At 40.9% G+C, this 269973-nt stretch overlaps 1 protein-coding gene across 1 annotated transcript; it reads left to right on the top strand.

Annotated features, from left to right (window-relative positions):
• The first annotated feature begins 45382 nt into the window (after positions 1-45382).
• lekr1 (Leucine-, glutamate- and lysine-rich protein 1) lies at positions 45383-218305 on the top strand. Its single transcript, XM_073041054.1, has 14 exons — positions 45383-45424; positions 46754-46894; positions 47568-47670; positions 97701-97915; positions 102888-103007; positions 103561-103736; positions 121310-121495; positions 130578-130659; positions 152242-152316; positions 157091-157294; positions 190896-190989; positions 211976-212140; positions 214233-214532; positions 216364-218305. Exons 3-14 carry the CDS (start codon positions 47578-47580, stop codon positions 216739-216741), a joined length of 2088 nt encoding a protein of 695 aa, XP_072897155.1. The 5' UTR covers positions 45383-45424; positions 46754-46894; positions 47568-47577; the 3' UTR covers positions 216742-218305.
• Positions 218306-269973: the final 51668 nt, after the last annotated feature.

Below are 269973 nucleotides of genomic sequence, written 5' to 3'. Positions count from 1 at the left end.
TGGAAGCAATTCAGAAGGTGCGAGATAGATTCATCGCAAAGTAGTATTCTAAAGTAAGGATGAGGCAACTGTGGCTCATATGGGAAGTCAAAGACAGCATAAAAGCCAAAGGGACAGCACATAATATAGCAAAATGATTGGGAGGCCTGTAAATGCCAACAGAAGGCAACTTTAAAAAAAAAAAAACCAATAAGGAGAGAAAAGATGAACTATGTAGGTAAGCTAGCCAATTTATTTTTCAGATATAGAGTAAAAGAGGCAAGAATGGACATCTGACTACTGAAAGTGACACTAGGGAGGTAGTAATGGGGGATCAAGAAATGGCCAGCAAACTGAATAAGTGTTTCTTTTCACTATGGAAAATTTAAACAGTGTGCCATGAAATCTAGAGTGTCGGAGGGCAAAAGGTGTTAACTTTCCATTGTGGCATGGAGAGGAGAATGAGCAGAAGCCATGCCAAGTAGGGCAAATGACAAATAGAAATAGCAGCGGTTGTATGCATTCCGTGTTCTGGGAGAAGTTCTCCTACGTGACACTACTGCAGCGTGGAGCGTCGGCTGTAAAGGGTCTCTGTTTGTGGAATGCATAGGTTTTCTCTGGGTCCTCCGGTTTCCTCCCACAGTCCAAAGATGTAACGGGTAGGTTAATTGGTCATTGGAAATTGTCCCATGATTAGGTTAGGGTTAAACTGGGGTTGTTAGGGGTTGCTGGCTGGTGTGGCTCAAAGGGTCAGAAGGGCCTATTCTGTGCTGTATCTTAAAATAAAATAAAATTCTACACCTACTGCAGGTGTGACTACAAACTCAGGAGCAGGGTGTGTTTTACCAAACTTAATTGGTTCTAATAGTTAGAAGTATTCAACCCATCCTACTCTGATTTGCAGTCATGCATTCTGCAGGTGCAGATTTCCAGGAGAATATCCTTGTAAGGACATCCTTGTATTTCCCAGAGAAAACCTGTGCAACAAACAAGTGACAAGATTGCCATGACAACATACATCTGTGGGTTTGGTTCTTTCACAATAATTTTGGAGGATTTGTTACACTGCACAATCTGGCACTGTTATATCAATTTGGTCACTGACACTCCATTCCACCTTGTCCAGAACCAGCAGGGGAACTTTGCTAAGGTGCTAACCACTCAGTTGTGTATGGTGCTATTGATGACGGTCTATTTCCATCAAGTGTGTAATCATAGCCATGCAGGTTCAGTGCCTGTCAGGAATCAGAATACCTTTATTCCGTGCTGTCCGTTGTCTCAGCTGCAATTAAGTAACCATGACAAATCAAAGGAGAACACCTGGGAAATGTTAGCTTTCAGAGGGTGAAAGCTGTGAGGCACTAAACAGGCCATTAACATGCTGAAAATGCAGTTTTATTATCTGGACTATTCACAGGGAATTCTCCAAAACTGAATGTCAAGATTCATGGCGACTTTTCAATGGAAAAGACTTCACTGTTCTACAAGACAGTAGGATAGCTGCAAAAGTAATGCTGCAGGGTGATGTTTGTAAGCAGTGTGGTATGATTTAACCAATAAGGCGACACGCTATCATTATGAGGGACAACAAGGGACTTGGTTTATTGTTTTTGCTTTGTAACTTGGTATGTTCTGTGTTGTTCTGTCAAGCATTCTGGCCTTGCTATGTTGGCATCAGAATGTGTGGTGACACTGGTAGGCTGCCCCCGGCACATCCTTGGGTGTGTTGATTGTTAATGCAAATAACACATTTCACTGTATGTTTCAATGTACATGTGATAAATAAATCTGAATCTGTTGCCACCGGAAAAGCAAGCAGCTGTAAATGAAGAACATGATGATGAGGAAGGTGCAAGAAGTGAGGAAGCAGCCCAAGTTGTCCAAATTGATTTAAAAATTCATGTAACCATAATGGCAATTTCAATTTGAACAGCTTCCAATTTGCCATCTCTGTCACTGACATCCATTTGACCATATTTTGAAGTTAAATGCTAAAGATGACAACATAGGCCTGATCTTAACTCCTGTCAAACCAGGACCGCTTGTTACATCAATGGCAGTGTCGTCTTCACTTTGACTATAATCTATTTGTATCATGAAGCATTTTGAAGGTCACCTCAGATGAGATTTCACTACAATGCAAATGTTGTGGTCAAATAAAATTACCCAAACATCAATGCAATTTTGTTATATAAGGGAAATTAGATGTATTGTTTAAGGGGATCCAAGGCCCTTGATGATTTTGGATATCTGGATCTAACTGCTTTTGAAATACCATTTACAGATGGTCGAAAATTGAAAGCTGGCAAAAAGGACATTATAAAATGTACATCTAGACAGGTTTTGAAAGATTAAATTAAATTCAGGATTTTATCTTAGTTCAGGCCTTACTATAGCATTCACTTCTAGATAGATAAACAAATTAAAATGTATTTCAAGATTATTTTCATAATCAGCTCTAGCCGGTTCTGGCTCACAAATTGACATATATATTAAGTAAAATAGATTAAGGTCTGGGTTGCTATATATTATTTGCTGTCCTATTTTCTCTCCAACATGTATGCTCTCAGCGTACCTGTAAAACACCATGTCCAATGAACATGAGGAAGATAGACGTCATCACTTTTAGCTCTTAACACAAACTCATTTCCTTTTCACTGAATCCACCCTCACCCTGGGGTGACTTACAGAATCTAAATTGAGATACAAAATCTTTGTAGAATAAAATGGGACTTTGGAAGTGCCACACCAGCAGATTTTCCAGACTCTGGATATTATTCCAACTAATACTCCAACATATTTTAATTCTTTTTTAAAGATGCACGTAGCAATATACAGTAATAAAATTCCTAGTGAATTCTGAATGCTTAAAGAATAAGCAGGAAAAAGGGCCCCAGTGACTTACTTTCAAGGGAGAAAAGGAACTGGAGCCCAGGTATGTTAACGGGACTGGAGGATTCGGTACCCAGTGAGCTGAATGCTGAACTATTGGGATTCGCAAACAAGCAGATAGAAAATTGTACCACAAACAAGAGAAAATCTGCAAATGCTGTAAATCTGAGCAACACTTACAAAATGCTGGAGAAACTCAGCATGCCAGTCAGCATCGATGACAAAGAGTACAGTCGACGTTTTGGGCCGAGACCCTTCAGCAGAACATGCCACCAGGTTTAAGGACAGCTTTTAAATTGTTGTTATAAGACAATGGTTCCGTTATGCTTTAAGGTGGACTCGACCTCAAGCTACCTAGATCAGAGGCAGTTTCTGTTGTAAGTCATCCATCTGTGACATCACCTCAGCTTTTCTCTCAATTAGCCCAGCTGAACAGGCCGGCCTGTCCCACAGCCAGCTAATAGCAACACATTGCACTTTGCTCTTTAGTATTGCCTCTTTCTCCTTCCATTAACTCTGAAACTCATGCCCTCAGCAATCTTGGCCATATACACCTGCCCACCATCCCTCCTATCACATTCATTGCAACTTATACGCATCCTCCTTATCTCTCTTTCGAAGTTTTGATGAAGGGTCTTTGATCTGAAATGTTAACACTTGTTTCACTTTCCACAGATATTGCTTGATGTGTTGACAATGTTCTATTTTTTTTTAATTTCAGTTTTCTCACATCTGTAGTTTATATCTCTGTTAACAGGGTCATTTATTTTCAACTTATTTCTGATATTCAGTTCTTGATGAAGTAGCTGACAATTGACAGTGCAAAACATAAAATCTGCTATAAATTGCAAAAAGACACATGAACTGTATATATTGGAAGAAGTGTATTATATAAGAACATAAGATATAGGGCAGAATTAGGCCATTTGGCTCATCAATCCTGTTCCACCATTTCATCATGGCTGATCCAATTTTCCTCTCAGCCCCAATCTCCTGCCTTCTCCCTACCCCTTTTTCCCCTGACCAGTCAAGGATCTATCAACCTCTGCCTTAAATACATAAAGACTTGGACCTTTGCACCTGCCTGCCACAGGTTCACCACCCTCTGGCTAAAGAAATTCCTCACCTCCATTCTAAAAGGATGCCTCCCTATTCTGAGGCTGCGTCCTCTGGTCTTAGACTTCCCCACCATAAGAAATATTCTCTCCATGCCTACTCTATCAAGGCCTTTCACCATTCGATAAGTTTCAATGGGATCACCCCTCGTTCTTTGAATTCTAGTGAATACAGGGCCAGCGCCATCAAACGCTTTTCTTACGCCAAGCCATCCAATCCTGGAATCATTCTTGTGAACCTCCTTTGAACCCTCTCCAGTTTCAGCACATCCTTTCTAAGATAAAGGGCCCAAAACTGCTCACAATACTCAAGTGAGGCCTCACCAGTGCTTTACAAAATCTCAGTATTACATGCTTGCTTTTATATTCTAGTCCTCTTGAAATTAATGCTAACATCACATTTGACTTCCTCACTACAGACTCGACCTGTAAATTAACCTTTAGGGAATCCTGCACAAGGACTGAGGTCCCTTTGCACCTCGGTGTTTTGTAATTTTTCTCCATTTAGAAAATACACTACGCTCTCATTTCTTCTACCAAAGTGCATGATCATGCACATACCAACACTGCATTCCATCTGCCACTTCTTTGCCCATTCTCCTATTTTTTCTAAATCCTTCTGTAGCCTCTCTACTTCCTCAGAAATATCTTCCCTTCCACCTATCTTCATATTGTCTGCAAACTTTGCAACAAAACCGTCAACTCTACCATCTAAATCATTGACATAGAGTGTAAAAAGAATCGGTCTCAACACAAAGACCCCTGTGAAGCATTACTAGTCACCGACAGCCTACCAGAAAATGTTCCCTTTATTCCCACTCCGTGCCTCCTGCCAATCAGCCACTGCTTTATCCATGCTAGTATCCTTCCTGTAATACCATGGGTTCGTAGCTTGTTAAGAGACTCATGTGTGACACCTTGTCAAAGGCCTTCCGATCTGAAATACATAGATAGAAAGTAGTGCAAGAAGAGAGGTATAATAAGGCAGTGTTAATGGATTGATGGACTGTTCAGAAATTTGATGGCAGAGGGGAAAGAAGCTGTTCTTACAGCAGAAGAGGAGTATAGATAGGGTAAATGCAAGCAGGCTTTTTCCACTGAATTTGGGTGGAACTACAACCAGAGGTCATGGATGAAAAGTGAAATGTTTAAGGGGAAAATGAGGGGAAACTTCTTCACTCAGAAGGTTGTGAGAGTGTGGAACAAGCTGCCAGCGCAAATGGTGCATGCGAGCTTGAATTCAAAGTTTAAGGGAAGTTTGGATAGGTACATGGATGGCATGGGTATGGAGGGGAATAGTCCAGGTGCAGGTCAATGAGACTAGGCAGTTTCGGTGTGGACCATATAGGCCAAAGGGCCTGTTTCTCTGCTGTACCTTTCTATGACTCTAAGACACAGAGTGAACATCTTCAGGCTCTTGTAACTCCTCCCTGAAGGAAGTAATGGGAAGAGGCCACATCCTGGATGGGGTGGGTCGTTAATGTTGGATGCCACCTTTTGAAGATGTCCTTGATGGTGGGGAAGATAGTACCCATGATGGAACTGGCTGAGTCTACAAAGCTCTGCAGCATTTTTCAATCCTGAGCATCCAAGCCTCCATAACAGGTGGTGATATAAATAACCAGAGTGCTCTCCACAATACATCAATAAAAAATTACCAGAGCCTTTGGTCACATGCCAAATGTCCTCAAACTCCTAATGAAGTATGGCTGCTGGCATGCCTTTGTTGTGATTATATGTTGGACTCAGGATAGATCCTCTGAGATGTTAAAGCTGCTGACTCTTCGATGAGGACTGGTGTGTGCTCTCTTGTCTTCCCCCTCCTGAAGCCCATAATCAATTGCTTGGTCTTACTCATGTTGAGTGCAAGGTTGATGTTGCGACACCACTCAACCAACCAATCTGTGTCATTCCTATGAACCTCCTCATCACCATCTGATATTCTGCCAACAGTTGCGTCATTGAAGAATTTATAGATGGTGTTTCAGCTGTGCTTAGCCACACAGTCATAATTGTTGAGCCTTGGTGAAATGCAAACTGAGTTTTAATGAATGCGTAGGCTATTGATAACTGTAGTGCAGTGCTGGTAACAATGGCATCACTTTGCTGATGCTTAGCAGTAGATCAGTAATGATAAAGTTCATAAAGTTCTGCTTTCAATAGGCAGTGGAGCAATTTTACACATCATCAGATAGGATGCTAACTTCCTGCTTTTATTCTTAGAAATCTGTCCACTGAATCTACCCAAGGTTAAATTCGGGACAAGTTCAAAGACTCAAAGGAGAGGAACAACTGTGTGGAGAAAAAAATGTTCAGGTAGTTTGCATTTCCTGAATTAAATGTATTTGGAAGTGTTAGATATCAAAGTACATACAGTTTATGTCACCATATACAACCCTAACATGTACTTTTTTATGGGCATACACAATAGATCCAAGAAACACAATAGAATCAATGAAATACTGCACCCAACAGGATGGACAAACAACCAATATGCAAAAGACAATAAACTGTACAAATACAAAAGAGAAAAAAAGCAATACCAATCAAGAACATGAGATGAAAAATCGTTGAACACGAGTCCAAGGGTTGTGGGAACAGATCAGTGATGGGCCGAGTGAAGTTATCACCTCTGGTTCAAAAGCCTGTTAGCTTTTAATAACTGCTCCTAAGTATTTGAAATGATTTGATTATTACAACATTTAAATATAAAACAGTTTATATTTCGGGCCAAGGGTTGTGGCCCGAAATGTCGACTGTACTCTTTTCCATAGCTGCTACCTGACCTGCTGAGTTCCTCCAGCATTTTGTGTGGCTTAAATATTTGTATAGTTTTATTTCATAGGTTTTTTATGCGTATAAATTGCAGAGGCACTTATTAATGGTCTGGGAACTGCATTATTGTGCTGGAAGGTGTTACTTAACCTGATGTAAAAGTATTTTGGTGGGCAGAACTTGCTGTCAATCAACTTATTTCACCAACTGAGTGAAACAAGTTGCCACTAATTAGTCGCATGGGTGTAACTGGGTGGCAAGGACTTATTGGCTGGGAGCGCCCATTACTGCGCTATATCTCTAAATAATTTTTCAAAAGATTGTTTCAGTTAAGTATGCACTTTTCAAATAGAGCAGCCATTAAACCAGGTGATTTACTAATCTAAGGAATTTCTAAGGCTGTTGTACACTTTAACAAAGCAATTAAAGCGATACAGATAAGCAGTGTTAATATTCCTTATGAAATGTTTACCTGATTGAATCAAATGAACCACCTGGATTAAATACTACAAAATAAAGCAATTTAGTATTTATAGAACAGTGGAAATGTCTTAATGATATATACAGTCATTAGTGGTTGATGAATAACATATTTGTCTAGTTGATGTAGACATTAAAAGAGAGCTTCAACCAATGAGACAAGGATCACTTGAGAATTGAAAGTACTTCATTTGACAAAGTCTTCCCATTTTACTATCTTTATTCAAAAAAGAGCAAGGACATATATCCATTTGTCAGTATTGATTGTTCAATTAACACTACTATTTGTCAATGACCCAATGAAATTGAGAGAGGAGGCTACATCACAGTTCGAGGAAATATATTTTAAAAAGAGCATTTGATGCCTTTACTAATCAAATTGCAATTCATTAGCAAGGGCAAATTAAAATAATACAAGGACAAGTGGAATTGTCATTGAGCGAGTGGACTAGTGTTAGAGTGGGGAGGCTTTGGCTCGACAGGCTTAGGTGAGGTAAGTTTCTTCTGCATTCTTTGTCAGTTAGTGCAGTGCAAGTGGCCATAGGGGCTATGTTGCATTCTTTGTGTGAGACGTGGGGATTCGGGGGGACCTCCAGACTCCTGGGTAACCACATCTGCACCAGGTGACTGAGCTGCAGCTCCTCAGAAACGTGTTAAGGGACTGCAGCTGCTACTCAATGACTTTTGATTCATACGGACAACTGAGGAAGTCTAAGATAATGGTACAGGGAGGTTAATTGATATAGTTGTTGAAGGAAGTGCAAAAATGGGTCTATCCATCATTTGCAAAAAGACAGAATGTATGGTGATATCCAAAAAGGAGAAGCCTATCTGCAGGCTGAGAATAAACGGGGAAGACATAAAACAAGTACAGAACTCTTGCTACTTAGGAAACTCGGTGACATCAGATGGCAGGTGGACATTAAAAGAAGAATAGGGATGCAAAAGACACCTTTACGAGAATGAAGAGTATACTGACCAACACTAATCTAGGCATGACAACCCGCCTCAGAGTACTGAAATGTTACGTTTATCCAGTTATGTTATATGGTTCAGAATGTTGGACAACATCTGGTAACATGAGGAAACGGATTGAAGTAGCAGAGATGTGGCTTTTAGGAGGATGCAAAGAATATCATGGATGAAATGAATATGTAATGAGAATATCATGAACAGAGCAAGCACAAAAAGAGAAATAATGTATAAGATCATGAAAAGGCAATGTAACTTCATTGGACATGTGGTTAGGAAGGAGGAGTTAAAATGCACAGTAATTATGGGAAAGATTGAAGGGAAGAAAGCAAGAGGAAGGCAGAGACAAATGATGATGGAGACAGCAGCCAGAGAACTGGAAATGAATACCAATGAATTGATCCACTTGACCCGAAACAGGAGTGTGTGGGCCATGGCAGTCAGAGCTCAAACTGGGCATGACCCCGATGATGATGATGATAGGGAGGTTGCCACCCCCCAAATTGCAGTAGGCAAGTGCACGGGTGACTGTCAGGAGAGGGAAGTGAAATGGACACCCAGTGCAGAGTATGCCTGCAGCTGTTTCTCCTCAATAACAGGTATACCACTATGGATACTGTTGAAGGGGAACAACCTACCAGGAGAGCTGCTGCAACCAGGTTTCTGGCACTGTGGCTTAGAAGAGAAGGGTGAAGAGGGCTGCAGTCGTGATAGGTGATTCATAGTCAGAAAACATACAGTACAATACAGGCCCTTCAGCCCACAAAGCAGCACCGAACATGTCCCTACCTTAGAACTACCTAGGCTTTACCCATAGTCCTCTATTTTTCTAAGCTCTATGTAGCCATCCAGGAGTCTCTTAAAAGACCCTATCATTTCCACCTCCACTACCGTCGCCAGCAGCCCATTCCGCTCACTCACCACTCTCTGCATAAAAAAACTTACCCCTGATATCTCCTCTGAACCTACTTTCAAGCACCTTAAAACTATGCCCTCTCATGCTAGCCATTTCAGCCTTGGGGAAAAGCCTCTGACTATCCACACGATCAATGCCTCTCATTATCTTGTACACCTCTATCAGGTCACTTCTTATCCTCCTTCGCTCCAAGGAGAAAAAGCCAAGTTCACTCAACCTATTCTCATAAGGCATGCTCTCCAACCCAGACAACATCTTTGTAAATCTCCTCTGCACCCTTTCTATGGTTTCCACGTTCTTCCTGTAGTGAGGTGACCAGAATTGAGCACAGTACTCCAAGTGGGGTCTGACCAGCAACCTATATAGCTACTACATTACCTCTCAGTTCTTAAACTCAATCCCACGATTGATGAAGGCCAATGCACCGTATGCTTTCATAACCACAGATTTAACCTGCGTAGCAGCTTTGAGTGTACTATGGACTCAGGTCCCAAGATCCCTCTGATACTCCATGCTGCCAAGAGTCTTACTACTAATGCCATCATATTTGACCTACCAAAATGAACCACCTCACACTTAACTGTGCTGAACTCCATCTGCCACTTCTCAGCCCAGTTTTACATCCTATTAATGTCCCATTGTAACCTCTGACAACCCTCCACACTATTCACAACACCCCCAACCTTTGTGTCATCAGCAAATTTACTAACTCATCCCTCCACTGCCTCATCCCGGTCATTTATAAAAATCACAAAGAGTAGGGGTCCCAGAACAGACCCCTGAGGCACATCACTGGTCACCGGCCTCCATGCAGAATATGACCCGTCTACAATCACTCTTTGCCTTCTGTGGGCAAGCCAGTTCTGGATCCACAAAGCAATGTTCCCTTGGATTCCGTGCCTCCTTACTTTCTCAATAAGGCTTGCATGGGGTACCTTATCAAATGCCTTGCTAAAATCCATATACAGTACACTACATCTAAGGCTCTACTTTCATCAATGTGCTTAGACACATCCTCAAAAAATTCAATCAGGCTCGTAAGGCACAACCTGCCTTTGACAAAGCCATGCTGACTATTCCTAATCATATTATGCCTCTCCAAATGTTCATAAATTCTGCCTCTCAGGATCTTCTCCATCAACTTACCAACCACTGAAGTAAGACTCACTGGCCTCCAATTTCCTGGGCTATCCCTACTCCCTTTCTTGAATAAGGGAACAACATCTGCAACCCTCCAATCCTCTGGAACCTCTCCCGTCCTCATTGATGATGCAAAGATCATTGCCAGAGGCTCAACAATCCCCTCCCTCACTTCCCACAGTAGGCTGGGGTACATTCCGTCTGGTCCCGGTGACTTATCCAACTTGATGATTTCCAAAAGCCCCAACACATCCCCTTTCTTAATATCTACATTCTCAAGCTTTTCGGTCCACTGCAAGTTATCCCTACAATCACCAAGATCCTTTTCTGTAGTGAATACTGAAGCTAAGTATTCATTAAGTACCTCCACTATTTCCTTTGGTTCCATACACAATTTTCCATTGCCACACTTGATTGGTCCTATTCTCTCACGTCTTATCCTCTTGCTCTTCACATACTTATAGAATGTCTTGGGGTTTTCCTTAATCCTGTCCGCCAAGGCCTTCTCATGGCCCCTTCTGGCTCTCCTAATTTCATTCTTAAGCTCCCTTCTGCTAGCCTTATAATCTTGTAGAGTGGTCACAAGATTTAGTGATGTGGAAGAGACACCCAGATGGCATGTAACCTGCCAAATGCCAGGGTCAGGGATGTCTCAGATCGAGTCCACAACATTCTAAAAGCATAAACAATTTTCTAAATGGCAGAAAATTCAAAATTCCAAAAAACCAAAGTGCAAAGGGATTTGGGAGTCCTTGTGCAGGATTCCCTAAAGGTTGACTTGCAGGTTGAGTCAGTGATAAGGAAGGCAAAGGTAATGTTTGCATTCATTTCAAGAGGAAAAAATATAAAAGCAAGGATGTAATGTTGAGGCTTTCTAGGCACTGGTGAGGCCTCACTTGGAGTATTGTGAGCAGTTTTGTGCACCTTATCTAAGAAAGGATGAATCCTGCTCATATCTCTCATGATCCAAAAAACACCAACCAGCTTTCTATATCCAATATACAGTAGCCGTACACCTTTTCATTGAAATGTTAATGAAACCCAGGCATTATAAAATAACCCTACCTTCTCAGCATGGGCTCCTGAAATGTATCACGTCTAGTCATGCAACTTCCTTCAAAGCAGGCGGAATATAAATCTTATCAGGCCAAGATTAGATTTTAGACCGACAAATGGTTTTATTTACCCAAGGTCTGTGAATGAACAATAAATATGGGAGCACAATGACATAGAATTTTCCCTGCTTTTTATAAAAGTTGGGAAAGTTACTATCACAAATTTCTTCACAATGAGTCTTTAATATGAAGATGCATCTGCTCTATCCTCTATCTAGACTTTCACTTAGTTAATTTTTCTAAGTGAAAATTCATATGTCTGCCTCATTGAACATATGATTTTGCTTACATGTTAGATGCGTAATTCTTTGGATTGCCATACACAAAACAGTGTTACAAAATTCCAAGTAGAAAATCCAGTTGATTCCATTTTAAGTACCAGTTGGGCAATTTAATTATGTAATTAATACTTAAAGTTAATTTCTCATTTTCTGGTTCTGTATTCATCAGTTGTATCTCTGGCAATGTTAATTTTACAGGAAGTGTTTTTTGCTTGGTTCTGAGTGGTAATAAACAGAAAGAAATGTATCTTAAGGTTGTTTTGTGGGGTTTTATGTTTTCTGATTTAATGTATAACATGGGCTGGATCATCATCACTGGATTCTAGTGTTCATATTCGTAACAATGTACAACACACAAGTTACAAATACTAGGACACGATCCTAAAATTGCTCAGCAATATCATACACTTGTAAAAACTAGCTCATGTTGTACATTAAATCAGAAGACATAGAACCCCACATCTAGTAACTAGATCATCATGTTAATTTCCATTGATATACACTAGATCTCTTGTTCTGCAAGCATTCATCATTGCCTTTCTTATTAGATTTCCAAAAGGTATGCTTAATCATTTACCTCCCAGGAGACTTCCTCAATGCTGTACTGTCAAGATTAACTTTAATAAAAATCTTGAAGCAAAGTTCAGATCTTAACATGTTTATGTAAGTAGTCAAGTAATTCTAAAATGACTTTGCTACAAAATAAAAAGAATGAAAATTTCTTCAGAAATATTTCACTAAAAGTAATATTAAACTGGAACTTTTCCATCATCAAAATCATTCTGTTTTTATGGGTTAACGTAATTAATTCCAAGCAGGTAAGTCATGCTTGATAATTCCATTTGTTATTATTTATTTATAAATATTATTGCTTTCAGTGAACACTATCCAATTTTTTTTGGATGAACTGTTAGACCCTTTTGTAAGAACGTTGTTTATTGATACGTATTACAGCATAGTTTTCAATTAATTCTTGGTGTTGCTTTATTTATGTGTCCTTTTCTGTTGAATATATTGTTGATGAGGAATTCTGAACTAACATATTAAAAACAGGCCATGTCTTCCATGAAGATTTTACTTGCATTGAGAGTTAATGTAACTTCATCCCAAGGGTCTAATGGCACGATCCAAACTTACCTTGTACAGTATACTAATCATTTACTAAGTTGCATTGTTGGTTTAATATGATGAATAGGTAGTACATATACTGCTACGTAAATGTCAGAAAGGGATCATGACTTTGCACACTACGTTATGCAGCATAGCAGAGAGCTCTGATTTATTTTTGAAGTTCTGATATTCTTTCCATTAAAGCTACCAAGAAATGGAATTATGGCTTGGAAATTCCTGCCTTGTGAAAATCAGGGTCGAATGCTGCATTGCTCGTGTTCCTGAACACTGCATGACTGTTGACTCTGGCTTAAGCTTTGCATATCTTGTAAATTCCGCGTCAGCTTCTGCACGCATTGTGGACTTTCTACTGGATTATTTGCGCAAGGTCAATATCTAAAGGTAACCATGCTTCTCAGTCATTTAGACAACAGAGCCTGAAAGTTCCCTTCAGACTTTGGTATCTTTGATGGATATGAACACGCAATTTAAATGGGACCCTCTGAATGGTTGGCATGCAAAATAAATACTTTGATTTCTTCTACTACTGTGATTTAAAAAAATCTGTTTTTGTGTTAATATTACAAACGTAGTCCAGAACAGTGGAGGAGTAATGACCATGTGATGAATTAGATGGGTCTTGGGTCAACCATCTCATCAAAAAATATAATATACTTTCTCCCCCCGTTATTAGGTTTGTTTACCGGGATTCCAGGGGTGGTATTGGAAGCAAATATGATCGACCATTTAAGAGGCTTTTAGATAAGGAACATGAATTTGCACAGAATAAAGGGATATGGACACTATGTAGGTAGAAGGGGTAAATAAAGTTAGGCATTCAGTTTGACACAGCATCATGGGCTGGAGGGCTTATCCCCGTGCAGTACTGTTCTGTGCTTCAATTAGGACCTGTAAATGGAGATGTCCATGCATACCACCTGCATTCTGCACACAATTAGATATTGCTCCTTTTTTTAAAAAGAAGATTTAAGGACAGAAGATTACAAAGTTGTTCAATGGATCAGAGATGCAAGAATTTGGGAAATTTAAATGCAGCTGCCCTCACCATAAATGTAATGGTCTGTGTGTAATAGTCTGTGAAGACCGGGATTTCCACCATGCTGTGATTTCTTTGTGTCAGAAGTACAGCTACTTTAATAAACAAAACAGTAGATACTGGAAATCTGAACTAAAAACAGGGAATGCTGGAGATGTCCAGAAAGTTGAGCACCTTTTGTGGAGAGAGGAGAGTTGACTTTTAGTTCACTGACCTTTCATCAGAATCAATGCCATACGATAAAAGGTCAATGACACAAAATAATAGACAATAGACAATAGGTGCAGAAGTAGACCATTCGGCCCTTTGAGCCTGCACCGCCATTTTGAGATCATGGCTGTTCAACTACTATCAATACCCGGTTCCTGCCTTGTCCCCATATCCTTTGATTCCCCTATCCATAAGATACCTATCTAGCTCCTTCTTGAAAGCATCCAGAGAAGTGGCCTCCACTACTTTCCGAGGCAGTGCATTCCAGACCCCCACAACTCTCTGGGAGAAGAAGTTTTTCCTTAACTCTGTCCTAAATGACCTACCCCTTATTCTCAAACCATGCCCTCTGGTACTGGACTCTCCCAGCATCTGGAACATATTTCCTGCCTCTATCTTGTCCAATCCCTTAATAATCTTATATGTTTCAATCAGATCCCCTCTCAATCTCCTTAATTCCAGCGTGTACAAGCCCAGTCTCTCTAACCTCTCTGCGTAAGACAGTCCAGACATCCCAGGAATTAACCTCGTGAATCTACGCTGCACTTCCTCTACAGCCAGGATGTCCTTCCTTAACCCTGGAGACCAAAACTGTACACAATACTCCAGGTGTGGTCTCACCAGGGCTCTGTACAAATGCAAGAGGATTTCCTTGCTCTTGTACTCAATTCCCTTTGTAATAAAGGCCAACATTCCATTAGCCTTCTTCACTGCCTGCTGCACTTGCTCATTCACCTTCAGTGACTGATGAACAAGGACTCCTAGATCTCTTTGTATTTCTCCCTTACCTAACTCTACACCGTTCAGATAATAATCTGCCTTCCTGTTCTTACTCCCAAAGTGGATAACCTCACACTTATTCACATTAAACGTCATCTGCCAAGTATCTGCCCACTCACCCAGCCTATCCAAGTCACCCTGAATTCTCCTAACATCCTCATCACATGTCACACTGCCACCCAGCTTAGTATCATCAGCAAATTTGCTGATGTTATTTTCAATGCTTTCATCCAAATTGTTGACGTAAATTGTAAACAGCTGTGGTCCCAATACCGAGCCCTGTGGCACCCCACTGGTCACCACCTGCCATTCCGAGAAACACCCATTCACCACTACCCTTTGCTTTCTATCTGCCAACCAGTTTTCTATCCATGTCAATGTCTTCCCCCCAATGCCCTGAGCTTTGATTTTACCCACCAATCTCCTATGTGGGATCTTAGTCCAATACGTTGACTGTTTATTTCCTCCATGGATGCTGCATGACTTACCAAGTTCCTCCAACATTTTCTGTGTGTTTTACAGGGTTTCCACCATCTGCAGAATCTCACAGCCTCCACAGGGAGCACTATTATTGAATCTGTGTTTTGAGGAACAAAATACTTTCCATTCCTATAAGATGATCAGCATGACGACTGCTAGAAATACTCTTGCCTAATTATCAAATCATAAAAGGTAAAATTTAGGTTACATCAGTGTTTCAAAATCAAATGCAGGAAGTCGGTATACACGAAGCGATGATTCTGTAGGGGTGGGGCGGGATGGTAGCCTAATTATTACCCCTCAGTCATTTGAAATAACTTCACGAAATGACTTTGAGGAATGTCATCCCACCGTGTATATGAGCATGAACATGCTTATGCACAAAATTAACTGAATTACTGCTGAGATCATTAAAAAGAATGTGCTGGAAAAGGTTTAACTCTTTCAGTACTTGAGGTGCTTTTTCACTTGTAGTTTTTGCCTTTAGGAGGAATTCCCTGTAAATTTCTCCCAAAATCAATGAAAATCATTATTGAATATCTGTTTTCATTATCACCTAGGTGGGTGTATAGATTTCTAAGTTTCTGATTCACTTGTGTTTCAAAGTTTCTACTTTGATTTTGATTGAACGCCTTGTAACATTCTTTTCCAAGCTTGATTTTTGATATTCTATTTTCTGATGCTGGATGTATGATTTAATTAGTTGTGACATGTAAATATATTTCAATATAACTGTAAAATTATATAATAAATATGAACAAAACTTAATTAAAAATAAGTTCAAGATACAGAAATGGAGGAAGGAGGAAAAAACGTCCATGAAAATTCTATTCAACCTTGGAGTTTAGAATTGACAAAAGATATTGCTACATGAGTTACTAAGGGTGAACAGCACATATGTTATCTTCCACTGAATCTACAGTAGGCTTCATAAGGGAAAATGTGAAGGATGATATTGGGTCTCAAGTCATGTTGAAGATTTTGCCTAAAGTTGTAATGAATAGATTAACTGATTGGACATATTCACTAATTAAGTCATGAAGGATAGCAGATTGCACTTTTAGCAGCAGCTGAAGTTGGCTAAAATGAATTGATTTAATTTAGGACTACAAACGTTTGTAATTTTGACAGTATTCTGCAAGAAGATTACATACAATCTCAGTTCTTAGTTTCTTATAATGTCAGTTTTACTTATGTGATTTGCAAGATGTAGATGTGCTTTGTGCTGTTATAAATGAATTGTAATCGGGTTTGGTAAGAGAAGACTATCAACCACTTTAGCCTGAAATGTGCACCAAATCTAATGCAAAACACTTATTTCTGCAAGAGTACAATAATAGCAATGTGAGCAAAAACAAGATGGTAGGTTAAAAATTTATGCAAAATGAATCCTCCATGGGATTAGGGACATAAGAATTTAAGAACTGGGGGTAGCAGCAGACTACCTGGTCCCTCATGCCAGCTGCAATTCATTATTATCAAAGCTATTATTCGTCTTTGATTCACTTTGTTGTGATAACCCTGTATCTCTTTATTTCTTAAATTAAAAAAATAAATCATTCTTTGTCTCATGGTATAATTAACTGTTGAGCTTTTACGACTCATGGAATGAATTCCAAAAACTCATTCGTCTTGCTGTGGGGAAAAAATTCTCCTCTGTTTGAATGAGTGATGTTTAGTTTTGGCCACTCCATCCCTGCGTGTACCCAAACAAACCCTTCAGAATTTTGATATTTTAATATCACCTCTCATTCTTTTCAACTCCAGAGTAGAGGTCAAATCTGGTTAATCCTTGATGGGACAAGCTTGCTACCAAAGAATCAATTTCCCCTCAAACTCAAGTCAACCTCCTTTTGATCAGGAGGACAGACCTGAACACTATTACATAATTAAAGCAAGATTTTTTTTCCATTCACTTACTCAAATTTCCTTGCAATAATGGCTATCATTTGCTGTCCTAGCTTAGTTAAATGGCATATTACCTTTCAGAGTCCTGGGAAAATGTTGGCTTTGGTCATTAGTGCTCAAAATAGTTCTTTAACCCTGGAGCCTGTGTAGGAAGTTAATCCTGAGTGCATCTATCAGGCTAGTATCCTCAATACTTTTTTTTAAGCATTAAATTCCACTTCTTGCACTTGAAATAAGAGAGAAAACTAGTCAGGTCTCAGAACATTTCTTTTTTTTATTTGTAACCAATGAGGTCCTTCAAAGAATGGGCCTGTATTCCATATAGATTACACTGAGGGTTTGCAGCCTTTACTGCACATACCTCAAACTATCAGCTGTTTCAACATGCTTTATGGCCAATTCTAGAACTGCTCAGCTGCAGGGGAAGGAGAAAGCAACGAGGTTAATTAGATTCTCAAGAAGTTCAGCATTTCTGTTGATGACTGGGAGAGCCCTATCTACAATTCCCCAGCCTGGAGTAGATGGGTTAGGACAGGCTCAGAAATGTGAAGGACTACAAGGGAGCCCAGGCTAAGAGCTGTAAGTAAGCCAGAAAACAGTTTACTCCATTCTCAGCTGGGTGGATATTACTAAAATGGCAAATGTACTGTATGTAATTTTTTTTAAAAATGTAGTTATAAAGCCTAATGACATACATGAAGCTTTATTGTAGTATAAAGATTTTAAACTATAATTTTAAAAAAATATTCAAAATGTTGCCAGCTTTTCAAAGGGGTAGATTAACAAGGTGCAAGGAGGGAACACAGATCCAGCAGCGGTAAGATGGTGGTCAGGAAGTTGTTAGGTGGATGCTGATACGGGAGAATATAGATATTTAAATCTGCATCAACAGGCAATCTTCTGGAGGAACTTAGCAGAACGAGCAGCATCTGTGGGAGGAAAGGAATGGTCTACTTTCAGTCCTGATACAGGGTTTTAACTGGAAACATCAGATTCTTTTCCTCCCGCAGAAGCTGCTTGGCCTGCAAATTGTTGCACTAGGTGGATGCTGTATGACTTGGTTTTCCTATATTATTTTATTTTATCTTTTATTTTTAGTTATTTAGAGATACAGCCTTCCTGCCCAATGAGCTGCACCACCCAGAAACAGGCCTCCATTGGTTAGGGTTGACCATGAATGTTGCGTCCTTACTGTCTAGATATGTAAACCTGGGTGATACAGCATGGAGCTGTTGCCCATGAAGTAAATTTCCCCTCTCTATGCATCTGATGAACCCAAAGAAATGGCAGAGACCGATGCAGCTCGGCCTCAGCAGCATTGCAGGAGTTACCAGTCAGCATTGCACTCAATGTCGGACTGTCTTAGGAATTCCAGCTCCAGATTTTTCCCTTGGGATTTACTCCTGAAGCCTTCCCCATGAGTGGGCATACCCGCAAGACAGCTAGGGTTTGAGATCAGAGTTTTCCTTCTCTTAGATGAGCTGCCAACCGAGGCTGACGAGCCCCATCTGCTTGAAGCTACTGATTTTAAGGCTCCAGTAACCTGCACTTTCCCCTTCTCCTGTCAGTAGAAACAGTTCCACCAGGCTTAGCAGCTAAGCCACACGTGAAGTCTAGGAGCTGGACTTGGCTGACAGAGGCTATTTGAGGTGCATGCATTTGGGATCATTTAATAGATCATGCGAGCTTATCCCCATTACCACCTCTAGCTACTACAGTCTTAACGGACTGCCCAGCAACCCACCTATTTTACCCTAGCCTAATCGCAGGACAATTTACAATGGCCAATTAATTGTTATATTTTTGGGAACGTGAGCAAAATCCGGAGCACCTGGAGGAAAATCATATGTTCATGGGTAGGATGTACAAACACCTTACAGACAACACTGGAATTTTAACTGTGATCTCCAGTCCCCGTGATGTAATAGCATCCCACTAACTGCTTGTTTGATGGATCTTTAATGTAGGAATATAAAACCCTGGTCAATAACACGGAAGTGGACTTTTTGGCCCACCATGCCAAAACTGACATCACTTAATTACAAAGTCAAAGTGAACTTATTATTAAAGTAGGTATATGTCACCATATACCACCCTGAGAAATAAAGAAATACAATAGGCATAGAGTTATAGAGTCTTAGAGAATTACAGCACAGAAACAAGCCCTTCTGCCCATCTAGTCCATGCAGAAACTATTTAAACTTCTTACTCGCAATGATCTGTGTCTGAATCATTGCCCTCCATATCCCTACTATCCATGTACCTATCCAAATTTTTCTCAAAAGTTGCAGTCGAGCTCGCATGGACCACTTGTGCTGGAAGCTCATTCCACACTCTCTCAACCCTCTGAGTGAAAAAGTTTCCCCTCATGTTCCCCTTAAATTTTTCACCTTTTGTCCTTAACCCATGACCTCTGTTTGTAGTCTCACCCAACCTCAGTGGAAAATGCCTGCTTATATTTACCCTATCTATACCTCATAATTTTGTGTACCTCTTACCAAACTTCCTCTCAATCTTCTAAACTCTAAAGAATACAGTCCTAACCTATTCAATCGTTCCTTATAACTTGGGTCCTCCAGACCCAGCAACATCCTTGTAAATTTGTTAACTCTGTTAGCCCGGCCACTGTGTCACCCAGAGGAGAAAGGTTACTTGCTGTCTACCCTATTTTATATACCTCAGTCAGAATCTGCTCAACCTTCCCTGCATTGTGGAAAACAAATCCTGTCCATCTGGTTTCTCTTCCTGGCTGACGCTTTTCATCCCAGGCAACATCCTGGTGAGTCTCCTCTGAAGCCTCTCCCATATAATCACAATATTCCTAGGAAATGATAACCAGAATAGTGCACAGTAACACAGCTGTGGTTAGATGTTTACTATAACCTCCAGCTCTTATAGTCTATGTCCCAGCTGATGAAGGTAACCATCTCGCTAAGCTGTGCTGTACTCTTCAGGGATCCTTGAATATGTGCACCAAAGTCCCTCTGTGTCTTGGCTCTAATACACTTTGTGTACATCCTAGCCTCAGTCCTCCCAAAATGCTTCACCTCACACTTACAAGATTAAATTCCCCTGCATGTTTCATTGTCATCAGTATCATTTGGTGGCTAAAGATTAAGCTTATTGCCAATACTTGGCCAATCTTTGCGTCTTCTGAGAACATACAAATTGAACATCCAAGTTATTGACGTCTATAACAAGAGTTCCCAAACATCAGTTGCAGGCTCCCAATGTGAAAAACAACTTTCACCCAGCCAGTTTTAGATTCAATTTGCCAAAATCCCTTGGACTCCATAAGCTATCTCCCTTTTGGATCAGTTTCCCACATAAGACCTAGTCAAAGAGCTAACTGAAACAAATACTTGATACATGGGTACAGCAAGTAATTAGCAAGGCAAATGGAATGTTGGTCTCTATTACAAGGGGCGTGGAGCTGAAATTATAGAAGTTCTGATGCAACTTTATTGGAGTACTGGCTGTAGTTTTGGTCTCTGTACATAAAGTACTGTGTATACTTGTTTTAGAGACAGTATGAGATGATTCACAGGCTAGATTCCGAGATGAAAGGAATTGATGAAAGAAAAAAAAATGGAGTAGATTCTCATGGAGTCATGGAGAGATGCAGTATGGAAAATGCAATTGACCACCAAGCATCCATTTAAACTCTTATCCCACCCCAACCCATCTTATTCTCCCCAATATTCCTAATGCTTATAGGGTATTTAAGAATGAGAGTAATCTCATTTCTCCATCCCTCTTCTCATTGCTACCATCAGGGAAGAGGTACAGGAGCCTGAAGACACACATTCAATGTTTTAGGAACAGCTTCTTCCCCTCTACCATCAGATTTCTGAATGGACAATGAATCCATGAACACTACCTATTCTTTTGCTCTCTTATTGCACCACTTAGTTAATTTTATATACGTATATAATATTTCTTATTGGAATTTATATATTTTTATTATGTTTGCAACGTAATGCTGCCGCAAAACAACAAATTTCATAACCAATGCTAGTGATATTAAACTTGATTCTGATTCTGAAAATTCGGAAGAGAGTTGACAAGGTGGGTGCTGAGAGTGTATTTCTCCTGGGTCAGGGCATCAGGCCTTGAAAGAGTGCATGGGAAGAGAATGTTTCTGATGTAGGGAGAGTCTAAGACCAGAGGACACAGCCTTGGAATAGAGGGATGTCCTTTTTGAACAGAGATGAGGAGGAATTTCTTTAGCCAGAGAGTAATGAATCTGTGGGATTCTCTGCCACAGTCAACTATGGAGGCCATCTTTATGTATATTTAGGCAGAGGTTGATAGATTCTTGATTGGTCAGGGCATGAAAGGATATGGTGAGAAGGCAGGAGGCTGGGGCTGAGGGGAAAATTGTATCAGCCATGATGAAACAGCAGGGCAGACTCGATGGGCCAAATGGCCTTATTCTGCTCCTGTATCTTGTGGTCAGAATGTCAGATGGTTAGGGAATCAGAATTCTGTAGCCAAAGAGTTGCAAAGGTAAAGTGATGTTGAGGCCAATAATGGATCGCCATGGGCTTTTTAAATGATGGTGCAGCCTTAATAAACTATTATGCATACTGCTGTTTCTGAAGTTCTGATAGTCTAAGTAAAAAACAGAATATGTGCTCTACAAAAATAATCGACATTGCATGTTGTCTGTTTAAATGCATACTGGACTAGTGAATCACTTACTTAAAGATCTTTATTGGGAAAAGCATTTCCCTTCATAATGGAAAAACCATGCAAGGATTTCAAGGGAGAGAGAGGCCCAGGAGTGAGCGAGGGAGTCAGAGATAGAGGGTGATATTTGGGCGAAGAATGAGGGAAGGCTGGATCAGCCAGCTAGTGGACAGGCTGATACTGGAAGGGAGCTCCTATCAAAAAGGAGACTGTCATTGCCAGGATCAAAAGAATAGAGGCTGAGTTGGGATTGCAGAGGGGATCAAGCTGAGGTTAGTTGGCACCAGGATGGTGGTAGGTGGTAGAAAGGATGTTACCAGAGAGTGGTATGGAATTTCTGGTTGGGATCTCAGCCGTGGGAACGAAGTTCAATTGTCAGATCTCTTTGGGGTATGCGGTGAAGAGTGAAGTTGACAGACAAATGGTTGAGGTTCAACATACGAGAGAGGTTTGGGCAGTTGTGGATCGATACTGTGAATTGGCATGGGGGAGAGGCAGACCCGGGTAAGTAAACGGATGCTAACCAAGGAGGATTCTCAACATAGCATTCCACTGTGAACACCTGCTCTGCATGGGTGGCCTGTGTAAGCCTCAACAATATCAGTAGCTTTGTGTATTTATTGAGTTACAACTTGGAACAGGCCCTTTGAGCCCAGACACCCAGCAACTCCCAATTAAACCCTAGCCTAATTTACAATGACCAATTAACCTACCAACCGGTACGTCTTTGGACGGTGGGAGGTAACTGGAGCACCCAGAGAAAATCCACGTGGTCACAGGGAGATCGTATAAACTCCTTATAGGCAGCATTGGGAATTGAACCCAGGTCACTGGTACCATTAAGTGTTGGTTTTACTACGACACAGTGTCAGATAGCACACAAAACGCTGGAGGAACCCAGCAGACCAGGCAGCATCTATGGAAAAAGGTAAACAGTCAATGTTTTGGCCCGGGACTCTTCATCAGGACTCATCTGGTAGCCAGCCCTCATTTTATTTTTCATTGATATAATTGACAACATCGTGTCACGCAAAAACACGGCGCGGCTCGTTAAAAGTTCATTCTCTAAATTGTTTGGGTGTGTTGTTTTACATTACAAGCAATATCTTTAAAGGTCTGTATTTTTTAACTTGTATGTGATAAGTTATCTGATACAAGCTGTAACTCTAGCTGTAAAAGTGCTTTTAAGTTTCCAATTGGGAGCTGTGATCAATGCTAATGCGCATGGAACAACTCCCAAGTCGCACATTAATGTGTGCAAGTGCTGCCCTTGCACGCAGTGAGCACCTGCACTGGTTCGGTCAGAGCTGTTTCCTGCCTCCGCCCCGCTGACTGCTTTACAAGCGCTGCGTGACTCCCTTCGTTCACTGGTGGCCTGCGGTTATTTTAAACTACAGTTCTCAGAGCGTTGTCACGACATTAAATGCAATAGCGTGCGAAGTTTTTCAGTTGAGCCCGGCGTTTAGCCGCCATCTGACTTGCTTAAATTGAGAGGCGAGATGTTAAAGACCCGATCAATTCCATCCCGGGAAATGTGGCGTGTCTGTACGTAGTCATATCCGCACGTCTTCGGGGTTCCTGCAGGGGAGTCACGGTGGCCGCAACGTAATACGCGGGAGCTCTTCATAACACCATAGTGACGCTCGTCCCCGAGTTCATTTTCTATTTGCGTGCATAGGGGTTTGTTAGAATCCCATGATTTCAATATCCGTAGGTTATTGGCACAAATAACAAAAATACCAAGTTAATAAAAGTCTCACAAGCGTACACGAAAATGTTTTTTTTTTACACAGTAGCTTAAGCCTAGCTTTGCATGTATTCGGCAGTGCGTGTACGCCTTGCTTTCCCCTGATCTACTGCACGCCACCCTGTCCTATCTAAATATTACTCATTCTTTCGTGCACTTTGCGCAAGGATTCATTTTGGCTTAGTGACCTCTATAGTTTCCGGTAGCTCTTGTGTATGTGTTTGCTGCAGAAAATATCGTGCCCAGGAGTTTGCAGAATAAATACCCAGATCTCCGGACAAAGCAGTTTCACTTCAGACACGCAGAGTCGGTCAGGAGCAGCTGCTGGGCTCACACTTCCTTTATCCGCATGGCACGTCGCATCGATAGAGGACACAGAGGATCTGCTTTGCGTGCAGATAGGTCAAATCTGCTTTTCACACGAAAAAAATGTCACGGCAATTCTTTTTGAATGATGGAAATACTTTTTTTCCAGCAATCAACTTAGTTTTCACAGGCTGCTTTTTAAATCCAGTTGGTTAACGAATCAATAGTTATAGGCTTAATGTTTGTAACAATACAGAGTAAGACCACACATTTTCTGAAATAAAAGGAAACTTGCAGGTCATTGTAAATTGCCTTTGAACTGTTTTCATGAACTCACATCGCCTTATTTGTAAACTTAGTTTTTGTCACCATTTATAAATATTATGTAATAATGGTTATTCACAGTGAGTGAAGGCAAAATGGTGTCTGATACCCAGATTTTAATGAGCCAAATATTAACCCAATCAAACAATAAGATAAGCAATTTGTAGCTATTTTAGCCTCTGTCACAAACCAAATTTCCCTGAACTGAGATTCCAGCTCCATATCCTCTGCATCCCAGAGAAGGCGCACTCCAGAGTTGCTTTGCCCCACCATGTCTTTGCCGCAATCTACCTGCTGTAGAAAATCTATTGTCACTTTTACCACCTTCAGGCATGATAGTTTCAATGCTTACTAGCTATTTCTTATGTTCTCATATTTAAGATCTAAAACTGCACCTTCCTCATTTGAGTTCAGTTCCATCACACAACGGGAGCAGGAGTAATGGCCACCTGTGCCTTTAGGGCTGCAGTTCCTAAGCAATACCATCTCAGCTGATCTGTTCCTGGGTAAAATCTAAATGGCCCTCAATTACCTGATCTTTCTGAAATGCATCAACTTCCCATGTAAGGACCCTTATGATCTCTGCCTCCAGGGTAGAGAATTTTTGAGATTCACCACCCTCTTCAGAAAGATGTTCCTTCTAAATGACTACCTCTTTATCATTGTAACTAAATTGTCTTGTTCCAGACTCTCCCAATAGTGAAAACATCTCAACCCCTACCCAAAAATGCCCACTTACAAAATTATAGGTTTTAGTAAGAATATCCTTAATTCTATAAAAGTTCAAAGAATTGAAATCTAACCTCTTCCGGCTGTTTTTGAAAGGACCACACTTACTCAGAAATCAGCTTAGCAATTTTTTTCATGGACAACCAGAATTCCTAGAGTCTTTTTTATAAATAAAATGATCAAATCAGCATAGGATTTGGCCATGGACGGTCCCAAGCCTGGCTGCAGAAGGGCAAGGGTTGGGCATGGGGCTAGTAATGCCATCCCATAAAAACCCAGAGCTACAGAAATGCCAATATAAGTCCCAAGAAGGCTGAGGAGAGAGGACTGTTGTGATGGAAGCCTACGCCCCAGTAGGGGTGATGGGCTTAAGAAAAAGAAAACAGTATAGATTAATCAAGATGCAGCCTCGTCAGCATCCTGTACAATAGCAGCAATACTTCTCTGATCCTTAAATCCTAATCCCTTAGAAAAATGACTAATATACCATTTGTCTTCTTAATTACTTGCTACACATTTATGCTAACGTTTGTATTTCATGTAGCAAATGCCTAGATTTATCTGCTTTCTAAGTAGTTGACCGTTTAAATAATAATCTGTCTTTAGATTCTGCTTACTAAAGTACATGGCCTCACATTTTCCCACATTAAACCCTATTTGTCTAGCTTTCACTTTTTTTCTATATACCATTGCCGAGTCCAAATATCGACTGCACAGTGTGTCCTCTCACCTGTTTTTTTGTGTCATTGGTAAACTTGAATGCATTATTGCTCTCTGTTCGTTCTTCCGTGTCATTAACATAGATGGTAAAGAATTAAAGAGGACGTAGAACTGGTCATTAGAACACATACGAGGAAATCAGCAGATGCTGGAAATTCAAACAACACACACAAAATGCTGGTGGAACACAGCAGGCCAGGCAGCATCTATAGGGAGAAGCGCTGTCGACATTTCGGGCCGAGACCCTTCGTCAGAACTAACTGAAAGGAAAGATAGTAAGAGATTTGAAAGTAGTGGGGGGAGGAGAAGACCGGAGGGGGTGGGATGAAGCTAAGAGCTGGAAAGGTGATTGGCGAAAGTGATACAGAGCTGGAGAAGGGAAAGGATCATGGGACAGGAGGCCTCGGGAGAAAGAAAGGGGGAGGGGGGGAAGCACCAGAGGGAGATGGAAAACAGGCAAACAACTAAATATGTTAGGGATGGGGTAAGAAGGGGAGGAGGGGCATTAACGGAAGTTAGAGAAGTCAATGTTCATGCCATCAGAACACATTATTAAATATCTATTTCCAGTCTGTAAAAGAAGTATTTATTCCAACCCTCTTTCTTCTAGGTGATAACTATTTTCCCAATGCAATGCATCAGCCTCTCTTGTGGCACCATAATAAATGTTTTCTGAAATCCAAATATGCCACAGATCAAGTTGTTCTCTATTGATTCTGCTTATAATGTCCTTGGGATTCTAGCATATTTGCAAAATCACAATTTTACTTTCATTAAAACTATGTTGAATAGACTGCATTAAGCTTCTCCGAATGATTACTTGTTTCTTCCATGCTTATAGACTCTAGCACCTTCACATTAACAGATTGCCTCTCTATTCACCCTCATTATGATTTAAAAGTTAGAAATCTTTCACTTAATATTTCACCCACTGAGTTTCAGAATTCTTTCCATAAATCTGTCCTCCTACCTACCTCTCCTCGTATATAAAATCCTGTATAAACCCTACTTCTTTTGGATAAAGGTTTAATTATATCCCAATATCTCTCTTGGCTTCATTTCAATTTTTGTCATATTATGTTTTTGTAAAGCCTCCTGGGAGCTTTTACAATGTTAAAGATGCTGTAAAATAATCGTATTTGAAAGTAGCATATTATTAGACCATTTCAGCCGGGTTCCCAAATTAAAAGTATCATAATCCATCCTTATGTTTCAAAAACACTTCCACATAACTTCGGCCAATCTGGGAAGTAGAATAGTAGGACTGTTTACAGTATAAGTTTCTCTGCACTACTATTATAGAGCAGAGACACACAAAATTGATACAGTGCTTCAAGAACAGAAGATGATTCAACAAAATTCACAATTCATGTTCAGATATGATTCATGTTCTATATTGACAATTTGGCTAATGGGAACAAACATAACATTTTAAAATTTGCTAATGAAGTTGTGAAAAGGCCTCAAGAGGGTTTAGGCAAGTTAAGTAAAAGAGCAACAACATGATAGCTGAAAAGTTATTTGGAAAAATGCAAGATTAACTGTTTATGTGGAAAAACAGGAATTCAGAATCAGTTTTTAAACGATGAGTGACTGGGAAGAGGTAGTGGTTAAAAGGAACCAGAGTGTTATAAACTCTGAGAGCTAACATGCAGGCAAGTTGGAATGCAAATGACATGCTGGTTGTTACAGTGCGTGAATACAAATACAAGGATAAAGATGTACTTACTAAAGTCATATATAGCAAGACCACACCTGGACTATTGTGTACAAATTTGGTCTCCTTAACAAAAAAAAATTTGTGGACTAGTATTCAATTTTCTAGACTTTAAAACAATGAGAGTGATTGATATATGCAGCATTTTTAGAAAGCTCAACAAGGAAGCTATGGGGATGATGTTTTCCCTAGCTAAGGAGCTTAGAGTTCAGTGCAACAGTCTCAAAATTAGGATTAGACATTTTTAGGCCATGTAACAAGATCCAGTGGCCTTGCAAAGACCGTTCTACAAAGAACTGTGGAGGAGAAAAGGAGAGGCAGACAGAGGAAAAGATGGACAGACAACATTAAGGAATGGACAGGGAAAACATTTACGGTGATCCAGGCCCTGGCACACAACCGTGACAGATGGAACAGACTGATGCAAAGCTTGTCATGACGGCACCCTGACGACTCCACCAGGAGTTAAGGGCACAAGAAGAAGAAGCTTTTTAGGAACTGAAGTGAGCATTTTTTCATTCAGACAGTGGTGAATCTTTGGAATTCTTTATTGATAGGAACCACGGAAATTCAATCAATGACTGCATTAAAAACAGAGACAAATATATTTTCAGAAATTAATGGAATCAGTGAGTATGGAATAGGTGAGGGAAATGGCATTGACATGGAAGATGGCACTAGTGAACAATGCAACCAAGGGGGACAATCTCCAGATGGTTCCCAAAACTACGACGTCTTCTTTTACATCCCTTTTACTTTCAAATGTGATACTGCCACCATTGGAGCCTGCAATCTACATTTTGGTTGTGTGTTAATAGGTCAAATGAGCCATCTGGTGCTTTGTTGTCTCCAAGGGGGTGTCTGTTGAGGTTTCAGTTGAAGCTTGCGGCCTCGAGGCCAAGAAGCCTAGAGACGGGGTCCATGATCGACTCCATTTCTCAGTGATCTTGCCTATTAAAGCACCAAGGAAGTTTGAAATCATCAAGGCGCGAGCAGAAGGAGAGCAAGTGTTCAGTGCTGCCTACCAGCCTCTCTCTCACTGCTGCTGGAGGAAGGAGTCTGCATGTGATGGTCTCTTGCTCCCTCTTTCTCACTGCTCACAGCAGAAGGTCGCTGCACTTGAATCGTCTTTCTCTCCCTCTCGTTCAATCTGGAGTCCTGGGTCTTGAGTGAGGTTTAATCGATGTGGTTTATAGACTGGACACATAGTACACGTTATGATGTCTTTCTAGCTTCTGGTTGCTCCTTTTATCGTTGTTATTTTGGGCGGTTTTGATTGGGTCATCCTGCAGATAATGAATGACAGAGCAAGGTTGAAATGAACTGAATATGCCTGGACTCTTTCAACTTCACGTTTTATATTCTGTGTTTCTCGCTCGTTTTCTTTGTTCGCACTTGCTCGATTTGTTTTTTTGAGTGTGGGGGGGGGGGCTTGATGTATTTTATTGAACGGGTTCCAGGGTTTCCTTTGTTTCATGGCTGTCTGTGAGGAACACAAATCTCAGGGTTGTATACTTTGATAATAAATGTATTTTGAATCTTTGAAGATCAACTATGGATTTGCTTAATTGTGGAGTAGGTTCAAGGGGCTAAATGGTCTAATTTTGCTTCCATTTCTTACATTCTTATTACACACAAATTCTTTTGTTCAGCAGAAACTATGACATAAAAATTAAGAGCATTATCATTTTCAACTAAAGGACTGATCCATGTTGTCGGGTAAGGCTGGACAAATACAGACCCACTTTAAGCATGGGTAGTGCACTATTTCATATGGGGTTCAGCATGAAGCCATTCTTGCTGCAATTCTACAACATTTTAGTGGGAAATTCACCTCTGATACTGGATAGATTTGCAAATTCCATTTATTTGAGAAATCTCAGCCTGGATATTAAAAGTTATGTAATTTAATTGTTATTATACTATGTTTATGTTCTTAATTTTGTTTAGTCTCTTAATGTGCTTTTTGTTAATTTTGTTTTATTTTTAAATGTTTATGTAGTTATGTTTTAATATTTTGCAGCAATTTTATTAGTTTCAAATGTAATATAATGTTCAAGATATATAAAAGTTTTTAAAATATCCTTCCAGCTTTGACAGAAAGCAAAGCTAGGGTAAACTTGGCTTCTTGTCAGTGGGTGGTGGGATATTAAATGAAAAGCCCAGGCAAAATATCATCATCAATGGAAGCAGTGTTAAAGAGAAAATAATTGGGCCAGCATAAACAAATGTCATTGGCTCCAACTATTAAAATCACACATTATGAAGTCATTAGAGTATGCCGAAACAATTGTTTTATATTAACATAAGTAGTGGTTCTTCTTGTCAGTTGGTACAGGGATACTAATTCCTCCACATTTGACAAGGTTTCCTCCATTTTAGATCACTAAAAGTATTTTGTTGTGCTGGTTGCATGCTGAAGAGGGCTTTCAGCTTCAATAGACAGAGAATTCTGAAGGCATCAGAGACCGTGAAGGGGTTCCGTGCATTGCAACTGGACATCCATTTATCAGTAGTTACAGAAAAATACTTCAACAGATGAATCCATGCTCCTCACCACTCAAAGTGATTCAAAATATGTTTCACCCTTCCAACATATCCAAGCAACTGCTGTATAATCAGATAACGAGACATTTGAAAGTCTCAGCTAATTATACTCTAAATATAACATTAATTCAATGATCTCTTGGCTTAATGACTTGTTTACATTGCTCAGTATCTGCCATCCTATTATTTACTGAGCACAATACCTGTCACCTTCTGCAGTGCCTGTGTGAGGTATTCCCCACTGGCAAGGGAGGCAGTAGGGTGTTAAATGCCAGTCTGTGACATCTGGGTTGGTTGTTCTGTACTGGGACCACTGGGAGGTAATAGTCTGCCCCCATCTGGCTGCATTGAGTTGGGGGGAGGTTAAGAATTCCCTTGATTTTCTGTGAAATGTTTAAAATTCTGGGCAAGGTGGCAGTGTTTTGGTGCAAGGCGAGGGTGGGGGCTGAGAGGAAAGAGGGAGCGAGTCAGAGGTTGGGAGTGGCTCGGAAGAGAGCAGCGGTGGCCCTCCCTCTGGGAAGGAGTAAACGGCCAGTTAGTGGAGGTTAGGCTGGACAGAGTGAGGGGGTTTTGCTTCTTGTTGGGAAGGAAGGAGACCCCTCCAGGTTGGGGATTTCATTCCAGGAGCTGGGAGTCTGGATGACAGAAGTGATGACATTGTGATGGAGTTTTGAGGCGATACCAAGGTAGGAAGGAGAACAGATGGTGTTGTAGTGATAGTAGTCTACAGAAGGACTTGGAAAGCCTGAGAGAGTGAGTTAAAACATGGCAGATGGAACAGTGCATGGAATCGTAGAGTTATGTACTTTGATAAGAAGACATTTTTCAAACTGGGGAGAAAATTCAGAAATCAGTGGTACAAAGACTTGGGAGTCCTAGTGCAAGATTCTTTAGAAGTTAACTTGCAAGTTAAGCCAGTATTAAAGAAAGCAAACACGAGCAAATCTGCAGATGCTGGAAATTCAAGCAACACACACAAAATGCTGGTGGAACGCAGCAGGCCAGGCAGCGTCTATAGGAAGAAGTACAGTCGATGTTTCGGGCCGAGACTGTTCGTCAGGACTAACTGAAAGAAAAGATAGTAAGAGATATTAAAGTAGGAGGGTGTGGTAAACTATGTATACCTGTCTGGACACGCCCCTCTGCTGACTGCTCCTGTGGATCCTCCCACAGACCCCTGTAAAAAGGCGATTGGAGGCACTGCTCCTCCCTCAGTCTCCAAGATGTTGTGGTCTCTTTTGCTGCTAATAAAAGCCTATCGTTCGCCTCCCGTCTCTGAGAGTTATTGATGGTGCATCAGAGGGGGAGATCTGAAATGATAGGAGGAGGGGGAGGGATAAAGCTAAGAGCTGGAAAGTTGATTGGCAAAAGGGATACACAGCTGGAGAAGGGAAAGGATCATGGGACAGAAGGCCTAGGGAGAAAGAAAGGGGGAGGGGAGCACCAGAGGAAGATGGAGAACAGGCAGAGTGATTGTGAGAGGGGCAGAGAGAGAAAAAAAAGGAGAGTCAAAAAAGAAGGGGGTGAATAATAAATAAATAAGGGATGGGGTAAGAAGGGGAGGAGGGGCATTAATGGAAGTTAGAGAAATCAATGTTCATGCTATCAGGTTGGAGGATACCCAGACGGAATATCAGGTGTTGTTCCTCCAACCTGGGTGTGGCTTCATCTTGACAGTAGAGGAGGCTGTGGATAGACATATCAGAATGGGACGTGGAATTAAAATGTGTGGCCACTGGGAGATCCTGCTTTCTCGGTGGACAGAGCGTAGGTGTTCAGCAAAACGGTCTCCCAGTCTGCGTCGGGTCTCACCAATATATAAAAGGCCACACCGGGAGCACCGGACACAGTATACCACACCAGCTGACTCACAGGTGAAGTGTCGCCTCACATGGAAGGACTGTCTGGGGCCCTGAATGGTGGTGAGGGAGGAAGTGTAAGGGCAGGTGTAGCACTTGTTCCGTTTACAAGGGTAAGTGCTGGGAGGGAGATCAGTGGGAAGGGATGGGGGGATGAATGGACAAGGGAGTCGCGTAGGGAGCGATCCCTGTGGAAAGCAGAAAGGGGGGGCGAGGAGGGAAAGATGTGCTTGGTGGTGGGATCCTGTTGGAGGTGGCGGAAGTTATGGAGAATTATATGTTGGACCCGGAGGCTGGTGGGGTGGTAGGTGAGGATGAGGGGAACCCTATCCCGAGTGGTGTGGCAGGAGGATGGGGTGAGAGCAGATGTGTGTGAAATGGGATAGATTAAAGAAAGCAATTACAATATAAGCATTCATTTTGAGAGGACTAGAATACAAAAGCATAAATGTTCTGCTGAGGCTTTATAAGACATTTCAAATATGGAAAGCAATTTTGGGTTCTGCATAAAGGGAGGGCATGCTGACCCTGGAGAGGGTCCAGAGAAGATTGACAAGAATTATCCCAGGAATGAAAGGTTTGACATATAATGAGTGTTTGATTTCTCTGAGCCTGTGGATGATGGAGTTCAGAAGAATCAGGGGAATCTCACTGAATACCGACTGAATTTCAAAGGCCTGGATGTGGAGAGTATGTTTCCACTAGTAGCAGAGTCCAGCATCCAATGACATAGCATCAGACTAAAGGAATATCCCTTTAAAACTGAGATGAGGAGGAATTACTTCAACCAGAAAATGGTGTATCTGCCACAAATGTCTGTGGTGGCCAAATCATTGGGTATTTAAAGTTCAAATTAAATTTTATTATCAAAGTATTTTTTCAGTATGTTACAACCCTGAGATAGAGATTGATAAGGTAAAGGGGTTAAGGGCTATATGGGGAAGGAAGGAAGGAGAATAGTGTTGGAAAAAAAATCCCCATGATTGAATGGTAGAGTAGACTCAATAGGCCAGATGGCCTAATTCTTGTCCTCTATCTAATGGTTTTATTGAATCACTCGTGATTAAAGTGCATTCTGTGAATGTAGATGGCTCGCTGTGAGCAGGGGTTTTCAAATGAATTGAATTGATTTTATTACTTATATCCTTCACATATATGAGGAGTAAAACTCTTCATTATGTCTCTGTCTGAATGTGCAATGTGAAAATCATAGTAATTTGTAATAAATAGTATGTACAGCAGGACAGACAATATAGCACAGAAATACATATGTATCAGCCTGAATTAATCAGTTTGATGGCCTGGTGGAAGAAGCTGTCCCGGAGCCTGTTGGTCCTGGCTTTTAAGCTGCGGTACCATTTCCCACAGATGGAACAGTTTGTCATTGGGGTGATTCGGGTCCCCACTGATCCTTTGGGCTCTTTTTACACACCTGTCTCTGTAAATGTCCTGAATAGTAGGAAGTTTACATCTACAGATGCGCTGGGCTGTCTGCACCACTCTCTGCAGAGTCCTGCGATTGAGGGAAGTACAGTTCCCAAACCAGGCAGTGATGCAGCCAGTCAGGATGCTCTCAATTGTGCTCCTGTAGAAAGTCCTTAGGATTTGGGGGCCCATACCAAACTTCTTCAACCGTCTGGGGTGAAAGAGGCGCTATTGTGCAACTATATAAAAGAACCTAATGACATACAGATTCTCACTCACAGAAAATGATAAATATCCCGAAGAACTAGAATTCGATTGTAAATAAGGTGGGAGAGCAGAAACCTGATTGGATGAGGACTAACCAATCAGGAGGGATGGGCAACAGGGATATGAATATCACCGGACTAGACATGCCCAGGTATCATCCCTGATAAAGATGGCAGAGTTTGTCATGGAAATATCAGTTATAGATAATACCTGTACCTGGCTGGAAGCCCGAGAAGAGATTATTCACCTCAAAGCAGTTAAAAGCCAACTAGGTCATTTTAAGTATATATTCATTGGGTTAATATAGGAAATACAGGAATCAACTTGCAAGAACCTCCAATAACAATGAAGTAATTACCAAATAATCTGCTTCAGTGATTTTGATTAAGGAATTCATTAGTCAGGGCATCTGGGTGCTATTAAAGATTATCCACGCATCGGTCCAATAACCTGCAATCCTATTGATAACACTCTGAATAACTACTTTTGGGGATCAATGGTGGAGAGAGTCAGCAGCTTTAAATTACTTGGCATCAACATATTGGATGATCCATCCTGGGTCTAATAGATAGATTCAACCATAAGGAAAGTGCACTAGTGAGGTTAAGGAGGCTTGACTTGTCATTGAACATTCTAACAAACTTCTACAAATGTACTGTTGAAAGCACCCTGACTGGTCAGATACGGCAATGGAATGTACCGAGTAGAGGACTCTACTCAGTACATCACAGTCACATCCCTCCCCTCCACTGCAACATCTATCATTAGAGATTCGCACCACCCAGGCCATGCCATCTTTTCACAGCTGCCTTCAAGCAGATTTACAGAAGCCTAAAATACACCACCAGGTTCAAAACCAGTAACTTTCCTTTTACCATTCGATTCTTGATCCCACTGGCACAACCCTCATCACTACAGTTTAACTGCACTAAGACCACTTTGCACTAAAATGGACTTTGCTTTTTTTTGTTCTAATTGTATTTTCATGTAAAAAATTATTGTATAATTTATGTTCAATGTATGTTTTGCATGTGATTGCTGGTTATTTATGCAATGTGCCGCTAGGAAGTTTCTCATTGCATCTGTGCATACACAAACTTGTGCATAAGACAATAAACCTGACTGATTTATCACTTTGACTTCTTTGAGGAAATGCCAATCAAAGCCAAAAGTTAGTTGATCAAGGTCTACATATTTCAAAATTAACATCATTTGAACCACACCACTTGCATATCAAAGTGGATTCAGCATTCGGGCCAATCCACAAATGTACTAAAACACTTTTAAAGCAACAATGCAGGAAATCTTACAAAAAACATGTCATAGATATTTTCTTCCCTCACTAAAGATCCCTAAATCATTTATAATATTTCAGTATACAATGCAGAGTGGACAAATCGCTCTAGGAGGGACGATAATAGCAAACTGGAATGATCATGACTTTAGAAATACCTTCACCATAAGAAACCATCTGGCTTCAATGGCATTGCTTCTGTGGTTAAAAATTCACCATGAAATAAGCAGGTGATCTTCCCAAGATTATTACCAATCTTTCATAACAATTCAAGAAACAGGGAAGCACTCCAATACAAAACATACATTAAAATAACATAAATTTGTGATGATTTAAGACATCCACTAGCATTTTATCTTGATATCCAGGAAAATCTAATTGCCCTCCTACATGTTGCAAATCTTGCAAAACTAAAGAGTAAGATATATAATACAGTTCTTGAACCATGGCTAAATGTGAATCACCTGGTGATTAAAGCCACTTCATGGAACTGGATAGAAGGAACATCCATTGATTTCTTGCACCTCTTCCACAATCAAAAGTTGAAAAACTGCAGATAAACTATCCCTGGCTAATGTTCTTGGGAATAATTTGTATCACCTGCAGACAAGACAATGAAAAATAGAAACTGAAGGTTGGGCAGAGTTCTGTACTAGCTGGTGATTTGCTTTCAGTTATTTTTGACCTGGCAAAAGAAGTTAAAATTAGATCCAAAATCTTCAAGGATATACGGTAAAGGCTGCTGTTCTATTCAGTTGTTTATTGCTAATTAACATATTTCAGGTATGAATCCAAGAATCAGGATCACACTTCAAAGGAGATATATAGCACATTATAAATATGTCTTGCAATAACAATTATCTTTCAAAAATTGATAGATTCTGGCATTGTACCAGATGACTAGAAACTTGCAAATATTACTCTGCTATTTAAGAAGGGTGGAGGCAGCAGAAAGGAAACTATAGACATCAGTGGTTGGAAAGTTGTTGTAATGGATTGGTAGGGATGAGATTACAGAGTACCTGGAGACACATGACAAGATAGGCAAAAGGAGGCGTGGCTTCCTGCAATTTTTTTGAGGAAATTACAAGCAGGGTAGACAAAGGAGATGCAGTGGATGTGGTGTATTTGGATTTTCAGAAGGCCTTTGACAAGATGCTGCACGTGAGGCTGCTTAGCAAGATAAGAGTCCGTGGAATTACAGGGAAGTTACTAGCATGGGTGGAGCATTGGCTGGTTGGCAGAAAACAGAGAGTGGGAATACAGGGAGCCTATTCTTGCTGGCTGCCAGTTACCAGTAGAGTTCCACAGCGGTCGGTGTTGGGACCGTTACTTTTTACAATGTATGTCAATGATTTGGACTATGGGGTTAATAGATTTGTGGTTAAATTTGCAGATGATACAAAGATAGGTGGAGGAGTGGGTAGTGTTGAGGAAACAGAGAGCCTGCAGAGAGACTTAGATAGTTTAGGGGAATGGGCAAAGAAGTGGCAAGTGAAATACAATGTTGGAAAGTGTATGGTCATGCACTTTGGTGGGAGAAATAAATGGGCAGACTATTATTTAGATGGGGGGAGAATTCAAAATACAGAGATGCAAAAGGACTTGGGAGCCTTTGTGCAGGATGCCCTAAAGGGTTAACCTCCAGGCTGAGTCAGTGGTGCAGAAGGCAAATGCAATGTTGGCATTCATTTCTAGAGGTATAGAATATAAGAGCAGGGATGTGATGTTGAGGCTCCATAAGGCACTCGTCAGACCACACCTAGAGTATTGTGTGCAGTTTTGGGCTCCTTATTTTAGAAAGGATATACTGTCATTGGAGAGGGTTCAGAGAAGATTCATGAGTATGATTCCAGGAATGAAAGAGTTACTGTATGAGGAACATCTGGCAGCTCCTGGACTGTATTCCCTGGAGTTCAGGAGAATGAGGGGGGAATCTCATAGAAACATTCCGAATGTTAAAAGGCCTGAACAGATTAGATATGGCAAAGTTATTTCCCATGGTAGGGGAGTCTAGGACAAGAGGAAACGACTGCAGGATTGAAGGACGTCCATTTAGAACAGAGATGCAGAGAAATTACTTTAGTCAGAGGGAGGTAAATCTGTGGAATTTGTTGCCATGAGCAGCTGTGGAGGCCAAGTCATTGGGTGCATTTAAGGCAGAGATAGATGGATTCTTGATTAGCCAGGGAGTCAAAGGGTATGGGGATAAGGCAGGGGAGTTGGGATGACTGGAAGAATTAGATCAGCCATGATTGAATGGTGGAGCAGACTTGATGGGCCGAATGGCTTACTTCTGCTCCTCTATCTTATGGTCTTTATGTGGTCCTGTACCCCCTCCAACCAGAAAAAGAGATCCAGAAGAGTTAATTTGCTGAGTCCTTTTGAGTTAAATCTCTCAATTAGTTTAATTTTTTGTATTAAACAATTTCTTGGGTTAAAACATAAAAAGCTGTAAACACTAAGCCGGTCAGGCAGTCTATATGTAAAGAGAAAAGCTTAATGTAATGTCCTGGTTCATATTTTTACTGTTATGCTGTATGTGTGCTGTCTTGTATTTCATTTTAGCAGTTCTGTGAGAGCTGCTTGTTTTCAGCTGATGTTTGGGTTATTGTTTAAGATAAGAGATGAGGAGAAATGTCTGCCATCCAATTAGGATGGTCAAATTGAAGGGGTGGTTTCTCTGGTGAGGTACACTAAGGTTGGGCTTGGGGTTCTTTTTTGTTCGAGAGGAGATGGAGAGAGAAGATGCTGAGGAGAACCAGTTGTAGCAAATGATCTGGTGGGAGACCCGTTTGGTCGAGATGGTTTGCAAGCGACGTTTGGAAGGTGGTGTGGGCTTTCACATTGACCGAAGGCCAAGCACGTGAGTGACAGAGGAGTTCAAGATGAACTCCAACTTGTGCACATTTGACTGTTTAATTAGAATGGGCCCTTTTCTTTTTGTTATTCTTTACTAACCCTTTAGTTAAGATTCATAAATATAATTCCTTTAATCGTACGCAGTGTACTGTCTGTTATTTTGTGGCACTAATTTGTAGCAGGGTAGCAAATTACACTGCATCCACACAAACCAGGGTTTGGGGTGGGATCAAGCGTGCCTCAGTCTCACAAGTTTGCCGAGGCCAGAGGTTGTCTTCCCTAGACTTACGCAGCCAAGGAAACCGGGGTGTTTCATTAACATTCCAGGTCTGAGATCCTTCAACAGAACTTCCTCCAGATCTGGTCCAGAAGGTTCAGTCACTTGGCATTCAGGATGAGGTAGAAAACTGAATTCGACTTTGTTTTCGTAGGAAAAGCCAGATGGTGGTAGTAGATGGTTGCCTCTCTGACTGGAGGCCAGTGACTAGTGTTGTGTCACAAGAATTGGTGCTAGGCCCATTGTTATTTGTCATGTATATTATGGCTATCACCCAGTGGCACTTACATCCACTGTGAAGTGCCATGAGAAGTTGGTGATGATATATATCAACTCCTGTCTGAGAAGGGACTTGGATCTGCTTTAATTTGCCTACTGTCAACACAGATGAACAGCAGATGCTATCTCATTGGCTCTTCACTCAACCCTGGAACATCTAGACAGTGAAGATGCATATGTCAGGATCCTCTTCAATCACTACAGCTTGGTGTTCAATACTATCATCTCCTCAATACTAGCCAGATCTCGGACAATCTCACCTGGTCCAGGAACACCGCTGGGATTGTGAAACAAGCCCAGCAGAGATTGCACTTTTTGAGGAAGCTTAAACAAGCATCACTCCCTACTAACATCTTAACTACATTCTACAGAGGCGTGGTTGAGAGTGTGCTGACCTTTTGCATCACAACCTGGTACTCCAGCTGCAGTGCTGCCGACAAAAAAGCCTTGCAGAGGGTGGTTAGGGGAGCAGAGAAGTTTATTGGGGTCTCCTTACCTTCTGTCCAAGACCTCTTTCAGAGTCGATGCCTCCAGAAGACACGGTACATCTTTAAAGACCCCTCACACCCTCTCCATGAACTGTTTGTTCTTCTGCCATCAGGTAAATGTTACAGAGGCATCAAAACTAAAACCACAAGGCTACTAAACAGCTTCTTCCCACAGGCAGTCAGACTGCTAAATAGCTGCTCTACCTGACTCTGCTTTGGACACTTTTAACTTGCACTAGACACTTATAACTTGTTTTTAACTGACATGTGGCTGTTGTGTTTTACTTTTTATTGTTATGTTTATTATTTAGTGTTGCGTTTGTTATGTTATGATTGCACTGCTCCTGGGAAACGCTGTCTCATTCTGCCCTGCAGAGCTGATGTATGGTTAGAATGACAATAAAGTTTTTGAATCTTTGAATCTTTGAATAACCCCCAAGACCTAGGCCTCAATACTGTCTTGGGCAACTGGATCTTTGATTTCCTCACTTGCAGACCCCAGTCAGTTTGGATTGGCAACAACATCTTCTTCATAATCTCTATCAATCTCTAACAAGTATGTCTGCCTAGCCCCCTGCTCTAGTTGCTTTATATTTATGACTGTGAGACTAAGCAAAGCTCCAATGCCATATTTGTTTGCTGATGACACCATTGGCTGAATCAATGATGGTGATGGATCGGCATGTAGGAAGGAAATTGAAAATCTGGCTGAGTGGTGCAACAACATCTCACTCAATGTCAGCAAGACTTCAGGAGGAGGAAATCAGACCTCCATGAACCAGTACTCATCAGCGGATCGGAGGTTAAGAGGGTTACCAGTTAAGAGGATCTGTCTCGGGTCCAGTAGATAAGTGCCATTACAAAGAAAAAAACGGCAACACCTCTACTTGCTTAGAAGTTTGCAAAGATTTGGCATGTCTTCTAAAACTTTGACAAGCACCTATAGATGTACAGTGGAGAGCATATTGATTGGTTGCATCATAACCTGATATGGAGACATTAATGCCTTTGAATGGAAAAGCCTACAAAAATTAATTGATACAGCCCAGTCCATCATGGATAAAGTTGTCTACACCATTGAGCACATCTACATGAAGCACAGTCGCGGGAAAGCAGCATCCATTATCAAGGACCTCTCATTCAGGCCCAACTTTCTTCTCACTACTGTCATCAGGAAAAAGGATACATGAGCCTCAGGACCCACTCCACCAGGTACAGGAACAGTTATTACCATAAACCATCCGATTCCTGAACCAGAGGGAATAACTTCACGCACCCCAATATCGAACTGTTCCCACGATCTATGGACTCTTCATCTCATAGTCTCAATATCTATTTATTATTTATTATTTTAATTATTATTATTTCCTTTTCATAATTGCAGAGTTTGTTATCTTTTGCACATTGTTTGTTTAACCGTTTTGTTATATGTGGTCTCTCATTGATTATAATGTGCTTCTTCTTATTTGCTGTGAATGCTTTCAAGAAAATTAATTTCAGGGTTGTATATGGTGACAGCTATGCACTTTGTAATAAATTTACTTTGAACTTTGATATTAATGATTTGGATGATAATGTGGTAAACTGGATCATCAAATTTGTGGATGACGCCAAGATTGGGGGCAGAGTGGACAGCGAGGAAGGCTATCAAATTTTTCAGCAGGATCTGGACCAGCTGGAAAAATGGGCTGAAAAATGGTAGATGGAATTTAATGCAGATAAGTGTATGGTTTTGCACTATGGGAGGACAAACTAAGGTTCCTTACACAGACTTACACAGTGAATGGTAGAGTACTGAGGAGTGTGGTAGAACAAAGGGATCTAGCAATACAGATCCAAAAATCCTTGAAAAGTATCGTCACAGGGAGACAGGGTTGTAAGGAATTTTTTGGAACATTGACATTCATGGGATTGAGTACAGGAGTTACAATGTTATGTTGAAGTTATATAAGACATTGGTGAGGCTAAATTTGGAGTATTGTGTGAAGTGCTGGTCACCTACCTACAGGAAAGATATCAATAAGATTGAAAGAGTACAGAGAAAGTTTACAAGAATGGTGCCAAGACTGGTGTACTTGAGTTAGAAGGAGAGATTGAATAGGTTAAGACCTTATTCCATGGAGAATAGGAGAATGAGGGAAGATTCCGCTTCTTCTGGTGGAAGGAACGTATCTGCTTGGTGCAGCAGTCTCCCACCTAGATTGTCACGATGAGGCCACATTCAGGTTGCAGGAACAAAACCTTATGTTCCATTTAGGTAGCCTCCAACCTGATGGCATGAACATCGATTTCTCAAACTCTTGGTTGTTCACCTTACACCATTTCCCATCCCCTTTTCCCTCTCACTCCTTATCTCCTTGCCTGCCCATTGCCTCCCTCTGGTGATCTGCACCCACCTCCCCCCCTTTTCTTTCTCCATGGACTTCTGTCTTCTCCTATTAGATTCTCTCATCTCCAGGCCTGTATCTCTTTCACCAATCAACTTCCCAGCTCTTTACTTCACCCCTCCCCCTCCCAGTTTCACCTGTCACCTGGTGTTTCTCTCTCCCTTCCACCACCTTTTAAATCTACTCTTCATCTTCTTTTTCTCCTGCCCTGCCGAAGGGTCTCGGCCCGGAATGGCGAAAGCACTCTTTTCCATAGATGCTGCCTGGCCAGTTGAGTTCCTCTAGCATTTTGTGTATGTTGCTTGGATTTCCAGCATCTGCAGATTTCTCTTGTTTGTGATTGGATTTCCTTTTATGCCTTGCTATTTAAGTGCCAAAGTGATTTGTATCTGACTCCACCACCTCCCCTGACAACAAATTCCACACATCAACCACACCATGAAAAAATCTTTCCCCCCCAATCCCCTTTAAAATTCTTTTTTCTCACCTTAAAGTTTATGTCCTGATATTTTTGATCCCTCCCTCCCACCTTTTAAATCTACTCCTCACTTTTTTCTCCAGTCTTGGTGAAGGGTCTCAGCTTGAGACGTTAACTGTACTTTTTTTCATAGATGCTGCCTGGCCTGCTGAGTTTCTCCAGCATTTGTGGGTGTTGTAGGCATAAAAGGAGACAGACCTAATGTGGGCAGATGTGTAGTACAGATGGGGAAGAAAGCATGACATGGTGGTGAGCTAAAGAAACGTTTTTCTGTACCGTATAACCATACATCTGTGTGATCGTCGATCCTATTTTTAAGCATATGTAGATTAATATAGATGACTACAGAGAAAATAGATTGATATCTGTGATAAGAAAAGCTTCTGAATACTTAAAATGTGAAGTTACCATATTTAGTAAAAAGTAACTATCTAGCATAGATATCAAAAAATATCCTACATGTTACCCCTTATGGAATTTGCTGAGGAGGTAAGAAAATTAGTGAATGTAGGAATAGGAACTAAAATTTGGAACTTGCTAAAAATGATAAATGGAGTTCTGAATATAAAGTTATCTATGCTATTTGAATAAACAAATGCAACAATTCTACAGTGGATGAAATTTAGTTTGGAATATGTGGGTTCTCTTCATATCTTTCAGTTTCCTTCCACAGTCCAAAGATGTACCGGGCAGGTTAATTGTTCATTGTAAATTGTCCTGTGATTAGGTTTGGGTTAAGTTTTTATGTAGTCGGGGGCTGCATTTCGAAAGGCCGGAAGGGTCTATTCCACACTATATTTCTAAATAATAAATAAATGTGGATGAGCAGAGGAATTTGGGATACATTTAAGGGCAGCACTTGTGGATGATCTGTCTATAACATACTGATGATGTGGACATAGCATACTGAGGTTTTAACATAAGATTCAGAATCAAGTTTAATGTCACCGGCATGAAATTTGTTAACATAAGAAAATAAAGGTCAGGACAAAACAATGATCCTATTTGAAATGTTAAGATATATTATGTGCTATATTAGGGTTCATATTAAAGAAAGCATATTGAAACATTTAGTTAGGTAATTGAATGCTTACTAGGATGTTATAAAGCAATTCAAATAAGAAGGGTTTGTAAATTTGGGACTTTTGGTAGAATAATGCAGAATATGCAGTGATATAATGTTAAAAATTCTTAAAGGGTTCAACAGAGTGAATAGCTATTGGTTGCAATATGGGTTCATACAGCATGTACAAGGTTAACGAAAAAGATGTAGAGAACCATCCTTACACAAAAGGTTCTTAGACATGTAATCAACTTTCAGGAAAAGATCACAAGAAACTCCCTTGAAACACTGTTTGATGAAAATAAGGAGCCTAATAGGAACTAAACCAGTATATTGGGAAATGGAGAGTAGGGGTGGGAGTGGGTACTATTTCTTCAGGTGTTTGAGAATACTTGCAGCCACTGGGTTTGAAAGTGGACCAGTTTTCATCTCAGCCTCATAATGGGGCAGACTCCTAAAATTCAGAAAAGATGCTCAACAGAGGATCAACTGGATCAAATCCATCATCAAATCCGAGCAACACTTTCCATCTCAACCTCCAGTTAAACATTAATGGAAATCATGCTGGTAACTTCCTGACAGAGGTTTTTTCCTATGAATTTTAAAGTGACAGTTTATTATCTTCGGACTAGGTAAATCATAGAATTCATTTTATGAGACATGGAAAACCATTAGATATAATGAAGAACCTTTGAACAGTAATTCACTCAGTGGGCCAAATAGCGAAACTTTGTTCCTTTCTATTGAGCACATTTACATGGAGCGTGGTCGCAGGAAAGCAGCATCCATCATCAAGGACCCCCACCATACAGGCCATGCTCTCTTCTGGCTGCTGCCATCAGGAAGGAGGTACAGAGGCCTCAAGACCCACACCACCAGGAACAGTTAGTATCCTTTAACCATAAGGCTCTTGAACCAGAGTGGATAACTTCACTCACCTCAATACTGAACTGTTATATTTACTGTGAATGTCTGCAAGAAAATTAATCTCAGGGTTGTACATGGTAACATGTATGTACTTTGATAACAAATTTAATTTGAACTTTAAACTTTAATATTTTATGATCTAATTGAATCATACATGTCAATCAAAGTTCAAATTCAAGTTCAAAGTAAATTGATGATTATATATGTCACCATATGCAATTCTGAGATTTATTTTCTTTTAGGCATACTCAATAAATCCAATGACTATAATAAAATCAATGAAATACTGCACTAACAGGGCATTCAATCAGTGTGCAAAAGGCAACAAGCTGGACAAATACAAAACGAAATAAATAAACAAACAAACAAACAAGCAAGCAATAAATATCATGAACATAGGACGAAGAAGCCTTGAAAGTGAGTCTGTAGGTTGTGGGAGCAGTTCAGTGATGGGGCAAGTGAAGTTGAGTAATTTTATCCCCTCTGGCTCAAGAGCTTAATGTTTGAGGGGCTAAAACTGCTCCTGAACATGGTGTTGAAAGTCCTGAGGCTCCTGAACCACCTTCCTGATGGCTGCAGCGAGAAGAGAGCAGGACCTTGGCCGTAGGAGTCCCTGTTGATGTATACTGCTTTCCTGTGACAATGCTTCATTGTACTCAATGGTGGGGAGAGGGCTTTGTCCGTGATGGACTGGGCCATATCGAGTACTTTTTGTAAGATTTTCCGTTCAAGGGCATTGGTATTTCCATACCAGGCTGTGAGGCAATTAAGTATGGAAACACAAACCATTTGTAGTTTCCAGGATTGGTTGAAAAAAAAGTTCCCTTTCATTGCATATGCACACACACGCAGAGCAAGTTGTCCAGAAATCATTTTGCATTCTTCTAGGCCACCTTTTTTGTGTTAAAAAAGCCTATAACCAATTATTTGGTGACATTAAAACTATGAGGCTGTCTTTATAATAAAACTGTAGTCAGCTTGCTATTGCTAAGTCTGGAATATAGCCAATGAAAACTAATTGCTGACAATTTCCCATATTTCTGTTAAATATGGAGAGTGCCCAGGTTTCCAAGGAATCTTGAAATGTACATCTTTAGGCTATTTAGGAATTGTATCATTTTTTAACCTTGAAAGAGCTGACAAAGGAAGCTGAATTATAATAGGTTAGCAAGACAATCTAAGCTATAAGAGAAATAAAAGGAAAATTAGGAGGAACAGTTGATATGAAGTATGTGGGAAAACTGATAAACATTATATAGTATGAAAGACCACAGGAAAGTGGATATTGGAGTGAAAAATAACCATTGAGAAATAAGGTTACTTGAATGAGGCATAAATAGTAGCCTGTTTTATATAAACCAAAATACTCCAGATCAGAAATTTAAATGGAAAATGCTGGAAACGTTCAGCAAGTCAGGCAGCAGCTGTGGAGGAAGGCTTGAAATTACTTCAGATCAAGTGGCCTTGAACATGGAACTGTATTCAGGACCTTTTTTTGTTTTTGAGTTACTATTATCGGAATTTCTCAGTTACTATTTACTTGTGGTTATTTAAAGATAAATCGTTTTAATTAAATAACACTTTAAACTAGTGGAGAAGTAAGTTTCTCGCACTGTCACAGCACTGCAACCCCCCCCCCCCCCGCAGAACAGGGAAGGACGCAGAGCGCTCTGGGGCATGATTGACAGTTTGCTCCGTCCTACGTACTTCCCATGATGTCCCGCCCTGCTGCTCCGTGGTTTCTATGGTTACTGCACAAGCGGCTTGCTGAGTCTATGTGAGTCGTCCTCGTGTGGAAACTGCTTGGCTTTCTTTCAGCATCGGTGGTAAGTGAGTTGTGCATCCGGCCTCTAGCAATTCATACCAAAGTAGTTAATTATAGATTTAAAAACTCCTCTGGGATTTGTCCTAGAGATATGCCCATGTGCGAGAGAGAGAAGAGAGGGAGGGAGGGGAGAGATGGAAGGAGGAAGGAAGGGGAGGGTAGATAGAGAGAAGAGAGTGAGAGAGAGGTAGGTAGATATCTTTAACATTAGCCTGGACTTCGTGGATCTACGCGTCAGTTAAACCACCAGATATTAATGTCTCACTCGGAGGAAATACAGAGAGCCACTCCAAGCACCGTGATCTGAAGTTCAATCATTTACTTTGTTTACTAATGGGGGGGGGGGGGGGGTGTGTGGCCTAAGTTAGGTTGATCCTTAAATTATTCAGTACTCTGCCATAAACTAATACCAAGTAATGGCCATGTGTTAATCTCCTCTCTCTTGAATAGAATTTCATTTGATTGATCTTTAATAACTTGATTGCAGTCTGTATTTTTCAAAGAATTTTGAAAAGTCTGAGGCTGAATACAGCTCAGTTCTTGAAATATTTCAGCACTCCACATCTTACTCCAAATCTCACATCAGCTTAATAATCATTCATTATTCTTTACATTGATTTATTGGTCTTGTTTACAATTTGAATCATTCACGATTCTAGACCAATATAAGGGGATATTATGCTGGTTCACGTATTGTTAGTAGTTTATTGATGATCTTTGTTGCAATATTGTGATAACAATCTAAAGACACCCTGTTATCCAAAGTGAGAAAAATGCCAGAAAATGTTGTGATAATTTTCTATGATGAATAAAATTTTCCATTGCATTTTAACAATTTGTTAGTGATGTGTGAAATAAGTCACTTTTGCTAATATCCGAAGAATAGTTCAACAATGAGGTAAAGAATTTTGTTTACAAACATGAAAATCTGTTTATTTTTATACTGTCAGATTATATGCCACAATGTGAATGATCCTGCTACCTTCCAAGAGTTGTCAAAAGTGTGGATATTGTACATAATGTAGCAACTTGCCTGTAAACTGTTAAAATGTAAGATACTCAGTAATTTTCAGCTTCTGTGATTGCTGTCATACAGGAATTTTACAGAAGTCTGGAATATTTCACAGAGTTGTGGCATGGCCAAAACATTGCCGTTACTCATTGTGATTTGTCATTGTCTAGCCAAAGAATTTTTATTTCACAGCTGCACATTTAATTTGTTTTTGTTCTCAAGCAATAATGACAAGGGCTTAAGGAGATAGATAACAGTCTTTAAAATTGACACCTATCCTGCATTTGACACATTTTTGTTACCATATATTTGATTCAGCTTTCACTCAAATATGGGTTTCAGTCCTGCTCCATTGATTCCAACGCAAACACTTCGGCTGAAAATCTTAAGCTGTACTGAAGCAGTACTTCACGACTGGAGCTGCAGACTTTTGAGGCAGTATTCTGTGTGATTCCTTAGGTGAGTGATTCTCCTGATCTAACCAGTTCCTCCTACATATAATCCACTTCTCCATCCCAAATTTCTATCACAGAGTTTCTTTCTCCTCCTTCACCTACTCCATCTGCCCATCAAGCATAGACTCCTCCCACTATTCCCCCTATCCCCACTATTACCAACTACCTTCCTTACTTGGGTCGAAGCTGAACCTTCCTTTCCTATTAGATTTCATCATCTACAGCCCTTTATTACCCCTATCTATCACCTCCCAGTCTCTATCACTATTTCCACCCTTTCCTGCTCTATCTACCAATCACCCTCCTCATCTGGACCAAACTACCTTTTTCCAGCTTTTGCTCCACCCCTCCTCCTCCTCGCCTCTTTAAAATGAGTTTAGTTTATATCAAGAGTCCCAGCCCAAAGCACGGTCTGTCCATTTCCCTCCACAATGCTGCTGAGTTTCTCCAGCAGTTTATTCTGTAAAATATCGCTCGTGCCCTGGTCAATATTTATCCTTAGTAAGACTACCTCCCAATAAAACTGTACCTCTTGTTGTTAGCATATTAAAAAAAGTGCAAAAGTGGCTGCTAGTTTTCCTGCATTACATATTTAGCTGTAAAGCATTTTGGAGTATTCTGTGGTCAAGAAAATAAAGTATTATAATTCAAGCCTTTCTTTATTGTCATTGGTGCAGTAGCAGATGTATGGTAATCTGGAGCAGTTCTGAGCTTCTACCTGAACAGATCAATATGGAACGCCATATCCCTGTTCACCCTTTACCTGAAGATATCCAGCAGGTAAAAAAAAAAACTGTAATTTTTTAAAATTAAATTACATTGTACATATTGAAAAGTTTGCAAACTATATGAAAACAGTTACCCTTCAATCATGCCTATGTGTTATCAAGACATTTATGACCTATATCAAATATTTAACTGGGTCTTGCAGAATTCAGGACAATATATACACTGGATTCCAGTTAATCGGAACATATTGCAACCAGTTCATTTTGGCCCAACTGAGCAGCTGCCCTAAATAGCTGAAATTTCATGGAAGTAGTTATAAAAAGTATAAAAAGATAAACTGAGTTAAAAAATGTATTTAAATGAAATACAGAACAAATTAGAACACTGACTTTACTACTTCAGTATAAAACTACGTATTAGTTGCTAATATTTATCGATGGAGTAATTTCATCCACGTCGCATTCTTTTGTCTGTAAATGAACAAAATCAACGCAGACACCTAGTACAGATAATGGACTGCCTTCATATGATGCTGTCAATGAATACATCACCCAAATCTTCATTTTTATTGCAGCATTCAAGATGATTGTTAATACCATAATTCTTCCTATTTTCTAACTTGAAGAAGTAGCAAAATTGCTTTATTTTCACTCTCAGATGTTTCTGGCATCTCCAAGCCTGAATGCTTGAAACCACAGTGAGCAAAATAGTTCTGAATTGTCTTACTGTTTATTTCTTACCAACTATCAGCGACAAAAAGTGCTGCTTTTTGAACACAAACACAGGCAACTGATGCTATTTAAAAACTGTCGAAGCACAATGTAGTGTTGAACAGCCATGCAAGTGTGCATCATTGACTCTAGTTAGAAACTGTTCAGAAGCAGTTCCTGCCTCAGTTAAGCAGCATGGGTCCCATATAAACAAAGGGAATCCCGGCTATTTTCTCAATTAGTTTTTATTCTTTAAGAGTTGTTCCAAATAAGCAGCTGCCCAGATTAACTGATGGCCCAATTAACTGGAATCCACTGTATAGGCCGATGATTACTAATAACAGATGTTTAACCACAATGTTTAACTTTCAGTAGACATGCCTTTTCTAAGTGAAAGTCATGCACCATAGTATCATGTAATGAAAGAACTGGCTATTCTGCTTGTGAAATTAATAGATTCATGTATTGTAAGCACATCCAGCTTAGACAGGTTTTGCAAGAACTGAAAGTACAGAACAAAGTCTACGATTATGGTCTATACCAGATGTACCCAATTCAGGCCAACTTGGCATATTTCAACCAATGAAGTTTTAAATGATACAACAATTTTTCCAATTTCTGTGAAGAAATAAGGTTGCTGAATTTATTTTATAGTATTACTACAGCAAAAAAATCAATATGATGATTTGAATTGTCATGACACTGAATAACAGTTACTAGGTCATTCTTAGATTTATGTATTTCATGAGTTAATTTAACTGCAAACTGTAAATATTGGTCAGTGCCACGTGCTAGTCAGAGTAGAAATAGGAGGATATTTCAGATGAATACGTGGCTTGAAAAATGGTGCAAGGGGGAGGGATTCAAATTTCTGGGGCATTGGAACCAGTTCTGGGGGAGGTGGGACCGGTATAAGCAGGACGGTCTGCACCTGGGCTGGACTGGAACTAATGTCCTAGGGGGAGCGTTTGCTACTGCTGTTCAGGAGGCTTTAAACTAATGTGGCAGGGGGATGGGAACAAGTGCAGAGAGACAGAGGGGTGTAAAATGAGGGTAGAAGCAAAAAGTAGTAAGGTGAAGAGTAAAAGTGGCAGGCAGGCAAATCCAGGGCAAAAAGCACAAAGAGCCACTCTTCAACATAATTGTATAAGAGCTAAGAGTGTTGTAAAAACAAGCCTGAAGGCTTTGTGTGTCAATGCGAGGAGCATTCGTAACAAGGTGGATGAATTGAATGTGCAGATAGTTATTAATGAATATGATATAGTTGGGATCACAGAGACATGGCTCCAGGGTGATCAAGGATGGGAGCACAACATCCAGGGATATTCAATATTCAGGAGGGATAGACAGGAAAGAAAAGGAGGTGAGGTAGCATTGCTGGTTAGAGAGGAGATTACCGCAATAGAAAGGAAGGACATTAGCCTGGAGGATGTGGAATCGATATGGGTAGAGCTGCATAACACTAAGGGGCAGAAAATGCTGGTGTGAGTTGTGTACAGGCCACCTAACAGTAGTAGTGAGGTTGGGGATGGCATTAAACAGGAAATTAGAAACGCGTGCAATAAAGGAACAGTAGTTATAATGGGTGACTTCAATCTATATATAGATTGGGTGAACCAAATTGGTAAGGGTGCTGAGGAAGAGGATTTCTTGGAATGTATGCGGGATGGTTTTCTGAACCAATGTGTCGAGGAACCAACTAGAGAGCAGACCATTCTAGATTGGGTATTGAGCAATGAGGAAGGGTTAGTTAGCAATTTTGTCGTGCGAGGCCCCTTGGGTAAGAGTGACCATAATATGGTGGAATTCTTCATTAAGATGGAGAGTGACATAGTTAATTCAGAAACAAAGGTTCTGAACTTAAAGAAGGGTAACTTTGAAGGTATGAGATGTGAATTAGCTAAGATAGACTGGCAAATGATACTTAAAGGATTGACAGTGGATATGCAATGGCAAGCATTTAAAGATTGCATGGATGAACTACAACAATTGTTCATCCCAGTTTGGCAAAAGAATAAACCAGGGAAGGTAGTGCACCCGTGGCTGACAAGGGAAATTAGGGATAGTATCAAGTCCAAAGAAGAAACATATAAATTAGCAAAAAAAAGTGGCACACCTGAGGACTGGGAGAAATTCAGAGACCAGCAGAGGAGGACAAAGGACTTAATTAGGAAAGGGAAAAAAGATTATGAGAGAAAGCTGGCAGGGAACATAAAAACTGACTGTAAAAGCTTTTATAGATACGTGAAAAGAAAAAGATTGGTCAAGACAAATGTAGGTCCTTTACAGTCAGAAACAGGTGAATTGATCATAGGGAACAAAGACATGGCAGACCAATTGAATAACTACTTTGGTTCTGTCTTCACTAAGTACATAAATAATCTTCCGGAAATAGTAAGGGACCGAGGGTCTAGTGAGATGGAGGAACTGAGGGAAATACATGTTAGTAGGGAAGTGGTGTTAGGTAAATTGAAGGGATTAAAGGCAGATAAATCCCCAGGGCCAGATGGTCTGCATCCCAGAGTGCTTAAGGAAGTAGCCCAAGAAATAGTGGATGCATTAGTGATAATTTTTCAAAACTCCTTAGATTCTGGATTAGTTCCTGAGGATTAGAGGGTGGCTAATGTAACCCCACTTTTTAAAAAAGGAGGGAGAGAGAAACCGGGGAATTATAGACCAGTGAGTCTGACATCGGTGGTGGGGAAAATGCTAGAGTTGGTTATCAAAGATGTGATAACAGCACATTTGGAAAGAGGTGAAATCATCAGACAAAGTCAGCATGGATTTGTGAAAGGAAAATCATGTCTGACGAATCTTATAGAATTTTTTGAAGATGTAACTAGTAGAGTGGATAGGGGAGAGCCAATGGATGTGGTATATTTAGATTTTCAAAAGGCTTTTGACAAGGTCCCACACAGGAGATTAGTGTGCAAACTTAAAGCACACAGTATTGGGGGTATGGTATTGATGTGGATAGAGAATTGGTTGGCAGACAGGAAGCAAAGAGTGGGAGTAAACGGGACCTTTTCAGAATGGCAGGCAGTGACTAGTGGGGTACCGCAAGGCTCAGTGCTGGGACCCCAGTTGTTTACAATATATATTAATGATTTAGACGAGGGAATTAAATGCAGCATCTCCAAGTTTGCGGATGACACGAAGCTGGGCGCCGGTGTTAGCTGTGAGGAGGATGCTAAGAGGATGCAGGGTGACTTGGATAGGTTAGGTGAGTGGGCAAATTCATGGCAGATGCAATTTAATGTGGATAAATGTGAGGTTATCCACTTTGGTTGCAAGAACAGGGAAACAGATTATTATCTGAATGGTGGCCGATTAGGAAAAGGGGAGATGCAACGAGACCTGGGTGTCATTGTACACCAGTCATTGAAGGTGGGCATGCAGGTACAGCAGGCGGTGAAAAAGGCAAATGGTATGTTGGCATTCATAGCAAAAGGATTTGAGTACAGGAGCAGGGAGGTTCTACTGCAGTTGTACAAGGCCTTGGTGAGACCACACCTAGAATATTGTGTGCAGTTTTGGTCCCCTAATCTGAGGAAAGACATTCTTGCCATAGAGGGGATACAGAGAAGGTTCACCAGATTGATTCCTGGGATGGCAGGACTATCATATGAAGAAAGACTGGATCATCTAGGCTTATACTCACTGGAATTTAGAAGATTGAGGGGGGATCTTATTGAAATGTATAAAATTCTAAAGGGATTGGACAGGCTAGATGCAGGAAGATTGTTTCCGATGTTGGGGAAGTCTAGAACGAGGGGTCACAGTTTAAGGATAAAGGGAAGCCTTTTAGGACCGAGATGAGGAAAAACTTCTTCACACAGAGAGTGGTGAATCTGTGGAATTCTCTGCCACAGGAAACAGTTGAGGCCGGTTCATTGGCTATATTTAAGAGGAAGTTAGATATGGCCCTTGTGGCTAAAGGGATCGGGGGTATGGAGAGAAAGCAGGTACAGGGTTCTGAGTTGGATGATCAGCCATGATCATACTGAATGGCGGTGCAGGCTCGAAGGGCCGAATGGCCTACTACTGCACCTATTTTCTATGTTTCTATGCTTCTAGTATTAAATTTGACTCCGTTTTTTTTAGGTTTATGAAAATGTTGGATTCACTAAATTGCTTGTGTAAAAAAAAAGTACATTTCAGTCAATAAGTTAAAGGAATTCTTGGTGCTGGCTGTTTCAACAGCCAACATTGGGCTTGCCAATTAGCATTAGATGTTTGAGCGACTGTATAACTGAAAATAACTTGCTTGTTAAAATCTGAATTAAAAGTAAAAAAAAAACACATCCAGCTCTCTGAGTGTCCCAGGCAGAACTCTAATTTTGGTGCTATAAATGCACTGAAAATCTGTGTTGCAAACATCCTGCTTTTAACTGCAATACATCATTGATTTCAGATCCAGATAAGGCCTTATAAAACACATCTTGTTTCTAGATAGCTTAAAACAATTTATTGTGAAATGAATTTTGATAAGTAAAAGTCAATACAATTAATTATGCCTTGAAATTATTATGAATATTAGCCTTTTCAATAAATAAGCTGAAACTTCACACAAACTACCTGAAGATTATAATGCAAAACATTCATATTACATTTTTTACAATTATACCAATGAAATTTACTGGATGGTATTCAACAATTTAGCACGGGTTCCCAACCTAGGGTCCACAGCTGCCTTGCTGAATAATATTGGTTCATGGTGTAACAAAGGTGGGAACCCCTCATTTAGAGAATAATTCAAAGATGCCTATGAAGAAAGGAAATTTGAATAATTTTCAGAAAGATATTATCTTATAAATTAATCTTTTTAACTCTCAATAAGGCAAATAACAAAGATATAAATTATCAGTAGAATGATAAAAAACTGTGGATCAACTTAGATTATTTATTGCAGCAGAGAGAGGGTAGTTTGAATTTCCAATTATTTTGAATGTTGGTGACCCATATGAAGGTAAATGAATCTTAGTATGTCGTCTACTTATCTTGTCCTTGTAGAGATAATATGTAGAGTAAATAAAAGCTGGGAAATAATAATAGTTCCTCTGCAATGGGTCTTATTAGTTTCCCTCAGGACAGTTTAGCTTGTAAATATTGTGGAATCTGTTTCACATTTAAAAGATAATGTAGTATTTAAAGCATTTAGAACTGTTTTCTGCTTTAAGATCTCAGATTGGCTTTGAGCTTGTCAAAACCAATGTAATGTTTTAGCAATTCTATTTAATGTGTAATGCAGTAAATATGTTTCTTTTCTTCTTAGGCAGTTCCTTGGGTTAAGGAAGATTCAATTTTTTTTAGCTCAGGTCTGGCAGAAGTGGAACAGGTGTTGATTAATGGCATAGATGGGGGCAGATTGTTTGCACTATTGTTTGGTTATCTGCTCATGCACTCTACATGTAGCAATTGGAGAAACTTGGAGTTACTTGAAGTCGTCTTTGATGTTCCGCCAACTTGAAAGGTTTTGAATCGAGTAATTCTGTAACTTTAATATTTAATTTCCTTGAAATGTTTATCCTTCTGGAAATTGCTTGCAGTTATAAATCTCAGGATTATACACTTGTTTCAGGAGTGCAGTGTCAGACATGTGGCTAATGTGATTCACACACTGGAGCAGGTTAATCACAAGCAGATGTCAAAAGCTGGAGATTCTGACCTGGAAGAGGACACTGATAGTGGTCCACATTTCTTGTCAGTGGGTTTGGATGATTTTTGCCTCTCCAGTGCCTACTGTAAATTGCTTATGCCTCCAAAGGGTAGAGTGGGCTGTTAAATAGGTCATGTTTACTGCCAAGTTTGAGGTTTTGACTTTCAGAAACCTTTTTCCTTAAGTAAGCAAAGGCTGTTTTGGTGCATTGGAGTTTGGGTTGGATTTTATTGTTGACATTTGCCTGCCTTGATTTACGCATCCTGCATTGTGGAAAGTTGTTCAGAGCCTAAGATTGATTCTGATTGCAGGAGCAGCTTGGTAAAAGTCCCTTCTCTTCCATCTGTTTAATATAAAGTCTGTCTTCTAGTTCACTTCTTTGAAGGAATCAACAATGGTTTAGAGCTCAAACTCAGAATGTGTGGATATGTAGATATTGTCTACAATTTCAGGGGTGCCAAACTCATTTTAGGTCACGGGCCAGATTGGGCAAAATGTGACTTTATGCAGGCTGGATCAGTTGTGCACATGCAACCACACGCATGCGTTCTCCCACAGCTTTCGTTGCCTTCGTTTTTTCAACCTGCTCTCATGTGTCTCAGTCTCTGCTAAAACTACAAATGGTTTCACTTTATGAATTACATTTCTTATGAAGAAGATTGCCTAGCAAGCATTATTTTTATGATTGGTATTAACTTACAGTCGTAAGCTACAAGAAAGTTGTGATGTAAGAGAGAAAAAACAATGCTATTTTGGCTAAGATTGTTTCGGGAGCCACACCCTTTTTATTAATAAACCATTTGAAATTGAACATTAGCAGACACAAATGTAGACCTAACAAAACAAATTGTAAATGTAGGATACACAACTGCACCTAATTTTTATTAGCCTGCTTCCAGCAATCAAACTCAAGACAATGAACACAGTTAGCCTCTAATTTTTATTGAAGTGATCACATTTACAATAATAGAATTGTCAAAAAATGAATGAATCACAATATTATGACATTCAATATTTCATAATGCATTTTGCTTACATGTCGCAGTGCATTGAACAGTGTCACTCATTTTCACTTGCAGCTTCCAGACGCCTGACATCTCTTGGCTTTAACCAGACTGTCAACATCAGGGACCAGTTTCTGGGCAGTTGTGATTTTCATAATGTCACTTAGATGTCTGTGTGTCAGCTGTGAGCACAGTTTGAATTTGTTAATATTCATTATGGAGAACACCTGCTCACAGAGATATGTTGTCCCGAACATGCAAAGGATCTTTAAGGCAAAGTCTGTCATCTTGGGGTACATTGGTCCCAGGTATTGATAGAATGAGTCCAGACCCACAGAATCATATTTATATTTCAAAGCCGAGTTACACTGAATTTCAGTTAGTTCCATTTGGAGTTCCTCCGGTACATCTGACGCTGCGTTGACGGCAAACGGCGAGCAAAATCATGAGAGTTCCTTCTCGAGCTGAGTGAAGACTTGGAAACGATTCTGAAACTCACTTTCCAGCCGTGATATTTTGTCTTTGTACCTGTCCATGTTGTCATTATTCCCATGAGCGACATGCACAGACTGCAAAGAGGGAAAATGAGCTTGGTTGCTCCGGGATAGTTGCATCTTCCAAGGCCTAATTTAATTTGAAAGGCACGAATGCTGTCGTGGTATTACGTAACAAGTTGTTTGTAGCCTTGCATGTTAACATTAAGCACATTTAAGTGCTCTGTTATATCCATCAAAAATGCAAGATCATGAAGCCAGTCTGGGTCATCCAACTCTGCCATTGGCTTCCCTTTCTTGTTCATGAATGGTACAGTTTCCGCACAAAATTGAAAAAAACATTTGAGTACAACCCCTCTGCTCAACCTGTGGACTTCAGTGTGGTAGGGTAGGCTGTGTCCAATATTACTTTTGGACAAAAGAGTGGCAAGTTGCCGATGGTTGAGTCCCTTAGCTCTAATAAAATTAACCGTTTTGATTACTACATCCACACCACGAATAAATATTCCCAATTGAGCTACATCAGTCAATTTGGTGCTCTCATCAATTGCAATAGAGAAGGCATTAAATAACTTCACTTTGTCTTATAATTGACTGTTCAAATCTCCTGCAAGGTCCTCATTTCTCTCTGCCACAGTATTTCTTGACAAGCTGATATTACCAAAAGCTTGTCTCTTCTCAGGGCACACCAGCTCAGCCGCCGTTAGCATGCATGCTTTGATGAATTCACCCTCAGAGTATGGCTTTGACGCAGCAGCTATTTTGTTGGCAATAATATAGCTGGCCTTGACAGCTCCATCATGAGTCTCTCGACTTTTGGTGAACATTGAATGCTGTTTTGTCAGAGCTGCTTCAAGCTCGTTTACCTTTTGTGTTTTGGGTCATCCTGCGTACTTGTCATATTTTTCTCCGTGTGACGTCTCATAGTGTCGTTTGATATGGTACTCTTTTGCCACAGCCACTTGTTGCGAGCATATCAGACACATAGGTTTGCCATTGACCTCACAGAAGAAAAAATTATCTTTCCAATTATCATTGAATATCCGACCTTCGATGTCAACTTTTCTTGGAAAGCATTTTGAACCACAGCAGCAAACAGTTTCAGCCTTGCTACAGGTGTTACTTACCTGAGTACTCTGTGTGTTTATACTGTGTCTGACGGTGTAAGTTGGGCCCTAGTGGTCTTCAGTGCAGGGTTGTAGGTGCTTATGCACGGCTGGTAATTAACTGCCGCCTATTGTACGGCTGCCATACTGATACATAATACCGTAAATGGTCATGAATATACTTTTTTTTCTCCAAATCATCCCGTGGGCCAGATGCAGCCTGCGGGCTGGTAGTTTGACACCCCTGGTATGCATGCTATAACTTGACGTCCATAGTTGGAATGATCCTTTTACCAGAGTTGAAGTGATAAAGATTTCTGCTTGGCCTCAAGATGAACTCTTTCCTAAAAGAGAGATTGTTGAAGGTGAGGTGAAGTACTGCCGTAAAGGAGATTGAGAAGAGGGTTGATGTGATGACCAAGCTTTTCTTGAACACAGTCTGTATTAGATCTGTTGATATAGATCATAACTTGCTTGTGATTGTGGAGTCCTGATGCATGGTCTCAACCCAAAACAACTCCATCCCTTTACCTTCACAGGTGCTGCTTGATACTCAGTTTTTCTATTAGTTTCTCGTTTCAGGTTCCAGCATCTGCAGTCTCTTACGTTTCTAGTGTAGAACAGTTGTTCATAACAACCTACTTTAATTTTGCACCTTTCCAGCTCTTACAGTTTTTCATAGTATAACAGTATAACATAGTATGATGTTAACTGAATTCCAGTTAATTTTGTAATGCAGGGGAAGACAGATGGAACGTTATGTAGCCACAAGCGAGGCTCTAAAATGGAATGTTGTCCTGGTGACACGGTAAAAGATGTCTTTAGTAATTGCAGAACTCATGGGGGAGGATGAACCGCCAGAGACTGTTGTGCACATTGGTGCTTTCTGGATAGTTATGAAAAGGGATTAAGTCTTGCAAAGTGAATATAGTGAATTAGTCAGAAGGTTAAAAAGCAGGACTTCCAGGGTTATAATCTCTGGATTACTCCTTGTGTCATACGCTCATGAGTTCAGGGAGGAGAACAATGATGCAGTGAAACATATCAATATTACAAAGGAGAAATGCTGGTGGTCTTAAAGTGCTAAAGGTGATTGATGAAGCCTGATTAGGTATATATATCCTAGGGTGTTGTGAGACTTCTGGTCAAGATGGCATTGACCTGTGGTCTCTGTCAAGTTCGTGGCTCAGTCCATAAGACCATAAGATATAGGAGTAGAAGTAGGCCATTCAGCCCATCGAGTCTGCTCTGCCATTCAATCATGGACTGATCCAATTCTTCCAATCTTCCCCACTCCCCTGCCTTCTCCCTTTATTGCCCTGGCTAATCAAGAACCTATCTATCTCTGCATTAAATGCACCCAATGACTTGACCTACACAGCCACTTGTGGCAACAAATCCCACAGACTTACCACTCCCTGACTAAAGTAATTTCTCCACATCTCTGTTCTAAGTGAACATCCTTCAATCCTGAAGTTGTGCCCTCTTTTCCTAGACTTCCCTACCATGGGAAATAATTTGCCATATCTAACCTGTTGAGGCCTTTTAACATTTGAAATGTTTCAATGAGATCCCCCCTCATTCTCCTGAACTCCAGGAAATACAGCCCGAGAGCTACCAGACATTCCTCATATGGTAACTCTTTAATTCCTGGAATCGTTCTCATGAATCTTCTCTGAACCCTCTCCAATGTCAGTATATACTTTCTAAAGTAAGGAGCCCAAAACTGCACACAATACTCTAGGTGTGGTCTGACGAGTGCCTTATGGAGCCTCAACATCACATCCCTGCTCTTATATTCTATACCTCTAGAAATGAATGCCAACATTGTGTTCACCTTCTTCATCACCGATTCAACCTGGAGGTTAACCTTTAGGGTATCCTGCACAAGGACTCCCAAGTCCCTTTGCATCTCTGCATTATGAATTCTCTCCCCATCTAAATAATAGCTTGTCCATTTATTTTTTCCACCAAAGTACACTTTCCAACATTGTATTTCATTTGCCACTTCTTTGCCCATTCTGCTAAACTATCTAAGTCTCTCTGCAGGCTCTCTGTTTTCTCAACACTGCCCACTCCTCCACCTATCTTTGAATCATCAGCAAATTTAGCTACAAATCCATTAATCCCATAGTCCAAATCATTGACATACATCGTAAAAAGCAGCGGTCCCAGCACCGATTCATGTGGAACTTCATTGGTAACTGGCAACCAGCCAGAGTAGGATCCCTTTATTCCCACTCTCTGTTTTCTGCCCATCAGCAAATGCTCCACCCATGCTAGTAACTTCCCTGTAATTCCATGGGCTCTTATCTTGCTAAGCAGCCTCATGTGTGGCACCTTGTTAAAGGCCTTCTGAAAATCTAAGTACACTACATCCACTGCATCTCCTTTGTCTACCCTGCTTGGAATTTCCTCAAAAAGTTGCAGTAGGTTCCTCGGGCAGGATTTTTCTTTCAGGAAGCCATGCTGGCTTTGGCCTAACTTGTCATGTGCCTCCAGATACTCTGTAATCTCAGCCATAACAATTGATTCCAATAACTTTCCAACCACTGATGTCAGGCTATCAAGTCTATAGTTTCCTTTCTGCTGCCTCCCACCCACTTCTTAAATAGCAGAGTAACATTTGCAATTTTCCAGTCATCTGGTACAATGCCAGAATCGATCAATTCTTGAAAGATCATTGTTAATGCCTCCGCAATCGCTTCAGCTACTTCCCTCAGAACCTGAGGGTGCATTCCATCAGTTCCAGGATATTTATTCACCCTCAGACCATTAAGCTTCCTGAGTACCTTCTCAGTCGTAATTCTCACTCCATCTACTTCACTTCCTTGACAATTTTGAATATCCGGTGTACTGCAAATGTCTTCTACTGTGAAGACTGATGCAAAATACGTATTCAGTTCCTCTGCCATCTCTGCATCTCTCATTACAATATCTCCAGCGTCATTTTCTATTGGTCCTATATCTACCCTCAACTCTCTTTTACCCTTTATATACTTAAAAATGCTTTTCGTATCTTCTTTGATATTAATCACCAGCTTCCTTTCCTAATTCATCTTTTCCTTCCTAATTATCTTCTTAGTTTCCTTCTGCAATTTTTTAAAAGCTTCCCAATCCTCTGTCTTCCCACTAGCTTTGGCTTCCTTGTATGCCCTCCCTTTTGCTTTTACTTTGGCTCTGACTTCATTTGTTAACCATGGTAGTGTCCTTCTTCATTTCGAAAATTTCTTCTTATTTGAAATATATCTGTCTTGCACTTCCCTCATTTTTCGCAGAAACTCCAGCCATTGCTGTTCTGCTGTCCTTCCTGCTAGTGTCCCTTTCCAGTCAACCTTGACCAGTTCCCCTCCCATGCCAATGTAATTTCCTTTATTCCACTGAAATACCGACACTTTGGAATGTAGTTTCTCCTTCTCAAATTTCGAAGTGAACTCGATCATATTGTGATCACCGTTCCCTAAAGGTTCCTTAACCTTAAGCTCTCTTATTACCTCTGGATCATTGCACAACATCCAATCCAGCACAGCCGATCCCCTTGTGGGCTCAACAACAAGCTGTTCTAAAAAGCCATCCCCCAGACATTCTACAAATTCTCTCTCTTGACGTCCAGTACTGGCCTGGTTTTCTCAATCCACTTTTATGTTAAAATCCCCAGTGATTATCATGACATTGCCCTTCTGACACGCGTTTTCTACCTCCTGCTGTAATTTGTAATCTACATTCCGGCTGCTGTTTGAGGCCTGTATAAAACTGCCCTTACCATTTCTTAACTCAACCCATAGAGACTCTACACCTTCCAATCCTATGTCATCCCTTTCTAATGATTTAATGTTATTTCTTATACACAAGGTGACCCCGACCCCTCTGCCTACTAACCTATCTTTCTGATACACCTTATATCTTTGGACATTCAGTTCCCAATGGCAGCCATCCTTTAGCCAAGTTTCAGAGATGGCCACAATGTCATACTTGCCAATCTGTAGCTGAATTTCAAGATTGTCCATTTTATTTATTATGCTGCGTGCATTCAAATATAACATTTTCCGAACAGTATTTGTTGCTTTCTGTTGTAAATCATCCCACTGGCTGTGATTATGCCTCATCTCCTCCCTGTCCTTCTTATCATCTCTCTTGCTCGCAATCTTTGATTTACTGTATTTCTGTTTTCCCCTTCCTCAGCCCTATCACTCTGGTTTCCATTCCCCTGCCAAATTAGTTTAAATCCTCCCGAACAGCTCTATTAGACCTGCATGCTAGGATATTGGACCCCTTTGGGTTCAGGTGTAACCTGACCATTTTGTACAGGTTGTACCTTCCCCAGAAGAGGCCCCAATGATGCAGGAACCTGAAGCCCTCCCCCCTACACCAGTCTCTCAGCCATGCACTAAAGTGCCTGATCATGCTATTCTTGCGCTCATTAGCACGTGGCACAGGCAGCAATCCTGAGATTACTACCCCGGAGGTCCTGCTTTTCAGCTTCCTACCCAATTCCCTGAATTCTCTCTTCAGGACCTCCTCCCTTTTTCTACCTATGTCATTGGTACCAATGTGTACCAAGACTTCTGGCTGTTCACCCTCTCCCTTCAGAATACTCTGCACCCGATCTGAGACATCCTGTACCCTAGCACCTGGGAGGCAACTCACCATGCACTTATCTCTATCAGGCTGACAGAACCTCCTGTCTGTTCCCCTCACTATGGAATCTGCTATGATTACTGCATTCTTCATCATCTTCTCTTCCTTCTGCGCCACGGAACCAGGCTCAGTGCCAGAGTCCTGATCGCCATGGTCGTCCTCTATCAGGTCACCCCCCTCAACAGCGTCCAAAATGAGATAATGGTTGTAGAGGCGGATGGCCACAGGGGTGCTCTCAACTATCTGAGCTCTTCCCTTCCCTTCCCTGACAGTCACCCACTTGTCTAACTCCCACAGCCTTGGGGTGACTAACTCCCTGTAGCTCCTATCTATCTCCTGGTCATATTCCCTAATAATCTGTAGGTCACCAAGCTGCAGTTCCAGTCATGGTTTTCAAGTTTATAGGGATGACTCTGGGGTCAGTGAGGAGAGAAAGAGGGGTCATATTAAGGTTTAAGGATGGGGATGTGGAGGAGTTAGAGATCAGGACAGGGTCTAGGTCTCTGCTCTGTGTTCAAAGGCCAGCGATGTGGATATTTGACGAAGGACGTCTGGAGTCTAGACGTCTGTTCTAGGCTTAGCCAGTGATGTGGAGATGTGATGAAGTCCCTCTTTTGATGTCAGACTGTTCCAGGTCAATGGGTCCCAGGATCAGATGTCTGTGTGAGCAGGCGGCTTGAGGGTGAGCCTGGAGTTCAGGATCCTGTCGTTGGTTAGTCCAAGGATTGATATTGAAGATTGAAGCTTCGATCAGAAGTATGGATTTTGAAGCCCAGTGGCCGAAGACTAGAAGCCCAATGGCTGGTCCTGGGGTTGAGGACTCTGTGTATGTGTGGGTGGGATGGAGGAAAAGGGCTTGTTTTGCTGTTGTTGTTTTGTGTTACTTGTGTTCTCTGCTGTTCCTCTGAGCATTGTGGGCATGCTGTGTTGCTTCTTGAACTATATTGTGGCGAAACTTGTAGTCTGTCCCCACACATCCTTAGGTTATGTTGATTATTAAAAGAAACAACACATTTCATTGTATGTTTCCATGTATGTGTGATAAATAAATGAATCTGAATCTGAAAGCAAGGGAGGGGATTGCTGATGTCCTGGCAGAGATGTTTGTATTTTTGTTAGCCATAGGTGACAAGGATGGAGGATGGTTAATACCATGCCTTAATTTAGGAAGGACTGCAAGGACAAGACAGGGAACTCCAGGTATTTTGCGTAGTTAAATCAGGCCAGAGCATGCATTGTGAATGGCAGAGCCCTGGGTAATGTTATTGAACAGCAAGGCCTTGGAGTGGAAATACATATGTCTCAGGAAGTGTCAACACAGGTAGGCATAGTGCTGAAAAAGACATATGGTATGCTTGGCTTCATTGGGTGAGCATTGAGTATAAAAGTTGGGACATCATGTTATAGTAGTATAAATTGTTGGATTGTGTGTATTTCTGGTTGCCGCACTATAGGATGCGTTAAGCTAAAGATGACGTAGAAAAGGTTCACAGTAACGTTGTTGAACTGGAGGGCACGAGTTATAAGGAGAGATTGGATAGCCTAGGTCTTCCAAATTGTGAGGGGCGCCTTTTCCCAGGATTGGAAATCTAAAACTCGATGGCTTTACAAAAAGTTTTAACAATCTTCTGTCTCAGGATAGGTATCAGGTTCTTCTCGACATCCGGTTTAAACGTGCATAATTTTATTGGTTATGTTTATGGGTGGTTGCAGGAAGAAAGAGGTCAAGTATCAATGTTCTGAAAAAGATCAAAATATAAAACAAAGATATCATCAATTATTCATGCAACATGTAAATTCCTTTAATATTTTTGGTGTTAAACTTGTGTTGTGACTCATGACCATTTTCAGTAAGTTTCAGGACCACGGAATCTGTACCTAGTCTAGATCTTACATATAGTCTAGATCTTACACTTCGTAAATATTTTTGTACAAAGTTTTTTGTACTTTTATTTCTTAATAGCAAAAGTAAAGTTCAAATAGTTTTCAGGATTTATTTTTATTTGGGATGATGTCATATGTATATATAATTTATTAACTTTTATTTTAAGCTCTCCAGGCCTTGGGGGATCTTTTGAAGCAGTATCTTATAGCTAAAGATTTGTTTTACAACATTTATATGAGGTAACATAAATCTCAGAAGTTATGGTATGTCAGCAATGTTATTTGGCAAACTATACTCAGTGGCCACTTTATTGGGTACGGGAGTGGATCCTGGTGTGGACCTGCTGCTGTAGCCCACCCACTGCAAGTTAGATGTGTTGTGCATTCAGAGATGCTCTTTGGCACACCACTGTTGTAACACATGGTTATCTGAGTTACTGTTGCCTTCCTGTCAGCTTGAAACAGGTGTCCAGTTTCATCTGATCTCTGTCATTAATGAGGCATTTTTGTCCATAGAATGGCCTCTCACTAGATGTTTTTTTTTAGTTTTTCGCACCATTCCCTGTAAACTCTAGAGAATGTTTTGCTTGACAATCTCAGGAGATCAGCAGTTTCTGTGATAGTCAAACCATCTGGCACCGACAATCATTCCACGGTCAAAGTCAGGTCATATTTCCTCTCCATTCTGATGTTTGGTCTGACAACAACTGAACCTCTTGACCATGTCTGTATGTTTTTATGATTTGAGTTGCTGCCATGTAATTGGCTGATAGATATTTGCATTAATAAGAAGGTGTACAGGTGTAACTAATCAAGTGCCACTGGGTGTATATCAACATGTAATTCTAGGATCAGGATCAGGATTTTATAGCCCATTGTTTTTAAAACTACAAGATTGAACTGTGGTATAAAATTGAATGTGAGTCATAATAGGTAGATTTTTGCAGTCTCATGTAAATTGAAAGGTCTTTCTTTTATGTGTATGTTACGTGCATTTGCCTTAAGTATGCAGAAGAAACAAATGTCATGACGTTATGCCCATTTGATACCACATTGTGAAATTGCAAAGAACATCCGTGTAGGCGAAGGACAAGCAATCAATTCAAAAGAGAACAACAAATCCTGTATCTGCCTTACTTTAAGGAATTATTAAAAGCTTGCTGCATTGTAGGAAAACTATCTGGTGCAAAACTTGTCAGGGTCAACTACAACAACTTTGGAGATTTCAGACCACATTAGGGGTAATTAAAAATACTTTATTCCTGTATGACTTGTAGCAAACTGAAAGAAAGGCCTCAATGACAAAGGTGATAGAAAGAGCAGGGACTGAAAACCTCTGGTTCGGAGGACCTAACCCAAAGAGTATTATGGTGGATGTGCTCTCACTGCTACCTGCCCAACCTGCAATGCTCCTAGTACTAAAATTTTTCAAAGGCTGCAAGATCTGGAGATCTTGCATTCTGTGCCCAAAACTGTGACAATAAATTTGGGCCTTACTTTCTGTGCTGTATGTGTAGAAGTCATTACTATCCTGGTGTTAACCCAGGTATGGAATTTGGACATTGCAAATGCTCAGCCTATCCAACATTGCAGAATCTACTCAGTCAGTTCGGATTAGCAACAGCACATCTTCTTCACATTCTCCATTAAGCACACAGCCCTGTGGTACACCTGTGCTAGCCCCATGCTTTACACTTGCTTTACACCTATAACTGTGTGGCTAAGTACAGCTCTAACACCATATACAAGTTCCCTGATGGCATCACTGTTGTGGGCTGTATCAAAGGTGGTGATGAATTAGCATACAGGTGGGAGATTGAAAATTTGGCTGAGTGGTGTCATAAAAACAACCTCTCATTCTGTGTCAGCAAGACCAAGGAACTGATCATGAACTTCAGCAGAGGGAATCCAGATGTCCATGAGCCAGTAATCATTGGATGATCAGCGGTGGAGAGGGTCAGTAACTTTAAATTCCTGGGTGTCACTATCTCAGAGGACCTGTCTTAGAGCCATCATATAGATGTAATTGCAAAGGAAGTACGACAGCACCTGTACTTCCTTAGGTGTCTGTGGAGATTCAGCAAGTCATTAAAAACCTTGGTAAAGTTCTATAGATGTGTAGTGGAGAGTGTATTGACTGGCTGCAGTACGGCCTAGTATGTGAACACCAATGCTTATGAGTGGAAAATCCTACAAATATGTAGGTAACAGCCTAGTACATCATGGTTAAAGCCCTCCCAGCCATTGAGTACATAAAATGAAACACTGTCACAGAAAAGCTGCATCCATTATCAAGGATTCTCACTGCCCAGGCCATTCTCTTTTCTCACTGCTGTTATCAGGTAGAAAATACAGGTGCCTCAGGACTTGCACCACTAGGTTGAAGAATAGTTACTACCCCTCTGCCATCAGGCTCTTAAACAAAACACTCCTCTCTTGAGATGTTCTTACAACCAATGATCTCACTTTAGGGACTCTTTATCTTGTTATTTCATGCTCTCGTTAATTATTACTATGTATTTATATTTGCATTCGCAGAGTTTGTTGTCATCTATGCTTTTGCTCTTTCATTGATGCTGTTTACAGTTACTGTTCTATAGATTTGCTGAGCATGACCTCAGGTAAAAGAACCTGAGGGTTTATTGTGGTGGCATGTATGTACTGAGATAATAAATTTTACTTTGAACTTTAAATAAGGAAAGTCCAAGAATTCTTGGATGGTTACTTTGCATAGATCTTGAGAAGCTGTTTTCCCTGCTTTACAAGCCTAGAATGTGGAGTCATGGTCTCAAAATAAAGTATAGGATATTTTGTTTCGAAAGAAGGAGAACTTTTGGAGTTTTCTACCTCAGTGAGTTGTGGAGCCCAATCATTAATTGCATTCAAAATGAAGATATGTTTCTAAACATTAGAGGATTCAAGGGATATGTGGAGAGGGCAAGAAAAAATATATTGAGAGAAAAGATCAGCCAAAATCTAGTAGAATAGTAGAGTTGGCTCAAAGGACCTAATGGTATTCCTTCTGCTTGTATTTTTGTGCTCTTAAGTGTTATCAAGCCACAGCCTTTAATAATCATACTCACAAAATCATGCTTTATTGTGCTAGATTCCACTATCATAATCTCTTTTCCACAAGCAAAACTGTTCAAATAGAAATGTTAATACATAGAATCGAGCAGTATCCACACCTCATCATGTCTCAAAACATCAGGTCAAGTGTGAGAAAATAAACTTTTGCCTGAATATCATCTTTTGACATGCCTCTATTGATGTATCGGTATTCTTCCATTTTGAACAACACTAGGAAGAACCTCTGAAAGTAGCAAGGACTGAAGTGTACTCTGGATGGTAACTTCATTATCCATCACTGAGAGTGCCTTGGTAACACTAGTGACAACAGACATAGCTAAGACCTGAAGGATACAGCTGCAAGACTTATTTATGACAAGAAACGAGTGAACCAACAGGTTGGATAAACCTACCCTCTAACTTTTGGTTCAACACGATGGCATCAACATTGATTTTTGTAACTTCCTATAAAACATCCTCTTTATTCTTTAATTGCTCTCACTCCTTTGTTTTGTCCTGTGACCCTTTTGTCCCTTGTCTTTCCCATCTTTAGCCCTCAACACTGGACCATCACCTTCATCTTTCTCCTTCTGGTTCCCCACCTTCTTTATTCCGTGGTCTATTGTCCTCTCCTATCAGATTCTTTCTTCAGTGCTATGCCTCTTTTTATGTTTTACTTCAATTACTTCCTTTACCAGGCAGTCCCAAAAGCCATTGGCATGGCACAGTAGCTTTCTGCCATAGAAGTCAATCATATGGCCATTGCAATTACAGTGTGCTGCTACTGCTGATGTCTCTTGATAACCCCAAATGGCTACACCTCCTCTGCTCCTTGACATGGGTTTCCACCGTGCGTCCTGTTTTGCCAATATATGCTGCTCTGCATTCACAGGGAATCCAGTAAATGCCAGCAGACCTGAGTCCCAGGTCATCAAGTATCGACAAGGTGAGTAGATCAGTCCTAAACTTTGCTCCGGTCCCTATACCTATACTTCATCAAGACTACATTGGCGGAGTAGAGCAAGCAATCTGAAAACTACTCCCGGATACTGTGGAGGAGGAAAGAATAGAAGTCTACATGGGCCTCAAAAGAGCCATTTTGCTGAAATCGAATGTTAAGGAAGGAGAGTAACTGGTAACTCCAGCGAAACCCAGCCAGCATGATCTTACCAGCGGACAAAGGAAATGCAAAAGTCATGATGTCCTTGGAGGAACACCACAGGGAAGTCCAACAGATTCTGGATGATCCCACCGATAGAGTTCTATAGTGGGATCCCATGGATTCAATCGTGAGGATGACCTCTGCTGTACTGAAGAGATCTGGACTGCCAGCAGATATATGCCAGACACTTTTGACTCAGGTGCCGGTACCACCAAGACTTCATGGGCTCCCTAAGATACACAAGGAGGGTTCTCCCCTGAGGCCTATTATCAGTGGGATAGATTCTCCTACTTACTACATTGCAAAGCATTTAACGACTGTGCTGTCTCCTTTTGTTGGAGGCTGTGAGCATCACATCATGGTTTCGACTGACTTAGTTAAAACGATAATCAATGTCCAGCTGAACCTGGGGGACATAATGGTCAGTTTCGACATGGTGTCTCTGTTCATGAGAATTCCTAAGTAGAACAGCTTGGTTCTCCTGCAGTCAGGGTTTGATAAAGTTACTGTTGACCTTTTTGATAGTCTTACATCAATGTACTTCCTCTATAAGGGGAACTACTACGAACAAATGGACAGAGTGGCCATGGGATTGCCCTTGTCACCAGCTTTTACTAATTTCTACATGGAGGACTGTGTGGAGAAGCCTCTGAGTTCATTGCCCTTACACCCCAAATGCTTCTTCAGATAACGTTGACAACAGCTCTGTAGTGAGGCCTCATGGACTCCAGGCACTCCAATAGTTCCACAACAACTGAACAATATATACCCAAACATTCAAGTTACGATGGAGATGGAGAAGAATGGTTGCCTCCCATTCCTGGACATTGTAATACGACGGAAACTGGATAGTAGCCTCGCACATGGCATCTATCAGAAACCCACTCACATGGACTTTTACTTCAACAATAAATGCCACCATCATGCCTCCCAACATAGAGCGGTTCTTTCTACTTTGATTAGCTATGCAAAAACTATTTCAGACCCGGAGTGTCTTCCCGAGGAAATAAGACGATTACACATGATGTTTTTCTAGAATGGCTACAAGGTGAAGGAAATCATTCAAGCCCTTAAAAGGGCTGACAGAAACACCAGAAAATCTAATGAGGAGGAACCAATAGCTACCTATATTTCCAGAGTTTCTGGAAAGAATGCCAGGATCCTGAAGAAATACCGGTCTAAAACCATCCACAAACCCGTAAGGAAGCTCAAATCACAGCTTATGCGGATCAAAGATGATTTGGGACTCAGGTCAGCAGGCGTTTACTGGATTCCCTGTGAATGTGGAGCAATGCGTATCGGCTAGATGGGACGCATGGTGGAAACCCACATCATGAAGCACAGGAGGTATATCTGTTTGGGTTACCTAAAGAAATCAGTGGTAGTAGAACTCTGCATTTGCAATGGTCATAAAATTTAATTTGATGTCACAAAACTACTGTGCTGCACCAATGGCTTTTGGGACTGCCTGGTGAAGGAAGCCATTGAAATAAAACTAGAGGAAAATAATTTTAACAAAGACAAAGATCTTGCTCCAAGTAAGAACTGGAATTCAATTGTAAACAAGGTGGGAGAGTGGAAACCTGATTGGATGAGGCCTAACCAATCAAGAGGGACAAACGATGGGGGTATGGATACCACTGAACTAGACATGCCCAGAAATCATCCGTGATAAAGATGCAGAGTCTGTCATCAAAATGTCAGTCATAATTGATACTTGTACCTGGCTGGAAGCCTGAGAAAAGTTTATTTGTTACCCTAGTTATAGTATTAAAGATTTGTTCTCCGGAGCTAGCTGCACCTCCAACCAAACAGATTCAGTAGTTACAATATGGGCATCTCCCATAGACTGTTGAGAATTGCCAAGGTATGTTTTACTTATCCAATCTGGAGCTCAATGGCAATGAGGGGAAAACACTCTGTTTGTTGGAATTGGGTCTTGTCGAAAAGATGTTGATGTTCATTTTTTGAGTCCAGTCACCCAGCCCTATTATGTCAATTCAGGGGATCTAAACCCCACTAGCTTGAGCTTATAAATAACCTTCCATCAGAAGAGGGAATGTTTGCTGATGATTGCACAGATATTCATAATTCCTCAGCAAAAAAAGCAAACAAACAAATGAATGCCTTCACATAGCAATACTCAGACTTACGCTGCTAACTGCTAACATTTGTGTTGTAAAAGTATTAGGCAGTGACTGTCTCTGATCGAAGAGATTAGCCTAATACTCTTTACATTAATAGACCTACCTGATGTCAGCTTCCTGGAACTCATCATTGACCAGAAAGTCAAATAGACCATCAACAAATAATATGCCTACAAATGTAAGTCAGAAACTGGATGTCCTGAAGTAAGCGTCTCAATTCCTGACACTTCAAATAATCTACAAAACACAATTTTGGATTGTGATGCAATATTTTCCAGTTCCCAGGATCAACAGAGTTCAAAAACTCTCAACAAGCTTGCCACTATTCAGGACAAAAGAAAGCCATTAGTATGGCATCCCATCTACCACCCAGTTCATATTTTCCCACATGAGTTGTACACAATAGTTGAGTCATGTAGCATCTATAAAATACTCTGCAGTTAATCACCTGGGCTACTCCAGCAACACCCAAACCCACAACCTTTGCCACCAAGAAAAACAAGGGCAGCAGGTGTAAAGAAACACCACCACCTGCAGATTTTCCTCCAAGTTGCACACCATCCTGATCCAGAAATGTAACACCATTTCTTTGTTGTTGCTGAGTCTAAATCTTGGACATGCATCAGAGCAACATGTGAGAGTGAAAGACTCACCGGAAAGACTGCAGCAGATTAAACTTTCTGAAGGGCAGTTACGGATGGTCAATAATACTTGGATCCCCAAAAATGACTGATTAATTAAAAAAACACTCTTCACTGAAGTACTGTATTAGCCAGTACACAAGCAGATAGATCTGCCCAGGTACCCAGCTTCCTGAATGTTTGTTTCCATTGCCTAGAACATACTGACTGACTGGTTGATTTACAATCTGTCAGTCAAGGGGATGCTTTGGACCTTATTACTGTGCTGGGGCAAAATGTTGAACTTACCCCAATAATGCTTTCTTAATTTTCACATTCTGCTTTCATCTTCCTTCTGTTATTCCTCTTACATTTTGCTCCAGCACAGTGATAAGGTCCAAAGCATCCACTTGACTGACAGATTGTAAATCATTCAGTGCATGGAGAACCAGGGTGTACTTGAATCAAGCTAACTCTTGCTATGATATGGGTCTGGAGCATAAAGGGTTAAATTAATATCGACTCTGGTCTAATGCTGACTATCTTCATTGTGGAAATCTCACCATCTCCCTTTAATAACAAACAGTATACCAGTTGTCCCTTAACCTGCCATGCACTTAATTGCAGCGACTGCAAGAGCATGCTGAAAGCTAAATGTTTTGAAATGAGGGACAACTCTTAACTTCTGGATGCTGTTCCACCTTTTATGTAGTACATCAAGTTATAAAGGAAAGCTTTCTATGATTACAGAGATACTAAAGGAACTTTACTTAATTTAGCACAAAACAGCTGACACTGCAGTGCCCCTCTTATTCACCACTGAACTTTGATTGCATTCCACCTTTAATCAGTACCTGGAGTGTGTGGCATATAGCAACCAAGATGGAAGTAGCTTTTCTTCCTAAAAGAGGACAAAATTCAATCTATACCACTGAGGGTTACACTGCTGGGTATTTTGTCAGATAATTGAGTGACTCCAAGACATGCAACCACCCATTTGGAAATACATTTCCCTTTCTTCCATGCATAGACATATACTGTGTTGAATCTGATTTCCCAATAATGTTGTTCAAATTCCCTCACCACAAATATCAATGTAGGTTAGGAAGGTGATGCCTCATCACCTTTTAAGGGCAGTCAGAGATGAGCAATAAATGCTGCTGTCCTACTGATTCTCACCATGTATAATTAAATGATGAGATAAAAAATGGGAAGAATCAAGAGCTTAGCAACCATATATTGTGATGTTTTCTCTATTATCATGCATTTGAAATATATGTATGGTCTGAGATGAATTTGTGAATATTTCAGTTCTGTTATGTATGTAAGTGCATGATGGATCATGTGATCATTAGGTATACATGTTGATTACCAGTAATTGTTGTAAATCATGTGATGTGGTGCATGGAATGGTGTATATGTGTGGTTGAGAGAGGTTTTTTTTTGTTATATCCACTGATTCTGATGAGGAGTAAAGTTATTAAATTTCCTCTGGCATCGGAACTAAATCTTGTGGCATCACTCTGGGCATCCACCTATCTGTCCAATTCTTCTGGTTGTACAAATCATGCTGGACCTGTTTTAGAATGCCCACCTCTTTGCCAGGGTATTGAGATCAGCATCTGTCCTACCTTCCTTTTTGCTGTTTTGTAGGCTGCACCCTAAGATTTCTATTAGTGGCTGTAACCAGTTACCTTGAGTGGTGGGGTGGAGGTATGTCTCCACCAAAGGAGGTGTAAAGTGTTCCGTCCCTCTGCTAGCCGGCAGGTCACCCTTGGGCAAGGTGTAGCATCTGCTTAGCCCCCTGAATAGGGTAACTTGAAGCCACGGGAGCAGGTGGTAGATGGCTGTATGAGCAGCTGGTGCATCTCACAAGTCTTGGTTATGTGATCACTGATGCCAGGCAGACAATCTCTGAAGAGTATTGATAATGGCTGGGCTCACCTATCTTGTAAAGATATTGCCCAGAAGGAGAAATGGCAAACCACTTTTACAGAAAAATTTGCCAACGACAAGCATGGTCATAGATAGAGAAAAGAATAAGAATAAGAGTGTGAAGGGGATCTTCCCCACAGGCAAATTAAAGACAGTTGCAAGGCCATGATCATCCATGTCATACGACATGGCAAGTGATGATGATGACAAGTCAGTTATCATCTCTCAATTAGAATTCCCAGACATGTCTGATAGAGTGGAGTAATTTCAGCTGGAATGTGCAAATGCAGAAAATAATATCAGTAGTGCCTCATAATAATTTGACTTTCTGTACAATGTGTATGCACAAAGAAGTGGTCGCAAGTGGTACTGGACAGACTAACTTGGTTCTTTTGTACAATACTAATACTAATTTCTTTTGTACAATATATTTTTGTGGTGGAATATGTCCCGGCTTTATGAGGAGTGATTGATGTTCGTGGCCCAAGGTAGAAGGAGTCAATTTTAGAAAACCTAGCACATTTATTTTTCAACATAGTCCCCTACCTACACACTTGGTTCAGCGGTCGTGAGGCATACGGATCTTGGACCTCCAGAAAGTGTCCACAGCTTGGGTGATTGATAAGTTCGTGGCCTAAGGTAGCAGGAGATGAGTTATACAGCTCTCGTTACATACACATGCAGGTCAACTCTTTGAGTGATTATGCAGAAAGTTTGAAGTTAATAACTCATCGGGGTGATTGATAAGTTCATGGCCTTAGGTAGAAGGAGATAAGTTATTAACTTCAAACTTTCTAAATAATCATTCAAAGAATTGACCTGTACATGTACATGATGTAATGAGAGCTGTATAACTCATCTCCTTCTACTTTAGGCCATGAACTTATCAATCATAGTCTAATCTTGCCAAGAAAGATTAATCTGTATTTTTTCTGTTGCTTTGTTATCTGCAAAATGTTTCTTTAAGAATTTAACTATTTATAACAATTGAGAAGTCAGAAAGGTTGCTGGTGTGATAACTGTCAGATTTGTATATTTAGAATAGAAGTGAAAAGAATTTTGGCTGAAGTATTTTAGTTGTGAAAATTTGGTTACTTGCTTCTAGACGGCAGTTTTTGGAGCCAGTATGTACAAATCTAAAGTTGTTTGTTCAGAAAGAAGTGACAGCATGTAAGAACAAAGTGTTCTTTTCATCATCAGCTCGGTTTCACTTGTCCCTTGTACTTGATTTTTATTCACAGATTTTGAATAAAATCACTTGATCTTACTTTTTTGTAGCACTAGTGTAATTCCAGAGGAAAAAACCTTTACTGGAAAAAATCCAGAATCAGAATTAGATTTATTACTGCAGTTTTGTATGACATGAAATGTGTTGTTTTGCTGCAGCAGTACAGTACAATGACACAGAATTACTATAAATTACAAAATAAATAGTGCAAAACAATAATGAGGTAGTATTTGTGGGTTCATGGCCAATTCAGAAATTTGATGATGTAGAGGAAGAAGCTGTTCCTGAAATGTTGCAATCTGTAATCATTGCAACCATATATATTAAGATGTGATCGTGTTCAGTTTCTTGGAAGGCTTACTTTTGTAAATTGTACCTGGAAGATTGATGTGTTTTACATTTCAAAATATCAGTATTTGAATAAGATGAAAGTGGACTAGATCAATGTTCAAGCAGTTTTTCGCCTCATTTTTCTATATATTGATTTTCCTATTTTCATTTTTATTGGGAGGTTCCTTGAAGAAGTCAAATGTTGAAATTTAGCTAATTGTACCAGTGTCCCTGAGTACATATTTGCTAGTTGGTCACAATGTAGGTTTGTAAAAGAGTTGATAGTGTAACTTCTTGACTTGTCAGATCTGGGAAGAAAAGTAACAGGAATTTATGTTCCCAAAGATTGCTTAAGAGTAAGTAGTCATTTAGCCTCTTGAGCACCTTCCACCTTTAAATGTGTTCATAGTTGATGTACGCCTTATATGAATTACTTAGCTTAATTTCAGATTTCTTTGTATCTCTAGTTAGGAAAGAGAGAAAGAAAGTCTAATTTATTAAATTATTTAGCTGCTTCTATTTAGTTGAAAGGTTCAAAGGTCCAATTTAATGTCAGAGAAATGTATACAGTATACATCTTGAAATGCTTTCACTTCACAAACATCCATGAAAACAGAGAAGTGCCCCAAAGAATGAAAGATAGTTAAACATGAGAACCCCAAAGTCCCCTCCAGCTCCCCTCTCCTGCACGTGAGTGGCAGCAAGCAACAATCTCCCCTCCCCCCACTGGCAAAAGAAAAGCGAGCATCAGCACTTCCACCCAGCACAAATGTGAGCTAAGCCATAGTAAAGACAAACTTACAGTTACCCCAAAGATTTCACATTTCATCCGGCATTCAAAAAACCACAGGTTCTCTCTCTCCCTAGAAAAGGAGAGGGAGGTATCCCCCATTTTCACAGCGAGCAGGAGACAGAACAACAACCTGCTGGTTTACAACGTTAATAGTCCGTTTCATTGCTATTTATGAGCTCCGTGCCTGAAGGTCGCAAAGATCTTGGATCTTTGAGCCCACAGCAAAAGATTTTTTGGCCTCCCCGATGACACACGAGTTTCCTGCTGTGACAGCAACCCTCGAACTGCCCGGCTCCAGAGCCCCAAGATCTTGGGCTTCCAAATATGAGCAGGACTCTCAGGCTGAACCTTTGGCATGCTGAACAACGGCCAGTCCTGAAACCCTGACAACTGGTCCCATTCCAGCAAAGAACTGAAGTCTGTGTGTAACTCCAGGTCAGGGGCTTCAAAAGAACCTGGAAAGAGAAAAATAAAGATATTAAAGATGGAAATAGAGCTGTCTCCAAAGACGCAAGCAAAGAAGTCACCGATTCGTGCCATCTTAACGCCGCCTCCACATCTGGTTTTGTGTCTCTGTGTTTTTCCAAAGATCGCTTCTTTTCTTGGCTTGTCTTGGTGAATTTTACTCCATGATTAATTTCCCTGGAATGTCAGGCATATTAGGTAGAATAGGGAAAAAATTGCATTACTTTCTTTTAATACTTCTGAAGCAACTTTATGAGTCATCCTAATGCCAATTGCGAAAGTCAGATGCAGATTGAAACCTTTGGTTGTTATGAAGTTCATAGAATGATCGTGTCAAGCTTCCCTTTGCTGAAACTAACATTTCTTAGTGAGCATTCATATTGATGTGCTGCAAGTCCCATAGCTGTAAGTATTCAGCGCTTAAAGAGACCTATCCCGTGATACCAGAAACACTAACAGCCTCAGGCAGAGTAGAGGGTCCTCCCAGTGGAACCAGGGCACTAACTACATGAACATTGCTTGCAGGAGGCACATTCTTTGTGAATGAAGGATATTAAGACCAACTAGTCCATAGCCAAGTTATCATGTAGGCATTGCTGTCGAGTTGTACAGTGTATCAATACTCAATGAAATTAGGATTAGTAAAAAGTTATTAGAGAAATTAAGGTAATAAATTACTATGATCTGCTGACTTGTATCCCAAGGTGTAAAAGAGATGTTTATGGAAATAATGGATGAACTGTACTCACAGATTGGAAGGTAGTAAAGACAGTATATAAACTCTTTATTTAAACTGGAGGGAAGAGAAAAGGGAGAATTACAGATAAGTTATCCTAATACCAATAGTAGGGAAAATTCTAGAATCAGTTATTAAGTAAGTACAGGCTAGCTCTGCAATCTGAAAGGTTGGGTAAGTGAAATTCACCCTTGTACTATTCACAAATCACTACCAAAAATCTAGCCTATGGAATAAAAAATTGGTTTAATGAAATTTATGTGAAAGGAAGTAAATAAATGCAATTTTTTTTCAATTTGGGTCATTTTCTAGGAAGGCATCCTAGGAGGTACCCCTAGTAATAGAACCCTTACAAATCAATAATAAGATTGAGCAGAGTGAACATTAGGAAATCATGTTTAACAAATTTATAGGAGCTTTTTGTGATTGTAACTCTTAGAAAAGATGGGGGCAAACCATTATATGTGATGTACTGAATTTTCTTATGACATTCAATCCATCAAGCCTATGCTGAACCTCTGAGCAATCCCATTCTTCATGCAGTCCCCTGTTTGAATCTCTTTTGTCCTTTTTTTTTGCCTCTGATTATCTTTCCACCCACTTAGTCTGTAAGTAGTTTTACAGTAGTCAGTTAAACTACCTGCATGTCTATGGAATGTGAGAATAAACTAAAGCACTTGGAGAAACTGATGTAATCGCAGAAAGAACGTGCAAGCTCCACACCGACAGGATCAGAGTGAGTCACTGGAGGTATGAGGTGGCATCCCCATCTTTGGGTGTTTTTGTACATGAATGACTGGTGTTAATATGCAGGTATATCAAGCAATTAGGAAGGAAAATGAAGTATTATCTTTTAGTGCAAGAGGGCTGAGTTCAAAAGTGTTAACAGTTGATTAGTTTCCTTGCATGTTGCTAGAAAATATGGAATGATGTTGAGGCTCCTCCAAACACCTATAACTATTAATCTCTCGATATTTACAAAGTATTCTTCATTTATACCTTACCACCAAATTGGATGACTCACACTTTTCTACATCATTTTCCATCTGCAACATTTCTGGAATATTGTGTACAGGCCTGACCTCTCTTTCTAAGGAATGATAGATGCCTGATAGTGGAATTGTGACAAAGCTGTACCATATTGATTATGGGGAGAGTGAGAGATGATTCTGCTGTGGAAAAAAGATTGGGTAAATTGTGATTAAATCCTCTGGGCTCAGAAAAATGAGTGATAATCTCATCGAGGCATACAACATTCTTACAGGGCTCGATAAGATAGATTTAAGGATGATGTTTCCACTGGCTGTTCAAAACTTAAGCTTCACAGACTCAAAGCAAGGATGGGCTGTTAGAACTGAGATGAGAAGAAATGTCTTTATTCAGAGGTGAATAAATCTTTGTAATTTTATCTGGGAGGACTGTGGAGATTCAGTTACTGAGTATGTTCAAGGCAGGGCTATGATATTTTGGGAATCAAATGATACGGTGTCATTGGGAAATAAGGCTGAGGTAGAAAATCATCTATGAGCATTCAGGTATCAGAAAATGCATGGGTGGTATAATGCCCTATTCCTGCTTCTATTTCTAATGTTCTAATATTCCCAGATTGTACATTTGGGAGAGCTTTGCAATCCAGATATATTCTAAACTGGTTCTCAGATTAGAATCAGTTTGCCTGTTCCTATTCTTGTGAGTTAAAGGAAAAATAGGTGGTTGATCTTGGTTATGGAATTTAGATAACCTTTTTAATGCAGTGATGAAGAGTAAAGTATGGCAGACATCATCAGAAGTGCCTGGGGATGAATCTGAGACCAGAAAACTGGTTGCAAGGGAAATAAAGCTGGTAAACCTGTTTGTCATTTTTGAAACTGGCATGGATGATAATTCCACTGAAGAGAAAATTTTTTGTTTTGTTGCACTACGGTTGATGTTATTTGGGGGCATTTAAAAACAAAGAAAGATAATGCTAAGAACAATAATCTGACGAAGAATGGGAAGATGAATTTCCTGACTGACACTTAGAAATATGCATATCACTGATGGCATGAACATGTTGGGCTAAAGAGTCGTTTCTGTGCTAAACAGTTCTATGACTATGTGACAATTTTTTTTCATAATAAATCCAGATATGGTTTGGGGAAAGCCTCAATGCATAAAATTTTAATCCTTTTGCAATTTAATTTTAGTGTTTTTATGAGTAAAAAGTGAAATACTCTGCAGGAGATATTTTACACATATGGCATGCACTGATTGACATTAGTTGATCCGTTGTGCTCTGCATGTTGCCATCTGAAAATGTGTCATGTTTTCCTGCTTCAAAAATACATTGGCATGGAATGGTATTTTCACAAATGGTATTTCCATTTGCTGCATTTGACACTTACACATGCATGTTACTGCAGAACACTCAGGAACCTGCCTTGTGATGTAAGAGGCTTATTACCCCTTTGTCATGGATGCCCAACAATTCTGAGGCAGTTTTGATCATGCTATTTTATATTTAAGAGTCCCTAATACTGAACAGTATATCCTTTGAGGGCTGGAAGCGAAGTCAATTTTTCACATAATTCTCTGAAACTTCCACCATCTCCAATGGGATCCTACCACCAAGCAAATATTTCCCACCCCACTCCCACTTTCTGCTTTCTGCAGAGATCGCTCTCTGCACGACTCCCTTGGCCATTCGTCCCTCCCTACCAATCTCCATTCTGGCACTTATCCTTGTAAGTGGAACAAGTGCTACACCTGTCCCTACACCTCCCCCCCCCCCCCCCAATATCAGTCAGGGCCCCAGCCAGTCCTTCCAGGTGAGGCGACACTTCACCTCTGAGTCTATTGGGGTCATATACTATGTCTGGTGCTCCCAGTGTGGCCTCCTGTTTATCACCGAGCATCTACATTACGTCTGCCGGAAGAAGTGGGATCTCCAGTGGCCACTCATTTAATTCCATTTCCCACTCCCAACCAATATGTCAATCCATGGCTGCCTCTATTGTCCTGATGAAGCCGCACTCAGATTGGAGGAACAACACCTTATATTCGATCTGGGTAGCCTTCAACCTCATGGCATGAACATCGATTTCTCAAACTTCCTGTAATGCCCACCCTGCCCCTTCACCATTCCCCATTCCCTTTTCCCTCCTTCACCTTATCTCCTTGCCTGCCCATCGCCAACCTCTGGTGCTCTGCCCTTCCCCCCCCCCCCCTTTTCTTTCTTCCATGGCCTTCTATCTTCTATTCGATTCCTCCTTCTCCAGCCCTGTATATCTTTCACCAATCATCTTCCCAGCTCTGTACTTCATCCTTCCCCCTCCCGGTTTCACCTATCACCTTGTGTTTCTCTCTCCCACTCCCCCCACCCCCACCTTTTAAATCTACTTCTTATTTTTTTTTATCTAGTCCTGCTGAAGGGTCTTGGTCCAAAATGTCGACAGTACTCTTTTCCATAGATGCCTGGCCTACTGAATTCCTCCAGCATTTTGTGTGTGTTGCTCAGTTTTTCAGATATTTTTTGCATTCCTTAAGTTACTTTAGATGGAGCTATGTTAAGCATGAATGGGTAGAAGAGGCAAATAACTAAAAACTAATGTTATTTGGAGAATTTACAAATTAATGTTTCATGTTGTCCCAGCTTGTACATTTTATATTGTATCAGATGACATTTTCTGTGATGCACGTGTTGTTATAACATCAATAATGTTTGGTTCTCAATGTTCCGTTTCCTAATGAGAATAGATTGTGTATTACAGTTTTCTTTTTCAGTATTAGCATTTATTAATTTTCAGCTACATTAAGGGCAAATTTTGTGTGTAGTTTGAATTTCTTAATATAAAACAAGTGTTCAATTTTATAAGCAACACACACAAAATGCAGAAGGAACTCAGCAGGCCAGGCAGCATCTATAGAAAAGGGTACAGTCAATGTTTCAGGATAAGACCCTTCAGCAGGCCAGTCCTGCTGAAGGGTCTTGACCCAAAATGTCGACTGTACTCTTCTCCATAGATGCTGTCTGGCCTGCTGAGTTCCTTCTGCACTTTGTGTGTGTTGCTTGGAATTCCAGCATCTGCAGATTTTCTCTTGTTCAATTTTATAATGTTAGTATGTCAGTAAATTTTGATTGTGAACATCAGCATTCAGTTCCTGTATGAACTATTATAAGTTAGCAGTTCATTTTTTGATGAAAAAAAATCCATCAAGCAATTTGTAATTTAAAAAGTAAGATTCCAGACTTAAACTATTTGTAGTAAATATTTTAATATAAATAGACAAAGCAAATAACAATGTAAAAATGTATTTTGATAACTACAATAATCTTTGTAAGATTTGCTAGAGGCAACCACTGTGCTGCTTCATAGTATATGGCACAACACATTGGGATACACTATCCCTGATGTACTGGTTGACGATAGGAGTATTTATACTAATGCAGAGTGTACTTTTTTTAAAGATATATAATACACTGGTTTAAGACCATGCTTTATTTTGTTAATACAGCTATGCTGTTGGCATTTTATTTTCTGCAGATTTTCTCAAATGCAGTAAGTGTTCCTTTAGTTACGTTATACAATTGAGTATTTTATTTAGTTGTTTAAAATAAAAATTAGTTGATTAAGTTAGACGTGTTTTGATTAGACAATAGGATTTGTCTTGTTAACATTTTTTTCTAGAGAGAGAGTGCAGGAAGGAAGGAGTTGCAAGAAAGAAGGAGAAAGAAGATAAATGGAGATGGACAATGAATATAGCAGAAAAACATAGTGAAATACTTCCGGAACCCATTTGGAAGGACAGATACCGATGCTAGAAATTCCTCATGCAGATTAAGGTTTCATGGAGAATGTGCAAATAACTTTCCGTTAGTTAGCTAGCGCACAACACTGGAGAAAGTTCAATTCAATTTTCCTTGGATGTTGCATGGATATTTATTTATGTTTTGCTTGGACAGGCTTTTCAGTGCAGAATTGCATTGGTACCATGAGTAAATGAAGTGAAGCAAACTGGATTGATTACATGCCCAAATAGTCGAAACAATTTTAATCTAATTTTTTACTGGTGTGAACTAAATTATTGCTTCCTGGCAAATGGTAAATTTGCATGGGTGTGCCAGTATTCAGAAGAAAATTAGTCTTATTTTCCATAAAATGAACATTCAAACTTTTATGTTTTTGTGTTTACCCGAATCATATCTGCCCTAGTCCTGTTTGTTTACTTGATAAACTCATTTTTCTAGCACAGCGGCATGACTTTTCCAAATGGTCAGAGTTGTTGGTGATAGTTAAACTGTTAACAAATATGTTTTGCTTAGCTTTTTGTTACAATCAAGAACTAGTCTCCAGTTCTTAATGTAAATTGCAAGTAGCAATCAGTTTGAAGTTGGATACGCAGCTTTGCAAACAGTATTAGAGAATACAGGCTTCTATCCCAGAGCAGAAGTCTATTTTGCAATGTGAAGTGGCCAAGAGTCATCTTGTCTGCATTAGCTAAATAGAAGACAATGGAGTTATGTCACTTAGCATATCAAACATGGTTACCAGTTGGGATGTTTGTGTTCTCAGAGGACCAGCATTAATTATGGCTCCTTGGGATCTCTGTCACCAGAAGCTTTTAAGACCATCTGTGTGAGTTAGTTACTTTGTCCCAGCAAAGATATCTGGAAAACATCTCATGTTGATGATGTCATCTAGTAGAAAGTAGTATAAATATCAAAAAATTGGGGCAATTTTTAGGAATGACAAGGAGAATAACAGAAAGATAGGGTTACAGAAAGAAGAGCGAGAATTTATTACTCAAGCTTTGGTTTCTATGATAGATGACTCAGTCGTCTATAACTTGTTGGTATGTTCTAGTCCATAAGATTTTTTGCAAGTGTTTAGAAATGTTTTGTAGTTTGTAAATCTTTGTAATTCAGATATCTTATATACATTAGAAATCCCTTGTGAGCGTTAAATGACTGTTACAAACTATTTGTTTAAATTTAGATGTATATCATTAAAGTAAGATAACTACGTTTAAACTACTTCATTAGCTAGAAATATCTCTTCCTTGGTAAGGAGGGGTGACCCACTACTCAAACAGTGGGTATCGGCAGCTAAACCTTGCCGCAGAGGCTAGACAGGGAAGTCCTTGAAGACATAGTATAACCTCCCTAAAGTGAAGGTATCTGTAAGTATCTACAAACGTTTGTATATTGGATAGGGCTTAACATCCTATTTTAAGATTAAGGCTTTATGGACAGGGATTCCAATACCATCACAGGGAGTGTAATTCTATTTGTATTGGCAGACACTTCAGCTTTATTCACCCAGCTGGAGGAGAAGTAAAGTCTGAAGTAAGCACTGTCAGCTTTGATGACTTACTGAACTTAATCTGTGACAAAGATCTATAAATTAATTGGTTTGAAGTAGATTGGGGTTGGACTTTTGTAATTTTTGTGCTTTAACGTTATCTATTCAGGGGGCTAAACTAATGTTCAATATCATTAATCTCTTAGAGTCATAGAAGAGAGTTATAGAAAAGTACAGCACAGAAACAGGCTATTTGGCCCATCTGGTCAGTGCTGAGCCATTTAAACTGCCTACTCCCATCAACCTGCACCGGGACCATAGCCCTTCATACTCCTGCCATTCATGTACCTATCCAAATTTCTCTTTAACATTGAAATCAAGCTTGCATGCACCACTTAGGTTGGCAGCTTGTCCATACTCTTATGGTCCTCTGAGTGAAGAAGTTTCTCTTCATGTTTCCCTTAAACTTTTCACCTTTCACCCTTAACCCAAGATCTCTGGTTGTAGAGCCACCCAACCTCAATGGAAATAGCCTGTTTGCATTTACCCTATCTATACACCTCATATTTGTGTATACTCTATCAAATCTCTCTCAATCTTCTATGTTTCAAGGAATAAAGTCCCAACCTATTCAGTCTTTCCTTTTAACTCAGGTTCTCCAGACCTGGCAACATCCTTGTAAATTTTCTCTGCACTGTTTCAACCTTATTTACATTTTTTCTGTAGGTAGGTGACCAAAACTGCACACAATATTCCAAATTAGGCTTCACCAATGTCTTTTACATCTTCAACGTAACATCGCATTTCCTGTACTCCGTACTTTGATTTATGAAGGCCAATTTACCAGAAGTTTTCTTTATGACACAATCTACCTGTGACTCCACTTATGAACAGGTATTCCCAGATCTCTTTGTTCTACTGCACTCCTCAGTGCCTTACCGTTCACTGTGTAAGACCTACCCTTGTTGGTCCAAGAGAAGTGTGACAACCTTGCACTTGTCTGCATTAAATTCCATCTGCCATTTTTCAGCCCATTTTTCCAGCTGGTCAAGATTCTGCTGTAAGCCGTGATGGCTTAACTCAGTGTTCACTACACCCCCAAGGAGTCACTTGCAAATTTGCTAATTCAGTTAACCACATTATCATCCAGATCATTGATTCAGCTGATAAACAACAACAGACCCAGCTGACATCCCTGCGGCACCCCACTAAGAGGTCTTCAGTCAGAGAGGCAACCACTCTCTGGCTTCTCCCACAAATCCAATGTCTGATCCAATTTACCTACCTCATCCTGAATGCCAATTGATTGAACCTTCTTGAGCAACCTCTCATGCTACACCTTGGCAAGTGCCTTGCTAAAATCCATGTAGAGAACATCCACTTCCTTGCCTTCATCTACTTTCCTAGTAGCTTCTTCGAAAAACTCTGTAAAATTGGTTAGACATGATTTACCATATACAACGCCATGCTGATAATCTTTAATCAGTCCATGTCTATCCAAATACTTATATATCTGGTCCCATGGAATACCTTTCCCACAACTGATGTTAGACAAAGCAGCCTACAATTTCTTGGTTTATTTTAGAGCCTTTCTTAAATAGTGGAACAATATTGGCTATCCTCAATTCCTCTGGTACCTCAACCCTGTTGCTAAGGATGATTTAAATACCTCTGCTAGGACCCTGTCACTTTCTGCATTTGCCTCCCGCACCATCTGAGGAAACAATTTGTGGGGCCCTAGGGATTTATTCACCCTAATTTGCCTCAGGACAGCAAATCTGTAATCTGTATAGGGTCCATGAAGTTGATACCATTTTGCCTCACTTCTATAGATTCTGTATCTGGCTCCTAGGTAATCCAAATGCTAAAAAAAATCATTTAAGATTCCCTCATATCTTTTGGTTTACTATGGATTACTATTTTGATTTTCCAGAGGACCAGTTTTGTCCCTTGTAACCCTTTCGCTCTTCACATATCTGTAGAATCCTTTAGGATTCTCCCTCAACTTGTCTACTAGGGCAACCTCATGCCTCCTTTTAGCTTCCCTGATTTCCTTCTTAAGTGTCTTCTTGCATTCTTATACTCATTAAGCACCTCATTTTTTCCTACCTGTCTATACAGCAACGCATCTCTTTTTTTTTTAACTAGGGCCTCAATATCTCTTGAAAACCAAGGTTCCCCTCAACTGTTAGCTTTACCCTTTATTCTGACAGGCACATACTAGCTTTGTACTCTCAAAATTTAACTTTAGAAGCCCTTCTACTTACCAAGTTGACTTTTGCCAAAAACCAGCCTGCCCCAATCCATACTTGCCAGATCATTCTGATACAATCAAAACTGGTTTTTCTCCAGTTTAGAATCTCAACCCACAAACCAGACCTATCTTTTTGCACATTTACTTTGAAACTAATGGCATTGTGATCACTAGATGCAAAGTGTTCTCCTAAATAAATTTCTGTCAACTGCCTTGTGTCATTCCCTAATAGATCAAGTATTGTATACTCTCTCATTAGGACTTCTGTGTACAGTTGGCCCTCCTTATCTGCGGATTCAGCATGCGCAAATTCAACCAACCGCGAATCGTGAAAACCCGGAAGTGCTCTTCCAGCACTTGTTGTTCGAGCATGTACAGACTTTTTTTTCTTGTCATTATTCCCTAAGCAATGTAGTATAACAACCATTTTACATAGCATTTACATTGTATTAGGTATTATAAGTAATCTAGAGATGATTTAAAATATACGGGAGGATGTGCGTGGGTTATCGTGCATCGGGATAGAAAAAAATCGGAAGTTCTCTTACTGAGTAAGTCGGAACAGGTACATCCGGTATTATTTAGCATCAGTTAGTCAAACGTTTGTCTTAATATATAGCATATATTTTATCTTTCTATGCATATAAAACACTTAAGAACATATGTTTCAGCGCTGGGCTCAGGAATGGAAATTCTCGGGACTTGGGACAGATTGCTCCCTAGTGCGCTCTTCACCGTGCTGGGTTGATGTGGAGGATCAAAACCTCAAAACCCCAAAACCCAATAATTAAACCACTGCGTTGCTTAGTAATAATTGTAGCTTCCATCGGGGCGGAGCCTTTCTCACTTTATCCTTTAAAATTGTTCTGATCGTTGACTGACGTAGCCTAATGCTTTTCCAATGACCGATGGCATTTCACCTCTTTCTGATCGCTTTATTATTTCCACTTTATTTTCAATCGTGATTGTGATTATATTCGTGAACAGAAACACTGCGCATTCAGAGCTCTGGCGCCAGGTCTTAATGTCCACCGTACTGAGACAGGTTAAATAAGGTCTGGGGTTCCACTGGGTCCTAAGATCCAACACATTGAGACAGGTTGAATAAGGGACTTAAGCATCCGCGAATTTTGGTATCCGTGAGGGGTCCTGGAACCAATCCCCCGCGGATAAGGAGGGCCGACTGTACTGATTAAGGAAACTTCCCTGAACACATTTGACAAACTCTGTCTCATCTTGTCCTTTTACTAAGGCCATTGTTAGGATAGTTTAAACGTTTAAATCTCAATGTGTTAATCAGAGCAACATAATGGGGAGTATGAAAGATGGGGTGGGGTGTTGTCTTTTTGTCTGTTGTCTCTTATTGAAGCAATTTTGACAGACTCTGAATTCACATTTGAGGTCCATTGTATGAGAATGAGGACTGGGGATTGATAATGTTCACAATCTTGTTTTAAGTTTAAAAAATAGTAAGAGGCCAGATTGTTGTCAAGCACAAGCCTCATTACCTGCTCAAACACCATGCAAATAGATAGCAACAGGTTCCATGCCAGATAATGTTTTGGAGAGTCCTTCTCTTTCAGCCCATCTATTTCATACAAAACAAATATGTCATTGTACTAATGGCCTGAAAGTTTAAGAACTTGGTTATATATAGAATGTAAAACTGGACTAAGAGTTTAGATATTTTGAACTTTGAATTGAATTTATCTGCTTTTTTCAAAAATATTGTTATCAATAATTCATTTGTATTTTCAAAGCACAATTTTTAATCACATCATTTCCTATAACAGTCTTTCCAATTCACATATATATGACAGGATGAGAATTCTTTAATATTACATGAACAATTGTCTACCTGTGAAAGTCAGAATCAGGTTCAATACCACTGACACATGTCGTAAAATTGTTTGCTTTGCGGCAACAGTCCAATGCAATGCATTAAAAAGCTTTAAATTACAATAAGTACAGTATATATAAAAAGTAAATAAGTAGTGCAAAGAAGAACAAAAGTAGTGTTCAAGGGTTGGTTCATTCAGAAATCTGATGGCAAAGGGGAAGTTGTTCCTAAGATGTTGAGTGTGTGTCTTCAGGCTCCTGTACCTCCTCTCGATGACAATAATAAGAAGAGACCATGTCTTGGGTTTTGGAGGTCCATAATGATGGGTGCTGCATTTCTGAGGCATCAGGTTTTGAAGATGTCCTTGATGCTGGGGAGGCTAATGTCCATGATGAGCTGGCTGAGTTAGTAACCTTCTGCATCTTATTATGAACCTGTGCAGTGGCCCCCTCCATACCAGACGGTAATGCAACCAGTTAGAATGCTCTCCGTGATACTGTCGTAGAAACTTGTTAGAGTCTTTGATGACACATTAAATTAAATCACCTATGTCAGGATGCTGCTTGTTGACTATAGCTCAGCATTTAACACCATCATTCCCACAGTTCTGATTGATAAGCTACAGAACCTGGGCCTCTTGTACCTCCCTCTGCAATTGGATCCTCGACTTCCTAACAAATCTGTGCGATTTGTCTTGTTTTCTCTGCACAATGGGTGTTTGTTTTTTTTTAGTGGATTCTATGGGGTTTCTTTATTTTGTAGCTGCTTGTAAGGATATGAAATGCAAGGTTGTATACATACTTTGATAATAAGGTTGTACTTTGAACTTTCTATCTCAAGCCTCAGCTACCAAGGAATTAGGCTGTGGAATCCCTTTCCTAATGCTCCAGATCTCTTTTTATCTTGCCTTCTTTAGATGCTCCTTAAAACCTAATTTTGTGATCAAATTTTTGCTTATCCAACTGGTTTTCTTTTTTTAATTTATTTTTTTTAATTGAAGTTCATCATCAAACAAATATTTCCATAAGATGTATTTCAGACATTGTACATATATATCATATAATCATATATGTCACAAATCTCCACATAGTATTTATCTGAGATATACGTTTATAGAAAAGAGTGGAAAGAAAAAAACAAGCAAAAGAAAGATCTATGTACAAGTAGGGAGTGATCTTTTTTTTTACAACATATGCATTGATTTGTGAGAATAAAATCAGGCCTATGAGGCATTATGTAGTTAAACCATTTTTCCCAGTATGAATCAAATTGTTCCAGCTTATGACTAACAGATGCTGTTATCTTCTCCATTTTGTAAATGTCCATTGTAATTTCCATCCATGGATTTAAAGTTGGGCTCTCCTGTGATAATCATTTCCTCGTAAGAATCTTTTTACCAGCCACCAACAGTATATTCATTAAATATTTATCTCTTTTCAACCATTCTTGAGGTATATATCCAAAATATATGGTCTTACTCTCCAAGGGTATTTCACATTTAAAGATGTCTTGTAGGGCATTGTGTATCCCCCTCCAATCGTCTTTGATAACAGGGCAGTCCCAAAAAATATGATAATGATTTGCATTTTGATTTCCACAATTTCTCCAGCAAACAGGGAGGTTGCTATCATAATGGGATTTCTGAGAGGGTGTAATAAAATATCTTATCAAGTTTTTCCATCCAAACTCCCTTCATTTCTGTACACTTCCATTGATACCTCCATATTATTGTCCATTCTTCCTCGGATGTAATTATCCCTCCTTCCTTCTCCCATTTTGTTTTAATGTATGAAATTGAATGTTTTAAGATTTGACAACCCCTTATACATGCTTGCAATGATATCCAACTGGTTTTTCATGCTGTATGACTCTAAGACTCTATTTGTCCCATCTCCTTGTAACATTACAAATATTAGGAGGCTGGCATATTAGTTTATTTTGGCAGGGCTTTGCTACTGCAAGGAATCCTCTCTGGTTTGTTGGGTAGGAACTAGTTGTGAAAGATCTTATCCTGCAAAACAATGCACTTTAATGACCTGATTAATCTCATTATTAAATTGTTTTGCAATTTTCCTGCCTCTCTGTATGTTTGTCTATCTGTGTGTTTGAGCTGAGCTTGAGTTGTACGGATTATTGGGACCTAAGGCACTGAAGAATTTGAATAATGTAAGCAAGCAACTGGAGAAAAAGAGGAGTGAGTGAGTGTGTGTGTGTGTGTTTCACCAGCCACTTCCCATTTTTGTTCTTTGTTTCTGCTCTTGTGAACACTCTTTGTACACCTGGAGCTGAGGACACACCTGGTATCGTTATTTGGAAACAAGTCTTCAATCTGAATAAAGCAAACTATGATGATATAAGAAGTGAGTTGGCTATGGTAGATTACAGAAACAAATTTTAAAGATGTAACAGTAAACTGATAATGGCTAACTTACAAAGAATTGAAGTTTATATGGAATATACTGTACTGTATATCCCTTTTAAAGCAAGACATTATGAAACTGGAAAGGGGATTCAGTCATGGCTGTCAAGACAAGTTAAACATAGTGTTAAATGGAAGGAAAAAGCTCAAGATACTGGATTCAAGTCTATCACATATATATCGAAACAATCAGTGAAATGTGTGGAGACGAGAAAATCTGCAGATGCTGGAAATCCAGGCAACATCCACAAAACGCTGGAACAACTCAGCAGGTCAGACAGCATCTATGGAAAAGAGTAAACAGTTAACATTTTGGACTGAGACTCTTCACCAGGACATCAGTGAAATGCGTTGTTTACGTTAACAACCAATACACCTGAGGGGTGTGTCACCATTCATTCTGGCGCCAACATAGCATAGCCCCAATGCTCGGCAGAACAACACAGAGCACAATGAGCAATAAAACAACAGCAGCAAAACAAGCCCATCCCTCCATCCCACCCATGCACATACATAGTCCTTTAACCTCAAAACAGGCCATCTTCTTTGACATCCAACAGATTCAGATTTGGACTTGGGCACGCAGACATTGGGCTTTCAACTACCCCAGTGATTCGCAGACCCAAGGCCCCAGCCAATGGGCCTTGACTTCTGGACTTCTGATTTAACCCTCAGGCCTTGATTGTTTGCATTAATCCCAGGACATGGCAGTCATCAAACACTAGGCCCCGAAATCTGGATTCGCCAATAACAGGATCTTGAACACTAGGCCTCAAACTCTGGCCATTGATTTGTGAACCCAGGGGGTAATTGGAGCTCACTCCTCCTGCCCACATGGAGTTCTGACTCTGGAACCCATTGACAACTTGCTGACCCTGGGGAGGCCACTAGCCTCCATCCATGCTGATATGCCGGCCTAACATCCAGCCAGACTTTGCAGCCTGGTCGATGTCCATGTTGCTGTCCTTTGAACATGGAATGGAGACTTAAGACTGCAGCCTCTTCTCTGATTCCCTCTCTGTCCCCAAAACCATTCTATGAACCCAAAACAAACACTGAAAAACAGGTAAAACTGAGGTTACCACTCAGTGTTACCTTGAACGAGCTTATAATTCTTCCAGAAATGGTAGAAAGCCTGGGAATTTTGAATATTTCTAAATTCAACTAGAGATAACAAAAGTGTTGATAAGGAAGGCAAAAGAAGAATTTGAGAGTGGCTCGTAACAAGCATGAAAATGGTTTGCAAGATCTTGAAATTGAAAGGAAAACCAAAAGTTAATGTGGGCCTCTCACACATACACACATGAGAAATTGTGTTGAAATTAAAGAAATATTTCTATGTGACTTCTTGTAAAACCTCCTGGTAATAGTGAAGGCCTACACACAAAAAAAGACTGGCATTGGAGAAATTAATAGGATTGAATTGCTAAGTATCTCCAGGTCCTGATGAAATGCATTCCAGGATTATGAAGGAAGTGGCCCTGGAGATTCATTTCCATAGAATCTTAATGGTGAGATGGATAGGCTGGTTGAGTGGTGTTGCAGCAACAACCATATATTCAACGTCAGTAAGACCAAGTAATTGTTTGTGGACTTCAGGAAGGGGAACTCAGGAAAACAGACACCAGTATTCATCAAGGGGTCAGCAATGGTGAGTGGCTTCAAATTCCTGGGCATCAATATCTCAGAGGATCTTTCCTGGGCCCAAAATATTGATGCATTTATGAAGGTGGGACACCAGCAGCTCTACTTCATTAGGAGTTTGAGGAGATTCAGTATGTCACCAAAGATGCTAACAAATTTCCACAGATGTATCACGGAGAGCATTCTGGCTGGTTGTATCACTGTCTGTTATGGAGACTCCCTTGCACAGGATCATAAAAGCTGCAGATGGTTTCAGCTCAGCCAGCTCCATCTCAAGCACCAACATCCCCACCATCAAGGACAGCTTCAAACGGCAGTTGCTCAAGAAGGTGGCATTCATCATTAAATACCCTCACCATCCATGACATGCCCTCTTCTCATTTCTACATTAGGGAGGTGGCACAGGAGTCTGAAGATGCATATTCAACATTTTAAGAACAGCTTCTTCCCCTCCACCATCAGATTTATGAATGGTCCATGAAACCATGAATTTTCTTTAAAAAAATTTTAAATTTTAAAAAATGTTTCTTGTTAAAACTCAGTATTGTTTATGTATTGCACTGTACTGCTGCTGCAAGACAAATTTCACAACAAATGTCAGTGATAATAAATCTGGCCACGTACTAAAGATCTGTGTGTTTACTGAGATCTTTAACCTCTTGTTTAAATTATACTGGTGCCCAAGAAGAGCATAGTGACCTCGCTCAATGACTATCTCCCCGTTGCTCTTGCATCCACAGTGATGATGTACTTTGAGAGGTTGGTGATGAAATATATCAGTTCTTGCCTGACAGGCAACTTGGATCCACTCCATTTTACCTACCAGAGCAACAGGTCCACAGCAGATACCATCTCATTGGCTCTTCACTTAATCTTGGATCTTCTGGACAGCAAAGATGCATACAAAAAAATGCTCCTTATCGACTACATATCTGCATTCAATACCATCATCCCCTCAAAACTAATCAATAAGCTCCAAAATCTTGGCCTCAATACCTCCTTGTGCAATTGGATCCTCGATTTCCTCACTTGTCTACCCCTGTCACTGCAGATTAGCAACAATATCTCCTCCACAATCTCCATTAGCACAGGCGCACCACAGAGCTATGTGTGTAGCCCCCTCCTCTACTCGCTTTGCACATATGACAGTGGCTAAGCACAGTTCCAATGCTATATTCAGTGCTTGCTGATGACGCCACTGTTAGGGACTTAATCAGACGTGGTGATGAAACGGCATATAGGAAGGAGATTGAAAATCTGGCTGAGTAATGTCATTGCCACAACCTCTCACTCAGTGTCAGCAAGACCAAGAAACTGATTGTAGACTTCAGGTCCAGAGGTCTATGAGCCAGTTCTCATCTGAGGACCAATGCCTTTGAATGGAAAATTCTACAAATGGTAGTGGATTTGGCCCAGTCAGGTAAAGCCTTCCCCACCATTGAGCACATCTACATGAAATGCTTTCACAGGAAAGCAGCATGCACCATCCAGGATCTTCACCAGCTAAGATCTGCATTCTTCTCACTGCTGCCATCAGGGAGAAGGCTCAGAAACTTCAAGACTCACACCACCAGGTTCAGGAACAGTTACTACCCATCAACCATCAGGCTCCTGAACCAAAGGAGATAGCTTCACTCAACTTCACTTGCCCCGTCATTGAAAAGTTCCCACAACCAATGATCTCACTTTCAGGGACTCTTTTTCTCATTTTCTCATTATTTATTGCTATTTATGTACATTTTCATTTGCACAGTTGTCTTCTGCACTCTGGTTGATCTTTCATTGATCCTGTTATAATTACTATTCTATAGATTTGCTGAGTTCTGCCCATAAGAAAATGAATCATTGAGTTTATATGGTGGCATATATGTACTTGTATAATAAAATTTACTTTGAACTTTGACCTTTGTTTCTGAAATGCTGATTGTTTCAATTTTTTCTGTTTTTATTTCATATTTCTAGAATCTAAATTTTTGTTTTTATAAGCCTTTTGGAGAACTTGGCAAGTGAGAACAGAGGTGTGGCAAGTTTAGTGAAAAGAATTCTGAATGTAGCCATCAATCTTCATTTGCACAAACAAAGGTAGTCAAAGCAGTAAGGAAGGGGTCTTATGCCTGTTCAGTGGAATTCTTCTAATACCTAATCTAATTAATACATACTGTAGCTGACATTTATATTTAAGTGAATATTTGACTTTTTAAGGGATCTGTGATTAAAATGAAGGAAGTTGTTTTCAGACTGGACTGCCAACACAGATGCCTTGATGCCTTGTGCAGGAAGGCACAGAGTCGACTGTACTTCCTAAGAAGGTTGGCGTCATTCAATGTCTGTAGTGAGATGCTGAAGATGTTCTATAGGTCAGTTGTGGAGAGCGCCCTCTTCTTTGTGGTGGCGTGTTGGGGAGGAAGCATTAAGAAGAGGGACGCCTCACGTCTTAATAAGCTGGTAAGGAAGGCGGGCTCTGTCGTGGACAAAGTACTGGAGAGTTTAACATCGGTAGCTGAGCGAAGGGCGCTGAGTAGGCTACGGTCAATTATGGATAACTCTGAACATCCTCTACATAGCACCATCCAGAGACAGAGAAGCAGTTTCAGCGACAGGTTACTATCGATGCAATGCTCCTCAGACAGGATGAAGAGGTCAATACTCCCCAATGCCATTAGGCTTTACAATTCTACCGCCAGGACTTAAGAACTTTTTAAAAGCTATTATTAATGCTTTTTGAGATAGTGATTTAGATGCATATCATATTTTTTTACTGAGTTAAGTACTGTATGTAATTAGTTTTGCTACAACAAGTGTATGGGACATTGGAAAAAAGTTGAATTTCCCCATGGGGATGAATAAAGTATCTATCTATCTATCTATCTATCTATTAAAAATTATAGTTCTAAGTTGGCAATTATTTATATGGTGCATTTCACATAGTCACAGTGCCTCAAATGTTTATTAAAATAGCATATTCTGGAAGTATTTAGCAGATATGATAATATCTGTGAAAAAAGAAGCAGAATTCTGGTTGATGAACTAGGAAAGAGAGAAAGCAGGTTAGTTTTAAATTGTACAGAGTGTGAGGCAGGAATATTTCCAATAGAGTGTCTTGGGTATAGACAGTTGATGAAATTCTGTGATATTAGCTTTTTTTTCCAGCCTGACTTGTTGGGACTTTTTCTACCACTCTCCATTTTGCAGCTTTAATGTTCCTTTGCCTATTTTCTCATTCTTAACACTCAAAATTAAAATATCAACCTGATAACTTCATACTCTTTTCCAGCCTATCTCCAGAGCAACCCTGGCCTTACATTATCAAAGATATTCTCTTTATCTATCTAAGCTTCCCCTACTTTAAGTGTAATGTAGAATCAATTTGTTTTCCCTCTTTTTTAACTCTGACAAAGATTCTTCAACCTAACAAGTTAACTCTGTTTTTCTGTTTCTTTTTCCACGATACTGCCTACCCTACTGACTGTTTTCAACATTTTCCCAGGTGTTTCTCAGGCAAAGAAATGCTTTTGAATTGTAATCACTGTAATAATAGTGATAAGTATAAGAGTCCACAAACCAGATTGAAATAGTTGACCGAATAGCTTGACTTAGTGGCATTGATTAAGAGAGAAACTTTGGCTGTGTCATTGTGTCATAGCAGTATTCTTTCCTTGAATACTGCTATGTATTCATCAGCATAGGTTGTTGTGTTTTAGGACTTGTCCAAAGATTCCTGATTTAACAGGGAGTGGTGCAGCAAGTCACAGATTATATGATTCTGGCTGAATGGAAAAATCATATTTATTAAGAAAGCAAATTGAAATGTAATCATGAGTTAGATATGCTAAATATTCTTTTCCTTATTTTTAATTTTGAGTTTACTAAAGTACTGAACTATTTTGAACAAATGTACTGCTTGAGGATCTTAACATTTAAACAGTTTGCTAAACTATATTTTAAATGGTGTTAGGGTGTTTATCATGTCCCCAGTGTGTGAGGAAGAAATTGACTTCTCATGTCTCTTGCCTATAAGGGAGTTACTGAAAGAAAATATTGTGCTAATGTGTGTTTGGCTGGCCTCTGGGTTGAGCAGAATTCAGAGCAACAGACACAAAATGCTGAAGGAACTCAACAGGTCAGGCAGCATCTATGGAAATGAATAAACTGTCGATGTTTTGGACCGAGACCTTTCAACAGGACTGGTTGAAGGCTCTCCAGTCTTGATGAAGGGTCTCAGTTCTACATGCAGCTTCTGGTAAGCGCAATGTGGTTTTTTAAAATGTCATGGTTTAAAGGAGCATACCAGTTCTTGTTCTAGGGTAATACTAGCATGATAAGATGAATAATTTTGAAGAAGAGGGCACCAAAGCTTTTAAGATGAATTGATCATAAATGTTGCTGGTTCTGTTGCTTTTATTTTGGATGTTAAGCTATTGGGTTATTCACCAGGAAGATCTCATCAAGAGGCAATAAGTAATGGGAGTCGCCCATCATTGTATCCTTTTGATTCAGAGTGACTGACTGTCCGTGAAATGAAGGCAAAGGTATTGGTAGAGATATACTGACTGTCACATATCTAAAAATGGATCAGGAAGCTCCACAGAATTATCTAAAGGAAGAGAGACAATGGAAGACAACATGACAAATCATGCCAGACAAATCCAATACAGAGTTTGGGAGCAGAAGAAATGAAATGTCATGATCACAGAGACATGATAATTTTTGCTGGAGTAATTTCAATGTTCTGCTATAAATGAAAAATGGACAAGAGGTATTCAAAAAAAAGGTACTGAAGGATAGATGGTTGAGAGCTGGAAAATCACAGCACACTTGAGGATCTCAAAGAATAAGGGCAGATTGGAGATGAGAGATTAACTGTGGGGGGGGGGAGGTAGATGAATCAAGAACCCCTTGATTCATCCACTCTACTTAGCTAACCTCTTATCTCCTGCTAGCTGTGGCTCAGGATCCTCTAATCCCCCAGTTTCTTTCTTCTTTCTCTATTTTAATAAGGGTGAGAGAAAGGTGGGAAAATTGTATTAAATTATTATTAGTTTGGTTTGCTGAGGAACTGTGTTACTGAAACACTTAGAACTAGAAATTTGTTAGCATAACATCCAAAATGTAGGCTTGGTAAAGATGAAAATTACATTAACACAGTGAGCCCCAGTTTTGGAATATGAATTAATTTATTATTTATTGTTGTGGAAAAACTTGTTGTGCATATCGTTCATTCAGTTCAAATCATTACACAGTGCATTGAGATAGAACAAAGTAAAACAATAACAATGCAGAATAAAGAGTAATGGCTATAGAAAAGGTGCTGTGTGGATAAATAATTAAGTGCAAGATCATAATGAGGTAGATTGTGAGGTCAAGGATCTATCTTATATTACAGAACCATTCTATAGTCTTATGGCAGTGGGGTAGAAATTGTCTTTGAGCCTAGTGGTACATACTTTCAAGCTTTTATATCTTCTGCCTAATGAAAGGGGATACGTGGTAGCCAACTAGTTAGCACAACTCTTTACGGTACCAGTGACCCAGGTTCTTTACCCTCTGCTGTCTATAAGGAGTTTGTATGTTCTTCCCATGACCAGGTAGGTTTCCTCCCACAACGTACTGGTTTGTGGGTTAATTGGCCATTGTAAGTTGACTCATGATTAAGCTAGGTTTAAATCAGAGATTGTGGGCGGCGCGTTTCGAAAGGTCTATTCTGTGCTGTATCTCAATAAATAAATAAAATAAAGAGGGGAGAAGAGAGAATGCCCAGCGGTGTGTGCAGTCCCTGATTATGCTGGCTGCTTTACTGAAGCAGCAGGAAGTATAGTCGGAGTTTTTAGTGGGGAGGGTGGTGTCTGTGATGTGCTGAGTTGTGTCCGCAACTCTCTGCAGTTTCTTGTGATTACATGCAGAGTAGTTGCCATGAAAAGCTGCCATGCATCCATATAGGATGCTTTTTATGATGCATTAATTTAAAATTGATGAGGGCTGATGAGAACATGCCAAATGTATTTAGCCTCTTGAGGAATTATAGGCATTAGTTAGTTTTCTTTGCTGTGGTTTCCACTTGGTTGGACCAGTGCTGGAAGAAATCCTGCAAAAAACAAAATGGTGCTATACTTATTAGATCATAAATAACAACTTAAGGAAATATTATCCAAAAAATATCCGGGAAATTACCATTGTGATATCAGGGAGAGCATGAGTGGCTATGATGAATTCCAGCAACTATAGATGCCTTGTGTACAGTCAAATGCTCCTTCCAAATGTGACTATAAAGGTGCATTTATCAAAAACTAAAATATTCCTTGCTTCACTTGAGATTTTCTTAACTTCTGTAATCTGGCATGAGCTGCATCATCATATGTGGCATATTTTAGCAGAGATGGTCTGAAAAGATTCTGAGATCGAGGTGACCCTGACTTCTACTGTGCAAAAAGTCACTGGGAGTTTTTCCAGCACATCACTGACAATATTTGTCCTTTCCAAATTTCTCCAATTAGGAGTTATTGACAGCTGAGAAGTAACAGACTGGATAAATATGGCAGATTTCTTTCTTGAAGGACATTAACAAATCAGAAGAGATTTTATAACAATTTCATGTCTACCATTATTGAAGCTAGCTTTTATTTTAAATTACAGAATTTTAAAATTATTTGTATCTAAATTCTCCAGCTGCCATTGTGGGGTGTGGATAAAAGGTCCAGAAATGTGGCTGCTAGTCCGGTAAATTAATTGGTGGTTGGCATCTGGCTGTCTCGAATGACAATTGGTAATTATGATCATCATCATAAGCCTGGGTGGAAGGTGTGGAGATCCTGGGATGACCTGTCATCAAGATCCCCCTCTTGGCCTCACCAGTGTAGTTCAAAGGAAAGCTTATGAAGCAATACATTTGGCACCAGCTTGGCTGCAGGAGCTACTGGAAGGACGTTCAATGATGTCCAGCCGCCATAGGGGCTCCATTCCGGATTTGCTGTCTGGGTTTACTCCTGTAGCCTTCGTCTCTCCTGAGGCTGCTGACAAAGCAGTGGGGCTATTTACCCATAGCTGGGGATCAAGTTCACAAGTACTAGGGTGTGTCCACACACTGGTGGGCCTGCATGCTATGTGTGTAGGGGCCAGACCTCCTCCCTGTTCTCTGTAGTTCAGCCTGAGTCCAAAACAAGTTCAGCTTCCATGTGTCGCCAGTGAGGAGGCACTACATGAGGCTTGCTTTTGGAGAGGCTGTGTACTGGCAGCGAGAAACATACAGTATTAAGCTCTCCTTTTCACACGACTGTCAAAACGGTGGTGGTGATGCATCTAGTGTGGTGGTGTATTGGGTAGTGCTTGTCACTCTCATTTTTAGTATCCACTGCTGGCTAGTAATTTAATTACTGCACTACTATACCCATATAGTACAAATGTTACAAAGGCTCAAAGTTCAAAGTAGATATATATCACCATATATAACTCTTGAGATTCATTTTCTTGTGAGCACTCAACAAACCTATAGAATAACAACTATATTGCTTGCTTATTAGCAGGTACACCAATATTTTCTGTGGAAAAGTTATATGTAGAGCTTATTCTACTGATTTTTACTTATTTTGATGAGCTACATGTTTGTAAGCATTACCACTTATGATTTTTATATAGTAATCTGTGATGCCCTGTCCTTTGTTTACTTTAGATGCCTCAGAATGAGACAGTTTGTAAATATTGCGGGGTTAGTTATCTAATACATCATGAATTCAAGTTAATGGAAGAAAAACTAAAAGCAATGGAAGCAGAATTGGAATTTTACTGTGGCAGTGTAGCCCGGGAAAAAATTCTGCAAAGAGAGCTTTGGTCAATAAATCAGTGCATGGAGCAACTGAAAAATGATAATCAAGAGAAGAAAGAAAGGTTGGTACATAGTTTATTTTGAGTATCTTCTAATTTGCAAATAAGATAGTTGTGGCCTAACAATCCATGCCTTAGAATTGTATTGTTTTAATTTTTCCCTTTTTATCTAAAGTTCCTTGATCCAGCAGATAAATCTGTACTCCTCACAATTGCCATCGGTGTTGCAGTTTATTTGGGAATGACAAATGGTAATTTTTATTGGATGACTTTGACTGCCTCTGCTTAATTCATTTTATACCTGTATGAAATATTTGGTAACTGACATTCCTCATCCAGGTTTGCAAAATTTGACCATTTGTTTGCACTGCATTTAAACAGGCATTCTGTTAGGGGAAGGGGTATTGCCTTTACAAAGTCACAAAGGTCAAAACTATTCTAAATGATATAGATAATAGTTTTAAAAAATTACTCTGATTAGAAAAACACATAAGTCTTAGGTATTTTCTGTTGATCATGAAATTATGCCTTTGCTAAAATCTACTTTCTGAACTTGAGAATTCACTAATATGGGCTTGTTTTCCAGGGAAGGAAGCAGTCTGACGAGTGACCTAACAGGTATATAAAATTATTAGAGGCATACAAAGAGTAGGTTATCAGAACCTTTTTAAAAGCCCTCGAATTACTCAGCATGAAAGCAGGCCCTTCAGCCCATCTCATCCATGTTAACCAGGGTGCTTACCATAGCTAGTCCCATTTGCTTGTGTTCGGCCCATAGCCCTCAAGTAATGTATGTGTCTGAAAGTATTTTAAGAATAATAATTTTAGCTGCCTCTACCACTTCTTTTGGTATCTCACTCCATATACCCATCACTCTCTGTATGAAGTTGTTTTCAAGTGCCCTTTAAATCTTTCCCCTCTCAAACCTATACCTTCTAATTTTAGATTCTCCTACCTGGGAAAATGACTGTGACTGTTCACCTGATATATAACCCTTATAATTTTATATATTCTTAAAAGGTCACCTTTCAGCCTCCTATGCTCCAGTAAAATGACACCAGCCTATCCAGTCTCTCCTTTATAACTCAAGTCCTCCAATCCTGGCAACATCTTCCAGAGTGTTGATATCCTTCATATAGCTAGGTTAGCAGATCTGCACACAGTACTCCAAAAGGGATCATATACAGCCTTATACAACTGCAATATAATGTCTCAGCTCTTCTATTCAGTTCCCTAATTGTTGAGGGCCATCAAGCCAAACATCTACTTCACCACAATGTGTAAACTGTGTCACCACCCACAGTAAAACTGTGTCTTGACCTCCAGATCTGTGTTCAACAACACAATCCACGGCTCTGCCGTTTATTGTGTAATTTATGCTCTGACTTAATTCCCATAATACAACACTTTACAATTGTCTGAGTTAAATTCCAAATGTCATTCATTTGCCTACTGTCCCAGTTGATCTAGATTTTATTGTAATCTTAAATACCGACTAATATAGATAGCAAACATTTGTGGATCCAGCACTAACCTCTGTAATGCACTATTGGTGACAGGCCTCCAATCTGGAAAAAAGCGCTCTACACTATCACTCTGTGTTCCTACCTCCAAGCCAATTTTGTATCCAATCAGATAGTGCACCGTGTGATCTAACCTACTGGATCACCCTGTCCTGCACGACCTTGTCACAGGCCTTGCTAAAAGCTATGTAAATAATTTCTACTACATGTCCTTATTTAATCCACATGGTTATCTTTTCAAAGCACTCACTATTTTATCCTCCTGCTAGGGTCTATCAGGAGTTATGGAATTATGTGCATAGCAGATATTAATATAAACACGAGCCAGTAATCAGAAAAAAACTGTTGAAATGTAAAGTACAAACAAATTTTGAAATTAAAAGGACAGTTACGGAAATAAACATTTAGTTAAATTATGTTACATTATTGTGACTGATTTACATTACAAACTAGACTTATTTTGTTAATTAGCACATCAAATTTAGTCATAAATATATTTGCTCTGTTTGCAGCAGTAATTTTGAATGTCTGCGTCCTCTGACCGTAGGACATACATGTGATTACTTTCTTCCAGAAAAGGTCTTTGAACATTCAGTGGTATCATGTAGTTCAATGGAATGATTTGTCAAACTCTTGAAGTAAACAGTGATCGTCTCAAGTAGAGAATTCCACGGGTTCTCTATGTGAAAAAATTCTTATCATCTGGCCCCTTAATTTGAAATAACGAGCCCCATTTTAGACACTCCACTGAGAGAAACATTGATCTTCATCTTCTACATCTAGACCTGGAGATTGTTGTATATTTTAATGATATCACCTTTTCTTCTTCTAATCTCTAAAAAGCTGAGACCCAGTGTACTTAATTTCTTTTTGTACAACAAATCCAGCAAGCCAAGAATTAACCTACTGAACCTTTGAGGCACTGCCACTATTGCAAGTATATTCTCCTTTGTTTAGGCAGACTGGATTTGTATTCAGCTCTCCAACCTGTTCAAGCCTTTTCATTAAGGTCATGAATGATCTTATTGATTCCTTAATTACTCTAGATAAATTTCTACCCTCTTGCTGATCAGTAATTGGAGCAGAATCTTTCTGCCCTTGAATTCAAACCCCTTTGCAATATAGACAAATATATTTTCTTCTTATTTGCTTGTTGTACATGCATGTTAATTCCCAGTTATTCATGAAAAAGGGCACACAGAACTGAATGAATATCACCAGTTTTAAATAAGCTTTGTGTTGATAATTTTAAAGCTGTTAAAATATGAAATTTGATAAGCCTCTCACTAATTGTATTTACTTCAGAAACTTATTGTACTGCACTATGTTTTTTTACATATGAATGGATGTTTTGGGCTACATGTAAATGAGAAAATACTTAATTTCATTGAGGCACAACCAAGACCTCATGATCAAAGTCAGATTCATTATTACTGACTTACTAGACATGAAATTTGTTGTTTTGCGGCAGCAGTAAGAGCAAGCCAAAAAATACTGTGTTATAAAGTAAATAAATAGAGCAAAAAAGGAATAACAAACTAGTTTTCATGAGTTTGTGGACCATTCAGAACTCTAATGGTAGAGAGGAAGAAGCTATACTAAACTGTTGAGTGTTCGTCTTCGAGCTCCTGTACTTCTTCTCTAGTGCTAGTAATGAGAAGAAGGCATGTTCCAGAAGTTGAGAGTCCTTAGCGATGGATGCTACCTTAAGATATGCCCTCTTGAGGATGACCTCAGTGGTAGGAAGGGTTGTGTCTATGAGGAAGCTAGCTGAGTCTACAACCCTGTGCAGCCATTTGCATTCCTGTGTATTGGAGCCTTCATGCCAGGCTGTGCTCCTCTCTACTGTACATCTATAGAGGTTTGTAAGAATCTTTGACATACTAAACCTCCTCAAATTTATAATTAAGTAGAGCCGCTGGTGTGCCTTCTTCATGACTATATCAATGTGATGGGTCCAGAATATATCTTCATGGCGTATTAACACCCAAGAAATTTGCTCCCCCTTTCCAGTGCTGAATGCTCAATGATGACTGAAGTTTATCCTCCTAACTTCCCCTTCCTCAAGTCCATAATCAGGTCCTTGGTCTTGCTGATACTCAGTGTGAGGTGTACACTCAGAAGTGTGTATAAGTGTGTGTTTTAAATAATTAAATGAATATGTTTTAAGAAGAAAGACAAATCTTATAATTTATTTGTATATTAGTTTTGATACTAGAGTCTTTTTCACTTTGAAACAATCAACAATATAATACATCCAACATAATAATCTGATGGGACTGAAAGCTCATTTCTTACAGGATTATTTATCAATCTCGAGGCAGAAGTTGTTTTATGGACTCCAGAGATCAGTAGACATTCAAATTATAAATTTTGCAAATTTTTGATACAATAACTATTTATGAAACTGTACATATAAAACATAAAGTATCAATGCTCATTGTATCGTTAGATGTTCAGCTTTGGACACAATCCTCGCCAGTTGATATCCTAAGAAGAAAGGAAACTTCAACCAGACTCAGGAAAAATTCACTGAATAAATAACTCAAAGTCGCTGCAGAAAACTATTGAGTGTTGATTCATAAACAAGCAAAAGTCTGAAGATGCTGGAAATCCGAGCAACACCCAAAATGCTGGAGAAACTCATCAGGCCAGGCAGCATCTATGGAAAAAAGTAGAGTCGACATTTCAGGCTGAAACCTTTTGCCAGGATTGGAGAAAAAAAAGCTGAGGAGTAGATTTAAAAGGTGGGGGGAGGGGAGAGAAAAGCGCTAGGCGATAGGTGAAACTTGGAAGGGGAGGGATGAAGCAACGAGCTAGGAAGTTGATTGGTGAAAGAGACAGAAGATCATGGAAGAAAGAAGAAAGTTGGGTGGGGGGGGGGGGAAGGAGCACCAGAGGGAGGTGATGGGTGGGCAAGGAAATAATATGAAAGAGGGACAAGAAGATGGGAATGGCGAAGTGGGTGGGGGAGGTGGAGGCATTACTGGAAGTTTGAGAAATCAATGTTCACGCCATCAGGTTGGAAGCTACCCAAACAGAATATAAGATAGTGTTCCTCCAAACTAAGTATAGCTTTATCCCGGCAGCGGAGGAGGCCATGGATGGACATATCGGAATGGAAATCGGAAGTGGAATTAAAATGGGTGGCCACTGGGAGATCCCACTTGTTCTGGTGCTCCCTTTCTTCTTTCTTCCATGGCCTTTTGTCTCTTTCAACAATCAACTTCCTAGCTCTTTGCTTCATCCCTCCCCCTCCAAGTTTCACCTATCGCTTGGTATTTGTCTCTCAAAGATGTACCAGGTAGGTTAATTGGTCATTGTAAATTTTCCTGTGATTAGATGAGGGGTAAACCAAGTCTGTCAGGCTTGCTGTATGGTGCAGCTCAAAGGGCAGTATCTCTAAATAAATAAAAATAAATATTTACGTTTATTTAAAAAATTGCAGCCATTCTTTTTGTTCAAAATGTCTTTTCATCCTCTATTTCATTTACAGTTCTCATATTTTTCAGTTTGAACTTTTTGAATGGGCAACTTGCAGCTAAGCAGAAAGAACTGGAAGACGCATTTCTGAAAATGGATGGTGTTTCAGACCAGCTAATAGAAGCACAGAGCCAACTAAAACTGTACAGGTAAGGAAATCAGTAAAACTGCATGTAGTTATTGAAATATTGGAAATTAAAACATCATTGAAATCCGCAGTATAATTATGTTGCTTGGTAAATCTTTGGCATGTGAATAATTCATCAGGGTAGCATGATAGGAATAAAGGCAGCAGATGGTTAACAACTGTTTGGCTGTTTTGAATCTTTCAAACAATTATAATGTCCCAGCGAGCATGCAAATTCTTTTGGTTTACAGTGTATAGAGAGGATCAAACAACAGGTGACACATTGCCTGTTTATTGCGTCAGCACAAATAATTAAAGATAGCAGTTTCCTTCACAAAGGCAAAATCATTGTGTGAGTTCATGGACATGCTGTATTTTTGTTGTATTGACACAGGCTTTGAAGATATTCAGATTGAGGTTTGTTTAATTTGGAAGTGATGAATTCCTTTGGACTGACTATTTGAACCCATTGCATTTATGTCATTGAGTTTAAATTAGCACCACATTAAAATCTGGCATGAGTAAATTAACAGAAAGGAATTGTCTTTGATGTAAATCAATATCACACTTCACAGAGAAAGAGCAAAGCAGCAAGGGCACATTGTGGAGCAAGCAGACACTTGCCTTCAAGGAATAAGGACTGAGCTGGCCATGCTGAAGGAAGATATAAGGGACAATTTGATGTTATGGGACCCTTTCAGCAAATCATTGGCACAATATCTGAAGGTTGCCAACAGTTCCATACAGATGGGTGAGTGTAATGCTGTTGTTGATTCAAAATGATTTTTTAAAAAAGGTTAATGGACTACTAACAACTTTCAGTAAATAGAAGGCATTTTATACACACCATATTTCATTAGTGAAATTAATTAAACAAAACTTGGACACAAAATGATCATTTTGGATTGGAAAATATACCCTTGGGAGTTGCTTGTGCATATGCTGGATTTAATCACTTTTCTTCAATTGGGCAATATGATAATGTTTTTGTTATTGAAACTGCAAAGAGTATGTTGGGCAGCCAAAAATAAATGGACTGCACAGGGAAGAGAAAAAGAAAAAAACATCAAGTTGTAGCTTCAAAAAGGATGCAGTGGTAGTAGGAGATTCCATAAATAGAGGAGCAGATAGGAGGATCTGTGGACATAATACAGAGACCCAGATAGTATGTTGCCTGCCAGGTGCCAGGGTTAGGGATGTCTAAAGGGGGAGGATGAGGAGCCAGATGTCTTGTACCAAAAACATAGGAAAGAAAAGAGAGAAGGTCCTAAAGAGGGAATTTAGAGAGCTAGGTAGAAATCTGAAAAGCAGGACCTCCATAGTAACCATCTCTGAGTTGCTGCTTGTGCCGTGCGCCAGTGAGGGAAAGAATAGGATAATTTAGCAGATGAATGTGTGGCTGAGGAGCTGGTGTATGGGGCAGGATTTCAGATTTCTGGATCATTGGGATCTCTTCTGGGGAAGGTATAACAAAGACAGGCTACACCTGAACCTGAGGGGGACCAATATCCTTGCAGGCAGGTTTGCTAGAGCTATTGAAGAGGGTTTAAATTAATTTGGCAGGGGGATGCGAACGGGAGTGATAGAGTTGAGGATAGGCATGTTGGTTTACAAGCAGACATAGTGTTTAGTGAGACTGCAGTCAGTGGGATAGGTTACAGTGTAAAGGGAGAACAAATTTGAAAAGGGTGATTGATACAGGATTGAAGGTTTTATATTTGAATGCATGCAGTATACACAACAAAGTAGATGATCTTGTAGCACAGTTAAAGATTGGCAGGTATGATGTTGTGGCTGAGTTATGGCTGAAAGACAATTGTAGTTGGGAGTTTAATATCCAAGGTTACGCAATCTATCGAAAGGACAGGTAGGTAGTCAGAGGAGGAGGAGTGGCTCTCCTGATAAAATCTGAAATCAACTCTTTAAAAAGAGGTGAAATAGGATTGGAAGATTTAGAATCCTTGTGGGAAGAGTTAAGAAACTGCAAAGGTAAGAAGACTCTGATGGGAATTATTTACAGGCCTCTGAACAATAGCTAGGATGTGGTCTACAAATTACAGTGGGAGATAGAAAAAGCATGTTAAAAAGGCAATGTTACATCAGCCATGGGGGATTTCAATATGCAGATTGATTGGAAAAATCAAGTTGACACTGGATCCCAAAAGAGAGGATATGTGGATTGCCTCTGAGATGGCTTATTGGAGCACCTTGTGGTTGAGCCTACTAGGGGATCAGCAATTCTGGATTAGGTGTTGTGTAATGAAGCAGATATAATTAAGGAGCTTAAGGTAAAGGAACCTTTAGGAAACAGTGATCATAATATTATGGAATTCACCCTGCAATTTGAGAGGGAGAAACTAAAGTCAGATATATTGGTTTTACAGTGGAGTAAAGAGAATTACAGAAGCATGAGAGAGGGGCTGGCCAAAGTTGATTGGAAGGTGACACAGGGATGATGGTAGAGCAGCAATGGCTGGAGTTTCTGGAAGCAATTTGGAAGGCATAGGGTAGATACATAGGGGAGGTTTGCTAGGGCTACAGGGCAGACTTTAAACTAGTAAGATGGGGGGGCGGGAATCAATTTGAGGAAACTATGGGAGAGGAGGTTAGTTCACCAGTAGAGCAAGTAAGTAGACAGTGTGTGAGGGAGGAAAGGCAGGTGATGGAGAAGGGATGCGCTCAGCCCAAAGATGTAGGGGAGAAGAAAGAAAAGGATAATAAATTTGAATGCATTGTTAGGGATGAAAAGAGAGGAGGAGGTGGAGAGTATCTTAAATGTATCTATTTTAATGCTAGGAGCATTGTAAGAAAGGTGGATGAGCTTAAAGCGTGGATTGATACTTGGAAATATGATGTTGTAACTATTAGTGAAACATGGTTGCAGGAAGGGTGTGACTGGCAACTAAATATTCCTGGATTTAGTTGCTTCAGGTGTGATAGAGTAGGAGGGGTCAGAGGAGGAGGTGTTGCATTGCTTGTCCGAGAAAATCTTATGGCGGTGCTTTGGAAGGATAGATTAGAGAGCTCCTCTAGGGAGGCTATTTGGGTGGAATTGAGGAATGGGAAAGGTGTAGTAACACTGATAGGAGTGTATTATAGGCCACCTAATGGGGAGCGTGAGTTGGAAGAGCAAATGTGTAAGGAGACAGCAGATATTTGTAGTAAACACAAGGTGGTAATTGTGGGAGATTTTAATTTTCCACACATAGATTGGGAAGCTCATTCTGTAAAAGGGCTGGATGGTTTAGAGTTTGTGAAATGTGTGCAGGATAGTTTTTTGCAACAATACATAGAAGTACCAACTAGAGATGGGGCAGTGTTGGATCTCCTGTTAGGAAATGCGATAGGTCAGCTGACAGATGTATGTGTTGGGGAGCACTTTGGGTCCAGTGATCACAATAGCATTAGCTTCAATATAATTATGGAGAAGGACAGGACTGGACCTAGAGTTGAGAGTTTTGATTGGAGAAAGGCTAATTTTGAGGAGATGCGCAGGGATTTAGAGAGAGTGGATTGGGTCAAGTTGTTTTATGGGAAGGATGTAATAGAGAAATGGAGGTCATTTAAGGGTGAAATTATGAGGGTACAGAATCTTTATGTTCCTGTTCGGTTGAAAGGTTTGAAAGCGCCATGGTTTTCAAGGGATATTAGAAACTTGGTTCAAAAAAAGAGGGATGTCTACAATAGATATAGGCAGCATGGAGTAAAGGAATTGCTCGAGGAATATAAAGAATGTAAAAGGAAACTTAAGAAAGAGATTAGAAAAGCTAAAAGAAGTTATGAGTTTGGTTTGGCAAATAAGGTGGAAGTAAATCCCTTACCACTGAAGAGAAAAGTTATGCACAGATTGATAGAGAGGCCTTGAGTCTAGTTTAGGGTGTAAAACATTTCACCCAGTACCTGTTTACCCTCATTACTGATCATCAACCACTGGTGTCCATTTTCAATCCACAGAAGGGTGTTCCACTAACAGCAGCAGCACAAATGTAAAGATGGACTTTTTTTCTTGGAGGACACAATTATAAGATCAAATTACAATTACAAGAGGATGACTAATGATGGAAATGATGATGAATTGTCCCATTTACCCTTGGAAAGGAAATAACTGAAAAGATTACGAAATACGACAGTCCTCTTGAATGTATTCTCTCTAGTGCAAACCAAAATTTTCCAAATTATGGCAGACAAATCCAAAGGAAAACCAGTAAAGTCCCCGCACTGTCTAAGGTCTACATGGTAACCCAAATTGGCTGGAATGTGCAGTGAAAATTCCAGTTCTCCCATTTTTACCAGTGCTGGGAGGAACTTGCTCTTGATGGGGTTGCCCTTATGTGAGAATTGAGAGTTGTACCATCCAAGCTGAGAACTAAAGTGTTGGAGGAGCCACAGACTGGTCATCTAGGCGTGGTCAGAATGAAAGCATTGGCTTGAAGCTTTGTCTGGTGGCCTGGGATGGACCAGCAGACCAAGCAGCTTGCCATGCACTGTTGGGATGCCAACACATACAGGCGATGCCAAGTGCAGTGCCTCTCCATCCCTGGGAATGGCTTGTATTGCTCTTGAAGAGGATTCATGTGGATTTTTGCTGGACCATTCATGGGCACAGATTTCTTGGTAGTAGTGGATGCAGCTGTATAGTGACCAGAAGTGTTCTCAATAACCTCCGCGACAAGCCTTGCACACGGTTGATATGTTGAGAAGCCTCTTCTCAAGGACTGGTGTCCCAGAACACTTAGCCAGTGACAATAGATCACAGTTTGTTGTGAAGCAATTTCAGTCATTCCTGAAGATGAATGGAAAAAGATTTTTACATCTGTATTGTACCAATCAACTACAAATGGCTTGGCAGAAAGGTTTGTCTAGAGTCTAAAGAATACACTGTAAGCAATGTCAGCAAAACACACTAAGTCAGAGGCTTGCCAATTTCCTCCATACATATTGCAACACAGCAACTCACCAGCTGTGCTGTTCCTTGTGCTCACACTTGGATGTCCTCAAACCCAGTCTCAGGACTATGCAGAAGAAACAGCTGAGACAAGCAGCTCCTCAAAATAGGAGGTTCAGTATTTTAGTCCTGGATAAGCAGTCCTCCCGAGGGACTTGAGAGGTGATTAAAAGTGCGTATTTGGAAAGATTCAAGGAGAGAACTGGACCACTCTCCTACACAGTGGCGATTGTGTCTGATGTCATCTGGAGACAACATATTGATCGGTTGAGGAGGGCAGAGTTAAGATGCATTCTATATTGAGTTGGAGTTTATAGCTAAGCCAGGAGGTGGGTAATGTGTTTAGTATTTCAGTAAAATTTGAATAATATTGTAAATATATTTGATGAAAGTTGGTTTATATATAAGAAGTAAATGAGTGGCATATGTCATTTCACCACCATGTCATATGTGAGCACCTCAGTAAAGAAAAAGAAATGAAGGACACACATCCTGGCACCCGTGCTTTTCCTTCAATTAGTTTTGGAGGTACAAGCTATAACGGTCAACTCACATGAAAAGCGTGAGGATTTTGGTCAATATTTCTTATCGGTTTCTCCTTTGGGGAAGCTAAAGAATTTAGACAAATGAGTTATTATATCTTGGACTATATATGAATGACCATAAAGAAGTATTGATGGTCTTAACACAGTGTCGGTGCTGCTAATGCAAGAAGACTAAATAAGCTCTTCAAAAAGGCTGGATCCATCTTTGGCTACAACCCGGACTCTTTTGAGTTAGTGGTGGAGAGGAGGTCAATAAACAAACTGTTATTCATTATAGACAATCAGGTAATCCTCTCCCTGATCTACTGAATAATCAGGGGAGTACCCTTTCGAACAGATTCATTCAGTTCTGCTGTCACAAGGATTGTTACAGAAAATCTTTCCTAGCAAATGCAATAAGCATATACAACAGTTCATCTCTGTATGACAGGAGAGCATACATCATAGTATGATCGTCTGTTTATTATTTCATACATTATTATTGTACAGTATTGCACATTGCTAAATTATTATTGTGTATATTATTCTATACTTTATTATTAGTTAATATCATTATATTTATTATTATTGCTCAGTATGTTTTAAAATGCTGCTGTAACGAAATAATTTCCCACTTGGAATCATCAAAGTACTTATTATTATTATTATTAAAGTCAATTAATCCTCAGGGCCTGTTTAAGTACATCTTCAGACCTTGCAGGAAGATAGGGAAGAATTTGTGGTAGCCTTTGCAGAGGTATTTGCATCATGGGTGCAATGGGAAAAGTTCCAGAAGACTGAAATGTGGCTAATGTTATATTGTTAATTAAGGGCAGCAGAGACAAGTCAGGAAACAATAAGCCAATAAGTCTAAGAGCAGTGGCAGCCTAGACTTACTGGAGGTAATTCTAAGGGACAGGATCTACCAGTATTTGATAGAGAAGGAATGATTAACAAAAGTCAGCACGGTTTTATGCATGTGAAATAGTGTCTCATAAATCTGTTAAGAGTTTTTTTGAAGTAGTATCCAAGAGGATAGATGAGGACAGGGTCGCCTAAAAAATTTAATCACATGAGATCCAAGAAGAGCTAGCTAAGTGGATACTTGATTGGTAGGATGCAGAGAGTAATGATGTAAGATTGGTTATTGGACTGGTGGCCTGTGACTACTAGTGTGCTAGAATGTTCAGGAACTATTTTTTCTCCAAAGAGTGCTCAGTTGTCTGGAATTTGGTTTGAAGGACTTCAGTGTAAAAATCCTTTCATATTTAAAAATGATGATGGGTATTTGATGAAAAGTATCCTCTGGAGCTTGGATGTTTAAACTGTCCTGTTTGGCCAACAAAGATATTATGAGCCCAATGCTGTGCCAAAAATTTATATAATTCCATTTCATTGATTCAGGGTTGACTAACAAAATTCCTTTCTGCATAAAGTTTATCAATCTCCATTTACTGCCTGGATCTCTGTATTGCTAGTTATTCATTTTGTCCAGAAAAACAGAAAATGTGAAATGCTCTCAGAAACATTCATTGCAAAATTTGATATATGGCCCCTTCCATTGCTAGGAAGCAGTTTAAGGCTATGATGATCTTGATACAGGCTGAACCAACCAGATCTGCTTAGAGATTCAGATAAGTGCTTCTTGATCTGTAGACATGGATCACTGTGCAGAATAATAAAGTTTGGATAGTTTAGAGGAGACTGCTGCTGTGAGTACTGTAGATGATGAAATATTAAGTAATTAATTTATTTAGTTATATGGTGTGAAGTAGGCCCTTCTGGCCCTTTGAGATATGCCGCCCCAGCAATCCCCGCTAAATCTGATTAACCCTAGCCTAATCACAGGACAATTTACAATGATCATTTAATTTAGCTGGTACATCTTTGGACTATGGGAGGAAACTTGAAAATATCCTTACATTCCAGGGGGAGGACATACAGTTTTCAGACAGTGTTCCGGAATGCCCCAAGTTGTAAAGGTGTCATGCTAACTGCAACATTATTGTGGTGCCAGGTAGACTAATAATAGCAAATAATCCTTAATATTTGAAAATCCATATACTTTTACATATGTATTATGAATGTTATGAAGTATTTTCTGATTTTAGTTTAGCTTTTAGTTTCCTACTATGGTTGATGATAATAGCAGGAAATTGAATATAGTTATTGTATTAATCACAAGCAAGAGAAAATCTGCAGGTGCTGGAAGTCTGAGCAACACACACAAAATGCTGGAGGAACTCAGCAGGCCAGGCAGCATTTTGTGTGTGTTATTGTAGTAACGTAGGTTTTCATAAATAAAATGGCGTGAAGTGTTTTATGTTTAAGAAAAACCATAACAACTCATTCATTGTACTCCATACACTGAATACAAAGTGCAGTAAAAGAACTTCACAAAATTATATCATCATGTCAGACCAGCCTCTTAAAGTGAGCTCCAACTCAATGTTGGTGGCTGTGAATTAGGTACATTTCCACCAGTTATATTACCTTACAGTAATAATCCCCAATGAACAGTCCACCACTGAACGTCAGATTAGACAGTTACAGATGTCATTTTTTTCCAAGATCTTCCCTCCATAGTCTCCAGACTTAAGAGTTCCAATAATTTTCCTGTTTTCGAGTTCCAACAAACCCACTTTCACCATAGATTCTAATCCCTTTGTACTTCCTTCACACACCAAGGCAATGCAATGTCTCTTCATTTTTTACACAGCCAGAGGCCCAACCAGCCTGCTTCCACCACCAATCTTGTTTCAATTCTTTTTAGCCCATCTTTCTTAACTTTTTTTTTATTACATTGATGGCTGTGTGGTTCTTCTTCCTGAAATCATATGGAACATTTCACTACCTTTACCACTAGTTTCCAGACTTCTGGCATGAAATGTGGTCCATTTCTGATTGTTCACTTTCTTGACAACTCCATTTCATGGTAGTTTAGCTACCATATCTATTATAACCCCACACACACTCACAATCACATATGTCAACTACAACTCTGCCCAACCTGCATTCTCTAAGAATTCCATTCTATTCTATTCCCTATTTCTATTGTATCTGCTTTGATGATGTATTTCCAAACATCTGTACATTTAGGGTATCTTTAGTTTTCCTGAAGGGTTTACTGAATTCCTGGTTAACCCCTTTTGTACCGGATGCAACGATTCAAATCAACAGGTTTACCATACAGCGTCAGGATAGATCTATAGAGTCTCTCAAAAGCAGAGGTTGAGAAAAATGCCTCATGATCAACTCTTCTTGGTGCACAAATATATCATTCCTGTCCCAATTCTGCTCATCAGACCTGGAATATCTAGCAGTTAAGTGCCGTCCTTTTTACCTACAATGGGAGTTCTCTGGGGTCATTTTGGTAGCAGTACATATTCCACCTCAGGCCAATGTCAATTAGGCTTTAGATGATCTGGGCAATGGGATCAATGTGCACGGAACAGCGCATCCTAATGCCTTCACCATTGGTTTGGGAGATTTTAACCAGGCCAGTCTGAAAAAAATTACTAAGCAATTACCATCAACAGATTACTTGCAATACTAGAGGAAACAACACACTGGACCATTGCTAAACCACCATCAAGAATGCCTACCGTGCTATTCCACGCCCTCACTTTGGGAAGTCTGATCACATGGCTGTACTTCTACTCCCTGAGTATAGGCAGAGATTGAAGACTGCAGCACCAGTAGTGAGGATCAAGAAGGTATGGACAAGGGAAGCCCAGGAGCACCTAGAGGACTGCTTTGAATCAGTGGACAGGACTGTATTCAGGGATTCATCATAATACTGCAGTTGTTACTGGCTTCATTAAAACCTGTGAGATGAGTGTGTGTCTACAAAGACTTACTTCACATTCCCAAACCAAAAACCATGGATGAACCAAGAGGTACGAGGTACATCATTTGCTGAAGGCTAGATCTGTGGCATTCAAGTCTGGCAACCCAGGCCTGTACCAGAAAACCAGATGTGATTTGTGGAGGGCTATTTCAAGGGTGAAGGGACAATTTTGAATGAGGTTGGAGGTGACATTGGATGCATGACAACTCTGGCAGGGCGTGGAAGACATTACTTTCTACAAAGCGAAACTCAATAGCATGTGTGGCAGCGATGCTTCACTACCAGATGAACTCAGTGCCTTCTATGCCTACTTTAAAAGGGATAATACCACTAGAGCTGTGAAGATCCGTGCTGCACCTGATGACCCTGAGATCTCTGTCTCAGAGGCCGATGTTAGGCTGCCTTTAAAGAGAGTGAACCCTTGCAAGGTGGAAAGTCCTGATGAAGTACCTGGTAAGGCTCTGAAAACCTGTGCCAACCAACTGGTGGGAGTTATCAAGGACATTTTCAACCTCTCACTGCTACGGGTGGAAGTTCCCACTTGCTTCAAAAGACAACAATTATACCAGGGCCTAAAAAGAATAATGTGAGCTGCCTTAATGGCTATAACCCAGTAGCACTCACATCTACAGTGATGAAATATTTTGAGAGGTTGATCATGACTAGATTGAACTCCTGCCACAGCAAGGACTTGAACCCATTGCAGTTTGCCTATCGCCACAATAAGTCAACGGCAGATGCAATCTCAGTGGCTCTCCACGCGGTTTTAGACCACCTGGACAACACAAACACCTATGTCAGGATGCTGCTCATCAACTATAGCTTAGCATTTAATACCATCATTCCCACAATCCTGATTGAGAAGATGCAGAACCTGTCCCTCTGTACATCCCTCTGCAATTGGACCCTCGACTTCCTAACTGGGAGAAAAAAATCTGTGTGGGTTGGTGATAACATTTCCTCACTGACAATTAACACTGGTGCACTTCAGAGGTGTGTGCTTAGCCCACTGCTCTATTCTTTAAATACCCATGACTGTGTGGCTAGGCATAGCTCAAGTACCATCTATAAATTTGCAGACAATACAACCATTGTTGGTAGAACCTCAGGTGGTGACAAGAGGGTGTACAAGACTGAGATATGCCAAATAGTAGAGTGATGCTGCAGCAACAACCTGGCACTCAATGTCAATAAGATGAAAGAGCCGATTGTGGACTTTTAGAAGGGTAGGACGAAGGAACACAAACCAGTCCTCAGAGAGGGATCAGAAGTGGAGAGAGTGAGCAGTTTCAAGTTCCTGGGTGTCAAGATCTCTGAGGATCTAACCTGATCCCAACATATTGATGCAGTTATAAAGAAAGCAATACAGCGACTATATTAGGAGTTTGAAGAGATTTGGTATGTCAACAAATACACTCAAAAACTTCTATAGATGTACTGTGGAAAGCATTCTGACAGGCTGCATCACTGTCTGGTATGGGGACTGGGGTGGGGCTACTGCACAAGACCAAAAGAAGCTGCAGAGGATTGTAAATCTAGTCAGCTCCATCTTGGGTACCAGCCTACAAAGTACCCAGGAGATCTTCAGGGAGGAGTGTCTCAGAAAGGCAGCATACATTATTAATGATTTACAGCACCCAGGGCATGCCTTCTTCTCATTGTTACCATCAGGTAGGAGGTACAGAAGCTTGAAGGCACACACTCAGCGATTCAGGATTAGCTTCTTCCCCTCTGCCATTTGATTCCTAAATGGACATTGAACCCTTGGACACTACCTCACTTTTTAAAAATATATAGTATTTCTGCTTTTTGCATGATTTTAATCTGTTCAATATACGTATACTGTATAAAAGTATACTGAATAAGATTGATTTATTTATTATTATTATTTTATTTTTTCTTCTATATTATATTGCATTGAACTGCTGCTGCTAAGTTAACAAATTTCACGTCACATGATGGTAATAATAAACCTGATTCTGATCACACGCTATTTGAATTTTTGGAGAATGAACAGTTCTTTAGCACCTAACCACATTGTTAACTGGGGGAGACCCATACACTTATAAAACTATGATGAAGTGCCTCCATTTATAGCTATTATATTTAATATACTGTATAGCTTTTGTAATGGTAATTTACAGTACACTAAATTGTCTATGTAACATCTACTACTGCTTTGTTAAATTATCTGCCCATTAATAATTTGATATCAATAAACTAATTTGTGGTTTGGGTTCTTTGACAATGATATGACAAAAGTGGCCTACCATTGCAACTTACTGAAAAATAGGAACAGTATTATGCTGGCCTCTCACTCATTTGTGTGTGCTCTCTCATTGAATACCATATTCCTGGACTTTTTCCATACCACCGATGTATTTTGAGTTGAGAAATCTAGCTCTTTTAGTATATTCAGCAAGTTGGCCTCCGTAATTTGAAATGGTACAGAATTATACACTTTCACTCTGAGTGAATAAATTTTCCTCAGCTTAGTCCCAAATGTAATCTAAGCTAAGTTTCTTCTTTCCAGACTCTTCCCCTTTGCTACAGTGTTGTCCTGGTGATCTGTTCTTGCCTCCCTCCTATTTTTCATTTAATTACTGCTCCATCAAAAACTAATTACTTAACATTTATACCATAATGACATCCAATTCCATCTCACTGCTCCTTTTCTTAAAGTCTCCATTGCCTTTGAATTGCTAGAAGGTTAGTGTTGGAGGAGTCTTTTTAACAAATTATAGGAAAGATCAAAGCCATTCTTTTTTATCTCCATTAAAAGATTCTGTTACTACACTACTGAATTATGTCCCTTAATAATTTTTAACAGAACTAACTTGGAGTTGCATTGGCTGCTGAGTTGGGCTTCTAACCAAATTTCTGCGATATTGTTGAAAACAATAGTTTCAAACTTCAAACATCCCCTTACTTCTTCCCTGTTTCATTACATTTCCTCGTGGAATACTCATCCATTCCATTGATACCTTCAGACCTGATCAATTGTGGTGGTTCAATTTTCATACTCTGTAACTCTAGTGAAAAGATTTGCTAGCTGTGTGAAAACTTGCAGTTTTACGTTTAATCTTTGTTTCTGTACTTTCTGACCAATGTTAATGCCCAGATAAGTAACACCTTGATTTTCATTTCACATTTTCAGTTTCTCTATGACTTTCCTTCTTTCCTTCCCTGTAATCATCTCTGTCCCTAAAATCCATGTAAATACTTGTATTTGTCTAGTTTTGTCTTCTTGCCTAAAAGTGTTCACTCCACAACTGGTAGCAAAGGATCAGAGCTCTGGAATTTCCCTATGAAACTTCTCCATTGCTTAGCTCTCTTTGCTCCTTATAAGATGTTCACTGAAGTTGATATATAATACCCAATTGGTCTAACATAGTAAGTGATATAAATAATAGATTGGCTGGCTAACAGGTAATAGCCTATGTAAGTGGATCTTTCTCTGACTGGTAAGTTCTAATGTGTGATGTGCCACAGCAATCAGTACTACTACATTAACTTTTTATAACTTTTATTGGATAAAGGCACTGAAAGTACCTAAGAAAGGATGTGCTGGCATTGAAGAGGGCCCTGAGGAGGTTCGTGAGAATGATCCCGGGAATGAAAAGGTTAACATATGAGGAGTGTTTAATGGCTCTGGGCCTCTACTTAACTGGAGTTTAAAAGAAAGGGGAGTGGGGAATCTCATTGAAACCAACTGAATATTGAAAGGCCTGGGTACAGTGGACATAGAGAGAATACTTTGAGGAGTGGGAGACTCTTGAACCAGAGAGGACAGCCTCAGAACAGAGGAGAGCTTCCTTTTTGAACAGAGGTGAGGAGGAATTTCTTTAGCCAGACGACGGTGAATCTGTGGAATTCATTGCAACAGATGGCAATGGATGTTAAGTCACTGGAGATATTTAAAGTGGAGTTGATAGATCCTGATTAGCAAGGGTATTGAAAGTTGCAGGGAGGAAGTAGAATGAGGTTGAGAGGGAAAATAAAATCGCTATGTTTAAATGGTGGAGCAGACTTGATAGGCCGAATAGCCTAAATCTACTCTTATGGAAATTGGAAAATGAATAGGTAGATGAAATGGATTAATGACAGATTAAATAGGAGATATCTTTAAAGTTGACCTTCTTTCAGATTTTGAGCCTTTTGCATTATACCCTTTTAAATGAGAACTGCATGTAGTTTGAATACTGCATTCAAATTGCTCATTTTCCATTTCACCTGCATTTCATTTGTATGAAAAATCTACATGATGGTTGTACGACCCACTTCTGTGCAGGCGAACCGGCTCACAAATAGCCAGCGCGCAGGGAGAGACTTTGGTAATGCACCTCTGACGTCATTTCCGCCTGGAGAGGGCGGACGCTAGGGATTAAATGCCAGCGCTGCGAAGTTTGAATAAACTAGTCTTGAAACGACTTACTGACTGCATGTCGTCACTAGCTCTGTATGTAGTACATCGCTACGTTGGTGACCCCGACGGTCCAAACGGGATTTGGACCAAAGATGACCGACTCTTCATCTGTTCACGCAGTTTCGCTAAAACTGCCGACTTTCTGGACGCTGCGACCCCATGTGTGGTTTAGCCAAGCCGAAGCCCAGTTCCAGATTCGGCAGATATCCTCTGATTCCACGCGTTACTACCACGTGGTGAGCGCCCTTGACCAGGAGACGGCCGCCCAGGTTGAGGATTTCATACAGTCACCCCAGAACGGACGTTCCGACTGCCCTCACGGTGGACGCATCCGACACAGCAGTCGGTGGGGTGCTGGAGCAGCTCATCGAGGGGCACTGGCAACCCCTGGCGTTCTTCAGCAAGCACCTACGACCACCCGAACTCAAGTACAGTGCTTTCGACCGGGAGCTGTTGGCACTGTATCTGGCAATCCGGCATTTCAGGTACTTCTTAGAAGGCAGGCCGTTCACCGCGTTCACGAACCACAAACCATTGACCTTCGCGTTGACGAAGGTGTCCGATCCCTGGTCGGCTGGCCAGCAGCGCCATCTGTCCTATATCTCCGAGTACACAACGGACATCCAGCATGTCTCGGGAAAGGACAACGTCGTGGCGGACGCACTCTCCAGACCAGCTGTCTAGGTCCTGTCCCTGGGGGTGGGCTATACAGCACTGGCGGAGGCGCAGCAGGCAGGCGACGAGATGCTCAGCTACAGGACCGCAGTCTCGGGTTTGCAGCTGCAGGACTTTCTCGTAGGTCCAGGTGAGAGGACCCTCCTGTGCGACATGGCTACCGGCCAACCTCGCCCCATCGTCCCGGCAGCCTGGAGGCGGCGAGTTTTCGACTCCATACACGGTTTGGCGCACCCATCTATCAGGACAACCATCCGGCTGGTCTCCAGCAAGTTCGTGTGGCACAGACTTCGCAAGGAGGTCAGTGAATGGGCCAGAACGTGCGCGCAGTGCCAAACAGCCAAGGTGCAGCGGCACACTAAAGCCCCGCCGCAGTAGTTTGAATCCACCCACCGGAGGTTCGACCACATTCATGTGGATATCAGTGTTCCAAGGAGTGCGGTACCTCCTAACTATGGTAGACTGGTTCACGAGGTGGCCAGAGGCGGTCCTGCTCACCGACACATCTGCCAATTCCTGCGCCCGAGAACTGATTGCAACCTGGGTGGCACGTTTCGGGGTACCGGCCCACATTACCTCCGACGGAGGCGCCCAGTTCACCTCCAGCCTGTGGTCAGCTGTGGCCAGCCTGTTGGGAACGTAGCTCACCACACTACTGCCTACCACCCACAGTCGAACGGACTAGTGGAGCGTTTCCACCATCACTTGAAGTCGGCTCTCATGGCACGTCTGAGAGGACTTAACTGGGTGGATGAGCTTCCCTGGGTCCTGCTTGGAATTCGCACAGCGCCCAAAGAGGATCTGCACGCCTGTTCGGCCGAGTTGGTGTACGGCGCACCCCTGGCCATCCCAGGTGAATTCATACCAGCCCCAAGAGGGCAAGAGGAAGAACCCGCAGCAGTCCTGCACCGACTACGTGAAAGGCTCAGCAACCTGGCCCCCGTACCAACTTCACAGCACGGACGGACCCCGACCCATGCACCCAAAGACCTGCAGAACTGTAAGTTTGTGTTTGTACAAAGGGGCGGACACCGGGCACCGCTACAGCGGTCATACGAGGGGCCGTTCAAGGTGATCAACAACAACGGGTCCACGTACGTTCTGGACATTGGGGGGAAAGAGGAGATTTTCACGGTGGACCGACTCAAACCAGCCCATGTGGACTTGGCGCAGCCGGTCGAGGTTCAGGCACCGCGGCGCAGAGGCAGACCTCCCAAACAGAGGCTGATCCAGACTGTGGACTTTGGGGGGTGTATCGCCGGTTCTGGTGGGGGGGTTATGTGGCAACCCACTTTCTGCGCAGGCGAACCGGCTCACAAATAACCAGCACGCGGGGAGAGACTTTGGTAATGCACCTCTGATGTCATTTCCGCCCGGAGGGGGCGGGCGCTAGGGATTTAATGCCAGCACCGCCAATTTTGAATAAACTAGTCTCCAAACGGCTTACCGACTGCGAGTCGTCTCTAGCTCTGTATGTAGTACATCGGTACAAGCTTTGAATTACGAATGTATTTGTTGGTTATTTGGTTCTTTACTTAGAAACATTGTAGATTCATGCAGCACAGAATAAGGCTGTCGGCACACCGTGTCCATGCTGAGATTTTTTGCCCACTACCATTGATCCATGTGTGTCAGCATGTGAGCACACCCAAAGTACTGTATGCCAGAAAGAAGTATGTGTAGGTGCTGCACTGAAGTATGATGCTTACAGAGATACAACACATGGGAGATGGAATAGGCAGGACAACAGCTCGTCTTGCTGTGTTCATTAGTTCAAATGGAATGTTCATCACGCAAAAGTTTGGCTAGACATTGTAAACACCCAAGGTCCAGAGAAAAGAAACATTGTGTAAACAATAAGAGTAAACAAATAGCATTCAAAATAAAAGTGAGTTCACAGGCATGAAGCCCGAAGCAGGCCACAGCTTCAGTTCAGGGCAGAGCTGAGTAAATGCCACAAATCAGCAAGCAGAACCGGCCCAACCCTCGCCTCTGGTCCCGACACCCTGCCTTTTCAATCTGGACCGGCATGTAGATCAAACAAATATTGGGTTATACCTTGCTTTAGGACCCAGGCCCTATCACTTTGATATGCTGTGGGCCTGGATCCCACTGTCATGTTTCGGCCTATACCCAACCTTTCCAAATTGGGCTGGTATTTAGATCAATCAAGCCACAGATCTTTCCTGGTTCTCGGTTTAGGTGGATGGGCCTCAACTTTTCCTGGTCTTTATTCAATCTAATTTTGCCTTGCCTCCACTTGCCTCAAATCTGCCTCGACTTTGACCCTCAACTCAGCCTTGCCTCTGCCCACCTCTCTGTAATTGCGGTGATTGTTTACCATTAATTTTACCATAAAAATGGTATTAATAAAGTACTTAGTTGTATTCCTTGTTTTGTTTTCCACCAGTAAGTAGTTGCTTGGCTTCACGAGAGCAATCTGAATGGGATAAACTGAGAAAAGGATTTTTTTATTTGTTGCAACAATAAAACTGCTCAATACATCGCACTTAAAAACATGATTTTGATTCAGGTGATAACCCACATACTAAAACTAAAACACTTGGTATAGAAACATAGGAGACCTACAGCACAATACAGGCCCTTTGGCCCACAAAGCTGTGCCGTATCTCAAAAATTAAATAAAAACGGAAAACAATAAGCAGATCAAACAACATTTGTGGAGGGAGAAACGAAGTTAACTTTCAGGCTAATAACTTGATGTATACAGGTGCTGTCCACTAAAACAACACAAGTACAAGTACAACCTGATAGAGGTATATATGATGATGAGAGGCATTGATCGTGTGGATAGTCAGAGGTTTCTTCCCAGGGCAGAAATGGCTAACATGAGAGGCCACAGTTTTAATGTGCTTGGAAGTAGGTACAGAGGAGATGTCAGGGGTAAGTTTTTTTACACAGAGAGTCGTGAGTGTATGGAATGGGCTGCTGGCAATGGTGGTGGAGGCAGATAGAATAGGGTCTTTTAAGAGATTCCTGGATAGGTACATGGAGCTTAGAAAAATAGAGGGCTATACGTAACCCTAGGTAATCCTAAGTAAGGACACGTTTGGCACAGCTTTGTGGGCCGCAGGGCCTGTATTGTGCTGTAGGCTTTCTATGTTTCTACAATGGTCTCAATATTCTAGGATGATAGGAATTTTGTGGAGAAGCATGGATTCTCTTCCAAATTTAACATCAGGACCTAATTATGGTTTTATTCTTTCTATTTCCTCTTTGGTATTTAGACAAATTAGCAGAATATTTGCAGGGCAGGAAAACCAGTGGTAGGAAGCTGAACTGAGAGACCACGTAGGAGAAAGGAAGCAAGAGACTGGGATTTGTAGAATGTGAAGAGAGGAGTTGTGCTGTAATAATGCAGAAGACGTCTACACATTTTAAAGAGGTTGTGCTGTTTCCCTTAACTGATTTTAGTAGTCATAGCTTACTATTGTGACATTAGCAGTGAGAAAAATAACATCAATTTAAATTATTGCCATTACTGTTTCATGTTTATTCTTTGTGCATATCCCATTTTACAAGACGGCTGCCACATCAGAGAATACTTGTTAATGTCATGATTCATGTAGGGAGTTAGACAATGGGGCATATTAAATATACTGCTTATTTAAAAGCATTGTGAAACCATGACAAATAATGACTTGTGTTTCCTACCATAGAAGGCAGATATTCTAGTGACTTCTTTCTCAACTGGAAAGGCTGGTGCACTGCACAATTTTCCAGGTGATCACTCCCACATGAATCAGAGTACTTATTCATGAATCATTCTTTGAATTTGAATAAGAGAATGATAAAAACAGAATTTGCATTTGAGCAGGATTGAAGATGAACAAACTGCAAGGGACTATGATAATGAAATTACAGTTCTTTCCTTTATTTTCAGAAATTTTTCAATTGCAAGAAAGCCTTAAGAGATCTAATGAAGAGGTGGATATCCTTCAGAATCAAGTAAAAGAGCTACATGTTTCAACAAATACAGTTGCATTACAAAACCAGCAAATTAATGATTTAGCACAGAAGAAGACTGAACTTGAAATCAGATGTCATGATTTACAGGAACAAGCACTTGGTAAGTAAAAATTCAGCTGAAGGATATGAACTTAGTTATACACTCAGTGGCCACTTTATTAGATACACTTGCACTTGTGCTCATTAATGCAAATATCTGATCAGCCAATCATGTAGCAGTAATTCCATGCATAAAAGCATGCAGATATGGTCAAGGTTCTAGTGACTGTTAAATATTTGGTGAAATTAAGTATACGAAGAATCCAATTTGGATTTATGGTGCCTGCAACTGGGTGAGAAATAATGGAATGATTTTGCCACAGTGGTGTTATGCAACAAATAAATCGCCCATAAAAATCCATATACTGGTCAAATGAAGAAATATTCTGGTACCTGTTGCTTCTTTGAGGATGACGCTGATGAACCATGGTGACATTCTGCAAGCTAAGTGCAATACTTCTAAATATACCATTTTTGAATTACTGTCACTGCAATCTGCTGCAAGTAATTTTCTTGTAAGCAATGTACTTTTAATCAACTTCATGATCTACAGATTTCACAATCTTATGAAGGACTTGGCGAACTTAACTCTTAAGCAAGCAGGTACGGCACCTTTAAGTGGGTGAAGGTTCATCACCATGGCTGGAAGAAAAGTTGGGGGGTGGTGGGGTCTCCAAGCCAGGCTGAAACACAGATGAATGAGAACCCTTCTATCCAGCATTTTGTTAGCAGCAAATGTGTAGTCACCGGAGAACAAAATTGACCTGAGGGCAAGGTTGCTGTATCAGAGGGAAATGAGAGATTGTTGTGTTCTATATTTGATTGAGACATGGCTCAATCCCAGCACACTAGATATGGTGATCAAACCCAAATGCTTCTTGATTCACGGGATAGACTGGACTGCTGATTCAGAAAAGGCAAAAAGTGGAGGTGTGTGTCTTGCAATAAACTTTTGGTAGTGCTGTGATGTGGTGGTTTTGTTGAACTCGTGCTCCCCCAACCTTGAACACCTAATGGTCAAAGTCTGTTTATTCTATTTACCTAGGGAGATCTCCTCTATAATTCTGACCGGAGTTGTTCCACAAAACTGATACCCAATAAGTATGACCGTAACAAGTAGATGCTGCCGCTATTTGGTTTCACTTGAACAAATGGACCCAGACTCTGTAGTTCCTCCGAGACTCACTTTATTGTTAATACAGAGAAGAAAATAGTTGCGAGAAGTGCTTTATATTGTACACTACCTACACCACTCATAGGTAGGGCTAACTTAAGCAACCCTTAGTAGTCTACACCGCTGAGTATACTTGGCAACATCTGCATGGTCCCTGAAGCAGGTGATCGACCGAGGACTGGCTAAGGTGGAGGTCCTTGGCGCTGGTTCAGCTGCTCGGCCCGAAGGTGGGACCCAGGTGAGTGGTCTGCCCAAGAAAGAACTTTCCCACCTTTATAGCTCTATCGCCACCTCCCAGTCCAGCTGGAAGGGGCTAAGCATCCAATCCGACGTTTACACAACCCTAACCTCTCGGTCGGGTCACCTTCAACAATTGGCCTTTGCTTCCCCAGGGACAGTACATCTGTAACACCTGCCCAGCAGACTTGGTATATGTCTAGGGGAAGAACTCCAGCCACTCTCCAACCCCACCTCCCATATACGCAGGTGCTGTGGAAAACAAGTTAATGGAGCGTCGCACACACAATATCAAACCCACACCAGATACCGTTATAGAATATACTTTAAAGATTTTACTAGAACTAAAAGATTACTAACAATACAGTATATATGATGGAAAAGAAAATAAAATAAAAAGGCGCCAAAACTTTCAGAGTTCAGTCAGTTTATTGCACATCGTTGGAGCTCATCCATCGAACCACTCGAACCCTCGTCGCTTTCCACTGACCTCCATGTCCTTGCACCTGGGACCACCCCGGTGGTCAACTGAGCAGTGCCGCACACGTCCACCTTCCTCGGCGTCCTCTTCCCAACTCTCTCAAAAGACCGCAAAAAAACCCCAGCTCCCAGCCCCACAAGACAAAATAACATTCCCCCATTGGTTAACAAATGAATACAATCCTGATATCAGCAAGTCTAAAACTAAACAACTGTGAGAGAAAGCACTTATCATAACAAAGAAGCATTCCTACTCTTAACAAAATAAAGAAGCCATTTTGATTAACATACACAGTACATTGTACACATCCTATCAAGTCTACAACCAAACAATATAAAAAACATTCTTTAGAGACAAGGTGATTAATTACTTTTACACAAATCAGCACTTTTAGCTTGCTCTCCGGCATATTATCTGGTAGACCAGAGTCATATATTGTTCTTCCCTTATCTAGTATCAAAGGTCAATTTGCCCAACACGCGGGTAGACCTTCAAAACAGGACAGACCCACAAATTCCTACTTGTTTAACCATATCCTTGCTATACCAATTTTCAAACCCACACATCTCACCCATATACTTACCTATACAGGAGTTTACATCTGACCAGCAGTCGACTATAATAAAGGACTTGAGATATTGCATGATGCAAAAAACAGTCCATCCCAACGCATTTCTAATCGTAGTCGGGGACTTCAATCAGGCTTGTTTGAAGAAAACCCGGCCCAGTTGCCATCAGCATATAACCTGTGGCAGTAGAGGTCCCAGCACACCAGACCACTCTGTTATACTATGATAAGGAATGCCTACAGTTCCATTCCCAGACCACACTTCAGTAAATCTAATCACTCAGCTGCCCTTCTCCTTCCTGCATATGGGCAGAGGCTAAAGAGCAAAACTCCAGAGATTAGGATAAAACAAGGTAGTCACAGGAGGCAGAGGAACAGCTACAGGTTTGCTTTGAGTCAGTGGACTGGGCCGTGCTCAAGGATTCATCTATGGATCTGAATGAATACACAATAGTTGTTACAGACTTTATTAAAACAGTTGTAGATGAGTGTGTCACCACAAATTCATTCAGTCTTCCACAACCCGAAACTTTGGATGAACTATGAGATCCGCAATCTGCTGAGGGCCAGATCAGAAGTGTTCAGGTCTGGTGACCAAGAAAGTTACCAGAGGTCCAGGCATGATCTTTGGAAAGCCATCTCACGAAAGAAGTGGCAATTCTGTACTAAACTTAAATAAACGAAAAATGCTAGACAGTTGTGGCAGGGCTTGAATACTATCACCTCTTATAAAGTAAAATCAAGTGATATAGATGACAATAGGGCTTTGCTTCCAGATGAGCTCAATGCCTTCTATGCTCACTTTGACTGTCAAAACATGGAAGAACCATCAGAAACTCCAACAACCTTGGATGATCTTGTGATTCCAGTCTCTGAGGCCAACATACGTGCGGCATTCAGGAGGGTAAACCCAGGAAAAGCATCCAGCCCGGTGGGGGGGGGGGGGGGGGGTGGAGGGGGTACCTGGCCAAGTATTAAAGATCTGCACTGATCAACTGCCTGGAATGTTCACTGAGACGTTCTCGCTTTGGCAGTCTGAGGTACCCAGCTGCTTCCAGTGGGCTTCAATTATACTGGTGCCAAAGAAGAATGTGGTAATCGGCCTCAAAGACTATTGTCCAATAGCACTTACATCCACAGTGATGAAGTGTTTTAAGAAGTTGGTGATGAAATATATCAGCTCCCGCCTGAGAAGCAAATTGGATCTGCTCCAATTTGCCTACCGGAGCAACAGCTCCAAAGCAGATGCCATCTCATTGACTCTTCACACAACCCTGGAACATCTGGGCTGTACATCAGGATGCTCTTTATCAACTACAGCTTGGCATTTAATAGTATCAACCCCTCAAAACTAATAAATACTCTTCAAGATTTTGGCCTCGATACCTTCTTGTGTAATTGGATCCTGGATTTCTTCACTTGCAGAAGTCAGTCAGTTTGGATTGGCAAAAGCATTTCCTTCACAATCTCCATCAGCACAGGGGCACCACAAGGCTGTGTACTTAGCCCCCTGCTCTACTTGCTTTCCACTTTTGACTGTGTGACTAAGCACAACTCCAATGCCATATTCAAGTTTGCTGATGACACCACTGTCGTAGGCCAAATCAAAGGTGGTGACGAATCGGCATTTAGGAGGGAGCTTGAAAACCTGGCTGAGTGGTGCCATAACAACAACATCTTACTCAATGTCAGCAAGACAAAGGAGCTGATTATTGACTTCAGGAAGAGGAAGCCAGAGGTCCATGAGCCAGTCCCCATCTGAGGATCAGAGGTGGAAAAGGTCAGCAACTTTAAATTTCTCAGTGTTATTATTTCGGGGACTCTGTCCTGTGCCCAGCACATAAGTGCAATTATGGAGAAAGTATGGCGGCGCATCTACTCTGTTAGGAGTTTGCAAACATTTGGCATGACATCTAAAACTTTGACAAGCTTCTTTAGATGTGTCATGGAGATTATGTTGACTGGCTGCATCACAGCCTGGCATGGAAACAGCAATGCCCTTGAATGGAAAATACTGCAAGAAGTAGTGGATACACCAGGCCTAGTCCATTACAAGTAAAGCCCTCTCCACCACTGAGCCACTTCTACACAAAGTGTTGTCGCAAAAAAGCAGCTTCCATCATCAGGAACGCCCAACCACCCAGTGTATGGTTCTTTTCACTGTTGCCATAAGAAAGAGGATACAGGTGCCTCAAGATTCGTGCCACCAGGTTCAGGAATAGTTATTAACTCTCAACCATCAAACTTTTGAATGAAGGGGGATAACCACTCTACTTCACTTACCCCATCATTGAAATGTTCCCAAAACCTGAAGACTCACTTTCAAGGACTCTTCATCTCATGTTCTCGATAGTTATTGCTTATTTATTTATAATTATTCTTCTTTCTTTCTTTTTTTATTTGAATAGCTTGTCTTTTGCACGCTATTTGAATGCCCAAGTTGGTGCAGTCTTTAATTGATTATTTTATGGTTATTATTCTATTATGGTTATATTGAGTATACTCACAAGAAAATGCATCTCAGGGTTATAAATGGTGACATACATATTAATAAATTTGCATTGAACTCTGAACTTTGAAAAAGGGAGGCCCATTTTTTTTCAAAGGCACAGTCTCTCCTTGGTGGTATATTTATGCACATTTTGAAAATGCAATGGATTGATTCCATCTATATAACAGAGGTCTATTTATTATCTCATATCTGTTCTGAAACAAAAAGGTGCATGATCAGAACTACTTTGACATCAGTCTCCCTCCATAATAAAATTGTGTTTATTATCTAATAAACATCAGCATTGCGTGGTTCCTTAACACACATCTTTATTTTATTCTGTTAGTTAATGTATTGACTAGTAATAATGTCCTCCCAGAGGTTAGTAGACCTGTTATTACTAACCGTGTTCCATCTGGTACCCACCTATGTTCAACTGAGTTATTACTTCATCTTGCAATCCTGCAGGGACTAATTGTCATGGGATGATTTTTTAATCTTTCTCTATAGGCCATTTATCTTTTTTTTTCACATTCTTTTAGATGCCTTCTATTCTGGGAACAAATCCATTCATTATATTTTTGCAGGAAACATAGCACACTGTGTTAATCCCATCTTTATACCTACATACATACATCTGTGTTGTCTTACTTTAAGACATCTTTCTACTGACCCAGGTCCCTAATTAACTTTAGATATTACTACAATGAACATCATAATCCTGTAACTCCACCAAACTCAAAAGAACTTTCCTGTGGGCATCTTCTTCCTTATTTGTGTTTTTTGAAAGCTTAGTCATATAAACCTGGTTTGACGTTGAGATAGAAAAATAGTTTACTCCTACCATGTTTTTATCACTTTATCATATGCAAGTGAGCTCTTACTATTACTACTGCCCATGTCTAGCCCTAATACTTTTCTATATCTGGAGGTTCCACTTCAATGATTTCTACTAAATATCTGTGTAACTAATTAAACTATCATCAAGTTTCATACCTTTTATTATCTGGTAAAAAAAATGAAATTAGCATCATTTCATTTCACTTACACTCAGTGACCACTTCTTAGATGCAGGAGATACCTAATAAAGTGGCCATTGAGTGTATGTTCATGGTCTACTGCTGCTATATAACTCATCCACTTTGTGCATTCAGAGAGGCTTTGCACACCGCTGTTGTAATGCGTGGTTATTTGAATTGCTGTTGCTCTCCTGTCAGCTTGAACCAGTCTGGCCATTCTCTTCTAACCTCTCTCATTAACAAGGCATTTTTGTTCACAGAACTGCCAATCATTGGAAGCTTTTTGTTTCTCATGCCATTCCCTGTAAACTCTAGACTGTTGTGCATAAGAAGTCTAGGATATCAGTAGTTTCTCAGATACTCAAACAAACTCATCTAGCACCAACAATCTTTCCTTGGACAAAGTCATTTAGATGACATTTTTTAGATGTTTGGTCTGAACAACAACTGAAGCTCTTGATTACGTCTGTGTGCTTTTCTGCATTGAATTTCTGCTACATGATTGGCTGATTAGATATTTGCATTAAAAAGCAGGTATACAGTGTACCTAATAAAGCAACCACTGGAATGCCAATGAATATTTTATTTATAGGATTACCTTTCATAATCTTTTATTTCATTTCCAAAATTTATTCAGATAGCAATAAGATGGAAAAAAATTTTGGTCTCTGCCGTGTATAGATCTCAAACTGCTGTTGTTATGGTTCAAACTTCAAAAATAGTTTAGTTTAAGTCCATGTTGATGAAAAATAGTTGTGTTAGCAGTTGTTTAAAAAGGGAAATAATTTCCCAAGGTTATCGGTTTGGCTGGTCTTTATTGTGAAATTGATTTATTTCTAAGATGGTCTTCGTAATAATAGGATTCTCATAACACAACACTGTTGCTTCTGGTTTTGGAACTAACCCAGATACTCTGTTCTCACAGCTGTTTGACATTTAGAGCAAGTAATGTTTTATGCAAAATATTTTTGAAAGCCCAAGCCAGACCAGGGCAACTTGACCTGCTTCTAGGATCGAGGACACTGAGTTTGCAAATAAAAAATTGATCCAAGCGATGGTTTTAGGGTCAAGGTCAACATGGTCTTAGTAATTAGTTTCCATGATTTATGAGTTAACCATACAGGCTGCAGCTATTGGAATCTAAGAAGATACTTCAAGTAGTGTATTTCAAAAAGGCAGTTCAAAGCAGAATAAACAAAACGTCCAAAACCGCTCCGCAAAATAGGCAACATCAGTGGAAAGAGAAATAGACTTTACATTGTGTGTCAAAGACCCTTATTAGAACTGGGAAAGTGATATGTTGCAGAAATGGTGAATGAGGAATGGATAACACAAACGGGGTATTTCTGATAGGATAAAGCCAGGTTTACCAAGCTGATTTCAATGTTTATGGAGCTGTCTGATTTATAGAATAATGAGGATGGTGAGCAGAAGAGAGAGGGAAAGAGAAAGATAGCAAAGAGACTTGTAAAGCTGTGAAATGCCATTTTTCTCCACAAAGACTGTTTAATGTGCTGGACATTTCCAGCATTTACTATTGGTTTCAGGTTCAGCAACTGCTCTGACTTGTAGTGAAACAGCTCCATAAACTGTGACCTTTGCCTCACCCTATCAGAAATGTTTTCTTTCTGTTATCCATCTTACTCCCTCCTTCCAACACACACAAAATGCTGGAGGAGCTCAGCAGGCCAGGCAGCATCTATGGAAAAGAGTATCGTTGATGTTTCAGGCAGAGACTCTTCATCAGGACTGGGAAAAAAACGTTTTGTGAAAGCTGGTCACATAAAATTTGGGTGAGTACTTTTTTTTGTTTTACAGAGGAGGGAGATGTTTCTATAGTTTCCGCAGTCAGTTCTGTCACCCTTTTTGATGAGTGTGAAATCAGAGCGTCGCTGAGTTCAGCTGGAATCTTCTCCTGGTCCCAGATCTTGACAAGCAGGTCATAAATATGATTTAAAAGTTCTGTGCCACCTTCCTTGAGGATTTCTGCTAGAATCCTGTCAGGCCAGTTACATTGTAGTTCCTCAATTTCTTGCAAGCTGTCTGCACCTCTTTGATACTAGGAGGCTTACTCATGTCCTTCTTCATGGGTCGTTGTGGGAGCTGGTTGATGACTTCATTGTCAACAGTGGTGTTACAATTAAATAGCTCCTGAAAATGTCCCATCCATTGAGATTTGATGGGATCATTATGCTTCAGCAGCCTGTGTCCAATTTTGGATTGAAAGGGGTTTAGGCTACAATAGTTTGGGCCATACACTACCTTGGTGGCAGTAAAGAAACCCCTGATATCACCGGAGTCAACAAGCTGCTGTATTTCTAGGGCCCTCTCAGTCCACCACTGATTCTTTACTTCCCTTACTCTATGCTGGACTATTGCTTTAGCTTTGGAATGAGCTTCCCTTTTTGCCTTGCAGTTAATGTCCTTTTGCCAAGCTTTCCTTTTGTTGTTGATTAGCTCTTCTATCTCATACCAAAAAATACCTCACAAATAGCTTCTTATTTGGCAATTATCTCTAGTCCAAAAGACTACCTGGAGCATTTTTATGCCTACTTTAAAACACTGATTCAGTTGAGCAAATCCAGTTCACAAAATGGAGGATACAGAGTAGCTTCACAAAATGGCAGCTTCCATTACTTCAGCCTCATGGCAAGAATAAAGACAATTGGTCTGTCTACTTCCACTGCACTTGATTCATTCAAATTCAATGAATTGTTAACTGCCGTTCTTTCTGGCCAATAGTCCTGATTAAGGAACTCGTGTCCCAATTAACAGAAATCCACTATATTTGGAAAGCTCTTTTGAAAAAGTTAACAGAAGTATATTAGGTCATATAACTTACTTTTGCATTGGTTTATTCCATAACAATTCTTTGATGATGTAAATTTACTGATTGATTACCATACATGCAGTATTAAGAATCAGAAAACAGCCTGTGATTTTTCTTCATTGATGATTGAAATGGAAACATACTTCATAATTGATATCAATGAGAGTTCACTATGCCAAAGTTTAATATTAATATCTTCTGCTGCAATCTAATTCATATTGAGTTATCATGGACTATCATAGTGCAAAATAGAAATGCAAAGGTTAGACCCATGAACATGTTCTTGAATGTGCCTAATTCTGCTGCTTATAATGTTAATTTTGCCACATATTGCTTCCAACAGTTCTAGAAAAGCAACTTATTACTCAGCAGCTTAATTTCCAAAAAGTTACTGAAGAAATGGAACACTACAAGGAGTTGTTATTGTGAGTAAAATATATTAATCTCACAATTTTAATTATACAAAAATAAGAACTTTGTGAATTAATCTCTTATTGTCACCTGAGCATAAATAAATCAATTTCTTTTAATTTTTTGATGTACAAGTTTGTTACAAACAGATCATTTTAATTCTTTTTCACAAATAACTGAAGCAGAAACAGAGGGCTTTATCAAAAATTGTGGTTATGGTGTTTGCTTTTAGAATTTAAGTATTTGTTATCAGCAAGTTCATGTATTCCTGATTATGGAATTATAAACCCCCATGTATCTCCTAACCATCACAATACTGCAACCATAGCAATCTAAGGTATGCTTTTGAGAATTTTATCAACAATGCAGCATGAAAAATATGAAGTTATTTTTCGCCAGAAAATGAAACTGCGGTTTCCTCATAAATTGGGAAAAGGCTTCATTAGATTTGTATTTTGAGGAAGTTACAGCACAGCTCCATAATTCCACTAATGGCAGAAGAGATGGCACAACTACAATAACCTCAAGCTTCAGCACAGGATGCCTGGAAGAAATTCTTAGGGCATGACCAGGAATAATTATAATTGATTTCTTCTATCCATTAACTTTTTCAAAGAATGAACTGAATTCAAAGGTATTGATGTATCATTATATATCCATTTATTAATAAATTCTGATAATTTGGTATCCATTTGTTCAGAAATCCTCATGCTTCAGTATTTGGCACACTTACTAGTCCAGAATATGAAGTTGGGGTCCAGGTTAGAAGAAGTGGATCTGGCCAGATAAGGAGGCAGAGTCTATACTGTAGAATGGATTTAAGTTAGAACCAGGTTGGGGTCTGGAACACCAGGGGAAAGGAAATGTAGCTGGGCTTGTGACCAGAGCACAGGTTCTAAGTCACTTCCTTAAAACTCAATGGGTTTACTACTTATTTGTGAAAATTTAATCAATACTAGATGATGGATGAATAGACTGAATTTAAACCAATGTTTAGCTATTAATCAGAGTTTTAAGGATAATTAAGAGTTCTCAAGGCATTCTACTATTTTCCAATGTTTATTTGCATGTCATTTTCCTCAACATTCAAGTAATGATACAAAGAATATGGGTGGTCAAGAGATGAAAAAAGTTGTTTAAAGGCTTTACAATGGGTGCAGTGCCTTCACAAAGAATGGTAACTATTTTCACCTTAATCCCCATAAATGATAATGAGGTGTTCTGATAATTTACTTGCTATTGGAAGATTAAATATTTAACAAGTGCCCTCCCCACTTTTCTTGAATTAATGATTTTGTATATCTAATTTAATAGCTAGATGGTGGCACAGTTAAGTCACTCATTGTCGTAGTTCCAGTTGGCTGCTCCCCTTTAACACTTCTTTCTCCCTGATTTTGCCCCAATTTCAGTTATTTGCTGCTAGTTTACCTAATTATCATACACCTGGTTTTCATCAGAGACTGGGAAATAAATACGATGGCGACTCTATCCCAGGTTGCCAGTTTGTTGGTCAATTCTCGTGTGATACTTCATTCCCTTGTCTGATTAGAACCATTAGTTCTGAGTTCCGTTCTAGTTTCTAGATAGTCCCTGTAAATCCCGTCTCCTTGTCAAGATTCCTTCGGTTTCCTGTTCTACGTTCAGATCTACACCAGCCTCCCCAACTCAGTCGATGGGCCAGTGTCCTGCACTTGGGTTCTCCTCAGTCTCCCCCTTGCAACAGAACAAACTCACCAGCATGAACCTAGCGGACACGAATCCCCTGCAACAAGCCCTCGCCAGCCAGGGCTCCCTACTGGGCCTGCACGATCAGCTGCTCCGGGATATCATGAAGAACCTCCGCTCCCTGTAAGTAGACATAAAGAAGGTAAGTGAACAGGTCGACCGAGTATCCGTCCATCTTACCCTGTCAACCCCGGGAGCTCTGTCTGACCAACCCAGACAGCCTATAGTGGCAACGCCCGATGCGTAGACTACACGTCCGTCAAGAGCACCGCACATACCTGATGCACCATCAATAACTCACGCTGAGACTTAGGAAGTGAGATATCGGCTTTTATTGACTGGAAGAATAAACAGCACTACATCCTGGGGAAAATGAGGGAGAGCAGCAGCCCACAGTCGCCTTTATACAGGGGTCTGTGGGAGGAGCCACAGGAGCAGTCAGCAGGGTCTGTGGGAGGAGCCACAGGAGCAGTCAGACAGGTATATCTAGTTCACCACAATACCCAAACCAGAACCCTATGCCGGAGATCTGGGAAAGTGCCGGGATTTTCTTCTGCAATGCTCCTTGGTGTTCGAGCAGCAGCCATCCACATACGCCACTGACTGAGCGAAAATAACTTACATTATGGGGGTTGTTGCAAGGAAATGCCTTAGCTTGGGCCACCATGATTTGGGACAATCAGCCAGAGACCTGCTCTTCTTTCCCCCACCTTCATTTCAGAGATAAGGAAGATTTTTGACAGTCCTGTCCGCAGTAGGGATGCCGCCAAGCGTCTGCTCACCCTCCGTTAAGGCTCACACAGTGTTGCCGAATACTCTGTGGAGTTCCGGATGCTAGTGGCCGACTCAGGTTGGAATGATGAGGCACTCCAGGAGGTATTCCGTCAAGGCCTCTGTGACAAAGCAAAGGATGAGTTAGCGGCTAGGGATGACACTAACAGTCTGGATTCAGTGATCTCCCCAGCCACCAGACTGGACAACCAAATCTGAGAATGGCAGAGGGAGAGAACCGATCGCCCTGCTCCTTTGGCTACCCCACGGCACACTTTATCATCTACTCCCAGCCCTAACCTCTCTCCTCCTCCCATTCCTAGAATAGCACCCGGCCCGGCCATTTCCACCACCCTGGGAGAGGAACCAATGCAGCTGGGATGGAGCCATCTTTCTCCTACAGAGCAACTCTGGAGATTCAGAGCCGGGGATTGTTTCTATTGTGGTCAGTCGAGCCATTTTCATGCTACCTGCTCCCTTCGGCCGAAAGGGAGGGCTCACCAGTAGGGAGGGGGACCCTGGTGAGTCAGACTACATTCCCTTCTGTCCCCCAATCCTGGATGCAGATCCAAGCTACTGTAACCTACAACCAACAGTCCCTGTCCTTGTCTGCCTTGATAGACTCCGGTGCTGAGGGGAATCTGTTGGATGAAGTCATAGCTGCCCAGGCCGGAATTCCTCGAGAGCCGTTGTCTATCCCTCTGTGGAAGCCCAGGCACTGGACAGAAGACTTCTGGCTCGAGTCACTCACCGTAAACCACCACTGTCTTTGATCCTCTCTGGGAATCATTGGGATCAGGTACAATTGAACCTAATTTCCTCTCCTCAAGCTCTGATAGTACTTGGGTACCTCTGGTTAAGCTGCCATAATCCTTGCATTGATTGGTCCACCGGGAAGATCATCAGCTGGAGTCCGTTTTATCATGCCACCTGTCTACAGTCGGCCCCTTCCCCTGTAAGAACAACAACGACCTCGTCTGCCGTTGAACCCCCCGATTTGTCTAGGGTTCCAGCGGAGTACCACGACCTAGGACAAGTGTTTAGTAAACGACGCGCCCTTTCCCTGCCTCCACACCGACCATACAATTGTGCCATCGGCCATCTTCCCGGAGCTCCTCTACCCACCAGTCGGCTGTATAACTTGTCCTGGCCAGAGAGGGAAGCATCAGTGAATCTCTCGTGGTGGGCATTATTCGACCCTCATCCTCCCTGGTGGGTGCAGGGTTCTTCTTTGTTGGGAAGAAGGATGGCCCTCTTCATCCCTGCATCAACTACCGAGGCCAAAATCATATAACCATTAGGAACAAGTACCCACTGCTTCTTATAAGTTCTGCGTTCAAGCCACTTCATGGAGCCACCATCTTCTCGAAGTTGGGCCTCCAAAACATGTACCATTTAGTCCGGATAAGGGAGGGAGACAAGTGGAAGACGGCTTTCAATGCCCCTTTAGGTCACTTCAATTACTTAGTCATGCCTTTCGGCCTCTCCAATGCCCCCACAGTTTTTCAAGCCTTGATTAACGATGTACTAAGAGACTTCATTAAGCACTTTGTGTTTGTCTACCTGGATGACATCCTGATCTTTTCCAGCAGTCCCCAGCAACAGGTGCACCATGTCCGTCAAGTGCTGCAGAGGCTGGGGGAGAATAAATTATTCATAAAGGCGGAGAAATGTGAATTCCACGTCCCCTTGGTCAGCTTCCTAGGTTATATCATCGAGAGCAGACAGGTGAGAGCTGATCCCGAGAAGATCCGGGCTGTGGCGGAGTGGCCCAAACCCACAGACCGCAAGCAACTCCAACGGTTCCTGGGGTTTGTGAACTCCTATCGCCGGTTCATCAGAAACTACAGTCAGGTGGTGGCTCCCCTTACCCGACTTACCTCACCTGCCACACCTTTCCTTTGGAACTCCGAGGCAGACTCAGCATTCGCCAAACTGAAGAGGTGTTTCACGTCTGCCCCCATTCTGATTCAACTGGACCCCTCCTGTCAGTTCATTGTGGAGGTTGACGCCTCTGACTCCGGGGTGGGAGCGGTACTGCCCCAACGTTCGGGCCCGGATCAGAAACTACATCCCTGTGTCTTCTCTCGCCGACTGTCTCCCGTTGAACGAAACTACGACGTGGGGAACCGGGAGCTACTAGAAGTCAAACTGGCATTGAAGGAGTGGAGGCACTGGTTTGAGGGGGCGGAACACCAGTTCATCGTCTGGATAGACCACAAGAACCTTGAATATATCCAGACTGCCAAACACCTGAATTCCAGCCAGGTCCGTTGGACATTTTTTTGGCCGGTTCAGGTTTTCCCTCACCTGTCGTCCGGAGTCCAAGAACAGGAAGCCCGATGCCCTCTCCCACCAATACATTTCCGAGGAGGACCTTTCCAACCCCAAGACCATTCTTCCACCATCCTGTATAGTGGCTGCCCTCACCTGGGAGATCGAGTCCAGAGTCAAAGAGGCCCAAAGGACTCAACCCGACCCAGGCACTCCGGGACCTCCCAATTGCCTCTTTGTACCCGATGCTGTTCGATCACAGGTTCTACAGTGGGGGCATACTTCTCGTTTTGCCTGCCATCCCGGAATTGATCGGACCCTGACCCTCCTGAAGAGGCATTTCTGGTGGCCCTCCATGGACGCTGATACCCGTTCCTATGTTTCTGCATGTTCCGTCTGCGCCTGTGTAAAAGCCTCCCATCGGCCACCTGCGGGTTTACTCCATCCCCTACTTGTCCCCGGGCGTCCCTGGTCCCACATCGCTTTAGATTTTGTCACCGGTCTACCCTCTTTACATGGAAACACTGCTATACTCACTGTGGTGGATCGTTTCTCCAAGTCGGTACATTTTGTAGCCCTCCTTAAACTACCTTCCACGCAGGAGACCGCAGACCTTCTCGACACCCACATTTTCCGACTTCACAGAATCCCTTCGGATATTGTCTCCGACCGGGGACCTCAATTCATTTCGCAAGTTTGGAGATCCTTTTGTCGAACCCTTGGTGCCTCAGTTAGCCTGTCCTCCAGGTTTCACCCACAGACAAACGTGCAGACGGAGCAGGTCAACCGGGAGTTGGAGGTGGCGTTACATTGTATAACAGCCAATAACCCATCTACCTGGAGCAACCATCTCGCATGGGTAGAATACGCCCACAACTCTCTGGTCAGCACTGCTACCGGAAAATCTCCATTTGAATGCTCTCTTGGGTATCAAACTCCTGCTGTTTCCCACCCAGGAAGAGGAGATTGTGGTGCCGTCAGTCCAGGACCATATACACAGGTGCCGGAAGGTCTGGGAAGACACACATGGCCCTGCTTCGCTCAGCCAACCGTAACTGAAAAATTGCCAACCACCGTCGTACCCCTGCTCCTGAGTATCGACCTGGGCAGATGGTGTGGCTCTCGTCCAGAGACATTCCTCTCAAGAACGAGCCCAAGAAGCTTGTCCCCCCCCCCCCCCCCGCTTCCTGGGACCCTTCGAGGTTGAGAACATTATCAATCCCACGGCAGTGCGGCTCAAACTACCTACGTCAATGCAGATCCATCCTACATTTCACCCCTCCACCCACCCCCCCCCCCATCAACGACCATCTGGCGTACACCGTCCGGTGGTTATTGGATGCCTGCCGTCAGGGCAGGGGTCTCCAGTACCTGGTCGACTGGGAGGGGTATGGTCTGGAAGAACGTTCCTGGATCCCCCACTCCTTCATCCTGGACCCCTCTCTCATCCGGGATTTCCATCGGGACCATCCAGACAAGCCTGGGGGTGTCACCTGGAGATTCCCGTTGAGGGAGGGGTACTATCATGGTTCCGGTTGGCCGTTCCCCTTTAACACTTCTTTCTCCCTGATTATGCCCCAATTTCAGTCATTTGCTGCTAGTTTACCCAATTACCGTACACCTGGTTTTCATCAGAGACTGGGAAATAAATATGATGGCGACTCTATCCCAGGTTGCCAGTTTGTTGGTCAATTCTCATGTGATACTTCATTCCCTTGTCCGATTAGAACCGTTAGTTCTGAGTTCCACTCTAGTTTCTAGATAGTCCCTGTAAATCCCGTCTCCCTGTCAAGATTCCTTCGGTTTCCTGTTCTACGTTCAGGTCTACGCCAGCCTCCCCAACTCAGTCAACGGGCCGGTGTCCTGCACTTGGGTTCTCCTCAGTCTCCCCCTTGCAACACTCATCTGTCTGCGCTGAAGTATCAGATCAGGAACTTAAATTTAGATGCTCAATCTTGGAATGGAATTTGAGTGTCTCACATTTGAGATCAGTGCTGGCACTGAAATGAGGCCAACGTATTCCATTTAGAAGTATAAGAGAGTGCCTTACTGTCATTCTGCCTTCATTTAAGAATGTGGCACTACATCACAGATATATAAGAATTCATTAGCAAAAGGTAACTGAAGCTGATCTTTATTCATTATTTTGTATAACAAAGTAAAAAAATTAGGGAATACACTATGTAAAATGTATACAGACAGTATTGTCCACTACTTCAGCACGTGTTAGTGTCATCTAGAGCAATAGTATGCCCATCTGATAACAGCAGAAAATATTGTTTGTAATAGGAAGCGAAAATGAACAATAGACCAGATTATACTGAAGCTGGAATGCCATGCGAAATTACCATCCAAGGACCCCAACCTCCTGCACTGATCTAGTTTGGATGCAGAATGCTGATCTTATTCATAGAGATTCAGTAAATTATACAACACAGAAACAGGCACTTTAGCACTTGGATTAGGAGTAGTCAGCATGGCTTTGTAGCGTTGAGGCAAGGTGACGTTCAATGAAGAGCATGCCTCAAGTGTTCTGACTGTATTCCCACAATGCCCTGACGTATTTCGACATGGAAAAAGCTGGAGATCATGTTTTAGTTTCCATCAAAGCCATTGAAGCCTTTGTTTTTTTTTAATAAACTTTTTTTATTGTTTTCAAATAGTTACAGAATAAATGTGTATGAAAAAAAAGTGTTACCCAGCCCCCCTCCCCTTAACCCCTCCCCCCTAACATCCCTATTAAAAAAATAAGAAAGGAAAAAAAAAGGGAATGCCTGGATGTTGGAAGATCCCCACATGCCCCACGGAGTTCTCATTTTTTTTTAATATATGCTAAAATTCTTTTTCTTTTTACTGGCCCATTAAGCCCATTAACATTAAAACTTAAAAAATTTAGTAGATTAGTCATTTTTTTTATTATATTACTCCAATCTATAATAATACCTAATTTTTCCACTTTCTTGGTATCCTGGGAAATCTTTATAAAAATCTCCATGTTGCTATGTGTGTCCCCACCAATCATCCAGGCAAAAGGATAGAAAAAAATTAAAATATAAAGAAAAAAAAAACCAAAATACCCCCCTACTAATGTTGTGGAAAAAAAACACAACATTACCCCCCTCTGCTGTACGGGTCATGGCAACCGCCATGATTACACACGTGAATCCCGCAGTAACCGATCCACAGCCTCCCAGCCCCCCCGCAACATAAAAAAGTATATGTATAAGAAGAGAAAAAAAAATACTATTCTCATTTAGTATTTCTAAAATTTTGCTTTTCTCTTCTATAATATCCATAAATGTCCATCACTTCTGTTCCTTGGGTCTATCTTCATCTTTAATCCATTACGTTTGGAAGCCTCTATATGTAATTAGCGAATAGATGGAAGTTCTTGTACAAACTCCTCCGCTTTTCGATAATCGGAAAAAAAAATTTTTCCCTCCTCCAAAAAAATTATCAGTGTTGCTGGATGACGCATTGTAAATTTATAACCCTTTTCCCATAAGGCTTTTTTCACTGGGTTAAATTCCTTCTTTCTCTTCAACAGGTTGTAACTTATATCCGGATAAAAAAGAACTGGTTTCCCTGCTATCATCAGTGGCCTGTTTCTATTTTTGGTACTTTGGGCAGCGGCCTTCAGGATCTTTTCTTTGTCTTGGTATCGTAAGCATTTTATCAAAATTGATCGTGGGTTTTGATCAGCTCGAGGTCTTGACCTTAAAGATCTATGCGCCCTTTCAATCTCAATTGGAGTTTCTCTTTCCATTTTCAATTTTTTAGGGATCCATTTTTGAAAAAAATTTATTGGATCTTCTCCTTCTATATCTTCTTTAAGTCCAACAATTTTAATATTATTTCGTCTACTGAGTTTTCAAGCTTATCAATTTTTTTCATAAATTGTTTTCTTTCTGATGTCCAAGCAGTATTTTCCTTTTCCATTTTGTCCATTCTTTCAACCATATCTTCCGTTGTAGTTTCCAAGTCCGTAATTCTTTTTTCCATTTTTTCCTGTCTCTTTGCCATTTTATCAAGCATAGTCTCCATATTGGTCATTTTTTTTCCGAGTATTTTTTGATTATTTTTAATTACTTTTAATGTGTCTAATTTACGCATTATTTGCCTCAAAGTCTTTTCTATATTTCTAGAAGGACTTTTATCTCCTTCTTCAGCTGATCCTTCCGAGAGATTTGACTCTCCCTCCGATTCGCTATCACTTTCAGTTGCAGTGGTAGCTGGGCTTTGTAGTTCTTGTTGCTCCCGTTTGCACATGCTCCATCCTTCGCATTTGCGCAGCTCACGATGGTCTTTTCCTGTAGCCAATGTTGCCACAGTCTCCTGTTCCGTATCGCCGGTGATATAATGTACCTGAGACCGCGGTTCCTCGGTAGACGTGGGCCTTGTTCTTGTTCCAACTTGCGTAGTCTTCCCGGTATTAGTTTTCTTCATCTTCCTTCCTTGAGGCATAGCTTGACACAGTCCGGAGTTGTTTATAAGTAACTTTTAGAAAGTATTGACTAACTTTTCTTCATTTAAACATTAATTTATTAACTTTTTACGGGAGAGCTGGGTCCTACGTCATCACGTGATGTCCCCGAAGCCTTTGTTTTAACTAATTTTAAATTTTCATCACCAATGACTCTCAAAAAGACCTTAAAATAATTAAAAAAAACAAAATTCATTACATATATGTTGATTTGGATCATCTGATCCATTGGTCAACAATTATGGAAGTAGCTGAAGGAACTTGCTCTAATGGTGGAAGATGGTATCCTCAGTGGAGGTATGTGCTAATTGCTTCTCCTCCCACCTTTCACCTGCCTCATGTCATTCAATCCCGTACCTGATTGCATTGCTGAGCTCACATCAAACTTGGAACCACTTGGCCTTTGTGTCATTAGATAGCTTCCAGTCAGTGCCAAGATTCTTTGTTTCACTTGACTGTTGAATATCTGAGGTGATTGGCTGGGTGAGTTTCAGGAATGAATAGAATCTTTAGCACAGCCTGAATTATGGGTAGGAGAGTGTGTGTTGTAGGGAAAGGAAATTTCTGATCAGTTTAATGCCTCTTGCATTAATTATTTCCAGCAATATTTGTCTCTACTTGCCATTATCGAAAACCTACTCTATGAAGAAACTAGTTAATAATCAACTAACCAGTCAGAAGTACAGGTCTTTCCTATTTTATGAACACTTGACTTGTATTAATTCATATGAATGAGCATTTGGAAGACTGCTGGGTTGGATTTATTGGTTGCTGCAATGACTGTTCTTGACAGTAGCTAGAATTCTACCATAATGATCCCATGAAGTAAACATTGTGTTAAGATGGTGATGCCTATTTTGTTACACGTCGTCTGGACCGGCAGGAGTATTCTTTATAAATCATCAAAAGCATTTATAGTACCTCCTCTTCAGTAAAATCTTTCAACAGAATAGCACTATTTGGCTGAGGCAAGCTCAGGCTAAATTTGTTAATATCAGATTTATTAAGAACAACAAAATGATATTTAAAATGTTTTTCCAGACTCTATTCTTATGGGGCAAGCCATCTCCACTTGCAGCTGCATTTCCAACTTGCCAACTGTTTGGATTACAAACAGTTCTCAGAAACAGAACTCTGTCCTTACCTGAGGAGGACCTATATTTGAGGAAGTGATTAAAACAAGACAGATTTAGGGCCTAAATATATTTTTTTTAACTTTCTTCTCCTTTCAAAACATTCAGAGTAACCTCATTGGTGTGCCTTGTTGATTTAGCCTACAGAAGTACATTACTGTGCAGAATTGAGTTCAGTTAAGTGACTTGATATCCAGCCCCCATCCCAAAGAAACATACAGCTGAGATATGTTTCTGAGATGGAGCTTGGCCATCTACAGCCTTTTTGCAAGAGACAGGGTGGGAAGAGGAATAGTCCAGGTAGCTGTGAGAGTCACGTATGGGTCCCAGTTATGCCTGCCTTTTTGTTGGCTTTGTGGAACAGTCCATGTTCCAAGGCTATACCGGTATCCATCCCCCTCTTTTCCTTCGCTACATTGACGACTGCATTGGCGCTGCCTCTTGCACGCGTGCTGAGCTCGTCGACTTCATTAACTTTGCCTCCAACTTTCACCCTGCCCTCAAATTTACCTGGTCCATTTCCGACACCTCCCTCCCCTTTCTTGATCTTTCTGTCTCCATGTCTGGAGACGGCCTATCTACTGATATCTACTATAAGCCTACAGACTCTCACAGCTACCTGGACTATTCCTCTTCCCACCCTGTCTCTTGCAAAAAGGCTATCCCCTTCTCACAATTCCTCCGTCTCTGCTGCATCTACTCTCAGGATGAGGCTTTTCTTTCCAGGACGAAGGAGATGTCTTCTTCCACCATCAACTCTGTTCTCAAACGCATCTCTCCCATTTCCCGCACATCTGCCCTCACCCCATCCACCCGCCTCCCCACTCGGGATAGGGTTCCCCTTGTCCTTACCTACCACCCCACCAGCCTCCAGGTCCAACATATAATTCTCCGTAACCGCCACCTCCAACGGGATCCCACTACCAAACACATTTTTCCCTCCCCCCCTTTCTGCTTTTCGCAGGGATAGCTCCCTACGCAACTTCCTTGTCCACTCGTTCCCCCCCCATCCCTTCCCACCGATCTCCCTCCTGGCACTTATCCTTGTAAACGGAACAAGTGCTACACCTGCCCTTACATTTCCTCCCTCACCACCATTCAGGGCCCCAGACAGTCCTTCCAGGTGAGGCGACACTTCACCTGTGAGTCGGCTGGTGTGGTATACTGCGTCCAGTGCTCCCGGTGTGGCCTTTTATATATTGGTGAGACCCGACGCAGACTGGGAGACCGTTTCGCGGAACACCTACGCTCGGTCCGCCAGAAAAAGCAGGATCGCCCAGTGGCCACACATTTTAATTCCACGTCCCATTCCCATTCTGATATGTCTATCCATGGCCTCCTCTATTGTCAAAATGAATCCAAACTCAGGTTGGAGGAACAACACCTTATATACCGGCTGGGTAGCCTCCAACCTGATGGCATGAACATTGACTTCTCTAACTTCCGTTAATGCCCCTCTTCCCCTTCTTACCCCATCCCTGACATATTTAGTTGTTTGCCTGTTCTCCATCTCCCTGTGGTGCTCCCCCCCCCCTTTCTTTCTCCTGGGGCCTCCCGTCCCATGATCCTTTCCCTTCTCCAGCTCTGTATCACTTTCGCCAATCACCTTTGCAGCTCTTAGCTTCATCCCACCCCCTCTGGTCTTCTCCTATCATTTTGCATTTCCCCCTCCCCCCACTACTTTCAAATGTCTTACTATCTTTCCTTTCGGTTAGTCCTGACGAAGGGTCTCGGCCCAAAATGTCAACAGCGCTTCTCCCTATAGATGCTGCCTAGCCTGCTGTGTTCTACCAGCATTTTGTGTGAGTTGTGAATCAGACAGGACATTTGGTCTTCTGTGATGATAAACTTGCCCTGTGATACCTTGGTTTGCAGAAACACCAATTTACACTGAAAAATTGCTGTGATTTTTATGAAGTTGCTGCATACTATGAATTATGCACTAAATTCACAAAAGCAAGCTCTCTCTTAATTGTTAGTGTAAGCACTCTTCTGAAAATGTGATAATTGTTTATAATTGTCACCTAGCTTCACTAGCTCAAAAAGCAAGCAGTTATAAATATGAAATGTGTTATTTTTTAAATTTTCCTTTGCCATTATCTATTTTCTTTCTTGATACAATCTTTCTTGATCATTTTTACATCTTTTTCTGTGGCTAACTTAAAATCAAATTCGCCCATTCTAATTCAAATAATTCTTTTGTTTTATCTACTTACTTTGAAATTATCTGACCTCAAACATCCTGCTCTGTTCACTTTTACATTACCTGAATGACTAAGGATTAACATAAATAAAATCTAAAGCATTTGCAAGTTTAACTAATAGGAACAGAAAGTCTGGCAAACTCCAGCCCACTGTGTGTACCCTTATTGATGCCATATATAAATAGATCGTGTTGGACATCCGTAACATTTTATTAACATATTCTGTTCTGAAAACAACATTATGCTCAGCACAGTAGCCTAGTAGTTAGTGTAGATACAATTCCAGTGCTGTCTATAAGAATTTTTTATGTTCTCCTGGTGACTGTGTGTGTATCCTCTAGATGATTGTTCTCTGCCACATTCTAAAGAGGTACACGTTAGGGTTAATACGTTGTGGGCATGCTACGTTAGCGCCAGAAGCATGTCGACACTTGTGAGCTGCCCGTAGCACATTGGTCTGTGTCGGTCGTTGATGCAAACAATGCATATCTCTGTGTGTTTTGATGTACATATGGCAAATAAAACTAATCTAAACTCTAATCTAATCTTTTGCATTAATTGTTGTGCTATGATTAGCTTCCTTGTGCCATTTTAAAGCAATTCAAGTACCTTCCTGTTCCCATTATTAAACAAAGCGTGATTAATATCAATAAGCTAGTATTCTGTATTTGCCTAATGTTATCCACACTAAAATTTTAAACAAAAAGAACTTTAGTTCTGAGCTCTTCTGCAGGTAGAACATGAAAACAACTTGCATTTACATAGCATCACTGATGTATGATGATTCTGGGAAGGAAGGGGTTAACATATGAGGAGCGTTAAGCAGCTTTGGGCCTGTACTCACTGGAATTTAGAAGAGTGCGTGGGGATCTCTTTGAAACCCACCAAATGTTGAAAGGACTAGATAAGGTGGACGTGGAGAGGGTGTTCCCTCTGGTGGGGTATCTAGAACTAGAGGGCACAGCCTCAAAAATGAGGGCAACCTTTTAGAACAGAAGTAAGGAGGAATTTTTTTTAGCCGAAGTGTAGTGAATCTGTGAAATGCTTTGCCACAGACTGTGGTGGAAGCCAAGTCCATGGGTATATTTAAAACGGAAGTTGATAGTTTCCTGATCGGTCAGGACATCAAAGGATACGGTGAGAGGACAGGTGTATGGGGTTGAACGGGATCCAGGATGAGCCATGATGAATGGTGGAGCTGACTCGATGGGCTGAATTGCTTATCTTATGGTCTTAGCATTGTAAAATATCCCAAAGAACCTCACAGGAACATAATCAGAGAAACTGTACAACACATATAATGAAATATTAGACAAGTGACCAAATATAAGGTCAGAGGTATGCTTAAAACAGCATTTTAAAAGAATAGGTGGAAAAAGGGAGGATTTGGAGGGATCTCCTTACTATGTGGCTCTAATATGGCACAAGTATGAAAGTTGAGGTTGCACAGAAGTCCAGAATTGAGTGTAATGTGTTGGTAAAGGTTTTGCTGCTAATGCTGTAGGGTATTTCATGTAATGGTCTTTCTATAGAAGTCGTGTGTTCTGCTGGCAGTGTTTGGGTTACCATTAAGGTTAAGGGATGCTTAGGAATTTGTGTCATCCAATCAGGAGAGTGGAACTGGGAGAAGGTTCTAGAAAAGGCAGGGGAAGTGTTTTTTGTGACCTATAGTGGTGTGGGTCGAGGTATTTTTCAGCGGGAGATGGAGAGAAGGAGCGAGAGAGAACTGGTCGTAGAATTTGATCAGGTGGGAACATGCGATCCAATGAAGTCCAAGTGTGGGAGCGTTTACTGGGAAGCGGTGCTTAGGAGTTGGTGCAATGTGTACATCGGAAACAATAGCTTCTGGAAGATTTGAGCTCCATTGTGCACATGCATTGGTGTGATTCAAGAGATTAGCTGTTGCTAATGCTTGTGTTCTGAGCAGGGTGGATATCCGCAGGCCAGATGAATGGTTGATAAGGGTTTTAAGTATTGTTAAAGCATTAGGAAAAGTTAGTATCATGGAGTAGCAGTTTGACCAAACAGCAGGCAAAGATTTCAATTTAGTTCAGCCTAGCAATGACATCAAGGGAGTGGGTCTGCCTGGTACTACTGGTACATCAGGAGAGATGAGCCATGGTCTTTCCATACCTTCAGAGAAGAGGGGAGTGTAGGTGAGGGTACTGTATTGGAAGCCAAGTTTCCCATAGCTGAGGGGGAGACTTTAAAGACAAGTTGCTCTAATTTCTGCAGAGCGAGGGGAAGGAGTGGTCTGAAATGGAAGGTCGATTGAGTCCTCCAACAAGGGGTGAAAATTCTGAGTTGGTATCGGCCCTTACATCCCTCACAGATAAAAGGCAAAGTTATTATAGGCAGAGAATTTTCTCAGGAGTGAAGCCCACTCCCACGGAGGAGGAGGAATATGAGACTTGGATGGAGCCAAGCTCTCAGGTGCTGGATGAGTGGCAGTGCTCCGATAATGTGAAAAGACAGCAACTGGTAGAGAGTCTAAAAGGTCCAGTGGCTGAAGTGGTGAGGTCCTTGAAGGCAGATAACCCCTTTGCTACTACTGCGGGCTACATGCAAGTGCTAGAAAGCATATTTGGCCCAATGGAGTTTATGGTGGGGTTTTGGAGCATGTTGGAGGAGAAGGGGGGAGAAACTTTCTATCTACATTTTTCAGCTAGAGAGACAGCTGTGTTGCTTGTGACATAGAGATCCAGCTGGCTGAGGTGAATCAATTAAGGATGGACCATGTGGCAAAGGGTGCACAGTCACAAGATATGATCGCTTTCAGCTTCTCATAAGACAGACCCTCTCCCTCATTTGTTGAGCTGATCAGAGAAGTAAGAGAGAAGGAAAAAGTGTTGGAGAAGTGGGAGGCCTCTGTCAGCAGGGTACAGTTCTCCGTGATAGTCTCTGTTGCTGAAATGACTCTTGATGTCCCACAAACGGGGATGTTACAGGAGTTTGGCAGTTTTTAGAGCTGAGGTTTCTCGGTTGTTACTGGCAGGCGTTGTCACCAAGCATGACAAAGCCGATAGGGAGCTGGACCCACTGATGGGATGTATTAAACAGAAGGTTTCTATGAAACAGGGTCCCTTGAAAAAGGGAGCGACTGGTATTGTCTGTTACAACTGTGGTGAGGAGGGACACTTCAGGTGGAAGTGTGAAGGATGGGAAAACCTTCAGATAGTGAACTCACAGTTACAAGCAGAAAGGGAAGTCAGGAAACTTTGGAGAGACTCAGTGAGGGAATAGCCTGATGTCTCGCAGGGTACGTTCCAATTAGTGTATCACTAAAGTGCAAAACCCTATCCCGAAAGGCTTAGTGGTTCCAGTATATCCCTACAGATTGAGGGTATTTATGCTAGAGCCATACTTCACATAGGTTCTCAGGTTACTCTGCTTCTACAACCAGCATTTGACATATTTACCATTGACGCCACTCAGTGCTCTGGAGCTCTGGGGACTTAGTACTGATGACGACCCATACGATGGTTACTTGTCATTGAAGCTGGAGTTTTCAGAGGCAGATGTCGGAGTAGGTGAGGTCCTTGATATGTTAGTGTTGTTTTGTCCAGACCTGGTCCAGAAAGGTGAAGCTTCAATTCTTGTGGGAACAAATACTCCTATTTGAGGAGGCTAGTGGGAGCCTGCAAGGAGAGAGGTGGAGAGAGCTTTCTGAAAACCTTGTCCATTCACCTGGTGTTCAGAACTGCTTCTGAGGAAGTGCGTGCCCTTCTTAGACTGGATGATGGCATGGTCAAGGAAGTGTGTGGTACACCCAGTTCAACCCCATCATGTTATAGCCTGAGGAAGTAGCTCGAGTGAGGAGAAACCCCAAATTTCCCAGAATGCCTGATGCTGAGACCCTTCTGGTGCATGATCCCGAAGACCACGAAGAGAAGTCACGCTTACCCGCTGGGGTATTGGTGAGGGCCAAACTGCAGAAGTTGTTTGGTTGTACAGGTAAACTGGATGACAGTGATTATCAGGAAAATCCCGTAGATGGAGGTCAGCCTCAAGCAGGGAATGCCTATGGCACATCTTTTTCCTGGACATTGTTTGTAATGTCCAGTTTCCCCTGTGAGAAAAGCTGAAGAGAAACCATCTGATGGAAAGGGAAAGTTGACAGCCAAGTCATTCAATTTTGGTGACTCTTTGACACCTGGAGGTTGGAAAACAAGATTGACAGAGAAGATGTTGAAGTTCGAAGATGTCTTTTCTACTGATGAGTTTGATATGTGTTGTCCCAAGAGTACTCACCACACCATCCAAGTGACAGAGGACACCCCTTTCAGGGAAAGTTCTTGGCGATTGGCACCCGTCGAGGTTTGGCAGCATCTGTGGAAGTTGATTATCACTGAGTCCAGGAATCCCTATGTGTCCCCCATAGTGAGGAAGAAGAATAGGAAGGTAAGAATGCATGTTGTCTACCGGACACTGAACTGACGCACAGTCCCCGACCAGTATACTGTTCTGAGAATTGAAGATGCACTGGTCTGACTGAGTGGAGACAGACATACTTTATTGATCCCAAGGAAAATTGGGTTTTGTTACAGTCACACCAGCCAAGAATAGTGTAGAGATATAGCAATATAAAATCATAAATAATTTAATAATAATAATAATAATAATAAGTAAATTATGACAAGTGGAAATAAGTCCAGGACCAGCCTATTGGCTCAGGGTGTCTGACCCTCCGAGGGAGGAGTTGTAAAGTTTGATGGCCACAGGCAGGAATGACTTCCTACGACGCTCAGTGTTGCATCTCGGTGGAATGAGTCTCAGGCTGAATGTACTCCTGTGCCTAACCAGTACATTATAGAGTGGATAGGAGACATTGTCCAAGATGGCATGCAACTTGGACAGCATCCTCTTTTCCGACACCACCATCAGAGAGTCCAGTTCCACCCCCACAACATCACTGGCCTTACGAATGAGTTTGTTGATTCTGTTGGTGTCTGCTACCCTCAGCCTGCTGCCCCAGCACACAACAGCAAACATGATAGCACTGGCCACCACAGACTTGTAGAACATCCTCAGCATCATCCGGCAGATGTTAAAGGACCTCAGTCTCCTCAGGAAGTAGAGACGGCTCTGACCCTTCTTGTAAACAGCCTCAGTGTTCTTTGACCAGTCCAGTTTATTGTCAATTCATATCCCCAGATATTTGTAATCCTCCACCATGTCCACACTGACCCCTTGGATGGAAACAGGGGTCACTGATGCCTTAGCCCTCCTGAGGTCCACCACCAGCTCCTTAGTCTTTTTCACGTTAAGCTGCAGATGATTCTGCTTGCACCATGTGACAAAGTTTCCCACCGTAGCCCTGTAGATAGATAGATAGATACTTTATTCATCCCCATGGGGAAATTCAACTTTTTTCCAATGTCCCATACACTTGTTGTAGCAAAACTAATTACATACAATACTTAACTCAGTAAAAAATATGATATGCATCTAAATCACTATCTCAAAAAGCATTAATAATAGCTTTTAAAAAGTTCTTAAGTCCTGGCGGTAGAATTGTAAAGCCTAATGGCGTTGGGGAGTATTGACCTCTTCATCCTGTCTGAGGAGCATTGCATCGATAGTAACCTGTGGCTGAAACTGCTTCTCTGTCTCTGGATGGTGCTATGTAGAGGATGTTCAGAGTTTTCCATAATTGACCGTAGCCTACTCAGCGCCCTTCGCTCAGCTACCGATGTTAAACTCTCCAGTACTTTGCCCACGACAGAGCCCGCCTTCCTTACCAGCTTATTAAGACGTGAGGCGTCCCTCTTCTTAATGCTTCCTCCCCAACACGCCACCACAAAGAAGAGGGCGCTCTCCACAACTGACCTATAGAACATCTTCAGCATCTCACTACAGACATTGAATGACGCCAACCTTCTTAGGAAGTACAGTCGACTGTGTGCCTTCCTGCACAAGGCATCTGTGTTGGCAGTCCAGTCTAGCTTCTCGTCTAACTGTACTCCCAGATACTTGTAGGTCTTAACCTGCTCCACACATTCTCCATTAATGATCACTGGCTCCATATGAGGCCTAGATCTCCTAAAGTCCACCACCATCTCCTTGGTCTTGGTGATATTGAGACGCAGGTAGTTTGAGTTGCACCATATCACAAAGTCCTGTATCAGTTTCCTATACTCCTCCTCCTGTCCATTCCTGACACACCCCACTATGGCCGTGTCATCAGCGAACTTCTGCACATGGCAGGACTCCGAGTTATATTGGAAGTCTGATGTGTACAGGGTGAACAGGACCGGAGAGAATACGGTTCCCTGCGGCGCCCCTGTGCTGCTGACCACCATGTCAGACCTACAGTCTCCCAACTGCACATACTGAGGTCTATCTGTCAAGTAGTCCACTATCCAATCCACCATGTGAGAATCTACTCCCATCTCCGTTAGTTTGTGCCTTAAGATCTTGGGCTGGATGGTGTTAAAGGCACTAGAGAAGTCAAGGAATGTAATCCTCACAGCACAACTGACCCCCTCTAGGTGAGAGAGTGATTTGTGCAGCAAATACGTGATAGCATCCTCCACTCCCACCTTCTCCTTATACGCAAACTGAAGAGGATCCTGGGCGTACCTGGTTTGTGGCCTCAGATTCTGTATTATCAGCCACTCCATGGTCTTCATCACGTGCGACGTCAAGGCAACAGGTCTGAAGTCATTCAACTCCTTTGGTTGTGGTTTCTTCGGTACCGGGACAATACAGGATGTTTTCCACTGTCTGGGTACTCTTCTCTGCTCCAGGCTCATGTTGAAGATGCGCTGTAGTGGTTCTCCCAGCTCAGTCGCACAGGCCCTCATCTCCCTTTCTGATGCATCCAACTATGGCAGAGTCATCAGAAAACTTCTGAAGATGGCAAGACTCTTCTGTGCAGTAGTTGAAGTCCGAGGTGTAGATGTTGAAGAGAAAGAGAGACAGGACAGTCCCCTGTGGAGCCCCAGTGCTGCTGACCACTCTGTCTGACACACAGTGTTGCAAGCACACGTATTGTAGTCTGCCAGTCAGGTAATCAATAATCCATGACACCAGGGAAGCATCCACCTGCATCACTGTCAGCTTCTCACCCAGCAGAGCAGGGCGGATGGTGTTGGACGCACTGGAGAAGTCAAAAAACATGACCCTCACAGTGCTTGCCAGCTTGTCTAGGTAGGCGTAGACACGGTTCAGCAGGTAGACGATGGCATCCTCAACTCCTAGTCGGGGCTGGTAGGCGAAATGGAGGGGGTCTAAGTGTGGCCTAACCATAGGCCGGAGCTGCTGTAGAACAAGTCTCTCCAGGGTCTTCATAATGTGGGAGATATGATCAGAAGGTTAGGTTCTCCCAACTAATGCCTAGAGACAGAGTTCTCATAAGGAATTTGGGGCTACCGGGGAAGCATAAGTTGGCTGGCTGCTGGGTGGCTATTCCTTACATAATGGAGAGTCAGATGCCAAATGTTCCAGTTTTCCAGGTGAAAACAGAGGATGGGAATGGACTTGTCAAGACTGTGTATCTGAAGCACCTTCTACCTCTGGGACAAGAGGTACATATTGACCCAGAGCCTGACATGAACCCTACACCTAGTAAGAGGACTCTCTGTCGTTGTGGAAGAACAGAAGGACAAGCAGTGGAGATGCCTGGAAAGGATTTAACCACTGAATGTTGTTCAGACTCAGAAGATTAGGAAATTGGGGTGTGGTATATACTACTCTATGCAAACTCCCCAATAACTGACAGAGATTTCCACACCTCCCCATTCTGATGCAGATGTAATGGGGGGTGGGGGGGGAACTAGCAGTGGACAGGCATGTTTGCAGCTGGACAATTAAGGGAAACTGGTCCCAAGGTAACTGGGGATGAAGCAGAGGTCAGTCAAGTGACAGGGGAACTTGAGTTGCCAGAAGGCACGAGTACTGGACAGGGAGAGGCCTCTGCACATAGACAGGAAAGATCCCAAGGAGTGTCTGACACTGAAGAAGTAGAGGTCTCAAGAGTCAGGAAACCCCCCAGATAGGCTGGCCTGTGTTGTACTGGGGGAACAGAGTGTTGCGCCTATTCCCCTAGTGAGATATGTCACTACCAGTTACAAATGGGTTGGAGGTCCTGACATCACAAAATTCCTTTGAAAACTGTGTTATTAATGAGGGGTTGATAAATCTCAGTCTTGAGGACATGACTATTTTTGGTGGGGGGGAAGAGTATAACTCCCTGGTAAAGGTTTTACTGTTAATATTTCATATAATGGTCTTTCTGTAGAAGCCATGTGTTCTGCTGGCAGTGTTTGGGTTACCGTTAAAGATAAGGGATACTTAGGAATGTGTGTCATCCAGTCAGGAGAATGGAACTGGAAAAAAGTTCTTGACAAGGTTGGGGGAGCGGTTTTGTGATTGACACTGGGTTGGTTGAGGTCTTTTTCGGCTGGAGACAGAGAGAGAAGGAGCTCGAGAGAATTGGCCATAGAATTCAATCTGGTGAAAACATGCAATCAACTGGAGCCCAAGCAGGGAACATTTACTGGAAAGCAGTGCATAGGAGTTGGTGCAGTCTGTACATTCGAAAGAATGACTTCTGGAAGATTCGTGCTCCACTGTGCACACATCATTGTTTAAGCATAATGGGTGCTTTTTGGTTTTTTTTCTCTCTTTCCTTTACTAACTGTTTGCTTAAGTTAACATTCTTAAATATACTTCTTTATAACAGTATTCAGTATACAGTCTGTCATTTCTTGCCGACGGCTGTTTGCCAGGGCCAGTAAATCACACAGCATTCACACAAACCGGGGTTTGAGTGGGCGAAATATCCTAACCTCATGGATTTGGTGGGAGCAAAGTCATATACACCCTAGATGTACAAAGCCTGAGAAAGGTAAGTTTCTCACCACAGAGTCCAGTGGGGGGCTAACAATCCGTATTTCCAGAGACACCTAGTTAAAAAGGGTTTCATAAGGGAAGTCGATCTCTAAGATGAATTTTTAGAATGTTGATGTAGATAAACTTAATCGTTATTTCTTTTATACTCAGGAATAAATCAGAAGTGGAAGGTCTTCTGTCAAAAATAAATGAACTAGAATGTGCACATGAAGAACAACAATCAAGGTACATGTTAGGCCTTCATCTGGAATTATGTATTATTAATAAAGTACCTAGAAAGTTATATTTATTACAGTGACCCCCATATTATGGCCGATTCGATAACAGAAACTTGCCCTTACAAAATTCGCAAATCACTTCTCAGGTATATGAGATGCAGAATAAAATATGTTCTTGCTGAATTTATGTGAATTAATAAAAAGTAAAAAGTAAATAATTAGAATCAGGATTCTGAGGATGAGATGTTATTTTCAATCCACACTGTCTTTAGTTTCCTGATGAGTATATCAAGGATTCAGTTGTAGAGGGACATACAGAGGCACAGATTTTGAAAATTGATTAGTACTGAAGGGATGATGTTGTTCAACGCTGAGCTGGTGCCATTAAGTAGTGGCTCTTTGCATGCAGCTCCAATGAGAATCATCAGAAAATCCCTTTTCAGACTAGTACAGCTGAAATCCACAGTCACAGCCATCAGTCCTTCAGTAAGCAATATCACTTTAAGACATTAGAAAAATCTATCTATTTTCAAAATCAATGAACCAAGGATGGCAGACTCAAGTTGCGAGCACAGTTCCCCTTTAAGAAAAAGGAAGTGGGGACGCTGCACTGGTCTACAGCTACAATTGAAATATAGAGCTCTTAGATTTTCACTCCTGCCTATCCTGCTTGCGAATGTATACTCTCCAGGAAATAAAACTGAAGAGCTCAGAGCAAGATTGCTGTATCAGAGAGACATCAAGGACTGCTGTGTACTCTACTTAATGAAAACATGGCTCACACCGGGAATTTCAGATGCAGTAGTGCAGCCTGATGGCTTCACCATTCTCTGCAAAAACAGGACAGCTCAGTCTTTTAAAGGCAGAGGAGGTGGAGTATGCTTTATGATTAACTTAATGTGGTGCAGAAATGTGGCAGTTCTGTCCAGTCCTGGCTCACCTGACCTGGAACATCTCAGGTCAAATGACATCCTTTTTTTACCTGCTGAGGGAGTTTTCCGCCATTGTCCTGGTAACTTTGTATATTCCATCTCAGGCCAACATCAGGCAGGCACTAGAGGAGCTGAACAACATAAACAACAGGTATGAAACAACACAACTTCCCTCTCATTGTGTGAGATTTCAACCAGACCAGCTTGAAAAAGTCTCTGAAAAACTAACACCAACATATCGCTTCTGGAACCAGGGGAGCCAACACACGGCCACTGTTATACCACCATAAAGAATGTTTGTTGTATCATTCCGTGTCTATACTTTGGAGAGTCTGATCCATAATTCTATTCCCAGTGTGAAGACAGAGATTAAAGACTGCAGCACCAGTGTTGATGACCAAGAGGGTATGGTCAAGGGAGGTGGAGGAGCACTTAGGAGACTGCTTTGAGTGGGTAGACAAGACAACATTCGGGGATTAATCTTTGAGTGTGAATGAATATGCCACCGTTGTCACTGACTTCATCAAGACCTGGGTGGATGAGTGTGTGTCTTCATGAACATACCAGACATACCCAAAGCGAAAGCTCTGAATGAACCAGGATATTAGTAGTCTGCTGAGAGCTAAATCTGTGGCATTCAAGACTGGTGATCCAGAACAATACAAGAAATCCGGGTAGGACCTATGGACGGCTATTTTAAGAATGAGAAAATAATTCTGATTGAGGTTAGAGATGGAATCAGATACATAACAGCTCTGGCAGGGCTTGTAGGCCATTACTTCCTACAAAGTGAAACCTAACATGAGTGGTTGTGATGCTTCACTCCCAAATGAGGTGAATGCATTTTAATACGCTTTGAAAGGGAAAGGTACAGTCACAAATGTGGCAAAATACAGGGAAAACCTGATGCAGTCTGCAAGAGAAATGCAAATTGGGAGAAGATTTGTTTTCCAGCAAGCCAATGACCCCAAGCATAAATCCAGAGCTACACAGGAATGGCTTAAAAACAACAAAGTTAATGTCCAGGAGTGGCCAAATCAGAATCCAGACCTCAATCCAATTGAGAATTTGTGGTTGAACTTGAAAAGGGCTGTTCACTCATGATCCCCATGCAATCTGACAGAGCTTGAACAATTTTGTAAATGTTACGAACCCCGTAACTGGGTTACTTACCAGCAAAGATAGAGGCGTCCGTTGGAGTCTGATGATACTATTTTTAACAGTATTTATTAATAAAAATACACAAAAATAATATCAATGCAAATATACAGATAATATACATCGTCAATACTAAACCTAAAAGTGCAGGTATAATAATAATCAATAAGAAATAAGCTCTATCGTTGTCTAGGGGATAATGAATTGTCCGATGGAAATATAAAATTCGTTTCAGTTCACACAGACTGCTGTCGTTTGTTTGTCGCTGTGTTGCAATTGTTGGAGAGAGAGAGAGAGAGATAGAAGAATGGGAACAGTTACTGCTAAGTGTTTTGCCAACCTTCCTTTATGATTTCGATCCGTCGGTGTCTCGTTGTTGTGGCCGTTCAAGTGTGACCTCTCCTTTAGCTAAACCGTTCTTCCATGATGAGCCTGCCACCCAGGCAAGGGAGAACACACACGAGCTCTCACCGGCTTCGATATAAAACGCTGTCACTGAATTTCTAGCGTTTCTCCTGGTGTGTCTAAGGGGTGTTCCCCAGACCCATCTTTTATCCTCACTCACTCAGATGTCAATCAGGTTGGGATGATGCAATCCCTCAACCAGACCACTCTGGTTGTCCCCTGAGAGGTTCCAATGAATAGTACAGTACTCAATACACAATTCCTTCTCCAAGAGACAATAGCAGTAATCAGTGGTTCCGTTCTGCTTTGTTAGGAGACATTCCACCTTGTTGTGTATTCTGCTCTCTCATTTCTCTCTCTCTCTCTCTCATTTCCTGACATGCTGTGTATCTCTCTCATTTCCTGGGTCTCAGACCCGAAATAATAGCGATCTTGCGATTCTCAAAAAGGAGGGGGTGACTTTGTACCCTTCGGCCCCTCAGAGTTGCTCCACATTCGTAGCATAAAGAAGAATGGGGAAAAATTGCAGATTTGCAAAGCTGATAGAGACTCAAGGCTGTAATTGCAGCCAAAGGTACATCTAGCTATATACTGACTTGAAGGGATTGAATACTATGCAATCAATTATTTTGCGTTTTATACTTACAATTAATTAAGCTCACTTTGTAGAGATCTGTTTTCACTTTGACACGAAGGAGTCTTATTCTGTCAATTTGTGTAAATAAAACGACAAATTAAATCCACTGTGATTCAATGTTGTAAAACAATAAAACATGAAAACTTCTGTGGGGGGGCACGGGTGAATGCTTTTTATAAGCGCTGTATATATACACTCAGTTCTTATCTGAGTGGCAACTTGGATCCATTCCAATATGCCTACCGAAGCAACAGGTCTGCAGCAGATGTCAGCTCATTGGTTCTTCACACAACCCCACAACCCTGGGACATCTGGACAGCAAAAATGCAAACAGCAGGATGCTCTTTATCAATTACAGCTCAGCATTTAATACCATCATTCCCTCAAAATTAGTCAGTAAACTCCAAGACCTGGATGTCAATACTTCCTTACGCAATTGGATCCTTGATTTCCTCACTTGCAGACACCAGTCAGTTCAGAATAGCAAATACATCTCCTGTACGAACTCCATCAGTACAGGACCACCACAGTGATGTATGCTTAGTCCCTTACTCCACTCACTTTACACCAATGACTGTGTGGATGAGCACAGTTCCAACACTATATACAAGTTTACTGTTGTTGTCTGTATCAAAGGTGGTGGTGAATCAGCATACAGGAGGGAGACTGAAAATTTAGCTGAGTGGTGTAATAACAACTACCTCTCACTCAGTGTCAATAGGACGAAGGAACTGATTGTGGACTTCAAGAAAGGGAAACCAGAGGTCCATGAGCAGTAATTATCAGAGGTGGAAAGGGTCAATAATTTTAAATTCCTGGGTGTCGGTATCTTAGAAGACTTGTCTTGGACCCATCATATAAATATAATTGCAAACAAAGCAGGTCAGCACTTGAACTTCCTTAGGAGTTTGTGGAGGTTTGGCATTTCATCAAAAACCTTGGCAAACTTCTATAGATATATGGTGGAAAGTGTGCTGACTGCTGCATAACAGCCTGGTATGGGAGTACCAATGCCTTTGAAAATCCTACAAAAAGTAGTGGATTCAGCCCAGTACATCATGGGTAAAATCCTCCCAACCATTGAGCACATCTACATGATACAGTGGTGTAGAAACATTTTTGCAGCTGCTGGCATCAGGTAGAAGGTACAAGTACCTCCGGACTTGCACTACCAGGTTCAAGAACAGTTACTACCCCTTCACCAGGCTCTTGAACAAAAGGAGATAATCACACTAATTTTACTTCTGGTGTTCCCTCAACCGATGGTCTTACTTTAAGGACTCTTTGTCTTGTTATTTCATGCACCTTATTTTTTTTTTGCTTTTTATTTATATCTGTATTTGCACAGATGGTTTACAGTTAACAGTTCCTGATATTTACAGATTAGTTACTGTTCTGTATATTTGCTAAGTATGCCTGCAGGAAGAGAATCTCTGGGTTGTATGTGGTGACATGTATGTACTCTGATAATAGATTTTACTTTGAAATTTGACACATGCTCAGATGATGTGGCTTTGCACTACAGAAAATTGTAATATGACTTGACTTCTAGGAACACAAACTCACTCCCCCTTGATGAGAGATGTGTGTATTTTACTTGCTTTACTTTACTACACTTGATTTGCCTATTTTTTTAAAACATACTGTAGGTATTGCAAAGAAATTAAAGAAAAAGAGGAAAAATGGCTGCATTTTGAACAGAAGTACAAAAGCTTGGAAGAACAACTGGAACAAAAAGTCCGTAAGGAGACAGAAGTAGAAAACCAAACTTCAAAATCACTAGGTGAACTTCTGACTCTACAAACTGCCCTGAGTCAAGCAGAAGAGAAGCTTGCTGCATTAACACAGGAAAGGTACAGTCATGTGACTTTGCTGTGACATAGGAAAATAATCATCAAATTGTAAAAAGATCATTTATGTAAAGGTACATCTTTTTATGCAAGCAAATTGTTTCAACTCTGGCAAGTCCCTACCTCATACCTATAGATGTTAGTCGCTATCCACTTTTCCATCCGTCTGGTCTATGATAAATTGTAATGTTTGCACATCTTACATTTTAGATTTGCATATTTTATATATTTAATTCCTTGAAACACAAATCTTCATAAGTTTTCAACTTTGTTTATATTTTACATTGTATGTTACAAATATACAGTCTGTCATTAATAAATCTGTGTTATGTACATATTTCCTCTAAATTAGAGATTCTCAAACTTCTGGGGGTTACTGTCCCCTTCGCTTCCAGACCATATTTCTAGCACCCCCTTTCCAGCCATTGGATAAAAACTATAAAGAATTTTGATTTACGATGCACAGTGAAGAAAATAGGAACTCCAAATTCAAAGCAGCAATGAATAATTGGAAAAATTTTCAAATGTATTTAAAACTAGAAATAAAATTATTTCTTTAGTTACAGTAAAATAAGTTTTATCAACAATTTTAGAGCATACATTAATAGACCAACTATTCAGTACTTTAATGCTTTTTTACCTTTCAATCAAATGGACGGGCTAGGTGCAGTGATATCAGCTTCTCAACACTCAGAAGGTGTCTCCGAACCCTGTGTTCAGTAATTTGCAGTCTGTTTCATTGCTTTGAAAGAATTTGGATGAGCGCACTGAAACCATGCTCCACTAAAATGATGTTGAAAAGATAATAAGGAACATCCTGGCCCTTTTCCTCAGTGCAGGATAGTGTTCAGAGATTTATTTGTGCACCTAGAAGCTTTGAAACGATTTTTTTGAATCTCAGCTTCAGCTTAAGTTATTTTTGTAGTGAGATCAGTTTTTCCTCCATCCTTCCTGTTAATTCCTCATTACAAAATTCAAGAATTGATTTATTACCCAATCTGAAATTTGGATTGATACAAGATCCTGAAAACTCTCTGACATGTGTTTATGCTGCTCAGCCAGGTGGGCACAGTATACTTGAAGATCTTCATCTGGTATTGTTTCTTTCTCTTCCAACTCAGAGCTTGGAAATTGGAAAAGGTCACGACAGACAATGTTGCCCTTAAGTAGGACAGAAATTTGGAGAGGACTGATTTGATTTTGTTAAGATTTACATAATTTTCTTTCATTTGAAGATTAATTTCATTAAACTTTGTGAATAATTCTGACAAATAAGCAATATCATGCCTAATATTCTTGAGTTGATTTCTGACTGAAGCATCGAGTCTTCAAAGAATTTTATCGCAGTTTCAAAGAGCACAAGAATAACCATATAACAATTACAGCATGGAAACAGGCCATCTCGGCCCTTCTAGTCCATGCTGAACGCTTACTCCCACCTAGTCACACCTACCTGCACTCAGCCCATAACCCTCCATTCCTTTCCTATCCATATACCTATCCAATTTTTTTTTTAATGACAAAATCGAACCTGCCTCTACCACTTCTACTGGAAGCTCGTTCCACACAGCTACCACTCTCTGAGTAAAGAAGTTCCCCCTTGTGTTACCCCTAAACTTTTGCCCTTTAACTCTCAACTCATGTCCTCTTGTTTGAATCTCCCCTACTCTCAATGGGAAAAGCCTTATCCACATCAACTCTATCTATCCCCCTCATAATTTTAAATACCTCTATCAAGTTCCCCCTCAACCTTCTACACTCCAAAGAATAAAGACCTAACTTGTTCAACCTTTCTCTGTAACTTAGGTGCTGAAACTCAGGTAACATTCTAATAAATCTAGTAAATAGTTTGAGGTATTTTGCTTTTGAGAGCCATCTGACTCTTGTGTGCAACAGCAAGCATTCAAATTGTTCATCATTCTCAATACAAAGCTCTTGAAATAGTTGAGAATTGAAAGCATGGAACTTGATTTTATTTGCTGCTGTGATAACAGTATTTAATGATTTATGCAGCTGTGAATTACACAGTGAATGGTAAATCTGTTAGGTACAGTTTTTTTTCAAGGAAGTAATAACCCCACCATTGTGTTCTGTCATTGATGGTGCTGCATCTGTTGCACAAGCAAGAATGTTGGGGAGCAGGATATCTTTCTCGTTGAAAAAATGCTCAACAAACCGAAGTATTGACATCCCCTTCCTATCTGTTTCTAGTCCTCTTGCAAATAACAACTCTTGAACCATGCTTTCATCTTTTATGAAACAAACATCACTAAGAAGCATTTTATTCTTGGCATTACTACCAATTAGAAGCTTTCTGACAAATAAGAATGTGTATTACTCTGCAGTTTTTTTTTAAAGCTTTTTCCCAAATACATTGGGATAATTGTAAGTGTTTATACTAAATGTTTACAGTGGAATACAACCTCAAAATCATGGGGATTGGCTTTCATGTAATTAGCACAAACAGAATCTGAATCAGGTTTATTATCACTGACGTATGTCATGATATTTGTTGTTTTGTGGCAGCAGTACAGTGTAAGACTTTTAAAAATTACCATAAGTTACAATAAGTAATTAATCAATTAATGTAAGTAGTGTTCATGGAGCATTTAGAAATCTAATAGTGGAGATAAGAACATGTTCCTAAAATGTTAAGTGTGGATCTTCAGCCCCCTGTACTTCCTTGCAATGTGTTTCATACCATTATTCAAATATTCCTAAAATAGATGGCAAAAGTGTTCATCAGTTTCAGATAATAGGCCTTTTCAATATGGAAATTGAGGTCCAGCAAAAAAAACTGGTTCCAGATTGCAGTTTTGGACAAGATTTTGTTGGAAACAGCATACTGCAGACTTTGATCAAGTCTACCTGTTTTAGAAAAAGAGTTAAAAGTAAATTTGAATTCATCCTTTACCGATATTAACAGTTCCTTTTTTTTTACTTATTCTGTCCCTTTCAAAAGTATTATACTCATAGGGCAGTTTTCTCTACCCAAGTTCACAGCTGAGTTTGTTTTCAGTCTTGGATGTTGATGATACAATGTGGAGATGATGGTGTTTTTGAGGGTTACAGAGTCAATAAAATGTTAACTTGTTGGATGTAGTAATTGTGTGGCAGTTGTATTGCGCGGCAAATTTTACATGCCATTTCAGCATTTACCTGGTTGTTATTGAGTTAATGTATGCAGCCCAGGTTGATCACCAGAATATCTAATGGTCATATGATGTAGCAGTGATAATGAAAGATGGCTAAAAAACTGCAGGTTTGACAATTGTATTACTTGGTTACAGGTGTTCAGAAAACAGAGGCATTATAAACAAAAATAGAAATGCTGTATGAACTCAGCCAGTCGAAGCACTTATGAGGAAGGATTGTTGATCCAAAATGTTGAGTGGTTTTGCATTTCACAGATACTGTTTGACTGGCTGAATTCTTGCAATATTTCGAGTTTGTTTTCAAATTTCAGTAAAGGAAAGGTGTCAGAGGATTGGAGAACAACAAATAAGGCACTCTTGTACCATATCAGACCTATTACCTAGGAAGGATAAGCAGTGAATAGGTCATAAATATAGTCAATTTGACTGAAATATGTTTTGTTTAATGTTTTAAGTATCAGAAACAAGGACAATGGACTTAGAGCATGTATCAATACATGAATCTATGACATTGTGGCTATTGCAGAGACTTGGCTGTTACAAAGGAAGGAATGATGTTCCACGGTTTAGATGTTTCAAAATGTACAGGGAGTGAGGTAAGAGGTGGGAAAGTGGCATTGTTATTAGGGGATAGTATCACAGCTGCAGAAGTGGGCGACCTCGTGTAGGTGTGTGGGTGGAAGTCAGAAACGGGAAGGTAGCAATCACTCTATTGGGAGTATTATATAGACCTGCCAATAGGACACTAAGGAGCAGATTGGCAAGCAGATTTTGCAAAGATGCAAAAATAATAAGACTGTTATTATGGATGACTTAAGCTTCTCTAATGTTGATTGGGACCTCTTTAGTGTAAAAGGTTTAAATGTAACAGAATTTGCTAGATGTATTCAAGAAGGATTCCTGACACAGTATGTGGACAGGCCGACTAGAGGAGAGGCCATACTGTACCTAGTACTAAGCAATTAATTTGGTCAGGTGATGGATCTCTCATTGGTTGAACATTTCGGAGGGATAGGAGCAGACAGTATGGGAAAGTTTAGTTGGGAGAAGACAAATTATGCTCTTAGTAAGAAACTTGAAAGCATAAATTGGGAACAGATGTACTTGAAAATATACAACTGAAGTGTTGAGGTTGTTCAGGCAGCATTTGTATGGGGTTCTGTGTAGGTTGGTACTATTGAAGCAGGGAAAGGATGGTAAGGTGAAAGAACCATGGTTGACAAAGAGCAGAAGGAAGAATACTTAAGGTTTAGGAAGTAAAGATCAGACAGGGCTCTTGAGAGTCATAAGGTAGTCAGGAAGGATCTTTAGAAGGGAATTTAGGAGAGCTAGATGGGTCATGAGAAGACCTTGATGAGTAGGATTAAGGAAGACTCTAAGGCTTTCTACATGTACGTGAAGAACAAGAGGATGACTAGAGTGAGGGTAGGATTGATCAACAATGAAAGAGGAAACATGCTTGGAGTTGGAGGAGCTAGGGGAGGTCCTTCATGAATACTTTGCTTCAGTATTCACCAATAAGAGGGTCCTTGATGAATGTGAGGTTAGTGTAGAACAGACCAAAAAATGCAGGTTTGAGCATAGTATTAGTAATATGACAGAACATGTTGATGTTAAGAAAGAGGATGTGCTGAAACTTCTGGAAAAAAAACACTAGGATAGATGTGTCCCCAGGGCCAGACAGGATATACCCCAGGTTACTATGAGAAACGAGAGAAGAGATTGCTGCACCATTAGTGATGTACTTGTGTCCTCACTGGCCACAGAAGTAGTCTCAGAATATTGGTGAGGCAAATGTTATTCCTTTGTTCAAGCAAGGTAATCGGGATAATCCTAGGAATCATTGACCAATAAGACTTACATCAGTGTTGGGCTAACTATTGGAGAGGACTCTTTGAGACAGGATCTACAAGCATTTGGAAAAACATAGTCTGATTAGGGATAGTTATCTGGGCTTTGTGAGAGACAGGTCATGCTTCAGGATCCTGACTTTGAGAAAGTGACAAAACAAACTGAATAAGGGAAAACAGTGGACGTGGTGTATATGGATTTAGTAAAGAGGTCAACAAGGTTCCCCATGGATGGATCATTCAGAGGATCAAGAGGCATGGGGTCCAGGGAAACTTGACTGCAGAAATTTCAGAATTAGCTTACACACAGAAGGCAGAGGGTGGTAGTTGATGGTGTATAATCTGCCTGGAGGTTGGTGTCAGTGATGTTTCACAGGGATCTGCTCTGTGAAACAAATCACTTAGTTGAGAAGGTGCAAGGGTAGGTTCGTAAGTTTGCAGATGACACTAAGGCTGGTGGTGTTGTGGATAGTGTAGACAATTATCGTAGATTACAACAGGGCATTCTAAGATCCAGAAAAGGTTGAACTTGAAAGCAGAGTACAAGGTTAATGGCAGTATTCCTAGCAGTGTGAGGGAACAACAGGATCTTGAGTTTGACCACACTAGGAATATTGTGTTCAGTTCTTGTTGCCTCATTGTAGGAAGGATGTGAGCTTTAGAGAGGGTGCAGAGAAGTCTTACCAGGATGCAGCCCGGATTAGAAAGAATGTTTTATGAAGATAGGTTGAGCAAACTCAGGCTTTTCTCTTTGGAGCAAAGTAGGTTGAGAGGTGACATGATAGAGGGGTATAAAATGTTAAGAGGCAGTGAACAGCCAGTGCCCTTTTCCCCAGGGCAGCAATGGCTAATACATGAAGGCATAATTTTATGGTGATTGGAAGAAAATATAGGGTGTCAGAGGTAGTTTTGTTACACAGTGAGTGAGGCACTGGTAGATTTATTTTATTTAGAGATGAAGCGTGGAATAGGCCCTTCCAGTCCTTAGAGCTGCACCAGCCAGCAATCCCTGATCACCCTGATTTAACCTTAACCTAATCACAGGACAGTTTACAATGACCAGATGACCTACATAGTATGTCTTTGGACTGTGGGAGGAAGCTACAAGACCAAGAGAACACCCACACATTCCACAGGGTGGGTGTTCAGAGATTCCTTACAGATGACGCCAGAACTGAACTCTGAACTCTGACACCCCAGGCTGTAATAGCATCACGCTAACTGCTAAGCTGTTGTAGAGGCTGACGCATCAAGAACATGAAAGAAAAACGGAGAGTTATGTGGGAGGGAAGTATTAGATTGGAGTAGGTTAAAAGGTAGGCACAACATTATGGTCAAGGTCTTGTTGATATTCAACTAGTTTAACCTGGTTGGAGGGGTAGCTTTGAAAAAATAATTGCTGTATAAGAAAACAAGATGTGCTTGGAGAAATATTGGCTAATAAAGTAGAACCTCTCTGGATTGTTAATGGCAAGTTAAATTTAAGAATGATCTTTAAAAAAAATTTAAGTCACAATATATTTTGATTAGAGAATACAGTGACTATCAACTATATAGATCTTTTAGAAAAATCTCTTATAAAGTAATCTTATGCAAAAGATTTTCTGTAATTAGCTATCCTTGCTATTTGTGTGAGTCTTAGTCCCCTTATTTGGATGATGAGACATACATAACATATTACATTAATAATATTAATAACAAATCTGTAAAACTAACATATCCCTCTACAAATTCAGTATATCTGGCAATTTCCATATTCATTGGCAACAATGTTAATGATACCATCTGGAGGTGTGTCCTCCCTCCCTACGTCAGTCATGATGATCGAAGCAAATGACTGTTGTCTAGATGAACCACTGATGAGACTAGTCCAGTGCAATCACAGAATTCTTTCTGTGACCAGACTCCTCATACAAATCTGAATCTGAATCTCGTGTTTTTTACTGCTTTGTCTATTTTAAAGTACACAGCGGTGTACATAGTGGGGTGTGTCAGGAATGGACAGGAGGAGGAGTATAGGAAACTGATACAGGACTTTGTGATATGGTGCAACTCAAACTACCTGCGTCTCAATATCACCAAGACCAAGGAGATGGTGGTGGACTTTAGGAGATCTAGGCCTCATATGGAGCCAGTGATCATTAATGGAGAATGTGTGGAGCAGGTTAAGACCTACAAGTATCTGGGAGTACAGTTAGACGAGAAGCTAGACTGGACTGCCAACACAGATGCCTTGTGCAGGAAGGCACACAGTCGACTGTACTTCCTAAGAAGGTTGGCGTCATTCAATGTCTGTAGTGAGATGCTGAAGATGTTCTATAGGTCAGTTGTGGAGAGCGCCCTCTTCTTTGTGGTGGCGTGTTGGGGAGGAAGCATTAAGAAGAGGGACGCCTCACGTCTTAATAAGCTGGTAAGGAAGGCGGGCTCTGTCGTGGGCAAAGTACTGGAGAGTTTAACATTGGTAGCTGAGCGAAGGGCGCTGAGTAGGCTACGGTCAATTATGGATAACTCTGAACATCCTCTACATAGCACCATCCAGAGACAGAGAAGCAGTTTCAGCGACAGGTTACTATCGATACAATGCTCCTCAGACAGGATGAAGAGGTCAATACTCCCCAATGCCATTAGGCTTTACAATTCTACCGCCAGGACTTAAGAACTTTTTAAAAGCTATTATTAATGCTTTTTGAGATAGTGATTTAGATGCATATCATATTTTTTACTGAGTTAAGTATTGTATGTAATTAGTTTTGCTACAACAAGTGTATGGGACATTGGAAAAAAAGTTGAATTTCCCCATGGGGATGAATAAAGTATCTATCTATCTATCTATCTATCTATCTATCTATCTATCTAATTTCTGACTTTGCCAAATCCAGCTGTAGTCTGATATATCTTCCTAGCAGTAACCCTTCAGATGACTGTCCTACAGTTGTCAATGGTGCATTCCAGAAGTGAAATAAGAACTGTGCAAGTTTTGTCTCAGGTCCCACTCTTGTCATCCATCAATCCAAGTGATCTTCTTTCTCTAAACTATTTGAACGTAGGTGATATGCACATTCCTGATAAGTTTATGAGTAATTTGTCACCTTAAGTGTGAAGATACATCTGTAGTTCATCATTAGCAACTCAAAAAGAACATTTGTGGTGGAGAATCTTTTTGAATTTGAAATCGTCAGTTAAGCTGATGTCACTATGACAGGCATTGTCATTTCCCCCATAGATGGGCTTTAATATGCTTTCAGAGTTTTCCTTCTCTAGGCCAACAAACAAAAACTCTAGCAGCTCTTCATTTCCTTTTGATAAAACAACAGCTCTAGATCTCCAAAGAACAGTGTTGTTCTGGAAGCTTAGTTCATACTTTCTCTGATAATGTGGTAATAATACATCACCTTCAAATTCTTCTTCATATCCACACTGCATATATTTGTACACCTCTTAGTCTAGTGTTATAGCTCATCACAGTAGCAAGTTATTGTTGGTCTGTGACTGAACTGCTAGCTATAGATTCTGTCTGGATAGCAAAGATGAATACATCAGGGTGCTGTTTATCAACTGCAGCTCAGCATTCAATACCATCATCCCCTCAAAACTAATCAATAAGCTCCAAGACTTTGGCCTCAATACCTCCTTATGCAATTGGATCCTCGTATTCCTCACTTGCAAACCCCAATCAGTTTGGATTGGCAGCAACATCTCCTCCACAATCTCTATCAGCACAGAAACACCATAAAGCTGTGTGCTTAGCCCCCTGCTCTACCCACATTACACTTATGACTGTGTGACTAAGCACAGCTCCAGTGCCATATTCAAATTTGCTGATAACACCACTTTTGTAGGGAGAATCAAAGGTGATGATGAATCAGCATAAAGGAGGGAGATTTAAAATCTGGCTGTGTGGTGCCAAAACAACAACCTCTTACTCAATGTCAGCAAGAGCAAGGAGCTGATTATTGACTTCAGGAGGAAGAAACCAGAGGTTCATGAACCTGTCCTCATTGGAGCATCAGAGGAGGAGAAGGTCAGCGACTTTAAATTTCTTGGTGTTATTAATTTGAAGGACTTTTCCTGGGCCCAGCACCTAAGTGCAATTATGAAGAAAGCTCGGCAGCAACTTTACTTCCTTAGGAGTTTGCAGAGATTCAGCATGACATCTAAAATTTTAGATGTGTAATGGAGGGTATATTCACTGGCTGCATTACAGCCTGGTATGGAAGCACTAATGCCTTTGAACGGAAACTCCTACAAAAGGTAGTGAATACAGCCCAGTCCATCATGGGTAAAGCTCTCCCACCATTGAGGGCATCCACATGAAGCATTGTCGTGGGAAAGCAGCATCCATCATCAGGGACTGCACGACCCAGGACATGCTCTCTTCCTGCTGCTGCCATCAGGAAGAAGGTACAGGAGCTTCAGGACTCACACCACCAGGTTCAGGAACATTTACTACCCCTCAACCTTCAGGCTCTTGAACCAAAGGGGATAACTTCACTTGACTTCACTTGCCCCATTGAAATGTTCCCATAACCAATGGACTCCTTTTCAAGGACTCTTCATCTTATATTCTCTATATTTATTGCTTATTTATTTATTATTCTTATTTTTCTTTTAGTATTTGTGCAGTTTTCTACTGCACTCTAGTTGAATGCCTAAGAGCAATCATTCATTTATTCTTTTATGGTTATTATTCTGTAGATTTATTGCATATGCCTAGAAGAAAATGAATTTCAGGGTTGTAGCTGGTGACATAGATGTACTTTGATAATAAATTTACTTCCAACTGTAATAACCTAATCTCATTCTGTGCTGCTGGCTTACCTACAATACACCAAATGGTAGTAAAGGTATTGTATCCACATTCTGATTGTGGTCTGCTCTAGTTCTCTGGAATGTAGGCATTGGCAATGCAAACACCTATTTCTTCAGTCTCATTAAAGCCAAAAATACTTTACAGAAGCTTATTGTCTGAAAACTGTAAATTTCTAGCTATACAAATGTTTATGGAACCTGGTAATTCTGAAAACAACAGCAAAACGTGCCTTGTCTAGTAGGATTGCTCTGCCTTGGAAGGAGACTTGATGCAAAACCAATAATTTTTCACACACTGAGACAAAATTACAACAGTGCTGTTAAGCTGTTTTATCACAGTACAACAGCAACCACTTTGCAAGAAACCTTTAAATTCAATGGCAATTGCTTCAGTTCTCAAAAACAGCTTTTTAATTCTTTCTCCACTTCCAAATTGTTGTATGATTAGCAACTCATGTTGTCCTCCTAACACTCTGCTTGGAGATAGCAGGAGATATTTCTGCAAAGTTAATGATTTCCTCTACGGATCTCTGTGCCAATAAATTCCACAAGTTCACCATACAATGTGTTAAGAAATGTTTCCTTATCTCGATCCTAAAAATCTTAGCCAATATTCTGAGAATCTGAATCATGTCCTTGGAAGAGGAACCATCTTCCTTGCATCCCATCTGTCTTGTCCTGGCAGAATTGAGTAAGTTTCAGTTAGATTGCACTCATTATTTCAAATAGTAGACCTAAGTGGTTTAAGATTTCCTCATCTTGCAGTCCTGATTACCCAGAAATCAGACTAGTGAACCTCCACTGCACTGTCTCTGTTGAAAACAAATCCATTCTTATATAAGGAAAAAATTATGCACCCTATGTAGGGTCTCACCAGAACCCTATTTAATTGTAGTAAGAGAAAGCAAAATGAAAATTTAGACATAGCTGATCTTGTCACTGACTCTAGAAATACTAACAATGCCAGTTTCTAGCCTTAAAGGAACATACTGATTAGAGTGCTTATTTCTGATAAAATATCACACTCTGATTTACTATGAGAAATGCATAGGAGATTTCCTATAATTCATAACATTTTATAATCTTTCATTTACTTTACTTGCAGTATATAATCTCTTTTCACTTTAAAGATATTAGTTAGCCTATGTGCTGACTACCAGATCATTATAGTTAACCTATAATAATCTGGTAGTCAACATTGCATATCCAAACATAGAAAAGAAAATTCTAATAACAAGTCTTACTAGAGGCCTGGGTTTTCATCTTCATTATCTGTTATATAGCCACTTACTGCTACAATTCCTAACAATAGTAACTTCTTGGATTATATTAAATAAGTTCAACTGAACCATTTTTTCCTACCAGCATCACAATAATTTTTATTTTCCCATTTCTATCTTATTTTTTGAAGAACTTTCTCAAAATAAATGTTAAATAATCAAAACAGCAGAGTGCACATAAAGTTCAATGCTTGAAGTAAATAAAGCATCAGGGTTATTGATTTAGAATCTAATGGTGATTGAAACTTTTGATTAAAACCCCTGTATGCTTTTTTTTAATTTCACTGTATAATGTTCAGGGAAAAAAATCCAATGCTCACGTCGTCCTGAGAAAATGTTCAGACCAATACAGAAGCAGGATCAGATGTGGTAGCCAGGAGTATGACAAAGTACTCAATTCAAACACAAAGAACTTCTTCTCAGTTTCTCAGTACTGAGCTGAAATACTCAACATTAATGTAGTCCACATGGGACAGGATGTTGTTTTCAGTTTCTTTCTTTCTTTTCAATTTTGTTTGCCAAAATTATGATAGTTGTGCCAGCAGCTTCTTAGAATGATAAAAAATTGGATTGCACTTGTAATCTTGATCCCAAATATTTGATATTTCTGGTCCTCCTTGAGAAAGGGATTAGATCTTTTTCACAAAGTGTGATAAATACCTTATTTATTTACATACTATTTTTTAAAAAAATACAGGGTAAGATTACAACAATGCTTGCCAGGAATTCACTCGAGAAATGCCAGCCAGCTGCTGTCAGTGCAATGTGGATATCCACACCAGCAAGTTGCAGTCTAGAGGTACAGAATGACATGTAGGTCATTTGACACATCTGACCACCTCCTCCACCATTAGTATCCACCAGTCTCCATGACTTTCTGAACTGAAGGGGGCAATACACTTTGCATCTGGCCCTGTAACTTTATGCAGTCATAAGATAGCATATTTAGTTCAGAGGGGTTGCTGATATTCACTGAAAGGGTAAGTGAAACTTGGTGATTTTTAAAAATTATAATTAGGATTAATTATTCTAATTTTATAGAAGTTGAACATGATTAAACTCATCCACACCTTGAAGGTGCAGTTGGACTCAAGTGTCAAACTCCGTGTTTCACTGGTATCAGAGGTAATATTGTGACTCTTCCCAAATGGAACCACAGTAAAAACATCTTCTCTGCCAGACAAAATAACATCAACAAGACAAGGTACATATGCTAGGGAGTAGACTCCTCTGAATTGACACCTGGCAATTTGACAAAAAGAGGAACAAGGCCTTCACTGGTCTCTAAATTCCTCTTGAACTTAATAATAAAAAGTAATCTGGGCTTCCAGTTCAAGAAGTTCCAAGTCCTGCATCCCTCAGTCTCAAAGTCAAAGTAATTTTATTGTCAGATACACAAGTACATGTAACGCTCTTCCACCTTTTCTTTGTGGTATTCTCCACAAGTGTGAACTGTTCAGTCTCTATCTGTATGCAGAAAGCAGAAGCGCATCCTGGTGGTCAGACTGCCGAAGGCACACTTGATGGTGTAGCTGTGGTCAAATGTACAAACAAGCTGGATGAACTCAGCATTTCGGGCAGCATCCGTTGAAATGAGCAGTCAACATTTCGGGCGGAGACCCTTCGTCAGGACTGAAGGAGGAGGGGGCAAGGGCCCTATAAAGAAGGTGGGGGGAGGGTGGAAAACCAATCAGAGGAAAGATCAAGGGGTGGGGGAGGAGAAGCAGGGAGGGGATAGGCAGAAGAGGTGAAGAAGGAATGTAAGGGGAAAACACTATGGGTAGTAGAAGAAGGCAGAATCATGAGAGAGGTGATAGGCAGCTGGAAGAGGAGGCAGTGTGAAAGTGGGATGGGGGAAGGAAGAGGGAGGGAATTACTGGAAGTTGGAGAATTTGATGTTCATACCAAGGGGCTGGAGACTACCCAGATGGTATATGAGGTGTTGCTCCTCCAACCTGAGTTTGGCCTCATCATGGCAGTAGAGGAGGCCATGTATAGACATATCCGAATGGGAATGTGAAGCAGAGTTGAAGTGGATGGCAACGGGGAGATCCTGTCTGTTGTGGTCAAATGTATTGGGTCCTCTATTGTTACTGGTGACATGCTAGTAGTTGTTTAGCAGATGCTTCTTTAAGCTAGCCTGGAGAGGTCTTCTGCCATAATCAGGCATGGCATCAGTGTGTGCTGTTCATGCCTATTAATTACAGCAGTCAGTTCCTCCAGTGCCAGCCTAACATCTGTTTGGGGGTGGTGGGTAGGAGAGGAGGGAATATAGAATACAACTGCAGTAATGGCAGAGAACTTTCACGGTGGATAATAATGTTGGCAGTTGCCTTCGAGATGTTCCGGGTCAGGGGAGCAGAATTGAGACTGAACCACCACATCCACAGGCCATGACAAGTTAATCAAGGAATAAATACTGTCACCTATACCTTTACCTGATGCCACTGCCTGGTCCATGTGGTGGATGGTGAAACCCTTGGGATGGAGTGCCATATCCACAAAGCTGAGTACACTGTAGTCTCTCATGTCTCTCTGATACAGCAGTCTTTCTCTGAGGTCTTGTACTTCTTCACTACACATTATACTCCAGTGAACTAAATGCACCTTCCCAGGATCAAGATGCACATCCTAGAAAGAAGAAAAAGGAAACAAAAGAGGAGGATGATGTAAGTGCTATGGAAACGTAAGCGTATGGAGGGATATGGGCCAGGTGCAGGTCAGTGAGACTAGGCAGAAAAATGGTTTGGCACAGCCAAGAAGGGCCAAAAGACCTGTTTCTGTGCTGCAATGTTCTATGGTTCTATGGAAGAGGATAAATGAGACCTAATTTCTCGAGATATTGGTAAATTCAAGAGATAGTCACAAGAAAGCAGAAAAAAAGGAAGACAAGTTGAAAAGGGAGAAGATATAGAGAAAAATGTGAGTGAGACAGAGAAAGGCGTGAAAGAGAGAAGGAATGTGAGAAAGAAAAAGAGCATGAACATGAGTGAGATTCGGACCACAACCGCAATAGAGATCGTGAGAGGACCAAGGATAGGGAAAGGGAGTGCAACCAAGAAAGAAGCCAGGACCTGGAGAGAAGCAGGGATCTAAGTAGGTCCAGAGAGAAAAGGAGAAAAAAGAGCTGCCTCTTGCAATCTCAGAGTCAACTAAAAACACCACACAGGAGGCCCCAGAACCTGAGATTATTTCACAGTCACAAGATTGAGCTTATAGCTAAGCAGGAACGAGTGTTGTGTGTTTAATATTTGAGTAATATTGTAAATTCATTGATTAAACATTTTTTGTTTACATAATGCATTGTGGGTTATCTGTAAAAGTAAGTAAATGGCATACATGCGCACCTCACTTAAAATGAAAACAAAACTAAGACCTATTCTCCTGAGCTCCTGTCTTTTTGCTTTCAATTAGTTTCATGTTTTGGAGTTATAAAACTTAACAATCTGCTCGTAGATCAATTAAACAGGTGAATAAGAACAGGAGAGTGGAGGAGGAAACTATGCTGAAATTGTTGTACAACATATTGTGGTTGTTGCAAACCAGAATAGGAAAGAATGCTGAAAATATTTAACAGGTCAGACTAACAGAAAAAAATTTCAGTTAATGGGTCATGTTTTGTCACATTTGGCCAGAAGTCTGTAAGGTGCCAGACAGAAGCTGAGGCACTGTATTTGAAACTTACATTGAATATTGTTAGAACTATACAAGAACAAAGATCGATCAGAGTGGGATGGAAAATTTAAAGTGATGGGAAATTGGAAGCTGATAGTCACCCTGCAAACTTAATGGAGGTCTTCTGCAATAGGGTCATTTCATCTTTTGATTTCTGCTTTTTGATTAAAGAAGACCACATTGTAAGTATTGGATACAGTATAAAATGGAGAATACAAGTGAGTCACTGCTTCAGATGGAAGGAATGTTCAAGTCCAGGGATAGTGGGAAGGAAAGAGGTGAAAGGACAAGAATTGAAAATTTCTTGTTGTATAGCTCAATTTTGTGACGAAATGGTCATGTGTCACAGACTAACTCAAGATGATAGTTCATCAAATAGGATGTGAAAAATGGGCAATAAATTAGTCCAAGTCTGCAAGAAGAGAGATATTAGGAATACGATTCAATGGAATTTAAGCGTTTACAAAGTACAAATAATCAAAACTGTTCACATTCTGAGGAGTAACAAAGCCATTGGATAGAGTGAGCAATATAACATTTCGGTATCAGTAAGGATAGGGAAAGCAAACATAAATGGTAAATTGATAATATGAATTTCCATTTAATATAATAGGTATTGGCTTATTGTGTTAGGATGGGCCTGATGGAGTGACCTAATGGTCCTAGGACTGCAATATTGACTGTATATATTACAGATCAGGACATAACTTACTGCTGAGTAATACACACAAAATGCTGGAGGAACTCAGCAGATCAGGCAATGTCTATGAAAATGAATAAACAGTCAATGTTTCGAGCTGAGACCCTTCTTCAGGACTGTAAAAGAAGGGGGAAGACACCGGAATAAAAAGGGAAGGGGAAAGAGCAATAGCTTAAAGGTGATAGATGAAGCCAGATGGGTGGGAAATGTAAAGGACTGAAGAAGAAGGAATCTGTTAGAGGAGAGCGGACCGTGGGTGAAAAGGAAGGAGGAGGGGAACCAGTGATCTGCAGAATCTCTTGTATTAACTTACTGCTGATCACATTAGTACATTGTTATACTAGAATGTGGTCCATTGATAGAAAGACCTTTAAACAACAAATAACTCCATCCACTTCACCTAAAGGAAAAGGTGCAACAACTGAACCACAGCTAAATGCATTTATTATTAAATGGTAGTTTCTTTCTATTAACAAGACTTTTTTTTACTGTAAGTGCTACTATAAATGATTACTATAAATGTTTCTATAAACTATGCCAAGTCTTTAATGAGACACTTGATAATGATTCCATTTTCACACTGCTATCAGTCGCAGTGTGCCTTCTCACTCTTAACAGCAAATCTTTCTCACTGTCTTTCAAGATTGTTTTGAATCTTCATCTGCTTTGTTGATTTGGTTTCTGTTTTGATTGCTTAAAGAATGCTGGACATTTCAATATAGCAGCAATATGCAAATTCCCCAATGAAGCATCCGGTGAAGTCTCAACTTCAACTTATGTCACTTTGACTTGTTGCATGTAATTTGGGGAAAGTTCATCAGGTGCCACATTTCGAAGTAAATACACTCCAATGAACTGGGTGCTGTACTTGGATGGAGTGGTAGTGTGCAATACCTATACCAGCTTCTTCTCTGAAATCTATCGATTCCTCCTCGAAACAGCCATATAGTCTATAAGTATGTATCCTGAAAAATAGAGAGGTTTGGGGCATACCAGATTCTCCCTTGCACCATCATGAAACAAACCATCAACCAACTTAGAACACTACCAGCCTACAGATCCAACATATAATCCTCCGTAACTTCCGCCACCTCCTACGGAATCCCACCACCAGACACATCTTCCCCTCCCCCCACTCTCGGATTTCCACAGGGATCGCTCCCTATGCAACTCCCTTGTCCATTCATGCCCCCATCCCTCCCCACCGACCTCCCTCCAGGCATTTATCCCTGCAAATGGAAGAAGTGCTACACCTGCCCCCACACTTCTTCCCTCACCACCATCCTAGGCCCCAGACAGTCCTTTCAGGTGAGGCACCACTTCACCTGCGAGTCAACTGGGGTGATATACTGTATCCGGTGCTCTCGATGTGGCCATTTATACATTGGGGAGACCCGCCGCAGACTGAAAGACCGTTTTGCCGAACACCGGTGCTCAGTCCTCCAGCAGTGGCGGGATCTCCCTGTGGCCACACACTTCAATTCCACAGACCACTCCCATTCCAATATGTCTGTCCATGGCCTCCTCTACCGTTAAGATGAGGCCACACACAGGTTGATGGAGCAATACCTTATCTCCCGCCTAGGTAGCCTCCTACCTGCTGGTATGAACATTCAACTCACAGACCTCCATTGATACCCCTGCCCCCCCCCCCCACCTTACCCCATCCCCATCTATAATTTTAGTCTGGTTCTCTTTCTCTCTCTTTTTCCCCCCTCACTATAATCTCCCCCCTCACTATAATCTCCCCCCAGCCCTACCTTTCTTTCTCTTTTATTTCCCATAATTCTCCACCTTCCCCCCTAGCCTATTTCCCTTCAGCCTATCGCTTCCCAGCTCTCTACTTCATCCCTCCCCCCACTTCTTATCCCCCTCGACCATCCCATGTTACTTCACTCCTGATGAAGGGTTTCGGCCCGAAACATCGTCACTGCCTCCTCCCATAGATGCTGTCTGGCCTGCTGAGTTCTGCCAGCATTTTGTGTTTTTAGAACCATCATTCTCTTGGTTTATAATACTCAGAAGTGATATCGCTTTGACTGTGAAAACTGGATTTGTGCTGCTGTTTATTGAGTGGATATCAATTTCATCCCGTGATGAGGTGTCACATCAACAGTGGTTACTCTGGTGAAACCTGAAAAAACAAAGCACTATTGGCTGAACATTACACCAATGGACCAAATATGGATGGATGTCCTACCATGCACTGCACTACCATCATTACAGCATTACATAATAGAGCACAATGTTTAATGTAGTCATTTTTGGTATGTGCAGCTGCTTCTATTGCTGAACTAGAAAGAAAAGAACAATATTTCAAAATTACATGGACATCCCAACATTTCAAAAGCACAAGAACACTGCAGGTGCAGGGAATCTGTAATAAACACAACATTTGAAATAGGCAGTGGGTCTGGCCTTCTGTTTTTATGTCAGATTTGTAGCAGTTGCAATTTTTGGCTTTTAAGTTCTTAGAGAGATCATTGATGTGACCTGTTAAAACTCTGTCCCTTCACAGATTTGCATGACTTGCTGAGTATTAGCAGTATTTCCTGATCTCATTATGCTTCACACAGAACTACTACAGGGATTGCTGAGCTCCTGTCATGTGCCTTATAGAGCATGACTGTTGTTGCATTGTGCAGTTACAGTCAGGACTGCTTCATGGTATTAAATATAAACAGAACATACTGGAAGCACCCAACAGGTCAGGTGCCATCTGTGGAGGCAGAAATAAAGTTCAGGTTAATGACTCTCAAACAAAACTAGGAAAGTTAGATTTAAGAATCAGAAGGTAGGACGTAATGGATAGGACATAGGAGATATTCTTGATAGGGCAAGTTTGGAGTCAAATTTGTAGTTACTAGACAGGTACTGTCTGTGAGAAAGTGGCTGAATGGTACACTCTCAGAACAAATAGGCCCTCTATTCTGTACAGACTGCTGTCCTTAAAATAGTCATAAATCACTCATTGATTAAGATGTTAGAAAATTGCTTTTATTTGCTAGACAACTCATTTCTTAGTTTCTGACTAATACCTGTTTCACACACCAACCTCACTATAGATTGTCTCGTTTTACAGAGTCTGGCCCTATTTGACAGACACCCTCTGTTCCACAGATGAAAGGTTCATATCCAATACTCACCCCTTGCTTAGATGATCAATCTTACAGAGCTCTCCAATGAAGTGGCTTGCCCACAGATGTCAGAGGTTGGTGGTAGGTGGAGCATATTCTACCCGGTCAGTGACCAGTGTTGTTCCAGAGGAATCTATTCTGGGGCCTATGCTCTTTGTGATTTTTATAAATGACTTGGATGAGAAATGGAAGAGTAGCCAAGTAAGTATGCAGATGACATGAAGGTTGGCAATGTTGTGGATAGTGTAAGTGGTTGTTGTAGGTTACAACAGGACATTAATAGGGTGAAAAGCTGGGCTGAGAAGTGACAAATGTAGTTCAATCCAAAAAAGTGTGAAGTGATATGCTTTGGAAAACTGAAGGCAGAATACGGGGTTAACGGCAGGGCTCTTAGCAGCATGGAGGGACAGCAAGATCTTGCAGTCTCTGTCCAGAGATCCCTCAAAGTTACTGCACATTGATAGGAAGGTTAAGAAAGTGTGTGGTGTGTTGACCTTCATTTGTCAGGGGATTGAGTTCAAGAGCCAGGAGATAATATTACAGCTCTATAAATCTTTGCTTAGCCCACACGTGAAGTATTGTGTTTAGTTCTGTTCATCTAATTGTAGGAAGAGTGGAAGCTTTAGAGAAGATGTAGAGGAAATTTATCCGGATGCTGCCTGCTGCCTGGATTAGAGAGCATGTCTTATGAGGAAAGGTCAAGTAAGTTAGGGCTTTTCTCTTTAGAGAGGAGGATGAGAGGTAACTTGAGAAAGGAGTGTAAGATTATAAGAGACATGGATAGAGTGGACAACCAGCACACTTTCCCCAGGGCAGCAATGGCTAATACAAGGGGGCATAATTTTAAGGTGATTGGAGGAAAGTTAGGGAGATTGTCAGAGGCAGGTGTTTTACAGAGAGTGATGAGTGCATGGAACACACTGTTGAAGAGTGTTGGTAGAGGGACATTTAGGAATCTCTTAGATAGGTGCATGGATGAATGAAAAATAGAGGCCAATGTGGGAGAGAAGCATTAGATTAAACTTAGATCAGCAAAACATCATAGGCCAAAGGGCTTGTACTCTGCTGTAGTGTTCTATGTGATGTTAAATATATTCTTTACTTTTTTAACTTTTAAATAGAAACATAGAAAACCTAAAGCACAATACAAACCCTTTGGCCCACAATGCTGTGCCGAACATGTACTTACTTAGAAATTCCCTAAGTAGAAGCGCTGCCCCACGGAACCAGAAATATGGGTTCAACTTTCATCTTGGGTGCTGTCTGTCTGGAGTTTGCAAATTCTGTCTGTGACTTTGAGGGTTTCCTCTGGGTGCTCTTATTTCCTCCCACATCCCAATTACATACTGTTGATAAGTTAATTGGACACCGTAGTTTGCCCCTAGTTTGTAGATCAGGGGTAGATAGGGAGAGTAATAGAAACATAGAAAACCTACAGCATAATACAGGCCCTTCGGCCCACAAAGCAGTGCCGAACATGTTCCTACCTTAGAAATAACCTAGGCTTACCCATAGCCCTCTATTCTTCCAAGCTCCATGTAGCCATCCAGGAGTCTCTTAAAAGACCCTATCATTTCCGCTTCCACCACCACCGCCGGCAGTCTATTTCATGCACTCACCGCTCTCTGCATAAAAAACTTACCCCTGACATCTCCTCTGTACCTACTTCCAAGCACCTTAAAACTATGCCCTTTTGTGCTAGCCATTTCAGCCCTGGGAAAAAGCCTGACTATCCACACGATCAATGCTCCCATTATCCTGAACACCTCTATCACGTCATCTCTCATCCTCCGTTGCACCGAGGAGAAAAGGTCGAGTTCACTCAACCTATTCTCATAAGGCATGCTCCCCAATCCAGGCAACATCCTTGGAAATTTCCTCTGCACCCTTTCTATAGTTTCCACATACTTCCTGTGATGAGGTGACCAGAACTGAGCACAGTACTCCACGTGAGGCCTGACCAGAGTTCTATATAGCTGTAACATTACCTCTCGGCTCTTAAGCTCACTCCCATGGATGATGAAGGCCAATGCACAGTACGCCTTCTTAACCACAGAGTCAACCTGTGCAGTTGCTTTGAGTGTCCTATGGATTCGGACCCCAATATCCCTCTGATCCTCCACACTGCCAAGAGTCTTAACATTAATACTATATTCTGCCATCATATTTGACCTACCTAAATGAACCACCTCACACTTATCTGGGTTGAACTCCATCTGCCACTTCTCAGCCCAGTTTTCCATCCTATCAATGTCCCGTTGTAACCTCTGACAGCCCTCCACACTATCCACAACATCCCCAACCTTTGTGCCATCAGCAAATTTACTAACCCATCCCTCCGCTTCCTCATCCAGGTCATTTATAGAAATCACGAAGAGAAGTGGTCCCAGAACAGATCCCTGATGCACACAACTGGTCACCGACCTCCATGTAGAATATGACCTGTCTACAACCACTCTTTGCCTTCTATGAGCAAGCCAGTTCTGGATCCACAAGACAAAGACCCCCTTGGATCCCATGCCTCCTTACTTTCTCAATAAACCTTGCATGGGGTACCTTATCAAATGCCTTGCTGAAATCCATATACACTACATCTACTGCTCGACCTTCATCAATGTGTTTAGCCATATCCTCAAAAAATTCTTTCAGGCTCGTAAGGCATGACCTGCCTTTGACAAAGCCATACTGACTATTCCTCATCATATTATGCCTCTCTAAATGTTCATAAATCCTGCCTCTCATGATCTTCTCCATCAACTTACCAACCACTGAAGTAAGACTCACTGGTCTATAATTTCCTGGGCTATCTCTACTCCCTTTCTTGAATAAGGAACAACATCTGCAACCCTTCAATCCTCCGGAACCTCTACCATCCCCATTGAAGATTTTAAATTGAGAAACTTTTAAACATTTCTCAATTCTTCCTAAATGTCATTGAGCACCAGTTTTTTAGGAACTACGGACAAGGTGTCATACAGCACAAACAAAAGGTGCCATAAGATCATCAGATATAGGAGCAGAATTAAGCCATTTGGCCCATCAAGTCTGCTCCACCATTTCATCATGGCTGATCAATTTTTCTCTCAGCCTCCATCTCCTGCCTTCTCCCTGTAGTAAAATAGAGGGCTATAGTTAAGCCTAGTAATTTCTAAGGTAGAGACATGTTCGGCACAACTTTGTGGGCCGAAGGACCTGTATTGTGCTGTAGGTTTTCTATGTTTCTATGTAACCCTTCATGACCTTACCAATTAAGAATCTATCAATCTCTGCATAAAGATTTGGTCTCCAAACCTGCCTGTGCAAAGAATTCCACAGATTCACCACTCTCTGGCTAAAGAAATCCTCCTCATCTCTGTTCTAAAAGAACGTACCTCTATTCTGAGGCTATGTCCTCTGTTCTTAGACTCTCCCACCATAGGAAACGTCCTCTCCACATCCACTCTATCAGGCCTTTCATCATTTGATAGGTTTCAATGAGGTCACCCTTCATTCTTCTGAACTCTAGAAAATACAGGCCCAAAGCCATCAAACAATCTTCATATGTCAAGCTATTCAGTCGTGCAATCATTTTTGTGAACCTCCTTTGAATCCTCTTCAGTTTCAGCACATTATTTCTAAGCTAAGGGGTCCAAAATTGCTCACAATACTCCAAGTGAGGCCTCACCAGTGCTTTTTAACATCTCAACATTAGATTTTTTATATTCAGGTGCTCTTGAAACAAATGCTGACATCACTTTTGCTTTCCTCACCACAGACTCAACCTGCAAATTAACTTTCATGGAGTCCTGCATAAGGACTCAATTCCCTTTGTGCCTCAGTTTTTTTGTATTTTCTCTCCATTTAGAAAATAGTCAACCCTTTCATTTCTTCTACCAAAGTGCATCACCACACACTTCCCGACACTGTATTCTATCTGCCATTTCTTTGCCCATTCTCCTAATCTGTCCAATTCCTTCTGTAGCCTTTCTACTTCCTCAAAACTCCTGCCTCTCCACCTATTTTTATATCATCTGCAAACTTTGCAACAAAGCCATCAATTCCATCATCCAAATCATTGATACATAATGTAAAAAGAATTGGTTGAAACACAGACCCCTATGGAACATCACTCGCACCGACAGCCAACCAGAAAAGGCTCCCTTTATTCCAACTCTTTGCCTCCTACTAATTAGCCACTGCTTCATCCATGCTAGAATCTTTACTGTAACAAGCTTGTAGCTTCTTAAGCAGCCTCATTTGTGGCACCATGTCAAAGGTCTTCTGAAAAGCCAAATACACACCATTAACCAATTCTCCTTCAACTATCCCGCTTGTTATTTCTTCAAAGAATTCCAACAGGTTTGTAAGGCAAGATTTTCCCTTGAGGAAACCATGCTGACTATTTTATCATGTGCCTCCAAGTACCCTGAGACTTCACCCTTAACAGTCAACTCCAACATCTTCCCAACCACTGAGGTCAGACCAACTGGCCTATAGTGTCCTCTCTCACTTCTCGAAGAGCGGAGTGCCATTTGCAATTTTTCCATTCTTCTGTAACCATTCCAGAATTTAGAGATTCTTGAAAGATCATTACCAATGCCTCCACGATCTCTTCAGCCACGTCTTTCAGAACCCTGAGCTGTAAATCATCTGATCCAGGTTATTTACCTACCTTCAGACCTTTCAGTTTTCCAAGAACCTTCTCTTTAGTTATGGTAACCTCACACACTTCATCACCCCAACACCTGGAACTTCCACCATATTGCTACTGTTTCTCACAGCGAAGACTCATGCAAAATACTTATTCAGTTCATCCACCATTTTGTTGTCCCCAGCATCATTTTCCAGCAACCCAGTATCCACTCTCACCTAGATGCATACCTATTCCAGCACAATCTAGTCTATTATTCCATAGAAACTTCACAGAAGTATTATCACAAAACAATTGCTACAGAATTTCAGGTGTTAGGACAGTTTTTCACATACCTGCTCAGATTAACCCCTTTAAAGTGGAGAGCAAGCAGAAGTGGATAAGGTAGAGTTACAGATTAAGGCAAGAGATCCCAGGAACAGATATCCATGCGGGCAGAATGCACAAGGGACACTGACTCCCTAAGTCAGCGACTCTGAGTTCAATGCCTAGAGTTCATTGCCCAGTTATCAGTGAACACTAAAGAGTGAAGCCCAAAAGTCGATTGGAAGTCCTCCAGTAAAGATCCGATGACTCAAGCTGTTGGTATGTGGGTTTGCTAGTCCACGAGTCTGGAGACCCAGAGGCAGCCCGTCCTGGGTTTGAAGGACTACCTGTGTGTGAGAGTGGGTGGGTGTCAGGGAGGAAAGGGGCTCATTTTGCTGTTGTTCTGGTGTTTTGGTTATTTCCTGTGTTGTTCTGCTGAAAGTTGTGGGCACGCTATGTTAGCACCAGAATGAGTGATAACACTTGCCACATCTCAGGACATTGCAAATTGTGTTGGTTGTTCAGGCAAACAATGCATATATGATAAATAAATGAATCTAAATCAAAGAGTACAAAGTGGCAATAGAAAGATTATGAAGGAATTTGCAGAGTTTGGATATTGAGCAGCTGAAGGAGCTGCCAAAGTTTGAGATGGACAAGTTGCTAGAAAATGAGTAGAAAGAATTTGGACTGTTAGAGGACTGTTAAATTAAAAGAGATTGGTAAGACTATGAAGGAATTTTTTAAAAGACAGGAATTTTAGAAAATAAGCAGGTTCCAGCTAATGCAATGGCACAATAGCATAACACTATTACAGTGCCTGCAGTCCAGGTTCAATTCCCACCACTGTCTGTAAGGAGTCTGTTTGCTCTCTCCATGACCACATGGGTTTCCTCCTACATTCCTATGGCCTACAGGTTAATAGGTTAATTAGTCACATGAGTGTAACTGGATGGTGTGGGCTTATTAGGCTGGAATGGCCTGTTACCATGCTGTGACTCTAAATAAAAAAAATAAATTTGAGCACAGGGCAAATGGGACATAGTACAAGTTAATGTAGGAATACTATATGCATGATGTCAATTTTGCAGAAAGTACTAGTGAAAGATGGTTTGAACAGCATTGAAGTATTTGAATCCAGAGACAGTAAAAGCACATATGAAAGTCTCACCAGAAGATGTTCCAAGGCAGAAACAGGGGATAGTTCAACTTATTTTAAGAACATTAATTGCTGATGACAGGAACCAAATTAACACTAATATGCATTCAGTATCCACATGCTGTTGACTTGTATAATCATTAATAAATTATTAAAAACATATTAGATTGGTAGTTTTGTGCTAAATTAGAAGTCTCCCAAACCTTTAGCAAAGTCCATACAATTTAGGAAGAAAACTTATTCAGACATTTATAGCCAAATCTGTCCATCTAAGCATATTTATTATGCATTGAAACATTTCTTAGATTAGACTAATTAGTAAGTCATCAGATAAAACTATATAGAGTCTACTAGTCTTAATTAACAACTGGCATCTTTTGTAGATCTAAAATAAATCAACTAATGACCAGGAGCTGGATTCTGGTTGATAAATGCAACACCTTACGGCTATTTCCTCTGAAGAGTGGTTCATGAAATCAAACTCGCACTGATTTAATTGAATCTGGACCAGAATGTTGACAATAACCAGGGGACATTTTTGCAACATTAGTGAATTGAATACACTGTTGGAATTAGCCTGCTGAGTCATGAGAAGAGCCTTCCAGACATCTGATGAACTCTGATTGATCTTTATAGGGATTAACTTAATTTGGCAAAATTCCATTTTTGAGCAAACAGTAATTGCGTTTTTAATTGGGAAGGTCATTGACCACAAAGGTCACTGCATTGATCAGTCCAACCCCTAAGATGCTGTCCAGGTGAGACTAATATTTAGTTGCTTTGATCAATTAACTTCCTAAAAGGTATGACATTTAGCACCATATACATCTGCAATTCTGTTCATTCTCAGCCTCATTTAGTTTAGGAACCATTTTTATTTGGCTTTAGCGGATTCACTTGAAAAGACAAGGATAAATATAAACTCTTCCCAAAGCATTAAGTTTATATTTAAATATCATGCTCTAACTCCCACAGAACAAAATTTCTTCTACATTAGTGCCTGTAAAATCACTTCTAGATTTTTCAGAGTTTTCTAACTATTGAAATACCAAAATCATAGATCTAGATATTGTAGTTTTTTTATTTATCCAATGTAAAATAAAGATTTTTAAGGGCTTACTTGTTAGCTTACCATGTCCTGGATTGTGAAAATCTGCAGTGGAATAAGAGGCATGACTATATTTTGCTACTGATACCTTTGCTTTAATTTTGTTCATTCCTATCTTCACAATATTCCATTTAACTTGTAGCAGGAGGGAAGAATTACTGAAAATTACTGAAAGACTTTAAAACCACCTGCTTTTGGAGAGAAGCTGGGGTTGGCCATTCAACCCTTGTGCCCATCTATAAGATCATAGTTGAACTTTTATTTCATGGTACTTTATTATCTTTATTTCTATAGATACTGTAAAAATCAAAAAAACTATTGATCTCTGTTTTGGATATACTCCATTAATGACCCTTCACAACCCTTCTGAGTAAAAATTACTTTGATGGACTTTCATTGAAATCCCTGTCATTTTATTCTTACCATATAACTAAGGGTTTGAAGCAGATGATTCCTTCATTGTCATAACTATAGCTAATTCAGCAACTGAAGGGGTCTGGTCAAATGTGATTCGATAGCGCAGCACAGGACAGATACAGGGCATTGGTTCAGTCTGTCAAAGCAGGTACTCTCCACCTGAGTATCCTCCTGCCTTCTCACCTAAACCACCCTTATAAAGAGAAATGTTGGCCTGTTCCTTTCCTAGAAGAATTTAATGGTGTTTGACTCTATAGTGATCACCTAGTAATTATGCTTTGAAATAACCAGGTTAAGTTTTGTCATTGTCCTTTGCAACCTGATTCCAGGAATGCTACATGTCAGTAAATTGTCAGCACAATATGCACCCGATATTTATAAGATAGTAGTGATATAAAATGTGATTGGTGTCAGTTCTTTGATTTCAATTCTATACTATCTAACCTCTACACTTCCTTATTTGAAAATTCACACCCATATTCAGATGGGTACTTTCAGTATAGAACCATAGAACATTACAGCACAGAAACAGGCCCTTCGGCCCTTCTTGGCTGTGCCGAACCATTTTTCTGCCTTGTCCCACTGACCTGCACCTGGACCATATCCCTCCATAACCCTCTCATCCATGTACCTGTCCAAGTTTTTCTTAAATGTTAAAAGTGACCCTGCATTTACCACTTAATCTGGCAGCTCATTCCACACTCCCACCACTCTCTGTGTGAAGAACCCCCCCCCAATGTTCCCTTTAAACTTTTCCCCCTTCACCCTTAACCCATGTCCTCTTTTTTTTTCTCCCCTAGCCTCAGTGGAAAAAGCCTGCTTGCATTCGCTCTATCTATACCCATTATAATTTTATATACCTCTATCAAATCTCCCCTCATTCTTCCGCGCTCCAGGGAATAAAGTCCTAACCTATTCAACCTTTTTCTGTAACTCAGTTTCTCAAGTCCCGGGAACATCCTTGTAAACCTTCTCTGCACTCTTTCAACCTTATTAATATCCTTCCTGTAATTAGGTGACCAAAACTGTACACAATACTCCAAATTTGGCTTTACCAATGTCTTATACAACCTCACCATAACATTCCAACTCTTATACTCAATACTTTGATTTATAAAGGCCAATTTACCAAAAGCTCTCTTTATGACCCTATCTGTGACGCCACTTTTAGGGAATTATGTATCTGTATTCCCAGATCCCTCTGTTCTATTGCACTCCTCAGTGTCTTACAATTTACCTTGTATGTTCTACCTTGGTTTGTCCTTCCAAAGTGCAATTCCAGAATTTATCTAGTAATTATGCCAGAAAATCATTAAACATAGGGATATAAGTAGGATCTGGCCAATGTAGATGTCAAAACAGCTCCCAAACAATTTCACCCAAAACTGAATCTAACTCAACAATTTAGCAGGTGAACAGCTTGTGAAAATTGCAAGACTTGAAGACAGTGTAGTGGGGATATGGTCTTGAGGGACTTAGAATTGAGAAGGTGAAAATACATCTGGCAGCACAGATGGAGATTTTTCTTGTGGGGCTATGGATAAGCAGTCTTATTTCATCTGATCCCATAGTACAGAGACTAACACTTGCTTTATATGGCCTATAGATTTGTCAGCTCATTAGTCAACATCTTAGTAAAGTAACAGTTTAACTTATAGCTATGAATGAAATTTCTGTCAATTTTGTATAACACCCACTAATTTTTCCACTATAACAAAACTGTTCCATTTTAATTGCCTTTCTGCCCAATTTTCATTAAGCAATGTTTCTCCACCTACTGCTCAATCCAAAACTAAAATTACAAATATGAAAATTTGATAGTGTGAGCAGTTTCTGATTTGGCAAAATGTATGTATTTCCATTCTAGTGGTTTCTCAGGACCATAACACACATATCCAGGTCATGACATCCTTGATTTACATAGGAGTAATCTTTTGGAATTCTTGTTACATCCTTCCATTCCGTTATATCAAGTGATGCAAAGCATTTTATACATTTTTAGTGTGGAGTGTTTATATGATTCTTATTCCTTGTTTGGATATTTAGTCAGAAATCTTTCTATTAATTTTTCTATGCTTTGGTATAAACATGCAAAAAATAAAGGGAAAGTTTAATTTCTGACATGAATATTCTTGAAAGAAAGAACTTTGTGTCCCTTGATTAGCCATTAGTCTGGCATTAAAGGAAAATTAGCCACTGCTTGAAATAGTTATTTCCTTCTGTAGTTATAAATGTTCAGTTAAACTTATAACTTTTGCAAAGTGTTTATGTTGATGTACTTGACCAGTTTGGATGATCAGTTAGCGAATTTTGGCTATATGTTTAAACAACAAGTGAATTGTTCATAACAAATTAAAGAACAAAAATTGAAGGTCAGAAGCATAGAATAGATTATTTGGGATTCAGAGATTAGTTGCCAAAATAGGGTTGCCCTACATTGGTTAGGCTCTAATCATGCTATTGGTATCAAGCCAGATATAGGACAAAATAGTAGCTTGATAGTTCCATATCACACACAAAATTATATCCCCCAATTGTATGCCTCATACAAAGGGTGAAAATTGGGTAATTGGGTTATTACTGTCACATGCACTGAATGGAAAAACTTTGTTTTGTATGCTATCCATACAGATCATTCCAAAACGTAAGTACATTGAGGTAGTTCACAGAGAAAGTCACTAACAGAATGCAAAATGAAGTGTTACAGTTACCGATAACGTGTAATGCAGATAGACAAATAGGTGTGAGGGCCATGATGAGGTACCTAGATTGAAAGATTAAGAGTTCTTCATATCATGCAAGAGATTAATTCTGTATAACAGTTGTTATGACCCCAGCCCCCTCCTTTGTGAGAATCGCAAGAGAGAGAGAGAAGCCTTACGGTTTGGAATGTGGGCTGGCCTCTCAGCCAGACAAAAGCCATGGACATAGCCATTGTCTTGGGAGACACCTTTGTGGAATAAGGGACTGGACTACGTGCAAACCCTCAGGGCAATGTGAGATGGGTGATGGGGGAAAGATTGCCTCACCCCCACCCTGATTGACATCTACAACCCTGCCAGTCCAGATAAAAGGTGGGCTGCCGAGGCGGGGCCTCAGACGCACCAAGGAGACACACGAAGAAGACACAATAGCACTTCCCGTCGGAGCGGGAAGCCATTTTGAAGGAAGCCACGTGCGTTAGATTCCGGATCGGGAGTCTGTGGCTGAAACCAAAGGAAAACCGTTTTAACTAACAACCGGGATTTTCTTCGTAAAGACGACGGGCAAGTGTTCCTTCTTTCTCACCACACTCTCTCTCTCCAACACGTGAAATGCCAGCGGTTCCCAAATGGAAAAGCCTGCAGATTTATGAGTGACTTTTATATTATTGGACTCAGTATTTCCCTAGATAACGATAGAGCTTATTTCTGATTGATTATTACTATACCTGTGCTTTAGATTGAGTTTTGACGATGTGTATGATCTGAATGTTTTGTATTAACCATACGTTTGTGCCCCTTTATAAATAAAAACGTTTGAAAATAGTACCATCAGACTTCTGCGGACCTCTCTATCTTTGCTGGTAAGTCACCCGGTTACTGGGAACGTAACACAGTGGAATAGAAGACGTCCTTGAATCTGATGGTGTGTGTTTTCACGTCTTTCTATCTTTTGCCTGATAGAAGAGGATGGGGGTGAAGTAAGAATGACCAGGGTAGGAAGAGTCATGATTATGTTGGCTGCTTTCTAGAAACAAGAGGAAGTGCAGCTAGGGTCAGTGGAGGGGAGACTGGTTTTCTTTAGGGACTGAACTGTGTCCACAGCTTTCTCCAATTTCTTGTGGTCTTTGGCAGAGCAGTTGTCATACCAAGTTGTGATACATCCAGATAAGATGTTTTTTATGGTGCTTCTATAAAACTTGATTAGGATCGATTGATTCCCTTTGCCTCCTGAGGAAATAAAGATGCTGGTGTGCTTTCTGAGCCATAGCATGTACATGATTGGACCAGGACAAGCTTTTGGTGATCTTTACACCAAAGAAATTGAAGCTGTCAATCAACTCCACTTCAACATCATTAATATATTCAGAAGCATGTGCTCTGTGTACAGTGGGGGGTGTTTGCTTCTTGTTAATGCAAGGGGGAACTTGGATTACTGGATGATGAGCTTCAGGCTCAAATACAGCAACTCTCAAAGGATCAGTACCTTTACTTTTTCAACAAGAAAGGTTTTGCTTCAGTTTAAATTATTCCACTTGAAAGTAACCTTTAATTGCAAGCTATAGTTCTTCATGATCTACTATCAAGTGAATGTAAGCAGATTCTCTGATTCCTCTATTTCATTTGAGCTGCCGAGAGCCATTCCTACCCAAAATGTATTAAATTAATGGGGCATCTATTAAACTATCTTTGCCAAACTGTATTACCCGCAATAAGCATCTCTCAGCTATCTGAAGATAAATTTAATTTGGAGTAAATCAAGCAATGATATTAAGAAGCTACTTAAATCTACTGATCTATATTTAGAGTGAAGATGTGCATTCTCTGTAGTTTGCTGGACTTCTTAATTATAATGCCCAATGGATCAATGGAGTCTAACACTGCTTCAGACCAACAAAATGAAGAAACTAGGATATCAGCAATGTGCAGCATCACAAATACTGAAATCTATGTATATGCATATCCTCCTCCATTCTTACATATTTCATCAGGATATGCACTTTACATTCATTTTAAGGTTGTCAAAGTTCTTGAACCAATTTTTGAACTGTTTTACACAGTGCAGTCCAATGTACGTTAAAAGTTGCAGAAAACGCAAATAGAAACTTATACAACACAGTAAAGTTCAAATCATAATCACCATAGTCAAAGTTGACATAGGACAGTGATGAATTTATTATCTGTTTTAATTGACAAGTGTATTTAATACAATTGAGACCACTGAAGATTTAGCATTTGGGAGTTATAAGTTGATTGAAGAGATTTATTTGAATTGTCCAAGCCATTACACAGTGTGATTTATGTTCTACAGTACATTGTTGCTCATTAGCGCCAGCAAGGTTTTCATTTATAACTGCATTGTAGAGTTATGTTAAATGTCCACAAGTGTAGAACAGTCTCACAAGGATATGCTGCAATTTCTTGCCAACCAGTTACTGATAACTTTATAAGCTTCTAGATTTAGGTTATCCATCTTGAAAATATGCACAGGCATATAAAAATAACTTGCTCGTTTAAGCTTGTGGAGCACCACATCTGGATTGCTTTATTACCTTTAGGGACAGTTCCTATTTATGGTCAGCAAATTACCTCATCAAGCCATTATCTTCCCACTTGGGCTAAGTTACCAAAGGGTTCTGCCAAAGGGTCTCGGCCTGAAAAGGTGACTGTACTTTTTTACACAGATGCTGCCTAGCCTGCTGAGTTCCTCCAGCATTTTGTGTGTGTTGCTTGGATTTCTACGTCTGCAGATTTTCTCTTGTTTGTTACCAAGACCATTTCAGCTATGGCACACTGCAGCATACAATGGTAACATCTGAGACATTAAGGTGAGGTGTTGTACTCTAGGAGATCGAATGTAAAGGCAAAATACATTGTTAATGGCAGGACCCTTTACAGTGTTGAGATACAGAGAGATCTTTGGGTTCAAGTCCATAGCTCCCTGAAAGTAGCTGCACAGATCAATATGTTTGTAACAAAGGCCTATGGAATGTGTGCTTTTATAAGTCAAGGTCTTGAGTTCAAGAGTAGGGAAATTATGTTGGAGCTTTGCATAAAACTCTGATTAGACCATATCTGGAGTATTATGTTCAATTCTGGTCATAGTGTTATGGGAAGGATGTGGAGACTTTGGACGGAGTGCCAAAGAGGTTTACCAGGATGCTACCTGGATTAGAGGGCAAATGCTACAAGGGGTTGCTTTCTCAGGAGTGTCAGAGGCTGAGGAGGGCAGAGGATAATTTTATAAAATTATGAAAGGCATAGATAGGTAGAGTTGACAGTTCTTACCTACTACCCAGGCTTGAAGTATCTAATAGTGGAGGGGAAACTGAGATGGGAAAGGTACAAAGGAAATGTGTGGAGCAAGTTTATATTTTTACACAAGTGGTGGGTTTCTGGAATGTTTTGTCAGCATTGTTGCTGGAGGCAGGTACGATAAAGATAGAATAAATTTAAGAGATTCATAGGTTGGCACGTGAATGTGCATAGATGTAGAAATATGGACCACGTGCAGGCAGAAGGGAAAAGGTGTTGTTAGCTTAATTAGTTCAGCACAACATTTTGGGCTGAAGGGCTGATTCCTGAGCTGTAATATTCCATGTTCCAGATTATTTAATTGTCATCTAATTCCCAGGCCTGCGTAATGTGCTTTTAGCTTCTTTGTGAATGATCAATGAAGGCCACAGGCTTCTTCCAGAAGCTGCACGAAGCCAAACAATGATATTATTAGTTGTGAATCACTTGGTCATTTTCCTGGTGATTGCTAATTGTCTCTTGAAGAAAAATCACTAACATGATCTATAGGATGTAAAGTGGGTTTTTTATGCTACTTGCAGAAAAATTGCACAAATGGGTCCTGTTTTTAAGACATTGAAATTGGTCAAGTATCTTAAAAAGTAATCTGTCAGGATGATTTATTCTGCCACATGGACCCTCTCCAAGAGTATTATAGGACCTGTGGAGTTAGAGGAGCACTTCAGTTTTTGCAAAGGGATTTACCTGTACAACTTAAGTACTTGTATTTCCACAGTGAAATTGATGTGCATTTGTGCCCAGAAAAGCAGGCAATGATGCATAATTTCTATAGCAACGTTGTTTTAAGAACTCTGCTATATGGATTCTTTCCTAATCAATATAAACATGTGCGTTTGAAATCTTGGCCAAACCTTTGTTTACACATGACTGGTCCTTTGGTTAGCTATATCCAGTAATTAATAATTAATCTTTTTATTATGTTAAGATTATCTGAGTTCTCCTAAAAATTAAATTTACTTATTTTGGAGAATCATATTTCTCATCAAAGATCTGTAAAACAGGATTTGAAAAGTGGTTCTCCATCCCCACAAACTGAAAGATTCTCAATCAACTATATTCCAACCTATTTCTTTCACAGAGAATTTATAGCACAAAAATAAGCCATTGGCCCAAGTAGACATAACCAACTCACTCTTATCTACATCAAGAATAATTTACAATAATAATGCAATCTTTTGAACAATGTTTTCCACTAATCATTTGTTAACTTTAGTTTGGTACACTTCTATTTGTTTTCAGCAGAATGTTTTGGCTAAACAAATGATTGTTGCATTACTTATTTTGTGAAATAGTAAATTGAATTTGATGTTAAGAGCAAGTTAGTCTTGACCTTTAACACCAAGCTAATTGTCCTGTTACAGGGAACAGATGATAGTTTCACATCAAAATAGGATTGAGCAACTACAAGAAAGCTTTAGACAGAAATTAAGAAATGAAGAAAGCTGGAGAGAAAAAGTAAGGACTTTGCTAGATTTTTTCCCAACATCTGTATTGTCACAATATAAATATTTTGACATGTTTTTTCTGGTTCCTTCCTCAAATCAAAACTAAAGATTTAGCTTTATTTGTCATGTGTACTTAATAAATGTAGTTATTAAATGTACTTTGTATATACATAGAAACATCAAAACAAACAATGAAATGCATTATCTGTGTCTACAACATGCAAATGTCACTGTGCTTCCAGCACCATCAGAGTATGCCTATAACTTATTAATCCTAAACAATGCATCTTAAGACTGTAGGAGGAAATTAGAGTTTTCAGAGGAAACCCATGAAGAGTTTATATAAATTCCTTAGTGTCAGTGGTGTGAATTACGGTAACCACTGTGCTACCATACCATGTGGTCTAAAATGCTGTATCTATAATTCAACTGAAGCTCTAATTTATTTCTGAGTGTAGACAACCAGCTGACCCTGCTTGAGAGCAATGGGAGCATAATCAGAAGCGTCCCATTCAGGGTGTAACAACCAGCTCCGTGACACCAGATTTTTTCCATTCTTATTTTGATAGTAACCTTTACAAGAAGTTTGGCTAATTGATGTAATTCTCCTCCTGGCTGCCATCTTTTGTGTGTCACGTTCCCAAGGAGTCAGAGCTTAAAAGAAGTGAGCAAGGGCACTTGACACATTTTGCGTACCACAATCCTGAGGAGTCATTGGATTGTGTAGAGGGGAAGAGAGTTTAAAAGAAATGAGTGGGGGCAACCAGTGCATTTTGCACGCCACAATCCTGAGGAGTCATTGAATTGCATGGTGAGAGAGAGAGTTTCAAGGAAATGAGTGGAGGCATTTGGCACATTTTGGGTGCCACAGTTCCTGAGGAGACATTGGATTGCGTATAATTAGGCACTTAGCAAGGACCAATAAAAAGAAAAACAACCCACACAAAATGCTGGTGGAACACAGCAGGCCAGACAGCAGATTTCCTCGTGTTTGCCCAATAAAAAGAAGTTAGGTTTCAGCAGAGGGGCCATTGTATGAGTGGACCAGTGTTGGAGTGGAGAATTGAGGCTTTGGTGAGAGAGGCAAAGGGTGTAGGTAGATTTTCTTTCTGTTATTTATTCTTTATTTCTCTCTTATTGCACATTTAGAGCAATAGGGATGCCAGATAGGATACTGGATTGCTCCTCCTGCAGAATGTGGGAGAGCAGGGAGACCTCCAGTGTCACTGACAACTATACCTGCAAGAATTGTATCCAGCTACAGCTTCTTAACAGACTTTGTTAAGTAGTTGGAGCTGGAACTGGGTCATTTGGGAGATGGGGGTGAGGGAAGGAGGGGATTGATAGACAGGACATCCAAGGTGCTGGACACAGGTGATAGGGTGACCATCAGGAAGGGGAAGGGGATAGGCAGCCAGTGCAGAAAACCCCAGTGGTCAATCCCCTCAGGTATATTACTTTGGATACTGTTTTGTGGGATGACCTAGCAGAGGAAAACCACAGCGGTCAGGTCTCTGGAGTCTAGCTCTATGGTCCAGAAGGGAAGAGGGTGAAGAGGCAAGCTGTGGTGATAGAGGATTCATTGATTAGGAGAACAGAAAGGAGATTCTGTGGACGAGAATGAGATTCCTGGATTGCTTGTTGCATTCTGGATGCCGGGGTCAGGGACATCTCAGAACAAGTCCACAGCATTGTTAAATGGGAGGGTGAGCAGCCAGAGGTTGTGGTCCATGACGGTACCAGTGACATGGGAGGATGGGGGACTGGGTCCTGCAAAGTGAGTTCAAGGAGTTGGGTACTAAGTTAAAGGACAGGACCCCCAGGATTGTGATCTCATGATTGCAACTTGTGCCACATACTAGTGAACCCAGAAATAGGAAGATCATACAGTTTAGCAAGTGGCTAAGGAATTGGTGCAGGAAGGAGGGTTTCAGATTTTTGGATCATTGGACTCTCATCCAGGGAAGGTCGGACCTGTACAGAAGGGATGGTTTGCACTTGAACTGGAGGGGGACTAATATCCTAGCAGGAACGTTTTCTAGTGCTGTACAGGGTGGTGGGAGTTTTAAACTAGAGTTTAAATCAGAACACCAAAACATAAAGTGGAGTGGTTATGGAGAAAGATATTGTTAAGCCTACATGCAAGGTCAGGAATCAAAAGGCTGAGCATAGTGAGACTAATGTTCTGAGCTGCGTATATTTCAGTGCAAGGAGCACAGTAGTAAAGGTGGATGAGCTTAGGGCATGCATCAGCATGTTGAATTATGATATTGTAGCCATTAGTGAAGCTTGGTTGCAGGAGGGGTAGGACTGGCAGCTCAGTGTTCTGGGGTTCCGTAGTTTTAGATGTGTTACTGCGGGAGGGATTAAAGAGGCACTGGTGGTATTACTAATGAGGGAAAATGTCATAAACATTGAAACATAGAAAATCTACAGCACAATACAGGCCCTTTGGCCCACAATGCTGTGCCGAACATGTACTTAAATGTCTTGGTGATACTCAGGACAGACTGGAGAGCTTGTCTAATGAGTCTTTATGGGTAGAACTGAGGAATGAGAAAGGTATGACCACATTAATAGAATTATATTACAGACCACCCAGCTATCTGCGGTGTTTAGAGGAGCAAACTTGTAGTGAGATTGCAAACTGTTGTAAGAAACAGAAGGTAGTGATAGTAGGTGATTTTAACTTTCCACGTATTGATTGAGACTCCTATACTGTAAACGGCTGGATGGGAAAGAGTTTGTCAAATGTGTTCAGAAAAGTTTCCCTATTCAGTACATAGGAGTCCCAAATACAGAGAGTGTGATACTGGATCTCCTATTAGGGACAGGGAAGATGACAGAAGTTTGAGTAGGGGAACACTTTGCATCTCATGATCATAATGTTACTAATTTCAAGGTAATGATGGAAACGGAGAGGTCTAGTCCTCAGGTTGAGATTCTCAGTTAGTTAGGGGAGATAAATTTATAAGGCTTGAGAAGGTGTTCCCTCGGACCCTGTGGGAGGCTAATGCAGAAGCTGAAGGGGCCCTAGCCACAGGTGAGATGTCAGAGTTGTTCCATTAAGAAAGGCTCTGTGAAAAGGACAGGAAATTATAGGCTGATGAGCTTGACATCAGCAGTGGAAATGTTATTGGAAGGAATTCTAAGGGACCTGGTATATAGGTATTTGGATAGACAGGGACTGATTAGGGATGTTTATATAGCTTTGTGCAAGGGAAGTCATTTCTAACTAACCTTATAGAGTTTTTTTGAGAAAGTTACCAGAAAAAGTGATGAAAGCAAGGCAGTGGATGTTGACTACATGGACTTTAGCCAGGCTTTTGACAAAGTTGGTCAAGAAGGCTCTGGTGCTTGGCATTCAAAATGAGGTAGTAAAATGGATTAGACATTGGCTTTGGGGAAGAAGTTAAAGAATGGTTGTAGATAGTTGCTTCTCTGACTAGTGGTGTGCCACAAGGATTGGTGCTGGGTCCATTGTTGTTTGTCATTTGTATCAGTGACCTAGATAATAATGTGGTAAAATGGATCCGCAGATTTGCGGATGGTAGGAAGATTGGGATTCTAGTGGACAGTGAGAAAGACTATCAAAGCTTTCAGCGGCATCTGAACCAGCTGGAAGAATGGGCTGAAAAATGGCAGATGAATTCAATGCAAACAAGTGGAGGTATTGCACTTTGAGAGGACCAACAAGGGTAGGTCACACATTGTGAGTGGTCGGGCACTGAGGAGTGTGGTAGAATGGAGGGATCTGGGAATGCAGATTGATAGTTCCTTGAAAATGGCATCACAGGTAGATAGGATTGTAAAGAAAACTTTTGGCACATTGGCCTTCATAAATCAAAATATTGAATGCAGGAGCTAGGATGTTGCATTGAAGTTGTATGAGGCCTAATTTGGAGTATTATGTGAAGTTTTGGTCACCTACCTACAGGAAAGTTAACAATAAGAATGAAAGAGTGCAGAGAAATTTTACAAGAATGTTGTCAGGATTTGAGGGCCTGAGTTATAGGGAAAGGTTGAATAGGTGAGGCCTTTATTCCTTGGAACATTGAAAAGTGAGGGGAGATTTGATAGAGGTATACAAAATTATGAGGAGTATAGATAATGTAAATGCAAGCAGGTTTTTTTCCACTGAGGTTGAGTGAGACTACAACTAGAGGTCGTGGGTTGAGGGTGAAAGGTGAAATGTTTAGTGTGCAACAAGCTGCCAGCACAATTGGTGGATGCTGGGTCGACTTCAACATTCAAGAGAAATTTGGATAGGTACATGGATGAGAGAGGTATGGAGGGCTATGGCCTGGGTGCAGGTCAATGGGATTAGGCAGATCACTGGTTCAACACAGACTAGAGAGACTGAAGGGCTTATTTCGGTGCTGGAATGTTTTAGAACTATGGCTCTACATTTCACTTTCGCTGGCAGACATTTTCATTAACTACACCTTGGCTTAATGTCATTGGTGCTCTGGAATGACTGTTTCAAGTGTTTAGAGCTGTCCTTCTCAGATGATTTACACATATTACATAAGCTGAACTTTATTTTCAGTGAACCATTTCATTAAAAATATCTGAAAATGTTGCAGTGACAACTGCAAAATTCTGCTCTTCAAGAAATCTTAATTAACTCACATATATAAACAAAGATTTTCTCTGACCTTATCCAATATTTATGCATTTTATATTGAAAAGAAATTTCAAGTGCTCTATCATAAGATGTTCAGCTCCTTTGGCACGAACATCCAACATATAATTGTGGAAAGTGGTTATCAGTTTGAGAGTGATATTGAGAATGTGCCTGAATTATGATGTATATAAAAGGTCATGACCTGAAATATTATCGCTGTTTTTCTCTCCACAATTGCCACCTGTCAATTGAGTATTTTCAGCATTTTCAGATTTATTTCATATTTCCAGCATCTGCAGCTTTTTATCTTGTTGATGCATATGCCCCAACAGATTTTTCCTGAATCTACTGCTACGTTCTTTTACTGCATTCCTTCATGGAATCTAACTGCAAACATTCAGACTTACCAGTATTCCCCAGCATTACAGCGAGGAATGGCCACATTATGCCAGGTTATAAAGAGTTGGATTTGATTTTCTATTTAGTTGATATCTTGTTTTGTGCAATTTTCCAAATGTAATAATAGCAAGTCTCAGTATTAAACAGATTATAATTCAAGAAGAAAAGTTAGGATTACTGTCAAAAATAAATTCTCTATGCAGTCTGTTTAAGATGAACAAGATTGGATTGGCATAATGATATCATGGACCAACACAATGGCACTGTAGGTAGTCTTATACTTTCAGTGTGTTGATTTTGATCCTGACCTTAGGTACTGTCTGTGTGGTGTTTGCCCTATTTTCTTATAAAAGTATGGGTTTCCTTCAGGGGCTCTGCTTTTCTCCCACATCTCAATGATTTGGTGGCTGAAACGTGAATTAGTTGAGGTAAATTACTCCTTTTGTAAGTGTCTGGTGAGAGAATTAAGGATATCAACGAGCACGTGAGAGTGGGAATAGGATTGTTGGGATAACTAACAGCTGGCACAATGACACAATATTGTAAGGAAATATCAAAAGTTTGCTTTGCATTTTCAATACAAAATTGATGAAATTTCAAGTAACAATGGACTATTGGGCTGAGTCTGTGCTCAGAATCATATTAATCTGTGTCAGATGTGAGGGATGCATCTCTCTTGCCCTCTGAATCCTCAAATAAGCCACCAAGATACCGATGGTGCCTACACTATTGGCAGTATAGCACAGAGTCCTTCCCTGAAATGACATACTGAGCTGTGATTAAAGGCAAGACCAAGACAGACCTTTGCTTCTGCCAAATCTTTCATTGGAGTATGACAGTTTTATAATTTCTTCAACATGTCTCTTGCAATTTGCAGGCCTGTATTTCTCATTGCAATTATTGAGCATTTAGATCCATTGTATTATGAGGGATTCTGACAGGGTAGCTAGTCCGAAGCTTTTTCCTAGGGTGGAAGAATCTAAAATAAGAGGCCATAGATTTAAAATAAGAGGGAGAAGATTTAAAGATGGTCTGATAGACAGGTTTTTCACTCAAAGGGTGTGGTGTTATATGAAGTGAGCTACCAAAGGAAATAAAAGTTACAATGTCTTAAAGGCATTTGGACAGGAAAGGGAAGGATATGGGCTGAATGTGGACAATTAGAATTAATATAGGCAGACATCATGATTGATACGGACTTGGTGAGCCAAGGGACCTGTTTTTGTGCTGTACAAGTTTGATTCTCTGAATTCACCTGATCTTATTCTCATGACAATTCACAAGGCAGTTTAGAGAATCTCTGCCCTACAATCCCTGGGGAAATCCAGCAGCAGCATACAGTGGCAGGTTCAGAACACAATTTCCTAAAGTTATTCTTAAACTTACCTCAAGTTTTGATTCAATAGTTACTCCATTTAGAACTACTGACCACAGCTGGGATGGTTATACTTAACAGGTAACTTTCCAGCTCATTTACAAATACAACCACACCTGCGTTGAATTAAACATATAGCTATAATCTGTTCTGTATGTTTACTTTAAAGGTAATCCCCTCAGCACTCTAATCTGTTGCTGCAAAAGTCCAGCTATCAATCTAATGCTCTTATATTCTATTTAATCTCACTCACAACTGTGTGTGTACTGAAAGAAAGTTGGTTACACCAAGCATTTGTAACTGAGTATTTAGGGCTGAGTCATTGCTTTAATCTTTCCTATAAACTCACTTAGTTATCTGTACCTTTTTCTGTTTAAATACCCGACATGATCATGCAAAGCTTTAGCACCCAGCTGTGGTTCAGTCATCATAAAAGCAAGGATGTAATGTTAAGTGTATACGGCACTGGTGCGGCCTCTCACTTGGAATATTGTGAATAGTTTTGGAAAGGATGTGCTGAAACTGGAGAGGGTTCAAACGAGGTTCACGAAAATGATTCCAGGATTAAACAATTTGTCGTTTGATGGCTCTGTGCTTGTATTCGCTAGAAATCCAAGATGGCGCCAGCAAACGATTCTTCGGCACCATCTTTCAGATAGTCAATCATTTTAGCTTTTCTATGTCTTCTACTTATTCTTTTTATCCTAATTTGCTTTTGAAACTGTTGGAACCTGTGATTTACCGTCTGTAGTTTGATCAAGTGAGCTAGTGCTCTGCTGTCCCCAAGAAAGCTCCAGGAAAGAAACGTGAGCATGAGCCACTGTGAGGAGAAGCTTAGGGATGAGATGAGAGGCCATGATCTACTACATCTCTCACCAATTAAAGCATCAAGGTAGACTGAAACATGAAGACAAATGCAGAGGAGAGTGAATGGCTCTCTGAGAAGCTACTGCTTCATGTTGCTTTCCTTGGAGGGGCCACTGGTTCAAATTGCTTTCCTGGTGAGGCCATTCGTTCGTGTCGCTTTCCTTAGAGAAGCCACTGGTTAATGTCGCTGCCCTCAGAGGGGCTGCTGGTTTGAGTTGCTGCTATTGGAGGGGCCACTGGTTTGAATCGCTGCTATTGGAGGGGCCACTGGTTTGAATCGCTGCTATTGGAGGGACCACTGGTTTGAGTCGCTGCCATCAGAGGGGCCACTGGTTTGAGTTGCTGCCATCGGAGGGGCCACTGGTTTGAGTCGCTGCCATCGGAGGGGCCACTGGTTTGAGTCGCTGCTATTGGAGGGGCCACTGGTTTGAGTTGCTGCTATCAGTGGGGCCACTGGTTTGAATCGTTGCTATTGGAGGGGCCACTGGTTTGAGTTGCTGCCATCAGTGGGGCCACTGGTTTGAGTTGCTGCTATCAGTGGGGCCACTGGTTTGAGTTGCTGCTATCAGTGGGGCCACTGGTTTGAATCGCTGCTATTGGAGGGGCCACTGGTTTGAATCGTTGCTATTGGAGGGGCCACTGGTTTGAGTTGCTGCCATCAGTGGGGCCACTGGTTTGAGTTGCTGCTATCAGTGGGGCCACTGGTTTGAGTTGCTGCTATCAGTGGGGCCACTGGTTTGAATCGCTGCTATTGGAGGGGCCACTGGTTTGAATCGCTGCTATTGGAGGGGCCACTGGTTTGAATCGCTGCCATCAGAGGGGCCACTGGTTTGAGTCGCTGCCATCGGAGGGGCCACTGGTTTGAGTCGCTGCTATTGGAGGGGCCACTGGTTTGAGTTGCTGCTATCAGTGGGGCCACTGGTTTGAATCGTTGCTATTGGAGGGGCCACTGGTTTGAATCGTTGCTATTGGAGGGGCCACTGGTTTGAATCGTTGCTATTGGAGGGGCCACTGGTTTGAGTTGCTGCCATCAGAGGGGCCACTGGTTTGAATCGCTGCCATCAGAGGGGCCACTGGTTTGAGTTGCTGCTATCAGTGGGGCCACTGGTTTGAGTCGCTGCTATTGGAGGGGCCACTGGTTTGAATCGTTGCTATTGGAGGGGCCACTGGTTTGAGTCGCTGCCATCGGAGGGGCCACTGGTTTGAGTCGCTGCCATCAGAGGGGCCACTGGTTTGAGTTGCTGCTATCAGTGGGGCCACTGGTTTGAGTTGCTGCTATCAGTGGGGCCACTGGTTTGAATCGCTGCTATTGGAGGGGCCACTGGTTTGAATCGCTGCTATTGGAGGGGCCACTGGTTTGAATCGCTGCCATCGGAGGGGCCACTGGTTTGAATCGCTGCTATTGGAGGGACCACTGGTTTGAGTCACAGCTGTCAGAGGGGCTGCTGGTTTGAGTCACTGCTTTCGGAGGGGCTGCTGATTCGAGTCGCTGCCGTCGGAGGGGCCGCTGATTCGAGTCACTGCCGTCGGAGGGGCTGCTGGTTTGAGTCGCTGCTGTCGGAGGGGCCGCAGGTTCGAGTCGCTGCTGTCAGAGGGGCCGCTGGTTTGAATCGCTGCCGTCAGAGGAGCCGCAGGTTCGAGTCACTGCCGTCGGAGGGGCCGCAGGTTCGAGTCGCTGCCGTCGGAGGGGCCGCAGGTTCGAGTCGCTGCCGTCGGAGGGGCTGCTGGTTCGATTCGCTGCCGTCGGAGGGGCCGCAGGTTCGAGTCGCTGCCGTCGGAGGGGCCACTGGTTCGAGTCGCTGCCGTCAGAGTGCAGGTTCGAGTCCCAATGCTCTCAGAGGTGTCATCGAAATTCTGAGATTTATGACTTGGAACATGGTTCAAACTAACTGTAACTCATGTTGGCGTCTTTCAGTTCTATGTTTTTTTTCACGTTCTTGCCCATTCTTTCTTGTTACCGATGGTGGGCGGGGGGTTTGGGTAATCTGTTAGTTTTTATGGGAGGGGTTGTTGGGTGTGTTTGGGTCTTGAGAGTTTTTGTTTCTTTTTCTTTTCATGTCGGGGGGATTGATGTCTTTCTTTCAATTACTTAAATGGTTTTCTGTATTTTGTGGCTGCCTGGAGAAGAGACAAATTCCAGAGTTGTATTCTGCATACATACTTTGATAATAAATGAAACTTTGAACCTTTAAATTCAGAAGAATGAGGAGTGACCTCACTGAAACCTATCGAATGGTGAAAGGCCTTGATAGAGTGAATGTAGAGAGGATGTTTCCTATGGTGGAAGAGGCTAAGACCAGAGGATACAGCCTCAGAATAGAGGAGTGTCCTTTTTAGAACGGAGTTGAGGAGGAATTTCTTTAGCCAGAGAGTGGTGAATCTGTGGAATTATTTGCCAAAGGCAACTGTGGAGGACAAGCTCCGGTATGGAGTATGGAGGACATACTTAAATGTATATTTAAGGCAGAGGTTGATAGACTCTTGATTAGTCAGGGCATGAAGAGATCCCAGAGAAGGCAGGAGATTGGAGCTGAGAGGGAAATTAGATCAGCCATGATGAAATAGCGGAGCAGACTCAATGGGCCAAATGGCCAAATTCTGTTCCTATATCTTACGGTCTTATAACAATAACCAGAATAACTTGCTTTCACTACCACGAGATCATTTACTTCCATATCTAACTCAACCCCAATGTTACTGAAAATTGGATTAAATAACACAATAAATGAAAATAAATTGCTAATATTCGACTGTGTAACATGTTCAATTGAGTTGCATCATAAATCTAAAGTTGAATTATAGTGGGATGATCCTGGGTGATTTTTCACACTGATAATGTCACTACACTGGCGATAATGACCCTACACTGCACTAAAGAAAGTAGTCAAACATAAAATATAACAATACTTCCCTTTTACCTCACCAGATAAAAATTTGTAAGAACCTGTATCTTAATGTAGCCCAAAAAATACATTCAATCAGGTGGACTTCATAATTTTGCCAGTAGATTATTGTTTTTAATTTTGGATGTAAATGAATACAGTCTGAATACAGTTCTGATACAGAGGTTTTCTTTCATATAATAAATAACAAATGTCACTCTGCCCCAGATGGTTTTATTTATTATCTCAATTGGTTTAAAACTAATGATTATTTATAGACTATTCTAAATAGGGTGCACAAATATAATACTCTTCACTGACAAAGATTAAAGAATTTGTGTAAACAATTAAGAACTGGAGCAGATTTTCTTGTTCTTACTTCTGAACTATTGGATTGGATGGCACATTTAATACTGAAAATGTATGCAGAGGTGACCCTGACTGATTTTCCATTGATTGCAGTTAATAGATAAGCTAATAGAAAGACACACAAAATGTTGGAGGAACTCAGCAGGCCAGGCAACATCTATGGAAAAAAGTAAAGTCGTTTCAGTCTGAAACCCTTCGGCAGGACATTTCAGCCTGAAACGTCAACTGTACTCAGTCATATATTTCTCAGTCGGGAATGGTGTGCAATTTGTCTGTCTCTGTGATGAACTGAAGCTATGGCCTGCAACTAACGGTTTCCTGAGCCAGTTGCAATGATGACTGGCCTCATGGCTGTGAACTCACTTTCATGAACTTTAGTTTTGGCTTTTATTTGCTCACTTTTTATTGTTTGCATGATGTGGTTTTTTTGCACATTGGGTACAGGCAGTCCGGTTATGTATGAGTTCCGATCCTGAGTCCGTCTTTAAGTCGGATTTGTACGTAAGTCAGAACAAGTACATCCAGTATTATTTAGCGTCAGTTAGTCAAACGTTTGTCTTAGTATATAGTATATATTTTACCTTTCTATGCATATAAAACACTTAAGAAACCTATGTATTCCAATAATTAAACCATTGCGTTGCTTAGTAATAATTGTAGCTTTCATCGGGGCAGGACGTTTCACATGCTCCATTATTCTCACTTTATCCGTTATCCTTTAAAATTGTTCCGATCGTTGACGGACTGTAGCCTAATGCTTTTCCAATGACCGATGGTGTTTCACCTCTTTCCAAACACTTTATTATTTCCACTTTATTTTCAATCGCGATCTCTTCCTGTCAATGGAACAGAAACACTGTGGGCAGTGGGTCCTGACCTGCGCCGGCTCTCGAGGTCTGCTGGGTCCTAACGACCACCACACTGAGACAGGCTAAATGGGACAAGTGAGGGCTGTGCTGGGTTTGGGTATTTGATCCTCCACAATATTCCACGTGGGTATTTAAACCGGAAGTAGAAATGTGTTTTTTTTTTACGAGGTCGAGTTGAGAGCTCAACATCAGCCAGTTACGGATGGTACAGGAGTCACTGGATCGACATCAACCCGGCACGGGAGTGGTCTGTCACTGGATCGAACTCGCTGATCTCACTGCGCCACCAGCCGACTGGAACGGAGGGGAGGTGTGAGAGAGGGCTGGGGTCAGGGTGAATCTTACTAAGAAAAATTTAAGCCAAATACAAAGTTAAACACTCAACACAATGTCAATGGCAGCAACTTAAAATGGCGGACGGCGTCGCGATCCGACGGCGTTCTCCTTCCTCGGTTCGTAAGTACGAGTTGTCTGTAAGTCGGATGTTCGTAACTCGGGGACTACCTGTATTTGATGGTCTTCTGTTTTAATGGGTTCTACTAGGTTTCTTTTTTTTGTGGCTGTCTGTAAGGAGATGGATCTCAAGGTTATATATAGTATACATACTTTGATAATAAATGTGCCTTAACATTTGGTAATAATATTTCCATATATTTGAAGCCCTTATCCTTGGTGCTAGAGTCACAGGTTGGAAGGTGTTGACACACATTAGCCCAGGTGAGTAATTACAGTGCATTTTATAGTTGATAAACAACACTCGTGGTGGAGGGAATGAATATTTAGGCAGGTATATGGGATACAGATATAGCAAGTTTCTTTGTTTTGGATAGAGTCCAGTTTCTTGACAGGCATCAGACCTGCACTCATGCAAATGGAGAATATTCCATCACAGCCCTGATTTGTTCCTGATAGTACCTTGTGGGCTATGGATTATCCGGAGTTAAATCGTGTGTCACAGGATGATCTGCTCCTTTTCCCTTAGCAAACTTATGGATAGATTAGAAAGTTGTATTTGCATAAATATATTCTGCATTTACAGATAATAAACCTATGTGTTTTGTCAATTTACAATAATTGTAAACAAAATAGTTGAAGATCAAAACATAGACAATATGTCATTATAAATATTAAAACTAATAAATTATAAATCTCTATTTTTCACTCTCAGTATTGTATTATGCCCTCCATTTATACAAGTGGATTTTACTTTCATAACTGGTTATACTGATTTAAATAAACATATTATTTGTCATTTTATTATACATTGTTGTGCCTTTCAGTATATACTGTAGACCAGAGTAACAATCAAATTATGTTTATAGTGATTCCTTTAATTAAATTTTGAAACATATCCAGAAATATCTCCAGTGGCTTCTACTTGAGGGTAAAACTGAGGAGCTAGCAAAACAAAATTGTGTTTTTTTTTAATATGTCTTACAGGTAAAGCTTTGTTAAGAGCATAAGGCCATTTTTTTTTTGCTGGCTCAGTCAGCCACATTGACAGAGGAGGCCTCACACAGGTCCAGAAGGGGGAGATTTGAAAAAAGGAGCTTTCACAGATTTCGGCTTTTATCTGTGGCGTAATCACAGTTGAGTCAGTGGAGGATGCTCATGCAGGTCTAGGAGAGAGAGATATTAAAAAGGAGATTTTGTGGGATTTTGATTTTAACTGGCAGTGCAGTTGCAATGAAACCAACAGAGGAGACCTCAAACAGATCTGGAAGCGAGAGATTTAAAAACGGAGCTTTTGTGGGATTTCGACTTTTATCGGTGGCATAGTCATGATTCATTAGCAAGGGCAAGTAAAAATAAGGCAAGGACAAGTGGAGTGGCCATTTTTTGAAGCAGCCATTGTACAAGTTGAACAGGGTTAGAGTGGGGATAGGCTTTGGCTCATCGGACTTAGGTGAGGTAGGTATCTGGTGAGTTTCTTCTTCTTCTTCTTCTTCTTCTTCTTCTTCATTGTTCATTTGTAAGTGCATAGTTAGAGCAGTGAGAATGGCTCCGGGGTGGTGTTGTGTTCTTTGTGTGCGACGTGGGAATCCTGGGAGACCTTCATCCTCTCAGATAACCACACCTACACCAGGTGCACCAAGCTGCAGTTCCAATACCATACCAGAAACTGAGGAGATAATAGATAGGAGCTACAGGAAGGTAGTCACTCTTAAACTGCAGGAGACAGGTAACTGGTGACTGTAAGAAGAGGGAAGGGAAATGGAAGCAAGTACAGAGTACCAATGTGGCTGTTCTCCTCATTAATAGGTATACCATTTTGGATCCTGTTGAGCGTGGGACCTACTGGGGGGGAGGGGAGGGATCCACAGTGACCGGATCTCAGGCACGTAATCTGCCGCTGTGGCTCAGAAGGGAAGGGGGCGAAGAGGACTGCTGTAGTGATAGGGGATTCCATAGCCAGAGCGGAAGGTAAGAGTTTCTTTAGACGCAGTAGAGACATGTAGGTGGTATGTTGCCTCCCAGGTGCCATGGTCAGGAATGTCTTGAATCGGGTCCATAACATTATAAAGGGGGGAGGTTGTGCAGCCAGTAGTCTTGGTATGTATTGGCACCAATGACATAGGTAGGAAAAGCAAGGAGGTCCTGAAGAGAGAATTTAGGGAGCTAGGAAGAAAGCTGCAAAGCAGGACTTCCAGGGTAGCAATTTCTGGATTGCTGCCTGTGTCACATGCCAGTGAGGGTAAGAATAGGATGACCTGGCTGATGAAGTCATGGCTGAGAAACTGGTGCGAAGAGCAGTGTTTCAGATTTCTGGATCATTGGGATCTCTTGTGGGGAAGTAAGACCTGGACACTTGAACCCAAGGGGTACCAATATCCTTGTATGCAGGTTTCCTAGAGCTGTTGGGGAGGATTTAGTTGGTGGGGGATAGGAACTGAAGTTATAGGGCTGTTGGGTTACAAGCATAGGCAGAGTGTAGTAAGATTATCAGGAAGGACAGGCAGATGATAGGGCAAAATTGCAGTCAATGGGATAAGTTGCAATATAAAGGGGGACAAAATTGGAAAGGGTAGCAGATACAGGAATGAAGATGTTATATACTTTATTCCATACAGTATATGGAATTAAGTAGTTAATCCTGTAGCATAGTTGGGAGCTTAACGTCAAAGGATACACATTGTATCAAAAAACAGGCAGGAAGGCAAAGGGAGCAGTGTTGCTCTGTTAGTAAAAAATGAAATCAGCTCATTAGAAAGATCGGAAAGTGTAGAATGCCTGTGGGTAGAGTTAAGAGACTGCAAGGGTAAAAAAGAGCCTGATGGGGGTTATATATAGGCCTCCAAACAGTAGCCATGATGTGGGCTACAAATAACAATGGGTGATAGGAAATACCTGTGAAAGGAGAAATGTTACGATAGTCAGATAAGCATGTAATTGAGAAAAGCAGTTTGGTACTGAATTCCAAGAGAGAGTATTTGTAGAATGCCTACAAGATGGCTTTTTAGAGCAGCTTGTGGTTGAGTCCACTAGCAGATCAGCTATTCTGGATTAGGTGTTGTGTAATGAACCAGATTTCAGATTTGATTAGGGAGCTTAAGGTAAAGGAACCCACAGCTGACAGTGATCGTAATATGATAGAACTTACAGGGAGGGCAATCTGAGAGGGAAATACTAAAGTCGGATGTATTAATATTACAGTGGAGTAAAGGGACTTTCAAAGGCATAAGAGAGGACCTGGCCAAAGATTCTTGGAAGGGGACTAGCAGGGACAATGGTAGAGCAGCAATGGCTGGAATTTCTGAAAGCAATTCAGTAGGCACAAGGTAGCTGCATCCCAAAAGAGTAGTATTCTAAAAGGAGGGTGACTAAACAGTGGCTAACAAGGGACATTAAAGCCAACATAAAAAAGAGAGGATGTATAATACAGCAAAGACTAGTGGGAAATTAGAGGATTGGGAAACTTTTAAAAACCAACAGAAGGCAATTTAAATAAGCCATGTGGGGAAGAGATGAAATATGAAGTTAAGCTAGCCAATAATATCAAATAGAATACCAAACTTTATTTTCAGATATATAAAGAGTAAAAGAGAAGTGAGATCAGATATTAGACTGCTGGAAAATGATGCTGGAGAGGTAGTAATGAGAGACAAGGAAATGGCAGACAAACTAAATAAGAATTTTGCATCATTTGTCACTGTGGAAAACACAAGTAGCATGCCTATAGTTTGACAGTGTCAGGGCAGAAGTGAGTGCAGTTGCTATTATTAGGGAGAAGGTGCTTGGGAAACTGAAAGGTCTGAAGGTAGTTAAGTCACCCGGTCCAGATGGACTACACCCCAGAATTCTGAAAAAGGTAGCTGAAGAGATTGTGGAGGTATTAGTAATGATCCTTCAAGAATCAATAGAGGACTTGAAAATTGCAAGTGTCACTCCACTCTTCAAGAAGATAGAGAGGCTAGAAGAAAGAAAATTATAACCAGCTAGCCTGACCTCAGTGGTTGGGAAGAAATTGGAGTTGATTGTTAAGGATGTGATTTCGGTGTACTTGGAGGCTCATGAGAAAGTAGGCATGGTTTCCTTAAGGGAAAATCTTGCTTGACAAATCTGTTGGAATTTTTTGAAGAAATAACAAACAGGATAGACAAAATAATTTGGTGGATGTTGGATTTTCAGAAGACCTTTGACAAGGTGCCGCACATGAGGCTGCTCAGCAAGGTAAGAGATATGATCCCATGTGCTACAAGAAAGATACTAGAATGGATAGAGCATTGGCTCATTGGCAGGAAGAGAAGAGTGGGAATAAAGAGTCTTCTGGATGGCTGCCGATAACTAGTGGTGTTCCACAGGGCTCAGTGTTGGGACTGCTTCATTTTATATTGTATATCAATGATTTGGATGGCGGAATTGATGGCTTTGTGGCCAAGTTTGCAGATGGTGGGAAGGTATGTGGAGGGACAGGTAGTGTTGAGGAAGTAGGGAGGCTGCAGGAGGACTTTGATTAGGAGGTGGGCAAAGTGACAGTTGTAATATAGTGTCACGAAGTGTATGGTCATGCACTTTGGTAGAAGGAATAAAAGCATTTTCTAAGCAGAGAGAAAATTCTAAAATCAGAGGTGTAAAAGGAATTGAGAGTCCTTGTGCAGGATTCTTTAAAAGTTAATTTGCAGGTTGAGTCGGTTATGAGGAAGGCAAGTACAATGTTAGCATTACTTTCAAGAAGACTAAAATATAAAAGCAAGAATGTAATAATGCTGAGACTTCATAAAGGCACTGGTGAGATCTCACTTAGAGTATTGTGAGAAGTTTAGGACCCCTTATTTAAGAAAGAATGTGCTAACATGGGAGGGGGTTCAGGGGAAGTTCACGTGAATGATTCTGGGAATGAAAGACTTACCTTATAAGGAAGGATTAATGGCTCTGGGCCTGTACTCGCTGGAATTTAGAAGAATGAGCGAGGGATCTCAAAGTCTATCAAATATAGAAAGGCCTAGATAGAATGGATGTGAAAAGAATGTCTCCTATGGTGGGGGAGTCTTGGACCAGAGGGTCCAACCTCAGAATAGAAGAATATCCATTTGGAACAAAGTTTTCTTTAGCCAGAGGATGGTGAATCTGTGGAATTCATTGTGGAATGTTGGTGATTTTTCTTTGTCAAAAATGTAATAGTGTAACATCTGTAAGTTTCTGTGTTTTTTTGTGTGAAGTTAATAACTCATCAATAACTTTAGTAAGGCATTTGACAAGGTTCCACACAGTAGGCTTATTCAGAAAGTCAGAAAGATCCAGGGAAGTTTGGCAGGTGGATTCTGAATTGGCTTGCCAGCAGAAAGCAGAGGGTTGTGGTGGAGGGAGTACATTCAGATTGGAGGGTTGTGACTAGTGGTGTCCCACAAGGATCTGTTCTGGGACCTCTACTTTTTGTGATTTTTATTTATGACCTGGATGTGGGGTAGAAGGGTGGGTTGGCAAGTTTGCAGATGACACAAATGTTGGTGGTGTTGTGGATAGTGTAGAGGATTGTTGAAGATTGCAGAGAGACATTGATAGGATACAGAAGTGGGCTGAGAAGTGGCAGATGGAGTTCAACCCAGAGAAGTGTGAGGTGGTACACTTTGGAAGGACAAACTCCAAGCAGAGCACAAAGTAAATGGATACTTGGTAGTGTGGAGCAGCAGAGGGATCTGGGGCTACATGTCCACAGATCCCTGAAAGTTGCCTCACAGGTAAATAGGGTAGTTAAGAAAGCTTATGGGGTGTTAGCTTTCATCAGTCGAGGGATAGAGTTTAAGAGTCACGAGGCAATGATACAGCTCCATAAAACTCTGGTTAGGCCACACCTGGAGTACTATGTCCAGTTCTGGTCGCCTCACTATAGGAAGGATGTGGAAGCATTGGAAAGGGTACAGAGGAGATTTACCAGGATGCTGTCTGTTTTAGAGAGTATGCATTATGATCAGAGATTAAGGGAGCTAGGGTTTTACTCTTTGGAGAGAAGGAGGATGAGAGGAGACATGATAGAGGTATACAAGATATTAAAAGAAATAGATAGAGTGGACAGCCAGCGCCTCTCCCCCAGGGCACCACTGTTCAATACAAGAGGACATGGCATTAAGGTAAGGGGTGGGAAGTTCAAAGGGGATATTAGAGGAAGGGTTTTTACTCAGAGAGTGGTTGGTGTATGGAATGCACTGCCTGAGTCAGTGGTGGAGGCAGATACACTAGTGAAATTTAAGAGACTACTGGTCAGGTATACGGAGGAACTTAAGGTGGGGGGTTATATGGGAGGCAGTGTTTAAGGGTCGGCACAACATTCTGGGCCAAAGGGCCTGTACTGTCCTGTACTATTCTATGTTTAAATCTGGTCAAGGAGAAAAGAAGAGCTTACGAAAGGTTCAAAAAACTACCGGTAGGTAATGATAGGATTCTAGAAGATTATAAGACTAGCAGGAAGGAGCTTAAGAATGAAATTAGGAGAGCCAGAAGGGGCCATGAGAAGGCCTTGGCGGACAGGATTAAGGAACCCCCCCAAGGCATTCTACAAGTATGTGAAGAGCAAGAGGATAAGACATGAGAGAATAGGACCAATCAAGCGTTACAGTGGAAAAGTGTGTATGGAACCGAAGGAAATAGCGGAGATACTTAATGAATACTTTGCTTCAGTATTCACTACGGAAAAAGATCTTGGTGATTGCAGGGATGACTTGCAGTGGACTGAAAACCTTAAGCAAGTAGATATTAAGAAAGAGGATGTGCTGGAGCTTTCGGAAAGCATCAAGTTGGATAAGTCACCGAGACCGGACGGGATGTACCCCAGGCTACTGTAGGAAGCGAGGGAGGAGATTGCTGAGCTTCTGGCAATGATCTTTGCATCATCAATGAGGACGGGAGAGGTTCCGGAGGATTGGAGGGTTGAGGATGTTGTTCCCTTATTCAAGAAAGGGAGTAGGGATAGCCCAGGAAATTATAGGCCAGTGAGTCTTGCTTCAGTGGTTGGTAAGTTGATGGAGAAGATCCTGAGAGGGAGGATTTATAAACATTTGGAGAGGCATAATATGATTAGGAATAGTCAGCATGGCTTTGTCAAAGGTAGGTCGTGCCTTATGAGCCTGATCGAATTTTTTGAGGATGTGACTAAACACATTGATAAAGGTAGAGCCGTAGATGTAGTGTATATGGATTTTAGCAAGATATTTGATACGGTACCCCATGCAAGGCTTATTGAGAAAGAAATGAGGCATGGGATCCAAGGGGACATTGCTTTGTGGATCCAGAACTGGCTTGCCCTCAGAAGGCAAAGAGTGGTTATAGACGGGTCATATTCTGCATGGAGGCCAGTGACCAATAGTGTGCCTCAAGGATCTGTTCTGGGACCCCTACTCTTTGTGATTTTTATAAATGACCTGGATAAGGAAGTGGATGGATGGGTTAGTAAATTTGCTGATAACACAAAGGTTGGAGGTGTTGTGGATAGTGTGGAGGGCTGTCAGAGGTTACAACGGGACATTGATAGGATGCAAAACTGGGCTGAGGTGGCAGATGGAGTTCAACCCAGATAAATGTGAGGTGGTTCATTTTGGTAGGTCAAATATGATGGCAGAATATAGTATTAATGGTACAACTCTTGGCACTGTGGAGGATCAGAGGGATCTTGGGGTCCGAGTCCATAGAACACTCAAAGCTACTGCACAGGTTGACTCTGTGGTTAAGAAGGCGTACGGTGCATTGGCCTTCATCATCCAAGGGATTGAGTTTAAGAGCCGAGAGGTAATGTTACAGCTATGTAGAACTCTGGTCAGGCCTCACGTGGAGTACTGTGCTCAATTCTGGTCACCTCATCACAGGAAGTATGCGGAAACTATAGAAAATGGTGCAGAGGAATTTTCCAAGGATGTTGCCTGGATTGGGGAGCACATTGGATCCCCAATGGGAGGCATTGATCGTGTGGATAGTCAGGCTTTTCCCCAGGGCTGAAATGGCTAGCACAAGAGGGCATAGTTTTAAGGTGCTTGGAAGTAGGTACAGAGGTCAGGGGTAAGTTTTTTTACGCAGTGAGTGGTGAGTGTGTGAAATGGGCTGCCGGCGGTGGTGGTGGTGGAAGCGGAAATGATAGGGTCTTTTAAGAGACTCCTGGATGGCTGCATGGAGCTTGGAAGAATAGAGGGCTATGGGTAAAGCCTAGGTTATTTCTAAGGTAGGGACATGTTCGGCACAGCTTTGTGGGCCGAAGGACCTGTATTGTGCTGTAGGTTTTCTATGTTTTTATGTTTCTATTACTCTCCCTATCTACCTCTGATCTACAAACTAGGGGCAAATTACGGTGTCCAATTAACTTATCAACAGTATGTAATTGGGATGTGGGAGGAAATAAGAGCACCCGGAGGAAACCCTCAAAGTCAAAGACAGAATTTGCAAACTCCAGACAGACAGCACCCAAGATGAAAGTTGAACCCATATTTCTGGTTCAGTGGGGCAGCGCTTCTACTAGCTATGTCTTTTTGCCAGCCAATGCACATTTTGATGTTACTTCTGCCAAATTCCTTTATAGAGGCAGGTCTCCTGAATGTGCAAGATGCAAGCACAGATTCCCAGTCTCAATGAAAATGTCTTTCAGAGTACATCATCAATGGCCCGTTTGCTACTTCGCCTTTCCTTATCCAGTACCTGATACTGATCTGACATGCCTCCCTGCCTCTACTGATGGTTCACCATCTTATCCTGACTCAGTGAAGTGCTGATTCTACTCCTGCAAAATAAAGTTCGGATCCTCCTTATCCAGCATACTTCAACTAACATACTGTACGTAGAATCCTTACACAGTGTTATTTTTACACAACTTCAGCAGCACAGAACAGTTTCTAGACATTAGTCATTCCATTGAGTATTTAACAATTTCTCCAATTCATACAAACAAAACGAATAAATTATTAGTTTAATTCAAGAATAACTGATAATGTTGTTTAATCATAATAATTATTTTATTGGAAAATATGCATTGATCATCTTTCTGTGTAACAACAGCAAATCAGAAGCAAATACATAAGGAAATTTTTGTTAATTGAATTTTAAATTGTTGACACAAAGAGTGTTAGCAGCAGAGTACTTGTAAGGGCATAAACCTAAACAGTAAAGATTCTATATTGTTTTGTCTGCAGATGGATTCAGAGCTGTCCAAGCAGCATGAGAAACATTGCACAGAACTCAAAGAGTTAACACAGCAAATGAAGGAAGAGGCAAAGTTTCAATTAGATATTGAGAGAGAAAGACATCAGGAACTAATAACTAAATACAGAGAAGAATTTAAGACACTCCAGGCAAAGGTAATGGCTTCTAACATCCTGTTATCCCAAGAATTGTACTCCCACTTCTGATATTTTGTTTTGTAGTTATTATTACATGCTTGTTTGTTTGATACAAAGGGCCAAGGAAGAAATGTCTTCCCCTTAGTTTCATGTTCATTTGGATTATTCTGAAAATAGCGTGAAAAATGGCAATTGTCTCAATGTTTTATTTAGCAAAAATATAAAGTGCACAAATCTCATAAGAGACTTTACATTAGAATTATACTGTATCTCCTGCACTGTCCATATATTATTTTTTTCATATTTGATACAGATTATACCATCACAGCATAACTTTGTCATCAATCTATGAACATCACAACACTTATTAAAGAAAATTATAGGGAATGAACAGTGTCTGAAATATTTAGCAGTGGAAAATAACTGTGAAAACAATGAATCATTTGTTATGAAATGTTGTTGGTCATTTAAGAGGGAAGGGTAAAAAATGGCAATATTGAGCTGTCACATCCTCAGGATTTCTAAAACACCTCATGGACTACATAGGCACTGTTGCTCTGGAGGGAACATGACAAAGCAAGAGCTAATAAATAGCAAAGCATATTAAATGCAATAAAATAAGAAATGGTAGTATTGCTGAAATCATAAACATTGTGCATTGTTTAAAAGCACGCACAAAAACGCTAGAGGAACTCAGCAGTTCAGGCAATATTTGTGGAGGGAAATGAACAGTCAATGCTTCAGGCCAAGATCCTTTTTCAAGACTGGAAATAAAGAAGGCAGAAGTCAAAATAAAAGGATGAAGGGAGGGGAGGAGCACAAATTGGCAGGTGATTGGTGAATCCAAGTGACAGGGTGAAGGTGAGTAGGTGGGGGGTGTGAGTGAGAAAGATGTATAGAGGGGGAGTTGGGTAGCTCATGCCTCCTTATTCCCCACCCTTTTGTTCTGGCTTCAGTCTTCTTTATTTCCAGTCCTGATAAAGTGTCTTGGCCCAAAATATCGACAGTTCATTTCCCTCTTTATATGCTTGCTGAATTTTTTGTGTGTTGCTCCATTCTAGCATCTGTATTGTGTGTCAAAATAGTTTAAAAATATATTTTAAAACAATGGACTGCCAATGCAGTCTGCTTTTCAATCATTCCAAGGGTTTTCCTTTATATATTTCCCTCAGTGGACTTCTGCACAACATTTTTAATTGTATAACACACACAAAATGCTGGTGGAACACAGCAGGCCAGGCAGCATCTATAGGGAGAAGCGCTGTTGACGTTTCGGGTTCGTCCCGAAACGTCGACAGCGCTTCTCCCTATAGATGCTGCCTGGCCTGCTGTGTTCCACCAGCATTTTGTGTGTGTTGTTTGAATTTCCAGCATCTGCATATTTCCTTGTGTTTGATCTTTAATTGTATGTCTGTTTAAATAATTCTCCTCATTCCTTGTTGTTTGCATCATTTTATTTAGCTCTTTGTTCCATATTTTTATGTTGCACTCTGTGTTTTGAATTCCAAAAGTTGAAAAATAATGATTCATATGAAAAGTCAGCCAAGCTAAACAAAATGAAGTTTTGACAATATCCACCATTAAAAAGTTATAGTATTAGGAAACTGGACTTGAACTTATTCACTCTGAATGGTGTGTAGTTAATGTAAAACATGTGCAGTATTCTTTGATGGAGTTCCAATTTTTTAACTGTTTTTGTAATCGACATTAAAAATAATCATCTTTTATTTTAAACCTATTTTCCTTAAGAATTTATTGTTCTAACGAAAGAACTTTGACATGAAAAATTGGCTTTGTTCCTCATGTCACACAAGGAATATCTAACCTTACCACCATTTTCTATTTTTACTCATTGTTTATTTTTTACCAAGGATCCTGACTGTGTTACCTTCCAAAAGTGATAGCTATTCCTCATTAACTGAAAAACACTTCTGCTGAATTATTAGTATTTCAGAGATTATAATTAAACAATTGTACACAGCTATTGAATTGAAACATTGAGTGCAATAAGATCCTAACAATGGGAAATCTTGTTTTCATAAAATTACAGTATGTTTCTTAAACTTAACTATGTTTCTGTGAGTTAAGTTTTTCAGTGTTTTATTATCAGGTTCCTGAATTGGTCAGTGCTGCCACCAGTAAATTACAGATGGAAGTAAACAGGATGAAATCAAAGCTTCAAGAAACCCAGTGCCAGATAACACAGAAAGACCATTGCAAAGATGATGAAATCAGTAAACTGGTTAAAATAAACTCTCAGCTGGAGATTCGGTTAAAACAAGAACAGAACAAAGTAGAGTTCATGAATGAGGGATTTAAGAGTGAAATGCAACAGAAATCCGCAGAGATAAGAGAAAGCAAGCAAGAGATACTGCAACTAAAAGAAGCGCTAGACCAGGCTGAGAAAGAGGTATGGATCTATATATTCATAGCAAAAGTCTACGTTAAAGTATTTTTGTAAGACAGCTCCCTAACAATTCAACAGGTTTATTCATAGGGTAATTGTGCAGCGCAGAACAGGAACACAAATTTTTTAACCCTCTGTGTGTTGATTTCTAGTTACTGGAAGCATCTACATATCAGTTGTAAATGTATTCAAGGACGTTATTCAAAAACATGGATATTATATTCATTGATTTCTGTTTGAAACCACAAGTTTCTATCCTCACCAGTTGAGAATTTGTCTGAAAGTGAAAGGGGCAGAGGAAGGTAGTTTTATTGCACAGTTGTTGATAACAGCAAGCAAAAACTGAATCTGGGATTCTAGGCTTCTAAACTTTATTGGTAATCACTGTAATTTCAAGTACAGGCTTATAATATTAGTAGTCATATTATTATCCACTGTAAACAAGAGCATGGCACAATAGCAAAATTTCAGTGTAATCCCTAAAAAAGGCAAAAGTAAGACCCATTTACAAGCTGTTAGTATCTAATATTGCTGGGATCTTAAGTGGGGTAGAATTTCTGAGTTTCAGGGATGAATGATGATTTTTGTTGATGTCTGAAATATCTCTGATTATAAGCAGCAGGAGAAGACTCTAGAGCTTTGCATTCTCATACCCTGTTCTCTCAACTTTTACTGAGCATTCCTCAAAGCCTTGCTCAAAATATTCAATGTTGATTGATCTTCTAGAGGATGAGGAATATTGGCAGTGATATTACCAAAATTCTAATCTAACCAAAGGTTACCACAGGAATGATTGTGCCAGTATGGAGGGTAATGGTTATCATGCAGGCAGCAGGGACAAATATTGTTAAACATTTAATTACTAGTTTAATTAATTTGCCAGAACATCATGGGCCTAAGTACTATATCATTTTATGATCTGTGTTCTGTGAGCATACAATCTGTATCTTAAAATATTGTGTTTATGGAAATGATTTCAAGCAACATTAGATACAGTTAATGTCATTACTTTCAAATGTTGGATCTATTGATTTCAGAGGAGCCAAATTTAAGAAGCAAAGCAAGATGCTTAACTTATGCTGTGTAGCATAGTTCAAAGTGATGAACTTTTAAGCATATGCAAGTGTTTTTCTTGCTAACTAATAGTTAACATATCGGCAGAACTGAATGTATTGTGCTGCGGTGTCATTGTCAGTCAAATATGTGCCAATATTTGCACTAGAATAATGGCTACATGAGGTATGATTTCTGAGTGAGATGTATAGTATAGTTTTCTAGTGAAGGCTCAATACCTTCAAGGGATGAGGAAGAATTAGTAATTATGGATTAGTAAAGTACAAAGAGAGATAAAAACTTGATCCAGCATACAAACATCCCAAATATTTTGATTGCTGGCTTAGCTTCCCTCTCTAAGTCTTTAAATGAGTCACCGAATAGAAATCAAGGTACATTTTCTGAGATAATATTGTTATCATACTGTATAGTCCTCAATAGGAACATATTTCAGAAAGTGGGGGAAAATAGTCACTCTCCCAGTTTTTGAAAACATCTTTCCTTTAGAAAATGCATTATCTTATCAGTGATATCATGAAATAATTTTTTTTCGCTAACAGTTATTCCATTTTACAAGTCTAATGTTTTTAAGAATGTAATTTAATGTGGATAGTATTGGTTGTTTAATTACTTTTAACTGTCAGGTAAGTTCAATAATACTCTAATCTTGGCTTCTTGTGTTTCACACTATACAGATTTCCAGTTCAATTTATTCAGTCCTATGAAAATTATAAGCATTTTCTGTACATAAAGCATGACTGCTGTATGTTTCTATTTGCAGAATACTTTTCTTGCAGAAACTGTGCGCAGAGAATGTGAGGAGCGTTACGAGCTCACTGAAGCTCTGAGTCAAGCCAAAGAACAGTTGATGGAATTAAAAAGACTCAGTGGAGAACCTTCACCTTCTTACTATTCAATCAGCCAAAGAAGTATCAGCTCTTCTTCAAGTAATCAGGAATGTAAGACTCAAAGATCTCCCTCCAACAGCAGTAGGTCTAAAGTCAATGGCCTTCAAGGGCACCCAGCAAAAGCTAATTCCTTACATAGTGCTGGATGCTCTGCTTTACCAGCCATTCCAATACTCCATCCATCCAAAGGCAGTACATTATCTGCAAGTGAAATCAAACAAAGGATTGCAGCTTCAGTAAAGAGAAAATAGTCTGCTTCCAAATTCAAGATGCAGGTATTTGAGAAAGAAATCATCTTGAATAGACTGTTCATCTTTGTTCATTCTTCATCATGTTAGGTTCTAGAGATGAATTTAAACTATGTGTTTTCAGCAAAAAATACAACACTGTTATGTATTCATAGAAATCCATGAATAATTTTAATACAGTTGAACAGAATGATTCTGACATTACAGAACTGCTTGCTGACAAATACAATCACCTACTTATGTAGAATTCTTCCTTGTACTTTCTCGAGTGTTTATATACTTTCATTTTGAGCTTGGAGGGTTACAAACCACACAAAATGCTGGAGGAACTCAGCAAGCCAGGCAGCATCTATGGAAAAGAGTAGACAGTCGATGTTTCGGGCCGAGACCCTTCAGCAATCCTGCTGAAACATCTCGTCCCGAAACATTGACTACTCTTTTCCATAGATGCTGCCTGGCCTGCTGAGTTCCTCCAGCATTTTGTGCGTGTTGCTTAGATTTCCAGTATCTGCAGATTTTCTCTTGTTTGTGAGGGTTACAAAGTACTTACAAACTAACTAAAGATTTAACCAGAGCCCCTAATTAAAATGACAGAGATCTATGTTCTTATTTTTGTACACATTCCAATTCTGTCTCCTTTAAAAATATCCAAACAAACCACTGGGATTCACTTCCAAACGTTATCAACATATACCTTAAGTTTTGATAATTGGTGCTTCTGTTCCAGATCGCCATGCTCATTTGCCCCATTTGTAAATATATTCCTTTTCTGCAACCTTAATCTTTGACTACTTTTTATTATTGTGCTCTTCACCACACAGAAATGCATCTTCATAACATGCTTCATCATAAATTACAGGGAAGGAACCTCAGCAAGACTCTGTCTATGAAGTCCACTTGGAAACCTTTTTTTTACTTCTGCACGATAAGACTTTGGAGTGACAGGCACTGATAAAACTCTTCATTGGCTTGCCATGCACTACATGTTGAATGTCTTTTTCCAAATATCAAAGAATTTCCAGGCCGAGAGGTCTGCAGTACCATTGTACTTTATTGTTGCTTCAATGAAATCTATACAGGTGGTTAAATCTATCCTTTCATTTTGAAATCTGCATTGCCTATATTCTTTCTCATAATTTTGAGTTCCATAAAGTTTTGTGTTAAACTTTGAATAAAGATTCCATTATTTGACCTACCATAGACAGTGAACCATCCTAGATTTGTTCCATATTGTGTTATAAACACACGTTGCTTTAGCTTTCTATCAATCCTGAGACTGTTTCCTTACTGATTTTTTGTGTATATATAAGATGTAATCCAACCAGTGCAATTTTATACCTTTAAATTTGTTTTGCATATCTATTCACTTTAACTTTATTGATATATCAAACATCTTTTCTTGTTTCTCATTTGAGAATTACTTTAACTTCAAATTAAAAGCAACATTAAATTTTGAATTTGTTCTTGGTAAATACACCAAAACAAATTCATCTTTCACAATAATAACTTGTAGCCATGAAAACTGTATAGTTCAGCATTATGAAATTACTTAAAATATTTGTTTGTAATGATGATTATTTTTAAAATACTTGAATAGCTAAAAACAAAAAGTACATTTTCTAAATAAAAGTCTTCAAATTAATGGAAAAAAATCTTACTTGTTATTTTATTCTGTAAAGTTAACTGTGTAATTCCCATTTTGCTTTAAAATCCTATCATATAACAGCTAAAGACAATTCTAAAAAGACCACTGAAACCATATATAACATTGACAAACAGGTTTCTGAAATGTTAAAAGCACACTGAAAAATCTATGGGATTTCAAAAGAAAAATATTATTTTCTTAATCTTCAGCATCCAATAAGTTAAAATCATCTGATGCTATTCAGCTGCTTCTGGGTCTCAAGAATGTATTCGGGTGCATTCCAAAAAAGTAGGTTTGGATCTCAGACAGTTTGATAAACAAATCCATTTGAATTCATGAACAGTGTTATTATGTTTGAAGTAACACATGGAAGAGTTTACTGGGGTAAAATCTATAAGCTAATTGCTGCATTTATTCAAGGGCCTTTTTGTAACTGGTGGAGCACAAACTATGCTGTCAGATATTGGACTTGATGCAAGTGAAAATGTAATTTGATTACGCCAGTTCAGTTCCACTCATTTACTTAATTTATTCTGTAAGTATTTATCAGGTAGCCTTACATTAAGTATACACATCATGTTTATTAGGGAAAGCACCACAAATTGTAATTATTTTAAGCCCATGTTGGATTGGATTTCAAATTTAGGTATTCTGAAACCATTACTATTTTACAATAGTACATGCTAACAATATCAAAATGGTAAATAATTTCAGATTTGCCTTTTTAAAGAAAAGGATCAACTGAAGTTACCAATTTATCAAATATAAACATAGACTGAAGTACTAAAAATGTGTAATTCTCTTCACTAACATTTTCAGTAACCTTGATTTTCTACTCATGAACACATGCAAATAATTGATCACACATTTAGGCAGGCCCTCAGGCTCGAGCCACAGAAGCTTTGTGGTTTTAGGGTCTGAGGGTAATGCACAACTCTGCTGCAGAGGTGTTTAGCAGGACATTTTGTGACATTGTGCACTCCTTCCACCAATTATGCTCCTCCATTTCAAGTGCACATGTGTTAGAGATTACCACATATCATTGGGGATGTTGCTCTTTTTCAAAGAAGCTTTGAGAATATTCTTGAATTGTTTCCTTTGTCCACCAATGTAATATCGTGCTGAGGCAGAGCTGTGAATAGAATGACTATTTTAGGAGTCTGGTGACAGGCATAATAAGTGAAGAACATAATCAGCCCATTGGAGCAGTCAGTGTGCATTTGGAGCCTTGATATAGGAAAATCACAGTCCTAGTTTCTAGCTCAGTATGTTTCAGCCCCCATTGACAAATTATACTCAATGGATAATATTCACTGCCCTGCTAAAATGCAGCATTTTTACAGTTACATTTTCACAATAAACATATGTCAGACATCTGAGCTCTGGAAACTTGGCACAATCAGAAGACCATAAAGAAACAACATACTCAGAAAGTCCATGTGTTTCGGAGAATATCTTTAACAGGAGGAAAATGTTTCATTTTGCTAAGTCTAGTTCTCCATGCTTAAAAATCCACTGCTCCTTAAGGTGAAGCCCACTTGCTTTGGTTTCTGTTTAAAGAAAGAACATCTGTGGCAATGGGTTCTGACCACATTATCTTTCTTGGCATTGCTCTTTTCCTCTTGAATTTCATGGACTATCTTTGTCAAAATATTAATAAACAACTCAGACTGTTTCACTCCAAACAAATATCTGATTAAAAAATCATTAAAACTATTTGTGCAAACGATCTAAGTCAAAATCAATGTAACTTTATTATCGAAGTATCATATGTGTGCCATGGTAGTATAATAGTTAGCTCAATGTGATTATAGCTCAGAGTGTTGGAGTTTAGAGATCAATCCTGGCATCCTCAGTAAGGAGTTTTTGTACATCCTTTCTGTGGAATGTATGGTTTTTCTCTCAGTTCTCCAGTTTCCTCTCACAGTCTAACGGCACACTAATTAATTGGTCAATTGTCCAATTATTAAATTAGGGTTAAATTTTATAAGAGAGATCAGAGGACAATGGCCAGACTAGTTCAGGAAGGTGATGGTAACTCAAAAAGCATTTGTTACAACATTGGTGTGAAGAAGAACATCTGTGTGTGGAACACATCGAACCTTGAAGTGAATGGGCTACAGAACCAGAAGCCATGAGCATACATTCTGGCCTCTTTATTAGGTGCCAAATAAGGTAATACTGAGTGTATTGCCTTAAGATTCCTTTTCTTGCAATCATTTACAGAAAAATAGAAATTATGAAAAACTACACATGAACAAAGACAGAAAAGCAATGTGCAAAAGAAGACAAATTGTGCAAATAAAAAATTAAATGATACTGGGAGCATGAGTTGTAGAGTCCTTGAAAATGTGTCTGTAGATTGTGGAATCAGTTCAGATTTGTTGTGAGTGAAGTTATTCATGCTGGTTTAGGAGCCTAATGGTTGTAGGGTAATTAACTGTAGCAGTTTCATTATGTGAATAATAATTATGAGAGAGCTGAACAATAAATCGTCTCATAAGGAAGTACAACTGGCAAAAGATGAGTCACATTGTGGTTGTCACACCCTGCAGCTCACATACAGTGCTCATACAAAGCTAACAACTGACCTAACCTCCTGCAGATCCGTTGACCCTATTGAGCTGAATACCTCACTGACAAGGCTGTTGTACAGTGTGGACTAGTCCACAAGCAGTGAATTGGCTTCAGGAGGCAGTTCATGAGGCATTTTACCCAGAATACCCTGATTACTTTTTGACATCTTGAGTGAAAGGCTTTTTCAAATATCTTTAAGTGCCTCTGATGATCTGCCCCTGGACTCTGAGGAAGGCAAATGCACAAACTCTCATGCATTGCAACGTGGAGATAAATAATGCTCAGGTGCTATATTCAGGACCACATAGACCTATAAAAAGAAGACCTTGCCAGTGGTTCTCTTGCATATCACCATCAAAAGATCAATTCATTTTGGCCCTCATTATGCTTCTGTTTTTCATTTCCCCTCTTGATTGTAAATGCTTGTTACAACTTTGGGCACATTATATGAATCAACAATTCATGCTTGAAATGCTTTGCATTTCTTTTATTTGACTGAAACTTTAGGAAGTATTGTCGTTTCATTGGTTAAAAAATGTAATAAAAGATTCAAATCAGAGCTATGTCTGTTGTGAGTCACTATTACTAATACAAATAAATATCATCAACCTGAAAGATTAACTGCTTTTCTCTTTACAGTTATAGATGCTGTTTCACTAACTCAGTATTTAGTGAATTCTATTCATTTGTTTTGATTTCAGATTTCCAGTGTCTGCAGTTTTCATATTTGACACACATTAATTGCTGCCTAACTTTGTGTGATTCTCTGCAGCCCATTTTAACCCACACCCACCTCAGATGTTTTACCCAAATTTCAAGGTCACAGTTTCCACCCACAGACATCCCTCCATCCCGTATTAGCATCCACAATACGGAGCACCATCATCCTCCTGTGCTCCCATGACCCTATCCCAATGTGGTTTAGTTAATACAAATTGAAAATGAGTTTATTGTAAATTTAAAAAAACATTTATGACAAAAATGTGTGTTCAACTACTCGTACTGTCCTAATTGAAAGTATCTTTAAGAGCTGCATTTCACGTAAACTTCAAATTTGGCGTGCCCACGAGCAGCACCGACATCCTGTGGCTGCTGCTCACCTGTCCACTAAACTCATGCAATTACCCCCAGAAGCAAGGACCTAGAAAAGCCAACTCCAAACTTAGTCACACCCGGGGCCTTCATACCATAAATATAGGATTCACAAGCCCTCAAGAACAATGATAAACTACCAGAAATTAATAATCTGTTAAAAAATGCTTTGAATTCTTTCAAACTTTAATAAATAAATAGAACATTGAAGAATAAAATTCAACAAAATTTAAATAACCTGAAGCTAGCCTCTTCCTCACAGCCATCTGACCCAATGAAGCATGTAGTTTTGCTGAACTTGTGTCAAGTTGATCTAACCAAGGTTAATCAGCAGACCGCAGGAAGTTTACACTCCACTGTTAGATGATGTAAAGGGTCAACAGCTGACTGCAGTGGATTTGACTGGGGCAATCAATTATTTAATAGTTCAAGTCTTCATACTTGCTGAGTGGTGTCGCAAACTTTCTCTCAGATCTAAAAGTTAATGCCCACAGCTTTGTGGGAAATCACTGTTTTTTTTTCTCCCTGGAAATTTCAGAGCTCTTGCATCTTGAACCGCAGCTTAATTTTTGGAGCCTGTTTGAATGCCTACAAAGCAGGATTGACATGATTGGCATGTGTAGTGGCAATTGTGTCAATTCTGCCCTTAGGGCTTTCAGAAAGGCTCTAAAAATGGGGTGTGGCCAGTTTTGTTAACAGAGCAGTGTCTGACAAAGTAATATTAGGAAAACTTACAAAATATTGTTTTATTCATTGTTAAGTGAAATAATGCAGAAGTAGGAAGACTATGCTTGTTACATCTAGAGCACAGTGTACAGTTTTAATCTTCTTATATAGAGAATAGTGGTAATGCATTGAAAGCAGTTTAGAGAAGTGTTATTAGTCTGTGATGAAAGGTTGGACAAACTCAGTGTATCTTGTAAGGAAAGGTTGGACAAGCCCGGGTTTTATCTGCCAGAATTTAGAAGCGCAAGAGGGAAACTGATTGAAACATTAAAACCTGAGGGATGTTGGCAAGATGGATGTTGAAAGGATGCATTATCTTGTTAAAGTATCTGGAAGTAGTGGTCACTGCTTAGAAATGAGGGTCACCCCTTAATGTAGAGAGAAATGCTTTCTCTTGGAGGGTTACGAGTCTCTGGAACTCCTTTACTCAAAAAGAGTCTTTGAATATTTTAAGGTTTAGGTAAATAGGTGGAAACACTAGATACTGCAAATGCTGGAATCTAGAGCAAAAAATAAACTGCTGGAGGAACTCAAATAGATAATAGATGTTTTGCATTGGGACCCTGCATCAGGGTCGAGTGTGGAGAAGGGGAGATAGCCGGTATATAGATGTGAAATAGAGGGGGGGGGAGACAGATAGTGGGTGATGGGTGGAACTGGATGAGTGGACAGTGATGAGCAGGTGGAGCCAGGTGGGGAAGGGGAAGAGGGTAGTGGGGGCGAACTAAGGAAGATAGAGCACCAGATACTGTACTTGACAAACAGGGGGTGAAAAGTTAATGGGTAGATGGATTATGGAGCTGAGTTTACAATCATATTAGCTGTAATCTAATTACTTGGTGGAGCAGGCTTGAGAGACTCAGAGGCCTACTCCAGCCCTTACGTTCACAATTTCATTTGTTCAAATGTAGAAAAGTGCCAGCCGTCATGGAAGCTTGATTTCTACAACATGTAAGTTACACTTGAAAAACCTTGCACCTTCATGATCATCTGAATACTCAGGTGAACCACACTGACAAGATTAGCTTGATCGAATGAAAATTCCAAGCCGGGGTGCACAATTCAAGGGAATGATATTTGTTTTACAGGCTAAATAACAGTTTATGAAGACAGTGAGTTTATAGTGATGTCACAGCAACTCTGCTATAGATTTTATATTCACAGTTGAGTTTAGTCTTGGTTGATTTAGAAATTAGATATTTAGGATTAAATCTGAAGCAGATACCATATTAACAACATTAGAGAGCTAATTGTCCCAAATAAATGAATATGTGTTTACTTATGGTTCCTGATGACTCTAGGTATTAGATGCAAAGAACCTGTGAGGTGACATTGATAGTCTAGCTCTCCTTTAATTTCTCAGAATTAACCCCCTGAAGTTAAACTTCCCTGTTAGCCTAGATCCTCAGTTTCACCTTTGTATCTGAAACATGAATCTATAGCAGCTACTGCGGTCACTTAAATAATTCTCAGTGTCCTTGACATTCAAGGATTTTGACCATCCAACTGACACATTTCTATCCACCTGCAGCAAGCTGGGCTAGCTCTACTCTTTCAACACTGTTAATCATCTCTCACTGGAAATTGGCCCTTTCAGAATTTACAGACAAGCTTTCAAATCTGCTGGGTGACATTTGGCTAAAAGAACAACAAAAAAAACACTTACAGAGCTAAAGCATAAGGACCAAAATACAGTGTCTCAGGATTAAACTTGAATTCCAGTGTCAAAAACATTATGTGGAACTTTCCTCTGACTTGTTTTTGTTTTGCTGTTGTAACTTGGCTACAAGTGCAGTGTAAACAGAGCTTGTCACACTTCCAGTGAGGTGCAGCTGTTGAAATGGGAAGCACTGAGAACATTCCTGACCTCTATCTCATTTATTCATAATATACAGAGAAATTTTTTCACTTCTGAATGACATGTATGTAAGAAGAATTCAGTCCATATGGTGTGAATCTCCTTAAATGACCTGTTTTACCGCTGATGTCACACAGAGTATACAAGCCTCAGAAGATGACTTGTTTATCACCTCCTTCAGTCCCTTGCTAAACAGGAGTCTAACGTATGACAAGACATCGTGAAATGGCGGAGTTATATCTGAGATATGCGGGTGTCATGCAATCCACCCATGTTAGCATTTTGGTCATATTTGTCTTCTACATCTATGTACGGTAGTTCTTTAAATCTTACAGACTTTGGGTCACAGCTGCCTGTAAAGTAATGCGGACAACAAGCTATTAGTACTGTAGGCCTGAGAGCATGTCGCCTGACCACCTTGATCACACCTATCTGGCTCAGGTTGATCAAAAACTGTTACTGGATTTAGTGGGGAGCCAGTGACAGAGCGAGATGTCAGATGCTCAAGGCACTGCTGACAGGAACTAGGCGGCAGTCTTGTTAAAAATCATCAGAGAAAGGAAGTATGATCTGGCGCCATTTGTTTATGTAAAACTTGCTAGTTTATGCCAGTCTCTGATCGCAAAAGCTTGTCTTCTGATTAGAAGTCTCCATGCTTAAATTAGCTTTGGCTCTTTCTTAACATTCAGATTGGCTTCAGGCTTCAGTTTATGGGTACATCACATACAAAGGAATTCTGAGTGTATCCCTTCTACAAAATACTACTAATATAGTTATCATACTTATTCTGAGAGAATGCCTAATAACTTCAAAACAAAATGGTAAGGATGAACATGCATAAATCTAAAATAATCATCTAAAACAATAATTAATAACTGGTTTGAATATGAAGGAAAACTTACATTATGCTATTGATTAAAAATAAGTGCTGCTTGCACTCAAAATGAAAGCTACTCCCTGGCTTTAATATCCTCAGGGCAACTTTTACTTGTTTGCAGAATGTGGACTACTATTTATTGCTCACCCATGAGTGCAGAGAGTTGCTGGTGGTAAAATGCCCTCTCAAATCAGTGCACTCCACATTGTCAAGATAATCTAACAATGCTGTTAAGAATGGGAGTTCCAGTGTTCAGATGACAAAGGAACAGTGATGTTTCCAAGTCAGGAGAATATTCAGTTTGGAAGCAGTTGCAGGTGGTGGCCTTCCTATGTGACTGCTACCCTTGCTCTTCCTGACAGTAGAAGTTCTAAATTTGGGAGATAATGCCACAAAAGTCCTAAGCTTATTGCTACAGTGCAGTTCTTTAATAACAAATAAGTTATTTGACAAGTGGAAGGCAGGGTTGACAAATTCTGCATTGCAATCAGCAAATGAATAAAAGACCAGAGATTAAATTTTTGTACATAAAAATAATTGTCCAAAGGTTTTGCATTAATAGTAATCCAGTAACTTCCATTCACGTGGTAACTCTGTGTGGTGTTGAATAATTGATAATGTCATTAATTGCAGTCAACAAATGAGTTACCAAATGCCTGTGTTACATTTCCTCCCTCCTTCGTGTAGAATAAAGATTGTACTGAAATTTGATGACATCAGAAACAAACAGATTGTGAAATGTCCACAATCATGGACACAAATCAAGGTCTCTAGGTGGGATTGTGTTAATGACCAGCTAAAAGGAGATGGTGTTAAGCAAATCAGGGTCATTTCAGACCCTACGTCAACTGCAGGATAAACTTCAAACAACTACAGCAGAACTCCATTCAGGACAAACAAAATCCAGACCAACTTTTATTTAATCTACAGCAGTTTCCAAAATTCAGAAGCTTAATTCATTTCAGGGAAGATGAAAACAGCTTCAACTATTTAAACAATTTTTAATACCTTTTTTAAAATACTTAATTCCTGCTAATAATAGTCTTGTGCCTCCTACTGAGGATCAGCTACTGCCCTCCCATAAACACAAACCGTCATTCTTTAGCAAGGACCAAGGAACGAGTGAGCCAGCACTCAGCACCAATGGCCCAGAAAGCAAAGCTCATTCACCCCCTCTTACACCTGGGTTTGAGGCCAGGGTGTTCAAGGAGGAAGTCCCACTTCCGATTCCCCCAAATCTGCCACCGTTTTCCTGCTCTGAGACAATCTCTAACCCTTGGTCCAAGTGCACACATGCCGGCCCCTCTGTGTGAAAACTGCCTTCCGCCATTGTCTGTCTCTTTGTCCAGAACAGAAAGATGTAGCATCTGAGTGCACAAGGGCATAAGTGGGGCTCAATATAACAGAGAACTGGGTCAGCTGAGGTTTAATATCACAGAATCCACCATTTTTGCAAAGTTTCAATTTAGATAGGGCATGAATAATGCAGATAACAAATTATGAACTTTTCTGAGCACATTTCTGAGTTAAGTTTCCTAACCTTTTATGTAAGTGATTGAACCATTAAAAAACTGCCATCTGGATATTAAAATTCATATTAAACTTTTCCTGTTTAACCATTTTCTGTTGTCTGAATGTACTGAGAATGGAAGATACAGGATTGCATCAAGTTTCAAATATTGAGTTTTAACAACAGGAAATAAACTATTAAACATTCATGGGAAAATCAGAGAAGGAAATCACTAAGGACACATTAAAAAGCTGTAATTTTTGAAAAGGGAAGAAATACTTCCCATGTTCTGTCAATGAAGGTCAATTCCTGCTCAAGTTTATAAAAATAACAGACCAACTCAGTTTTGCTACTACTGCTGGGTTGTACATCTGGATTCTCAGGATCTGGGCACCACCTACAAGCCTGGTGCTTTCTGTCCATCCATGCCCATGCTCGAGAAAGTGCAAAACTTGGCGTGCATCTTCCTGAACCCCTCTGTCCTTAAGGTGATATTGCTACTTTCAAAATACTGCTTCACAGGGAAGTTTAAGGGTTTAGCCCAGCCATGACAATGGAGCAGCTTAAGCCAGGGCAACATGCACAAAATGCTGGAGGAACTCAGCAGGTCAGACAGCATCAATGGAAAGGAATTTACAGCTGACATTTTGGGCCAAGACCCTTTATCAGGACTTCAATCCTGAGCTCTTAGAGATAACAGTATTGTCATGTATCTACTGACTATGTCTTCATTGGTGGTGGGAGTCACAGTTTTCAGAAATGTTTTGAAAGGCCTTGAAAATTTGATGCAGTTATTGGATGAACAGTGTGTTCTGTATGAAGGTGGCACTTGAATCTTGATTGGTGAGGACTAAGTAAAGCAGGAGTGTGTGCGTGTGTGCGTGCGTGCTCGCGTGCTCACTGCCTGCCACAGACAGTCTGGTAGTCCTATTCTTTGGGGATTGAGCTATTTGGTCAGTGACAGTGTTGCCAAGACAATCCTGGGTTTGGATATTGAACTCTCCCATCTAAAGTACAGTCTGTACTGGGAAATTCAATATCCAAAATTGAATTGCTGGAGGAAAATGCTGGAGAAACTCCCTGTTTTTACTATAAGACATAGCAGCAGAATTAGGCCATCTGGCCCATCGTGTCTGCTTCTGATGCACCATCAATAACTCTCTGAGACGTGAGGCGAGATATCGGCTTTTATTGGCTGGAAGAAAGAACAAGCAGCAATTGACCACCACACTGCATCCTGGAGACTGAGAGCGGGTCGGAGTCCCCAATCGCCTTTATACCGGGGTCTGTGGGAGGAGCCACGGTCAGTGGGAGGAGCCACAGGAGCAGTCAGCGGGGGGGCGTGTCCAGACAGGAATATGTAGTTCACCACAGCTCCACCATTCAATCAAGGCTGATCCTTTCTTTAAAATCTCCACCTCTACCTCATTTCTCGGTCTTCTCCCCATAATCTTTGATGCCATGTCCAATCAAGAACTTATCAATCTCTACCTTAAATACACCCAATGACCTGGCCTCCACAGCTGCATGTGGCAACAAATTCACCACCCTTTGGCTAAAGAAATCTCTTCACATCTCTATTTTGAAAGGGTGCCCCTCTATCCTGAAGCTGCATCCTCTTGTCCTAGACTCTCCCACCATGGGATACATCACTTCCACATCCACTCTGTCTAGGCCTTTCAACATTTGAGACATTTCAATGAGATCCCCCCTCATCCTTCTGAATTCCAACGAGTACAGACCCAGAGCCATCAAACGTTCTTCATATGATAACCCTTTCATTCCTGGAATCATCCCTGTGAACCTCCTCTGGACACTCTCCAATGCCAGCACATCTTTTCTAAGATGAGGGGCCCAAAACTGTTCACAATACTCAAGGTGAGGCCTCACCAGTGCCTTATAAAGCCTCAGCATCACATCCTTACTCATGTATTCCAGACCTCTTTAAATGAATGCTAACATGGTATTTGCCTTCCTCACCACCGACTCTACCTGAAGTTACACCACTGTACTACTATGTCAACTGTATCTGTGCTGTTGGTGGATTTGGGTATCCCTAGCGATAGTTATTACATTATCTGCAGGGTAGCGATATCAGTGTGACACTGCCTGGCTGCTCTTGTCTAATCTGAGATCCCAGTTTAGACACCATTTGTGGGGAAGGCTTTGTAAGGCAATTGGGCACAATAGAACCCTGAAATGTTCAAACCTAATGCCCATGTGGACATTAGAAGGTCTGCCCATTGTTGGGCCTATCCTTTTTAAATGTAGTTTTTCAATCTAATTTGCTCATCTGCTCTGAAATGCAGATGGGACTCAATCACATTACTGCAGACCTAGAATCACCTGGAGACCACGTGAGGGAAGGGCAGGAAGTGTCTTCTTCTGAAGGATATTTGCAAACCAGAGGGTTTTATTATGATAATCTACTGTAATAGTTTCATGTGTATCAACACTCTGCCTCGTACTTTTTTGTAAAAAAAAAGAAAATCCAGATCAATTAATACTTCAAATACTTCTGCAGCTATGATGGGAATGGAACTCACCACACCACCAGTGGAGTACTTCACAGAAATGTAAAAAATATTTGTAATATTCTGTCTAGGTAGCCTCCAACCTGACGGCATGAACATCGATTTCTCCAACTTTCAGTAGAATTTTTCCTCTCCCCTTTCCCTCTTCATTTCCCCAATTTGGCCTCTTACACCTTCTCCTCACCTGCTTAATCACCTCCTTCCCTTTTGTCCCTGATCCACTCTCCTCTCCTATCAGATTACTTCTCCAGCCCTTTGCCTTTTCCCCAGAGATGCTCATTACATTATCTGTAGGGTAGAAATTTGAGTGCGACACTTAATCACCTCCCAGCTTTTTGCTTCATCCTCCTCCCCCACCTACTCGGCTTCACCTATCGTCTTACAGCTGGTCCTCCTCCACCTTATTCTGGCTTCTTCCACTTCTTTTCTTTCTTTTTCAATATTTTTATTAATTTCTTACATAAAAGCATACAGGGTACAGAAAGATATACAAGATATATTATATATCGATTACAAAATATTGAAATCACAGATGAAGTCTAATTACCCCATATCCATATAAATTAAATTTAAACATAAAATCGAACAGAAATAATATTATTATACAAAAAATCTAAACCCACAACCAAAAAAAAAACAGCTGTTTGACCTCCTTCTTTTCCAGTCCTGATGAAGTATCTTGGTTCAAAACATCGACTGTTCATTCATTTCCATAGCTGCTGCCTGCCTGCTGAGCTCCTCTAGCATTTTGTGTGGGTTGCTCTGGATTTACAGCATCTGCAGGATCTCTTTTGTTTACGTGTAACTTTACTGCCTGAATGATAACGAGGGCATTATCTCAATAGTATTTACAGCATTATCACTTCAGACAGTGTTGGTGAGCAAAGACTAAACTGGAATACTAGGTTGATATCTAGTGAGTTTGTCACTCCCATGGGAACAGACTACTGTCCCATTGCAGCAACGGAGAACAAGGTCTGGGGTGTAGTCTTTGAATAGTAAGTCAGCATCCTGCTCTGGTGGGAGTGATGTGATTACTCCTAGTCATACAAACCACCTCCACTGACGACATTTTGTGAGTCAAGCTGAGATTACATACATAAACACCATATATGAAATAGCTGAAGAAAGCTTGTCACCTGCTGAAACTGTACCACTGACATAGTTGGTTGTCAAACTGGCTCGAAGCTCTGAATATTTCTGAACGTTTCAGGCATTTACAGGTTTTCAAAAGTACTAATAACAAACTTAAAAATTACATTTAACTAGCAATTTGCAAACACTCAAGATCACAAAGATATTAAAAGATATTTAACTAATTCCATTTAATTCAAAGCAACATACAGTTCATTGATCATAGAAAATAGAACATACAGTACATTACAGGCCTTTCGGCCCACAATATTGTGCCAACCATGTAACCTACTTTAGAACCTGCCTAGAAATTCCCTGTTGCATAGTTCTCTATTTTTCTAAGCTCCATGTAAGAGTCTCTTAAAAGACCCAATTGTATCCGCCTCTACCACCATTGCTGGCAGTGTATTCCACGCACCCACCATTCTCTGTGTGAAAAACTTACCTCTGACATCCCCCTGTACCTACCTCCAAGCACCTTAAAACTATACCCCCTCATGTTAGCCATTACAGCCCCGAGAAAAAAGCCTCTGGCTATCCACATGATCAAAGCCTCTCATCATCTTATAATCCTCTACCAGGTCACCTCTTACCCTCCATTGTTCCAAGGAGAAAAGGACAAGTTCACTCAACCCATTCTGATAAGGCACTCTCTCCAATCCAGGCAACATCCTTGTATCTCTCTTCTGCACTCTCTCTGTAGTATCCACATCCTTCCTGTAGTGAAGTGACCAGAATTGAACACAGTACAAATGGGGTCTAACTAAACTCTTATATAGCTGTAACATTACCTCATGGCACTTGAATTCAGTCCCACGGTTGATGAATGCCAACACACCATACACCTTCTTAACAACATTGTCAACCTGCGCAGAAGCTTTGAGTGTCCTATCAACACAGACCCCAAGATCTCTCAGATCCTCCACACTGCCAAGAGTCTTACCATTAATATTGTATTCTTCAAATCTGACCTACCAAAATGAACCACTTCACATTTATCTGGTTTGAACTCCATCTGCCACTTCTCAGCCCAGTTCTGCATCCTATTGATGTCCAGCTGTAACCTCTAACAATCCTCCAGACTATCCACAACACCCCCAATATCTGTGTCATCAGCAAACTTACTAACCCACCCTTCTATTTCCTCATCCAGGTCATCTATAAAAATCTCAAAATGGAGGGGTCCTAGAGGGGTCTGTGGAACACCACTGGTCACCAACCTCCATGCAGATTACGAAGCATCTACAACCATCTTTTGCCTTCTGTGGGCAAGCCAATTCTTGATTCACAAAGCAATGTCTCCTTGGATCCCATGCCTCCTTACTTTCTGAATGAGCCTTGCATGGGGATCCTTATCAAATGCCTTACTGAAATCCATATACACAACATCCACTGCTTTACCTTCATCATTGTGTTTTGATACATCCTCAAAGAATTCAATCAGACTTATAAGGCATGACCTGACCTTGATAAAGCCATGCTGACTATCGCTAATCAGATTGTTTTTCTAAATGCTCACAAGTCCTGCATCTCAGGATCTTCTCCAACAACTTGCCCACTACTGAAGTAAGACTCACTGGTCTATACTTTGCTGGGTTATCTCTACTCCTTTCCTCGAACAAGGGAATAACATTTGCAACCCTCCATTCCTCTGTTACTTGGCCTGTCCCTATTGATGAAGCAAAGATCATTGCCAGAGGCTCAACAATCTCCTCCCTTGCTTCCCACAGTAGCCTGGGGTATATCTCGCCCAGATCCAGTAACTTATCTAACTTAATGTTTTTCAAAAGCTCCTGCACATTCTATTACTTAATGTTTACATGCTCAAGTGTTTCAGTCCACTGTAAGTCATCCCCACATTTGCCAAGGTTCATTTCCCCTGTGAATACTGAAGCAAAGTATTTATTTAGTACTTCTGCTACCTCCTCCAACTGCATGACTTCCTCCTTTTCTGCAGCCGTGATACTATCCCTGATTAGCAATGCCTGGCCCTCACCTCTTTTGCCTCTCTCCCTGTCCTTTTTGAAACACCTAAGGCCCGGCACACTCAGCAGCCATTCCTGCCCCAAGACATCCAAGTCTCAGTAATGGCCACAACATCATAATTCCACATATTGATCCACACTCTAAGTTCATCCGCCTTATGATACTCCTTTCATTAAAATAAACACATCTCAAACCATCTGACTGAGTGTATCTTTGCCTATCATCTGCTTATCCTTCCTCACAAACACCTACAAGCTGTCTCTATTTGTGTGCCAACTGCCCCATCCTCTGACCCTTCAGTCCCCACCATCCTGCAAATCTAGTTTAAACCCTCCCCAGTAGTGTTAGCAAACTTCCTCCCAGGATATTGGTTCCCCATCCCACTTGTACAGGTCATCCCTTCCCCAGACGTTTCCAATGATCCAAGAGCTTGAAATCCTGCCCTCTGCACCATCTCCTCAGCCACTCATTCGTCTGTGCTAACTTCCCGTTTGACCTTCCCTAGCTCGTGGCACCAGGAGTAATCCGGAGATTACCACCTTAGAGGTCCTGCTCTTCAGCCTCCTTCCTAACTCCCTAAACTTACTGCACAGGACCGCTACCCCTCTCCTGCCCATGTCATTGGTACCAACATGTACCACAATCTCCAGCTGCTCACCCTCCCCTTCAAGAATATTCTGCAACCACTCAGAGACATCCTGGACCCTCGCACCTGGGGGGGCAACACACTATCCTGGCATCACTTTAACTGCCGCAGAATCTTCTATCTGTCCCCATAACTATTGAGTCCCCTATGACTATCGCTCTGCCTGACTTCACCCTCTCCTTCTGAGGTTCAGAGCCGACCACAGTGCTGTTGGTCTGGCTGCTGCTGCCTTGCTCAGATAGGTCATCCCCCTCAGCGGTATCCAAAGGGAGACCCTGCACTGACTTCCTTCTCCTGGTGTTCACCCATCTACTCCCTGAAATTCTGCGCTCTTGGTGTAACCGCCTGCGCTAAAGCGTTATCTAACAATTGCTCTGCCTCCCGGATGATCCTGAGTTCATCCAGCCCCAGCTCCTTAATGAGTTCTTTCAGGAGCTGGAGTTGGCTGCACTTCCCACAGGTGTAGCCATCAGGAAAGAAGGGTTTAAAGTTACGAGATAATAGCTTTCAAATGAAAGGTGGTTTATTAGTCAACAATAAAATGGTCCTTTGGGGTTTACAATAGAGTTTCAAGTATAAAAACAATCGTTGAACAATTCTCACACACACTAAGCAAAAGACTGTTTACATCTCCATTGTTAACTGATGCAACTTGAAGCTTGTTTTTACATAGCACTGAATATGTAGGACGTAAGTATTTTTGAAGTGCAGTTAAACTGTAAGAAATGCGATCGCTATCTTCTGCACAGTGAAGTTCCACATATAGCAATGTGATGATGATCAGATAATTTGCTTTAGTGATGTTGGTGGAGGGATAAGTATTTAAAAACAGCAGGAAAGTGGGTCTCTTCTTTAAACAGGATCACATGGGTCCTATTTTGTGTGTCTGAAAAATCATTTCAACTGAGTAAAATGATGTGACGTTTTAATCTGCAAACCAGAGTGAGCTCAAACTGGTTTGTAACTCAGCTTGCCAATTGAAATAGAATCATTATAAAAACATCCGTTACCTTTCACTCACTTCTTTACCTCCTACCGATTGTTAGGTTAACATATCACCATGACAGCAGGATAACTTTAATGTGAGCTGACACCTGTATGCAGTTAACAGAAATTGCTGTGAGCTACTGGCTGGAACAGTGCCCTCTGGCTGCAATGCTGAACCAGGATTTAAGAAAGGAATTGAAGGAAATAATTATACGAAAGCTGGAAAGCATCTGTTTTTTTGTCATTCAAAGATCATCAAACTTGGGTGTCAGTCATCTCAAGTATAACTGACTTAAATAACAACATATTTTATATAGTTCCGCAATCATACCACTCTACCCAGATTTACTAGAATTGGTTACAGTGAACTGTTCCAAGCATTACAAAGCAAGAGCATGCGTGAAAATTCAATACTCCTGATATAATGGGAATGTAGAGAAGTGCATAACCCATAGTTGATATTGCCCTGTAATAAGATTTTTTCCCTTTTGTAGGAAATGTACTTACAAAAATCACCACAGATTAGAAATTTGTGAGAAATCTCTCAGTTGCCTGTTGTAAATTGATCAGAACCTCAATAAGCAGAGAAATTCTACCATGGCACATTTTATCTCCCATGTGTATGACCTCTTATAATTTCAATGAAAAGGATATCCTGAAAGAGAACAGGACAAACATGGTCTTTGTAAAGGACTGAGTTGCAAGAACATTTTACCATAAGTGCTAGCACACATGTCATTGTAATTACTTCAATTTTTCCATAACTATTGTAATTCAGAAACTATTTTGTTATGATGTCCACAGCTGGGGATCAGGACATTGTACTTTTGTGATGTTTGAGCTTGGATTGCTTTCTGTTTACTGAACTTTAAATTGTGTTTCACTAACTTGATCAAGTGTTTTGAGGAGTTAGGGCAGTAGACATCGTAAGGCGTTTGACAAAGTCACACATGATGGACGGGACCAGGAGGTTGTGGTACATGACATCCAAGGTGAGCTGCCTAATTTGATCTAAAATAGGCTTTTGTGACAGGAGGCAGAAGGTAATAATGCAAGAATGGTTTTCTAGATTGGAGGTCTGTAGGCATTAGTGGTGGACCCTTGCCATTTGTGGTGTGCAGTAATGACGTGGATATGAATGTACAAAGTTCAAAAATTCTCAGTAAATTTATTATCAAAGTACATATACGTCACCAAATACAACCCTGAGATTAATTTTCTTGTGGGCATTCACAGGAAAGACATGAAACACAATAGAATAAATTAACGACCACACCCAACAGACAACCAATGTGTAAAAGACAACAAACTGCAAATACAAAAAGAGAAAAAAAATTATAAGTAAATAAATAAACAAACAATAAATATCAAGAGTATAAGATGAAGATTCCTTGAAAGTGAGTCCACAGTTTGTGGGAACATTTGAATGAAGCTGAGTGAAGTTACCCTCTGATAGCTGAGGCATAATAACTGTTCCTGAACATGGTGGTGAGGGTCCTGAGACCTCTATACTTTTTTCCTGATGGCAGCAGTGAGAGCAGAGCGTGGCCTGGATGGTAGGTGTCCTTGAAGCTGGACGCAGCTTTCCTGCAGTAGCGCTCCATGTAGATATGCTCAATAGTGGGGAGGGCTTTACCCCTGATGGACTGAGCCATATCCACTATTTTTGGTAGGATTTTCCGTTCAAGGGCATTGGTGTTTTCGTACCAGGCTGTGATGCAACCAGCCAATATATTTTCCACTACACATCTACAGAAGTTTGTCAAAGTTTTAGATATCATGCCAAATCTTCAACAAACTTCTAAGGAGAGGTGCTGTCATGCTTTCTTCATAATGGCACCTATATACTGGAACTTGGACATAGCCTCTTAAATGACAACACAGAGGAATTTAAAGTTACTGACCTTCTCCAGCTCTGATCCTCTGATGAGACTGGCTCATGGACCTCTTGTTTCCTCCCCCTGAAGTCAATAATTACCTCCTTGGTCTTGCTAACATTGAGTGAGAGTTTGTTGTGGTGACACCACTCAGCCAGATTTTTGATGTCCTTCCTATGAGCTGATTCATCACCACCTTTGATTTGGCCAACAACTGTGATGTCTTAGAAAACTTACATATGGAATTAGAGCCTTGTTTTGCCTCACAGTTGTAAGTGTAGAGCGAGTGGAGTAGAGGGCTAAGCACACAGCCGTGTGGTGCACCTGTACCGATGGTGATTGTGGAGCACTTCAGGAAGGCAAAGGTCGACCTCTCTCCATTGCACATTACTGGCTCCGTCGTGCAGAGCCTGAAAAGCACAAAGTTTCTTGGTGTGCACATAACGGACAATCTAACCTGGGCTCACAACACCTCCTCACTAGTTATGAAGGCACAGTAGCATCTACACTTTAGGAGGGGACTGTGGTGCCCCCATTTTAACAACTTTCTACAGGACCACCATCAAGTGTGTGGTATGGAAGCTGCATGGCATCGGGTCGCAATACTGTACCCTACAGAGGGTATTAAAAACCACTGAGAGGATCACCAGTGTCTCCCTCCCGCTATTTGTGACATGTGCTGAGAGCTTTGCAAACAAAGGACCCCAGAGCCCCACCACCCATCCCACAATTTCTCTAACCCTTTACCTTCAGGAAGCTGCTACAGGGCGAGGACTAGGTAACAGCGTCTTTCCTCAGGCTGTGACATAATGAATAGCCTCTACCGCCAAGGTCTCATCACGAGGACAGTGAGCTGTTTACTGTTTACCTGTGCTGCGTTTTACTACACTACATGCATTTTGAATTATATTTTATTAACTTATTTATAGTGTAATGTTTTGGTTTCTATGATGTGTGTGACATGTGTTGGTGCACCATGGTCCAGAGGAACGTTGTTTTGTTTGGTTGTGTATACATACAGTCAGATGACAATAAACTTGAAAATTGAGATGCTGTTGCCAATCCAACTGAGTGAGGAAATCGAGGATCTAGTTGCACAAGGAAGTATTGAGGCCTAGGTCTTGAAGCTTATTGATTAATTTTGAGAGGACGATAGTCATGAATGCAGAGCTGGAGTCAATGAAGAGCATCCTGATGTATGCATCTTCACTGTCCAGATGACCCATGGTTGAGTGAAGAACCAATGAAACGGCATCTGATGTTGACCTATTGTTCCAGCTGGCAAATTGGAGTGAATCCAAATTGCTTCTCAGGCAGGAGTTGATATGTTTCATCACCAACCTCTCAAAGCACTTCATCACAGTGGATACAAGTGCTACTGGATAATCGTCACTGAGGCAAGTTACAGTGTTCTTCTTAGGCACTGGTTTAATTATAGCCTGCTTGAAGTAGGTGGGTACGTTCGTCTTCCAAAGCAAGAGGTTAAATATATCAGTAAACACTCCAGCCAGTTTATCAGTACAGGAGGAACAATTGGTAAGTTTGCAGATGACATAAAACCTGGTGATGATGTGGAGAATGAGGCAGTCTGAGACTACAGGAGGATATAGGTCAGATGAAAAACTGGATTGAGCATTGACAGATACGATTGATTCGCGATAGTGTGAGGCGATGCATTCTGGGAAAACAAATAGGGGCAAGATAAACAGAGTAAATAGTAGAACAATAAGGACTTTCGATGAATAGCACGAACTTGGATATAAAAATTGGGACTTTCTGTTCCAACTTTACAAAACACTAATTAGATTGCACTCGGAATATTGGGGAATGTTTTTCCTACACGGAGAGTAGTTGATAACTGGAATTCACCGCGAGAGGAGGTGTGGATTCAGATACAATTAGACACAGACTTGAAGAGGCAGCATCTAGGGGAGGATATGATTCAATTGCAGGCAGATTTGACAAGTTGGATGTCCAAATAGATCAGCATGGACATGGTGGGCCAAAGCACCTTCTTCCATGCTGTATAACTCAATAACTTTCTCGGTCAATGTGAACCTCCTGTGATTTTCTATTAAACAGGGTAAGTGTTTTCATACCAGGAAGAGCAAACCACCAGCACAATCCAGATTAGTTGAAAATTAATTACAATAAATCAAGATACTGAACACCTGGAAGTAATTTATAAGGATGTACAAACAAAAGCTTTCTGTAAGTCTAAATACACTCCATCTACTGATTTCCTTTTGTCTATCCACCTTATTTGTTGTCATACCCTCAAAGATCTCAAGTAAACTTGTAAACATAATTTGCTTCACGTAAACCATGCCGATTCTACTTGATTAGACATTTGATTTTATAAACGTCTCTCTATTACCTCATCGATATTTTCCCAATGACTGATTGCTAGCTTAACTGGCCTATATGTTCCTGTTTTTTTGGGTTTTTTTTCCTTCCAGTTTTCTGATTCTCTCACTTAAGGCAGAGAATGCATGAATTTTCTCTTAGAAGGTCATGTATGTATCTTTGAAACTCTCTATTCAAGGGATGATGGAAGATGAGTCTTATTACTTTTAAGGGAAAGGTGAAAGTTTTCTGAGGATAGATGAGATGCAGAGTTGAGGGTCCAGTTTATTCAGTCTTATTAGATTTTGGAGCAGACTGAGGAGCTGAGTGGATTCGAAGCTGTGTGTTCATGTACAGTGGATGCTGTTGGATTCACTGGAAGTGAACAGTGCTTTTACTGTGGTATGATCCTTCATAGAATGGTTGATTTTCTTTGTAATATGAAACATGTGCCAGTCACTGCCAAACATCATTTTCATCTCATTCTGTATTACTGTCATTTTATGTTTTTTCTTTTCATAGAACAGTCCAGCACAGGATCGGGCACGTTGGCCACAATGTTGTGTCAAACTAATTAAATTAGTAATCAAGCAGCCAACTAAACTAATCTCTGCTGCCTACACAACGTCCATATCCTTCCACTTTCCTTACCTTCAAATGTCTATCTTAATGTCCCTAATGTTTCTGCCTCTACCACTAAACCATGCAGAGCATTCCAGGCACCCATCACTCTTTGTGTAAACAACCAGCTCCTCACATCCCCTGTAAATTACCCCCTCTCACCTTAAATGCACAGATCCTATATTCACAATTTCACTTGTTACAGTCTTTAGTAACATCACTTCAGAAGCCATACTGGAAGATAGAAAATGGATATTTCCATATGCTTTCATACATAATACTTATATCTGACAGGAATTATACAACTGCCTTTGTCATATTAATCATCATATTATGACATGTGAACCTAATTAAAATGTGCAAAAGATGGTAAGCATTACTCAGTGATTATATTTCAATTGGTTTCTTAACATGCGTCAGAAATTATGTACAACAAGACTTTTAGATTTTAAAGGCAATTATAATATTGTATGACAAATTCTAATAAATATCTCATATGTAAATCTTTCAAGTAAATTCCATGGGGCATAATTCTAACAGCATGTTTCCTGCAGCTTTATTTGTAGAAGTTATTAGTCTTATATTTTCAAAAGATATCTCATGAATTCCTGAAAGTTATGAAAATAAAAGTCTGCCTAGAAAACGATGAACACAGCGCAAAATCAGAACAGATGCTGAAGATTATTACAGTATTTCTTTTAACGCTGACAACCCTACTGCACTCTCAATAGCAATTGATAGCTGAACCACACATTGATACAACTTTCTATTTGTAATCAAATGCAAAAAAATAGGCTGATTATTCCTTGACCTGGAGTGTTTGTGATAAAGCCAACTGCTTGCAAACTAAAAGTAAACACTGATCAAAAGAACATATTTTCTGTCTCTTTCCCATCTGTTATCAACAGAACCTGTTCATAAATGCTGTGTGCACTAATATTTGATCAGATAGGAGATAGATGGGAATATTTAACAATGCATTCTTCATGTCTGAATAAGAGTTGGAAAAGGAGAGAAGATGCAAATAAACGGTTCTGGCAAAATGATCTGAAACCAAAGTGCCTTACTTGTCTCTTCACCCTGTGTACTGCATTTTAGGCATGAGTCCACTTCTCCTGGAACAGTTTAGCTCTTGTATTCTGTGTATGTTCCCCTGTTGATGTGGTGAGAGTGTCTGGATAAGTCAGGTAGAGAGTGCATGATTAAATGTGTAAGGTAAATTGCAGTCCCAGGAGGGTTTAGGGAGGAGATTGAACTATGCTGAAAGGAGGATTATGAAATACAGAGTACACCTTTAACTAACCCTGCACTAATGACAGTAAATTACTTCTAGGAAAGGAGCTGAAAGGAGAGTGCAAGAACAAAATCAAATTAAAGAAGGAATACAATGCTTTAGAAAGGAAAGATAAGTAACTGAACCTGAGTGTAAGAATATTTGCATTTCTTTTATACACAGCTTTGCATTTGAGTATGAATCAGAAACTATATTGTTTCATCTTTTACATTAAATTCAATTATTCTCTGGGTCACAGTTTTAGTTCAGTTACTGTAGAATTGCTGAGATTGTTTGCAGCAGCATTAACAATAGGCAGGAGGAACAAGGGTAATTTTCATATCAGTATCCCAAATAACTATCAAGTTGGCCTCCTACCCTTCCTATTCTATAACACCATAAGACATAGGAGCACACTTAGACCATTAAATCAGTTTCATCATTCGATCAAGGTTGATTTATTTTCTCTCGCAACCTCATTCACCTGCCTTCTCCCCATAACCTACATCTATTCGTTGCTAAGTGAGAATGTAAAGTTGGTATCTCAATTTTTCCACCAACCTTAACTCACTTTACCCTCCACCCTCCACATATTACCTCTGAAGATGCAGCTCTCTCACTCAAGAACTAATCTCAATATTGGGATGGTAAACTGACCTCTTCCGCACAGAGACCAAATGCCAACCCTCTGACACCGCCCATACGTCCCACTGCCCACGACCCCCACTACTGAACATTATTGCCCAATGACCTCATTTCCTCAGGAGATCTTTCCTCAATATCTTTCAGCCTCAGAGCTTCCTAATCATAACTGTCAGCTTCTGCTTTCTCGCCAAGATCCGTAAGTAGCACTGTCCTGATGGACTTATTATTTCCGGGTCCCAAGTGGCTCATCGTCATCATTTTTCACACTGTTGTTTTCAGCTTTTCGCCTCCTTCCCAGAACAAGAACAGTTTCCTTTGTTCTTGTGTATCGCTGTACCAGCCTCCACATTCAATGGATTGTCCTCTCCAATTTACACTACACGCTGCATTTGCAAAGCAAACAGCATTATGCAGTACCCCACATACCTCTCATACAAACCCTTCTCCCTCCTGCCGTCTGGGAAAAGGCACCAAAGCATTTGCGCTCTCACGACCAGACTATGTAATAGTTTCTTCCCCCAAGCTATCAGACTCCTCAATACCCAGAGCCTGGACTGACACCAACTGACTGCCCTCTACTGTGCCTATTGTCTTGTTTATTATTTATTGTAATTCCTGCATTGTTTTGTGCACTTTATGCAGTCCTGGGTAGGTCTGTAGTCTAGTGTAACTTTTTTTGTGTTGTTTTACATAGTTCAGTGTAGTTTTTGTATTGTTTCATGTAGCCTGAAAAACGTCTCATTTTTACTGTGTACTGTACCAGCAGTTACAGTCGAAATGACAATAAAAAGTGACTTGACTTGATAATTGCTGTCATGTTCAACGAGGTACCTCAGACGGACTCTCCTTCCAAAGAGACTGTTCCCTCTGAGACTGCCAGATATGCTTTTCCGATATCTACAATGAACCATGGGCCCTCTCAGTCACATCCCCATGCAACTGCAGAAGACGTGATAACCATCCTGTTTCTTCTTCCCTTGCCAACATCCATTTCTTTACTGCAATGCAATGAAACCCACAAATGGTCTCCCAGTGCTGGAGAAACTGGACACGCCCACTTTGTCAAGCACTTCCATTGCATTAACTTACACCCGTCTTTCACTTCAGTTCTCCATTCCATGACCACTCGGACCTCTCTGACTCTGCTTCTTACTCTCTTCTAACAAAGTCCAATATAAACTCTTGGGACAGCATCTCGTCTTCTGCCTATCTGGATTTGCTTGGTCTCCACCCTAATACAGACATTCCACTTGATCGCTCCACTTCCCAATCCACCTTCTCTGGAACTTAAAAAATACATCGTTTTCTCATTTTTCCAACTCTTATGAGAGGTCATTGCTCAGAAACATTAATTATATTTCTCCCTTCACAGATGTGGCAGGACAAACTGTTTCTTGCATTTCATAAACACAAGAGATCCTGCAGATGCTGGAAATCCAGAGCAACACACACATCTATGGAAATTAATAATCAGTTGACATTTCAGGCCTATCATCAGGATTGGAAAGGAAGGGGCAAGGAGCCAGATTTAGAAGGTGGGGGGGGCGTGAAGAGGGGAAGGAGCACATGCTGGAAGGTGATATGTTGAAGCCAGGTGGGTGAGGGAGGAGGTGAATGGGTGGGTGCAGCTCTTCTGCTTGCTGGGTTAAGTGCCAGGAGGGTGATTAGTCGGAGGGACAAATGGACAAGTATTTCCTGCATTTTCTGTTTTTGCTTCCCAAACTATTGTTCCTCAGCTGCTCCAGGAGTTTCATTCCCTCCCTGGATTACCAATCACTCAAGGTGGCCATTTCCTAGGGACACTAAAAGACTCCATCTCCCCACTACCCCACTGTTTCATTCCCAACTGGCCCTATTCAGAGTTGCCACACTTCCCAGCCTCCAAGACTGACGATCTCACCCACAAGATCATCAGTCCCTATCTTGCCCTGCCAGGAATGAAGACCAAAGCTCTGTGGAGAGTGAAGGCCTTGACAGGGCACAGAAGATGTCATGGTCATTCACTGCAGCCAAGGAAGATCCCAAGTTTGTGACGACTACTCATAACACTGGATCCAGACTTTCAAGGTTGAGAGAGTGGAACTGCCCCAGTGCAATGGTTTTTCCACTTTAAAATATTTTCCCACGCAGGTCTGTCATTGTTGGATATCACGGGCAACCATCACTTTAAATATATTTATCAATTAAAATGTTTAAATCTATTTAACAGACTTGAAATGTCTCAGATAACGTGAGGCATTTCAAAGTAGTTGTCAAGCCCTTCAGATAGCACAAGACTCCTTAAAGTTAGTCTACAGTCGCACCGCTCGGGTTCATTGGTCAGTTGCTGCAGAGAAGGGACCATTTCAATTGGACAGTGGTCAGCAAAGGGGGAGGTGAATGTAAGGCATGGTCCAGACCAAGTACAAACCACTCCAACGTCTTCAAAATCTCAAATACTGAGGACGAAATAACTGCAGGAGATCAGCAATAACCACCCCTGAAAAGGTTAACCGTCACAGTCCTTGTTGTCCCATTTCCTCACCAATATGAGCACAGGCTCAAGCAAGTTGACATGATTCGGCCTTTCCACTTAGGGCATTAATCTGCAGGCATTTTGCTCATTTTCAAGTCTGGAATTTCTCTACAATTTAATAGACTTTAACATCACTTTTGTTGATCTAGAAATTATAAAGTAAACCAAAAAGATATTTTAATATCATTTGATATCTATCCTCTTGCAGTAAATTCACTGTTAGGTTATTCTTGTTGCCATACACGAATCCTGTATTTTTCACAGATAATTACACCATTTTCTTTTACGGTCCTTTCTGTGTGGAAGTGTAACGGAGTGTGTGACAATGCCTGACAGCATGCTCAACCTCCTTGCAGCAATCATTTATCTGGTTTGAACCAGGGATGTGAGTGTACCATTCGTGTGCAGTGACGTTATTAAGCGTGGAAATTCATTCCTAATGGAGTCCGTGTGCAACACAAATTGCGTATCAGAGCTAAACCAACTGGCTACCAATGAGGGCAGAGCTCTACTGAAATCCAACTGCCTTCCCCTCAAACGGAAGTAAGTGATTGGGTAGTCCTGTTGTAGAAATAAAGGCAAAGGTGAATTTGTATTTTGTACATGTGCAAATTTCTTCCTTCCAAATAAACAACTGTTGACCTTTCTGGATCTCACTCTCGGGCATATTTTTATGAGTTGCCATGGTACAGATTTGCTATTGATTCAAGTTCCACTTTAGATTGCCAAGAGGCAGGCAGACCCACATTGCTTGCTTGTCAGAGAAACTTTGTTTCTGTATAAGAATCTTCTACAGCTCACTACTAGCCAACATATAAATAACTCAAAAGAAAGTAGCAACTTCAGATTAGACCATGGAATGATCAGATGATTAATAACAAAAAAAAAAGCAGCATAGATTCTCTTTCCACCTGTATTTGTTACAGAATTCAGCAATGTTGTGGTGCTTCTGTGTTGCTAAGGTGACACAATATTTATTTACAAACATAGATAGTGGTGGGGCATTATTACATGGGCCCGGAAATAATAATATCAGAATATAAACCACATGTGGGTAACAGTTTCTGTTTGTTTTTCCCTATTTCCATGGCAGTACAGAGAATGTGGTACTTGTTATACTTGCTCAGCAATTCACAGAAAGTTTATGAAAACACTAAGTGCCAAACGTATTTAACCTCTAGTACCGATCAGGTCCGGGGATTTTCATGCTCTGTAGTAATTTTTCTGTCAGTTTCATTGTATCGACTCCAAAGCATTACTTTCTCTTATACATCTGTGTATATGTGGTGGAAGAAGGAAACCTTTCTGCTCTGGCAGCGTGGGGTCTGGTACAGATTGAGATAGTGTGGGAAGTGTTGTATGTAATGGGTGGTAGATGACACATACTGTTCATAATAGAAACTATGCTGCATAATTCACAAACACTGTCATTGAGTTGTTGTGTTCACTTCAAGGTGACTGCTTTTTGGTTTATTTGTAATGAGTAAAGGACTGCGGCTTTTGGTAAGGGCATAAAATGACTGTCGCATATTTTATTCACAAAATCCTACGCTAGTGAGCCCAACGTTCTTGGACAATTCCAGACATATCGGCTGATGTAGTCACCTTGAAGCTGCTAGATTTTGGGAGCAGTACACTACCATATTGCTTGCACTACTCTGGCTGTTTGCAAGAAATCACTGTGGACAATACCAAATTTAATTACATCATCGCATCGCTAAGTAGTTCAACTGCAGCCAGAGTGGTGAGTCCACTCGAAGACCCACCTGCAGATGGTAAATATGTCACTCTGAAAACTCACCTACGACATACTTTTGGACCATCTAAGTCTGAACATGCCAAACAGTTGATCTCCTTGCTCGGCCTGGGTGCTGGGTGGCACGAGGCCTTCAGAATTAATGGACACATGCTATCTCTCCTTGGCAATCACCACCCTGTTTATTTTATTTTAAAGAACTCTTTATGCAACAAATGTCTGATCAAGTTTGTATAGCCTTCACTAATACACCCATGCAAAACTATAGAGAGCTTGCTAAAATGGCTGATAGTATACACTCGTCCAGGCCGAGGTGCATCATTCCTCATTTCGTTCCCTGTCTGAATAAGCTCTGTCAGCACAGTCTCTAGCAGACTCTCATCTGTGGCTCCAACCCATACAAGGGTAGGTCTGTGTTTTTATCTCACACCTGAAAGTTGCCTCACAGGTAGATAGGGTAGTTAAGAAAGCTTATGGGGTGTTAGCTTTCATAAGTTGAGGGATAGAGTTTAAGAGTCACGAGGCAATGATGCAGCTCATAAAACTCTGTTAGGCCACACTTGGAGTACTGTGTCCAGTTCTGGTCGCCTCACTATAGGAAGGATGTGGAAGCATTGGAAAGGGTACAGAGGAGATTTACCAGGATGCTGCCTGGTTTAGAGAGTATGGATTATGATCAGAGATTAAGGGAGCTAGGGCTTTACTCTTTGGAGAGGAGGAGGATGAGAGGAGACATGATAGAGGTGTACAAGGTATTAAGAGGAATAGACAGAGTGGACAGCCAGCGCCTCTTCCCCAGGGCACCACTGCTCAGTACAAGAGGACATAGCTTTAAGGTAAGGGGAGGGAAGTTCAAGGGGGATATTAGAGGAAGGTTTTACACTCAGAGAGTGGTTGGTGCGTGGAATGCACTGCCTGAGTCAGTGGTGGAGGCAGACACACTAGTGAAGTTTAAGAGACTACTAGACAGGTATATGGAGGAATTTAAGGTGGGGGGTTATATGGGAGGCAGGGTTTGAGGGTCGGCACAACATTGTGGGCCGAAGGGCCTGTAATGTGCTGTATGTTCTATATATGTTCTATATATGTTGTTTTGGCATGAACGCCGAGAAGTGCTGACCACTGTGCACCTTCGATGGTGCCAGCATACAGGGGCATTGGAGGTTCGTGAATACCATGGGTTCCAGCTGCCAGGGTCATCTATTGGTGATTCCAGACATCCTTTCAGGGTGATGCTTCCGGTGTCAGGGAGCTCAAGTGACAGGCAGCACTCACAAAACTCAGGCCTGGCAGCATCAATGGAAAGGAATAAACAGTTGACATTTCGGGCCGAGGCCCTTCAACTCAAGTGAGGATACTTCCAGCATCGCCCATGATTATAAGGCAGAGAGTGACAGACCCTAACTGGAGGCTGTCAACTGCAGCAGGAACCGGACTTACGGAACACAATGTGTAACACTCTGCTTCAGTGGACTACACTATACATGAGTCTTTGCCTTGGCCAAGTTTGCTAGACCTCTGCTTGGTGCAGATTTCCTGTGTGCCAAAGGACTGTTAGTAGGCCTTAAGGATTGTCGGCTTGTCACTGGGAAGGACTTCGGGTCGTTATCTGTATCCCCAGTAAGTTCCCCACGATAACTCTATCTAGCGCATGCACCATCATTTGCCTGCTGGGCGAATTCCCAAACCTCAGCAAGCCCACATTTTCCACCACAGTCACAAAGCAGGGGGTCGAGCACCATATTTCCACAACTGGCTCGCCGATCCATACCTGTGTGTGCGTGGATTGTATTCAGAAAAGCTGGCCAGTGCGAAGGCTGAGTTTGCTAATAGAGAAATGCTTGGCATTGTACGCAGGTCATTAGCCTCTGGACTTCCCCTTCTACATTGCCCCTGAACCAGATCATGGTTGCTGTCCATGCGACAATTACCACCGTCTTAACAAGACCAATACTCCCAGTCTCGCATATGCAAGACTGTTGGGCACGTTTAGCTGGAAAGATAGCTTTTCTAAAGTGAAGTTGGCAAGATACTACCATCAGGTGCTTTTGTGCACTCAGGATGTTCCCAAAACTGCTGTTATAACCCCGTTTGGCCTATTTGAGTTTTTGCGTATGCTATTTGGGCTGAGAAAAGCAGCACAGATTTTCCAGCGACTAATGGACTTCGTATTAGAAGACTTAAATTATTTTTTCATTTATCTGGATGACAGTTGTCATGAGCGCATCCAAAGCTGAAAAACTTATCACATCTCCGAACACTTTTCAAGCAGTTAAGTCACATGAGCTGATTGTTAAACCTGTTAAATGCCAGTTCAGGTTGTCTACTTTTGGCTTTCTTGGCCACCACATCTCTGCAGAAGGTGCAAAATCCTTGCCGTCAAAGGTCATCACCATCGTCCTGCACCACCAAAGCATTGCAAGAGATTTTAGGTAAGGAGAATTTCTTTCACCGTTTTGTTTTGCAAGCTGCTGAACTTATGCTCCCCTTGTATAGTCCTTCTAGACTGTGCTCTTAATTGCATGCTTGAGATTTCAACAGACGTGACCAGAGCATTTGACGACACTGTACAAGCTCTTTTGAACAGGACCCCAGTGCACCTACAGCTATCACTTCTGACCCCTCAGACCATGCTGTGAGTGCTGGGCACAAACAGTTGGTCGGAGGCATGTGGCAGCCTCTTGCCTCTTTATCTGGGAGTTATGCCTGCCCCCCTTCCCCAGAGGAAATACAGCATATTTGACTACAAGCTTCTTGGTCTCTATCTGGTTGTCCGCCATTTTGGTTTTGTACTGGGGGTTGGTACCTCACAGTGTTTGTTGACCACAAACCCCTTGTGCATGTGACGGACGAAGCATCAGACCCTTGGCAGCAATGCCACCCGGCCTGCATTTTGGAATTCATGACTGATATACAGCACATCGAAGGGCAAAGTAATGCTGTAGCTGATTGCCTCTCGCATCCTGCCGCCAATGCCATACATGTTGGGGTTGACTATACCAGCATGGCAGCCAAACAAGCTACCAACCCAGAGGTCAAGGCTTACAGGACAGCAGTCACGGGCCCGCGATTGGCTGATGTTAAGTTCAGAGATGCAGGTTTTTCTGTCCTGTGCGATATCTCACCAGTCACCCTCACCAAATAGTGTCTGCAAACTGGGGTGTGCTGTTTTAAACCCTGTTCACGGCCTCTCATATCCGGGTGGAAACTGGTTGTTTTAAAGATTGTTTGGTACGGCCTTAGGAAGGACGTGTGAAACTGGAGTGCAGCCTGTGTTGTGTGTCAGTGGATGAGAACTAACCATCACATTTGGACACAATAGGCATATTTTGAATAATGGTATGACAACATCAGTGAAACTGGTTGTTCCTCTCCTCCTTTCCCAACCCCCTCCCGGCAGTTCCATGCATCTCCTTACCACGGTGGACTGTACCATCAGGTGGCCAGAGGTTGTTCCTCTAGCATCAACAATGACTACAGACATGGCCCAGGTGTTTATCAACATCTGGGTCACTTGGTTTGGCACTCCATCTGGTATTTCTTCCAACCGCCCTCCCCAATTCACATCAGACCTCTGGGCTGCAATGGCCCAGAACCTTAGCGTTACGCTGCATCCACCCACAGTCCAATGGCCTAAGTGAGTGGTCTCCCTGTTCCTTAAAGGCAGCTCTGAGGGCCTCCCAAATAGATGATCGTCTCCCATGGGTCATGCTGGGGCTCAGAACAGCTCCAAAAGAGGACTCTGCAGCTTATTTGGTGTACAGGCAGCTGCTACAGGAGCCAGGTGGTTTTATTCCTGACACCACAACAGCAGCATTCCAGCCTCCTCAGTAAACTCAATTCTTTTACATCTATTCCTACCTCCCATCACGGCGTACAGCACTCAGGTACCGGTTGACCTACACTCTACCTTGCTAGTCCGCCACGATGATCACCAAGACCTCCGTAAGCCCTCTGACGATGGCCGATCCATGTCTTGGAATGGGGTGCAACACTTTTATTGTAGATAGGAAGGGTAAACCTCAATGTATTTCTGTTGATTGCCGTAAACTGGCCTATCAAGATCTGAATTGTTCCACCACCATACCCCCTGCAACACATGACAATGTGCATATCAACACGCCCCCTGAATGAGCCACAGGGACCTGCTAATACTCCAACCAAGGCATATAGGACCTGTACAGGGCAGCTCATACGAGCTCCAGACAGACTCCCAATGCCGGTTTTGGTGAATTCTGTGGGGCGGGGGGGGGGGGGCTGTATAAGGTGATGTGAAGGGTGAAGGGTGACAGATGACACATATTGTTCACAATAGAAAGTGTTCTACATAATTCTCAAACACCATCACTGACTTGTGTTCAGTTTAAGAGATGGTGCCTGATGTAGTGACGTCAGCGTGAAGTGACTGCATTTGGTTTATTCGTAATGGAAGCAAAGGGCTGCAGCTTTTGGTAAGCACATAAAACTACTGTGCATGTCTTATTCACAGAATGCTACATTTGGGCCATCTGTCAGTAAATCCATGAGATTTGACAAGGTTAGAATCTGTCCAGGAGGCAGAATGGAATTTGGACTGAATTCAATTGTTGATGAAAAAAATTGCTTCTTTCAGCTCGTTTCATGTGATTGAACCTCTGCATTCCTGATGGCTGCAGGATAGAGAACGATCTGCCCTGGTTCGGATGCCAACTTCTCTGCATTCTTGGACACTTAATTGCTACATCTGACTCGTTTGTACCTGCATTTTCTGCATCTAATTTTGCCAATATTTTTGAGAGACGTGATTAAGATTATTATTTCCTTGGCACATAACCCTCCAACCATTGAGAGCAGCAGGAAATCTGAGTCACAGAGGTGGAAACAGTATGATCATCTGCAAAATGGGAGTAGTCGGTACAGCAAGGGCTCGAAATCAGAAGACAAAGACTGATTTTTCATTTGTTATTTGCTCTGTTGGGCAACATATGGTGCTAATTTGGATGAATGCAAATACTAACGTTAACTTTTCTCACTTCACTAGTGAGTGCAAATGTAGACCTTTTGAACCACCATCGAGTGCCGGCTTAGATTATTATGTTCACCCCTCCATTCCCAGCGCCTTCTGACAAGGTCAAAGGGTCATCAACGGAAGCACTGCAGACCAGCGCTGAATCTCTGAGTTTATCAGCTCCCCCTGTACCTACAGGTTACCTAGCTTATGAAAATGTTTCTTTAAAGAAATGTCAGCACAAATATGGGGAGGCTGTGATCTATTTACTACATTTTTACAAAAGGTTGATACAGTATAAGATAATGAAATACATGTGTGTTAAATGTGGCTTTACACATTGTTTTGGATTGTACTTATAGTGGGATTGGTCACACTTCGTGAAATAAAATTTGGAGAATAACACTACAATCCCCACAGCATCCAGTGACCCTGTGATCTCTGTTGGAGGACAACGCCAGCACATCTTTCAAGAAGGTGAAACCTTGCAAGGCATCAAGCCCCAATGGATATACATTGAAAACATGTGCCGACCAACTGGATGGAATGTTCAAGGCCATCTTCAACCTTTCACTGCTGCTCTCTGAGGATCTCCCATCCACTGCCACTAACCTCATAGTTCCCTTACCCTGCACCTCCCGTTTCTACCTCCTACCCAAGATCCATAAACCATCCTGTCCAGGTAGAATCTGGCCCTCAAAACTTATATCTGCATACTTTGACACTGTTTTATTCCCTGTGGTTCAGTCCCTTCCCACCTACATACATGACAGTTTACACACTCCTGATCTTTTCAATTACTTTAAGTTCCCTGGCCCTGATCGTCTCATTTTCACTCTGCATGTCAAGTCCCTATACACTTCCATCCCCCATCAGAAGGGCCTTAAAGCTCTCTGCTTCTTTCTGGACAACAGACCCAACCAGTTCTCCTCCACCAGCACTCTCCTCCATTTGGCGGAACTGGTCCTCACCCTCAACAATTTCTCCTCCAGCTCCTCCCACTTTCTTCAAACCAAAGTTTAAACCATGTGCACTTTTTGTCAACCGCATGACACAGTCCAGGTTCCAAGCCTACACCGGCATTGTTCCCCAAATCTTCCTACTCTGCATCGATGACTGCATTGGTGTTGCTTCCTGCACCCATGCTGAGCTCGTTGACTTCATCAATTTTGCCTTCAGCTTCAACCCTGCCGTCAAATTTACCTGATCCATTTCTGACACCTCCCCTTTCTTGGTCTCTCTGTCTCTATCTTTGGAGACAGTCTATCTATTGATATCTTTTATAAACTCACTGAGTCTCACAGCTACCTGGACTATACCTCTTCCCACCCTGTCACTTGTAAAAATGTAAAAATTCCCTTCTCTCAGTTCCTCCATCTCTGCCTCATCTGCTCTCAGGATGAGGCTTTTCATTCCAGGACTACTGAGATGTCCTCATTCCTCAAAGAAAAAGGCTTCCCTTCCTCCACCATCAACGCCACCCTCGCTTGTGTCTCTTCCATTTCGTGCACATCTGTCCTCACCCCATCCTCTCGCCATCACACCGAGGATAGGGTTCCTCTCGTCCTCACCTATCACTCCACCAGCCTCCGCGTCCAGCACATAATTCTCCATAATTTTCGCCGTCTCCAATGGGATCCCGCCACCAAGCACATCTTTCCCTCCCCCCTACTTTCCACAGGGATGACTCCCTACGTGACTCCCTTGTCCATTCGTCCCCCCCACTGATCTCCCTGCTGGTACTCATCCTTGCAAGCAGAACAAGTGCCACACCTCCTCCCTCACTACCATTCAGGGCCCCAGACTGTCCTAGCTGAAGCAAAACTTCACTTGTGAGTCTCTTGGGGGTCATCTATTCTATGCAGTGCTCCTGTTCTTGGTGTGTGCCCTGTGTGTCAGTGGGACCTGATGTAGATTGGGAGTCTGCATCACCGTGCACCAGAAGAATCGGGATCTCCCGGTGGCCACCCATTTCAATTCTACTTCCCATTCCCATTCCGACTTGCCAGTCCATGGCCTCCTCTACTGCTGTGATGAGGCACACACAGGCTGGAGGAACAGCATTTTATAGTCCGTCTGGTATGAAAGCTCCAATGCACAAACTCGAAAGAGAATGCATAAGGTCAGTCAGCTCCATTGTGGGCATAAGCCTCCCTACCATCACAGACATCCTCAAAGAGGCAGTGTCTATCATTAAGGACCCTCACCTTCTGAGATCATCTCATTACCATCATTGGGGAGCCTGCAGACCCACAATCGATGTTTTAGGAACGGCATCTTTCCCACCACCATCGGATTTCCAAATAGTCCATGAACACAACCTCACTATTCCACTTACACACTATTTATTTTGCAACTTAGAGTAATATTTATGTCTTGCACTGTACTGCTGCCACAAAACAACACATTTCACAACATATTTTAGTGACAACAACCAAATCCAATGGGGTATGACTGATATAAAAAAGACAACTCAAAAGCATAAAAACTTAAGCAAAGATATGACAAATCACAAAGATTACCAATACACTGTAGAAAATACATACATTAATTGCCTTATATGTATAAATACAGTAACGTTTTGTAAAAGAGAGAGTAGATGGGACGCTATACGTGCCCAGTGCAGCAAACAAATCATGATTGTACATCTCCTTAAAGCAGCCACATCCTTTATTCAGGTTGGTTACAGACTGTGTCTCCAGCCCCTCTTACACTGTAGTTGATTTTAGAGAATGGCAACCAACAGAAATCTACACTGAGCCAAAACGTAATTGCTTCAGAAGAGTGGTTTGAAATTATTTACACGCCAGCTGCCAGAAGTTCATATTCCACACAGACCAAGTGAGAATGATATCTTCCTTCTCATTCCTATTGCTTAAATGCCCTTGTGCATTAAATTTAAAAAATCAATCTTACCGGAATTACTCCCTCGGTCATCCAATACAATAATTAAACTTTACTGTGAACGTGCCGCATAGCAAATGAGTATAAAAGTAAAGATTGCTCAACAGCTGAACCCAGCTCAAATCAGAGCTCATTAAAATTGGGGGCAGCTAGTAATCAGCATACTTTATTGCTGCCTTATGCCAACACGTAAAAATAGACATTATGTATTGATTTTTTTTTTCATTTTTCATCTCCATCAAGAATGTTAAAGAACTTCAACATAGAAAACCTACAACACAATACAGGCCCTTCGGCCCACAAAGTTGTGGCAAACATGTCCCTACCTCAGAAATGACTAGCCCTCTATTTTACTAAACTCCATGTACCTATCTAAAAGCCTCTTAAAAGACCCTATCATATATGCCTCCACCACCATTGCTGGCAGCCCATTCTACGCACTCACCACTCTCTGAGTAAAAAACTTACCCCTGACATCTCCTCTGTATCTTCTTCCCAGCACCTTAAACCTGTGCCCTCTTGTGGCAACCATTTCAGCCCTGGGAAAAAACCTCTGACTGTCCGCATGATCAATGCCTCTCATCATCTTGTACACATCTATCAGGTCATCCTCCGTCGCTCCAAGGAGAAAAGGCCGAGTTTACTCAACCTATTCTCACAATGAATGCTCCCCAATCTAGGCAATATCCTTTTAAATCTCCTCTTCACCCTTTCTATGGCTTCCACATCCTTCCTGTAGTGAGGCGACCAGAACTGAGCACAGTACTCCAAGTGGGGTCTGACCAGGGTCCTATATAGCTGCAATATTACATCTCGGCTTCTAAATTCAATTCCACGATTGATGAAGGCCAATACACCATACGCCTTCGTAACCACAGCGTCAACCTGTGCAGCTGCTTTGAACGTCCTATGGACTGGGACCCCAAGATCCCTCTGATCCTCCACACGGTCAAGAGTCTTACCATTAAAACTATATTCTGCCATCATATTTCACCTACCAAAATGAACCACCTCACACTTATCTGGGTGGAACTCCATCTGTCACTTCTCAGCCCAGTTTTGCATCCATCAATGTCCCACTGTAACCTCTGACAGTCCTCCACACTATCCACAACACACCCAACCTTGTATCATCAGCAAATTTACTAACCCATCCCTCCACTTCCTTATCCAGGTCATTTATAAAAATCACAAAGAGTAGGGGTCCCAGAACAGATCCCTGAGGCACACCACTGGTCACTGGCCTCCATGCAGAATATGACCCGTCTATAACCACTCTTTGCCTTCTGTGGGCAAGCCAGTTCTGGATCCACAAAGCAATGTCCCCTTGGAACCCATGCCTTATTTCTTTCTCAATAAGCCTTGCATGGGGTAACTTATCAAATGCCTTGCTGAGATCCATATACAGTACATCTACTGCTCTTCCTTCATCAATGTGTTTAGTCACATCCTCAAAAAATTCAATCAGGCTCATAGGGCATGACCTGCCCTTGACAAAGCCATGTTGACTACTCCTAATCATATTATACCTCTCCAAATGTTCATAAATCCTGCCTCTCAGGATCTTCTCCATCAACTTACCAACCACTGAAGTAGGACTCACTGGTCTATAATTTCCTGGGCTATTTCTACTCCCTTTCTTGAATAAAGGAACAACATCTACAACCCTCCAATGCTCTGGTACCTCTCCCATCCCCAATGATGATGAAAAGATCATCACCACAGGCTCAACTATCTCCTGCCTCACTTCCCACAGTAGCCTGGGGTACATCTCATCCGGTTCCGGCGACTTATTCAACTTGATGCTTTCCAAAAGCTCCAGCACATCCTCTTTCTTAATATCTACATGCTCAAGCTTTTCAATCTGCTGCAAGTCAACACTACAATCACTAAGATCCTTTTCCATAGTGAATACTGAAGTAAAGTATTCATTAAGCATCTCTGCTATTTCCTCCGGTTCCATACACGCTTTCCCACTGTCACACTTAATAGGTCCTATTCTTTCACGTCTTATCCTCTTGCTCTTCACATACTTGTAGAATGCCTTGGGATTTTCCTTAATCCTGCCCGCCAAGGCCTTTTCATGGCCATTCTGGCTCTCCTAATTTCCTTTTTAAGCTCCTTCCTGTTAGCCTTATTGTCTTCTAAATCCCTAACGTTACCTAACTCTTTGAACCTTTTGTAAGCTTTTCTTTTCTTCTTGACTAGATTTATTACAGTCTTTGTACACCACGGTTCCTGTACCCTACCATAACTTCCCTGTCTTGTTGGAACGTACCTATACAGAACTCTACACAAATATCCCCTGAATATTTGCCACACTTCTTCCGTTCTTTTCCCTGAGAACATCTGTTTCCAATTTAAGCCTTCAATTTAGAATTTAGAATTTTTATTTTAGCAAGTAAACAACTAAAGAACTTGCATCACGATGAGTGTTCTGGAAATAGTTGATACGTTTAGCTTTAAACTGCATTATTCAGTTTACCATGCACGCAATGCACAGTAAGTAGAACTCTTTATCTAAAACGTTGTATCCCCCATAAGGAATTTTTTACTCTGGCAATGATTCCTTCGGGAATGAAGACATTCATTGTAATTCTACACCACTTTTTAACTTTTACAGCTGATTACTAAAGAATGTTGTATTTATAACATGCAATTGGCTTCTTCACTTTGTTCTCCTTTCTTTGAGATATCTCTTTCTAAAAATCATCTTGCTTTTCCAGCAGAATAATGGATAACACCCTGAAGGGATGGGATAAACTGACATTTACCAAGAGAACTGTATGTTCTCTCATGATAACATTTTGTACAATGTTGTGACTTTTTGTTCTGTACTACCAAAATATTATAACCGTAATATTTAAAAATATGAATTGAACTGAAGCTCTACACAGCAAAAACATTTACTTGAATCATTCTACTATTTTTAAAAAAATACAAGTTATTAGACGTATACACTAAACTAAAATGTAATTACTTCAATAAAAAAGTGGTTTATAAATATTTGCATGCTTGAGTCTATAAATTAATTCAGCTGATTTCAGGGAGAGCTGGCTAATTGGATATAGTTAGTTTGATGGTGGAAACCGGATTGTAATGCTGAAAGGTTATTTCTCAGACTGGAGGTCTGTGACTACTGATACGTCTCAAAGGTTGGTGCTGGACCCACTGTTAGACAACAATTTGGATAGGAAAGTACAAGACCCGGCTAGTAAGTTTGCAGATGATCCTAAAGTAGTTGGAATACTGGACAATGAAGTAGGGGTCTTGATCATCTGATTAGGTGAGCTGAGGAATGGTGAATAGAGTTTAATTTAGATAAGGGTAAGGTTCTGGAGAAGTCAAGTTCTAGTAGGACTTTCGCAGTGAATCCCAGGGCCATAGGGAGTGTTGCAGAACGGAGGGACTCCATGTACGAATACATAGTTTTCTGAAAGTGAAGTCACCAGTAGACAGGTGGTGAAGGCGGCTTGTCCTTCCTAAGTCAAGTACTGAGTAGAGCAAGACACTGTGAGGTCACACTTGGAATATTATGTTCAGCTTTGGTCATCCTGCTGCAGGAAAGCTGTCTTTAAGCTGAAAAGAGTGCAGAGGAGATTTGCAAGGATGCTGCCAGGGCTTAGGGGACTGAATTACAGGGAGAGGTTAGCCAAGCATAGATAGTGTAGGCTGGACATACCTACTTCGGGCAGCCATTTATTGACTACAGCTCAGCGTTCAATGCAATCATACCCACAGTTCTAATCAACGAGCATCAAAACCTAGGCCTCTTTACTTCCCTGTGCAACAGGACCCTTGTCTTTTTTCATGGGAGACCACAATTGATGCAGATTATAAATAACATCTCCTCCTCACTGACAATCAACACTGGCGCACCTCAAGGCTGCGTGCTTACCCACTGCTCTACCCTCTCTACATCCAGCTACGTGTGTGGCCTGTTGACAGGCATTATCATCTTGTCTCTGAAAGCCCTACTCTCAGTTTTCCACTCGGTAATTACGTATTTTCCTTGTCAGTGTATTTCCTCCTTTGGTTTCTTAATTTCCCTCTTTGTTCCTTGAGTGTTGTCTCGACTTTCTGCATCACTGAGCTGTCAAAAGTTTTCTTTCTTTTTGCCTTCTCCATCTCTGTATGCTCCCTGCAGTTTTTCCTCGTGCGATCGTATCTGCTCTCAGCCATCGCTAGCTATCTTTCCTCATACTCGCCTGATAATTATATCAGATGTATCCAGTCCCAGTTTTACTAGACCGCTTTTCTCTTTCGCAATGTGAATACTTCTACTCCTGATCCCACTGTCTCCTTTTCCGTAATTAAGCTGATCACCATAAATATAGGAAAAGAGGCAGAAAGTGGCAGTTGTGTGAAGGTGCTGAAATTCAGTGGGGCTGAACGGAGAGTATCTGGCTGGTGCCTAACTGTGGCACACTTTCTCCACCAGGATTCTGTGACACCTGACAGGATCAGATCTGCTGCCCTTGTCTACCAAATAGCCTGGGGTGAAGGAGCAAATCACATTTACGCAGAACAATGCTCCCTCATCTCTCCCACTTCCTCTGTAAAGTGGCGACAGACACCCACAACTGATGGCCTGAAAGTGTTGTCACTGAACTTACTGGTCGTAACTGCAAGTTGGACGTGTGGTTGTAGCCACAAGGTCTTCAACTATGACCATGAGTTTTCAGTGTATGTCTGTGTTAGAACATATGCTCACGAGTTCTCCCTGTGTCTTTCTCAGTGTAGGCTTTCTTGCTAACTGATTTTCAACCCAATACAGTTGGTCATTGTTTTCTCCCACTGGTTGATACTTCGACAAAGCACGACCAGCAAAAGTCCTCTGTGTTGGGATTCTGCTTGAAAGAGTCATCATGCACTCAGTTTTAATTCCCTGGACTTTACTGGCTCCTCACTATTCCACCAAAACAGGAGATTTTTGCAATACTTGTGATTTCATTTCGAAATCAAAGTTTTCAATACTTTCCATCCAAAAGGTATATCCTGATTCATTGAAACATCGCCATGTTTGTAATGTGGTAGCCAGATTTACGGATGACTATTCATCTGGGCACATGAATAAAATCATGCCACGGTATTTTAAGTGCACCTCAAAGAGTAGATGGGGCATTAGTTTAAGATCCCATCTAAAAGATGATATCTTTGATGATGAGAATCAGAACTAGAATCAGATTCAGAATCATGCTGTCCTTGGAAAAATTCCCTTCTCTCAGTCCGTCTGCCTCAGGATGAGTTTCTTCCAGTATAGAACATCCAAAGTATGCTCTTGTTTCAGGAAACGGGTTTCCCTTCCATCATTATTCATGCTGCCCTCACCTGTATCTCTTCCACTCCCTTAGCCCACCCCATGAGCCTATGTACCCGGCATATCATTCTCCATCGCTTCCTCCTCCAGAGGGGTCCAGACACCAGCACATCTTTACCTTCCCTTCCACAACAATCATTCTCTACACGACTCCTTTGTCTACTTGTCCCTCCCCACAGATCTCCCTCCTGGCAGATCCTCGCCACTGGGACAAGTGCTACATTTGCCCCAAAACCGCCCCCCTCATCACCATTCAGAGACATCCCAAATAGTCCCTCCAGGTGAGGCAGCACTCACTTGCAGGTCTGTCAGGATCACTTATTGTATCTGGTGCGGTCTCTTCCATAACGGTGAGACGTGGTGCAGATTGGGGGGGTGGGGGGGCTACTTCATCAAGCACCTTTGTTCCATCTGCTGCAAAGGGCAGAATCTTCTAGTGCCACCCATCTCAATGTGACTTCCCAATCCCACACTGGCTTGTATGTTCATGCCCTCATCTACTGCCACGATGAGGCCAAGCTCAGGTTGGAGGAACAACACCTCACATTCTGTTTGGGTAGTCTCCAACCATTTGGCATGAACATTGATTTCTCTAAATTCCGGTAACTATCCCCATGTCTCTCCCACTCCTATCTTGTCATTTGTTTATTTCCTCCATACTGATGTATTTTCTTCTCCTCTGCCCTCATGATCTGCCCATCACCCCTGTGGTTCCCCTCCTCCTTCCACTGTCCTCTCCTATCAGATTCCTTCTTCTTTAGACCATACCTCATCCACCTAACACTTCTCAAATTCTCACCCATCCACCCACTTTCCCCATCCCCTAGTCTCATCTATCACCAGCTTGACCTCTCCCACTCCCCACACCTTCTTACTCTGGCTGCGGCCTCCTTCCTTTCCAGTCCTGATGAATGATTTCAGCTCAAAGCATCAACTGTTTGTCCCCTTCATAGATGCTGTCTGACCTACTGCATTTTGTGTGTGTATTGATTCGGATTTATCTTCACTGACTTAGGTGAAGTTTATTATCTTGTGACAGCAGTAATGTGCAAAGACAAAGTTGCTATAAATTACAAAAAATAAAATGAAATAGTGCAAAGTGAGTGGGTTCATGGAGTGGATGGAGCTACAGTTCAGATTTACCACAATCATCAGTCACATTCTATTTTTTTTTTTAAAAGGACAACCTGGAGTGTGATTTGAACACATCGCTTTCTAATTTGGAGACAGAGTGTTTCAAAGCATGTCCTGCCCAAAACAGAGTTGGTAGCAATTTCAAACATATGTGACAATCATTGAATGAAGAAGTTGTGAATCACGTGTACAATGTAACAGATATTGCACTTTACGGGCAGTGGCCAGCAACTCCATTCTATGGGCACTGTGTTACCTCTGATAAGTAAGTAAAGCTTCTGTGAGTATAAGTGGAGGAATCAAGGTCCAGGTATAGACTTTACTTGAGGATGATAAGAGGAGAAGCAAAATAAGGGGTTTCTAATGTCACCAGTCGGCCCATGGAGGTAGCATCTCTCTATGATAGCTTTAGAAGGAATGATGACCATGTAGTTTTCCAGCAGCATTCTTCTTTCTTCGTTATGCCAAATGATAGAAGATCAAAACAGACATGCTACTTACAATTACTCAGCTATTTGGTACCATTGCCATCAGCAAGTTATATTTGTACCCTCTCATGGTCTGACCTATCCCTTATGTTACCATCAGTACCCATTCGGAGACCAAGCCTGGTTTAGTGGGGAGCGAAGAGGAGCGCTTCGTAGGAGCACTAGGCTGAAGTAAGAATAACACCACTCTGGGGTGGGTGGGGAGGATTGTTCGCAGAGCCACGTACATACTATACAGCAAAAGAAGCACAAGTAGGTACATTTAAACAAGGAGAGATCAGAGCTTCTGCCACATCTGTCAATAGTGGTGGGCAGTTAACAGGAAGATGAGACTCTGAAGCATCTATCAGCAAAAGCAGAGCTTTGACAATCATAAGGCAATGATCTCTGTCAACTAGAGAAGAAAACACAGCATCCCCAGTCACAAATCTGGGCATTAAAAAGTCATTCATTAACATAATGCAAGGAGGTTAATATTTCTGCTGACACCACCAAAATCATTTGATTAATACCCCTGTGTTAGTTCAAGCATGAACAGAAAACTTGAGTTCTATTACAGAGGTGAGAGTGACTGTCCTTAATATCAATCACTTAACCAATTGTGTAATAAGCGGTCATGATAAAACTGAAGCTGATGGGCTCAGAAGGAAATATCTCAACTTGTTGACTTAAAATGCTCAAAGGCTGTGGCGGCTGGATTTATCTCATCTCTAAATGAGACTTAAGCAAGGAAGTGAAGCGCTCTCCTCCAATACTTCATAAGCAATCTTCTCAATTATATTGGGGATATTTCATAATTGATGCATATTCAGCTCACCTTCCAAACCGATAGACAATGTGTTTGAATGTACCAGAAGCTATCCAGACACGGGCAGACAGGAATTAAACACAATTTAATCTACATTTGCTAGACAATGTCCATCTTCAGCAAGAGGAAGCTCAGGTTTCTCCCCATTGTCAAATGTCACTCTTCCACTTTTTTGAGGGGTGGGTTAGATGAATCCTTGATATCTCATCACAAGGCCCTGGTTTCTGACCAGCCCATATCAAACGCTTGCTTCATTAGCCCACATCTCCAGATCCTACTTCCTGCTCTCTTTCGGCTTCACCAAGTCAGATCTAATCTTGTGTTTGGATGGAAGGTTTTCCTTTGTGCACTCTGCAGAGCACAGAGGAAAAGGTGGGAAGGCATTCAGCTGTGACACCTGCCTTAAGGCACAGTTGCTGTTGAGACACGCAATACTGGGTCCACAGTCAAAATTGTCACTGCACAACTGGATGGTAGAACTTTTGTGATCTATGTCAATTTCCAGACGTGGACAGATGCTAAGTACTCTCTCAAATTAACATAAAAGGTGCTGAGACAGCATTTCAATGGGAGCAAGGGAGCTATTCCCCGTCCTTGTTGACATTAATTAGCATTTCTATAATGGATTATATAGTCACTTCCATATGACTATAATACATAGGATCAGAATAAGGCCATCAAGTCTGCTCCGCCATTCTATCATGGCTGATTTATTATCCCTCTCAACCCCATTCTCTTGATTTCCTGTAAACTTAAATCAACCTCTGCTTTAAATATACCCAATGACTTGGCTTCCACAACTGTCTGTGGCAATGGATTCCACAGATTCACCACTTTCTGGATAAAGAAATTCCTCCTCATCTCTGTTCTAATGGATGTCCCTTTTTTGCTGATGCTGTATCCTAGACTCGCCCACTATAGGAAACACAACCACTCTTTTTAGGCTATATAGGACCCTGGTCACGCCCCACTTGGAGTACTGTGCTCGATTCTGGTCGCCTCACTACAGGAAGGACGTGGAAACCATAGAAAGGGTGCAGAGGAGATTTACAAGGATGTTGCCTGGACTGGGGAGCATGCCTTATGAGAATAGGTTGAGTGAACTCGGCCTTTTCTCCTTGGAGCGATGGAGGATGAGAGGTGACCTGATAGTGGTGTATAAGATAATGAGAGGCATTGATCATGTGGATAGTCAGAGGCTTTTCCCCAGGGAAAAATGGTTGCCACAAGAGGGCACGTTTAAGGTGCTGGGGTGTAGGTACAGAGATGTCAGGTGTAAGTTGTTTTTTTAAAAAAATGCAGAGAGTGGTAAGTGCGTGGAATGGGCTGCCAGCAATGGTGGTGGATGTGGATATGGTAGGGACCTTTAAGAGACTTTTGGATAGGTACATGGAGCTTAGAAAAATAGAGGGCAAGCCTAGTAATTTCTAAATTAGTGACATGTTTGGCATAACTTTGTGGGCCGAAGGGCCTGTATTGAGCTGTAGGTTTTCTATGTTTCTAATATTCAACAGACTCCAATGAGCTCTCCCCTCACTTCTCTAAACTCCAGCAAGTACAGGCCATCAAATGCTCATGTGTTAACCCTTTCATTCTCAGAATAATTTTTATGAACCTCCTCTGGAGCCTCAACAATGCCAGCAAATCTTTTCTTAGATAAAGGGCCCAAAACTGCTTACAATACTCTGTGCAGTCTGAACTATATGTTATACAGTCTCAATATCACATCCTTTCTTTTATATTCTAGTCCTCTTCAAACAAGTGCTAACATTGCATTTGCTTTCCTTATCACCAACTCACCCTGCAAGTTATCCTTAGGGAATCCTGCACGAGGACTCCTAAGTCCCTTTGCACCTCTAATTTTTGAATTTTCTCCCTTTTAAAAAATAGTCGATCCCTTTATTCCTTCTACCAAAGTGTATGAACTACGCTATATTTCATCTTCCACTTCTTTTCCCATTCTCCAAATCTGTCAAAGTCCTTCTGCAGACTCCCTGATTCCTCAACACCTCCTGCCCCTCCATGTATCTTTGTAAACTTGGCCACAAAGCCATCAATTCCATCAACCAAATCACTGACAGACAACATGAAAAGAAGTGGACCCAAAACCAACTCCCCCAGAGCACATTTTCTTTTACTGGCAGCTAATCAGTAAAGGCCCCTTTTATTCCCACTCCTTGCCTCCTGCCAGTCAGCCAATCTTCTAACGATGATATTATCTTTCCTGTAATACATGGGCTCTTATCGTGTGTGGCACCTTGTCAAAGGACTTTTGAAAATCCAAATAAACAACATGCCTGTTCTTTCCACAAAGAATTCCAACTGATTTGTCAAACAAGACTTTCCTTTAAAGAAACCATACTGTCTTTGGCTTATTTTATCATGTCCCTCCAAGTACTTTGAAATCTCATCTTTAGTAATGGACTAGAACATCTCCCCAGCCACTGAAATCAGACATAACTGGCCTATTGTGTCCTTTTTTCTGCCTCCTTAAAGCGTGGCATGACATTTGCAAGTTTCCTGCCTTTGGAAACATTCCAGAATCTAGTGATTTTTGAAAGATCACTACTAATGCCTCCACAATCTCTTCATTTACTTCTTTCAGAACCCTGGGGTGTAGTCCATCAGTCCAGCTGACTTATCTACTCTCAAACCTTTCAGCCTCCCAAGCACTTTCTCCTTAATAATAGCAATTACATAGCAACTTAGAAAACCTACAGCACAATACAGGCCCTTCAGCCCACAAAGCTGTGCTGAACATGCCCTTACCTTAGAACTACCTAGGCTTACCCATAGCCCTCTATTTTTCTAAGCTCTATGTACCTATCCAGGAGTTTCTTAGAAAACACTTTCGTTTCCGTCTCTACCACCGCCGATACACTCAATTACACTCAATTCTGCCCCCTGACACTCCTAAATTTCTAGCATTCTGCTTGTATCTTCCACAGTGAAGACTGAGGCAAAATACTTATCACATTTGTCCACCATTTCTTTGTTCCCCTTTACTACCTCTTCAGCATCATTTTCCAGCCATCTGATATCTACTCTTGCCTCTTTTTTACTCCTTATAAGTATATCTGAAATATCTTTTGGTATTCTCTTTAATATTATTGGCTACCTTACCTTCACATTTCATTTTTTCCTCTCCTTATGGCTTTTTAGTTGCCTTCTGTTGGTTTTTAAAAGCTTCTCAATCCTCTAACTTCCTACCAATTTTTGCTAAATTATGTGCCTTCTCTTTTGCTTTTGTCCTGTCTTTGACTTCACATGTCAACCACAGTTTTACTTCTATTTTTCATTCTATGGATAGTTGCTGTTGCAAATTACTTGCCACATTTCCTACATTTCAGAGATGAGATTTCAAATCAAGTTTAATTATCATTCAACCATACATGGACACAGCTGAACGAAACAGCATTCCTCTGGGGCCAAGGTGCAAATTATACACAGCACATTCAAAATAGTGAGCAAAAAAAACATAGTCACACAAACAAAACGTATGTATAGTCCAAGACCTTGAGTGACATGTCCTGCAATTTTATGATACGGCCTCCTGGCAATATGAGACAGAGGCAACCCAGCCTGCCATTTCCCCGACTGAACACTGAAGGGCAGCACCAATGGGAGAGGCCAGCCCCCAACCGAGCACTGATGCCATGCCGCACCACTTCCAGCATCTCCTCACCTGGACTGCAGCAGCAGGCAAGTCCAAGGCTTGAGGCCTAGTCCATGCTACAACCAAGGCAATGCAGCTTCCATGCTGCCTGTCTCCCCACCAAATAAGGGAAACAGGCCTGCAGCATCGTACATTATCAATGTCCAGCAGAGTTTTGTAATCGCAAGAGAACTGTCCAAGACAATCACCCACAGTTACACTGCACACCACCTTCGCACACCAACTCTGATGACTCCGAGTAGCAGGCAACTCCTCCAAACCCAATCGTGCACCTCCACCAATGTGCTGCCTGACTCCTCCTCTGATACGCCAGCCAGCTCCTCCACCAACATGTTGGCCAGCTCCATCGACACCCCAGCCAGCTACGCTGATCAGTGAGCTACTATACCCAAAGTTCTTTGGGTCCCCTATAGTCTTGCAATAATAAAAAAGCATATTTAACAAAGAAAAAAACATCTTTGGTTGGCCCGCAAGAGACTGCTGTATCCAAATGTGCCATCATCTTACTGGAATTAGTGTTTAAAATGTCATTAAAAGTTTGTAAAAGGAACTATATAAATCCTAGAAACCACCAACGCCCACCATAAATTACCCAATCTGACCTTTAAGGCGCAGACTCTTCCCTCCCCTACCCGAAAGGAGTGGCATTCTGCATACAAAGTGTGCAGATTTAAGGTCTTTTCAACATCTTGGGCCTTTTGCATTGAAGAATTTGGGAGTGGAAATTCCTCAACCAAAACACCTGTTGATCTGCTAATGACCTCTAAATCACTATCCTTTCCAGGCATTTTCAAGGCTAGTGTGTTCAAAACACAAGGAATGTTTTCCAAGTTCTTATTTAAAAATATTTTAAAACAGAAGGAGGATGTATGCTCACAAAAACAAACCAAAATCTGGAGTGCAGAAATGAGGAGCAAACGGTAGGCATTTTACTCTGTTAATGCAAATTAGGTGATAAATGGTCTGCATTTCTCAGTAACCGGTGGTTGCTTTAACACCGAGGTCAACACTAAAATAATGGATTACTGTTTGCATAAGGTCAGATAGAAAATTCACTGCTGCAACTTTGCAAATAGTTCAAAAGACAGGCTAATATCACAGCAAGTACAACACGTGTATAGTCATATGACAATCACCCACATGCTGCTCCTTATTTGCATAAATTCAATAGTCAGTCCCCTATGGTTTCCTCTTAGTCCTGACTTGTTTTACTGCCTGTTGAGATTGTTTACTGAAAAAGAATGTCATTTCAACCTGAAGGATTAAATGGTTTGTTTTTGAACAGGAGCAAGATTTATTAACCCTTTTGTGACTGCATGTTAACCAACCATATCTTTAAAGGTGTAATACTCAATGCTGTTAATATCATTAATGGATTGTATACTACTCAGGTAATTTACTGGGTGAGTTCACTACTTAACCATTCACAGCCAGCTGGATCTTACATTTAATGTCCTGCTTGTGATAAATTAACTGAACCTTTCTAAGTTGTTGGATGGAAATGCAAGAAGTCCACCACTTTCGAAAATTATGGCCACTACTCCTGCTTCTAGTTTCTTGGTTTGTGAATGCCAAACAAGATACTAATGATGCTTTGCTGTGATAAAGACAGGGACAATTTAAATGCTGGTCCAGATAGACTGGAGGCTTGGGCTGGGCTGATTCCGGTCACTCTCCAGAGCTGTTCATTCATCTCTCCACGGTGACCTGCTCCGGCTGCTATGCCACTGAAACTGAGGCTTGGGCCTACACTGGCTGCTCCGGGGAGCAGGCCTAAGGACTCAGTCTGGTTCGGAATGCTCTCACTTGCTCCTGGTGTTTGCTTAATTGCTTTTTTTCTTTCTCTGTGCAGTAGTTTTGGTCTTTTTTTTAAATTGTGTTCTTCGGATTTCTTACTCAGTAGCTGCCTGTGAGCAGACAAATCTCAGGGTGTATAACTTATAAATTATTTGATAATAAATGTACTTTGAATTTTGAATCTAATTCTCCTCACCACCCCAGCCTGCATCTGGAATCGTTGGCCATTTTGCTGTTTAAAACCATGGCTCATACATAGAGTTGTACAAAACTGAAACATGCCCTTAGGTTCACACTGACTATCATGCTTACGAATAATAATCCCACTTGCCTGCATTAATTCCATATCCCTCTCTGCCCTCCTCATTAAAACCTCTGTCCACATGCTTCTGAAATATTGCTATGATTTTTGCCTTTGCTGCCTTCTCCAACAGCTCATTCCAGATGTCAACTACTCTTTATTTGAAAACATTACCTTCCAGATCCCCTTTAAACTTCTACCATCTCACCTGAAACCTCTGTAATCTGGTTTTGGATACCCCCTTCTATGGGTAACAGACTGGTTATCTAACTTATCAATACCTCTCATAATTTGATATGCCCCTATCATGTGAACTCTCAGCTTTCTTTGCCCTATTCACCTTCTCCTTATAGTTCAAGCTCTCCAGAAGAAGCAACATTGTAATGTGCCTTTTCTTCACGTACTTCCCGAACTTAAGCAACCTTTCCTGTAATGTGGCGACCAGAACAGCACACAATTCTCTAAGTGCAAGCTAATCAACATTTAATACAACTGTAAGTTGACATCCCAACTCTTATACTCAATGGCAAACCAATTAAGTTACGCATGCCATATGCCTTCTTCACCGTCCTGTCCAACTGAGTTGCACTTTGAGTGAAATCTGTTCTTGTGTCCCTAGATTTTTCTGTTCAACAACACTCCCCAGGGTATTTCCTGCCCTAGTTTAATTTCTCAAAATTCATCACGTTGCACTTGTCTGTGTTAAAATGCCATTCCCTTGTTCACTTTCCTAATTGGTTAAGATCCTGTTGTAACCCCAGATAACCTTCTTCACTTTCCACTATACCTGCAAATTTACAGATTAATTCCCCTTTACTCTTTATACAGTATTTTCTTCCAAATCATTAATATATATGACAAACAACAGGAGACACAGTACAAGTTTCTGTGGCACTGATCACAAGCTGCAATCTGAAAAACAACTTTCTCCACCCCACATCCCTTTGCCTCTGACAACTAAGCCAAGTTTGTATTCAGTTGCCTAGCCCACACTGTATCATATGTGATCTAATTTTCTACATCAGTTTACCATGTAGAACCTTGTCAAATGCCTTGCTAAGGTCCATGTAGACAACATCTACCACCCTGCTCTTGTCAACAATCTTGCTCAACTCTTCAAAAAAAACTCCATCAAGTTTATGAGGTGTGATCCCCATTGCGTAAAGCTAAGTTGACTATTCCTAATCAGTTATCCCTTTCTAAATAGAAATAAACCCTGTCAAATAAGCATGCAGTGTTAGCTATTCTCCAGTCTCCAAGCTAATGATGTTATGAAATTCTCAGGCACAGCCCCAACAACCTCTTCTCCTGTTTTCCAACATATCCTAGCATATATCTCATCAGGAACTGGCAATTTATCTACCTTTAGCTTTTCAGGGCTACCAGCGACTCCTCTAGCTTAATGTTGATATGCTGTTCGCTTTCCATAATTCATTAGCTTTCACATCCTTTCATGGTAAATGCAGACAAGAAGTGTTCTTTTAAGAATTTGGCTGTTTCTGGTGGCTCCTCATATTGGCTACCACAGTGACCCTGAAGAGCGCCTACACTCTTCATAGCTGCCCTTTCACTCTTAGCATACTTGGAGAATATTTTAGGATTTTTCTTTATATTATCTACTAGAGATATCTCATGGCTCCTTTTTGCCCTCCTAATTTTCTTCTTAAATGTAGATTAAATGAGGTACAAGATCATTATTGGAACTGTTACGAACCCCGTAACTGGGTCACTTACCAGCAAAGATAGAGAGGTCCGCTGAAGTCTGATGGTACTATTTTTAAACGTTTTTATTTATAAAGGGGCACAAAAGTAAGGTTAATACAAACATTCAGATAATATACGTCGTCAATACTCAATCTAAAGCGCGGGTATAGTAATAATCAACAATAAGAAGTAGCTCTATCGTTTGTCTAGGGGTAAAAATATTGTCCGATGGAAATATCAAAGTCTCTCGAGTTCATGCAGGTTTTTTGCGTTTTTGGGGACCGCTGGGTTTCACGTGTTGGAGAGAGAGGGATTTTTGGTGAGAAAATAAACTTGCCAGCCTTTTGGACTCAAATCGTTGAATCGGGAACGTGGGTTCCCCGTTGTCAGTTCGAAGTCCTTTTCGGTGTTATCAGCCACTCGTTCCCCAGGCTAGGGGAAACAAACCACACGTGGCTTCCGAATAGCTTCTCATTATCACGGGAGCGATGAGCGATGGTGTCTCCTTCTGGTGCGTCGCTAGGGTACTGCCTCCTGCAGTCCCCTTTTTATCTTGACTTGCAGAGTTGTAGATGTCAATCAAGGTAGGGTGATACAATCCCCACCCCACAGTGCCCGAGGGTGTCCATGTAGCCATGATAGCTGGCACATAGTATAGAGTCGCAATCCACAAGGGTGTCTCCAAGAAACAATGGTCAAATCCGTTGTATTGTCTTTCTGGGGATTCTCTCTCATTTCCTGGGTCCCAGACCCGAATTAATAGCGATCCTGTGTTGTCCATGGAGGAGGGGGCTGGGATCATAACAGAACCTAGGAATGTACTTCCTTTTAATCAGTGGTCTTAATTTTGACATCCATGCTATCCTGTGATCCCACTGGAAAAGGTATAACAAGGATTCAGCCAGGCAGTGGAGGGTTAGCCGTTATTCTTGAAGGGATCTATCCAGACTGCTTCTGGAGAACAGCAAAATGAGGAATGAGGGTCATTGTTCTTCCTGCAACCAAAACTCCTCCTCAACGTCAGTATTTACTCTTCCATCATCTTGCTAAAGATCCTCACAAAGGTTAGGTCTTCTGATTATTTTTCAACCTCCTGCTTTTGTACCTTCTAATAATTGACTTCTAATAGGTTGGCTCTGTAGAAGTATAGTCAAAGTCCATAGAAGGGAGGTTGGTTCCTGTGATGTGCTGAACTGTGTCCATAACTCTCTGCAGTTTCTTGCAGTCACATGCAGAACCGTTGTCATACTAGGTCATAATGCATCCAGATAGGATGCTTTCCATGGTGCATCAATAAAAATTGGTAATCGTCGATGGAGATATGCCAAATTTCTTTAGCCTCCAGAGGAAGTAGAGACATTGGTGAGCTTTCTTGGCCATAGCTTCAATATGGACAAGCTAATGGTGATGTTCAAGCTGGAGTTACCTACAAAGCTGCAATTCTCCTGACGTCTGGCTTTGGGAATAATCAAGGTAGTTCAGCAACCTGGCCTGGTATATCACAGTGTGTA

Source organism: Hemitrygon akajei, chromosome 3, assembly GCF_048418815.1.
Source record: "Hemitrygon akajei chromosome 3, sHemAka1.3, whole genome shotgun sequence".
Classification (NCBI taxonomy): domain Eukaryota; kingdom Metazoa; phylum Chordata; class Chondrichthyes; order Myliobatiformes; family Dasyatidae; genus Hemitrygon; species Hemitrygon akajei.
This window is presented reverse-complemented; position numbering and strand designations above follow the sequence as displayed.

Bases quoted from the DNA above. Each gene is read 5' to 3' on its own strand.
- lekr1 (XM_073041054.1), top strand. From the start codon at position 47,578: ATGGTAATCTGGAGCAGTTCTGAGCTTCTACCTGAACAGATCAATATG. The intron at 97,916-102,887 runs GTTGGTACATAG...CATATTTTTCAG, and splicing joins AATCAAGAGAAGAAAGAAAG to TTTGAACTTTTTGAATGGGC. The intron at 214,533-216,363 runs GTATGGATCTAT...TTCTATTTGCAG, and splicing joins TAGACCAGGCTGAGAAAGAG to AATACTTTTCTTGCAGAAAC.